Source organism: Anas platyrhynchos, chromosome 12, assembly GCF_047663525.1.
Source record: "Anas platyrhynchos isolate ZD024472 breed Pekin duck chromosome 12, IASCAAS_PekinDuck_T2T, whole genome shotgun sequence".
Taxonomy (NCBI): Eukaryota; Metazoa; Chordata; class Aves; order Anseriformes; family Anatidae; genus Anas; species Anas platyrhynchos.
This window is the reverse complement of record NC_092598.1, coordinates 13,914,779-14,117,696: the sequence shown is the minus strand read 5'-3', so window position 1 is coordinate 14,117,696 and position 202,918 is coordinate 13,914,779. Positions and strand designations below refer to the sequence as shown.

General features: G+C 37.1%; 2 protein-coding genes and 1 long non-coding RNA gene across 10 annotated transcripts; 1 reads left to right on the top strand and 2 right to left on the bottom strand.

Annotated features, from left to right (window-relative positions):
* Nucleotides 1-1,694: 1,694 nt before the first annotated feature.
* Nucleotides 1,695-143,762, bottom strand: LOC106019018 (uncharacterized). 6 transcript variants are annotated; one of them, XR_011812246.1, is made up of 16 exons: nt 143,557-143,760; nt 143,014-143,105; nt 124,985-125,095; nt 106,308-106,370; nt 103,378-103,504; nt 89,238-89,350; nt 49,156-49,305; nt 40,477-40,563; nt 28,396-28,465; nt 25,150-25,324; nt 18,636-18,716; nt 17,295-17,396; nt 8,712-11,542; nt 7,728-7,861; nt 5,394-5,641; nt 1,695-4,783 (listed from the first exon to the last, which is right to left on the bottom strand). It is a non-coding gene; the product is annotated as an uncharacterized lncRNA (long non-coding RNA). The 6 variants fall into 6 exon arrangements; XR_011812242.1 differs by lacking the exon at nt 106,308-106,370 and having other exon boundaries at nt 1,695-3,080; nt 4,633-4,783; nt 143,557-143,759; XR_011812245.1 differs by lacking the exon at nt 106,308-106,370 and having other exon boundaries at nt 143,610-143,762.
* LOC140003479 (leukotriene B4 receptor 1-like) lies at nt 32,541-35,108 on the bottom strand. Its single transcript, XM_072043805.1, has one exon. It carries the CDS (start codon nt 34,948-34,950, stop codon nt 33,952-33,954), a length of 999 nt encoding a protein of 332 aa, XP_071899906.1. The 5' UTR covers nt 34,951-35,108; the 3' UTR covers nt 32,541-33,951.
* On the top strand, nt 53,099-73,468 carry PLA2G15 (phospholipase A2 group XV). 3 transcript variants are annotated; one of them, XM_038185303.2, is made up of 7 exons: nt 53,213-53,353; nt 54,019-54,275; nt 60,876-61,032; nt 63,402-63,520; nt 64,698-64,796; nt 66,183-66,407; nt 69,408-73,468. In XM_038185303.2, exons 2-7 carry the CDS (start codon nt 54,167-54,169, stop codon nt 69,917-69,919), a joined length of 1,221 nt encoding a protein of 406 aa, XP_038041231.1. In that variant the 5' UTR covers nt 53,213-53,353; nt 54,019-54,166; the 3' UTR covers nt 69,920-73,468. The 3 variants fall into 3 exon arrangements, with proteins under 3 accessions (XP_027322667.1, XP_038041231.1, XP_038041230.1); XM_038185302.2 differs by having other exon boundaries at nt 53,217-53,353; nt 53,940-54,275; XM_027466866.3 differs by lacking the exon at nt 54,019-54,275 and having other exon boundaries at nt 53,099-53,353.
* Nucleotides 143,763-202,918: the final 59,156 nt, after the last annotated feature.

Genomic DNA, 202,918 nt, shown 5'->3' with positions numbered 1-202,918 from the left:
GCATACGTAAAGAATTTTTTGGCATCTTTTCTTTAACAGCAAATGAGTGGGAAAGGGCATGGGAACAACTGCTTAGCAGTGTTCTTTGATTGCTGTCCAGATGTTTTCAGAGATCTGATTTTTTGGTCTGCCAGGTAGGTCTTGTCATGATTATAATGCAGTGTAGAGGCCTCAAAATAATTTCCATTGGGATATTCACAAAAGCTTGGCAATATGCAAAATTGCTTCAGAAAGGTGGTTTCCGACGGATTGTTGCCCTGCAGATACTAGCCCCACCAAGCCCTACAGAAATCGTTCACCCAGAATCCTGCACCAGCTGGAATTCCAATTCTACTGACTCAAAGGTAAACTAAAACATAAAAACAGTGAATAGGCTAAATAAATAAAAATGAAGTTGCTTTCACTGTTATGTTACATAGCTTCTCTCCTTTATGGGATGACAATCAATCTGGTGTCTTAATCCTACAAAAGTTTTATACATGCTCAGCTCCTCCCCCTGAATCCCAGTGAATAGATGTTGTTCAGTAGAAATTCTCCAAAAAACAGGTATCAGGCTTCTGAAGATAAAAGACTTTATTTTTCTATGAAATTTATGGACAGATCAAATGTGTATGCACATTAGTGTCCTTCATTAATATTCTAGATTTACACTAAGGTTAGCAATTTAAGCAAATATGCAGTGAATTTAGATTTTTGGATATCATGCTCTTTAAATAGATCTCTAAACAGTTTTTTTTTGGAATTAGAATTGTTGAAACGCTAGCTGGTGGGCAGCTCTCTAAGTCCTCTTGTCCAAAACCATGGTCAGAGATGGACTACTGCCAACACCAAACTGAGCCTGCCAATGATTTGTCTTGGTGAGACTTTAAGACCTCCAAGGACAGCAATTCCAAACCTCCACAGATAACCTGCTCCAATGCTGCACTACGTTGCTGATGAGAAATATTTTCCTAGGAAACTTTTTCCCAGTATCCAATCTGATCTCTCTGCTAAGCTTTCAAATAATTCACTGAAACTAGTTGAGACAGGATCTTTAAGCTGTGGTAAACTAGACAAGCCATGTGATATGATTTGTTACCTAATGAGATGAATATGCAAGTACTTCCTAAACCTTTCAATCTACCTTACCTGTGACTGAAAATTCGCTTTCTGTGGAGCTTTATTGCCCCTAAAATCTGCCAAATAAATTCTCATTGCAATTGGTAACATTCTTGATAGTCTCGGGTACAATATGCAAATGGAAATTCAACAGGATATATTATTTCTGTGGCAGTTCTTAAGCAAACTAATGGTTGGTCTTAGATTAAAACACACTGGTAATCCATTCTCTCTTTGTCTATTGAAAGTATATAGCAGTTTACAAGTCCATCAGTGTGACAACGTAACTAACAGTAAAAAAAAACTGCTTTATAATGATTAAATTTAGTATAATGAGTCATTTGTTACTTCAGCTATAATGCCAAGAAATACACTACCGCCTTCCTTGGTACCACCACCACCACACTTTAGTGAAAAGAGGAAGTACATACACTGATAATTCAATTCACTGTAATGGCTAAAAGCAAAAAAAAAAAAAAAAAAGCCAAAAAAAAAAAAAAGTTGCTTTCATTCACTACCATGTAAATACAATGCAACAGAATCATCCTATTATCTTTATAAGGAATAAAATATTTAATGACTTCATGTGTTTGATGTCAACAGGACAAACTTTATATCCTGTTGCAAAAAGATCAAGTTGTTAGCTCCTCTTAACAGAAAATGAGAATGACCTGATGTCTCCATTAAACATTTAGCATGGGGGTATTTTATGCTTTATTTTTCATGTATCAGCTCAAAGACTTCCAGCCACGGGAAAAGCAAGACAGGAAATCCTGTAGCCCTCTAACTTTTTGAAAGAAATTTTTCATAGTCACTCTTTCAATGAATTGGTGTTCAACCCACCATATGCCTCATGTAAATACAATCACACTGTAGGTCTAGAAAGTTCTCAGAAGTTCACTGAAAAATGAAATCACTGATGTTTCAAAGTGGGACAGCAAAAGCCACCTGGAACTTTGTATATCCAACTCCAATTACCTTGCATGCAAAAAAAATATATATATATTTAGACAACGTATGAAATGTAAATGTTACTACCTACATCAAAACACCTGCATGCTATACACTACTCTCACATACTGAGAGTTGCTTATCAATTCTGCAAGATAGCAGTGATGAAAGAATTGATCACCAACAGAATACAAAAGACTGTATACTGAAAGTCCAAATTGCTTAATGAAAAACTGACCAAATTACACAACTAACAATGACTTCATGCAAGTTACGCTTTCTGAAGCTTTACTGACTGATACCAGCCTTACGAAAGTATCTTGGCAGAGATTAGTAAGGTGTATAGCTTTGGCTTTTTATTCAGATTATACCACAAGAACTCAGTTGACTTAAAAACCCTGATAAACGAGGGTGTGTCCCTATAATGTTTCATTCCCGTTTGATTTAGCTGCTCTGACACTTGTTTCTTCATTATAATTTAATTAAACGTATTCCACAAAAAGATATGCTAATACACACCTTTTTCTCACCATAGTATAAATAGAAGTAAAATATAAATGCAAAACTTAGGCAAAGCTTAACCAGATGTTGAAGCACTTAAATTTTAAAAACACTTCATCAATGAATTCTGTATAATAAACTGATAAATGCAATTATGTGCATCCAAAGTAAACATGATAGGAGACCTATCATTCAATAATTTCTTCATCTTTCATCTTCATTATGTTTACTTTATTTCATTCAACTCCACCACCAATTACTACATATTCAGGAAGTGACACTGGGATTTCATACACACTCCATGTCTTATTACATCCAATTACAAGGACAGAACAATATCCCCAGAGAAATAGGTCTCTGAAATAACTTTTGCATTTTTGTTTTTACTGTCTTTGTGTTGAGCATGGGTGAGTAAATACCTTTGCCCCTTTGGCTTGATCATGGATTTTATATCCTGTAGAACATGCAGTGGAAGTAGATAGTAGTGTCCTTACTGATACATCTGGTTGATATTAGAGTGATGTGAATTTCTGAGAAGAAACATTGTGAATGAAACATATTGCACAGTCAGTAAGTGTATTCAAGTAAAAGGCAACAGTAACAAAAGAATATGTATGTACATGTATATAGGCACACATATATGAAGGATAGCTCTAAATAGACTCTTCCCTTTGGCACACTGCAGAAATTTTAAATTTAAGATGACATCTGATGCAATTCAGTCCATTTTATCACTTAATAACCACAGAATTGCTTTATAAACATAGATAATATGTAAGTACACGGCAAGCAGGTGCTATGAGTTCTGCCCTTTCCCTTCCCAATACTTTGGAGTTGTGATAAAGTACTATGACAGAGCTGTTTTATAAGTGCCAATACTACCACACCTCCTTTCCAATGCAGTCTGTTAATGTGGCACACACCCTTGTTTGACAGGAAATATCACCTTATGTTCAGTCGTTCTTCAGTTTTCTTGAGTAACTATTTCAATCAGTGTGACATAGTTACCATACATTAAGATTTTGTCCTTTTTACACAGAACTATACTGCTGTGAGGAAAAGGGAAAGAGCCCTAGAACACACACAAGAGAAACTTGCCTGGCACAACCTGGGAGTGGCTACGCAGTGAGTAGAGTCGATGTGCTGATAATGCTCTGGGTGAAGTAGTAACATTTACTTACCATCATTCAACTGCTGTTTTCTGTGGTCTATTGCTTTGCTTTGTGTGAACAGGGAAGCAGAGGAGGCTGACCTCCTCCTTCACTATTTTTTCAGATAGATTAAATCCTAATATGCACTATAAGCAAACATGCCCTCACTGAAGAAGTGGGAATAGTTAGGAGCTGGTTGGTCTGCCATAATATGTGACAAATTGTACTCTTAAGCTGTGGGTTTTATAATAAAAGATGTTTGACATAAATACCAATTTCAGGCACACTTTACTCATCCAGTCTCAGCTCTTCATTCACAGGCTGCCATTGGCTTGTTGTCCTCTCTAACCCTTCAGCACTACTATTTGTGAGGCTACACTCTGAATCAGCTTTGAAATATTGATCCTGATTTAGAAAGTCGGATCTGATTCAGTTAAAACCTAACAGAATGCCACAAAACCTCATTTTTGCAGTGCATTCCTTAAGATTAATCCATTCCTTCATTTTGTTCAGAGGTTGGTCCCACACATAGTTATCCTGGCAAAAACAGTGACTCATGGGAATAGGAAAACAACAAGGATACCGATGTCTTATAGTATCATGAATCCATAGCCTTAAGGCACATCAAGCGTTTTCGTGGCCAGTTGCTACTGAACACCTGCAGCTGTCACTAAAGGTGGCCAGACTGGCTATCACTGTTACAGATGAGTCACAGGTTGGGTAGCATTTTACACCTACTTTGCACAGACATAAATTGGAAGGCTCTGAAGATCAGATCTTCTTGTCTCTTCAGATCTCTGAATTACTTTCTATCTATGCAGGAATCCATGCCTGAGAATGTATCTACAGTAGGCAAAAGTGTATTTTCGCTGTGTAGATTTCTGTAGAAGGGAACATCGTAAAGCAAATTTTTGTCAGCAACATGCCTCACCTGTAAGATTTAAGCTTATGCTGGTCAGCTCCTGGTAAGAACACATCTATTCTCCTGGGGAGCAAGGCAAAAAGACTCAATAAAAGAGGGTGTAGATCTTGTTTAGTACGCAGGGTTCTGTTCTGTACCTCTCACTGTCAGATGAGCCATTCTGTACAGGATGAGATTTTTAGTAAATAATATAGGGCTTTTCCCTTCATTTAACCATATTTTTGTAGTTGTATAAATGTAACCTATTTTTCCTCACAATTTATCTTACAAAAGTGACTTTAAAAAACATTCCTTTGCATTAGTATTGAAAGCGCAAGACTCAGTGCATCCAACCCCTGTGAACCTTCCGGGCGCAGGGAAACAAGGTGGAGCCCACCGCCTACAATCAAAGATTAGCTGCTTTAATCAAAGAGACAGCTTGCATTCTCAGCTTTTGATTTCCACAAAGCCTGTTTGTTTTACTTAAGGCTAGTTTACTACGCCCCTGTTACCATGGAATTGCTAGGGAGCTAAGCCACACCTTTATGAACATACTTAGCACTTCCTGCACAGGGCAGCCTTAAGAGCAGTCTCCTATACACCAAAGAGATAATTGGAAGCAAGAGAGCATAAACAGCTAGATCTTAAGATCTTGGCTGGCTGGCTGGCTAAGCCACTGCATGTCGCCTGTGTGCTCTTGTTACATAGTTCACATAAGGTTTTGGGGAAGTGTTTACCAGGAGATGTATTTTTCAAAAGGATTCCATGCTCATTGATAATATGTTTCCTACCCTTTCATCAGTTTGAATCCAGCTCTTCTGTTGGTGGCTGCTTTGTGACTAGAAGAAAATGAATGGTGGGTTCCTCTCAAATCCCTCTGGGCTGATGTATATTCTGTATTAACAGTAATGGTAGGTTGACTGGCAGTTCCAACCGACAGGATGAGGGTTCATTATATGTAAACAACCCTCCTTCTCTGTCCTTTGAGGCAGCATGGTGTAATTGCTAGATCGCTTACATCCTCCTTTTTCTGGTTCACCTGTAATTTAAATATCAAAATATTTGCCACTTCTGACTGATGCTTAGTATTTATGAGTCTCAGGATTGTTTATTACATAGAAAACTTACAGAAACAATTTTTAAACACTTCTTCAGTATGATAACAATCAACGCACAACGAACATTCATATTAGAAACCTCTGCTTACTGATTAATCATTCCAGTAGTTTCACTGATTCTTCCTTTCTCCTTCCTTCTGATTCACGATATAAAACCATATTTTATTATTATTATTATATAATATTTATTTATTTATTTCCACTCTGTACTGCAAATGGGCTAGCAGTAGAGTTTGTGTGACAGTAAAGAAAAAAATAACACCATATAAAAGACCGGGATGTCAGGTTACCATTATGTCTTTCTTAGAGTTCTTGTGACACGCTACAAATTACAGTAGCTTCTAATGCTTGGGTGGATAGCATGATGATTAATAAGATAGTTACTAGCATAGCAGTAAGGTGGAATAGGTGTGAGTAATTGTGTTCTGTGGGAACTTGATCAACATCCTCCAGCTCATGGGCATGAAAGTATTTCGTAATCACAACAGCTCAAAGAACTGACAGAAAATCAACAGTATTTTAATGCAAGATTCCTTCAGTATTTCTTAAAGCTTAGAATATTTACAGGTGGACAGCTACAGAAACTTAAGAGCTGGGAAACAGTTGCTTTGCTATCTTAAGGATGAAACTTGCAGTATATGTTACCATGATACAGGATCAAATGTAATGGGGAAAGATTCATACTTTAACAGTTAAAATTATGTTGTGCAGGCCTAAAGGCATACAATGCATCTTGGGATGCATCTTCACTGCCTCAAAGCAACAGCACTCTCTACAACATATAGTCACAATATACTACTGAGAAGTGGCAAGGGAAGGGATTGTGAACATATACATACTGGAATGAGACTAGTAGGTGTAAAATATCAGCCAGTTTCATTTATTTGCGCAGTTTATCTGTAGCAGCACAACCAAAACCCTGTATGCAAACAGCCTTGGCAGTTGGGGGTGGAGGTATATACTCTGCAAAGACTTTATATGAAGCAATACCCTTTTACTGGGATTAGTTGCCTTTCTCAAGTCTAGGCTCAAAGGGATTTACAAAACCACTATATACACACAGTCATAGAGCAACTTCTTCATTGTTGTATGGACAATATGCTGTGTAAGGTAGAAAGTTTTTTGTTGTTGTACTCGTTTGTTGTTTTTTTCTTTCTCAGAGGTAGAATATAAAACATCCCTTTCTTAGAAGAATTCTGTGGGACTGGTAACACACAGATTAAGCAGTCAAGATTAAACAGTCTCAGTTAAATCATATGATCACTAACAAAAAAGTTAAGTGTGTTTCAGGAAAAGGGATAATAAAGTCAACAGTTCTGCAAGTCAGGACCACAGGTTCCTTGTTCTTGGGCAACAAATATTCATTGCCAAGTGCTGTTATTGAATATCAGATTTGCTTTTCAGTCTTCTTGTCTTTCCACAATGCAATCAAGGCTAGATTACAAGCTTGTCACATTTAAACAGTGACCTTCGTTTAGCATTGGGTGTGGTGGTTTACACAATGTATGAGAAATACTGAGGCAAAGGATATGTAGTGAAATGTTCTCAAACTTATAAAGCCTCAGTTGGTGCCCTCATTTATTTAAGTTGAAACAACTTTTAGAATGTATCAAGAAGAAGTAGTATGGAGATGAAATACTGAGCAGTTTATTGAGACAAAAAACAGTAATTTTAAGAGCATGTTTCATATATGCAGGAAAAAAAAATCAGAATCCTGTATCTTCTATAGAGCTAAAAGGATAGAAAAAGACATGCAAAGCTAACTAATTTTTGTTTCAAACACTTCAATAGCTTTAACACTGAATTTCAGAAAGACAAAATACAGCAACGGTTCAGTTTTCTAACCTATTTCCTAGATCAAAAAACATTATTTCAAACAATGTAATGTTAACATTTGGATAACAAGCTCACCAAAATGCACAATCCTGTATTATATACAAATATGTATGTATATCTACATGCACATAAACATGGAGTCTTTGTTATATATTTGTTTACATTCCTCACCTTTGCACTCTGTCAGAGTCTGAGGGAGAACTGAGGGATCTGTCTCCTTTTAGCCTTTTTGGCTTCCTAAGATCTTCCTTTAGTTTATATTTCTCTATACTTCCTCTCAAGCATCTGCAAATGCTAAATATAAGCTAAGCATAAAGAAACACAAAGATTAAATGTACAGAGCACAACTTTCCCATCCGAGTACTACAACTATAATTACAAGTATAAATTGAATACATATTTAATACATTAAGACATATAGTCAGTACTGCCTGTCCCTCCCCTCCAGTGAAGGGAAATGACACTTCAAAGAAAAACTGTTTTAATGGGGTGAAATTCACTCCTGCTACAATGCCATTATATACTTAATATTTTTACATTTGATTTGAACATGGCTTTTCTACCAGCAGTGCATAGAAACTTATTTATTTCTTTAGAATGATTGCCTAGAAGAGAAACACTCCTTCCACAAAAAATGCTTCTTTAGGGTACATTTCCTCCTTTCCTTCCAGCAATACCTTCATCTTTAAGCAGTATCACTCAAAAGTTGTTATTCCTTTGCAACAGTTGCTCCTTACGTAGCCCTTAATAATTGTTTTCCTTTTAGATTGGGCTATTGTTATGTACTCAACACAAAGCTGTTGTGTTCAACTCAACCTTAGATCACCACCACAGTCATAGTCAGTATGCCTCACTTTGGTATCCTTGCTATAACAAAAGGAGTGACTAGCAGAATATCATCTGTGAGATCTGGGAACTCAGGATATCTGTTGCTACTTTGAAAGAACCTAGAATTGTATTTTAGCCACAATCCAAGAGGCATCTGCTTGACAGGACCTTTGGAAGCAGATAGAGATATGCTGTAGTTAAGAGTATAAAGGAACTCTATGGCAGGCTTTAGTCCAAAGTTGGATCATGACTGATTATTTTCCATGGACTTCAAAGATGCCAAATGTGATACAATTCACATTCCTACTAAATATTTTTTTTTCTTACCATTGACTCAGTTTCTCAAGAAGTTTGGGTGATGTGACAGATGTCAGTTGTGAGGGCAGCATTCTGCACAGAGCTAGCTTGTTGTGTTGGAATCCCACTATTGCTTCCTGCTGAGTAAACTCAGTAGAAGTTAAAAGATAAAAGACTTCAGCAGGCCTTACGACAATTCATTTCACAATCCTGAACAGTAAAAGGGTGATTTCCTGTTGAAATGTAAATCAAAAAATGAAAAGCTTTATTGCTATTTTTATATATATTAGCTATATTCTAGTTACTGGACTCTGGATCCATCTGAATAGAGAATGCATTGTTACTGTTGCACTTGCTCGTTGTTCCCTATTCCTATGCACTATTCGGATGCCTTTATTCTGCCACTGAAGACGCAATGAATGCAGATTTTAGGGTTATTCATAATAATGATCATCATCTTGAAGATTCCAAACTTTGTCCTTTGCCCATTGCTGAGGAGCAGAATTATATTAATGGAACATAACTGTCATTTAACCTCTACAAGGCCACACATTGGTTTAGGCAGGCAGAGAATTATGCCCTATAAAGCTGAAATTAATGGGGAAGGCCTTTAGGCAAACACAGTATGGTAATGCATTTGTTTCCTCATGAAAAAAATAATGTCTCATGAGAAATTCACTGAAAGATGGTAGTGGCATAGTATCCTACACTAGTGCTCTGCAGTTACTGTCTCACCTTCTAATCAAATAGTAGGTGCTAACATCTGAACCAAAACCTCAACATGGATTTTCTCCTATGGCTTCATATTTATATATGAATTTGCATTAATTTGCATGAAATAAACATGTAACATTAAGCTGCACTTAGACTACTTCTGCTTTTGGACCACTCTACTGACTAACACCTTCAGATTAGCAAAGTCAACCTTAAATGACTCACTTGACATAAAAACATTCTTGTTTTTGTTTGGAAGAAAACTGTTCAACAGTTGTGTGCACAGTTTAGCCTTCTGTTTCTCATGCTTCCCTCATCTTAATTCTAACAATTCTCCTTAATGTCTTGGGAAGATGACAATTGAATACCTCCCAATGATCAGACTTTTCCCCCCAGGTTTATATGGTCTCTGGCTTTGATTTTTTATTTTTTTTTTACCTTGAAGAAGTGTATCAAAACATGTAGCTGTATCTAAAAACATACAGGAGGCATGTTCAAACAGTAATAAGTCTCACACTTCATATGCACTACAAAGAAAACCACAGGATAATAGACATATCCAATTTTAAATACAAAATAGGTATGTTTATATACATATAAAATGACGTGGGAATCAGATATGAGACTTTCATAACATAAGGGTGATAGACACAAACCTTGAAGAGGCCATGGATATTCTCTTTCCTGTTTTAAACAAGTGTTTTTGTTTATAGCCCACCCAGAATTAGGTCACCTTTGAAAGTGTTCTTAGGCAGTGCATGCACAATACACCCAAGCCAAGAGGACAAATGTACTTCTGCTGCTGTAGCACTGCTGAATAGCTTGTCTCAAGGAGGAAGGAGGCAAAAAGGAGAATTTAAACTTCTTAGAAAAAAAATGAATCTTTTATCTTGAGTTGTAGTTCTGGAAAGAATTTATAGTCCATAGGAACAATCAGTAGTAGCAGTGTTTGTTAATAGAAACACTGCATCACATATGGTAAATGGCAAATGTCCATTTGTTTGCTCAGTTTAACTTTCATCGTCAGGGCATTAACCCTCACAGCTGAGTAACATGGCATCCTCTGCTTGAATGTGTTCTACTAATGTAGGTCAGGGTAGTCAAGCTATGATCCAGAAGGTGAACACAATTCACAACTTAATCCAGTTCTTGTGGGACCTACAGCCAATCACTTTTTCATAGCGCAAATTGTTACTAGTTAATACAGAAGTATGTACTAATATTTGGCCTGCCAAAAACATTTCGAAGATCTATTCAGCCTTAGAGTAAGGCATAGGTTTCCTGACCTGCTATAGATTACTTTGAACAGTTTTGTCAGCTGAAACCAATAAATCCCATTTGCTTATCTGAGCTTCCACAGAAGAAAGTACAGTCCTATGGGTTTGTCAGACCAGGGCATGTACATCCCATCTAATTTCCTTCAAAGTCATCTGCTTTACTTTCAACAGCCAACAAAAGTGTTTTAAGACATTTGAGATGATTTTTCCTGTACAGTGCTGGGGAGCGTTCACATGATCTTTTCTGCTGTTCAGAAGTACTCCAGATGACAGGACACAAACTGGTTATAGGTGGTAGCATATTTAAAAGTGTCAGCAGCGTTGCAAAGAGAATACTGGGCTACAGTTTACTATGATCTTAGCAGTTCCTTAAACTGATACACTGCTCTGTGACTTTTCATCTTAGTGTACATGGTAAGATTACTGCGTACTTGACTGAGGGCATTTGCATTTTGTATGTATTGTTTCATTGCATAATATTAGCAAGAGAAACTTTAAGATAGGTATTCATACCTAAATCTGAAACTTTAATGGTTTGAACAGGCTCACATAACCTGTTCAATGTTATGAACAACATCTGCAAGCTTGAATTGAATTCTGAACTTAAACTCTGATCAGGAAGTTTTAGTTTGACATTTACCTTTTCAAGCAAAACTTTTCTAAGCAATTTTTGAAATTACCACCAGCAAAAGTGGGAAGTCCTTCTTGTTTCCCCATTCTTTTCTTTCCCAGCTTCACATATCCCATTTCTGTATACCTGCTGTGGTCAGACTCAAGCTCAGCCAGTGCAACTTGTTAAATCACCAGTAAAACACCTTTTGGTCACCAACTTAACTTTGTTCTACAGTGATGCAACATCCCTTTCATTACCTGTTTTAAAAAAAAAAAAAAAAAAAAGGATGATTTTGTCTTTGTAACCACGAGTATAAAGCTGTTTTATTAAGACTTCGACTCCCAAACTATCTTTTAGTTAAATTAAGTTGCAGTTTCACATCCTTTTTCTTTTTTTGGGGGGGCAGGCTGGGTTTAGAAATGCTGCTGCTTTTGCAAGTACTGCTGCCCAGAAGAACGATCATGGAATTGTGCCCTTATAGGGTCCTTCAAACAAATATGTTAGTATGAGAGGTGCCATAAAGAACAGACTTCCTTAAGATTTCCTAACTAGAATATTATGGCACACATCCTAATCAGTGCCTCCTACAGACTATGCCTCCATACTGGTCTAACGACGTAAAAGTTACTTTATAGATGCATGTAGGGAAGGAGGCAAAGCAATAAAATGAGATTAAGCAGTAAGAAGCCAACTCTCCATTAATGAGTCATGCACTCATAGCTGCTTAGCAGTATTATTTTAAATATCCATAGCAACCAATTAGCCTCTGTGTAGTCTTTACATTACTTTTTGAATCTTACATTTTCAAATCTTTTTAGAGTGAGAACACACACATGTAACAGCTGGAGAAGTAGAACAGAACAGCACTGTCCTTAAACTTTCTATAAAAATCAAAATATGAGAAAGAAAATGATCTTGGACAAGACTGTCAGTGTTTGTTTCCCAGAATATCACAAAAGCTTGATGGTATGGAGACAGATCTTTTCAACACATCAGATGCACAAGCACATGCATTCTGCTTGTCCTCCTTAGGTACTTCCAAACAGATTTATTTATAGCAGTGTGCATAGACAAACCCTTTAAACAGTTGCTGTAAGCATAATTTTAGTCTGCTATAAAGAAATTCAGGTTTTTGAGAAGGGGCTCCAATCTGACGACTGCTATAGTCATTTTAGGAACATCCTGTCCCTATTTGCTAGCAAGCTTTGCTCATGAATAAATACTGTGCAGCCAGGATTTTTCTTCCCCATCCCACCTTTTAATAACAAAAGCAGCCTCAGGCCATTAAGCCTTCCCCATCACCCGTTAATCTCCAGGAAACAGCTTCTTTCTCAATTGTTGCTTAACTGATGCAACATTTAACACCCCAGATGAATCAGCACTGTGCTACTAGTAAGCTTCTGACTTCACCGTTCTTTCGACTCCACAGTACTAAATTTGCTGATGTGTATTTCGGGATATTCAGATTACCACCGTTTTGGGAGGCCATTTTAGAGCCCACATTTGCCTCTGATACTTTCTTTGTTCTTCCATTGTATCTGTCTCTAGATTCTGGTACATGCAACTTACTCCTATTGTCTGATCCATTCTGGTTAACAGAACTCATGTCTACATTGTTTTAGATGTTTTTCTGATGTATATATATAATTTAAGTTCAGGGATTCAGGCTTTTTTTTTTTTCTTTTTTCTTTTTTTTCCCTCAATTTAATTAAGCAGAGTAGCCTATGAGTAATAGAAATAGCATTAGTCAGCAAGATCTTGTCTTCAGCTTTTAAAGCTCATAGCTAGCAAATAAAATAACCCAGAAATCAGAAACGGAAATCTCCACTTTTTTTTTTTTTTTCTTCTTCTATTCCTGTAACTCCTTACTGTCCCAATGGGAAGAATGCATTGTCTTTCAGGCAACTTCTCTAGTAATATTTTTTTCCTCAGTTGTACCCATGATCTCATCCGTCTTCCTTAAGGGCTGAGGCTGTGGGCTGCGTTTATTTAGCAGCCTCTAGCGGTTCGCCACAGCAGTTACCAAAGGCTGTATCTTCGTGTGCTGTAGCTGCAGCACATACCTGCTCATACCTTGCACAGAGCTTTCCAGGATGCTCTTTCCAGGATGATGTAGTTACATGCTGGTCTATGAACACGGATGAAAAATACAGTAGAAAGATAAGACAATATTATTCAGCTCTGTGCCACACAAGTTGATTTGACCCTGAAATATTTACATTGGGGTAGTGACTTAAAGGAACTGCATACAATCAAAGCGAAGAAAGAGAAGCAATAACCACAGGATGCCTGATTTGTCCCAAGTGCACTATGTTCGGGGATGTTTCTTACAGTGATTTATCTTGTACTTTATGTAGCTGTTCTTAAAAGATGCTACAAATTTCACATGCTAAATAGGTGTAAGATTTCCAAGATACCTCACATTTTAATGACAGTCTTCTAGGAGAAGATTGTCACAACACTATGACATTCACAACTGCAAAAAAAATGTCTACAATTTGTGAACTTTCAACAACACTCTAGTAAACACAGCGATTGGTGGTTCATAACATATTTGACATACAGAGGCAATATAAGAATTTTGCTGGCCTCACTGTGAGAGCTAACTTGGGGTCTGAAGGAGCTGATGCACTTAACAATGTCTGCCTTTTTACCTTTGTCATCACATAGCTTAAGAGAGCAAGAGACCACAGAAATGCTCTGAAAGAGACATCTTGCCTGGAATATTGAAAAGACTTGAAAGACTTTCTTTAGCCTTCTCCAATTCAACAGAGAATTTCTTCTGGCAATGAAAAATCATTATTAGAAATCAATAATTGAAATAACACTTCGTGCTTCGAAATAACAAATTTGGTGCATGAAAAGAATTACTTAATAAAGTGAACTGGACCTTCATCAATGACTGGAGTGGAGGGAAAGCTTCAAATGTGTTTATAGTCAAGGTGCCAAATATATCTATGTTACTTTAACTACAAAGAAAGGCTTCAACTGTAGCTAGATAAATAATCACTTCAGAAAGACAGGGATTTCAATTAGTGCCTTATATAAAAGTCACACACTTTATAAAACACAGTTAATCATTTACAAAATACATTCAACACGTAAAATACATTAATATATATGAATCATGTAAAAATATAATTATAAATTTAATTATAAGGACCTTTTAATTGTTGCCATTGTTTATAATCACAAAATTAATTATAATGACCTTTTAGTTGTTGCCATTGTTTATGTTTCCTTATGTGAACCTGGTAATCTTTTTGTTATATTAAGTTGGTAATCTAATATAAGGACTTCATGTTTACAAAGAAATTTTGGGTTCTGAAACTCACAAAACCACGACACTTGATTATTGTGTGACAGATAGACATTAATATGACTCAATTTTTCACACTAAGTTTTTCCACTGAAGAGCAAAAAAACAAGGGTCATGGACAGCAGGGCTTCGGGTTCAAGGACAGCCTTTACATTTTGTTCTGCACTGCTTGAGGATGTGTTGATCCCCACATATCGCTAAAAGAATAAGGATCTTGTCCTTCAGTGGACAAATTCAACTGATTTGTTTATTTACTAGTTACTTTGCAATATACAAAATGTCATTATTTGCTTACAAAAAAAAAAAAAAACAAAAAACAGTTATGAAAGTAGAGAGCTTGTGGGGCAGTATCTGTAATGCTGCAGTTTGGAATCCAACACTCTGAAGATAAATATCACAGATTTTGATGTCAACACTGCAGACTGTAAATGGAAAAATATTCCAAAAAACAACATCAAACAAAACACCCAGCAACTGCAGCATGAACAACTGCAGCATCCCCAAAGAGCAGCAAGTGGGACAGCAGGGGTGTGAACCACTGCAGTTATTCAAAGTGAAGTGTCCCTGCTTGTGAATCCGAGTTCAGACATCCTATTCAAGGATGTCCAAGGACAGACAGTAGCAGGTACACAAGCCTAGAGATGTCAGGAGCCAGCCTAAGCTTGGACCAACTCATTAATCCACCTCCTGAGGCAAAACTAAAAACAGAACTAAGTTATTTTCTTTTCATTTTATGCCCAAATGCACTAGTTCACATGTAAAAACTAGTGATTGTGACAGTGAAAAGGGTGCCTACTTAAGGCATTTAAGGTACCTACTTAATAATTTCTCTGGTGACCTGAAACTTTAAACTCTCAAAGTTCTAAACATTCTGCTCAGTCTGTTTAGGATCCTTAATTTTTTTTTTTTTTCAGTTGATTCTTTCAATTTTCATCAGAAACAGATACAAAGGGAAGAGCCAGCTTCACTGTCAGCCTGGCTAAAAAAGACTATTGAAGCAAGCTCTTCCCAGCAGCAATTACTCAGCGCAACAGACATGTTTTTACCTACTACTGAAGATCTACCAACCCTGCCCCAAGGGGAGAATAGCTACCCCACCTGTCAGCATGCAAGTATGTTTGGTATGTTTGGTCACATTCAATGGAAAACCTGTGAACCCACTTACAAGAAGATGAAGGTTTCTCATTACATTGAGAGGCATGTGTTTTCAAGAGATCAAAACAGTTGGCTAAAGAGATGCTTTAATACTGGGAAACAAAATGTGCAAGGTTTTACACTTCTATAAAAGATACTAGGAACACCCAAGAAAACTTCTGTGAGCTCTGGTGTAATCTCAGTGCAGCCTCAGGCTGTTAACTCTCCCTCATCCAAAACGCAAAATTGTTTTTGGGTGACACAAGCTTCATTATTTTTATATCACTTCATAATGCTCTGAGATAATTTCTCATAAATCCAGAATCATTAAACCATTTGAAGGTATTATTTGTGGTACATTAAAGAATATTTCTTTTGTCATTATTGCTGTGTGCTTCAAATTTCCTGATATCCCAGGCTGGTAAGGCTGGGACACTCTAGCAAGGCAGGAAGTGCTAAAAAAGTCTGCTGTACCAGGTCTGTGAAACCAAAGTCTTAAATATCTGGACTCATATAAAATTGTGCAAATGTAACCATGGAAGAAAACTGTTTCATTGCTTTTTCAACAAAGCTGTGTTACCAAGGTGTTGTATCTTTCTAGTTTTCTAGTTCAGGCAATGCAAGAGTTTATGCACCAGAGCTGTGTGTCCTGGCATACCAAACAAATAAGCTTGTGTCCTTTTATTTATTTATTTATTTATTTATTTATTTATTTTTTATTTTTTTTTAAATAAGTATTTTTGGGATTTATCCCCAGTAAAAGAGTATATCTGTTTCCATTCTTCTCCCTTTTTTCCCCAGTAAAGATGACTGGGTACAGCAGTGGGGTAAGACAATTCACACTGTGCCTGCATCCATTATAGTGTTTTTCGTACTTTAACATAGTAATCCTGCCTCCCAGATACTGCAAAGGTTTGTGAGTGTGTATTGATAACCATCACTATCAAAAGAATACAATGTAACTGAGTTTTATAATACATATTTTCCATCCTATCCTGGACACCTAAATAATACAGTTATTTTAAAAGATATAAAATTACAGCCTTGTAGGCTGAAACTGTCTACAGAGGAAATGAAACAATCTATAATAGTCTAGGCTAGATTTAACTTCCACATCACTGAAGCTCTATTTCTCTGCTGGTGCTGAAAATCAGGGGGATGGTTCAAACAGAGATATGTTTTTCAATGAGAGCACTTAGGGATAAGCAAAATCAATGAAAAATCAGAGAGACACAAAACAGATTGTAATCTACTTCCTATTTTAAGATGGACTGACAAATTTCCAATTACATCAACTTTTGCACTAGCAATGATTTGTTCTTAGGCCTCCTGCCTTTTAAACCAGTGACATGTTATTTGTGATGACACTTAAGCATTACTTAAATTTGTGAATGACCTAGCTATAATTCTGGTGGTCACAGAAAAGAAATAATCTGCAGAACTATACCTGAAAATGTGTACTGTCTATTTGCAATTACACCAAGAAAACAAACAGCATGTATCTGTAGGAAAATCAGGCAAGTAGTGTCCCATTCTGCTTCTTTTAGTATAATTACCAGACTGATGATCTTGATGTCAATTCTCCAGTTACATTTACGACTGACCACTCTAGAGGTTCTCTAGTGGCTTCCATAGAAACAATAACGCACATCTGTATTCTGAAAAAGAAAAAAAAAAAAAAAGTGAAAATGAAAACTTACTTTTCAAGTGCTTGAAGGAAGGGACTGTCTTGACATTTTGTGTTTTCTGTAGCTAAGTCTGTTTAAAGAGTTCCCTGCCCCTCTTCTGGGGTTTGGTACAATGGTTTGTATACTTATGGGGCTGCACGATGAAATGAATCAAGGAACTGATCTGAGAGAAAATGAATAACCCTGAGAGACAGGGTTATTTTTAACACTGATCCCTTCCTCAAACATAGTCCCACAGACAGTAGTACTCTCAACACCAAGGAGCATTCATGAGGATACAGGTGCAAAGTGAGCAAGTGCTGTAAAAGTGCCTTTGCCACTGAGAGAAAAAAAGTGCCTCCGTGCTCCAAATTCCTGATTTCCAAAACATTTCTATGGACTGACTGTGCACAATCAGCTCTTGCTTTGGAAATAAACAGAGTGCTACTAAAACTAATTAGAACTTGTGCAAAATAGTATATACATTAGTCATACAGGTTATGTTTTACATTGTGTCTTACCAAAATGATGTTAAAATCAGCCTTTTCTTTTTTTTTGTCCCCAACTCATCATTGTATTTATAGGCCTCAATCAGGTTTATCCTTCACAATGGTTTTCATCTGTTATCCCAATATTTCCAGCCAGATGCCACTTTTTGCTCCTTGTTTATTTACATCAAAACTGTCTTTGACATTATCCCTTAAACGTAGAAAACCCTGCCCAAATTAATTAGCATTCAGCTTAAAACTCACCTTGAAGACACGTTTTTACTTTGATGTTTACAGTAAACTGCCAATTAACAGTGGATAGGAAGATTGCAGACAGGGAATTTTGATACTGTAAACATTGTTTACTTCCAGCTTCAGGAAGTCTACTAGGTACGCAAATAACTAATCTTGTTGTTCTGTCTTCTTTCATATTTTTTCCATTAAGTCGCTTTGCTACAGCTATTAAAATATAATAAATGAAACCTCTGTGTACTGTATTAATAGCATCAGAAAGCTGACTATTGCTATATGTCTTCTGTTTGATACTGTGGTTGTATTGAGTGATATCAGTGTGTCAAGAGCAACGTTGCTTAATTTACATTTTTATGCATGGTAGCATTGTTTTTTTTTTTCAAGATCCATACTGATTTTTAATTAAATTTATTTAAATTTAGAAGCAAAATGTTTCTTTCTTTAAAGCTGTTACTGAGATATAATAAATTTTACTTTTATCTTGCCTTACTTTGGAGAAGGAGTTGAGGGACCAAAGCCAGCTCTCTTACTTCAATCCTTGCCCCATATCCCAAGGGAAAAATTCAGTTATCTGTAAAACAGGAAAAGGAATGCAATAGACTAAACTGGATCAGATCAACTTAGCTTCACCACAATAAACTAATCTAGTTCTCTATTACACTATTCAAGAATTAAAAAATAGATAAATCAATTACCAGTCCCTGAATCCCTGAAAGCAGAAATTCAGTTTATTCCTAACTTCTGACATATTTTGTGTGTGTACACATATACACGTGCACTGGAAAAGTGCTGCTCCTTATCTTGTAAATGCATGCTGTTTTTACTATAGATTCAGAGGAATCTATAGATCTGCAGAGTGTAGCATGTTCATGCATTAAAACTCTTCTAAACGTCAACAGATCAAAACAATTTATTTAATACTATCTTGGCAATGATTAACAATGGAAGCATTACCTATGTACACAGGCCTAGAAAACACTGGTACAAAAAAAAAGCTAACACTTTATGCTTTGTTATGTGAATACATAGCTCATTATGAGGTCCTCTGGAATTCTGGTCTTACTATGTCAGGGATATAAAGGGTATACATTTAAAAAGTCAATAGATATGAAAGCTTCCATAAAACAACAACAACAAAAGAACTTTTCCAAAAGCAGTTTTGTTATTGTCTACTCAGCAATATGGAGAGAGATTAAAACTTCATTATTACAGCAGTAGCTCACACAGTGTTAAAGGGTGATTCACAGTCAGTCACAAAGCCAATTCATTTTGTAGTTAGAAAGTCTTTTCCATCTGTGCATGATGTCATGCATTTATGAGGACAAGAGGCAAGAAAATAGACATACAAAATACTGAGCAGAATTAATCAGCTCTGTGTCATAGTGTAGCCTCTGTTTTCAAATACTGTGTGAATCTGCTTTCATTTACACATTCAAGTTCTGACAGAAGGAAAATTTATGGTATAGCTTTATAAGAGACAGGCTTAACAGTACTTATATTATTGCGCCACTGACTCAACAGTTCAAACTGATCCTTTTTATCCCTCTTCCAATATTTTATATTGTGAGCATCCTTCTTTTAGCACCAACATGATGAAGGTAGTGTAAAACAGTTGGTAGAATGGACTTGAATGACTCAAAGATGCAGCTACAGAAACAAAGGAGAGAGGAAATGAGAATGGATGCAGGAGAATCAAGGTAAAAAAAAAAATGTTATAACTGACAGGAGAGAGATATAAAAAGAACATGTGGATACAAATAACAAGTATAATGAGAGTACCAGCAGAGTAGCATGATGTATGTAAGAAAGATAATCTAAAAGGAAAAACAGCTGTTATAGAATCAGAAAGTCTTGACCCTATTTCCAAGTTCCTATTATGGTTCTAAGAAATCCTAAAGAGGATATGTGATCCACTAGGTTCTCTGTCAGTAAAATCAAAAAGAGTACTTATCTGATAGGAAACACATGAATATAAAAATCTATAAGTAACTTTCAGACCTATTAAGTTTCATGCAATGAAAATGAAATTTACACAATTGCTACCAAACGCATTTTCTCCTAAAGCCAGGCCACCATATATTTGCTGTGCTGTGCTCCTGCTTCTCTTCCCTTCTAGCACTGGAAGAGAGATGCTTCTCAGCACAGTCCTACCCTGAAATCCTCCAGACTACAGTTCCATCACTTTCCCACAACATCTGAACTGGAACACCTGTGCTACCTGACCTATGGCTTCAGGACATGCCGCTGTTTGTTGGAGAGGGTCTCCTGTTTATGGAAAAGAGCTGAGAAGTCTGATCTGTAAGATGCTACAGAGCTGGAGAAATTAAAATCCTTAGGTTGATGGAAGTAGCTTTTGAATCAGATATTTGACTAGACTGGTAACATCAGGAAAAAGTAAAATCCCTGACTCATCCTTTTTGACAGAGGTTAAACAAATACGAGAACAAGTTTGGCGTATTAGGAAGTATTATCTCTTACTTTTCCTAAGGCTTTTTTCCTATTTGCTAGTGATGTCTTGCTCTGTTACAACTTACTGCATTTTTATGGAAAAGTAAGACTGAAAGAGAAAAAAAAATCATTGAAAGAATAATACAAATTAAACATTATACAGAACATAAGCAAATGTAGAGACAACTATGCTATGAAATAGTAAACAATATTAACAGCAGAAAATTCAAATGGATGTAGCCAGAGCAACTGCAGAAGAATTCAAACACTAAGCAATTACATAGCCAGAAGTGGAGTAATAATGAGAACAAAAGATACAAATGATGGAGTAGGAAGAACTATAAACAAACTCACATCGTGAAAGAAAACATTAAAATGAGTACACAGTGAATGAGTTCAATATGAAAAAAGAAGAGAAGAGAAGAGAAGAGAAGAGAAGAGAAGAGAAGAGAAGAGAAGAGAAGAGAAGAGAAGAGAAGAGAAGAGAAGAGAAGAGAAGAGAAGAGAAGAGAAGAGAAGAGAAGAGAAGAGAAGAGAAGAGAAGAGAAGAGAAGAGAAGAGAAGAGAAGAGAAGAGAAGAGAAGAGAAGAGAAGAGAAGAGAAGAGAAGAGAAGAGAAGAGAAGAGAAGAGAAGAGAAGAGAAGAGAAGAGAAGAGAAGAGAAGAGAAGAGAAGAGAAGAGAAGAGAAGAGAAGAGAAGAGAAGAGCCCCATATCTGGAAATGTAGACAAGGAGTATTGAGAGGAGAAAATATCACCAGAAAGATGAAAGAGATGTCAAGTAGAAAAGATTAACAATGGAAAAAAAAAAAAAAGTCATTGGGGTCCAAAGAGTATTTTCCAGCTTGCTTTGGAGGTTGAATTTGGAACAGGGAAGATGAAGGTGGGGTATTTATATCACATAAAATTGAACCTCTCATTTAAGAAGATAATTTGGAATGCTTATTCCCCCCCCCCCCCCCCTTTTTTTTTTTAATAAATAGTTGATAGTGGAATACAATCCTTCTCTAAGCTGTTTCAGAAGGTACTTACTTCTTTCTACAAGGTAAACAGGGAGTCCAGAGGTTGACAAGTGGCTGAGCCACACTGACAGCTCTCAGAGGGAGGGCATTCAGTTCCTTTACCTCTTTCCAGCTTCTTTTACTTTTCTCCCACATTTTTCTGCATTGCATCTGGAGCTTATCTGGTTGTTCTCAAGGTCAGGCAACTAAACTCAGTAACATTGTAAAAACATACACTTTTGGGTAAAACAGTTTCTGCTGTTTTATTCTGCTGTTCTGCAGTCAAATGAGTTCCAGGGTGGCACATGGTAAGTAGTGGGATCACACACAAGAGCAGACAGAGTTATGGAAGGACAGGGAGGGAACAGAGAAGGCCTTTTTGTCAGTATTAAACTTTTAATTTAACCCAAAGCATCTCCTGAAGCCACAGTTTCATGACATAACCACCTCAGTTAAATACCCTAAGTTAGATGATGAGAACGGTGCCACTGCCAGCACTTAGGTACAGAGAAAAGGGACTATGAGGAGTCTTGCATGCTTTTCAAACAGGTAGCTTCAGATTCTCATGTCTTTTGTACCTATGTTAAGCAATTCATCCTGCAAAAGTTTGAGGAAAGTAACATTTGTAATGTCTCCAATTTCCAGCCTCTACTTTCCTATATGGCTCCATAGCACTGATGTTTTATGATAGTACCCAAAGTACTGCATGCTTTGAAGAGGAAGGCAGCAATAGATTTGCGTACTTGTGGTTTTTATTGCAAATCTCATTATGCCTGTTGGGTTTCATTTTTAGCCTTATAGACTTACGTTATGCAAATCAATCAGAATCTCAGTTTTCAAATTTTTGTTTCTCAGTGATGTTCACCTTTTTTTTTTTTATTATTACTTACAGAAATTTTCATTATGTATAAAATAATTCCCTGCTTTTTTGATAGTTCTCTATATACTTGGTATATACAAGTCAGGAAGGCTTTGTATAGTATTCAGACTAAATTTAGCCTAATTTAATTCTTAATTATTTCTTTCTACTATCCTGGCTGCTTGCACCTACTAAATTAAGTTTGAGCAAAAGGTGAAACAAGGCTTCTACTGCCTGTAGGTAGATGTACAAACAAGCCACTACAGGGTGAGCTAGGGTGTGAACACACAGCACATCACATGTTCTACAGAAACTGTCTGCAACCTGTTCTTTCTTTAGTTTATTACGTGCTATTACTACACAAAAGCTGACTTTATGACAGTTTGTTAGCCAATACAAACTTTACAACTTTTAAGTATCTTTAGATAATAAATGGATTTTTTTAACTTCACTTTGTAAATATATGAATATTTCATTTATTTTAATATTTTGTTAAAATTGCCAAATCCTCATCTCAAAAATTGAATCTTTTCTAGGAAAAGGAGTTATCTTCTACATTGCTTTTGACTGTCAACATATTCCTACTGGTATGGTAGTCAAAACCAGTCCTTGACAAAAGATCTCATTTCAAACACACATACACATAGCAATAGACTGCAGGTGATGGAACTAGCAGATATCAGAAAAAACCATCAGGCAAAGTAGATACATCCTAGGAATATTCTTCCAAAACAACAAAAACAAAAGAAAACAAAACTTGGAACTAGTTTTCTGTAAAAAAACATTTTTACGTTCTGGTTCCTCTGAAAACCTAAGCATTGAACACATACTTAGTTTTAAGCTTTGGAATGCTCATATGAAAGCCAATAAGAGTAAATAGTGCATGCAACATTATGCAGGAACAAACTCGTTGTACAATTAGGGATTTTCCTTGCTTTTGTAACATATATATAGTTGGTAGTCTCCATGTGTATTTTATACACTTACAGCTTTTCTAAGAAGAATTTATTTATCCAGTGAAAAAACATGGCTCTGCATATGCACCCTCTGTATATAGAGCCGTGTATGTGTACACATACAGATGCGTACATACAAACACAAACTTTATTGATTGTTACTGTTATTGATTGCTACTTACTGGTTCTTTGTGCTACTTATTGCATTCCTTGTGAGCAAAGGGTAAAATGACAATTCATTAGCTCATTAAAACTGCTAAATATTTATCATCTTCCCTGTATTCTAGTGAATATGCAAATAATGCAGGTTATAAAAGAAATAAGAGCCAGAGGCCATGAGATAGGTGTGTTACATAAAACTCAAAGCTGAGGGCTGTGTGTCATCTGCAGTATCCACCCAGTTCAATATACTGAGCAACAGGGTGAAAAATGGAGAGCTGTGAAGGCATGAATAATATGTCAGCTAAATTAGCTTCCCACCAATTTTTTTTTTTTCTAAATGGAGTGATTCATACTAGGAAAATCAACTTGGAGACAATGCTTACAATCCTGAAGAAAGCTGTCTGTGATAAATACCTGAGACTAAGGTAATACCTAAGATAAATACCTTGTAATCTAAGCTGAGAAGGAAATCCATTATAGACAGATGTATAAAGAGATGCAGCCTTCTTGTTCTCTGGCTTTTCTGAAGTGTAAATTGCCCCAAATTAAATTAATCTACAAAAAAATCTGACCTGTACTACAGAGATTACTAGGTCTAAACAGAAAATACGTACCTAACTTGAAATAGAATTTCAGAGGTTTGATATTAAAACAGCACATCACCTTACAGCACAACAGAAAAGATGATTTCAGAACATAACAGTCAGGGATGATAGAAAAAAGGTCATTGATATATTCTTAATTTTAAAAAACAAAGCTTGTATTATTACTGAATATCATTAGGCTTTAAAGTGCTTTTCTAATTTGTTACATGTCTGAGTCTACAGTACTTGGAAAAAAGAACAAAAACAATCCCTTTTGTTCCACAGGCTTCTAAGACATCTTCATTTAGCCTCTGGGTTCATTTCTAAAAGGAGGGATTGTTCATGATGGACATAAACATCTATTTATGTATAATCTTCTCTGTAAGTGCAAGAAGTAATAACCTAGGATTCCACCCTATGCTCTGAGACATAATGAAATCAAATGTCTAAAGAGTAGCTGTTCATTCTGAAGAGTTCTTTTTAGTTGTTGTTTGAGATTGCTTTGTGACTATGTATTCCTTGCTATTGTTAGAACTTTATTAGAAACTTTTGCAATCAAAACTTAAAATTTTTGCATTAATTAGTTTTAGATGTGGGAAACTTTGTCTGTAAGGGCAATTTTTTATGGACTTAATATATACTTTATATACTTAACTCTTTGTTCATCCTAACCATACCCTGAGAAAACTTTAATTTTTAATGTATCACTTTAATGTAACTTTCACCATTATTATTTTTCCCTTATTCTTGATCCAGGAAGCTGCATGCAGAACCTTATTACGTTTAATTTCATGTTAGCTTAAACAGTCTACCTTCTTGACATACCAACTCCATAAAAAAAACAGCAGTCTTATTAACAGTAAAAGTTTTGAAATATTTTGCCTACCTGTGCTGTTGATACTTTTCCTTGACCTATACTTAACACGTAGTAATATATTATTACACTTTTCTAACTCTTACCCTGCTACTTCTGTAACCTGAGGTACCTCCACTTACCTTCTATTTTCATATCTTTAAACTGGGAGTAATAATAGCGCAGACTAGTATCACAAATAGCACAGCTTCTGTCAGCTGTATGGACGACTTCTGCCTGCACTCAGGTCATCAAGGCAGCATCTCTTCTTACTTTTGGCTTGCTTTTGAGGCATGATGAAATTTCTGCAGAAACATCCTACATTAAATACGAAACAGAACTCTTTGTCCAGAGTCATCAGGAAATCATCTTTTAAAACTGGTCATAAAATTACAGCATCTTAAAACTCCTGCCACACCAGTTGTTCCTATGACCACCTGCAGCCCTGTTTCCATAGGCCAGTTATAAATTGAGAGGTATTTCTTTACTTTCACCGCCTTTTTTAGTATGACATCCCCCTATTTTCTTTTTGATAGAATGGATTGTCCTGAGTTCTAATTCTTACAGCTGTAAAGATGGAATTTTTCCATTTCCTGAGCCTCTTTTTATACAAGTTAAAATCCTTCTTCCTTAGAGGAAAAAATATTATGGTTGTAATGGATTATTTGGTATCACGTAAGCATTAATTACACATCCTGAGTTAGTGTTTAAACCACGTATTTTAGAGAGAGATAATTAACTGTTTGAAGCAGTTAAGGTACTATAGAAATGAGATAAATCTTTAGGTTTTCCTGTCATTAAATTCTTTATTAATTACTATTCCTTTAACAGATCTCTTTGAAGAACTGAGTAAATTATAATGTTAATCAAAATATGGGAAGTTGCTACTTAAGGGGCTAATCTTTTATCTTCTGATTCAGACAAATCAAATTGGTGTGTCACCCCCCCCCTCCTTTTTTTTTATGGCCCACTTTACAAAAAAATGCTAACTCAGGCATGTTTCAACACCACAGTTGGAGCCTATAGCCAGGGATCAGAGACACCACTGTACTTATCCTCAACCAACAATGATGGTGAGTGTGTGGAAAAGGGGAGAAGTTAAAAGAAAAAGTAGTGGTTTGGGCTAAAGCAGCAAAGGTGAAAAGCAAGCCTATTTTTACACTTAGCCTACAAGTATGGAAATTCACTTACCCAACTTAAACCATTGCATAAAATAGCAATTGAGGATAAACAAGTATTAATCAATGAATAATTTGAATTATTCTGTGTTTGTTCTTTGGTGTTTTAACTATTGCTGAGAATCAATTGGGTTTGCACTTACAGCCCTTAATGACCTTAATTAGCCCAACCTGAGAGCTCAAGCCCACAGGCCCAAGAGTCCATATAAACTCAGTCTTGGGCATTAATTTGTAGAGCTTGAGCTCTGTTGTTGGGTTGCTTGTTTCCAGGTTTGTTTGTGGTTGGCCATGTAACTTGTTGATCAGGGATCTGACCTGGGGCCTGACTACCTGGTTTTACCTTGGCCCTGACTAATTGCTACAATCCTGCTGTGTGATTGTTGGGCTGTATTTGACCCTGGTTACTCTTGGTAGACCCCACCCTGAACCTTATGTGCAAGCTGACTTTCCAGCTTGGCCCTCGAACTGACCCTGTTTATGTAACAGTGAACTACAGGAGCACTGAGTGAATCTGCAGAGATAGAAAATCTCAATTTCATGTTTTCCTTTGGCTTTCACAGTACAGGTGAACTAAGTTGCCTAATATAAAATGGTAATGGTAGCAATGCTATTTCTTTAGTGTAATGTACAATGCAAGTCTTGGGATGATCTAATAGTTAAGGAAAGACATTCCTCAGAATGCTAGAAGTTCTTTAGCAAAACCTGTTTCTTCTGATTCTGATCTTTGTAAGAGAAGGATTAGTCAATTAGTGCAATGCTATTCAATGTGACAAATGTAAGAGGATTAAGCTGAGCCTTGTTCATAGACTCTAAAAGCATTACATACAGAAACCAAGCATTACAACAAAGAAAAAAGGAATTTGGAACCAAATCTTTGTTTTCCACTTCATTCTTAGTGCTTCTCCTTTCTTCTGAAAGGTAAAAATGTTGTGGTTTTCTTATTGTGGGTATCTTCAAGAATGCAAAAACTATTCCTGCATTTATCACAATGAACTTAAGGCCTTATGAAACTTCTTGGGAGCATCTCAAAATAATATAAAACACTGAAAGTCAATACACTCACTTGGGATGAAATGTGAGCTACTCAAGTTCAAGTGTCAGCATCTAGCTCAACGTGCTTAATAATGGTTTTGTTGAAAATAAGTTGTTTTCAACATCGTTTTTTCAAAATAGCATTTTTTGAGGAAATTGTATTCTGTCAAAAACTCTCAGGCAACTTAACGTGTTCAATGCTTAAACAAATAAATGTGGGCTTGGGTTCCTAAAGGAGTAAGAGAAGAAAAAACTCAACCACTCAGAAATGAATGGGACTTGGATGCTTAATGTATTGTTGTGCTTTCTGTGAGCCTTTCTGCCTCAAAGATTTGAGTTGTAAAATATGGTTCATAACTGAAACAATGGGCAAAGTACCTAACTAGTTCTTTCAGTGACTTTATGAGTATTGAAATTAGTCCCAACTTTCAAAATGAGAGCCACATGGTGGCAGGAGAGAACAAGGGATGTAAGAAGATTACTGTGACAAATGTTTCCTTCAGTTTTAACTACGTAATACTTCTCAGTCCTACAGCACTGCTGAAGGTTCATGGCTATGTTTTAAAATCAAATGGACATAAACCTAATTCATTAGTTACGATGTTTTAAAGAAGTCCACAGCTTTTCTAATATTACTCACTGAACTCAATAGGGAATTCTACAGTGAATGTTAATATTGCAATAACAGCTTAAGTTAGGTAGTATAGTTAGGATATGAAACCTGCAAGATGTTGGTAGATAGATTGTATTGCATCCCCTTATAATATGAGGTGTCTATGACTAGAAGTGATTTTCTGATAGCTCTTTTCCTATTGCTACTCTTCTGGTGGCATACGTAGAATGCTACTGAGTGATACGACTGGCTAGAAATGGTAGTTCAAATTCATAATTCTCTGGAAGAAATATTTAGCCCTTCAATTTTTCATGTAATGTGTTACATTGTGAATATATCTGCTATTCAAATAAATAAAAATCTAGAACTTTCACTTTAATTTCTACTAAGAACAGTCCAAAATACTAATCCTCTGGTTTAAGACCATCTAGGCATGTTACTTCATGGACATCCATAATTACATTACATTAACGTTTCTAGATATCTCAATGAAGTTAACACAATTATCTAGTTAATTGCCAATGGTAACAGTGATGTATTTAGTTGTAAGCTCTCTTAGTACTTACATAACTGCAGCCCAAACTGGGATGTGACCAGTCACTTTTCCGATCAAGATGCAGTTCAGGCAGCTGACTTCTATTAAATTAAGAATATTGTAAATTTGGCAGTTCTCGAAGAGTATAATCTTACTAACTCTTACAGACTTGTGACTGTTTAATTTACACTGTAAGACCTTACAGTATCCTTTCCATTAATTCTATCACTTAAATCACTTAAACTTTGCATATTCCATAAAAATAGCTTTCCTTTAATCTGAATCTTTAATTTATTTTAACCTAAATCAATAGAGTTAAAAATATTGAATTCTTACTAAGAACCACCAGCATGACTTCTAAAATAACTGATTTAAGGCGAAAGAAGACATGAAGTAATCAAACAGGATATGGAGTCTATTATCTCTAAACCTATCAGTACAAGAATTTTTAGTACTTTTCTTAGCAATAGTGTTGTAAAGTTTCTGAGATCTCAGAGGCCATCATTGCAGCACTGGTCACACCCAAATCTTCATGCCAACAGGAGCAGCATAAGCTACTCATCCTCTCAAAAGACAGGGTTATGACTTCAAACTGTATTTTATTGGGATATTTTTCTTTAACCTATTAACAAACAGTGGAGCTCAAACATGAATTTTCTGATAATGCACAATTTTAGTGATTAATTGAACTGACAAACATTTATGAAAACCTGAAACTGCCTTACAATGCTTATTTCAATTACTTCTCTATTCTTGCTGTGCACTCTTGAACTTCTCCTGCACCTGGGAACTTCCTGCACCTGGGACGGGGAAACCCTGGCTGCACGTACAGACTGGGCGATGAGACGCTGGAGAGCAGCCTAGAAGAGAGGGATCTGGGGGTCGTGGTAGACAACAAGTTGAATATGAGCCAGCAGTGTGCCCTGGCAGCCAGGAGGGCCAACCGTGTCCTGGGGTGCATCAAGCACGGCATCGCTAGTAGGTCGAGGGAGGTGATTGTCCCGCTCTACTCTGCGCTGGTGCGGCCTCACCTCGAGTACTGTGTGCAGTTCTGGGCACCACAGTATAAAAAGGACATGAAACTGTTGGAGAGTGTCCAGAGGAGGGCTACGAAGATGGTGAAAGGCCTGGAGGGGAAGACGTACGAGGAACGGCTGAGGGCACTGGGCCTGTTCAGCCTGGAGAAGAGGAGGCTGAGGGGAGACCTCATCGCAGTCTACAACTTCCTCGTAAGGGGGTGTCGAGAGGCAGGAGACCTTTTCTCCATTAACACCAGTGACAGGACCCGCGGGAACGGGGTTAAGCTGAGGCAGGGGAAGTTTAGGCTGGACATCAGGAAGGGGTTCTTCACAGAGAGAGTGGTTGCACACTGGAACAGGCTCCCCAGGGAAGTGGTCACTGCACCGAGCCTGACTGAATTTAAGAAGAGATTGGACTGTGCACTTAGTCACATGGTCTGAACTTGGGTAGACCTGTGCGGTGTCAAGAGTTGGACTTGATGATCCTTAAGGGTCCCTTCCAACTCAGGATATTCTATGATTCTATGATTCTATGATTCTCAATTTCATTCTACGATCATATGCTTCTTTATAATCCAAATTGACTTATTTCTCTTGTTCTCCCACTCCAGTCAATTATAAACCTTCACTTATTCTTCCCCCCTTCGTCATACATGCAGGAAAAGGAGTCCTACAACAGTTGTAGGGTATAAAGCCAGAGGAAAACTTCACCACTGTTAATAGTCTCTAATTCTGTATCTTCTAAAGTATTTATTATTGATCAGACAGTTTCTTGAATGTGAGAACATTTGCACACCTATGTAGTCTCCATGCCATCTGTTAGCTTCCAGGTTCCTTAATTCCTTTCATTCCACACCTGCATACAATTCCTTCTCTTTTAGTCATGTTAATAGTAATCCTAATAGAGATCCATAACTGCACTCTCAACTGTCTTTCAAATGTCTCTTAACTTTTGTTCTACTTCTTTCTTCCCAGTCAGTGTTCTGCCAATTTCATTAAATAAACAATTTTGTTTCTTTAGTACAATGCAGTTGCCTGATTTTTACCTGAATACAAGGATCTTTGATTTCTTGTGTCACCTCTTAAATTGTGTTGCCTCTGAATATCCACAAAGCTCCACTGTTTTAATGCAGGCCTCTAGAACTATTTTACCATAATGCTCAGAAAAAAACTTTTGATGTCAGCAGGCAATAAAAGTAAGACCTGTTAGACTGATATTTTCCTTTTTTTTTTTTTTTTTTTTTTTTTTTTTTATCCTTATTGTATACTGGCTATGCATGAATTAAAAATGCTTCACTGTCTCCTTCAATTCTGCTAATACATAATGAATTCCCTTTATGCAGCACAATCCTACTGCAGTATAAGTAATAAATTCCTGCTGTATACCCATGGAATGTTTACACCATGTTTCAGGCTGGGTAAAACTTTCAAGTTAGAGATTACTGTTAAAAGATTATTAATTTTGACAAACAAATGAGAAACTCAAAGCATCTGGAATCTTTTTGTGCCTCCCAGCACACAATGTTCTGAGCAGTGTTGCATTGATTCCACATAATGTTCCCTGTACCTCAGGGTAATTTGAGGTGATTTGACTCAGGTGACTGAAGTGGCCCTCTCTTAGCACAGCCTTCCCCCTTGCTGTGTCATGAGAAATAACTGGACGCTGAAACCACAGTGACAGACTTCAAAAACACAGAATTGGGAAGTAAGAAAACAACGAGGAACTCAAGTGAGATGAAACCTCATTTTTCTCAGATGGAACCAGAACTGCGTATTGCAAGATTTTACCGGTACCCCAGCTATATTTGGAGACTGCTTCAAGTCACTACTTAGAACTCTCTTAAGCAATCAAAGAAAGCATTTTCTATCAACCTTCCAATACAATTTCCAGCATGGATATGTAATGTAGTTGACAGGAGTCATGAGGTATCACTATCATAAGATGTAGTGTTTCAGACCAAATCTATGCCAGGTCTTAGGGTTTGGCTGGAATTCAGTGTTTTAGGAGTCAAGAATATCCAATGTTTGTTGGCTGAATGGGCCTGTTGGAATCCCTGTAGTTCTGTGATAGCGCATGTTAGCATAGATGGAGTGGTAAATATTGCTGCATAGACAGGCCTGTTGTGTATCTGTTAAAGAATGAAGCAGTCAGCCAGGTCATCACCTTATATATCTACACCAACTCATGGATCTAGTTACAGCATTCTATTTAGAACTGTCTTACCTAATCATCTCCCTAGAATGCATTTACTGATCTGGGGATGTTACTTGTTCCCTTTATAAGATTTACAGATGTTGTGGAGGATGCAGCTTGAGCAATAAAGTTCACTTGTGTGAGTGACAAGTAAAAAAAACAACCAACCAAACAACCAAAAAACACTCTAAGCCATACCTCTTGATTAAAAAATAAGCCCACTGCAGTAGGTAGCGTTGCACAGATTATGTGATCTTATAGTTTGTCCTGGGTAAGGCATAGTTGGCATTAGGCACTTGATATGCAGTGAATGCTCCTGGAAGGCTTATTTAAGAGGAAATGGCACTAAAATAAATGACTTCATTCATGAGACGGATGATGCACACACACAGATAACTAAAGGTTTTGCCCATTTCCTAAGATTTATGATAACTAGATGTAGGACAATCTGAGAGAAAGTTCCAGTCAAGTAGCTTGTACTGAAGCTTGTCTGGGCCTTTTCCCATCTCTAAGTTGCAAAGTGCTTGGTTTCTTGTGGCCTAGGACTCTAGTTCAGTTATGTTATTTGTGTGCTTATTACCTCTTCACTTGTTCGGTGCTATTATGAAATAGTGGGTGACTGTTCAAGAACATACTGGGAAATATAGCTTTGCTTTTTTATACAGTAGTTAACTAAAGTTATTGTTTTTATTGTGAGATACTGTTACTTTGCTATATTTAATATGCTAACAGCAATCAAGGAGTCATTATTAGGGTGAAAAAGTGGCAGGTGGGTGGGGTATAGTTCTAAGGGATTTCACCTTCTTACTCTTCTGTAAACAAGGTCTTGCTAAAGTTTTTATTTCCTTTTACTTCAGTGAAGGAGCCCTATTAATGAGAAGTCCTCTGTGGTGTGGACTTTCCTTCTACTGAGAAGAAGACAAGACTTTTTCATAACAAGCAGGAATAATAAATACATATGCATAGTGTCAGGAAACATTTTAATAATAGCAGGTAAGGATTTTTACTTCCCTGTCTTTATTCCTGTTTACAAACAGAAGTAATACAACTCACATATCCTTGATTGTTATGAAATCAGTTCTTGAAAATGAAGTTCTAGTTAGTCTCTTGTATTTTCTTTGTAAATATGAGTTACAATAGCTATTAGCAACTGTTCATAACACAATGTACAGGATATTACAATAGTAATACAGTAAGTCTTAGTAATCAGTAGTTATATTCATCTTATTACAAATCATTGATTTAAAAATAAGCAAAAGTAAGTATAAAAAATGTCAAGCATGATTGAAATTAAAACAAAACAAAAAAACAGCAAAACTTCAAAAGCAAATACTTGGTGTCATGCAATTTTTTCACAGTGAGTTTGCATGCATTCACAAAACTAAAACAAGTTCCTTGCAAGCCCTAATTTTTTCTTTGTTTATTAAAAGAAAAATACGCTGTTCCAAAAGAGAAGACAAAATAATGCTTTTATGTGCAAGATGAAATTCTTAAGATACTAGGCACTTTGTACTGCTCCCGTAACTTTCTCACAGGTTACAAAAATATCAAGGATCTCTACTTCCCTTCCCCTGGGATCTGATCCAATTCATCCATAATTTAATAGACATATTGGGAGCTTAACTAAATCAGACACTTTGAGGATACGTGAGTATGTATGTTTGATATATCAGTAGTTGCCAGTAACATATGCAATATATTTGAAATCAAATATAGCATGAGGTCTCCATTTGTCATAAACCACAGAATTCTTGTACCTTTTTTTCTGAAAGGGAACGTCACACTTCATATTTTACTTCAGATCCATTAGCATAAGATATTTCAGTAAATGAGTTTTTGTAAACAACCCTTGCTATTCTCAAATCTAAATAAAGTCCTGAATAAAAATAGTTTTGTTTTCCATCTACACAAAAGTTTTTATGTGCTGTAAATATTCTTAAAATCCATGCTTCCCCATATCAAGAATCTAAGCATGCTCATTTAGAACTTTGGGTTATATTTATGGATTTTTTGAGCATTTCAAATCTTCTTCCAGACAAACTTTTTAAGTTTTAAATTTCCAAATCTTGTTTTCCACATAAATGTCTTTTCTAGAAATCACAAATAATTGTAATGGAAAATAAAAATGTTGTATTCCCTATACTTTAAGCTTCTAGCCATCTTGCTTCTCAGCACCGGTGAAACTGATTTGGTGACATGGATACAAGGTCAGGAGCCAAACAAGGTTGTCACTGCCGATTGTTTTGTAACACACACAACCTGAATTGTCTCTAGCATCCGCTGGACTACTTGGAAAACCAAACTGACTACTAGGTGAAAGGACTACTGAATGAATGCCCCAGAAATCCATTGCTCACTAAGTCTATGCTCTTTGTTAGAGAATCTCTGTGCCTGCTACAGTAGTTTCTTGCTTGGTAACAGGAGAAATCTTTTTCTTGTCTTCCTCTGTTACAGTCTGACTCAACTGTTCAAACAGTTTTGATATCTTGGTAAATCTCAGGTGATTCTGGAATTTTCGTGCAGCAAAAGCATAAAGTAGAGGGTTAATACAGCTACTGATAAATACAAGTGCTCCGGAGACGTACTCTCCTTTGTCTATAATCTTTTCCAGTGTCTCATTAGAGTCTTCTATCTGAACTGAAATAATATCTAAGATGTTAAAGAGATGATGTGGGAACCAGCATAAAATGAATGCCACCACGATGCTGGTAATGAGCCGTTCTGATCGCTGCTTTGATCGGTAAGTCATTTGTCTTATTCTTTTTGCAACACACACATAGCAAGTGCATATAATTAAAAAAGGAATTACAAAACCTGCAAGAGTCTCCAACAAAAGATATGACACTCTCTGTCCAGTAGTAGAGTAGTTGCGACATGTGCACTGTAGTCCACCGTTGATTTCATCTGTCTCTTGGAATGGAATAATAGTAACGCCAAAAGCAATGGACAGGAACCAAATGAGGAACATGATTACAAAAATATTTTCTTTTTTTTTGTACCTTTGCATTGTGAAAGGGTAAAACACAGCCATTAGTCTCTCCAAGCTCAGTGCTGTAATTAGAAATATACTTGCATACATGCTGCAGTAAATCATGAAGACCAGTATTTTGCAGAACACAATTCCAAAAACCCATGAGTCAGCAAAGGAGTAAATCCAGATTGGCAAAGTGATCAGTACGAGGATATCCGCAATGGCCAGGTTCAAGATCAGCAGGACTGAAGGAGATACTTGCTTCATTTTTGTACAAACAGTCCAGATGACAACGCAATTTCCAGGGGTCCCAATAATAAATGACAAGCTCAGTATCATGCAGACTACAAACTTCACAGCGTTCCATGTCAAGTCGGTGCTGACTTCCTCAGCTTCACTCATTCCAGAAATTTTTCAGTTCTTTTCAGGTGCTAATATCCTTGGTGCTTTGCACTCTGAAAGTTTTGATTCTGAAACTGTCAGCAAACAACTTGAGAGAAACTTCCCTAACTGATATTCTGCAGACTTGTCTGGCATGTGACCTCACATCCTAATGCTCACAAACGTCTGACCGCATGCGTTCTTCCTGTTGTTTAGGAAAACAGTGTCTTTTTGCATGCAGAGCACAGATAAAAATAGTATTGTCCCTGACTTTGCTCTTAATTACATATGCATCACAGCAGATTTTAAAGCATGGAGGTGATCTTTCAAAAGTCTCCCTCTTTTAAGAAGCCTGCTACTTGGTTAAAGCTACTGGTCTAACCAACAGGTATGAGGAGGAAAAAAGTTGTCCTTTTGCTACTTCACTTTTGTTTGTGTGAATATGTCAACATTCTATTTTAAGTATTTTAAAACAAAAAGATAGAAGGGTGGCAGATAAACCAAAAGTGTGCATTAAATGTTTGACATGACATTGCATTCTAGAGCATGAAACATTATTATACTCTCTACCTTCATATAATCTTTTTTTTGGTTGTTGTTGTTGTTAATTCAGCAGAAGACAGTTGATCTTGAACATGCTTTAGAAATAGGCTGGCACAGAGGAAATCATCTTTTGTAGTGAGATTGTACCAGTACAATGAAGTTGGATAGAGTTGTAATTCTAATCATAGAATCATTCAGGTTGGAAAAGACCTTCATGGTTATCTGGTTCAATCATCACCCTACTACCAATATCACCCAATGCTCTGGGAAAATGCAGTTCTTTAGCTAAACAACCACCATCAGAATAGTCTGGGTGTAATGTTGGGAGGAAATGGTCTGTGTCTCAGAAAATATATGATTAGGTTGTCCTACTGTGACAGCAATGTGCTATGACTTTATCTCCTAGGAAACCCAGTAGTTAGTGCAGTATTCAAATCCTGTGTGAATCAAAAGTTCTTAAAATAAATAAATAAATAAATCTTTGTCTGGCCAAAGATTATGGAAGCACTGTTTTACTCTAGTGTCAGAACATTTTAAGTCTGGTTCCAAATAATTAAAGGAGGAACCAAAACAGCAGCACCAACAAAAATTATTAAGAGTCACAGAAGTGAAACTAGAAGAGTATTTTTATGTAAAATAAGCACAGATTATGCATAATGCATAGCACAATCTATTAAATTTTAAATCGTGGTACAGATTATTTCATTAAATGTTGAGGTAGATTTTTTACAAACCTGGCAAATGTAGTACATAATGTTAAGAAGTATCTTCCAAAATGGGAAAAGGATTGCAACACCTATTCCCAACCCCAAATCGGCTTAGCCGTTTTTGATCTCGTAAGAGTATAATGAGATCAACTGCAAATCCAGAATAACTCCACTGAAGTCAAGAATATTTTTTTCAAAACGCTCTTTGTGTAATTGATATTTTAATTTGGGTTTCATCGTATGATTCCAGTTCCTTTTATTTTTTACTGCATTTAGTACCAATTGGGTAGGGGAAAACCCAAATCAATTGTGTATATTCTAAAGGGAATTTCTGAAAATCCACTAATAAAAGGAAGTGGTGGGCAATGTCTCTTCTTCTACTGAAATCACCTTCGTACACATTATTTGCCCAGAAGTAACTTTGGGAGGGCTTTTTATTTACTTATTGCCAGTGGTACATCCAGACTGAACTACATTGCAGATACTTAAAAAAAAAAATAAAAAAAAAATCAAGGAGAGATGCTCAGTACCTCTGTAAGATTTTCTTCTTCAAAACTTTATTTTTGGTGGCAAAAAAACAATTGTCTATAAAAATAGATTGGAATCAGAATTAGTATAGTTCTAATCCAGTGACATGCGGATCTGGTTGTACTTCTGAAGCACCTGTCCTTATGTTTTTCAGAAACATATTTCCCCCACTTCAGTTGAAGCTTGCTTGCCAGATGGTCTCTGCCTCAGGCTGTATCTTTCATTTAAACAAGAAACCAGATGAATCTCAACATTGCAGGAACAGTCTGGGATTTTTCTCTCCAAACAGATCCCAGACAGGTGTTGAAATTCTGAGATTGCCTGAGTAACATTCTGAAGACAGGCTTTTAGATTTAATAATACAGATATTGGGGATAACATTAGCTAAGGACTGTGTTTTTGAAGTGCTCTATGTGGTTGTTGGATCACTACAAAAAGTTCAGACTCATTTTAGGAGGTCTTTAATGATCTCTAAAAGTGACTGCTATTGTTGAATTTACCCTAGTAGGACACAAACCTTATGGGAAATTTAACAGGTACTTCCATTAGCAATACAGTATGTTCAACAACATGCTGAACACAACAGTGATTAAACAAGTCAGTATCTCAGTCATTCTAGTGACCACGTGTGGTGGAGTTTGTCATGTATAAACATGCTGCTGGAATTCCGCCCAATTCTGCCCTCATAAACACTGGCCCAATTGTATTAACAGTAGTGAAGTTAGGCTGCATTTCTGTGTTTAAAAGCTAAAAGTCTAAATATGAAAGTTTTGTGTACATGTATGTTATATATGCTTTCCATATGTAATGCAATAGTGCAGTCATGAACATGAGAAACTTTCTGTTAAGTGTGTTACCTTTAGATTGGCATATAATTTCTGAAAACATTCCAAAATTGAGAAAGTCTGTGCTATTGCTAAGGAACATTCTGAATTGAATTTGCTGTGGTTTAAGTACAAGGGAGGTGTTTCATTCATCCACGTTATGTTTCTTCATATGCATGAGCTTCCCTCTGGTGGATAGTCTGTAGTTTGCACCACCATTGAGCATTTTTAGACTGCTAATGTGTTTGGGCTGCTACACTGAAATGATAATTGATACTTCCAGCTTTTGCTGAGAATTATACTGAGAATCAGAATTATACTGAGAATTATACTGAGAATCAGAATTTCACTCTGAGATGCTGAATCTTTGGGTTAACATCCTTTGCTCAAAGCACTGCCACCATTCCATGCATTAAGAGCATGTCTGTAACAATTTACAGAATAGCTGATGCATGGGAAATCCATATTATGAGTAACTTATATGAAGAACAGTCCCAAAAATGCTTTTAAAATTCTTTCCAACTGTTGTCTTCAGAAAGATCCAGCGGATGTTTGGCTATAAAGCAATTGCTGGTGAAAGCATAGCAAGTATCATGTTTCTGCTGAGAGGCTGGAAACCAATGCCAGCAACCTTGTTTGCCTGATGATTCTGAAAGAAGTTCCTAGTCTAAACCCTTTAGTTCTTCAGCCACTGAAAGAAGATAGCATTTGCAGGATAGATACAGTTGCCCTACAACTACTGCAGTTCAATGCTGTTATAAATGACAGTGGGGAAGTCACACGATGCCTTGATCAGAAACTTATGGGCTACTCCATTCTCTAAGCTAGGGTAAATTGATATGGTTTGCCAGTGCAAAGCTGATCTACATGTTGCTTTCCTGATTACAGGAGGGTCTTCTATAAAAATGGGATCCCATGGTGCGCAGCATGTCTCCACTCTGTAATTACTATAAAGGAAAGCGTAATGCAGGAAAAGACACTTTTTAGACATTTCTAAGCTCTTGCAAACAGTGTTTGCAATAGCTGTCCATGATGCAGCAAGTACAAATGAGAACACTCTCAGTGCTTCATCACCAGGCAAAATACCTTAATGAAGAGCTACCCTGGGATCAGCTCCAGAATGTAATGAAAGATATGTACCTTGCACTATAAATAGAGAGTTTGTTACATTCTGTGCTGTGTTGTTAACTGGTCTTTTAATAACGATATTACAAAATGATAACTCCTACCCAGCTCTGTAGCAAATAACAATGGTTTAATACAACTGGCCAGAGAAAAGAATTCCTGCGCATTGTATTCAGGAAAACTGCTGTAGAGCTCGTGATAAGAGGAGTGGTTATTGAGGCACACTGTACGTGCATTCACACATGCTTACATATTAGTACCTTTCTTACTGTAACAGAACAATCATGAACAATCTGAATATGTTGCCAACGATTGTGAAACTATCAAATTAAATGCTGAAATATTATCCTTGTACAACCAGACATACTAGGCTCATGAGAGTAGAGGCCCTAATTAAGGAGGTAGTGAAGGTCTATATTTATAAGTCTGAGTACAAGCAGGAATATGAATAAACAATTATGTAGAGGTTTTGGAAAAACGTAGAGTATCTTTTCTCAGTATTATGAATGTATATTCTTTAATTTTCTATTATTCAGAGTACAAGCTCTCAAACAGTAAAAGTACGGTTTCGCTATACTCAAAGGTAAGACTTTGGTCTGCGTTTACATCAGCAGTCATTAAATTGCTATGTACGTAAAATGTTGCTATCCAAAATCCTTATCTATCTGAGCGTATATAGCACCACAATTGCTACCGAGTAAATCAAATGCAAATGCATTCTTCACACACTCCTCCTTTTATGAGTAATAAATTACCGATTACAAATACTGCTTAGATGACTTGCTACCAAAGTTACTTGATTTTTCTCTATCTAAATGTACGGTAATTTCTAACTTGTTTGGGGTTTCATGTAAATGTTGCATTACTGTAGCATTCATGTCTCTGAAATTCAGCAATGCAATTAAAGTGCTCAGAGCATCTTAGTTAATTTTAACAATGCCGTATTTTGCTGTACATGTGGTGCAGCAACAGATGGTAGCTGTTCTGCATGCAGGCTAGGTATATATTATTTCATACAGTATACTCTTTTGTAAAGGGATCTGTCCATGTAGTTATGTATTTTCAACAGAGGGTGGCATTGAAGAACCATTTATTGTTTCATTGCCTAATACTGCAGATGTGGAGGGCGTAGCCATTGTCTGTAAACAGGGCAGACAACGTACAAGTTCAAGGCTGAGACCCGTAGAACTGACTCCGGCATGAAAAAGTTAGATGATTGCAACTTAAATTTCAATACTGTAGATAACATTTTCTAGATAAGCTTCCTACTTGTTTCTATCTCGCAGATGTTTTTTATATATATTCTTAAAATTCTAGCTCTTAGTGCTGTTTTGAACTACATGACCATTTCCAATTGTGTAATATGTAACAAATACCAGGTCAGCTCTGCCATGAAAATAACTTGGCATCTTATTTAATTTTCTATGTCTCTGAAGCAACAAACTTGCAAAGTTTAGCAATGATTGAAACAATACTGTCTTTAGTTTAATTTACATTAGCGTGTTCCTTGTCTTTTTGAAAAGCAGTCCAAACTGTGTTCTCTCATGTTGTGAAACAACCCTGCTCAGCAGATCTGAACAGCTTAAGAGCCTTAACTCCTTTAATACATTAAGTGTTGAGCCATTACCTCTAGTGCGATACAAAGCCCTGGTTTTGTGGCCTTTTGTCAGGAATCTGGTCAACTGTGCTGAAAGTGTAAAGACGACACTCATTTTATGAGAAACACAAGAATTTTCTCCTGCCCTGTAGCAGCTGCCATAGGTGTATTAGACACTTGTAGAGCAATACTTAAACCCTAAGTCACTTAGTAATTAACATACCTGGCATGTTGTTCTGCATGGCCAGAGAGAAGCTAGTGCATTGTACTGTGCTACTGTTCAGAATGATCTTGTCCAAGCATTCTTATTCTGAAATAAAAAGCAGCAAGGATTGATTCTGAGATGTTACACACAGCTACAGTTACAGATATTTACTAAGCTTACACATCATATATTGAATGGAAAACATATAAAATATGCCATGTTTAGGCACTGGCAACTTGCTATCATTCTGCAATGTGATCTATTCCCCCTGTAGGACTTTAATTTAATATTAGAAATGTCTGTGAATAACGATGGCTTTTCCAGTGTTTTCACTGGCAGAAAGTGCTGGCGTTCTGGCACTTATAATAAAACTATTCACTCAGAGTTATGATCAGTAGAACAGAGGGGATTTTCTTGGTTAAAAATCTAATTATTCATAGATTTTAATAGAACGTAAGGCTATATTAGACTCCAAAGTCATCTGACCTCATATTTGACTTGAGCCTAATAACATGATCTTGATTTAGGTATGCATATTATGTTCTAGTGTTGAGTTAGATCAAAAAGTCCTTTTAGCCCAGTGCTTTGTCTCTGACAGCAGCAAAAAGGAGGTATGCGGGGAAGCCTCTAAGAACAAGCCAAGTTTGACTATACTTGTCCCACACTCTCTTGCTTTTAGCTGATTAGAGTTGAGAAATTTCCTGAGCCAGATATGGTTTTTACGCATTTAAAAGCTTTGTGGTCAACTCCTCTGTAGACTTGCAAAGTGTATGCTTGAACTCGTGTACTTTTAGCATCAACAATATACAGCAGCAAGAAATTCTGCAGTTTTGATATACTTTGTGAAGAATAACCTCCTTTTATTTGCTAGTCTCCTGTTAGCTTCATCTGGTTTCCCACATTTTATGTCAGAAGAAACAGCCAATAGCTGATCCCATTCATCCTCTCTATAGCCCTTATTTGACTGAACCCCCAAATCTACCATTTCTTCCAGATTGAAGAGTTATTTCATACACAATAAAGCCCTACATAGAAACCATTCCATACTTTTCATTGTCTCTGTTGCTTTCCTCCCTTAATCCAGGTGTTTTATATTCCCTTTGAAACAGGTGAACAGACTAGTTCTGAAATGTAAGAGTTTAGCAGACTGAACTCCAGTGTGTAGAAGAATGAGAGAAACCAAGCTATGCAGGGGTCCCAGATCCCTCTTCTCAACCCTGTTGTTTTCACCGTTACTCTGTAAAAAGGAATCTAGTTTGGCTGTCTATACTTAAACTGTCAACGTTTTCTTTTTCTTTCCTTTTTTTTTTTAAAAAAAATTTGCATTTAGTTTAGTTCATGGGAATCTCAGACACGATCACTGTCTTTTTGTTTTTCCCCAGTGCCAGTCTGTACTCCAGCATTTAGAAAACTTCATTCCAAAGGTCACTGTCATTCTCTCTTCAATTACTCCAGATGCTCCATGGTCATACAGGTCCTGGTGCGATACAATTACCTTGTCATCTGTAAACCATTGACTGTCCCCTGTCTAGCAGATCTTTGTACCTTGCTTTGCTGTGTGTTCTAGTCTGTACTTAAACCAGTAAAGGTCAAGTATTTTTTAAATGTGCCATTATTCTGCACTGCATGAAAGATGCTTTTAACTTTGTATGCTAGTTTTCTTGTCAGCTCTGTGTTTTGAGTCATGCCTGTATAGGACGCATTTAGTCCTCTATGGTATTGAATAGTATCTCTTTAAAATCTGTTTTTTTTTTCTTTTTTTTTTTTTTTTCTCCCCACAGCAACTTACATGTGACTACTTTTATCATGATTGCTGTTTTCCTGTCTTTTGAGTTGCTGCGTATTTACCACATTGTGTGGTATCTGACCACATAATTGCTCAAACTATTGCTATAGCTCTACTGTATTGGTTCCCCTCTGTATTAGCTCGATGTTCTTCATGCTGGTATAGCGACATATCCCCATACAGAGTTCTGGTCCTTGGCATGTTCTGAGGTCTGTTACTGAGTGAACAACAGAGCACGTTATAGGGACACCACGGCTATGGATCTTGCTAGACTGCTAGACTTGCTAGCTCTGGCTTCAGGGGGAAGCTTCCCCCATCAGCTTCCATTTGCAATTTAAATTGCAAATCACAGACACAGTCAGAAACATCCAAGTTCTAGTCCTCAGATTCAAGTTTTGAACAATGTTAGGCTGAATTCCTAGTTTAGTAGATTGGCTAGGCTATCACTGATAATAATGTAATCCTATATTCTATATGAGGTTACACAGACATCAAGAAATTGACTCTCCAAAGAAAATAAAAACAGAATTTAAACAGACATTTGAACAGAACTTACATTTTGAAAATTGATAACCCATGTTATTTGAGAACAGTCATCTTCTGTGAGCACAGAAGAAAAAAATCAGTACTGTTTAGCAACTTGCCATAATGAGGAAATATCTAAGACACAAAGATAGAAGCTTTGAGAGAATTGTTTTCCTCAGCTAATCAAGGCATCTTTGCAGCCTGCAAACACAGCAAAGCTTAAAGCTTTTTTCACAAGCTATGCTAGGATGAGACTCAAGTAGAAGAGTTCACATTCCCTCATAATGCTCTATCTTTTAACAGGAAATCATGAGGCCAACTTATCTGCCACATGAAAGCTCAGATATTTTTTGCTTTCAGTAGAAAAATTGTTTTTATGTCACATGATAGCAGTATCCATTTTCTACCACTTCTTCAGCTTGTAATTTGAATTCTCTGGCTTCTCTGCTTTCAGCTGCCAAACATTGATAGTCAAATGACTTCCACCATACCATGAAGAAACTCTTTGGAGTGTTTGTTATTCTAGTGACATATTTAAAACTTAGTATGGTAGCAGCATTTAAAGCATCTCAAGCTGTTTATAGTATATTCATTAAAACGTTGTCCTAGCACATCTATTTTCTCAAAGTCCTATGACAAGGCAGTCTTTGGCAAGCTTCTCCTTTCTTTTTAACACGTCCACAAATGGCTCTAAAATACCATTTGAAGCTTAAAACATGACAGGTTAGTTCCCTGACCCCTGCTCAAAATGCACTTCATTCACTGTTAATCTCCCTTAAAAGGGGGATTAAATGTAATGGTGGAATTTTATTAAAACTGTCTGCTGTTGAAGTCTTGAAGTTTGAGATACTGAACAGCCCTGTAAAACTCAAGCTTGAAATTGGAATTGTGCATTATTGGCTATAATCTTTCCTACATTGAGGGTATTGTTGAGAAGAGAGAATGTTATTCTGTGGATGGACCAGCATTGTGATGTGAAGTATCAGCACTTTGGTTTCTAAGGTTTATGCATATAGAGCATTCCATGATAGAAGTTTAACCTATGTTCGTGTTTGATGCTAACTAACACCTGTGACCAAAAATCCAGAGAAGTGAAGTTTTCATGGGACAGGAGACTGTAAGATTGGGTCATTTTTTATTCTTCGATCATTGATCTTGACCATTTGATTAAGAGAACTATCAAGATAACTGTCCTGATATGATTTTGATAATAATTATGGTCTGAGCTGGATTAGAATAACCTTCCCCAGTCCCTCCAACCTTAATTTTCCTACGATTGTATTTTTTGCAATGACACAGACAAAGCCTGTCACACAATGCTACTCACAATGCTGTTGATTAAACCAGTTTCCCATGATTAATCATTCCCAATTCCTCTGTCCCTCCGTCCAGAAGGGAACTACGCTCTTACACGAATCAACAGGCAATACTTTTTAACTTAGCATGCCAAGGGATGGGAGAGTAAGTGTCTGTGCATAATTTAGATGCATTTGTAGGTTGTTTGTTATCTCCTGGGAAAGTGGCATCAGCCAAACATATCAGGCATTTATTTTTACAGGCTGATAGTACAAAGTCACATCTGAACAGCTCATTTTGTTATTCCTGTTAGTTTTGTTTGTTTTAATATTACTTAAAGAAGTATTGTGTCCAGTTCTGGGCTCCCCAGTACAAAACAGACAGGGATCTCCTGGAAAGAGTCCAGTGAAGGGCCACAAAGATGATGTGGGGCCTTGAGCATCTTCCCTGTGAAGAAAGGCTGAGAGACCTGGGTCTGTTCAGCATGGAGAAAAGAAGACTGAGAGGGGATCTTATCAATGTGTATAAATACCTGAGGTGTTTACACAGAGGGATATGGCCAACCTCTTTTCAGTGGTTTGTGAGGACTGGACAAGGGGCAATGGCCACAAAATGGAGCACAGGAAGTTCCGCACCAACACGTGAAAGAACTTCTTCACGGTGAGGGTGACGGAGCACTGGAACAGGCTGCCCAGGGAGGTTGTGGAGTCTCCTTCTCTGGAGATATTTAAGGCCTGTCTGGATGCCTACCTGGGCAGCCTGCTCTAAGGAACCTGCTTTGACAGGGGGGTTAGACCCAATGATCTTTCGAGGTCCCTTCCAACCCCTTCAATTCTGTGATTCTGTGAAAGAACCTTGGTAAAATTTGGATCTTTTTTATTTGGTTCCTAACTGTAGTCAGTTTTCCTACTCATATCTTATTTTTAATGTGCTAATCTGGATTTAAAGAATAGGAAATAAGTGGGTAGTCTACACACCTTGCGTCTCATTTCTAAAACTGTTTTATAGATTCATCTTTTACTGGTAGTATGTCTTTCAGACCCAAATAGCTGTAATATAAAACGAAGAGGAAAAGGTATCTTTAAAATAGCTCTTAAAATCTCAGTTACAAAATACCCTCTTCAGTACATTTTTTAAATACCCACTAAAGAGGAACTCTCAAACTGTTTCCTAGAGGAAATATTGAAGTCTCAACAAATGTGATCAGTCAGATGTTTTTCCATCCTTCACTGGTTTTACAATTTAGCACTGAAAATGAGTAAATGAAACCTTAGTGAGGTCAGATAAAAACCAGCATATCCCTCGGTAAGTTACTAAATGACTAATGGACACCAGTTTCAATTCTTCTGGATACACTTGTGTTCCAGAACTGGATTCACTTCTGTCAGGAGTCAGTTGGATGTAATAGTAGCATTGTTTTTTCTTCTTAGAAGTAACTTCAAGCTAGCAAATTTCCTGAGCCCTGTATTTCTTAGCAACTTCCATGACTCCCAGCTCAACTGGGCCACCAAACAATGTGTGACACTGGATGAGATTGCTAATTAAATACAAGAACAATGGTCCCCAAGCCTTTTCATTATGTGTGTGCTAGAATCCTGAAGTGTTCCTGCTTGACTCATGCCACATGACAAACAAGATTTCTTTTGCTTTCTTTGGCAGGTATGTCACTATGCCCTAGCCATTCTTACAGCCTTTAAAAACATGCTAGCCCTTAAAATAGCAGCATGCTGAACTTTTGCTTTGTCTTTCTCCAAATCCTCTCTTCATCTAAAAGTATCTTACCTGCAGATCAAAACTGCTTTGTTAAACTTTTTAGCTTTTTCCTCAGAGCACAAAGAGTTTCTCTGCACAGCAAAAAATTTCAGGCTCTATCATTCATGCAACATGTGCTGGGAAGTTGCTGAAATTTATGAGAACTTGTGCAAGACATAAGCTGTCCCTGAGGGTTCAACCTACTCAGTTTTCATCACAACATAGATCATATTTAAACTTTTTCTCATATATTCCTCCTACACTTAGCTGTACCTCCAATTTCAAAATTCTACAGTGGTTCAATCTGAAGCAACAACTGAGTAAATCTCAAGTAAAGCTCCCAGTATCTTAAGTCCCAGCATTCTTGATAAGAATTTCTCACTCTTTGATTCTAACAAAATTCTCTTTGACTCAGCAAGTATTTTACCATTCAGTATCTTTGGGTTTCTTTTGCTGTCTTGACTGGAATGAAGAATTTAGCAACCAAAGGACTGAACTGTAAAAGTCATCCACACTTTATGATGGAATGAATATAATCTATGCATTTATTGGATCTTAGCAAATTTTAAAAATCATTTAAATCATTAAATGGGTGTTTTTGTAGAAAGTATAATCTCTAGGTCCTGTACTAACATCTTATAGCCTAAAACACTGAAAGATTCAAAGACCAAGAAGGTGGGCATGCATTATGCGTCCGTATTGTAAAACTATTTTATAGATATGGTTTTCCAGGACAGCAATTTCTTGGTGGTCCCAAAGGCGAGTGAAATCAGATTAGAATACAAGCCTAGTTTTTGTTTGTGTTGTTGTTTTTAAACTGGTGTGTGTGTGTGTTCCCCCAGGTATTTACTAGAAATAGAAGTTCTGAAGTTCTTTGGCTTTCACTGGTACATACATGTCTGCGAATATTAATTTTCCTTACTGCTAAAATTTAGTAAGGAAATTTGTGGATTAGAACACCAAAAGATGATCTGTTTCTTGCACTTCACCTGATATAATGGCATAGATCTTTAGATCTCTCCATAACAGGTACACAGGTACACAAATCAATAATATTTATTTTTCTTCCGAAAGAAAACATACTGTTTGATTCTAAATATGGAGAATGAGTATTTCAAGTTAAAATGTTTCTATTTTAAATGTTGTTTGTTTTTTTTTTTTTTTTTGGCCGAACAACTGTTTTAGAGTACCTGCTACACTGGGCCAAACACTAGGGTTAGATTGGGAAATCCAAAAATCAACCTTAAAAGTGGAAGACGAGTATAATAGGAGTAGACTACAGAATGTATTAATCAAGTTCTCTACCACCTTCTACCTTAAAACTTCAAATCGTTTATAACTTTTCCAGACCAGTAACATATAGTCCATTCAGTCCTAAATCATTTGTGTTGTTATAGACATAATGGACAGAATTACTACTGACACGATCATGCTGGTTTTTTCCCTGCTTAAGAGGAATGTTGGCTTATTTTATATACAACTTCTCAAACTTATTCTCCCTGGTCTGTGCATGTCCTTACACTGTCTTATTGCAGGCTGCTCAGAACTTGAGATCTTTGCAGGCTTATTAGTCATTAGGTGCTCACAACTTACTGTGAAGCTCGATTACGTGGATCATTTACAAGCAGTAATTGATTCACTTTAGCGAAACGTGAGCCAAAAGAGCAATATGATCTCCTTTATACAGATTAAAGGCTTGAAGATAGGAGAGATGATAGTGACAGGCTCTATTAATTGCGGATATCCTACCATGGCAGATGGCTAGGCTCTCATGTTCTAGACTGATATCCATGTAAGCCTGCATTGTGCAACTGCACCGTCCAATTGCCCCCTGTCCTTCTTTCTGGCCCTGTTCTGCACCATAAACAAATTCAGCTTGAAGGAGACTGAGGAACTGACCTCAGGTCTTGTTTTCTGTCCTGACACCAGCGAGCAGCAGCATGGGGTACAATACAGAAGTGAATGTGAAGTGCTGAGGAAGCAGGAGAGAGGAGAAGGAAGGGAAAGCAACTTTGCAGCCTGGGTTCAAATGCATGTCACACTGTTCTGGGACTATGTGTCTGTGCTTATATTTACTGCATGAGTTTAAAAAGTGTTGTATTTAGTTGGGAGGGGGCTTTCTAAAATGCGTGAACCTGTCTAACAATGAATTAAAAAAAAAACTTCGTTAAAGGCAAGAAACCAATGTCTTCTCCAGGCAGATGAGAAATTGAACTCTACTCTGGCAGATTTAATAAAAAAGGGCTACAAATTGAACTGAATGTCTGAGATATTTATGGGATCTTGTAGATGTAAAGTTTCATTCTGAAGAAATGTTATTGAAAAACCCTGTGTTACTATAATAATAATAATTAAATAACACAGAGGCAGCCTCTTTCCAGTGCACACTGAGCTCTTCAGAAAATGTATGCTTATGACTGTCCCCCATTCAGGTCAGCTGCAACACATAAGTATTATTACAGGTCAGTCACACCTGTGCTAAAAGCAGAAAACATTGTACAGGTATGACTGACTTCAACTAGACCTCAAAGTATTCTTGAGAAGGAAAGGATTAAGCTTGCTTTTTTACCTCCTGAGCTGAGCTCTAAGGGCTGATATTTGTTTAAAGAAAAAGACTATTACCTTGCTCCACAGACAGTGAAGAAAGAGCATATCAATGTTGTGTAATGCTATTTTTTGCGCTGCTTTTTCAAAATAAAGTCACGTTCAAGCAAGGGTGAGGATTCCTACCAATGCAGAAAAAATTAGGAGGGTAAATCTTGTGCCAAGGAGCACTGGAAAACTTGGTACTACAGAGAGTATTACTGGGGGAAAAATCCTTGGCAGCTTCTTAAAAAAAAACAGCATATGTATTCTCTAATGAAACTTAAAGTTGAACATGTGTGCTGTTCCAAAATTGAACTTTATGGAATATAACTACTTGTGGCAAACTATTGCAAAATTTACCATCCTAATCTTCATATGTTCCTTATACCAGTGTAAATGTTAGGTTCTATCAATGTGTACGTTTCAGGTCTCACTTCTCAATACTGATCTCGGTTCCTTCCTGGCCTTAGGCATGAATTCAGATTGTGCGTACGAATATAACTAATTTAAAGCTGAATACCTGGTCTGGTGTGTGATGTTTGTGGGGCACTGAAAAAGAAATGCCAGAGATCATATTACAATACAAAGACAAAGAAAATTTTTGGGAATTCAGGAGATGTCACAGTGATTTCTGCAGGAAAAAATGAAATAAGCAGATGTTGTTTGTATATTCAATAACAAGGAATATGATTAAAATTCCTATAAATCAAATATTGGTTGTTTATGTATGTGATAATAGACATCTTACTCACTACATCTTTTGTCTTCTTTCTTGTCTAAGAGGCTTCCGTGAGTGTCTATGTTCCACTACTATCATTTTCATCGAGGTTATATTCTGGATCTTGGGGTAATTCTTATTGTTGAAAATCTTGTGAGGCAGTAGAGATTAGAATACCAAGTTTCTAAAAGATATGAATGGTGAACATTGTGTTAACATATTCTGAACTTGGTAATTCCCTGAATGAAAAAGAGCAACAATGGGGCAATCACTGCATGGGCCTCTGCCTACAGTGCAGACCTGTGCCAATGCTTTGGTTGTCATCACATCTTTCTTTTAAACTTGCCTCAGCTGTGAAACATGTACTGCTACTACAAACACCAGTGCTTAATCAGTAGTCAGTATATGATACAGTTGCTTAAACGTTTATTAAACGTTTGTTCCACATACTGTTTTTTCTCCTGTTGTGTATTATCCTTATTTGCTAAGAATGCACATCTTTGGGACAAAGCTGCTTTTCTAGTAGTGTGTCTAGCTCAGCACAATCATGTTTGGGGATATTTGAGCCAATACAAACACTACTTAAATGGCAAGGATCGGAGGCAAACAGAGAATTCTGTTCAACCAACTAAAAGATGTTTAAGCAAATACTAGATTTCTGGAAAGGATCATTTATTTTAAATAACAAGTCTGCATACTCATGTCTAATTCATGGTTTTTGTCAAGTTGCCAGTGCAAGCCCTCAAGGAGTCTTAAACAAAGATAATGCTACTGATATTCTAATTTCTGCTGTTTAATATAGTTTAGTTCTGATGCTTGTTTGGAAAGAAGTAAAGAATATTTACCTCGGATACTGATTATACACATTAAAAAAATATCTCTACAATGGTAACAAAGTGGACTTCTTATTTTTTTATTATTATTATTATTATTATTTTCTTCTTCTCATATATAACCATGAAAAAGGCATGGTACTGCTTTCATCAGTAGTTTCAACTGTAACAAATTCCTTTTTCTTGTCCAGATAGTTTTTGATATGAAGCACGTGAAGGGAAGTAGCACATAGCATTGTACCTTTTACAGAAATAAGCTTTTTACTGGCAGTTTCAGACTTGTAGTTGGTTCTGCTATTTCTTGGATTTTCCCTGGATGATGACAAGTACAATTCTGTCAAGAGGATGTACGTGATCATGGTCCTGAACTAAGGGTAATCTGTAAATGCCCTGCTGTCAAAAGTCATTCTTTGTAGAGACAGAGGTGGATTGCCTTTCTAACAGCACACTACTTGGAAATACGTTGTATTGAGTTGGTTATTTGCAGATCAACAACTGGAAAACAGTGCCAAGGGGCTCCACAGTGTCACGGTTCCTCTTGTTTTTCAGTGTAAATGGTACCAGGCACTCAATAAGAAAACAGAAATTTGCTGTTAATATTTAAGCAACCTTACAAAGGCAAAGAGCTTAGTTTACTTTGTTTTCTAGTATGAATAGTCCTGATCTCCCAAAAGGAGGCAACAAAAGAAAGAACTAATAGACACAACTTGATTCATCAGCTGAAAGACTTATCTAAAGAACCAGGACTTGCATAGCAGAAGGAATAGGAATTATGTGCTTAGCAGGCTTTATCTGGAGAAGAATAAGAGGAAAAGGTGTTTATGAAGAGTGAAGATATTCCCAACTGTCAGAATAGTGCAGAGATTCATAACAGAAATATTAAGATTGGTCTGACTGAGTATGGAAATGTGTGTGTGATATCATGAGAAGAAATAAAAAAGTAAAGGTTACAAAAATGACACACATTTGATAACCAAAGACATAAATAACAGCAAACTGGCAAACACTGAGGAATGCGGTGTTTACATCTGTACAGACCAAAAGGCCTACGTGGTCAGAGGCCTATAGCAGAAATGTCTTACCAGCAGAAAAGCAACCCCCAGTAAAAGGAAGATGGTAGCAAGGTTACAGTAAGTCATATGTCCCATTCCTCTTTTGGTTAGCTCAGCAATGAAAAGGATAATTCATAAAGACATTTTAAAAGAAAGAAACAAAGACAGCAAACAGTGAGCTTGCCTAAAATTTAGAGGGTGAAATAAAAGACTAAGACAAAAAAAAAAAAAAGACAAAAAAATAAACCCAAACCAAAACAGCTCAATAAAAAACCCACATCATAATAACAGTACTACTAAAAAGCACAGAAAATATGTTCAAAAACTGCTTTGCTGCTGTCCAAGGGAATCCAAGAGGCATAGCAATGACTTGATAGTTGGTATTCCTTGAACCTCATATCACAAAACAAGTGATCTTGGCTTGACTACTTGGGCATGAACATTTTGGTGCTTTTTAGTATATAGCAGTATGAGAGAATGACTGAGTGACTGATTTTTTTTTTTTTTTTAAACATAGCTCTACCCTTCCATAAGGTCTTTCACTGCATTTTGTAACATTTAATTCCTACACAAGGATCAGTGTTGCAACCACTTTTACAGACAGTCATACTTGCACACCCTGTCGTTTGCTTTAGTAGGAGGTCATTTCAAGTCAACACTTGTGTGGTGACTAAGCACCTGTCTTTGGGACGGAGGCAGGCCTTTGGTTTTGCTAGATGTTGTCACCTTTCCACTTAGTGTAAATATAACAGGTGTGGCACCTGCCTGGAGAAAGACAATCCTAGATTTAGACTTAGGGTTGCCTGCCTTGAGTGCTTTGTTACATTTTCTTCTTCTAATTTCAGAAGGATACATCCTCCTCCTTCCACATTAATGCCACAACATCCCCCTCACATTTTTCTGAATTCCAGTCAACAGGTTGTGTGCCTGTTTTTCCAGATTCTGCTTTCATGTGTAAATATTTCTATGTGCCTTTCTGCAGCACTACAAATCTTGAATAATGAAGTCAGTGAGGCAGTAACAGATACATTTTTATATCTTATGGTGTATACATAGCTGGTTGAAACACGTAAATCAATGAAAAGTAGTTTTCTCCTTTTAGCATCTCACTCTGATGTTGAGATACTGTTTGTGCTGGTGTGTAACCCATTCAAGGCAGGCATATTTCTGCAAATAAGCAGGCACGCCAAAGGACATAGGAAGCTCTAAAGCAGATATAAAGGTACCCTTGTTGCAACGTAACCCCATCAGAAATAGTGTTACCCTGAGCATGAAGCAGTAACACCTGGCTCAGTGTGTGTTCTCAGTAGGACTGGATGCAGAAGTGAACCAAGGAAGCCTTGCTTTGCCCATTGACGTGATCATGGCTAGTCACGAGATGGGATTACACTGGTTCCAAGTACCATTTTATTTTCCCCCTTGTAGTTCATGCCTCTATGGATACCTTTCCTTGGCCCCTCTGCAACTCCCCACCACTCTGCAGGCTGAGCAAACCACTTCTAGTAACCAGCACTGCCAAAGCATGAAGGTTCATGTCCCTTTGGGTTTTAAAATCTTGTCATTACACGTCTACCTGTTCCTGTTATGTGGATAAAGATCTTTTTTTTTTTTTTTTTTTTTTTTTTTTTGAATATTGCCAAACACCCGGCCTCAATGATACTGTGTACCAACTAGCTGTCACGCTAGTCAGTACACCAGAGTAACATGAAGTACGGCATCACCTGTAACCTTTGATACTGGATGTGTTTGCGAATTTGTAATATGAAAATTCACAGCTGTGGGACGGTGCGTTTCTCCCTAACCTACCCAGACCTCACCCCTCATGCGCTACCTGCCTTTCCGCCCTACTTTTACACGCAAACACCCCTTACTTCGGCTTCGGGCCCCGTCACGATCTCACGACCGTGGTTGCAGCCGCGTGAGGCGCTCCCCTCCTCACGGCGCGGCTGAGGCGACGGCCGGGAGCCGCCACCGGAGCCCGGGAGCCCGGGGAGGGGGAAAGGAGGAGCTCGGCAATCCGCGCTCGGGCTCTCCGCGCTCGGCTGGTGACTCCTCGCGGGGGCGGGCACCGTGCCGGGGCCGGGCCGGGGCGGAGCGAGCCCTTTTCAGCCCGGGCGGCCCCGCTGGGCGAGAGGGACGGGACGGGACGGGACCGGGAGGGGGACGGGGCGCCGCCGGCTCCCGGCCGCGGGGTTATGCGCTGGGGTAATGGTGCCGCCGGCCGGCGCTAGGCTCCTCCCGCGCTCGGGAGGGAGCTCTGTCCTCAGCATCCTCCTCCTGCTGCTGCTCTGCCCCGGTGGCGACTGCCTGCCGAGACGCCGGCCCGTGGGGCCGCCCGTGGTGCTGGGTAAGAGCCGGGCTGGGTCCCCTGTGGGGTGTGTGGGGGGGGTTTTGGGGTCCTCGCCGTGAGCCGGGGCTGGGGCCCGGCCCTGCGCTGCTCCCCGCCCGGCCGCTGGCTCCTGGGGGCTGCTTTGTGCCCCTGGCTCCCCTCGGGGTTTGACAGGAGCGAGAGGTGGGGCTGGGGGCAGCCTTGTTGCATCTGGTGGCACAGAGACTGGTGGGGAGTGCTGGCCTGGGGGTGCCAAGTCGCTACCAACAGATACGTAGAAAGCCTTCTTGTAAGTCTGGAGTAATTACGTTAGCTGCCCTCTGTGTCCATTGGTAAGAATTGTGAGTAAACGTTAGAGTAATTTGCCTACTGATAGTGCAGTTCCTAAACATCCCCACTGATCAGGTGCATGTGGTGATATTAATGGCAGTAGTCAGTCCTGTAAGCGGATGGTCTGATGATGATAAGGAGGAGAAGAAAATGGGAAAACATTGAGAGACAGAGGCATCCTGTTTGGTTTAACCTCTATTTACACACAATGGCTTAGGTCCTATTGACTTTTTTTTTTTTTTTTAACTACTGTTACAAATTCCTGATGGAAAAGGGTAAATGCTGAACAAGAACTTCAGAAGGCACTGTTTATCTGTCAAGCCCATCACGTACAAACTCACAGTTCTCCACAGGCAGGCGGCTGAGCTAACTGAGAGGATGCAGATTTGCAAGAAGATTTGCCGCAAGAAGAAGCGGAAAAAGGATTTCATAAGAGTCTGGAGTTAAAATCTGAACACAAGTCCTCTGACTGCTGTCTCTGAAGGCTAGAAGCAATCTTTTATGCTGTCTCTCCACTCTGTAACACTGGATTTCAGCAATAAGCTTTGGCACTTCAGTGCAAGCTTCCTGATGAAGAGGACAGTTTTAGTTGCCCAATATTCAACTCTAGGTATGAAGGAATCAAGGAAGATTTAAAAGTGGTTGGGATAAGGGATACTGAACATAGTAGCGTCAAGTTCTAGCTGATGGATCTATCATATGCATATACATTACCTAAGAATGTTTTAAAAAAAAAAAATAAAAATGGTTGACCTATTTTTCTCTTCATAAGAGCAACTCTGGGTAAACTATGTGTGGCTGACCATGGACTTATCAGTGAGTCCAGATTTTCTTGCTGTTAATTTTTATCAAACATTATAGAACTTTTATATTTTACTATTCTAGTGTCTGTTCTAAAATTTACTCTTTTCTGCTGTCCAGTCCTTATCTGTCCACAAAGTGAAGATTCAGTTGGTGTTAACGTAATTTTTCAGGCTTGTTGGTACGTTTGGGAAGGTAGGTGCTCTTAGGCAGTCACTTGCTGTAACTTATGTTTGCAAAATACCATGGGGTTTTTGATGCATATAAATCAACATCTTTGTGAAAACACCTGCACCAAGAGCTTAGCTTCAATTAGACATGACATGGCAAGTGAAGGTCAAGCAAATAAAGGAGGAGAGGAAGGAGTGACTGTCGGTCACTCGCTGGCCCCGTATGAAATGTTGCCATCCTGATTCTAGTTAACTTTTCATGACCTTTTCTTCACCCTTCTTGTGTATGTGACATGTTAAGATAAGCTTTTTAGGAATTACTGCCATGAGGATGGTAGGGAGATTTAGGACAGTCATTTAGGGAGGCGTTCTAAGTGCTGGCTTAGCAGAGGTGTTTGGGAGAAAGAAGGGTGGAACAAAAAACACACATTGCCCTGGAATCACAAATGCAGGAGACTAAGGTGTATGCAGGCTGCGTTATATGGGTTGTACAAACCCGGGGTGGTTTTGGAGTCTCTATAAGATGATTCTTCTGATTTATTAGGCTGGTATCTAGACCCTCAATTCTTCACATGCCTTCAATTTTGAACGTATTTTTATTTCGTAGTAAGTGTGGTGTCATGATCTGCACGTTCGCTCTTGATCTGTTTTTATTTATTTATTTATTTTATTTTTTAAGTCCTCTAAGCAGAAAAAGGAGTTGGAAGTTTTGTCTTATTCTGTTCATGGCAAGTTGACCATCTGGTCTGAAGGAATGCGTTTAAAGGAAGGTTGTTAACATAATGATCGTTTCATAAATGTTTTAGACCAGTGGTGGTCATAAGACCCAGTGTAACTTGTTTTCAAAACTTTCCTGTAATGACCAAACTTGCTGCAGCAGCTTGAGCTTACACAAGTAATGGAGAAGGAAGCAGAGCAGTAGTCTGCAAATACGGGACATTGCTTTTATGTGGGTAATGTCATTCTGCTCCCCAAAAAATAGCAAATAACTTCAGGAAATCTCTCAAATCTTCAAATAGATTAGCTGCTTGGATACAACCTTGTAGATACCCTCAGATGGCTGCTGAGATTTTCTTTCTGCGTTGATGACAGATCTCAGATTTGTGGAGCTACCCAACTGGCCTAAGTGTGGGTCTGAGAAACAGCCAAGCCAATCTAATAGGTTCATTAGTGTTCTTTCTGCTTTTATTGTGCCAATGTATTGGCCACTTTGTAGAGTCATTTGTCTGCTAAAGCAGGAGAACACTAACCTGTTGAGGAAGAAATGAGTAATTTTTGTAGCTGAATTGCCTTAATGAAGGAGCTGGCACAAGGAATGCGGAGAGTGGCAACTCTCTTTTTAGATTAAGATGTTTTCTAAAGCTGGTCTGTGCAGCATCAAATGGTGTCTTGGTAGCAGGAGTTATTGTCTGAACATGAAATATGTCTTAAGATCATGTTTGTACATATGAAAGAAGTAAGACTAGGAACCAAACAGATGTTGGTAGTAATTGATTGCAAAAAATCTCCAATGCAATTGGCTCAGCTTTCCCTGAGATTTAAAATAACACACCAAAGTGTATTCATATTGTAGTGAAACCAGGGAAGAATAAGGTAAAAGTCAAAACTCAAAACTTTACTTCCCAAGCCCTGCCTGAAAGTGTGGTATCAAAGACAATGTTTGCTAAAATCTAAGACGACTGTCTTGGAGTTACTCCCTCAAGTGTTTTGGGGGAAGAGAGATCTACTTAGGCTACTGAATTCTTTTTTCTTTTTCCCAAGTGTTCCTATTCAGCCAGGCCGATATATTCATCCACAAAAATCTCCTGTAACAATGAGGACAGCCTACTTAATACCTTTGCTGTATTGACAATATCGATCTCTGAAAATAATAATTTATTCTGTGCCAATGTTTCTAGATACCTGCTTCATGTTCACACACAATTATAATAATCTTGCACTCTTTTATCAGCTGGGTTATGTATTCAACCCGCTTGTCTTCTAGTAAGACATTCCTTTTTTTCTTTATTACTGTTCTTCCCACCTCATTTTCTCACATAGTCCATCCACAGTCACTATGTACTATGCCTTATCAATTTTGGGGTCGATAACCTGTCCTTATAAGATCAGCAGTGGATTCACTGAACTCTTTACCTTTTACAGCTGACTCAACACAATTACTATATCAATGTTCTGATACCTTCTGCAAACAATTTGTTAGGTACTTGGCTAAAGTTTTCTAGAAAGATGCCTAAATGAAGTTCGTTAATAATTGATTTACATGCAAAAGAGGTTTGTCTGAATTTCTGCTGACTGCTAATTAAGGGGCGTGTGTTTGTATGGTCAGCTGCCTAATGTCAAGAGTGATTTAACTGTTCATGCCTCATGTGATCTGAGGTATCTAGAAGTATCATGTGAGATCTTGTTTGCTTTCTTGTTCCTAATTTTAAACACAAGCCTTTTTTTTGTGGAAGTCTGTCACTGAGTCTATAAGCAACTTTGAGGCATTCTCCCTAGAGAACTGTAGTCAGTTTCAAACGAGTTTCCCAGATAACTTGTTTTGAAGGAAGGCTAATTTCTGGAACTAAAAACTTCTCAGTTATTTGAGGAAATATTAGCTAGTAAGTTCTGGTATTTATCCAAAGGCATATCCACTTAGCTAAATGCAGTAAAAAAAAAAAAGTACCAGCTGATAGCCTCTTTGTTCAAAGCTGACTTCTCAAATTTTTCAAATTTTCTAGTTACCAGATTGGAAAATTTGGGGAAAAAGAAGTATCAAGGAAATTTAAAATCATAAAGGATTATTCCTTTTCTTTATGGTTTTGTTGACTGTTCTGTTTCCTGAGGGGTACTGAGGCACGTCACTTTCCAGAGTGCAATTTATTTATTGCCTTCTACTGGGAAGTCATTCAGCACTAACTCTTTAGCAGTGTTATAGATGGGAGTATCAATATTTCCTAAGGTGGTTGTTAGAATTCTCAGATTTGGAGAAGTTGTATCCTCTTAAGCTCTCGTATTTGTGAATGTGCTTTCCATAAAACTTAAACAAATACACATCACAGAAGGAGATCTACTAGTTTCCTCAAGGAAGTTGAGGCAAAAATCAATGAAGGATATCATAACATTGGAAGTTAATTAGATTCATAAATGTATTAGAATGAGTTCTGTTGGGATTATAGCCTTTGCGAAAAGTGAGAGTAATGCTAAAACTTACAGATCATCAAATCTAATGGAAACTTTTTTTCTGCCCAATGTGAAATCCCTGTTTGTTTCCAGGTGTTGCAGTTTATTAGTTAATACCTGCAAATTAGGGAAGCAGTGGTACTGCTTGAGATCTTTTTCCGAATGTTCAGTTTTAACTAGTGCCAATGTATTTTGCAGGACTTCACTTGCCAGTTACCTTAGAAATTTATGGAGTCGGTCTGTGGGCCTTAAAAAGTAAGAACAGTCAGCAATAATTCTAGCTAAAAGGCCTGGAAATGCTACTTATTGGTAGGTACGAGGATGATGACAATAAAAATACTTATTCTGCCCACAGTATTTTGTGTATGATCTGAAAGCAAAGGGGATTATTTTTTTTTGTTTCCTCTGACTGCTTTCAAATTCCATTTCAGAAAAATCAGAAAGGTATGTCCTTATCCTACAGAATTTGCCTTGTGTGAGCTTTCCAACCTGTTACTTATCAAAAAGTCATGAAGTGGTTTTCCAGCCAACTGTAAATCATTAACACTGTTAAATTGTGTGGGGTGAAGACTGAAGGTATTATACACTTCTCTTCGTAATTTGGAAAGTCAGAATTTGTCTTCTGTTCCCCATAGCTTTACTACAAATCCTTTTTAGCTTGCAGGATATACTTTTGAAAACAAAACACCAGTTGTGAATGTAGTGATTAGCAGATCGACAATATGAAAGCATAAACCTGAAAGGAGACTGTGTTAATACCTGCTTTATAAAAAAACAGACATCATACCTTCGTGTGATACTTCAGCTGCAGTACTGTAGCCTGGCACACATAGAACATGTCCATTAGCTTTTGTTTAGGATTACATAAAATTACCATGTCTGTTAACTCATCTGTTCCCTGCCATCTTGTGAGCAAAAACCAGTATGTAATGATTCTCATCTTTGTGGTGGACACAAGAGCGCAGCCTGTTTCATCAAGAAGCTCGAGGATAAAATATTCTAACCAAATTAAACTTGCAGTTAATCTAAAAGCACTCTGATAACTCCAAGGGAGACTTTATGCAGTTTACTGCTTTCAGTATTCGTGTTTGTAAATGTATCTCTATTTTAATCTTTGGAGTTGTGAGTCTTGCTACTCCAAATGGGTGCACTTATGACTATTTAAGTGCTGTTTGGAAAAGTTCTTAAAACTCTAAATAACATTCCAGGTGTTTGCCTAAGCTTTTGAAAGGTATCTTTGCTGGAAGAACTTGATTTTTACTAAAGGAAAGGAGGTTCCAGGATAGAACAGAATGTGACTCGTGTACTTTGTTTTGCTTCAGAACTGAACACAAAATCAACCTGTTTTGTCCTTGGCAGGTCTGCTGGTGAAACTGGCCAGCCATGAACGATTGATTATAAATAGAACTACATTCCATTCTGTTTGTAATTGAGAGCACTGATACAGCAGCCAGAACAGGCACGAGATTGTTGAACTGGCTGTTGCCTTATACTTCTATAAGTAATAACTAGACAGTGTTTTGTGAGGTTACAAGACTGAACTGCAGTAAACTTTTTCTAGAGTGTGATGCAATGCTACAATCTTCCTTATTATGCTTTCCAGTAAATCAGTGTCCTTGAAATATGACCTAAATATAACTGTAGTCAGCTACTGGATTTTTTAACATTTCACTTAAGAGTACAGAAATAAAGACATGAAACACCTAATGAGAAAGTGGGGGCAGGCAATAAAGAAATCCTGACGTATATATTGTGGTGGGCCACAACCTGTGGTGGCTGAAGGTAGGAAGAGTGTGGTTGTCACCGTCTGTACTTAACCTGAAGTTCCATTCTTTTTCAGTTTTGCAGTGAATGTCATTGAAACCATATCTTGCTTTCTAGCTAACCTGAATGTTCCCCTAAGAGATACAAAGCCCTGGCTAAATATCAGCGTTCTGTAAGCCTTAATTGTTTTTGATAAAATTCCTTACTAAAGGAGAGAGAGGAGGGAGAGCAACTGTATGGATAGACCTGTATATAAATCATCAAAATGAAATATTGACATGTACATAGGATCCTGCTGTGTAAACCCACAAAAGGTACATGTTGGGGGAGGGGTGGGAGGCAGTGGGCAGGTGGGAGAGGGGAAGAAAGGAGCTGAAAAGGTGGAAAAAATCGTAAGAAGTACCCAGCTTTTCAGTTAATGCAGTATTTTCCCCTTCCCAGTCGGGGGGTGGGGGTGGGGCGGGGTTTATCATAAAATATATGTTTATCTCTGGGGACTGGTTGCTGAAATTTTCAGCGGTACTTTTAAGCTTAGGAAATTCTTACTTCAAAATTAGATCTGTCTTTATTTTGTGTTTAAAATAAAGGAAAACAAAACTTCAAGGAGTATGGGCATTTACCATATGCTAAATTAAGAATAGTGTACTTTGGAGAAGGTGCAAATATAAGATCCTTCCCTCCAAGTATTCCTCCCTTACATCAGTAGTGCTTTGAAACACTTAAAAAGACCAAAACTGTGGCATCCAAACCTGACTCATAACAACATGTAACTACACATTTGGATTAGCACACTAGCCAACTAAATTTAGTGTAATAGAAGTGCTGTAGGAGGTGATAATTCCATTTAAGTTTTACTTTCGCTTTTGTGTCAAATTCAGTTTGCAGACAACTCATTAGAAAGAACAGAAAGATGTTCAATTGTATTACCTGCAGGAAAAAAAATCCTTCTGACTCAGTTTTCATTTTTAAACATGGACAATTCTGGCGATGTCTGAGATAATGTGTTTTTCATACCTGTGGCTTAAGCTAACCTGTTCCTATACTGTCTGTTCTTTGAAGTTAGGAACTATTCATCCGGAGTTATCGTACATGGTGGCTTCCCGGCTCATGTTTTCATGCTTTTATTTTTTGTGTGAGAAACTAAATTTCTTCTGTGGAAAATATGTATGCAATACTTCCTTTAACTGAATAAAAATAATTACATAACTGTTACATCTGAATGCAGTGACATTGGATGTGAGGACTGCAGCATTACAATGTTATAACCAAAAATGTTATACCCTTTCATTTTACTGTCTCCTTATATCTTTCAGTTCCGGGGGACTTAGGTAATCAGCTGGAGGCAAAATTAGATAAGCCATCAGTAGTGCACTATCTCTGCTCTAAGAAGACCGACAGCTATTTTACACTGTGGCTGAATTTAGAATTGCTCCTGCCTGTCATCATTGACTGCTGGATTGATAATATCAGGTAAGGCCAGATCTGTTGCTCTTTGCAGTTATCCCCTTTCCCTAAGCTGATCTGCTTTGTACAGAACTGCCACCGTAAGTTTCTTTCATTGATTCAGTGAGAGAAATGACTTGGATTTCTGCTAGGCAGAGTAACAGGCTGAACTGGAGGATGTGGCTCTGCATGTGCAGTAGCTCATCATCCCTGAAAGAAAATGAGGTTCTCTTAGTTTCTGCCACCTCCCTGTACTACCAGTTACCACATGTTGGCTTGGGCACTTACCAGGCTTCTGTAGGCTTATCTAAAGCAGAACATTTGCTGCTGTTTTGATGAGTTACTTAAGTTTTGATGAGTAAGTGGGAAGGAGGTTCATCGGGCAGCTGAGAGAGGCAAGATAGGATTGTGAGCTTGCACTTTTCCTGGCAGTATGTCGTCAGAGCAGTTTTGTGGGCAGCTGAGATGCCTGGGATCCTTTAAGTGCAGTCTAGAAGTTTTACCAGAATTACTTTAAGTATTGACAATTTGTAGAGCCAAAGTTTATGGGATATTTTATCATTTATTGCTTCATTAATGTTAATGTAAAAATCATAAATATCTATAAGGAAAAGAAATATTTAGCTTGTGCAATTAAAAAATACTATATTGGCATGTTCCTCTTACGTGAATGTATTGAGCTTGTTGGCAGTATAACTTTAACATAGCTTTATAGGGTTGATCACTGTAACTATAAGTAATGGATTTGACAGAAACTCATTGCATGTGAAAGGCCCTGACATGGGACTGAAATCCAAAATCCCTTTCTCCTTTTTGGGATGATGAAAATCACAGTATTGCAACTAGCGATTAAATCTTTCTCCATAATGAAATTACTGCAACTTCTTATGCTATGGAAAGACAGCTTTGCAGTGCCTCCTCAATAAATATTTTTTGCTTCTCTTGGTTAGGCAGAATACCCTGTGTCTTTTCTATGGTTTTATGGGTGGTAACACTGGGTATTCAAGGAAAGAGGAGTATGAAAAATGTGAAGGCTTCCAAGAGTAGTGTATGAATGCATTCAAGAATGCAACACCATGTGAATGTGTATCAGCACTTTAAGTTGCAATTAGGAATTCAGGAGCCAAAGCATGACTGCATTTGTTTGGAGTGTGCTAAAACTGATAAGCTAGAGTACTTGCTGGAGGTCCCAGGTTGTGTGCATTGCAGTATTAACTTTGACATAAAAGGACGTAAATTTTTTAAAGATGCAGAGCAGAAATTGACATAGAGGCTCAGTCTTTATCTTCTGTTTTGAAATCCATTTGCAAGAATGGGAGGAAGGGCATCTTGCCACTGTGTTGTGACATCTTAAAAATAATCTGTCGCTCATTTTCCATTTTGAACTTTGTGTGGCTTCAGAGTAATTTTTGATCTTAGCCTCTTCCAAGTAATGTTATGTCTCCAGCAAATCTCTGCCTGTAGCTTTGTGAGTACTATAAACATATGGACCCAAATATATTCTATAATGTAAATAGAATGCCAGAGGGATAAGTCACTTGGTTTCTTAGCTGAAAACTTGGATTTAAAAATCTTTCTAAACTCAATGTTCCTTCTGTCAAAAATAACGCTTTGTATCTTTCCTAACTAGCTTTCATCGTGTTACTTGTACATAGAAAATTGATTCTGCATAGCTAATTAGTAGCAGCTTAGCACTTTCTTTTGAAAGACTAAACAGATCTACCACACAAAGCAACAAAGGGGAAAAACAAGAACAGTGATTGCAGAATTTCAATTTTTGTGGGCCACTGGAAAATCAATGTGAAGTTTTAAATTTGATGCTTTACATTCTGTAGCCTGGGGAGGGGGAATTATCTAAAAACCACTTCGTGCCTACATGTGTTACCTGAGTTATCAATCGTTGTTAGTCAAAAAATATCAAATGCTTCCTTATGTTGGTAATTAAACACAATGAATTATTTTTAACTAGGGGAATTCTTGTTATCTGATTTTTTTAAAAGGTATTTTATCTTCTGCTGCCGCACCTTTTGTTCTTACATTCTTGACAAGTTTTCTCCATGTTGTGGCTTGATGCAAGGTGAAATGGTATAGAGCTATACTACGAAGCTTATGTTGTTCTGAAATAGAAGTCTAGGCATAATTCTGTATTCCAAGATTAAAAGAGAAGATATGCTGAATCTAAAACTAAATACTAATTAGAATAATTGTTTACATTGTAAAACCACTTAGCCATTAGAGTACTCTTATGTTTGCCTGTGTTTTTTTTTTTTTTACTTCTGGGTAATAGCACTTAAAGTTCTTGTTACTGCACTCAGTGAAAGACCTAACGTAGCTGAGAGCTGTCATGTGGTAATACGACATGCTTCATGTTTCTGTTTTTTTTTTTTTTCTTCCAGGCTGGTGTATAACAGAACAAGTAAGGTAACGGAACCACCAGATGGAGTGGATATCAGAGTCCCAGGCTTTGGGCAGACGTTTTCTTTGGAATTTCTTGACCCAAGTAAAAGGAGTGTTGGTATGTAGAAGCATATTTGAAATGCTTTGTCACTTGTAGGATTTCTAGTGTGTCTTTATATAACAAACCACTGAAATTTGACTTCAAATTGAGTTCTATTTACACGTAGAAATACTTTTTTTTTTTTTTTGTAGTAGAGTAGCTGCATTACTGTGTTTGGTTGCAGTTTCTTTTTTTTTTTTCCAGGAGTCTTTCAGAAAATACTGGTAACCTTATGTGAGAAGTTGTTAGCTGTGGCTAATGGCTTAAGTAATTTAATAGCCAGTAATGTGCTGAGCTTCACTGTAGAATGGTCCCTGATAAATTGCATGCATTTCTTTTTCTTTTCCATAGTGAGCTGTCTCCAAAAGGGCACTACTGTGCTTGGTGATCTTCACTTCATAAACCTTATAACTAGAACAGGGCCATATTTAAAACTGCCTCTGTCTGTTTCAGGGACAATCAAGCATTCAAGACTAAGGATTGAGGCATTGCTCAAAATGTAAATATGGCTGTGATATTCAACAGGATGTTTTGACATTTCACTTCCTAAAGTGTTACTAGGTTCCCTTAATTGTGGTAATACTTGCATCCTATGTTTCAAAACCTGTAATACATAACATCTTAACACAGATACTTGCAGTCAGTCTGCGAGTGTTTCCCTTCTTTGCTTTTGAAGCTTTATGTTCTGTCTCAGTCTGCTAACTGATGGATAGGAAAATAACTTTGGGTAGTTTCTAGTTTTGCCCTGGGGTATGCTGTGAGCTTTTTGTTTCTAATAATAAAAATTGATACAGAATTTGCCAACGTTTATGAATGTATTATATGCCATAACTGAAGTCCATCTTCAATCAACATAAGATAGAACTGTAATATAGTAATTTCCCTTCTAAACAGTTCAAGGGCCAGTTATGCTGAGGGAAAAGTTGTCCCTGCTGTGTATGACATCTTTTGCTGTGGCCAACTAGGAAGAATTTTTTTAAGAAGAGTAGTTTTTCTTTTGGGGGACAGTAAGCATAAATCATTTTACTTAATATGCAGCTTTTTAGATTGTCAGCTTGATTAAAGTTAGGGTTTTAATGTCTATCAGTCTATAGAGTCGTAGGTAATGCATCCAGAACTCACATTGTAATTGTATGATGGCTGCTTCTAATGCTGATCTCTTCACTGTTACATTTCCCTGACTTTATGTCTACAGGCAGCTACTTCTATATGCTGGTGCAGAGTTTAGTAGACTGGGGCTACACACGTGATGAAGATGTAAGAGGAGCACCTTACGACTGGCGAAAGGCACCAAGTAAATTTCTTGTTTGTTCAAACTTTCTTGACTCTCCAAGCAAGCAAAGAGTTTTGGGTCCTGTCCCCCCATCCTAGTTATAGTATTATACTTAAAACCTTATTTTTAACTAGTTCTTAGGGCCTTAGTACCCCTAGACTCCGATGAAAGCTCTGTGGTATGGTCTTTTTTTTTTCCTCTAAATGATTTGCTACTTAAGATTTGCCTAAAAAAAATGAACAACCAAAACCCACCAAATTCCACAAAACCACCCCTCCCCATGGTGCATTAATAGTGGAATTTCTAAACTCTACATTATCAATCTTCAGAAAGAACTTTGCTAAGGGTATCACTTTGCTGATGCTGGTGTCATACCAAAACTAGCAGAACTGCCTTAATTATATCCTGAGGAATAAATTGTATTTAGTGTCCTTAAAACTGAACAATGAGGGGTGCTGCCTACATTTTTAAGTTTGTTTTTATGTAAGTGTTAGAACATAGTACTTTTCATCTTATTCTGTTCCACATTAGCACAAGTGGTGTGTAGATTCTTCACAGCTTGTGAAGCATATTGAAGAAATAGTATATATGTTTTATTAATACTAATATTCTAGTATCAAGTTCACTTTGGCCCACAAAACTGAAGCATGTAACCCTGGCATCCAGGAATACTGCCTGAAGGAAAATCAATAACGATGGCTTTTGTTTCTGATGTGACCGCTTTAAATTTCTGTTGCAATTGACACATAGAATTGGTATCTTATTACAGGGTTATAGAAAGGTATTATTGATCTTTTTTTCCCCCTCTTCATTTTAAAGCTCATTTCATTACATCTAATAGAAATGAAGTATACTGTGCCAGCAGGAATCTGCAAAGACTCTTATTTAGGGATAACTTTGCTTATAGAAGATGTGTTGTTAAAAGGTTCATACATACTTTAAAAGACTGATCTGACCTTTATTTGTACTTTCATGAAATGATGAATCTTCCTGGACCTACAAAACTGTTACATTTTTGGGGAAGAAAAAAAATATAATTCAGAGGAAGTTCAGATTTTTTTTCCAAAACTCTGCATTAGCACAATTATTTTAGACTCCAAATGAATTCCACTGTTGATTTTTTTTGTGGGAGGAAAATTAGCATTCCATCAGCATGGGATATTTCCCAGAAAATCTCATCTTAAATGTATTTTAAAGGTAGGAAAAAATGGAGTAATGTTCTAAAATATATTAGTTTCTTCCTACTTCTATGAAACAGTCTTAAAGCATCAGCCTTTCATAAAATACTGATGTAAAGATGCACTGGTTTTGATTTGCTTCAAAATATAACCTTTTAAATAATTGTGTTGAAGGATGGCAACGACAATTAGTGATTATAACTGTGTGACCTGTGTATTTCTCATTTAGATGAGAATGGAGACTATTTTGTGGCCCTTCGCAAGATGATAGAGTTAATGTATGAGCAGTATGGAAGTCCTGTTGTTTTAATTGCCCACAGTATGGGTAACATGTACACCCTGTACTTCCTAAACCATCAGACTCAGGAATGGAAAGACAAGTACATAAAGGACTATGTGTCATTAGGTGCTCCCTGGGGAGGAGTGGCTAAAACTCTCCGTGTGCTGGCTTCAGGTAGGTAATTTGAGGGTTTGCGGTGCATTTCGTAAGTAGCATGAAATACACTAAATAGTTTACTGTAAGACCAGAGGATGAAAGTAGAAGGTACTATGAAGTTAAAATATTTTTTGTAAGTGGTGTCAAGTTGATGTCTCAAGTTCTGTGGCCAGACTGTCTTTCCATTCATGGGAATAGACCAAGTTTGTACATCTCTTAACTAGGAGCTGCATCCCCTCTTAACTTTTCAGCAGATGACACAAGCAGCTGCTGTTTGACCTGCTGCCTCTTATTTCTGTCACTTCTGCCCACAGCCTGCCTGTTCTCTGTCCAGTATTGCTAAGCCAACATGGACTCTAGAGCATTCAGTAGTTGCCTTTGATTAAATATCATACAGCTGCTTGATATGAACATGAAGGGGAACTGGTACATGCAATGAAGTGGTGTGGTGCCTGGAGCACAGATGCCTGCTGAAGTTATAGCTTGGTTTAAAAAAAAAAAAAAGTCTTTCACTATGCAACTGCAAACAACTGAGAGAAAGCTCAGTTACCACATCATGTTACACCATTACTATTTCACAGCAAAACAACGTTATTGTGTTTTTAGCATTTAATTTGTGGTGTTTCTGTCCTGCTGTTTCCTTGCTTTTGTTTGGCTAGCTTTGGTTATTAGTTGCTTCCCAAACAAAGCTGACGTCAGAAATGGGCTTCATCAAAATGCAGAGCACACAGCAACTGCCAGCCATGCATGGACAAATCAAAAAAATTCTTTGCTTAGCAAAGAAATTTGATTCTGAACAGGAATGCACAACTCAGTTATTTAAAATATATATGTATAGATACATTAATTCAGATGTTCGTATTGAGTTGTACATTGTTTACTCTATTGCAGTGGCACTGTAAGATATGATAAAAAATAAATTGACTTCCTTCTTTCCACAGGCTTTGTCTGACAAGTTTGTATGCTATAGAAAGGGCAGAAAGTGAGCAATGTTAAGAATAGCTTCATAAAATTTGAAAAGACTACACAATTTCAGTCTCGGATTCCCTTTGAATTAAATTTCAGTGCTTCATATTTTGTCTATCCATTATAATGCATCTCATCCGAATTAGCTAGCTACATACATCTAATGAATAGATTCTTACTAAAACATAATCATCTCTTAATTTGTATGTCTGTAGTATTGAACTTCATGGTTTGGAGCAGAAAAGTCAAGATGTAGGAAACTTAAGAGGCATAGTATAGTATCATACTATACTATCTGTATAGCCCATTCTTAGGCTAGTTCTGTCTCCTAAACATTTGTAGGTAAAAAAAAAAAAATCACCATCAGGTGTTAATGTTTTGATTACATTAGTCTGGCTTGTTTCTGAAACTATCAGGATACTGGCATGCAGAAGAATTGTTGCTTTAGCAGAAATACTGCATTCCTGGAGGAAACATCAGGCAAGCTTTCTTCAAGCAAAAATGCATTCTGTCTGTTCCCATTCCTGTTTATAGTATGTTAATGGCTAGGACTTGATATTAAATCCATGGTTGTTATCCAAGTGGCAAGCAGCACTCAAGTGGAAATTTACTGTCTCTAGATCTTCTGTGTTGCTTACTGCTACATATTTAAGTGCTTCACAGGATCGGTATTTTTATTATAACAATTATATTGCCAATAAAATGAGGATGCTTTTCCTGTTTTACATATGGCAAGCATAGATGCAAAGTTCACTTGTTCTTTTTTCTGATTGTCAGCTTGAAATGCTGACAACGTTGTCTTTAGACCTAATATTTTATATACCATAATGTCGGTGTCTGCTCTGGTGTTAAGTGTGGTCTTGACCTTATAGTACTTCTGCACTTCAGGAAAACGTGTAAGATTTGATAAGCAGTTCTGAAAGAAAAGGCTGGAGTAGAGTGTCAGGTTCTGTACTTGTTTATTTCAAGTAGAATAAACAGCTTGGTAGACTTGTCTAATTTTTAGGTTTGGAACTCAGGATTTCATTGCTGAAAACTTACAAGTAGTATTTGGTATCTTAGTGGTGAGTGTGCACAGCTAAGTATTTACAGCACACAGTAATGTGAAATGCATTTAAGGACTTCTGTAATTCTTGCTGTGCTCTCTTGAGTTTCCTTTCTATCTGTTTCCCAGGATTATTCTCGTAATGTCTCCATGCAATCCTCCTGAAAATGGCAGTAAATACTGTGCTTTAGCTTGTCTTCCTGAACCGACAGTGCCACCTTATGGAATTGAAAAATACATGCTTTGGTGCTGTTTCAGGAACAGCAGTTTGGTATTTCGCTTTTTAAGGTTCTGTTGACATGAATAACAACATGCTGTAACTACTTGAACCTAATAATAAAAAATCAGATTCAAGTTTCAGCTGACAAAAGAATTGAGATGTGCTAGCCACTGTGATAGAAAATAGGTCAGAACAGTCACCATAAAAAAAAAAAAAACACCTCTGATCTCAGAACTGTTTCAAAAAAAAATAATTCCAAAAATAAATGCATACTATTTATTAAGTGGCTTTTAATTTGGGGGGAGAAAGACACAAGTAGTGGTTACAATCTGAAGAAAGCACATAAGTTATAATTTAATCCCATGTTAATTTGATCCATCTTTAGAACAGACTGCCAAGAAAAATGTATAGTCTTGATGTCAACAACAAAAAAATTATTCTTCAAATGTTTTGATCAAACACTAATATACTGTATTAAACCTAAATGGGATAAAATGGAATCATTTTGAGGCTTATTGGGTGTATGATAATTCAAGACCTTTAAGGTAGCAGTGCTCTTGGGTTTGTCAGTCATTCATAGTCATTAACTTGTACGTGAATCTGTAAGTTATTGGAAGTTTGCAGAAGTTGATTGCTGAGACAATCAAAAAATGAAAAACTTCTTCAATTTTCAGTGTATGCAAAGGGAATATTTTTTGATTTATCACTGAGTGGTACTAATTGCTTCTGGTTATGAGATCATGCACTGTCTTATGTATAATGTAATTTTACCTCTTTTTATTTTAAGGTGACAACAACAGAATACCTGTCATCAGTTCACTCAAGATTCGAGATCAGCAGCGATCAGCGGTTTCCACAAATTGGATGCTCCCCTACAACTACACATGGCCTCCAGATAAGGTCTTCGTAACCACACCTACGGCCAACTATACCCTTCGGGATTACCAAAAATTCTACAGGGACATCAATTTTGAAGATGGCTGGCTCATGAGACAAGACACTGAACCCTTGGTCTACCAGATGAAACCACCTGGTGTGCGCATACACTGTCTTTATGGTACTGGCGTAGAAACACCAGATTCCTTCCATTATGAAAGTTTTCCTGACAAAGAGCCCAAGATCATTTACAGTGATGGGGATGGTACAGTAAACTTGCAGAGTGCCTTGCAATGTCAAAAGTGGGTGGACATGCAAAAACAGAAAGTGGTGGTATTTGAGCTTTCAGGAAATGAGCACATTCAAATGCTATCAAATGATACTACTATCTCTTATGTGAAAAAGCTGCTTTTTAATTTGTGATACCTTGTGTTGACAATTATTTTCCTCACCTGTGATGCCTTCCCTTAAGTAAGGGAAATGCCTTTTAATCCCTTGGTATTTAGTTATTTGAATTATTTATTTTGTTTTTTTTTTTTTAAGGTTGTGTTCAAGAAGTTGGTTCGTGTCCTAAATGGTTGTCTCTGATGTATGTTCATGATGCTTCATGGTGTTTTCATATTCTGAAAACCTGGTCAAATATGCATTTTGGTGCCTCCAGTATTGTGTCCAGTATTCATACAGACCTTCATTTGGAGATTGTGCAGCCCCTTGCACGTACTACATGATTTCTCCTTTGTGTGGCCTTCTAGGGTTAGGAGTAGGAGGGCTGGGAAGGATTGCAATCTGACTCCCATGAAACAAGGGAAGGATATTAATAACTTGAGAAGCACAGCAAATTCCTTCTAAAGGGTCTTGCATATTCTGATCCATAGTTCCCACTGCCTTAGTTTGTAAATGTACATATCTACTAGGTAAGATAGACAAGAGGTCTGCCAGATACTGGATGACCTTTTGTCATATCCAGCCTTTCTTTTGTTACAGCTTCTTGGGGAAAGATAATGTGTTAATTATTTTAAGGTTCTCATCAGGTACCTTTTTTCTTAAGAGGAAAAGTTGTTTGCTTATTGACTTCTAGAGCCTAATGATTTAATCAGGAATCTGAGGATTATTATCCTGGTGCATTATTATCCATGAAGGAAAGAAGTTCAGCTGTGGCTGGGGCTTGCAATACCCTTCTTTAGCTGTGTAAATTCTTTAGCATGTAAAGTAAAGCTAATACAATTGAGTGCAGGCAAACAATACATACAGTGCAGAATTGCACTTCAGGTTGCAAAAGATCTCCAGTAGTGGAAATGATAATGGATGGTGGGCATTCATTAAAATGGAAGATGAAATAGGGCATGGAGTGGAAGCCAGTGTAGCACTAGTATAAAATACAAGCCTTGTTCTCAAATACTTAAGCTCTTATTCAGTTACTGGACAAGCAGTGGTTGGATCAATGTTGCCCTCAGTTGAAAAGGAACTTCAAACTTCAAAACACGATCTATGGGAACTGAATTTGAGTTATATAATTGCTGTTTTAAGAAGTTGAGATCTCAATTTCTGTTCCTTAACTGTTTAGATAATTGCCAAACATGCAACTCTGTTACTACAGTACTGTTTTATTCAGTGTTTAGAAAAAATATTTCAGCTTTGAACTACACAAATGATGGCATAAAGGCCATGGTATTTATAACCTTGATTATAGAAGTCCCACTGGAAAAATGTCACTGGAAGATTCTTCTTGCTTGCTTTAAAACTAGCCACCCAGTTGGACTCTATTTAGTTCTCAGAAAACAACTTTGAATGCTTTCAAAATGCTACGTCTTCCAGGAAAAAGGAGTTCTAAAAACTCATGAGAAGCATTAAGGATTCACTACTTATGAAACTGAAGTTCTCTGAAGGGTAAACTTTAACTATTTTTGTAGCATGCATAAAATGCCTACTACCATCAAATATAAGAAGAAGGTATGTTGAAATGACAGGTTTGAACTCTTATTACCGTAGGAAATATTTTTGGCACAGGAAGTAGGTTTAAAGCTTTAAATTTAATTTCTGAAATGATTTGTAAATCCAGAACAACTCCAGCTAGGGTCATGGATAAGCTAAATATCTTCCTAGGATTCTAACTTGCTTCTGTAGCTTCACTTTTCCCCTGCGTTTTTCCCTGTTACTTTGGTTGAGGGAGAAGACACTTTTCTGATGTTAAAAATGGAACGTGTATCTTGTCATCAGTTGCCTGGGAACCTATATTTCAGCAGCTATATTGTCTGGACTTCTCCAGAGAAACTACTGTGCTGTCCCGAGCCACTTAAAATTGGTTACTGCTGAAATGAGGAGGGGTGGGAAGCAGGCAGCACACAAGTCCTTCAGCCAAGTGTTCTACTTTGTGCAGGGCTGTCAGCTGGTTAAGCTTCAGGCTTGTGTTCCAAGACTGCTCAAAGATGAAGCTCTTCCTTGTGGTCTGACTCAATTTGTGAATAAATTGATATGTTACTGGTTTGCAACAGAAAGAAATTAGGCAACAGTTTTTCACAATTTATTTCTTGCTGAAGTAGAATGCCTGTCAATAAGCACTTGAATGAGTGGAGTTGGAGGCTGTATTGCAGGCCACCAACATCAGCACCAAGGGCTGAGAAATGAGAAAGGAACGTAGGCAGACAGTTCTTAACCTCATCTGGAGAATGTATCTAAGTTTCATTTAGCTCCTTACCTGTTTAATTAATCACATTCTCAGTCTCATACGAAGAGTTTAGCTTGAAGTTCCAAAATATGTTGTTCTAGAAGATGCTTTTCAAATTTTAATTTCTTTTGGGTACAAAATTCTTTTCTAGTTTTTGGGATCTAATATTGTTTCTGAAATCAGTTGACTACATCTCTTGACCTGAAGACTTGTAAACCATTAATCTATATCCTTAGCTTTCCATTAGTGGACAAGTCCAATAGTGTCTGTGCTTGTGTCTTGTTAGCTATTCTGGTAAAAATGATGAATATGAAAGTTTTTCAGGCCTTGGTTTTGGCTTTCTATTTGTTACTATGAAATATTGTCTGAGAATGTGCAGACTTAGCACAAGCACAGTGCTTCTGAGTTTGATCTGATGGTTCTGCAGACTGTAGCTCTGTTTTACGTTCAGAACCTCTGATTTTTTTTCTGCCAAACTATCTTCAGCCCTTTAATTTTCTGTTTCTTGCATATTGGGATAGACTTGTGGCTGTGAAATGAATGCAGCAAGCTACATTACTCTAATCACTGAAACTGAACAACTTCACTCAGCCCTTTGAGAAGTGCTTACTCAGGCATATTCCTCTACAAGGCAAGAGTATTCAGCATTCTTCATAGGCTTGCTACCGCCATGTAGCACTTGAGCATTCTAGATTTTTGTAAGAAGAATTACATCTTAAAGGGAAGAGGGGAATGTGAAAGTTCCTTAAGAGGAGTAATTCTGGTGCTTTGCCACATTGCACAGTTGAAAACTTTGATTCTACTGACATGTCTTTGTTACACTGAACACATATGGATCATGTCTCTCTCTTTCCATAACTTCTACTAGGTTTTATTCTTCCAGAATATTTTCAGAAACCAAAAATAGTCTTGAGGACCAAATGTGTTTATTTTTGACAATGTATAGAAAATGCTGAAGGGACTTTCAGCTGTCGTTGTAATACTTCTGAAGTGGCTCAGAGTCACTATGTGATTCTGTTTAAAACACAGAAGGCTTCAACAACTAGCAATAATTGCAAAGGACTTGCAGACCAAAGGAAGGAATGTTTGATATTAAGGTAGTTCTTGGAGCACAGTGTGTTCGAGGCCCTTGTAAATTCAGGGAATGTTTGGCAATGACTTTGCTGCTCTACATTTAACAGTATTTTGTATGGAACATATTCTGAGACCTAACATTTTATATGCCCTTTTTGTGTATGAATGCGGTCAATAGATTTTGAATATTTTACTGTTATACTTTGATAACATAATAAAGTTGATCTAATACAGCCTGTGTTCTGTTGTGAATGTCTCGCCTCTCAGATGCAAGGTTAAATTGCTGTAGTTCTTTTATTCAAGAGATTCTCGAGGTGTCTCACTTTCTCACAATTGTTTCTTGGCTCGTCTTCCGAATACACCTGTCTTCTGATGTTATGTCTTCCCCCCAGTACATTTAAAGCTCTCTTGTTAATTGTTCTTTTGAGATGTGGGGCTGAAATTACTCAATTCCTTTTTGCTTGCTTCTTTCTTGTTCATCTTCTAAGCAATAAAAGTTCTCAGGATGCTCCATGCTTCTTTTCAGGTCACCATTTTGAGCTTAGTCCCTCAAACTTGAAATGTCCTAGATGCTAGCAATTGTCTTTATACTGTTGGCTTCCAAACTGATGCACAAATCCATGCAAATTGCCCACATGGCTTCACAGTTGCATAAAACCTTTTTTTTGCAATTAAAAGAAGCGCACTGTGGTTCAGTTGTTAAGTTTTAAGCATAGGGAATAATTCAGCAGGGCAAAAACAAAAATAATCAGAAGTTAATTATCTATGTTGTTGAAGTGTTCTAAAAGTTTGTTGGGCAAGCATAAGTCTGCTGCTGGCTTGTCAGGATGCCTCACTGCCCTGTGGTATAAGGAGATGGGGAAAAAAAGATAGTCCTAAAATTTGCCTTGTTAGGGCTTTTTTCATGTGGTAAAGCCTAGTACAAGATGAATATTAGGAAGTGATGCTCCTCTCAGTGCCCTAGTCCCTGGGAATTGGACATCTCATCCCATTCCAATTTGTTTGTTTATGCCTATGTTATCTTCAAGATAAGGTGATGTCACATGACTTCAGGAGGAAGGGGAATGTGGCCTTCTTCCAGCTCCCCATTAAAATGTGGAAAATCCTGTATTACAGCACTTCGTTAATTCTTAGAAGAAGCTGGAAAGTAGAAGCAGAGGCTGAACCTACGGGGGGTGGTAATAGAATATTGATGCAAGACCAGTGCTAGGTTGTCACACATCTTTTAAATCAAAACCTTGTATTTACAGATTACCTGATGCTATTCTGTTGTGCAATCTCACAATCTCAAATACTTGCTTTGAAGGAAAAACAGTTTTCAAAATTATGCTGAATTTCTCATTTGCTTCACCTAGTTTAATGAGAATTAAATCAAAATGTTCTGCTCCTGAATCAGCATCCTTCAGGCAAAAGTGCAATGCAGTATGAGCCAAGGAAATCAAAGAGGTCTGTAAGTTATGTTTGACCTAAAATAATGGTGTTAAGCTTGTCTTAATGGTTTGTCTACATTTAAGTCACTTGCCAAGGTGTAACACCAGAGTTCCTGAGAAGAATCTTCTAATACTGATCCTTCACTACTGTTCACACTTTGTGACCACTTAAAGGTACTCAATGTAGCTCAGTTTTACCTCCAGCTAGCAATCATAGAATATAATTTGTTATTTTTAGAAGTGTTTCTGAGTATGGCGGCAAATTCCTAAATTTAGGGTTTTAACTGAAGACTGCATAATAAGTTATAGGGGCTGTGAAGAGCTACTGCTAAAAACAAAACAATAAAAAAAAAAAAGGTCACTTTAAATGTAAGGGTTCTAGAAAGCTAAACTATAAATAAAATATTCCTGTGGCCTTGTAAGATGTTAGTGGCTATTGTTATTTTACTGAATTAATCCATTTTTGCACTTTGTTATGCGGGTGCATAAATACTTGACCCAGTTTAAAGAAAAAAGTCAAGAAAAGCAAGTGGAAGAAAAAGTGAGCAGTCTCCTTGTGGAGAAAGGATGTTTAGCATGAAATAGTACGTGTGTTAATCAGGGCTCAGAAGCTGCGTAAGTGGAAAAGTACACTAAGATATAACACAACAAATAGCATTAACAAAACCAAGTCCTTAAAGAAACTTGAAAAATAAAATCTATCCACTGAAATGAATTCAAAATGCAAACAAAATACATTTTATTGCCTTAAAGGCAATCCAACTAGAAATTTAGCTGTTTCTCTTGCTGGTTAAATATTCCAACAGCCCAATTTATGCAATGACTATTAGTTTTGATAGAGTTAATGAATTTGAGGAAGTTGCATGTTATGCATATCCTTGTCCAGTCTTTACAACCACTGTTAAATGGCCTATTCCTGCAGTGCAGCTACAGATGGTTGAGCCTGTTTAATTGCACCTTTTCTTTATGCTCAGCTATTTCAGTTTCTCATTCTGCTTTTGACTTACTCCTCAACAGTAACGTGCTCTTTGTCAAAGATGAACATGGATTTTACTAATGCAATGGCCATCCAAAGACAGACTTTAAAGGCAAACAGACAGATTTCAAGGCAAATTACCTTTTCTCAAAAAAGTGATAAATATTAAAGTTTGGGTGCATGTTCTGAGCCTATGAATCTCATAGCTAACTAAGACTTGAAACAAATAAGTAAAAAAGTAACTATTCTGAACAGTAAAGCTAAATCACAATCTATTTTGTCTGTAATCAAAGCTTGCAGGGAAAAAGGCTGAGAGGCTGCTTCTAGTCATTTCCACAACAGTCCTAATCCTGTCTTTGCTGGTAACTTGCTACAGTGCTTTGAGAAGAACCTGATGGTCAATTTTATTTTTTTGGTTTTCTGTTTGTTTCAGGTCTACATTAAATTTAGGTGATGATTATACAATGCTTTGGAACATGCTACTATACTGACTCCTAAATGTTCAAAAACTACTCTGTATTTCTTTCTCTAACCGCATACAATTGTGAAGCTTGCTTACAAAGGCTGAATTTGTAACAGAAGAAAATGGGATGTTCTCAGTAGACAATAGCTTTTGAGCCTTTTGTTTGTTCATTTAAATCTATTTTAACTACAAGGACATAGAAACATAATGGATTTTAATTGGGGAGCAGGAGGGGGATTTACAGAATACTCAATGATACCATGATTCTGAGGCTGTAGCTGCTTTAATGAAGTCTCATGGAAATTTTTAGAAAACAGTTCTACTTTGTATGGAAATACTTGGGAAACTTGGTGTTCAAACACTGTATGTAGAATCACAGCTTTCCTCCTGGGATATGCTGCTGCTTCAGTTAAAATTCTGTGTGCCAGGGATTCTTAGGCCATCAAAATCAGTATTTATTTCATTCCTGGGGAATAACAATAGGATTTAAAGATGAATGGAATGCTGTCTGGAATGCAAACCTTGGCTATGGCTTTGCAGTACAGATATTAATGGAGCCACTAGAGGGAGGAGTATCTCAAAGAATGGTCAGTGGGGTGTCCTGGCTATGGATGGCAAAGCTTGGTCACGGCAGTGAAAGTGAAGGGAGAAGTAAAACATTACCTTCTCAAGCATGATGGAACCAAGGAACTTATCACTTATCACCTGACCTGAATCTATTTTATTTAATGACAGATTTATAGCATTTTGTCTTGCTTCTTCAATTTCCCTGTTCTCTGTTAGAAAGGGGTGATGTAGGAGTATGCAGAAAACTTTGTAATATTGGGGGATGTAAGCAGAGCTGAAGTGTCTTATGTCCTGCAGAAATCTTTCCTATACTGAAAAAAAATCGGTTCCTAAGAAACTGTATTAGGAGGATTAATGCTTAATTTGTTCTAATGTCATTTCTTTCAAGACTGGATGTAAGTGAGGTTCGCTAATAAGACACACACAGTTCTTTTCCATGAACTGAGGGTACAGCTTGAAGGCAGCAATACTTGGTTCATTTCACATCTGCTAGTTGTTTGCTAGAAGTGACTAGAGTGTGCTTTTAAGTCTGAGCATGACGTGATGATGTTTTTTGAAGTAGTTGGGAGCTAAAATATGGGAGAATTCATGCATACAGATGCTTGGCTTTCTGGTGATCTGGCTCAGATATATTGTGATTTTCTTCCAGAGACTTTTGAATACCTTTTGTTTTATAGTTTTGCTGTACAGATGGGCTGTTTTAAAGATAAAAATAAATGATCCTCATAAACATAAGAAGAATTAGGACTTTACAGTTTGGGTTGAATTTACTTGCTTTTGGGTGGCTTTCTGGTAGACCTGTGGGCAAATTACTTAAAAATGAAACCATGACTCGGCTTGGGAAATATGTCATTATATGCAGAAAAGTTCAAATTATCCAGTTTTTCTGCATGAATATCAACTCTTTCCAATTTACATTTTTGTCTGTTAAAGCTCTGCAGATTTCTCAGGATGACATAATGCAGCCTTTAATGGCTTATATTAAAAATTCAGTAGAGGGCACTAGTATATAACAGTTACAGGATTTGTTGGTGGTAATGTTGAAGAGCATGTGTGCTACTTTCACCTGAGAAGTCCAGGCAGGATTACATTGAAGATCTGAGATCTGTAAAATATGTCCTGGTTTTGGGCATTTCTATGCAGATTCTACTTTTAGAAGAACTCCAAATAGACAAGGATTGTTCTATCTAGATGTAAAAGGCAAGAAACTTCAGCTTGATTCAAACTCTGAGTGAAAGAACCTGAGACAAGAACTATATGTCCACTCCACTCTACATGCTTGGATTAAATCTGAAATTGAACGTTGCTGCTGTAAGTCCAAGCAGAAGCATGGCAGCTGTTCACCAACAACAGAACATACATCTAAGCTGTTAAATTTTAAAGATTTGTTATCTATCTATTGGGCACATACTTCTCTATCAACATATATTCTTTTTTCAATAACTAGACAGAGTATCTATATAAAGGTATTTCACAGTACTGTATACTGAGTATAAGGGAAAATATTAAATCTGTGAATGCAGCTGGATCTGTTTTCTTACTGCGCAGCTGAACAATGGACAAATCTCAAGTACCTCTAAGTTTTCACTTAACTTTTTACCACTGACTCATACTTAGTAACATTTCTGGGAAGGCAGAATTATTGACCATACTGTAATTGTGTATATAACTAAAAATGCCACCTTATGTGAGTAAAGTGTAAGGATCCACAAAGTCATCACGCCAGATGGCAAATTGAGCTGCATGAAAATGCTCTGCCTACAGGCTAGGTATTTTCATTGCTATCTTTGAAACTCTGTTTTGTCTGAGATGGTCAAACAAGAATTCTTGTATAGGTCTAAGCAGTTTGAATAAGCTGAGCCAGGAAGAGGAAGACTGCTATTATATCTTTGCTTGCCAGCAGATTCTTTGTACCTGTATAAAAAAGACAGGATGGAATATAGAAAGTTTCATTAAATACTTAACCTTAGCCCAAATGAGAAGACATTTTTCTTCTAGCGAGTAACTTGGTATTTTTCTTTTCTCTTTTTTTTTCCTAAGATAATGGCAGCCAAAAACTAGCCAGTCTTTTACTGTGTACATATTTCAACAGGTAGCCTTCATTCTAGGTAAGTCACAACAGCTCTTCTGCTGTAAAGTGCATGAGGCACATAAACTGAGGCGAGTGCTTTTTTTTTTTTAAAGCATCTGGATGTACATGTAGATCCAAATCTGTGTCCACATGATGTTTTGGAAGGTTTATTAATTCGGTTGTGGATGTAACAATGTTTATTATAACTTAGTAAGGCTCCTTTCTAAAGAAAATAAACTTTTTTTTCCCCTCCCACCGTTCTTGGCCCAGAGAATGGAGGAACTTCCTGAATCTGTGGTTCTTTGGCCTTTGAGTGCAATTTTCATAATTCAGTGGTAACAGATCTTGTCTTCTGCAGGTGCCATTCTTAAGCTTTGGCCGACTCAATGGATGTTTTTCCTATGCTGCTTTGTATTTCAGCCACACCTTTGGTGTTTCTGCTAGTAAATCTCATCCTCAACCTCATTCTCATATTGGAGATTGAATTCTCATTTGCTTTAGTTTTGGTGATCTTAGAAATCTAGTATTTGAGCCTTTTAACATTATGGCATATTGGTGCTTTTTTACTAGCTGTTTCCTTGATCCACATCCTGCCTCCAGCTTAAGACACTGAAATGCCTCCAAACCACAACAAAGGGTGGCAACATTGCTGCTGTTGCTAGTGTTTTTTTTTTAAATGCTATTTGAGGCTGGCTTTGAGGTGTTATGTGTGCAAATCTATGTGGATAATATCTGAAGAGGAAGAAATGGCTGTAAAGATATCAAAACAAGAACCAGCAAGATTCACAGCCATTACTTGTAACAGATTTTATGTGCCTGATATATTTCCTTGTGCCCCACTGAAGAAACTGTAGGGAGTATATTAAGTGTGCTAATGAAATTAGAAGAACTATCATTCCAATGGAAGGCTAAGAAATACTTTAGAGCTGAAATATGATTCTCACTGAACTGAGCATGTGCCTTCACTCTTCAGAGACTTCTTGTTAATATCTCCTATGTCTCTTATTTAAATAAGTACTAGTAGTTATCTTTTTCATTGACATCATGACCCAGCAGACTAAAGATGACAGCACAATCTGAAAACAGATCTGAGAGAGAACGCGGGCAAGGGGCAATGATAAAGGGTCCCTGCCTATCCACATGACCAGGACATAGTTTCATGGACCAAATATGCACAAAACAGAAACACGCACCTGTAGGTCCCAAGACATGGATTGGCACCCCCTTTACACAATTCAGGTATTTGTAAGGACCTTTGGAAGGTGAGATTGTGTAGTGAAATGTTAAAGAGGTTTGAGTGAGGGCAAAATGATAAAGCAAAGAATGCCGTAATCTGCCCCGTGTGTGAGATCCTCACTTCTGTTGTACCCGCTTAAGTTTTGAGCTCTTGCAACATCTCTAGATGCAGGACAGTATTGTTCAAAATCCTTTAGTCAGAATCTAGTTGTGTACCTTTAACTCCAACGTTACTGTCTTATAATTGATCTACAGAATAAATCACCCACAAAAAGACAAAGCTGGCATACTATTTCTTTTACAAGAAAGAATACTTGAGAAAAATGTAGCGTGTGAACAAATGCATTTTCTGTATAGCATTCCTTGTTGGTAATTCTGTCCTGTTCAACTAACTAATCCTAGTTAAAGATACTGCATTTTTGATTTTTTCATCTATTTGTAGCTATTGCAGTATATGCCACATCACACTTTCACAGAAACATAGAATGGTTTGGGTTGGAAGTAACCTTAAAGATCGTCTAGTCCAACCACCCTGACACAGGGTGATTCATTAGTTCAGCTTGCTCAAAGCCCCATCCAGCCTGGCCTTGAATCACTTTCAGGGATGGGGCATCCACAATCTCTTTGGGTAACCTGTTCCAGTGCCTCACCACACTCATAGTAAAGGATTTCTTCTTTATATCTATCTAATCTACATCTACCTTTTTAAAATTTAAAACCATTAGCCCTTGCCCTATCGGTACAGGCCCTAGTAAAAAAATATTTCCCCAGCTTTGTTTTAAGCTGCCTTTAATAATTGAAAGGCTGCCATCAGACATCCCCAGAGCCTTCATTTCTCCAAGCTAAACACCCCCAGCTTTCTAAGCAGTTTTTCATAACAGGTGTTCACACATTTTGTATGTTACTATACGTAGTTGTATGTTTCATTTGTACCTCTATTACAGACTAGAAACAATGAAGAAAAATATAACTAAAATATGATGTCATCTGGAATATAAGTAACAAAGCTAAAAAAAAAATACACCCCCAATTTTTAAATCCTTCAATTTAAGGATTTTTAAGGATTTATTGGAAGGATTTAAAAATCCTTCAATCTAGTTTTGACTCCCCTAAGCCAGTCATCCAAACCCTCCTCCCTGCCGTTGAATCTAGCCTTTCCAACCTGGTTCCTGTCATCGAGCCCTAGCTTTTTCCCCCCCTACTTAAATGGTTAATGATATTTCAACACTTTAAGCTTAAATAAGCCTTCCAAAGCCAAACGCTGCATGAAAATCTTCCATACAGACAGAAGCAAATTGATAGCAATTAAATGTTATGCACAGTTTCTTTTTGGAAAGAAACCAAATGCTTCAATAATGGCAAACTGAGTTCAAGAATCCTATTCTTTCTTAGCAGGGAAAAATAGAAATACAAAAGAAAAACATATAGAAAGACAGAATTTAGCTTGGATCTGAAGGGTGTAAGGCAATCAGAAGAGAAAGAAATGAGATGTTATTTCATGTCAGAAAGGCAGGAGGAGGAAGTGGGAGGCTGGGCTGGTAGAATGATGTCTGTCAGGGTACAATGCATTTACATTTGCCTTTAAAATGTACTTCATCAAAGCCAAAAAATTCTGACTCTGGGTGAGATAAGGAAAAAACTAGTAGCTAGCTGGACTGCAGTTACTGGAATTTGACTAAACTACATCAAAATCTGCCTAGCAAGTGCTAATTTAAAGCTCTCTGGACTCTCAACTAGAAAGCCCTGGCAAGCAGAGACTGATGTTGGATTGATGAACAGTAAGGAAACCTTGAGTTATCAAATACTTTGATATAAATCAAAATGAAGCTGAAACTTCATTCTGGAATTTTGGTTACCTTCAGAGCTTGCAGTTTTAAAAATACTGGCTTTTTTTTTTTTAATAAAGTTGCCTTAAGATCTGAATTCTAACAAGTTGCTGTCCACAGCTCTGCAGTGGCCAGACTATTGACGGTCTCTGTGCAGGAGATCAAAGTCTTCCAGCTCAATGGCTTATTAAATTCACTATGTAATGGTGTTTTGAAAGAATTCATCTTTGAGACTATCTTTTCTGGACACAAGAAGAGCTTCTCCTAACTTTTGAGAACAGAGCTCAACCATAAACCACTGTTCCTGTTGTCTTCTCAAAAGTTACCAAAATGACAAATATTTTAATGGATGTAGTATTATTTTCTATTAGAATCGTTACAAATCAGTAGCTGGATACTTGTAGCTGTGCTACAGGGCTGTAAAACCATTCCAAATTGCCATTTGCTATTCAACAAGCATTTGCAGAGAAATCACTGTTTTCTACTAAGCCGTGTGTAACCTATGCAGGCAGTGAATCAGCACAGAACACGTTTAACTTCACTGGGCAGCCTCCTTTGCAAGGTACTTGTTTCAACACATAGCATCCATCTTTCCAGTCCTCTCTGCACAATACCACCTTTCTGTAAGTAACTGACTACTTGTAATCGGTGAAAACTTGTCTCAGTAACAAAGTTAAAAAACATAATTATGAAATGCCAAGTAATTTTAAATGGCTGTAACAGGTAATTGTCAACCCACTGCATTTGCAGTTCAGGACAGATCTATAATACTCATTAACTTTTCTAAATAAGGGACCCTATTTCAAAAGGTATGTGGGAAGCTATGCACAAATGCAGTCAGTAGGAATTTGTATGCTAACCTCCCACATTGCATTAAAATGTCCTGGACCACAGGAGGTGGCATGTAGGAGTGGGTGGGCAAACTTCAGAATAGAGGAAGGTACTGAATCACTTGAAAATTCTCCTTGCTCTTTATTTATGTATTCAATTACTTGTTCCATTTTTTACCTCCCAAGCATTCATACTTCACAGAGTTATTTCAAGGCTGAATAAAAGTGCTACATTCTTGATGTAAACCTGTCTTTACTCCCACTTCCTCTTCACTTTAAATTTAACAAACAAAATTGTGCTGAAAAATGATGAACCAAATCCCAAAACAAGGCAACTCAAAGGCTGCGGTTGTCAGTTGGGATCCAGGATTCAAAAAAATGTACAATTCTGCTACAGCTGAATTGGAAGACATCTGTATTTTATGGTACACCAACATGTGCTGTTGTGCTACAGATCACAGAACAGGAGAGAGAATCAAGAGCATGAAGGGCTTATATATCTGAAAGAAAAGCAAAAATGAGAAGGTAGGGGCCAGCACAGAAAATGTAATTAAAGGTGGAAAAATGGGTATGCCTTTAGTGTTTTAAAGCAAGCTGTAATAACTATAATTGGAAAAGCTTTGGTTCTGATAAAGAGAGTAGAAAAGAGCATCATAGGATTGGAGTCTTGAGGCGGTACCAATGACTTAGATTTTATCAGGGAGATTTACCTATGCATAAAGGCAGACATGCCATGCAGAGCTTTAAAATCACACCTCTCTCCTAGAAATGCAGCAGCAACCTATCATTTTCACTAATGTACAAAAAAGATTGCTTCATACAAGGAGCATTATTACAGCCCCTTTTGCCTGCTTATCTCAACTAATTGCTATTCATATTAATTTATAATGTAATCTATAGATCATGTGTAATACATACTGTCATATAAGCTTTCAGCGGATGAGGCAAAAGGCACAACTCTTCCTCATTCAGACAGGTGTTAGAGAGACTTGCCTGAGAATTTGCAAGTGAATTACTTGTTGGTTAAAAGCCCATCCTATTAAAAAAGGATGTGTTTTTTAACACAGGTCAGCTATAAAAGAGGAAAACAGCTATGTGGCTGCATGATCCTAGAGCAACAAAGCATCAGGGCTAGCTCTTTGGACAGACTGTATTCATACTCCGACTAGTGACTGTAATTTTAAGCAGTCACAATTGACTCCAAACTTTGGTGTTTATGCATTTTTATGCATATTTTACACAAAATTCAAACTTCATTTAAGTCTTCTCATTAGCTTTACTGTCAATTCTACTCACTGTGTTAGAGTTGCATTGAAATAATAGCCCAAATATTGAAGAAAACATATCTTATCATTTGTTACTGAATTGTCTATTTCTAGTAATCTGCAAAATTCTGCCTTAGAAAATTACATTTATCTCAGAGACTTATTAGATAATGTTTTAAAATTAGCTTGTGTCTTTAAATTGCAGTTCCAGAATGGCGCTGTCTAGTTATAGATGTTTCCCAAACTAGTACTTATCCTCTTAATGAGCCTTGATGATAGTGTATAATTAGATGTACAGGGGCGGCTCAATTACTACAAATACATTTGGGTGCGTGGATGCAGTCAATTGATTTGAACGTCCAGTCAGATGCAACTGCCTTTTATCAAAGACCACTGAGAATCAGCTTCTTACAGTCTACAAAGCTAATGAGACTATCACAGCTTTTCATATTCCACCAGAAAAAAAGTTCATCCCTGCCAGAGGAAAAAATATTATTATTATTTATTTATTTATTTTAAATTGAGCTGTCTTTCATTTGTGTTGCTTCTCAGCTCAAGAATATTTTTGATTAGTTGGGATTCTGGGGGAAAGGGGTTGTCTCTACTTGGAAAACAGCTGACCAAGTTGCTGACACACAAGGAAGAAACAAGACAGGGGTCTTCCCATCCCTGTTCCTTCATTCAGAGCTGCTGAAACCAGTGTATGAGCCCATGAACTGACAGAAACTTTCTAACCCTACACCTGATTCCCAGTGTTTTATTTCCATGTTACTAATAACAAGCAATGTCTTGACTCTTCATGGATAAAACCCAAAGAGGTTAAGAATAGAGAAACATTTACCTACCTGACAAGGCTGACATGAGGATAACTTGACTTTTATCTATCTGTATTTACCTGTGAAGAGCTAAATGCAAAGTATTCTTTATTGTTTAATTTTTCTTCTCTAAAATGTTTTCATACAGCCTTTCCCCTTCCCATTTATTTCAGTGCTGTTTTTGCTAACTATAGTACAGTTCTAACCTACAACACATCCATGAAGACCTGAGCAGCTCCATGGAAACTAAAATATGCCTTCTGAGACTGACATTTTTTTCTTCATCTAACTGCCAGTTACCAGATGATCTGGAATAGCTAAAGCATTGACTCAGGCTGAGTATGCAGACATGAATGTATTTTGCTAGTTTGTTTTACAAATTATTTTCCATATTTAAGTGCTACTATTATCTTCTGCAGTTGGAAAATAGGAAAGCTGCCAATTATATATTTTTTCTATTACAGCAAAACATGCTCATGAAGCAAACATGCTCACTGTTTTTGCTGCAGAACAGAATGCAGAGTTATAAAATTCTTAATATTCTTATTTACTCTAGAAGTTAACATAGGACTCCTAAGGCTGACTTATGATCAGATTCTTCCCTTCGTCTTTAGATAAAAATAATTTATGTACTGGAAAAATTAAAAATTGCTTCCCACCATGAAACCCCAAAAGACAAAAATGACTAATAAAGCATCTGAGATTGACCTAAACAATACCACCTGGTACTCACATCCAAATTCAAAACATCACACAAAAGACTTCAATCAGACACAGACAAGGCTTGTCTTAAGAAAGCTTGTATTCTTAAGTAGTAATATTATCACACAAATACCACTTAAGTGAAGAAATTAATTTAGTTACTTAAAATAGATTCCTATAAAAAGGTTTTGCACGTGGAAGATACAGTATATTACATATCATGTAATTAATTGTTTATTATGCAAATATTTTTTGGAATATTCATTTAAAAACACTGCAAACAAAAAATATTTATGAAAAATTTAAAGAGCAAGGAGGGAAATTTTCTTTCATTTACAAAGCCACTTCCAGTTCAGCAGTGGTCTAAACACTGAAAGCAGGAAATGTAAATATTTTAATGTATATCTTATAAAATTATTCAATTAATTTTTCAGCATGACATGGAACTTCTATCACTGAGAGACATCAAAACAGTATTAGACATTATTGTGGTAAAGCCCTTTGAGATTTAGGAATACATTATTTTTGCAGAAGAAATATTTAAACAAATGCTCTAAAGGAAAACTAGAAAATCATCAGTTTGTAAAGTACTCTTGCAGTACAGTCATATCTGGGGTGCAGGTGGGGGAATGGAATGCCTTCTGAAACCAGTGGGTATATCAGGTGTAAACCCAGGTAAAAAAAAGCAAACAAACAAAAAATTTTTTTTTGTTAGATAATGGAATTACTCCATATCATACACTTCATGTTATGTCAGTATAAAGCCTGTAGAAATTACCACTAAATTCTATACATCTAAGCATGGTCCTTCTTAATTAATGTCCTTTTTGGGCCAAAAAGCCCACCTGTTTACATCTTTAGTTGTCCTAGATGAGCTCTGACAGTAAGCTCGTGGTAACTAATGTCACTGTGGCCTTTGCACTTGTTGGTTTACAAAGCAATTCCTGAGAACACAAATGAAAAACTGATTTTTAACCCAGCTGTCAAAGATTTATGACACACAGTGAGGTTAAACTTAAATAAATACTGATGTACAAATATAACTGATAAGAACTGAAAACCTGCCTAGATGTTCTTGGGCCTTTTGAGGCACATCCTCTCACTGGGGCATGCATAGCAGTTATAGGAGCAGATGTTTTATTTTTGCATGTTTATTGTACAGTTATCAGGTTTCAGGGAAATTATATTGATGAAGACTAGTGCCCAAAACTTCCTGCCTTTCTAGACATGTGCAGCAATATCAGACAAGTGAAGTGGAAAAACCTGAAGTATGTGTTTTGTTTACACAAAGGTAATTCTATCTTTTTCACTATGAATACTCGTATTTTCTGATTCAGCAGTGAATCATTTATCAAGACACGCAAAAAGTGAAAGGTGAATAAGCTAACTCGAACCAGCTTTCATTCTCCTGAAAATTAAAACCACATCAACAGTAAACACAAACAGGTTACATTTTTTTTTTGAACACCAGAAATCATTACTGCAAAGCCAACTTTGCTGCCTCTTAGCATCAGTTATGCAAAGGAGTCTATTAAAACAATTCATGAGAGTATTAGAGCTTCCTGTATCTAGTAGGAACATCACTACAGCATCCTGTAAGATACAGTGATTTTCTTTTTTTATTCTTAAACACATTGTAGGCAAGTTTGAAGCTTGCTAAAGAGAGCTTGCAACTCCTGAAAATATAGAAGTAAAAAAAAATGGTTCTTCACCATCAAATATTTAAGGGAAAGTATAGCAGATACATGCTTTGACAAATCAAACTGCATATCACAGATTTTAGACTTTATACTTGTCACATAGCTGAAGCAGTGCGTTAACATTCAATAGACTCCATTACTATAGCAACATGTGCTTGTTAGATCAGAGCTGATTTCATGCAGACACCTCCCATGCAGAAACAATGTGCTAACCCATTAATACAAATCTCCACAATTCAACAGGATTTTCATCTATTTTCTTGTATTGAGCAATAACATTAACTTTCTAAAAAGTATCTAGCTCAAGGTAAGCTCTCTGACCTGGATCTGTGCATCTTGCTCTTTACTAAAGCAATGTTCTGAGGCATTTAATGCAACTAGACACAGAAGAGGATGATCGTGGATACGAGTTTTTCATATGGGAATTTTTAAGTGAAATAATCAGATACTGACACCTAATTAGTGTTTATACAACAGTACAGAAACACTGGATATTATTCTGTTTCCACTGGGGTCAACAGAGACCCCCTTGTCCACCCCCCTTTATTTCAGCAAGAACAAAAGTTTGTTTAATTTTGACCTACAGTCACAGTCTTAAGACACTGAAGTAGTATTATGTTAATATACAGATGGATTAAGTGAGGGAGGGATGCAGAGCTAAGTGATTTGAGCATGTTTACATACAAATTGGCATGAGAAATACTGCTTTGCAGCTTTAAGTTATTAATACATTATTATTACTATATTTGCAATCATTTACATTTTCCTTATTATTTGATTAAAAGAAAAAAATGGCAATACAAAAATCTCAGTTACTGTGGCACACTATCCGGTTCCAGGAATTCATCACATGCACCTAAGCCTGGTTTTCCACTGCAGGATGCTGTGGTTTGGAACCTTTGCATATTTTTAGTTAGTCACATGTTGCTACATTCAAAAACGTACACAGATTGAAATATTAATGGCTCTAGAAAGTGTAAGTTAAGTTATACTCAATACTGCATTATTCATAATTTTAGATTTTACTTTCTTTTTCCTACCAAAGTTAGCTCATTCCTTTACTGCAGGACAGAGAGAGAACTATGGCTCAGAAACACAACAGTATCTTCAAAAGTTGCTAGAATCAACTTATACATACTTGTTTATTTTGTAGAATAATCTCTGTTAGTAGAGCAGATTACTCAAAGGACCAGGTCATTTCTAACAATTTATGGAATAAAAGCTTCCTGCAGTTAGAGTTCTTTAAATTTATCCCATACAGCATCTAGTTTACAATGACATTAAGATTCAAAAAATTATGCTGATTTATTACCGATCTTCAAACATGAATAGTTACTGTTGTTTGTTTGAAATAAAGCATCCTTAAAAAATTATCCTTCTTGCAAATACAGTTAAATACTTGTTACTATGTTCAAACCTCTTTGGTGGGCTCAAAAAAACTCCCTGTAGCATTTTTGCTGAAAGACTTATCTATGCATCAGGTTAAGTCACTAGCAATACACATTTCTTATGAGACACTTACACAGACACATATCCCACAGAGAACAGCAAACGAGGTAACTTAGTAAGTTATAGTAGGCTCTTTTCACTTTATATAAAGTGGCACAACTCATTTTATTGTTACTTATTGATATAAAGACTCATGATATGCTTAGATTCCGAATGACTTAAAATATTTTACAATGTTTATTCATATCAGGTAGTTTGCAGAGTCTGGTGAGTATTGGTTGCTCGGGGCAATATGAAAGCAAAAAGGTTCTAGTGAGATGACTGTAATTTTCCACATCCAATGTTTTCTGGATTCTTTTCAATAAAACCTGCCAGCCACATCATTTTTTTTTTAAAGTGAGGCATTAGACAGGTGTAGAATTCAAACTAACCATGCTCTTTAATCACAGTTGACTTTTAAAAAAAATCTAAGCTGTTATTTAGAACAGTAATTCCTCATACATTTCAATTTGTAGCCCAATTGCAATTAGGTTTGTAACCATGAATAAATTAAAATCTGTTGGATTTATGAATATAAAAGTATGTTCACTGTATTCTTTCATCTTGGAAACAAGTTTTTATGAGACGAATCTCATACCATAGTCAACGTGCTTTTTAGAAATGTGAAGTTACCTTGAAACGTCAAGTTATCTTGAAAATGCTTTGCAACACATCAATCACCACTTCTTCCTTTATTCATAACTCTGATACACTCCACCTCATGTTTTCTTTTTCTTGGTCAATGTCTAAAAAATGAACATATGTACAGTTAAAAAAAAAACAACAAAAAACACAACAACACAACCATCACCACATAATGCTCTTGACTCACGTAAATTTTTTTCCTCAAAAATAGAAATTCATGAAAAAATTATTAACTCACTACTTCAAGAAAAGCACCCAGATAGAGAATAGTATTGCACCAGCATTATTAAGTACTACAGCTAGTGTGGCTGGCATTAAAAAGTGGTGGTTAGAACCAGTCTAAAGCTGCATTTTGGAAAATATGTCAGAACAACAAAAAATCAGAGCTAAGAAAATGACAGGAAATATGCATCTACTGCATCCCCCAGCAACGAAGCTAGATCACATACACCTAAAGCATCTTCAGCAGTTACTTATATGATTTTTTTTTTTAAGGTCTCTATCAATAGGGATTCCAGTTCTTTCAAGAGCCTAATGTTTAGTTACAAAGAAAGAAGCAGCCTTATACCCAACCCATAGCTATCTGCTACAAAAGTACACAGAACTCTATCTTCTCTGCAGTAGATATATGAAAACAATTTATCACCCTTGCCTGGTACATACCGAAAGAATGTTACCACATCATCTGAAGCTTGAAGCAAAGAACAATTGATTCCTATTCTTGCTAGTTTTCTTTGTGAGAGTGCAGTTTCTTAAATGATACTGATGACAGCAGGAGGGAAAAGAGTAACAGCAGTACTAGTCACGAAGCCATTTAATCTGCTAAATATGTATTAGCATGACTGCTATCAATCATAACAGTCAGCACTGATTAGATGCAGAAAGCCCTAATAAACTCATATATACTGTGATTTTGTAATTTTACCCTATCTTTCTACAAATGTAATACCATGTACATTTCAAAGTACTGTAAGGAGTATAGAGCATTTAAAACATCCAAAACTGTTATTTAAGATCACATACAAGGCAAGAAATTGAAAAGCCACATTAAAGATTAGTTGATTACTCCCCTGATTCACCTGGGAGAAAATAACTTTTTATTTTTATTTTTTTTTTTTCCCCCCTCTGCAGCCGCTGAAAAACAACTGTCTGTTTTGCATGGTAAAACTGAGAATTAGCAGAAACAAGCTGTTTCTGGGCAGCTGCTACACTTGCAGGAAAACACTCAGCTTTTTGAATGAGCTGGAAAAAGATGTAAAACTACAGCTGCACTGTATTCAAGTGAATTCAAGTATGAGGTGGCTGCAGCATACAACATTTCCCATAAATATACGAAGGAAAGAGAGCTGAAAGCTGGTATAATTCCCCCCCCCCCCCCCCAACATACTGTGTATATTATTTTATTACTTCTTATTTGCTGATTTTGCACCCTAGTATTTGGACCAGGAATTGTTAAACACACTTGTATTTGCAGTAACACCAGACCCTCTCATCAGAATTCTGCTTCCAAAATCTAGTCGCTGTAATTACCTTTTAAAATACCCAATTTAACTCTCTCGACTAGGTACAATGACAAAGGTCTCTATACCTACCATAGAGAGAACCATGATTAGATTATTTAGAAGTAAACATAATTATAACGTTTACAAGGCATGATCACAGAACAGCTTAGTCCTCCATTAAAGCAATCCAATGTGCGGAACAATGTGTCGCAACATTTACTCTCAGATGTAGCTTATACCTATACAAGTTATATGTAAATTTTTAAAACAGGAAGAATTTCAGGTTTTCAGTACGTAATCTACTTCTACAGAATACCACTTCTTTTCAAAAATATGTTTCAAAAATATTTCAAAATATATAAAATTAACCTATAGTTTTAGATCTTCCAACATTAAGGTCCGTGGTATTACTTCAGTGCATTTCTGCATTAAACTATAGAACACACTTATTTGGGGGTGAGAAAAGATTCCAACCAAGTGTCCTGCACTCCAAAAGCTACTTACAGTATGCAATCCAAATACCCACATAACATGTGTGCGTGTTTATTCAGATGATGGAAGTACGTACACACACACAAATGTAAATGTAACTTGCTATACTTCTGCACCTAGGCTATAATAGGATAGCAATGTTGCCATGGGAACAGGTTCCCAACGGGAGTAGATCAGTAAGCGATGACACATGACAAGCAGCACATTTCTGGATCCTTTCTGTATGTTGTGCCAGGGTGGATAGCAAACACGTCAGTGCTTAAGGCTACCTGACCTACAATGAGATTCCATTGATCATTTTGCATTACACTTGAAGGCTTCTATAAAGCACTACTTGCTCCCAGTACAGCCTTCCAGGTGTGTACGAACTCTTCTCCCTCATCTTTATATTTACCTTTCATCCATAGTCTCCTGCCTTATTATCAAGTCCTCCCTTTTTGCTTTGTTTTCCCATAAGGGTACTTACAATGCTCATACATTCTTTCCGTCCACAGAAATTCCTCCTTTTCTTCTCTTTATGTGTAAGATTTTTTCAGGACCAATCCCCCTTTGTGCATCATGCAACCTACCTTTCCTCCTAGTGTTGTCCCCTGACAAAACACACAGCACTACACATGGCTCCTCCAATGAGGAGACCTACATACATGCAGAGCCACAGCAGTAACACTGGAGCAGTATTTTCATTCAACAAAACTGAATGCGGATCTTTTCCTCCCATCTCCTCATGTACTTCTCCCAACAAAAGGGCATCTACAGACAAAGTGAGACTGGGTATTTGAAGAAGATAACCTAATGCAAGTTTGGTTTGGGATACATTTATATCTATTATTAACTAGTTCTGTCAGCTCAATTTGTGTGTCAATTGAAAAAAAAAAGTGAAAATCTGCCCTGGACACCATCCCAAACCCTTAAAACATGCATTTACTGAAGGCTGTAGACAAGGCTTCAGCCTTCTTAGCAGCATATTACAAAGCTATATTCAACACTATACATTTTTCCAAATAGATACCATCACTGCTTCTTGTCCTATACACTAAATGAACTATAGCAAAATGAGGTACGTTTTCATTTGTTCTTTCAAAAATCCTCAACAGATCCTTTCCACATTTTTTTCCCCACTGTGTGTGGTAGCAGGTATTTTTACATAAACTGATATGACTTAACCTTTACATCCTAGTATAGTGTTTCAAAAGCTTACATCCCCATAGGCTTTTAAACTGAAAGGTACACAGACACACAAGACGTTAATAGCTAAAACACAGCACCAGTGCAGCAGTGTTAGAGAAATCTGCTTGCTCAATTCCTTCTTTTTATATGTCCGTTAACATTTTACTATAGACTTCTGTAGGTCTTGACATAAGAGATTTCATGCCTTTTTTTTTTTTTCTTTTGAAGACTCAATATGTATTGAAGAAGTCTGTAAACTACTAACTTGCAGGAATAGCATTCTGTCCTCAGGTCTAGAAGCCTTACTGTGCACTGCTGGACATACCAAACCATTAGTCAGGCATTGGCAGTGTCAAGAAAACTTCAGCTGAACTGGAAGGCAATATATGCAGTTGAGTTTTACTTTTCCAGTTTTCTGATTACTTCTTGTTCCATGATTATTTCTCTGCATCAACGTTTGCAGGAATTTCTAAGTCAAATATAGAATTTGTAAATTGCCAGCAGTTCAAGTTCCATCTGGGATCTGAACAGTCAAGCTGAGCTCCGTCTGCTCCACACTATGCTTACACTGCCATTACCAATAAATATTGTGAAATTAAAATTCTACAGACAGATTTCCTAATGATGTACAGGCAGAACAGAACAATTTGCTCTTTCACACTTCTACTATTATTCCAATTATAAATCTCATAAAAACTAATTTTGTAAGGTCATTTTTAAGTCTCAGTGAAGCAAAATTACACTGAGATTACTAAATTCAAATGCATACACAATAATTATTTAATAACTCTGAGTATAATGGCATGTCTATAGGAATATCCACTGAACAGGCACATAAGAGTATTGGTAGAGTGATAGCCACCAGTATTTATGATTCACTTTTTGGCTTTGTACTATGAAGCAAATAATAGCTTCTGGAAAGTTGTCCCTGCAGTTTGCAAAATTCACTTTTCTATGACTTAGGGGGACAGTAATGCAGTGGCCCCTAGCTAGACTGGAGTACGTTACAAGTGAAACAGCCTTCCGCTGTGAGGAAGCGTCAAATTCTTTTTATTAAACAGAGGTAAAGTTGATGCCTCCCAACAAGGTCAGCACTACCTTCAGCCTAAAATTATGAAGGATCTAAACAGTCACATCTGATATCCACATACCCACATTCAGCTGTGGTCAAAAGTCTACTAATGGGTATAGCTTTTTCCACAAACTCCAGCACAGTTTACAGAAATCCAGAAGACAACTTATTTTTTTTTTCCCCACAAAATTTATCACGTGACAAGAGTTACACTGTTTACGCTTAACACGTTCAATTAACAGAAAAAGCAAGATCTGCAGTTTTCTACTGCATTTTAAGTGACATTCATTTTCAAATAAAATAGAGAAATGAAATGCATTTTTGTAAGAGATACCATTTAATCTTTTTTCATTTATACTCTAGTACTTCAGCTGCTGCTAACTCGTAAATATAGTGATGCTGAAGTTTGCCATCATAGTAAGATTTCTCAGTGTAAGAGTCGTTTCCTTTCTCCAACTATACTCAAGATAAAGTTATATTTGTCTGACAAGTACTTTAAATAGTTCCCATTTCACATTGAGATGGGTGCCAGACCACAAACCAAGCTGCTTCTACACTGCTTCTCCTGGAACTGTTAAAAAAAACTAGGCTAATTTAGAAAAAAATGATGCAACACAGGAAAAAGAAAACATCAGAAAGGCAAAGAACTTGGACATACAGAGTTTCCTCATATCTCCCTGCTTGTTTTGATAAATAAAATGTCATATCCTCGTGTCAGTTATCATGTGAGGAGGGGAAAAAATAACAGGTATTACTGAAAAATCAGTTTAAAGGACTCAAGCACCAAACAGCTTTTAAGGATGTTCCAAGATGCTAACAGCCTGACATACCTGTCTACCTATGAAAATAGGGAATGTCCTTTCCTGCTATGAATTCAGATTCTTTGAAAAGTGGTTTTTTTTTTTTTTTTCTTCTGAAGTATATATTTGCAAAGCAGCAAGACTTTTTTTAAGATTTTTTTGAAAGCTTTTTAATTTATGAATCTTAACAGTTGCCTCAGAAGCTCATATGAATGAAAAGTAGTTTTCAACCTAGAGTCTAGCTTAACATTACTTGCACACTGGAGCTGCCCTTAGAATAAAAATGGAGGGATTTAGAAAGAAGATTCTCTTTTCTTTTCAAGGAAACAAGATTTATAAGATGGAGGTAACTGGGGAGTGTTTCCAAGTTTATTCAGAATTTCAAAACTACTGCAGAACATGGGGGTATATTTAAATCCATCTGTTTTGAATATGTCAATCTGTAATCTCCTCAACCTGTTACCATTGTTATTTATAACTGAAAATTCTATGTAATTTGAAATGGATGCTTATCAAATTACTATTTTTTAAAATAAAAATTCATGATGTGGGTAGGTGACAAAAATCTGTACGTTACTCATTTACTGACCACTTTTGAGGATACATGGCATAGCATGCAATAATGGAAAAGACACTTCATGACTCTGATTCAGCAAATAAAATGATTTTTAAAAAAATTACTGAAATAGGACTCCTGAAATCTTATATTTGAATGAATTTTGCTTTTGGTTCTATCCCCCAGTTGAGATGTAAGCATGTCCCTCAATTTCTATTACCTTAATCAGAGAGAATCAATTCATCTGCTCAATTTGCTCTCAAGTATGAAAAGTTAATTTCCAAACATTGGAATAATATTTTGGACATTCAAGAAAATTCCATTCAACAAATAAAGGAAATAAAATTGCTCACTATGGCACTATTAGCCTTAGTTTTTCAAATTTTTGAAAAAGACAAATACAGGAGCTTTTTTTTTTTTTCTTTTCCCTCAGAACACACTTTCTAAACAAGTCTCACCTCTGTATGACAGAGTAAGAGTAAGTCAGTATTGTCATATTCGGCTTATTACAAGGGTATTCCTCTGCATTATTTAACATTTTCTATGACCACTCCCCAGAAAATCTCTGGGGTTATTTAATTTTTTTCCTTACTGTATTAGATGCATTTAGAATCAATTAGAAAACTGCTTCTTTCTACAATTTATCTTTTGTAAATATAACATAAATCTTGCACTCTTACAAAGGACAGTGCAGGTATCAACACCACCTGAGGCATAGACATCGAACTGCACTGTTGTACATGGGAAGAGTTTGTGAACATACAGGTATCCACAAACAACAAGTTACTGAACAGAGTACTAGATGGAAAATACTGAAGAGAAATAAACATTGTCTCTCTGCTCCACTGTAAATACACAGTATGTCCTGAGCAATTAATATTTCTGAAAGTTAGTACTAACTATCAAGCGTACCGTTGAGAAAACTAGTGTAATAATTTTGCAGTGTTTTGCTGCTTTTTGGGGACTTAACACTAGATGGCATATCACACCACAAAATGTGTAACAAAGTATAAGCAGATGTACTAGACCAGACTTGTCATTTAAAGAGCTCCTTATACCAACAGAATAAAACTTCCATATCTACTCCTTCTCTTATTTTTTATAAGGTATGCTTCAATTGTGTTTTTCACCTGTGGCTGAAGGGTACAGAGGCAATACAATACACTAGGTCAGTTTCTGAAAAAGGTCCTTGAAGAATAAGTTTCATACAATATTCACACATTTCTCTTCAGCTTACTACTGAATGAATTCTACCGGGTTTTATCATGGATTAAACATCTACTACATAAGCTGATACTAAAATATAGGTCGATATCCACAGGAGAGTCATACGTTTAAAGTTATGCTTTGCCTTCACAACTTCTCCCAAAATAATACCACTGTGCTATAGTTTTACTGCTGATGTATCCCTATATAAAACACTATTTTAACTCAGCTTATAACATTGAACGTAATTATGAAGTTGGGAACTCAGAACTGATAGCTACACAGTGCTTTTTTCATACTAAAAATAAGACCATAACGTTAAGCTGTAGTTCTCCAGATTTTTTTTTTTTTCATAAATACCGTAAGGTTGCTTACAGACCAAATGAACCACAAAGCTCAGAAGCTAAGCATGCATTATTTTCAACTGATGCTGCAACCAATTCATGTAATGTAAGTTTTCATATACTTACTATCGGTAAAGGCGTGCAAACCAAGTAAAATGTTGTATAAATTAGAAGCACATTAATTTTGGCACACTAAGTAAGTTTTTGACTTTATTAAATAGAAAACACATCAGAAACTATCTGTATTTAATGAACCTGTAATAAACATATTGTTTTCCTCACTTACAGCAATAGAATTTTTTCTAAAGATATTTATTATTTAAGAGGGATTTTACTACAGTGGAGCTACTTCCCTCATACCTCACATGACTTGGTCTTAATTTTTTGATTCTGCAAGAACCTTTTCCTTAAAATAAAACTGCTGGTAGAATTCCTATATTTTTTTTTGTGTGTGTGTATGTGTGAGATAGCCAGTTATCAAAGAATTTACACAAAGATAAGCCTTCATCCTATCACTCAGCCTTCATTCACAAGCTTCTCCCACAGTCCTTGACAGAACAGCTGGATTTCATGAATATGGCAAAAAAAAAAAACAACATAATAATGAACTCTGGTTTAAGGATATATTAATAACTATTTTTACTTTACCATGAGTAGTCCTTAGCCATTCTCAAGCCTGTTTTATGCTCCAGGCAAGACTACCATGCCAAACAATGTAGGTAAGGAAGAGAGTTAAGGGTTCAACTTAACTAGCATTATGTAGAACTTCAACATCAGTCCAACAAGATATCAATATCCTTTCAAAGTTCAGAATTCATAGACTACAAACCCACTAAGATCTACTCAAACACTTTGATATCTTACTGTACCTTGTCCTTTACACGATTCATATTTCTGTATGCTATACCATTGAATCTGCAGTGCAGGATACAATTTAGGTATTCAAGCATCTATCTAAGAAATGTTATGATCAGATGTATCCATTAAATGCATCAGATGTATCATGAGAGACACACAGTGATTTCCTCTACCAAATTATCATCTGATGCAAACTCCTTAACTAACTGGTCTCTTCTAACCTTCTTTCTCCATGAAAGAGCTGAGATTTCACCTAAAAATGCAAATTTATTTGTGCAGTTATACTCCAGACGTTGTGGCTGTGCACTGCAAGCATAACTTTTAACAGTAACTTTTTCAAATCACAATGGTTCCTATGGTGAAAGCTTTACTGCTCAAGATTTGGAGCTTTCTAGGCAACCAGTATGTTTTATTCACAAGGCAACCACTAAGTGTATTTTTAGATCTCTAAATAAATATCTATGATTCACCTACGTATTGTATTTGTGATACATGCTTGCATCACAAAAATTTTAAATTAGACCTGTATTTCATATGATCTGCAACAGCTTGGAATCATTAAAGCAGGAATCTAGCGGGTGGAGTATTTTTAAGCTACGCTGGTGTCTGATGTGTGAATCCTGCAATAAAATGCAGGATAATCCTGACTAAGAATTTACATGTATTTGTTTTAAAAATCTACCCCAAGGAATAAAAGAGAGTCACTCTCCTTTCAAAATGGGCACAGGATCAAGATCCAGTCAGTAGAAAACAATCCTTACAGATGCCTTCATATAAAGTCAAGGAAATGAGATTCGGGATATAAAACAAAATGTAACTTTTTTTCCAGAGAATAAGAATAAATTTTGAGAGCTCAATTCCATGTAAACTGAGATTGAAGCCTAAAATGTTTTAAATAACATTGTAATTGCAAGAGAGAGAAGTTATATTGTTGCCATGACTGCCTTCCAATGCCTTTATATGCCTTCATTTCTTTATACTTAATTGTAACTCTGAACTAACTCTGAATTTATCTGTGTTACTGCCATATCAGCCATTTTTCTTCAGAAGTCTATTCTTCTTAATCTTCTACACTGGTAAAGCCTGATAATCTTGTTATAATAAATCTCACTGATCAACATTTCAATTCAACATTTTACTCTTTTCCAGCCTGGTTTTTAACATGTACTTTAACACCTCCATTTGCTATGCAAAAATAACTGTGGTTAAACAATTACAGCTCTATTGATTTACCTAGCTTGTTTTTTCTTCTCTCTGGGTAGTTACGCAGCCAAGGCTCTAGCTGTATAAAAGTTTTCTCCACTAACATAGGCAAAAAAATAAGCCCATGGTGTTCAAAGTACAGTTAGGCAACCAACATGCTAACCATAGCTATTTTGGTAGCAGCAGCATCTTACAGAGACGTAAACTCCGCAAACATAATGTGGTTAAAATTGTATCACTCAAGGAGGTCAGACAGTCAAGAATAACTTACCCTCAAACACAATAATCAGGCTTGTATTTGATGTTGAAATTACAGGTGGTTTTGCATTGCAACCAACTTTGTGGCAAACAGAAAATACAGGCTTTTCCCCTCCAATACACACATGCTGATTTATGTTGTTTTGGAATAAGGGTTTTCCTATGTATTTAAAACAAAATGATTCCTTATTAAAGTGTACCAAGACTTTGAAATGACAAAGCAGTAGCTGGGATAATGTCATCTAAAGACAACCTTACTCCTGTCATACTTCTGTGGCTATAACCAGTGTAATCACTTGAGTTCCACTATTTTTAAAGAAAGATGCTTGGTTTGTACTACCCATTTCCAACATAATTACACCTTTGTTCAGACAGATTAGTGTAGGCTATTTTCCCCTTGTAAAATAAAAGGCAAAATGGAATTTTTGAGGACTGGTCAGGTTCTTCATGAGTATCTGATGCTTAAAAGGTTATTAATGGAAGAGCAACGTTCGCTGTTGTGTCGTCACAGTGTTACAGTGCTTTTAGCATATTTTACATATAAATCATGTTTCAATTGTAGCTTTATGTCCTAGGATTGCTTACAAGAAATCATGAATAAATAATAGTTATTAGGGAGATCTACCTCTAATCTTAGCAAGCATCCATAAGGAGCCATACATATGGCTCCATAAACTGACAGCAGTCACTCAGTTTGGGACGTCTTCATTTTACTTGTGTTATTCTAGTTAGTGATCAAGTTAAATGTATAGCACTGTGACAGTATCATGAAGCATGAAATCTAAGGATGCAGAAAGATTCAGAAATAAAACCATAGCCCTGGGTTACTGACACACTCCTCTACTGTAAGGACAGCAGTCTAGATTTAGAGAATAACTACTGTTAACTGTTCTAAGGTCGCTACAGTATCCTACAGTGCAACCGTATGTGCGAACTTTAAATAGCTAAGAACAAAGAACATGAAATCAAGCATGACCAACTGAAAAACAGACTTTCAAATATCACCGAAATTGTGTGCTTTGTACTTCACCGTTTCAAGCCCAGATTTTCAGCCTTCTGTTAGCAATCAAAGTATACAATTATATGGGGAGATTTCTCAAAGAAGTCAACAGTTTCCATTTAGGATAGAAAAAAAAGTAGCTACATTTCCTAAAGTGCTGATCAACCAGCAAGTACAAATCAGTTTAAGCATTTTAAAAAAAACACTGTTTAAGTTCAGGGTCTAAACATGAATTAAGCTATTATGAAATATGCTCCTTGATGCAGTGTGGAGAATAGCTAACTTAATATATTTTCCTTTAAAACAGTTGCAAAAAACAAACAAACAAACAAAAAAACAGGACTAATTTCAGCAAGTAGTCATCTCGTCTCTTACTGCAACTACTGTATTGCAATCCCTGTACTGCACTACATTATTTGTAGCAACAAAAGCCCTACAGATTTGCCAACTTAAAAACAGAGATTTGTGGCATGCAAATTACATGCAATCATTACTTTGCACCCTTAATAAAATACTAGTTAGCTAAAAAGCTGGTGGATTTATTCTGACAATGCTGATTTATGACTTACATTTTCAATATAAAGGGTGTATTTCTCTTTAACATTCCAAGTGTATAAATCAGCAAAAAGCAAAAGCTAGAAAGTTGAATCACAGCGCAAAGCTGATTAATGAGGGAATAAAAGAAGGCAATGTACTTGACTGGTGAGGAACCTGTTCACAGTAGTAGAATGATTTTCATTGAATAAACTCCAGTTGAACAAAGCTGACATGCCTGAAGTCTTTTCTTTTCTAATAATTAAGTAATCCTTCTTTGCAAAATGCTATGGAACCAAAGAGCAGATCTTAGGTGAATATATTTTCAGCAGGTATATGCATGAACAGATGAACAAACAGTATTTGGACTGTACAGGAATATGGAGAAAATGAGCTCCTAACCAGCCTTTTGCTATATCACATCCTAGGGATAATGCTGCCCTGAAAATTTTGTCTAGATCAAAGTATCTCAAACTCGTGGCATTAGTTCAAGCTTCCTACCATGCTGAAGCTTCTTACTATCCTATGCTGAACAACACAGTTTTAATTTCAACAGGTCTCCTCTATCCTATACAAATTTATTGTAGTCTTCTAAAGAAATAAAACCAGGAGCAGATAGTTGCTATCACTCAAGAGTATACTCCATGCAGCTATAAAATTACTATTTGCTTTTAGTGTGCTTCAGTTTAACGTTACAAATGGCGTTCTTGATTTCTGCACGCATTGCAGACTATGTATTTAAAACACATTATACCCTCGCACTAAAGAATAATTTGTTCTCCTTTCTTGTAAAATAAATTCAAACTAAAGTACATTGTTATTAGGAATGTCTAGAAAAGTAGAATGTGCAGATCTAGAACTTTAAAGCACTCTTTTCCTATTTAGGTTATTCACAGTAAGTTAAAAAAAATTCACTAAGGAATTTGCTGAACAAGAATTTTATGGCAACATTAGAGAATTTAGTCATTTTTTTGGAAAGTTTCCATTATCCAGACTTTCTGCAGTATGACAAGCTAGCAGTTCAGTTCTGAGACAGGGTGTTGCTTATTACAATCAGGAAGGATTAAAAGAACTATGCAAGGCTCTCTGCTGGGCACTGTGGATGTTCACAGACTGAATACTGGCCTAGAAACAGAAGAAAAATCAAAGCTAACACTTCATATCACAATGAGCAAACTGCCAATACCTTTTCAAAAACAGATGTCTGTGAACTCCCTTAGTTTATAACAGCATGCAGTAGCAGCAGAGGATGGGAACACTGAAGAAAGGAAGTCAGACTGGATTTCAGTTGATTGCAAATTGAGTTCATTGGCAATAGTAGAGATCTGGGATTTTCATTCTGCATAGCAAAAATTTTCTAGTAACTCTCTCTTAAGGTTTAAGTATAGAAAATCCATTAGCTAAGGAAGAAAGATATCTAGGTGCCATAAATGCCCAGTATCATCTTATCCTCCGCAAAACGCAAATGAATAAATTTAAATATAAAATACCAGAAGGATAGTTTACTTAAACATATGTCAAATATGACAGGCTTAACTGCATAGCATATGCCATGAAGACATCCTTTGCATTCATACGCATGTGCAAGTAGTGTGATATTTTGTTTTTACATCAAATTAATATTTTTAAAGGATGTTGCAGAAATGGTGGAGTAAGGCTGAAAATTCAGATTATTAATTAGTATTTGGCATTCTCATTACTTACCATTTAAAAATGTTTACTGCTTTTATAGGTCTTTAAATACAATTTAAAGAATAGAAGGCAGAACTGTAGATAAACAAAGTTACCAGGGAGATTTATAAATGGCATCTATTTTAAAAAATCCTGCCAGAACAAAGCTAACCTAGCCTTCATCTGAAATTCATGTTTAAAACCACAGAATGGAAACTTCCAGTTAGATTGAAAGCCATGATATCCCATGGCTACTGGGACTCAAAGGAGGCTGTAAATCTCTACTCCTACATGTACATTTTAGAAGTTGGCACAGCTGTCTTGCATATAGACTTCCCCTCCTACACTTTGAGAAACAGGAACCACAATCTTGCACTTTATTTACTGAACTTTCACTGTACTTACTCATCACTGAAGGCTGTTGTTACAGACTCTCCCTGCACAGGTCCATGCCAAAAGGCAGAACTATTTATGAACCTTCATAGAAGCAGAGGTCAAACAGGGATACCAAAAGGAATTCAAGGTGTCTCAGAATTCATGATTTTAAGCAGAATTTATTAGACAGGCTGGTAAACATACTGTGTATGTTAGTCCTACATGATCACATCCAGCAGAATAAAATAAGCTGTGATTCATTCACTTTAATTTTTTGTTTTCTTTCCCAAGCGTACATCTGGTTTAAAAGCAGATCCCATTCTCTGATCCCCCTTTTTTCCACAACTAACAGACCTGCTTGAGGTCTTTCAAGAAGAAAAGCATAGCTTAATTTTTCCCTGACATTTCTTTTTGAAGGATCAGCAAGTAAAAGATAACGTATTTGCTTATCTACCAATATGGAAAGAAATCTCTGGAGTATCTATTTATGATGGTATTGTAGCTGTGATGATATTGGGATTAAGGAAGAATGATTTTATGTGACAATTATTTAACTAGATGACCTGACAGCTGGAGAGAAAAAAACCACAACCAAGTTAAGATTTCATGTAGTGCAGACATGCATTTGTTGGCCTGTTATGATTTTTCCTATTATGGACCTTCTACTTCCCTAGATCCACTGTTGTCTGCTTAGACATACATGGTGTCCCACTCTAGCCTCCTTCCTTACAGGACTGCAGTCCCACTGTTCCACTTGCAATCTACCTTTACCTTTAAATTCAACTGATTCCGTACTTAGGTAAACTCTGAGCAACTTCTATCTGTCTTTGTTTTGTATCTGAGGTACCATACCCAAACCCCATCTTTTTCCCTAATCATAAATATTTCCATATAATATTTATGTATAAAATATATAATAGATATATTTTCTGAGTATATACTTTTAATAAATATTTTGGTAGCAGCATACTGCAGATTTGTGAGGTTTTTTAGTATCTTATGAGAAGCTACTTGGTCCAGGTTTTCTGTTAGAGCCTTGTTTTGCCCAAAGATAGGATACACTGACAAGGCAAAAGACTAAGAAATTTACCAGAAGTGTTGACTTGGTGAACAGTTCAGTAGCAAGCAAAAACTGCTCCTGTGGTGAACTGCATTCACAGGTTAGAGCTCTCCTTCTTCGTACTCTGGGCAGATTATGAGAAGACTAGATTACAAACCTGCAAAGATAAATGCAATTCTGCATGGATGCAATAACAAACTTGTAAAATATGTAATTAAAATCACATTAAGTTTCCCCTTATAAATTTAATTCTGTAAAATGTGCTTAACATGACAATATATACTTCATTAGAATGTTGCCTTTACATAGTCAAACATTAAACGAACAAAAAGATGCTCAACAAATAGAGAACACTAAAATATAAAGCAGACCTGGCATGCAAGTATGATCTACAATCAGACATAACTAGCTATTAATTTTGCATTCATAAAACACAAGAATTACCTATCCTTACCATGACTTCTCTTCTTCAGCTTACTGCTCCTTACTACACACTGCTTGTTAACGCAAAGCAATAAATCTCTCTACAATATTGTATTGATGCATAGCAGTATGTGGGAACAGAATCTACTGGTTAACCCATCAGTATGATCCTTCAGTGTTAGGAAAATATCTGGCTTAAAATGCAAAGTGTACTCATGAGTATTTGCAACTTAACTGTATTTAATCTGATATATTCTTTTAAGGATCTTATTATTAGCTGCATTATGATGTGCTAAATTCTAAATTTAATTGGAATTTGGAAGACTTATATCATGCTTGCATGCCAGCTGTAGCCTTTTCTTTCTAAAAGTTCTTCTTTTGGTCTCTCGTGCCTTTTCATTAGGCAGCCAATTCAAGAAATCAAACACCGAACTAACTGGGAAAGACATGGTTTGAGCAGAATATATCAGATTTTGTAATTACAAAAAGACAGAAGTACAAATGAACATTCCTACACGTTTTCTACAAACAATCAATCTAATATAATTAAAATAATAAGTAACTATGAAAACATAATCCCATCACTGGAATTTTGAGAACAGCATAAGCTACCAGTATTTCTATTTTTCTCCCCTCCACGCAGATCATCTTGCTAATCTTCCATGATCCTCCCATCTCGAGAGGAATTCTCACAGCAATACAGGGCATGCACGGTAATCATCAAAATCAGAATGAAGAATGTACAGGTAGCATAATGAGATTTCTCCATTTTTCTGACCATCAGATCTCACCAAGTTACAAACTGAAGTGTCATTCTGTCCCTTAAAGAAGGTTCTTCAACTTATGCTTCAGAAAAGGATCTGTGTTATGTGAATTTAAATTATTGATCTTTTTTACATGAAAAAAACAGCTTTCTCCTTTCTTCCTGTTCTGTTTAAGCAGTTTCCTTTCTTACTTTGCTGAAAGTCAAATAACCTCCCATTTCATATACAGTGTATGATCTGGTTCATAAACTACGAGATTTATTTTGATATAACTGACTATATATTTAACGTGTAAATCTAGATGTAAGAAATACTTAGCATTTTTGCTCTTACTTAACTTTTCTGATAAGCTCAGTTGGATCCTCTTAGAAATGGAGATAATATTACTTGCATATTTCACACTTTGAATGAAGTATTTACTTTGTTGATTAAAATTAAATTATTTCCTTTTTTTAAAGTAGAATGTCTGTGTTTATTACTGTAACAGCAGGTACAGAAGACCTATTTCTAAGTTTGGCATGCATAATATCAAAAAATTTAAATCATCCATACATTTTAGAAAATACAGTTAAATCAGCAGACTAAGCCTGGGCTTAGAAAGGGATGTTAAGATATAGTCCGATGTCATGTTTTGTCCTCTAAAGCAGTGAAATACATTTTGAAAAAAAGATGGAGGTTAAAAACTTTTCTAAAAGGCATTTATATAGATGCCCTGGAATTACAATCAATGATGATCATTAACTTTATGAAAAAATTACTCTGAATTCAGGATAGTCATTAATTACTACATCTAAAGAATATCATGTGACTGAACATGATTTTTTAACACTGAGTTAGAATTAAGTTCTTCCTTCTTTATCTGATTATGTCTGCCACATGCAAGGAGAGGCCAATAGGCAGTGGATTACTGTCACACACTGAAGCTTTAGGTTAACTTAAAGAGAGATTCTATAATCCTTTACTTGTAGCAGAGATGATCCTAGCTTCAGCATTGCTCATAGGAGCGCTCTTTATGCAGCACATATTGAAGAAAAAAGTTTTGGGGAAGACGAATATGTGGGGAGGAGAAAGGCTGTGAATTATTAAATGCTTCTGGATATTCTGGTCTCTTACTGAATAACAGCACAATTAAACGTGCCATACCTTTTGTATAGGGAGGTACGCTGGAAGTAAAGCAACATTCAAACAGAATGTCTAAATCAGTCTGAAGAACTCAGGAACTCTATTCCCTTGATCAATCTATAAAGTAATAGTCTACTTCATTAGTATCCATAAAGACACATCCTCCAAATCCCAGAAGGGACTGCTCAAAATTTTGCCAGAGCTTTCTTACTAATAAACACACTAACTAGACTAATATTAGTTTGGATAGGCCTAAAGGTGCTTCAGTATAATAACAGCATCCACTGAGCAATCTTTTGCAGTTTCATCAGTGTAAGTGCTGAAGTGTTCTGAGGATATCTCAACTCTGAGGGTATCTCTTCTGAAGATAAAAGCTCAGAATGTAAGACTGTTTTTCATACAGTACTATAAAAATGATTTTAAAATTTTGACTTGCTTAAGCCCTCACACGTTTTCTCACTCCTGTTTTTTTGTTTTGTTTGTTTTTGTTAAGGTTCTATTAAAAGATTATCTGTAATAAACAGAAAAAGAATCTACTTCAAACAGCACTGAACTGGATATGCTTCTGTGTAACAATACTTAAAAGTCAAAAGCAACACTCCAACTTGAATCTATATTGTGCATTTTTTTGCTTCTCATCACACATCTTACTTTTGTCAGTTATGTGACATCATCTCAAATGCTATTTTCTGTGAATTGCTGCTCCTTGTAAAACTGTAAAAAATAATAAAAAAATAAATGGTCACATTCTACTTTCTTAAGGTCATAGTATAAATTGTCACTCATGTTACTATAGAAACAGAGTGGATTTCGTCATTATAATGCATGCAGCGATAATTGTTTTTATTTTAGTCCATGGATAGGTAGTTAATGGTGCCAGCTGCAGTTAGCACAGACACAGACTCTTGTCATCTAAGCACAAAGCTGCTGTCTCCTGTCACTGTGAGCTTCCCTAACCATCAGCAATTCATAGGAGAACTTTCACACAGAAAGAAGAGCCTTTCACATGCCTTAGTTCTGTGGCTGAAACAGAATTCCCTGCAGGAATTATGTTTTCATATGAAAAAGAAATAAACAAGCTACAGCACAGAGTGCTTCTTCACATTGTCTTGTCAGGTCATTGCAGAAAATCTGGTTTCTATGTGGCAGCTTATAAAATTTGGATTGTATTGAAAAGAGGTTCAGCTGCCATCCTATCCTCAATACAAGCTTTCTCTAGAAAGTACAGCAGGATATTATGAGCTTGAGATTAACACAGATCCCTGTGAAACTGCATATTTTAACCTTGATGTTATAAACAGATCAACAGGTATTAAATGAAAATATTGCAGTTCTGTCAGATTAAAGTTATTAGATGCATGCTCAAATTTAGGCTCATTTAAAATACAAAAGTGGATACTAACATACAACAAAATCATAAATGAAAGCAATATAGGAAAAGGGATAATATAGGATATGGGATAATCCAGGGTCATCCAAACTCTATTCAAAATCAGGTGTAAATCAGTTCTAAAACAGATGCATCTAAAATAAGCAGTTAATGGCCCCACTGAACATTACAACAGGTACCACATCCAAGGCAAAGATGTGAGAACAGGATCTGTTCAGCTTTAAGAAGGGAAGGCTCGGGGAGAGTTCAGCTACTCTGTGGCAAGGTACAGAGAAAACGAAACCAGACTCTTCTTGGAGGTGTACATGATAGGTGGACAAGGGGCAATGGGCCCAGCCTGGTATGCGCAAAGTTTCAAGCAGATCAGAATGGTTTCTTTCACCACAAAGGTGGTCAAACAGTGGGGGACAGGGACACTTTACTGAGAATATGACAGAACACTGGAACAGGTTGCCTAGAAAGGCTGGGCAATCTCCGTACACGAAGCTCTTCAAAACTCTTCTGACTGTGATCCTGGGCAACAAGCTCTGGGTGACCGTGCTTGAGTAGGGGTGATTGGACAAGAAGACCTCCAATGGTCCCTTCCAACCTCAACCATCTGTTTTGCCCAAACATAAGCTAAGCATCATGAAAAACAACAGTAAAACAAGGTCTATTGTAATCTGTGCTTTATGAGAAAAACTGCTTTTCATAATATATGAAAGTTAATTCTCTAAACTGGCTGTTGTCATTTTCAAGATTATTTGAAGAATAGAAAGTCACATGTGAATGGATATTACGCAGGTCTTGACATTGTACCAATTTGCTTTTACTTCAGTTATGTTCAACACAATTTGCTGAGCAACATATGGAGTGCTCTTTCCTACTGTACAGTTATTGTGGAACACCTATCAAAGCTGTTATTTTATATTAAAACTACCTTTATTACATTTGCTCAGATTTGGCTTGAACTACAGAAGATTTATTACCAGTTATTCTCAGTTCATGTTAATTTGGCTATAATTAATAATAGTTGTGTGGAATATTATCCTTGTAAGAGATGCAGCTAATGTGTAGTTTAAATATTAATAAGCTTATTCTTTAAAAGGATAACTGCAAAACTTAATGTAGATTATTAGCCAAGCAGACCATTGCTTTTCCTAAAGTGCAGATGCTTCAAATCAATAGGTTTACAGGTTAACTATTAAGCACCATTTTCTGTACTTCCTTTCCTTGCTCAACATCATGAAGTGCATAAATTGTACATAGAATTGTATTTCCCTCCGATGTATGCCTGTGCAACTTGGTTCTGAAAAGTCTCCTAGAATCCAATAATACTGTATGAAAAGCAACTGTTTTTTCTGTCAAATTTCCCAATTTAGAACTGACAAAATGCTGTAATAAATTAGAGCAGAGCTTCATCAAAAATAGACATTTATGCAAGGCATTCTGAAAACTGAATTAGGGCTAGAATTATACTTGGAAATGTCTGCTTAGAGGTCCCATCTGTGAACACAGCAAATTATAACAGACAAAATGTTGATGGTGGTATAATTTGTGAATACCAATAATGACATTAGACGTTGCTGGACAGATAATATACAGCAGTCACTGTGTTAATGCAGTTCTTCCACTAATCACTTCTCCTAAGATCCTAGGAGTGCTAATGCATGTTTTCTTAGTCATAAAGTTTTATGTAGCGTATCCCTGCATGCTTCCAACCAGTGAGGTTTTCCCAGCTCCTTCGGGATTCCTCACTCTGTACATACGTACCCTACTTATTTTGTATTTAGGTCACATCAACTATGCACACAACAGCAAACAGGTCACCATATGTCCAATAATTCCAGATATGTTTGTTATAGATGTACATTCTGAAGCATGTTTGATGTACCACAAATGAGTATACACATGTTCAGAAATACAGCAATCATAATTATAACTGTAACGATACATCTGACACACAATACAACCTGTTTTGGGGAAACATTAGGCTTACTGCATGTACACTCCACAGTGCGTATATGCATACAGCTTCCTAGTAAATCTCAGGCAAAAGTGACAGCCCTATATTTTCTGAACCTTTTCCAGGCGGACAGCCAGGCTGGAAAGATTCTGCTGCAGCCCTCTAAGCTATATTTGGTAATAACTTACTTCCCCGCAAGTATATATAACAACTATGTGAGAGGAAAAACAAGGTTCTAATTCCCACCCATTTGAAAAGAACCCAGTGGAAAGAAAACAGAGTTCTGTGCAAACTTGGGTTGCTGCATGAAGCTGGAAAGTGCTCTGACTACGATCCCTGTTCTTCTGACCTTGGCACATTTGCCCACAACCTGGCTCTTTTGCTCGGGCCCAACGCTGAGCTGTGACTTGGAACAGAAACAAAATATGATCAGTGAAGTGGTGTTGGCTTGTTTTATTTTTACATGTATGCTTTGAGCAAGCATAGCTCAAGTAAATGGGCCATAACAAGAAAAGAGCAATTTAGACATATTTCAGCAGTCAGCTTGACACCCATTATATTTTGTTATGGGTAGCTCTTAAGTACTTCACCTTCTGTAATAATTCTGTAGTGTGACACAGCAAACTGTTTCCTAAGCTGAACTTAATCAGCATGCATAGAGTGGTAAATACACATATGAAAGCTTGGTAAGAACAGACAATGTACAGTGATATGAAGCACAGTAGTACAATAAGAATTTGGACAGCAATAGGTATCAAAAATGGTATTATTTTTCTTTTTACATTCCAAACACTTAGTAGTGAGTTTCCCTCATGTTTCCCTAGGACTCTGCTTCACTACAGTTGTAACCAAGCATGCATATTTTACAACTAACAATACAAGAACAGCAGGAAAAGCAACCTTTCTCCCCAAAGCAACAGAACTGAAATGTAAAAAAAACAAACAAACACCAAAACCCAAGTAATCTATATAATTAAAGGTATTTTTTGATGAATATATATTTTTTTTTCAATCATGTAGGGCTGAATGAACTCAAAGACAAGCCACTTGGAAAAGAGTCCCTAAAAAATACTTTTGTAGCTCATTTCTGAACTGCTTACATTAGGCTTCATGTCTTAATTCCAGAGAAAGAAGGCGAGAGGGTCTTGGTCTCTAACAGGGTTAATCAAGTAACTTGAGAGATTATCCAGACATATGTTACTGGCTCCCTTCTGCTACATGGAACATGTCTAACAGGTAGGGAGAATTGTTATGCTCTATCTTTTATGTTCATAACAGCACAGAGTAATGATTTAAGGTCCTGACTGGGATAGAATTAAAAGTAACTAAATCACTCTTGTTAAGTCAAACAACTATTCAACAAATTTATGGTATTTACATACAGATTACTTTATGAACAGTGACAATTTGAATTCCTTCTTGAACCTTCTTAGGACTCGTGAGTAAGCCCTTCACACAGCAATGCAGACGATTATCAGCAAAGTCAGTTCTCTGTGAAATCCAGAAAACCAGACAAAAATCTTGCATGTAAAAAAGTTTGATTTCTTCCATGTGCCTTTTCTTGATAGCTGCTAGTTTTCTTGACAGCTTTTGTGCTTTCACTGAATTTCACTATTCTTTGCAGGGTAGGGAATCACAACCATGAACAGAAAGAGCCCCACATGCATCAAATTCATCCAGCTGTGCAGAAAAACTGCCAGCCTTTTATTTAGGACCTGCTATATGGTACAGCTCTGTCCCTTAGATCTCTGCCACCTTAATTTCAAGCTGTTTTCTTTTTTCACTCATCCTCCTACCAATGTTAGCAATAGATGAGCTTAGGTTACCAGCACATTTATACTTTATCACTAAGCATGCAAGAGCAACCATGAGCAATTGCCTGTGACTTCGGTACAGTTACTACATTAATCTGCCAATACCTGGAAATTGATCTGGAAAATTGCACTTATGACCAGAGTGATCGATTTTCATGGGCTCCTGAAATAAATAAAAATGCAACATCTGCAAAAATATCCAAGGATTTGGGGGGTTGCAGGGGGGAGTATGAAGGATAGGGAGATAACCATACACTTCACTCATCAAGATGAAATACAGAACAGCCAGGCTGTTTCAAGTTTTATTGTTTAAATCAATCTAGTTCTTCTGAGCAGTTCTTCTGTATTTTATATGCAATGAGTTTCTAAAAATAAAAATAAAAAAATCCACAAAAACAAAAAAAGCAGTAATCTATAAAGTTACAGATTTAAATAAGATCCACCAAAAATAATTATTCTTTATTTCAAGCTTTTCTGCTACATTTTTAGTCATCAATAGCTTAGTGAATAAACATTAAAAACTATTGTACGTAAGTAAAACAGAACCAGGAATGTAATAGAGCTTCAAATGGAAAGCTAAACGCAGAGCATTTGGATAAGATCTTTTTCCATTAAGTTGGTACAAACAGATTAAGACCACAAGTACACCTGTTTATATGATCAGCCTGCAGTTCAACATGCCGATGTACATTTTTCCACACCACAAATGTAACTGCACAAAGATATTTTACATCTCTAAACAAGGTCAAACAATTTCATATTTGTCCACAGCTACCCCAAAATTATGGTCAATATATTCAGAGTTCTACTAATAAATACCCTATGTGGTATTAAAAATCAAATTTGGGTATCACTAAAGGCAGAATCTGAAAAACACTCAGCACACATTTGTTGTAGGAGACATAGATAATCAGATTTTTAGTCTTGAGTAATTTTTTTTGACAAGAAAAATTTTTCTATAATTGCACACAAGAACTGATCGGGATTACTGTGTTGCTGCATCAGGTACTTTTGTACACTTCCTATGCCAAACTTCTGTTCTCTCTGCATCATAAAGCTCAATGAGACATGGTGCAGTACAGACAATGTAAAGAAGTCTCACCAGATAATGAAATAAGGATGCCTGATGTACTGAGGATGACAGGCTGTCAGCTTAAAAGAGCATGCACCATTACCTGCAACAATCCTAACAGAGTGCAGAGAGAAACCTTTCTCTTACAGAATCACAGAACGTTTGAGGTTGGAAAAGGTTTCTGGAGGCATCTGGTCCAACCCCCTGCTCAAGCAGGGTGACAGAGAGCAGGCCGCCCAGGACCACATCCAGATAAGATTTGAGTGTCTTCATGCATGGAGATTCCACAGCTTCCCTGGCCAACCTGTGCCAGTGCTCAGTCACCATCACAGTAAAAAACAAACAAACAAACAAGCTACTGTATCCTAATTTTCAGAGGAAGCCTCCCATGCTTCTGTCTGTGCCCTCTTCCTCCTGTTACTTGACACCAGTAAAGGGAGCCTGGCTCCATCTTCTTTACACCTTCCCTTTATGTACTTACACCAACTGATGAGATCCCCTTGAGCCTTCTATGCTGGACAGTCCCAGTTTTCACAGGAGCCCTTCCTCACAAGAAGAGATGCTCCAGCTCTGTAACCATCTTTGAAGCCTTTTGCTGGACTCTCCTGTATCTCCACCTCTCTTGTACTGGGCAGCCCTTAACAGCACATAGTACTCGAGGTGGGGCGTCACCAGCCCTCAGTACAGAAACTCAGTAATCATTATTAAATTCCCAACATACAGTTCAATGTGGGATAAAATAATCTATATACTCCTCTTTTCCATTCTATAAGTAAACTTCGAGGGCTCACAGTACACTCAATAGAAAATTTTCAACACTAATATGGAATACTTCCAAGCCACTCTCCCTTAGGACATAAGTGCTGCTATTAAAGATGGTTTGGAGAGACAGGGTATTATTTATTAACAACATTTTAATGTAGGCTGCCTCAGTCAGCAAAGCAAATTTGGTGTGAGGAATAGAAAATCTCTCCCATCAGCTCTTAAAATGATTCAGGTAATATACTGTCTGATCAAAAGACTAGCCAATTTCCTCCTGACCACATTCTTCTCTGTTCTGACAGAGAATGCAATGAAATACAAGCCTGCAGGCACGTGCTGGAGTAAAAATATTTTTAGATTTTTAATCCCCTGGCTGGATACAGACATATTAAATATAGATTACCTTTTATGACTACAGATAAAACTGAATGAAAGAAGGGAAAAAGTCACTGAGTAAGAGAAAAGATTAGCAATGTAGGTATATGACGCGCTATAAATACAGTACAGAGAAAGCTAAGGTATACGTTCATCATATGAAGCAGAAAAATGAAGGCTCTATTGCTGGTATATATAATTCAGTGTAAGAATACATTTATAAATGAATAATACTAATCACATTAATGAACCATCCTTGACTTTACAAGGACTTGTTTGTAAAAGTCCTCTATAAAAAAGAGGTTTAAACCCAGCAACTTAAACTTATATAGCCGTGTCTTGAGATATAGAGAATACCTAACGCATTTTTCAGTTAGAAGTTGTTATATTCCTAATTTTGAGAACTCAATGGTATTTTCACTAAATATGCAAAGCTTTGGTTCCCTTCGGTCGCCTTGTAAAATGAAATCATACTATTTTGATAGAGGATTCTGAACACAGACTATTATTTTAAGCAGTATGACAAGCCGATGTTTCAATTCAGTTTTCATTGCATTGGTATGATCAATAAATTAAGAGTCTCCCTGTTATGATTTTACATATGTTTATTTGACTTTTCATTGAGACCTTTTCATGACACCTTCCTTTGCTACGGATAAGATTTGTATTTTTAGCAGTGCATTTGCCTTTAGTATGGGACTACATATCAAGCTAACAACGCAACTTTCACTGGGAAGTAGTTAGTCATATGCCATGAAATAAGTGAGATGAAACTGTTCTGCTTTAGTGAGTAAGTGATTGCTAGGAAGGACTAGAGTGCAATTTGTTGGACTATACACTGAACAGTTCAGCAGGAAGCAGGAAAAAAGCAAAATCCTATATTTTAAAAGACCACCTTCAGCTTTTCCCACTTAAACCAAGATTAATACAGCCAAACATTTCTGTCCAGAGCTGACTGCGTGTAGGACGGAGCGAGGAAAATGAAACTGTGCCAAGCAATGGGTCACAACATTCATGTCACTCTTAATAGAAGTAGCAAGCCTTCCCTGTGAAAATGCTTGTTTGACTAGTCCAGAATCCAAATTTACTGAGCTAATCTGGAAGCTTCCTTTCATTTATAAATCCAAATCACTTCTTGGAATGTATTAATGACACAAATTTAAACGAAAGGGCAGAGAAAAAAAAGAAAATAGACTCCGCACCCTTTACACAATTCATCTGCAATACAGACATCAAGCATCTCTTACAGAAAGAAAAAGACCTATGGCTTTTACTTCCAACACAGCAGTAATAACAAGGTGCTAACTAGACAGCTATAAGGATGACAAAAGTATTGTACATGGGAAAAAAAAAAAAAGAAATATATAAAGGAATTACCTTTTTTTTTTTTTTTAATAGATTTAAAAACAAACACAAATAGATCTTTCCCCAAAATGGCATGGCCATCTGAAACACAGATCAACTGGGAAACTGGTAAAGTTCCCAGTGGACACAGCACTAGCTAGAATTTTCTACAGAATCAATGCCATCATTTAGCAGTAACTGAAAGAATTTAAGGGCTCTGCTCCAAAAATAATGCAGTTTATATATTACATAGAAGCAAAAAAACCATTCATGTTCAACATCCTTTTGCTGATGAAAAAGCGTTGTTTGGGTTAAAACTCCTTATTAAAGTGCAATGATCATTATTATAAAGTAAGAGTCATTAAACAGTACTAACATCTACTGCTGAAGTCACTAGCACCACCGTGTTTAAAGTACTTTTAACTCATGGTTCTAATTCTGGCTACTTTTTTTTTTTTTCTTTCCCCTTGCATGAAAATTTGGAACTGTTCACAACCAAACGAGGAACTGAAGTAAGTTTTTAAATTATCTGCTTAGAAGAGAGATGGCTAACTTCTGAAGATCTAAGGAGTTAAGAGCATCGTAAGCATACAAAGCCCGTTTGATTACAGAGGGCCCGAACTGCCTGTGATTGATCAAGTGTTATACTTTTTCTAAAAATAAAAAGACACACAACAACTCTCAAACTTATGGAAACTTTCAGTGCTTTATAGCTTTACAGTATATAGCACAGAGCATAATTCTTCAGTTCTTATATAAAGCTGCCTTTGCAGTATTCCTCACTCAGAATGTCTGAAGACCGCACATTGGCTAAACGAGCATGTCAGAAGCATTCCCCCAGCTTTATCACTCTTCCTAAGAAACGGGTCTCAGCATAGTAAAATCCTGTTTGCAGTGGTTCCTGCCCAGCTCTGAGCTCTTGGTTTTTGTTTTGCTCCCCTCGCTGATAAGTTGTCCCTTCTCTTACTGTTAGAGGATCTTCCACCAATGTCTGGTGGAAGGAAGGTTCATCTGAAAACCTTGCTGATTATAGGGGATGATCCTGCTCATCTTCAACGCTGGTATAAACCACCTGGAGTCAGTACATAGGCACTGGCTCCTTCCAGAACTGGATTTGTTATGTTTACATGAATTGTTTCATCATTTGAAACAAATGTTTATTTAAAGCTGATCAAGGTAAGAGCTGACCAGTGTGCCATTTATATCATCAGCGACTTTGCCACTCCATCACAGCAGGTTTTACTTTGAAGAAGCAAAAATAGCTTCATCAGACACAGAAGGAAAATTTTAAAGCTGCGGTTAATCAGCAGCAGTCTGTGGAGAAAACAGCAAAGTAATGAAATCTCCACTTCTGAATAATTTTACTTGGGAAGCAGTCAGACTTCAGCATAAATTAACTCTGAGCATCCAGCTCTGTTTTCAGCTAGAATGAGTCAATCAAGTGCTGAAGCTAAATTCACGGCTTTTCATGCCATACTCTTTAGGGGAGGGTACAGTGAGATCATTTTTTTAGGCACTAAATATTTTTCCCACTACATAGGAGATCCATTACTTGTAAAATACAAGTCACAGTTACCGACATATGGTCTTTCATTAACTTTATGCTCTCAATATTCCACATACTAGTAATCAATAACACTGGAATGCTTAAACAGACGCTTGGCCTGTAAACACACACAGACATATTTTTTTTTTCTTCTTTTACTTCCTCCCTCTTTACTTATTTAGTATACATTATAGACTTTGGTCTAGTTTTTATCACTTTCTATCACTTTTTTATCACTTAATTACAGTTTTAATTACATCTCATGTCTCTAGTACTACCTTAAATGGTTATGTCTGAGCAGATAATTAAGTCCGTTTCACAAATCTTTTTAAAGTTTTCCCTAACTTTTTTTTTATTACAGCAACTTATTTATTTATTTTTACCAGATAAGCAGCATATGGCTTCAGTATGGACTAATATTTAATGAATGCTTTTAAATTAATTTGATCCTTTTCCTACTGTGTCATGATCACATCATTTTTTCTTTAAATAATCCGGTATTCAAAATTAATTTGAGGATCTAAAGTTAAAAATTTAAAGTTAAATTTTGACTAGGAACTTGTATGCAAAATATTTATGGCAATAATTCAATCTTAAACTAGCTTGACTTACAAAGCATTCTGCAACCTCCCAACCTGGATTTCCAGAAGTAGGTAGAGTGATCTATACTTGGGTACCTCAATTAATGGTCTGTTTTTTCAAAGATGCTAAGTAAAATTATTTTATTCCCTACTAAGATTTAACTAGTTACAGTCTGCACATATTTAGTACTTTTGAAGGGCTATAAGAGGGGCAAATACTAGGTTTTCATTTCCCAAACAGTTTACAAAAAGAATGGTATTTTAATATTCTTCTGTTAAGTAGTAATACAGTAAGTGGCCTTGTACTCCAAAATAAACAAACATTAAATAAAAAACAGAAGCTCTTTTGCTCTACCCATAACAATGAAGTTTTCTCCTAAAAATAAATAAATAAATAATATCCAATTCAAATGAATAATGGAAGACTGCAGTTTTTATGCTGTCAGTATTTACTTACTGATCATTAAATTTGCTACTAGAGCTAATGTGGAAGCTACTACCATACACAATCAATAATCTTCCTAGAAGATCAAGACTCAGACATTGGTTATAGTCAGCCAGAAATTAAATACTTTTTTTTTTTTTGGTGGTCATGGTATGGAGAAAGCAATACAAACATTCCCAGCAACCCTTATTTAGCTTACTGACTTCCTGCTGAAGGATGATGTTCTAATCTTCAGAAGCTTTGTTTGACTGGACAAGTTTGGCTGAAACTTATTAGCACACTTCAACTTGCAAAAGAAGCAACAAAATTTACTATTTTTATCAAGTTTTATGAAGTGCTTGTCACAACAGATAGGGCAAGTTTGGATAATCAGTTCTTATTACTATTAAATATGTTTTGCTCCCAGAAGAAGGATGAGTCATTTTGTCCAAGTGGTAAAAAAAAATTATCTGGTTGCTTTAGCAAGTGGAATTCCAATAAAAGATGGCACTTGATAGGAGGAACACACATTCTTCCTAGGAACAGCAAGAACCAGAAACATGAAATTCAGATATACAAGATGTTGCACATTTTAACTAGTGCTGTTCTTTGATGACATGACAAGCATCAATGAATCAATCAATTTAACTTGACCTCTGTGAAATATTAACTGTGGAGTCCAGACAATATTTTCCAGTTTGTGTTCAAGTCAAGCTTAGAGTTATTCTGGAAGTGATCCAGCCTGACCCCTTAAAAAAGGCTGATCCTTTAGCAAAAAATCAGCCCCACCCCCCAAAAAAGTTGCTCTAAGACATGAGGCACCCCCAACAATTAAAGCATCCAAAATCTTGAAATTACAACTGGAAATTTAGCTCTAAGTCCATTTTAGGTACACAAACACAACTGGTTTAGACATCCAAATAAAAACAGTTTCCAGAGGTAAAAAGTTTGGACTAGATGATCTCAGAGGCCTTTTCCAACTTAAGTGATTCTATGATTTTGGTCTTCATAAGCAACCAGAGCATTGTTGGTATCTGATGGATAAATTAAATTTTAGTGATAATTATTTTCCTGTTATTCTACGGATTAGTTCAGTTCATCCATATTAAATATTTGCCCCCCTTAAGGCTACTAGCAGATTAAAAATTCTCCTTGGTACATTTACAAGTTGCCTGAAAATCTTTAAACATTCTCTTTGGATCTCTTTTTTATGCAGTATTTCCCTACTATGCTCCCATTCTGTTCTCTGACAGCCAAGTCTCTTCGGACACAGTCATTGCCTAGATTTTATTCTGCCCCTCAAAGTGTTTTTGCATTCTAGGCATTTTGCCTTATTTATTCTTACCTGTTTAAATAATGGTTTTCCCTCCTGTGTTCCATAACATAACTTATGTCTGTCCAGCATGGACAGCACTGTGCAACAAACATAGGACTGTTTCTGTGCTTCGCCTGCCTGTCTGCTCTCCTTTTCTCTTTCTCTTGAAAGCAGCCCTGCTGCACAACACTATCTGCTACACAGCTCCAAAAACAAATAAAAAGGTAAACCACCATAGAAATTTTGGGTATATATGAAGGGAGGTAAAAGTTATTCCACAATCAGATGACAGGGAAGGGACACGTCTTTCAAATGGTTTTGATGACGAGTCACAAACTCTATCTCAGTATTCTTCAGTTTTCTGAGCAAAAGTCTTTTAGAAGTCATATGTCTTTCATACTGTTCAGATATCCACACCATGAAAAAACCTTTCTGAAATTGGTCATTCATCCAGTATAACTTTGAAAAGCTTCCCATCCGGTTACTCATGTTACAGGACATTAATCGTATCAAACTATGATACAATTTAAATATTTCCTCTCTATGATATCATCTTAAATAAAAGATCTGGGCAGACTTGAATAAAAAAGGAAATTTTTAATTCAGCCATGCTTTCTCACTAACTTCTTGGAACTGAGTAACTTTCATGAAGGTTTTTAATGGAGATTTTGCTGAACCACCTAAGAAAAATCACCTCAAAATGAACACTCGTCATTTAAATGCTTACCCAGAGAAGTATTTTAAACTGGACCAAGTACTAACATATTTTAACTGGATCTTTTATCAATGAATGAGGGAGGACTAGTTGGAGATGTGAGAGTAGGGGGCAGCCTTGGCTGCAGTGGCCATGATATGGTGGAGTTGAGGATCCTGCAAGGAGGAAGCAGGGCAGAAAGTAGGATTGCGACCCTGGACTTCAGGAGAGCAGACTTTGTCTTCTTCAGGGAATTACTCGGAAGAATTCCCTGAGTTCGGGCCCTAGAAGGAAGAGGGGTCCAAGACAGCTGGTCAGTATGCAAGTATCACTTCCTCCAAGCTCAAGATCAGTGTATCCCTATGAGCAAGAAGGCAAGCAAAGGGGGCAGGAGACCTGCACGGATGAACAAGGGAGCTCCTGGAGAAGCTCAGACAGAAGGAAGTTTACAGCATGTGGAAAAAGGGACGGGTCACTTGGAAGGAATTTAGGGACACTGTCAGAGTATTCAGGGATGCAACAAGGAAGGCCAAGGCCCAACTGGAATTAGATCTGGGAAGGAATTAGATCTGGGAAGAACAAGAAGGGTTTCTTCAAATACATCAGTAGAAAAGGGAAGACTGGGGAAAATATTGACCCACTGCTGAATGGGGTGGGTGCCCTGGTGACAAAGGATATGGAGAAGGCAGAGTTCCTGAATGCCTTTTTTGCTTCTGTATGTGAAATGTGTTCATCTGATTCGTGTCAGTATGGAACAATGCCAGGGCCGCATGGTATGATGAATGTGACCTTCTGTCTTACATACCCTTGTATAACCACAAGTCTAAGAAAAACAGAGTTGTTAATGTATATAGTTCTTGTATCTTGCAAAGGAATAGTCCAGCAATTTGTGTCAATAAGGGATAAGAGAACAAAGAGGTTTCAGTATAACTGCTAACTATTATGACTATTGCATGGGACACTATGCAAGTCTCTGATATCTGGCCAAGAGATTAAGGAGAAGGGGAAAGCTGAAGGATGACTAAAAGACAAAGCTTGCAGGGGACGCTGTACAAGTCTCTGACATCCAGCCAAGATGGACAAAGGAGAAAGACAAGAAAAAAAGCCTGGGAGGAAGACTACGAGCCTTCAGCTCGAGAGACCCCCAAAGGACCACCGGAGACTGATACGCATGCACCAGTAGGAGGGTTTCGATTCCGGAAACTAATTACAATAACTCTGCCTTTTCTAGAAGTAATAATGAGTATGTAGGAGCCTAGGAGCATAAAAACCAGCCACCTGATGTAACTTGTGTGCGTCTTGGTGGAGCAGAGGCTCCCGGTGCACCCAGCGCTGTTTGCTTACCTCTATTCATTTAATAAATTGTAAACTTTGATTGTAACCCTATTTGGGACTTAGCCATTTGTTACATGTATTTACTGCTAAGATCAGCCCTCAGGAATCTCAGATGCTGAAGACAAGAGAGGAAGTCCAGATAAAGGACGGCTTTCCCTTGGTCAAAGAAGATCAGGTCAGAGATCAGCTAAGCAAACTTGATATCCACAAATCCATTGGCCCCGATAAGAATGCACCCATGGGTGCTGAAGGAGCCGGCCAATATTAGCCCGATTAAATGTTGAGCCCAAAATGCTAGAACAGGTAGGCAATTTAAAGAATCATCCTAAACTAATAAACATTCAGAAGTAGAAAAATCCCTAGGTTTTGTAACTGAGCTGTAAGCAACTGTTTGTGGTACCAGGCATGTGCTGATTCTGCTTTTTATTTGTTTAATAAAGAGGAAGGCCTGAACTGTTATTTAAATCCAAAAATGAAGAACCTGTCTGTATCCCAAAAATGGACAGTGAACAAGAAGGAATACAGATGAGTGTATGCAGTTCAGAATAGGAGGGCAAAAGACCTGAAAATGATAAAAAGGTCATGGTAGCATTTATTCCTATAGTTGTTCTCTAGCTGTCTCCAAGAAATATTCTTGCCACCTTTATGCAAATAACTTAATTCATCTCATCCTAAAAAAATATTAATAGAAGAAATATTCACTTATGCATAGAACTTAGTCAAACAATTTGTATGTAAAAAGGTTTTGACTTAAGCCATTTTTATTTAGCCAGTGAAACCAGGTTTGTAGTACCTATTACAATTCATTAAAACTGTTCGCAGGAAAAGGCCATGAGATGCCTGCTGTTTCTGATTATCAGAACAGAGCTAAAAGCTATCTACCTCTTCTGTTGCTCCCTTGGATGCTACAATTATCCTGGCCAATTGGACATGAAAAAGAACATCCATTCTTTCAGAAATCCGAAGCATAATCTACTAGCCTGGATAACTACACTGCTTAAAAACACTGTAGACAGATTCAACTGTAACTGTTCATCGGACAGTTTGCTGAGCAGCAAAATGTCAAAAATGGTCTCAGATAACTATTTCTTTTTTCTTTCCTGCCAAAGAAAAATAATTCTCATCCATAGACAGAAAAAAAAAAAAAAATCTCCCCATAAATTATAGGTAGCCTCAAGCTAACTTCATGTAACAGGAACACTAAATAAGAATACTAACTGTTAAGCTCTAGATGTCTTCATGTCTTAATCTACAGTTATTTGCCTTCAGGTTGTACAATCCAGTAAGTGATTTGGAATCAGTGTAACAAGGCTACAATAGTGCCTTCGTAAACTACAAGCTTTCAGTTCTTGATGACAACTGCTATTCTGTTGCCATTCAAATTTAAGTTATATTGAAATAATCAAGGTTTATTAGCATTATTTTGACTGCATACTTAAACTATATTAAAATCAATTTTTTATTCTTACTAATTTGGCATTTAATTGGCACTTTTTTTTTTAACTAAGCTTAATTATAGGGTCATATTTGCTTGCCTTTCAGACTGAGATGTCGCTCCACTAAAGTTAAACTAAACATGGAACAGAAGACTACGTAGATTTACTATTTTGGACTTTGACAGTAAAATACTCGTTTATCAGTGCAACGCTATGAATGGAAAAAGTAACCCCACTTTATTCACTTGATCAACTTTTACCTCCTAATAATTGCAAATATTGTTTAGTCATTATGAGTCATCCTATCCTTCCTTACCACCAGCAGGACGGTTAGCGTAATCAATTTTTTTTTATTTACACACAGGACAGCTCCTATATCATGAACAAGGCACAGGCTTTTCTTGACTATCAAAAATATTTCTGACTTGAGTTTTGCATTCTTCATGCAAGGCTCCACAATAAGGGTATCAGAAGCCATGGCATAAAGATAAACAGGGACGTTAGTTTCCCACTGTGGGTACTAGTTACTAATATATGAAAGGATACGTTTAAATCATACTATTAGTAAAAAAATCTCTATAGCGATGACAGAACCCACAGGCAATAATTCCAATACCTACTCCAGGGCCTTGGTCTTCAGTATACACTGCTTTCCCTGCTTCTTCCATTTTCTGTTTTCTTGAATTCCCTTACCTGCCTGCTTTCCAACAATATGGCACAATTAGAGGTAACACATCATGCTCTGTTTTATTTCTGGTAACACAACAGCTGAAGTCTCTTTCTGTGAAGCGCCAACCTGATCATCTTCCTGGATTCCCTGTAGCTTTGAGGATTACCAGAAAAGGGTGGACCGTCTAATTAACACCTCTAAGCATTGTCTAACACAACCCCTATAAGAGTTGTGAAATCTCCCACACCTACAACTATTTTGCACATTTTTTTGCTCGTTTGTTAACAGTCCCCCATAAAAAAAACACATCTCTAGATATTCTAAAATGACCTGCTTTCTCAGTTCAGCCTACTTTTTCTGTGTATTTAATATCTATCCTTGAACAGTTATAAACAGACTGTTACAATGACATACAGAGTACCATGCCATGGAATCTCTTAGTGATAAATCATTTACCTTCAAATGAAGAATCATGAAAAAGTTATGCAGGACATCTCAAAGCAATTTTCAGTACTCTATGTGAACTAGAAGGTCTAAAAATAGTTTCAAAAATGTATTTAGATAGTGACTATTTAAGGGCAGATCAAGGCTGCCTCTAAGAAGCACTTATTAGAGAGTTTATTGCATTTTTGAATACTTAAATACTTTATATTTATTTCATATATCCTTTCAATTATACAAGACTTAACTGTACCTGGCTGCGTCATGTATTTTAGCTACACCATTTGGCACAAGCTCTGCTTTTCTATTCCAGTATCAATGAAACAGAACTTCTTCCTCTATTTTAATTTTTAGTCTATTTCTTTGCAAGGCAAAGGAAGCATTGATGCTACATGGTTATAATTTAATGAGGATGAGAAAATGGAGGTAGTGAGGAGGAATCATGACATCTGCTGTTCTTTAACATAGTAAGAGAAAACCTTTGGAAGCATAGCTGCGTAAACCCTTAGATAGAATGATCAGTGATCCTTCAGTAATGTCTGATTAAATGTTTGCTAAGCCCATCAATAAGAATTTGGACATACAACAAACTGAAAACAAGTAATACATTGAGGTATCCTTAGAAAATAAAATTAGTAATCTTTTTCTGCCTTTCTTTCCTAAGATTTCTTCTTCCAGTCCTTCTGCTGAGATAAATGCAGGGATGCCACTGAAATTGGAAAGAAATTTGTTCTCCTATCTGGCTTTCCCTGAATTCATTTTACTTGTGCAGGAAAATGGGAGTCTCTGTCTGCAGGGTAAGCAGGCTGGTTGCTGCTGACAACAGCACACTACAGCTGCTGTTAGCAGAAAGCAGGATCCATGAATCCAGTTATTCAGCTGTACTCAAATGGTTGATGATTGCCTATGCAAGACCTTAAAGAACTTTTCATACTTGATATGATAAAGTCATTCTACTTTTACTTCTGTCCAAAACTATTTGGAACTCTAATAAACTTACTTAATATAGGCAGAGCTAATTCCAGCTTCAAAAGTAGTGCTCAAGAATTTTTATGTGAATTTGGGAGCAAAGTGATGCTTATTCTTCTTCCATTTCAGTGCCCAAAAAGTTAGAATAAGGACTAGGTGTATGAAATAAAAAATGAGAGTAAGAAAGATGTGAGATCTGGGACATGAATTATTGTTATCTGCATTTTATAAAGAACTGTTGTTCTCACTAAGTCCTTTAATTGAATGATAATATGTGTTAATAATAATCTGTGAGTTTGAATTATCATATTTAGATTATTCACAAGTATTTTGACTATATTTTGGTTGCGTCTCATTTTTTTTTCCAAAGCAGAAAATGGCTACTGGTGTGCTTTCAGCTAAAAAAAGAACTTGGCCTCATCGTGATTATGGGGTGAGGACAAAATGCAAAGAGAAGGGAGTTGTGTGACTCTTCCACACAAGCAAACCCTGTGCTAATTTCTGGTTTTGTAATTTGGGATACCCCACAGCTATATATACTCCTGAAAGCTTTTCTCAACTACACCATTTACCTCAGCTAGGCTCTCTATCATTTCAAGTTCCCTGCTATTTCAGATGTAGAATCCCTCTACCCCACACTACCACACCAAAGTTCCAATTTTGAGGATGTACATTCTATTGTTACTTGAATGTGTAGGAAATGACAAAAGGAAGAAATTCTGTTTTTCATGATTTGTTTTTGACTATACCCAGAACTCATTTTTAATAACTCTGAGTCATTATTCAGAGAACAGCATTTGCCTTGTAGTCTCATAAACACTTCCTACACCTACAAGTTCAGTCAAATAAAAATTCTAATGTAGTAAATACTATTGTAAGCTTCTCTACTGTAGTTTGCTCAAACTGTATAATGATGAAAAGTTCAGGTATGGCACTAAGAATACAGAATTCTGACTTAAGTAAGCTGTGAAATACTCTAGGGAAGGTACTTTAGGAAGTGATTTGATGGTTGTCATGTAGCCAGAATTAGAATAACTATAAGACAGCTGTATGTATTCCACAGACTTCACTTACACTGTGATCAAGTTAGTATGCTGGTGGCATATAATGTAGAATCAGAGCAGGAACCTTTTTGAATCAACACAAATCCAATAGTGGATAAAACCAAAAATCACTATGCAGTATGTAATATCAGAATCTGTGTCATTTTCTCACCTTTTCAGGAGAGCTGCAGAAGTGAGCTTGCTCAGTAGAGTGTGGCTGCATGATCCAGCTGCTATCAAGGAAGCCTGTTACGCTGACATTTAAGAACTATCCAAAAAACATCTGAAAGAGGAAGAGAAACCATTGCAATATCAACCTATTGAAAAAGTAACAGTAAGCCTTACTTCTTCTGCATCATTAGTATAGAATAAACCATGCAGGGATAAGGATGATCCAAATGAAAGATTTGCTAACATCATGTAAATAAAATATTCTGCTTAGTTTAATTTGGTTGTCCAGGTTTCCCTGTAATGTTACTTGCTAGCTTGCAGTGCAATTGCTAGAAAACATCTCCTGGGCACTGGGGTTCCAAAGCAGCAACACCAGGGCCATGCATAGGATCCTAACATAGAATCTAAGTTCCTCTCTACAAAGAGAAAGCTAAAGCACCATTTAACACTCACCATCTAACAATACGAAATTCCAGAAGGAAAACAAAAAGCTTGCAGAGCAGAAACACACGGCTTTCCAATATCCTGAATACCACGTATCTCACAGGGAGAGATGGCATAGTGCTCAAACTTCTGAATTAAGTTGCAAGCATTTAGCTCCTTGTATTAAACAACTCTTGAGAAACCTTCCTTTAATGGTCGTTACCAAAATCATAAGTTTACTTATACACTGAAAAAAACCCACAATTCTTTTGACAAGGAGCTACATAGAATTAGTTTGGAAATACTGTGTCAGTTCATTTGTAAGGTAAATAATGACACTCTGCTTCATAATTATCTGAAGAGCCCCGCAGAGACATTGGTATGTCTTTGATTTACCCTCGCTACAAGAAGGACATAGAGGTGCTTGAAAGAGTCCAGAGAAGGGCAACGAAACTGGTGAGGGGTCTGGAGAACAAGTGCTATGAGGAATGGCTGAGGGAGCTGGGCTTGTTCAGCCTGGAGAAAAGGAGGCTCAGGGGCGACCTTATTGCTCTCTACAGGTACCTTAAAGGAGGCTGTAGTGAGGTGGGGGTTGGCCTGTTCTCCCACATGCCTGGTGACAGGATGAGGGGGAATGGGCTGAAGTTGCACCAGGGGAGTTTTAGGTTGGATGTTAGGAAGAACTTCTTTACAGAAAAGGTTGTTAGACATTGGAATGGGCTGCCCAGGGAAGTGGTGGAGTCACCATCCCTGGAGGTCTTTAAAAGACATTTAGATGTAGAGCTTAGGGATATGGTTTAGTGGAGGACTGTTAGTGTTAGGTCAGAGGTTGGACTCGATGATCTTGAGGTCTCTTCCAACCTAGAAATTCTGTGATTCTGTGATTTATGTCTGATGCCTTTTTGAAAGGCAGCTGCAATCGGGCTACAGCATTTTTTTGCAGTGCTTTGCTTTTCATTAGGAAGGTGGCGTCCTGACTTCATTTAGTTGCTTTTATGTATGTTTTATCTTCTAAATCTCAGTGACAGGGAGGAAGGGTGCACAGGGACAGGGCACACCTTTCAGGACTTTCTCCAAGACCTTAACAACTGTATCATCTCTTTGTCTCTAATTACGCCCGCAAAATTACGGAAGAACTGCAGGATCTTAGCCTTTTGTTAATAAATAAATAAATTAATTAAAAATGTTGACTCCTCCACCCCAAGCAAAAGGCGCAAGCCACCCCCTGACAACACCCCAGCGAGGGGGGATCACCCGAGCACGGCGCCCAGCGGGGCGGGAGGAGGCAGCGACCTCCAGCGCCTCTCCCCACAGCGGGGCCGGGTCCCCAGGGGGCAGCACCACCCAGCCCCGCGTCCCGCGCCTACAACTCCCGGCGTGCAGCAGGAGCAGAGCCTCGCCCCCAGGCCGCGGGGAGGACCGGGAAGGGCGCTCGGTCCCCCGCGGGGCGGGGCGCGGCGGCGGGGCCCTCCCGCGCCCAGGGGCGGGGAGCGCGGCTCGGCCCCGCCCGCGGCGCCCGGCGGAGCTGTTCAGCGCCCGGTGCTGAGCCTGAGCCTGCCCCCGGCGCACGGAGCCTCCGGCGCCGCTCCCTGCCCGCCGCTCGCATGGCTCCGGGGCTTTGAGCTCCCCGCCCGCCCGCCGTGGATGCTGCAGCTGCAGGCGGCCCCGGCTCCGCGGCAGGTAAAGCTCCCGTCCTTCTCCTCCTCCTCCCCGCCCAACCCCAGCCCCGCGAGGGGAGCACGAGGAACAAAGCGGGGCAGAGCGCCTGCTGCTGAAGGAGTTTCGGGATTTTAATTGCCGGGAGGTGGGGAAGGGAAAGGGCTGGTTGATCGCAAAGAGCTCTGCCTCGTTGTTCAGGGAGAAAAGGGAGGCGTGATGCTGCCCCGGGAATCGTGTTCTCGTGGTTCAGCAGGGTTTGGCGTACAGGTAGTGCTATAGGCAAGACTGCAAAATGGTTTCCTTGAATACCCTCCTTAGCTGTGGTGCTCAGATGGGTTTTGCACAGCACTAATTTCTTGCTCATTTCTGTATGGATTACTACTGCCCCAGCAGAGCCGGGGCGCACAGCTGAAGGTTTGAGACAGAGCAGCGTGGAGTGGGGTCCTGTGGCAGAAGTGGGAGGAAAAAATGCCTCTGTATTTAAGGCCAAATGACAAGTTACATTCTAAATGAAGTCGGTTACAGCCAAGCATGGTGCTGCTATGCCTGATGCTCCAGGCTTCCTCTTAGTGCTGGGTGATGAGTAAGGACTGGAGCAGATTAAACATGCACAATCAAGCAGCAAGTGTTCTCAGCTGTGCCTATGTGGAGTAGCTTCCCTTGTCAGTGGAGTGGTGAGTATTTCTTAACTACCCAGGAACCGCGTGTCTTACTCTAGAGTAGGCTGCAGTTGTATTTGTTGTTGTATTTTTTGTGCTGGTAACTGACCAGCTTAAAGTGTTTAAGTGGCATGGGAAAGGAGAGGCTGGAAAAAGAACAGTCGGCATTCTTCTCAGGTGTAGATGGTAAGAAAGAAGTTTAACCTGGGAGATCTCAGGAACCTGCATAGGTTGTGCTGATTTCAACAAGAAACCAGGGAATCAAACTAAGGTAAAAAAAACTACTTCCTTTAGAGAACCAAATGCAATCTAATTGGCATATTCTGCACATTTTACTTCTGCCCTGTATCAAGATTTTCTTTGTTTAAGGTAACCACCGCTCCCCACATTACCATATCAGGTATTAAACCAGAAAGGAATTGCTGGGTTCAGTAAGACAGGCATTTAAAAGCAAGTTGATGAGACATCAGTGCCCATGTTAAAGATTTTCTCAGTCTGGATTGAAACTTAACACTTCTCATTTTTCATTACTTTTCCTTGAATCAATGATTTTAATAGGTCCAGGTGTGTAATTAATTTTCAGGAGATAATGCATTTGATTCATCTTATCTAGGCTGCAGTTTCAATTTTTGTGCTTTATCTTACTAAGAAGATTTGAACAGATTGGGTACTATCTCTCAGTCCTCACATATCCAGAAAAACTCTCCTCCCAGTAAGAATCCTGGATACACAGGGCAGAACATCAGGCCCTTAAAGGTAGCCTTTCAAGTTAACAATTACAACAGCACATTACTGTAAAATTAAAAAATCAATTTGTGCTTATGACAAGGCAGGCTTCCCCCCAGCAGAAATAAAATGTTTCCTGACATGGCTCCTCCCTACTTCTGGCTTTTAGTCTCAGTGCCACAGAAGCCTCAGAGCATGTGATCAGCTATATGTGACTTAAGCTATGCTATTGATTTTTTCTTACAATGAACGATTACTATGGAGTGACAAGTCAACCATTTTGATGTTAACAGATCTAGCTCTGTTCAGTGCTGGTAACCATAGCACACAGCCTAACCCACTCTGCACACCTCACTGTAGCAGCTTGCTTTAAATTAAAGGACACAAACCTTAAAATAGGTTCTCTTTTTGGGTAGGAATGAAAGAGGCTTAATACTAGAATGGCACTGTAGACATTTCAGTTGCTGCCTGCAATAGTCCTTGAGGAGCCACTGAAATCTCAGAGGGGCTAAGCTGCATGCTCTGACCACACCCCTACATTGCCATAATTCATAAACCGAGACTGCTTGCTGCCACATTGGCATTTGTACCTGGTCAGTTAGGACAAAGACAAAGCTCTTTTGTGCTAATAAAGCTCGTACAGCATGCCTTTAATAAGATCTATGATCTTAGTCTTCAAGATATTTTAAAAAGTACATTTCTGTTACCCCAACATTACTTATACTAAAGGCTATTGCAATTAGAACATTTTTTAATTGCTTACATGGCAGCTTGGACAATAAAGTAGTATTTTTCTAATATAGATCCACAGCGACTTTCCCTGTCCAGTTATCATGAATTCGGCACAGTACAATAAATCTCAAGTTGCAAGCTCTTCATGGAAATGTTTATCCTCTATAGTAGACTGCTGAAGTCATGGAAATATTTCCATTACACTTAAGCAAAAGTCTATTTTTCAGGAAGACTTGTGCAAAAACGGTATTTGAGAGCCACTGCTATGATCCCACTATGCAGCAAGACTTTTTTAAAAATCAAAATCCTTATAAGCATAATTGGTATAAAAATGCTAAAGTTAAAAATCAACATGTCATTGAAAAGCAGAGTAACATTTTTTCCTGCTAATTATATGTGGGAGTGAAGAGACATACTTTCACGAAAGAGAGACCAAGTACCCTACACCACGATAAAATCTTTTAACATGCTGTTTTGTTCCCTGGATTGCGGCCGAGATTGTCTATGTACTTTATAGAACCTAAAAAAAAAAAATGTACCATATAGTGCCAGTTTTCTGCTCAAATTCTAGCAACGTTTGCCATTACCTATAACTAATTGTACTTATCCCCATGAATGGCATTAAATATGATGCCCCCAACTCTGCTCTTTGAAAGCTATTTAAACACACAGTGCATTAAAGTCACTGAACTGCTTCATCTTAAGAGGGTCTGCAAGCTTTAAGCAAGTCACCAGGATTATGCCTTTCAAATAGCAAGTAATGGTCTCAGTAATTTTTGAAGGTATAGCTCCTAACTTGAACCTGTGGATTCTAAATATTTGTAGTAAATTTTCCACAACGCTCAACAGTAAAGAAAATTACATCTGCTCTCCAAGCATGACTGCTAAAATCATGTACTTTTATGTACTGCAGTTCAAAGTCACTGTAAAAAACCTGTGAAAACAGACTACAGTTGAACTGTGACACTGTGCAGAGGAACAGTACAAGGTGACTACATAATGTTGGCAAGATTTTGCACGGGAATACTCATTTCCATTTTATTTTGAATTACACAAAAAATTTGGGCATTAGCTTGCAGACAAGTATCCATGCTGAATTGCAGTCAAGAAGAAAATGTTGTACTCACTAAGTTCTACTGAACTTTTTTTCTAGTACTTGGGGTGGGAGTAAGAAACGAAGCTGGGTTAGAGGACAAGCCCTGCATGTTACAGTTGTATTTATCCAAATCACCAGATTTCAGCAATTCCTGACTTAGTCATGACAGTGCTGCCCTTTGATGGCCATCCTGTCATGGCCACCACAGCAGCAGGCAGAATGCTGCCATACCTTAATAAGAGGATGTTTGCTGGTCACTTTAAGCAGGAAGAGATAGCTTCATGATTACAGAGAATCTCAGTGAAGATGAAGGAGACAGAAATTTCTCAGTCTTGATTCTTGTGCTACAAGTCTGAGGTTTAGCAAGTATATTTGAAGAACTCAACGGAAGCACTCGTGTGTGAACTGAGCCCCATCTCCTCGCTGGGAATGGATGCCTGGGCAGCATGCCTGCTGCTCCTGTCTGTACGATCATTCCCTCTGGCTGCTGGCCTACTGAGCTTCAGGTTAAATGGCACTTCATAGTTTATGCTCTCCATTCACCTGCTATTCTACAGCTAGCATAGATGTGCTTGGGCGAGCATCAATTCATAAGAACTGCATGAAATAGAAACCCGAAGGATGACAGAATAAGCCATTTCATTTTAAGACTTGTTTGATACTGATATCAAAGAGTTAGATTTTTGTTTTAAACTCCTGCTACTCAAGCAAATTTGCCCCTCTCCCCCTCAGTTTTCCTTAAACAATACAACTTAAAGTTTGCAAATACAGCCATCTTAAGCACCCCAATGAAACATACAGGACTGAAATCTTTAAAGCTTTTGAAACAGCCGTAGTTCTCATTAGCTTCAGTTTGAAATAGTTACACAGTCCTCTACAGATTTGGAGCCAAGACATCTCTCATATTACAACCAGAAGATCCATCCATGAATCTTCCACCCCTTGGAAGTTTAACCTCAGCCTGTCTGCTTATTTTTTTTGCCTGTAAACAGGGACTATTCTTGCTTAGATTTGCAGGTAGACAGCAACTCAGTCAACATTGTTTGTTATTTTTGCTTTGGAAGTGCGTTCATTTACAGCATCTCAAATACAGAGCAGGCAAACATTTATCTGGCATTCTTAAAATGTGGGGAATCTGAAAAGTGCCCTACCATCACAACTTCTATGTTACCTTGCACTTTAGAAACTAGCATGTGACCTATGAAAGAGCTCTACCATAGAACAAGGCTTGTCTTACAAGACTATACAGTTTTGAGGTCATCCAAAACGCATATACTTCAAATAATTAAAAGCATATGTTATCCAGTGATACATTGCCAGAGAACAGGTTACAGTTGGACAACATAAACCAGGAGATTCTGACTTAAATATGAAGAACATCAAGGCTTAGACTTGTATCGCTGTCTCATAGGAAATATACCACAAGAAGTACTACAAACAAGTTCAGCACAAGCTTCACAGAGCACATCCTAAGCATTGCTTTGGGTAGCTAGGCATTGTCTTGAAAAACACACTTAGGAAAAGGTATAGCAGGTGATTAGCATACAGTGACACCACTTCCCCTCTACTCCGAAATCCTTTGTTACTAAAGGACATCAACTTGAACAGTATTCTATTACTGTTCAAACTATGAAGTGATGCAACATACACAGCTCCTTGCATCTGAAATAATAAATGCAAGACAAGTACAAGACAACTATTTTCTCTGTGGTACTTGACTTCTGTCAACTACTGTAACTCAAGCACGATCTATTTTGGTATTAACAATAGCAAAAATAACCTCAAAAGTGACAAGCCATATCTGCCACTTGAAAGTATACAAGCTTTTAATATATTTAAAACTTGACTCAGGGTGAAGAGATAGCATCGCAGGATTCCATCTGTCCCTCGACTATTTCTAAACAGGTTAACATTTGATTCCCCCTTCTACACGCTGACAAAGGAACAGTTTGCTGCTAATATTAGAAATGTACAGTTTCTTCTATTCCTTAAGATGAAGTTTGCTTCCAAAAATCACGTTTCAGAACCAAGTCTTACTTGTCTCTTTGTTTTTTAAGCTGTCAGTGGGAAAAGGGCCTACTTTAATGCTTCTTGAGAGAAAAGGAAGCATTGTGGAGCAGGTGGTAAGATCCAGTGGTAGAGGAGAAAAACAAATGAAGTCTACATACGAATGAAGGGGAGAGCTGCTTGGTGCCTGGATGACACTTGGGAAGCTTAGAAATTAAGAGCAAAATAAAGGAGAAAATACAGGACAAATGGGAACTCAGGACTCTAACGGAGACAAATCAATACAGAACGCAGGGTAAATAGGGAGTTAAGTTTGCAAGGACTAAAGATCCTGTGTGGTCCATAATCAAGATGATCCTCGCTATACAAAGACCATGTCTGACCCCCTATTGCTAAACTCCAACACATGCACATACCTGTGGAGGAATGTGAAATCTTTCCTCACTGAAGCATCATAGCACATTACACCCCAGGCCAAAAGTGAAAGACTATTCAGCTGGAGCATAGCAACATTTGATTAGGCAAAAAGTATATTTAACCTAGGAGACTGGTTTGAACTCTGCTACTCTCATGTGCCTTACTTTGCACTGTACCATAGGAAGGTGCAAAGGTTGTTGTCAGAAAGGTACTGACCCTGCATCAAAATAACTTGGATAACTAAGAAAAAACTAATCATTTTTCCTCCTAATATTTTAAGTCACCATTACCATGTTACAGTAGTATTACAGTTAACCCCCAGCCTTTCAAATCAGACTTTCACATAACAGTTGAATCCATGAATGACCCTAGCCTTCCTTATCTCTTCAATTGTCCATCTGATCACAAATAAGAATGGCCAATGCAGTTATTCCAGAGACAATGTGGTTCACTGAGTGGGCACCCAACTCAATGCCCCCAGTACATTTTCTAACTTGCCATGCACCTCTGGAAAGAGGCTTCAAGCTCTAACTACTCACTATTACCAAAGTCATTCTACTCCAGTCAACAGCACAAGTCCCCAGCTGGCCAAGTTAAGCCCCACAGAGCCTTATGTTGTATCATCAAATAAAGAAATGGCAAAAAAAGGGCCATGAATCCCACTGCATTGCTGGACCCTTGTTCCATTTCCTCCCTGCTGTTACCTCCTTTATAGGGAATGTACATTATTTATTAAACTGTCAAGACTAATGATATTAATTCCTTTCATCAGCTTTAACTAGGTCAATATTTTGTCTACTTTTTGACCCCAGATGATCATTAATCAAGTGACCTTTTACAACATTTAAAACTTCTTTTAATATAGGTTTTTAGGTTAGACTTCAGTAGCTTATCTAATAAGCCAAAGTATGATTCATTGAACTTATCTGTTGAGGAAACTTCCCAGCAAGAGTGGTTGAGTTTTATTGCTATTACCTTGTATTTCACAAAGAAGTTTCCTTATTTCTTTGAAGCTAATTTCACACAGAGCCAGAAACCCAGAGATGAGAGTAGAAGAGACTTCTTATCAAGATGCAACTACCATAGTACCACAACATGCACATTTTAAAGTCACTGTAAATTCATAGTGTAGCCTAATAGTGGAGAACAGCTAGCCATCAGTTGTGTCAATGTAGTTTCACGTTTGCACCAATGCAGGGTAAATCTTTGACACAGTACATCAGAAGTCAAGTCAATACTAAGTTCTTAAGTTAATTGACACACCTGCTCTGGGTTTGGGATCTACATTTCATTCATTGTCTGAACTTCACTTCAGCCATTTCTATAAACTAAAACAAAAAAAAACAAACTAATGGAGTGTTCAGTATTTGATCTTTAGAATACACCTTCTGAAGAAGTACTGGTAGCTTGTAACACTTGTTCCTAAAACAGAAAGATGTCTGAACAGCATGATCACTAGTGCCTGCTGATCTTCTACCTCTTTGAAATGCCTCTTGAAAGGAGTATACTGTTTCACCATAGGAAGCCATTTTCTTCCCCTTATTCTGCTTTTCTTCTCTAAAGGCTGGTAAGAGTCAGCCTTTCACCTGGCTAGAAATTAATGAAGTTTCAATGACAGAAGGGAGCAAATGCAAGGACTCAATATATATCTGAATCATGGCTTTTGACACTACCGTTCACCTTCATTGAGTAGTTGCTAAGTATTAAGCAGAGAATAAGATTCAGTGTCACTGTGAACCAGACTTCTGTATGCTTCAAGTGTGCTTACATTAACTAGTACAGCCTATATGCAAACAGTGAATCTGCATGCTTCTTTTTGTTGAGTACCCTACCCAAAGTCAGAAGTCTGATTCCAGCTTCTTGCACTTGAGAATACCGCCCTCAAAAAGTTATCCTTCAAATTTTAACTGCTTGTCTTTTACAATTTGCATTTTCCCCACATTTATGCAGTATTACATATCCTTAGGATACTTATAACATGCTGTAATATAATGTAGGAGACTTTTGTTATTACACAAATTACTGTCTTATGTACCTCTGAGCACTGCATCCATGTCCAAAGTTGGAAGATTTTTACACATACAAAGTCACCTTATGAAATTGCAAAAAATTTTTGAGATGACATGAACATTTGCAGTGTCTAGACCAATCTTGCTGTAACTGTTTATATCTACACATCTTCCATAACTTAGTTGTCCTTTATCACAAATTTTGAAGAGCTTCCTATCACATCATGTATCTGAATAACCCAATGTGTACCTTTCCATATCTACATGCAAACTGAAGCTGAAGATAAGCAGACAGAGTTCTTCCTCCCTCCTCACGACATCAGCAAGAATTCCAATTATTTATGAGGGTAAGATTTTTGATTGTTTCTACAGATAACATTTTCTTGACTTTTCCAAGAAAACTGCTTGATAGTAAGCCTGCATTCAAGTTCACATTTATCATCACTATCCAATCAACATGAAAGTTTTCTAGTTGTTATGTACTAATTACCACTATCAACTAAAGAAATTGCAGTTAACATCAAAATAACCCACAGTTTATAAACACTCAGGTCTGAATTTGGAGAGCTTGTACACATGAAGATGTTAAGATTTGTTTTGGTCATGCATTAAGTTCACCTATATTGAGAGCATTTTTTCCAGATCTACAGAATTAGAATAAGTCACATAAAACTGTTATAGAACTATTCAAGAAATCCATATCTGAACCAGTCCTTTATTGAATTACTTTATGCTTTTGAAGGAAACATGAACCACAGCTTTGCAATAGTTTCAGTCACAGGTCTGCTTCCAAACACTGTAACCAACTCGGCTCAGTGAGTTAGCCTAGAAAACCAATTCCTCTTTCATTAAAGAACAAAGTAGTAAAACAACGGAAACTTGTGTTGAAATAAAACTGTTACTTTGTTCTTTACCACTTACACTAGACTTCCAGTACAGTGAAAGGAATTCACTTTTAAACAGAGTAACTTGCTTTAATCTTTGTCAAACGTAGTCACTTTACTCCAATTACCCATTCCAATATTCAGAAAGGTGTGGTGGAAAGAGGGCTAAAAAAAAAAAACAAAAACAAAAACAAAAAAAAAAACAACAAACACATAAAATCCTTTAATGTCACCAAAAAGTAGCTAGTAGAAAGATGCCTGATCCCACTCCTCAGCAAATAGTACAACTTTGTCTTTTCTTTACTTTTCTAGATGGAAAAGAGACAGTATAACCCTACCAGGGAAGAGATCTATGAGTTCAAAAGAATTAGCAGCTAGCAGTTGAGTGGTTGTAGTTTTCCTTATAGACTACTCCACCATTCACATATTGCTAAGCAAAACCGTTTCTTGTTGCTATTGGAAGTGGTAATAAAATCTTAATGAAAAATAAGTGAAGAGAAGATACATTAAAATGAGTGCACCTTAAAACATTTCAAAATTTCAGAGGCTGGAAGAAAAACAATTTAGTTCCTGGCCCCTCTGCACAGTTATGTGAAATCCATACTGCTTTGCCACACAGATGAGAGAACAGTTTCAGAACAACTTCTACTTGTGTCTAATCCAACACAAAGCTGAATGCTACCACAGATGACAGTACCAGCAGCAGGGCAAGACAGGGAGACTCTAGACAACAGACAGGATTCTCTTATGCAAGCTAAGAAACTGGCAGAGACCAGTGAAGAAAGGTAAGAATCTTGATCATTTAAAATTTCTCCGCGGGCTGGGATATGTCAGCAAACCTAGTCTAAGGTTAAAGACAGATTTAATGGGAGCAACATAGTTAAGTATTATGTCCTCTTATCACTGAGAGTGAGAGGAAGGAAGGACACAGGTCATGCTGTGCCTCCCTTAGGGCCTGAGACAGAAGAGAAACCCTGACAATTAGCACCTGTAATTCAATCCTGAGCATAAAGACAAGTGTTTTGCTGTATACACACCAGAGATGAAAATTCGCACTGGCCAAAGGATGCACACACCCATCACTTTTTTGTAATAACAGGTAAAGCTCAGAGCTTTGTTTCATCTTTTAACACAGAAGTTAAAGATGACAATATAATCCAAAAATAGCACTCCATTGTTTCTAAATCTGGGGAAACTTTTCTTATGCCCACACCAAAGGTGGAAAAATTACTGAAAAGAGGCCTGTCCTGATAAGGTGCAATTATGCAGATGATTTCATTTGCTGCCAGGGTATCAGCTATGTGATAAGCATTCCTTTGCAAGAACGATGTACAATAGAAGTGAAGCATGAGAAGTTGGCTACCACAGACTGGCAGACAATTCCAAATCCAGACTGCTGCAAATGGACAGGCATATCTTAGGTATGAAATGATTTTTATTCACCACAAGGGCACTGAATTAGTCATTTCAGGTTCTTGTCAATCTTCAGATAACGCAAGTAACAGAAATAATTGGAACTTTTTAAAAGCCTGTCTTCTCATCATTCCTCAGAACCTCCAGCCTTTTACTGCCCTATTATAGCTGTTCACCACAAAACAGAAACATAATCAAGATAGGGTGAAAAGGTACAGGCATAGCTAAGTCTTTACTGAACAGAAGTACATTGAAACTGTTACTGAAAGTTCCTCCAACAGCACACAAGCTGATAATGCACACAAATATAGCACCTAATACATTACTCTGCATTTTGCTCCTGCACTCATGTGTCCTATAGGTACAGAACGCTACCTTGCCAGATCACTAAGGCAGCATGACATATTCCTCCACATTAACCTATACTTATACTTACCAGCTTTCCCATAGTCTCTAAAAGTAGTGTGTTACAGTTATTAAGAGTTCTTCTGGCAGCTGTACTTGTGGCAGATTGAGATGCACGGACTCTGATGTGCAGGACCAAAATCCAAATTTATTAAGCAAGTATGCTGCTTATGTACACTAGGCACAGAGGCCGGTAATTTTCTGCTTGTCCTTGCAGCAGGTTTCCCAGTACTCCTCCTTCTCCTTCTTATCTCATACATAACTTCTCTTTACACTTCCCATGGCTTTTGTCCCACGGTTAACCCTTCATATGCTTCAGTCCCTACACCTAACTTTTTACTTCCTTGCAGTAGAAAGTATGTTCTCAATGAAAGCTTGAGGGCAGCATTCCATGTTATTGCCCTTCCAAAAGCTAAAGGCAACAAGTCCCCAAAATCCTGTGCTTTCTGCAGAGCAAGCCCGCACTGAGGAGTGCTGGGAAGCAATCTTCCAGCTGTGCTCCATCGCTTCAACACATACCACCTGCTTGTTTTTGTCACCACCCCCACAGTAATGATGCACAATTGCATTACTTCACAGTGGTCCTTCAAGTTTAGTTTATACATTGACCATGCAGAATTTACATACCAAATAACACCCTCAAAGAAAAAGCAAAAAACAGTCCTAAAGGAAAACAGCAACAAAAATCTAAGCTTCCATTCAGCCCTACTACCTTCCTCAAGTCTTAATGCTTTCCACTATTATTTTCCCTCATGCAAGCAAGTTTCAAGCATCACAACAAAATGGAGTTTTTAATTTCTGTAAATAACTTTCCATTACATCCATTTACTCCTTCATTTGGTGGTCTGCCAGCAGCTCCTGAGTACCTACAACTCCTAAAAGGGATCTATTATGTAGCCACAAAGAAAGGTTTCCTCTGTGCAGTCAGGTTTTCAAACATATGCATGGCTTTCCCAAAGCCCAGAAAATCCTGACAGATGGAAGAACCAGTAGGCAGCTTCATCCCTGGAAAGGCTACACATCAACTCTGTCAAGCAGAGATTATATTTCAGATTCCATAATCTGCTTCTGAATAGCTACTTCTGGCAATGCTATAGGGCCCAGCTCCATGTGTCTCCATTCAGACCTTACCGATACAGTCTCTGCACCTGTGCCACAACAGAATTTCCATCATATAATTCATTTCAACAGAATGTGAAAAGTTACTTGACCTAACTTATTACTGAACCCATTATAATTAAATAGAACAGCCTCGTTTTAGTAAGTGTGAAAAAGATTAATAGGCTCTATGCAGTGATTTTTCTATTACCTTAGGATGTTGCAAAGGAGTACTTTATGTTTTTGCAAATAGAAATATTACTTATTCAGATGATTTTAACATTGTATTCTAATACATTTAGGTTAAAAACTGAACCAAAAGCTTCTATACCTTTCACAATGGAAAGATTTTTATCAACCAAATGCAAAAGTTTAGTTCATACTTCTTTCATTTTATCAAATTTATTTAACTATATTATTCAAGTTTTGACTGGTTTGTTGACAGGAATTTTCTTTGGTAACCGAGGTTAAAGCCCTAAATTTATAAGTCTTCTGAGGTCTAACTTTTTTTTTTCCAGTGGGTATGGAGAGATTCCTTTGAGTTTATTGGGTGCTAAGTAACAGCTAACACTTTATAGCCTAGCATGTAAGTGGATTTTGTCTGTTCTTAAAATACCCTTCAAAACCACACTCTACTGAATAGTTTTATTTCAGTGTAGTAAGTTTACTGGTTATTTTCAGTTCAATAAGTAAATGCAGGCATGGTGTTTACCTAACAGTGTTTCTTAAAACCAATCAGACTATGTTCGGTTTGAACCCAGGCTACAGAACACAGCCTGCCCAGTAACAAGGAGGGAAGATGAACCACAGTTCACTAGCTCCTGTCTACAGCTTTCTTTAGTTTGACTGCTCGTTCTTTTTAGAATTAGATATCTGCACCTTCACTAAATGATAGGAAAAGCTTATTAGTTACCAACTCACAGGTGCAGACCACTGGGCATCTTCAATTTTCCTCTGCCTCTCATGGTCATACTTAAACGTAAGGCTTGTCTTGAGAAACTCATTTAATGGTGTTCTGGAGAGAGCTTTTATGCCTCAAATGCCACCTCCAATTTGAAAGTCAGACCCTGGGGCAGGAAGCTGCCTGACAGAAAGACATACAAGAAATTAATTATATACCCTTACTACCTGCCATGTTGCTGTCTTACTTGGTTATTTTTTACTTTCTATAATACTGTACAAGAAAGACCCAGTCAGTGCCAGAAATACAATACTATGCATCTTTTACATAGCCTAAGAGCTTTTCTATACCACCGGAATTAAACTGAGTTCCATTACCAATATAGTGCTACAGCTTCAGCTTCCCAGCCCAGAAAAGACTAATCTATTAAACATATCCTGCATGTTGTCATACAGGTAGAGGTAACACTGTTGTAGCTGCAATGGTTTAGTTTGGAAGCAAGTCTTCCTAGTACAACCTGTCCCTCAGCAGAGGTGTAGTACATGACAGACCTACGTTTATCCTGGGGATCACAGGTACAGAGGAGATACAAAACCAAAGTTTACTAATTATTAGTCTTGCAAGCACACTTAGTTTTCCTTACCATTAGAGAAACAACATGTAAGGAAGATCCTTAGAAGATGACAAACTAACATCTAATCTGCAAGTCAGCATCCCAGGAGTTTTAATCTTCTGGGGCCTTCTTCATGAGGACAGCTGCCAGCTATGGATGCTTGGCTGACTAATTGGCATTAGCAATAAACAATATTTGTATTTGTCCAGGAAAATATCAGAGAATCCGTGAAAGGCTTAACATACATTAAAAAATCTGATAAGCCTCCATCTTTATTGAAATTACCGTGCAGTTCATTTTACCTATGACAATTGCATTGATACCAAGTAGTGGTTTATAATGCTTTAGACACAATCTAGATGAACCTTAGCTATTGACAGATTATGAAACAAGTGTAGTGTACAAAAAGAGGATCTGCTACTATAATAAGTAAGGGTACTATGCACTTGGGGCTTCATAAAGCAATTTTGTATCCAGGCTTGACTGGCTTACAAGCAAATAAAAATTACAAAAAAGTCTGCTAGATTGTTTAGCAATATGCCAGTCCCCGAGCTACAATACAATCTATCCTACCTTTAACACAGATACTACTACAGAGAAATTGTTCTCTAAGTTCTTGACAATAAAGGCATCGTCAATCTTAAGTTTTCTGGAGCTATAACTTGACTTGTATAATATCTGAAAGTGTTTAGATGCTTCTTTCCGGGTTTTTAAAGAATACAGTTGCTGGAAAACAATGAACAAAAAGCAGACTAGACTGTCCTTGCATTCTGACATGCACTTTCCAGACTGAATTCAGAGACAAGCTAGGCTGTCAAGGTGAAGAGAATTAACATAAGAATTTCAGGAAAATAAATGAAGTGGTAGACAACAAGCAAAAGAACTGGGACGAAGGCTGGAGGCTGAAGAAAGCAACTGTAAATGATACACATGAAATAGAAGATTGAAATATAGGATGTGTGTGTGCAGCAGCAGTTCTGAAACCTTCTGAATAAAGAATTAACAGCTGATGCTGTACTCAGTAGGACTTCAATCTAGCCTGAGAAAGGGAGCTGAGCCAGCAAGACAGATGGCTGGTGAAGGAACTGACATTGCAAGAGCTGGAACATTCAGTAGAGAGGAAAAACAACAGCTATACCCATAAATGAACTGCTGCCAAGCATGTAACTGAGGTGAGAGGAATCATGCGATTTCAACAGTTCTGGAGAACTGTGGATGATGCACTGAACTGCAGGCAACAGACAAGGTCCTGAGCTGGGCAGTCCAGCATCAATGCAGAAAGCAAAGAGACAATGCAGTGATTAAAAGGTCAAGCAGTACTTGAAAAACAGCTGCAAATAGTAATATTGCATAAGCGATTTCAAAAGCAAGTACTGAAAATGCTCTATCAACATAAACACTGTAAAGATAAATCTATCACCTAGAATTAATTCGCAAAAAGACAGCTCATTATTCAATAGAGATAACCATGTCAGATGCTAAGAAGTGTGAAAAAGAAACCAGATTTAAAGCCTGGCTACTAAGAAGAAAATAATTTCCACAAACCTTTAGTTTCTCACAGCTACTCACAGGCGTTCAAACACTTAATACAATTCTCTTTCCTTTATACTTACCAGAAAAAAACACTTCTGAATATTTGACCATACAAATTCTCAGAAATAGAGCAACTAAGATGTATAGGGGGTGTGGGCTGCAGGAACAAGAAGTTCAATAATTTTACAGTTTAGCAATACAAAGGGAGGTGTCCTGAGGTCTCATGAAAATTGCAATCAAATTTATTAACACTTGTTGCTAATCAGAAGTAAGAGTTCTGAGAGAAATGGGAAGTATAATAATATCCCAAATGGGCATCTAATAAAAACATTTCTACTGATTAGATGATTTACTTTTTAATTACTTTTCCAACTCATTACAAGGTGCCAATCACTGATGACAAGCAAAACTGCATCTTTCTTTTGATTTCTGTGAAGGTGTTTATGGATTTAATATTACTAGAGATATACACTTCAGTAAATGCTGTTTTCATTAAATGCATTTGTACTGCATAACATTACAACTGTTTAAGACATACAGTTAAACAAAGTCCGCTGTTGAAAACAGCTCTTCCAAAATTCTTAGTTTTGCTGAAATTTTAACTACGATCGCAGAATGGCTGTGGCATGGACAAAGAGTATTAGAAATCCCGTCAAATTTATTATAGAATAAGATTATCTTTCTGGTATTCAGAAAATTAAATTACTTTCCAAGATGCAGAAAGATTTTTAATACACAGGCCAGGCAACCTAATTAAATAACAGTATGGGATGGCTCCAAAACATTATAGATCACACGTTAATGCAAAAAGCCAACATAATTATCAAGTTACCCATCCCAGACTTTTGGGTACATAAAACAGATTTAAATGAGTTGCTAATGTAATTATGAGCATAAAAATCAACATCTGAATGACAGAAATAAGTCAATGCAACTGATAAAGCTAATTAATATGCTTACAGTTCAGAGAAAAAAACTGCAGTACTGGAGTCATCATCAGTAAGACTCCATAAATCTTTAAAGAAGCAGGTAGTATGAGCCTTACATGAAACTGTTCTTTCTGAAAAATAGAACACTTGAGTATTCAAGGGAAGCCTCTTCCACTGAGTGGAAATAGGCCTACAGTGAGGTCAACCACAACACTCCCTCCCCCCAAAATACCTACATCCAAACAAACAAAAAAGGTTCTATTTAGTGATAAATCAGAAGTTAAAATACTCTTCTGTTGAATCTTCCTTCTTCAGCCCATCTTAAGTTCTATTTCCCTACACTTTTATTGCACCCCAATTATTCAGGAAAGCATTAACATGAGTCTGCAGTAAGAAAGCCATCTCTGTTACAAAGTGATGCCAGGAGGCTCCACATAAAAATTCCAGAAGTTCAATCAGGTAACATGAGCTTCTGTATCCCAGAGAGGATTACTCACTTAATGCAGTCAAGTTCTGCCAGGCTTACCCTCAACCCACTTACTCCACACCTCAGACACTTGCAACTTTGAGAAATGGGAAGAGCAGGGTAGCAGTTAGTACGCCAGGCAAGCAGTTGGCCTGCAATAAAGATGGCAAGATTTACTCATCATCATCAGTTAAAACACCAAGGCTAATATGCTTTTTTTCCTGATTTAAAAACCGACTAGGATACTAACAGGCTTGCTACATAACATTGGAAAGATATATAAGGTAAAACAAGACTAATCCTCCAGAGGGCACTGATATTTTACTTCAGAAACTAACATTAAACACCTGCAAACAAATATAACGTAGTGAAGAGCAACATGTGGTTTATACCTTATCTGGAGAGCACAGGTGATACACAACTCTTCACAAAAGTGAGGCAAAGGGCACATATATGCACAGCAGCTGTTTATCTAACCCCTAGCCTTGCCTTCTTGTTGAGGAAAGGGGCCAGGGCCTACTCCACCTCGCTTTTACCACCAGAACATACCCATCAATTCTCCAGTTGACTTTACAACACCCAACTAGGCCAAAGTGACTTTACCGAGAACAAAACACGTAGGGATAACAACCGAAATCCAGCAGCCACAAACTCACTTGCCCCTCAGGAACAGGGCACCCTCCGCATGCCTCCTCCCCTCCGCCATTTTGTGCTCCCCTCAGCCTCACAGCCCCTTCAGCGCTGCCCTCGCTGCCGCGGGCGCCTTTCCCTCGTGCGGGCGCCTCTGCCGCCCAGCAGCCAATCAGGGCGCGGGTGGCGGGAAAACTGCTCCCTCATCGCCTCACCTGGTGGAGGGCGGCCGCCATTACAGCTTCGTGTGAGGGCTGTGGTCATTGGTACATCAGAAGGCTTGAGGTCGTAGGCAGTAACCCAAAGCTGCCTTCTCTCGTTTCTACCGTTTTTTTTCAAGCTTGTCTTGTAAAAGGAGGGAAAAAGGAAGGGAGAACTAAAGCCTCAACAACTATGGGAGCAGTGGCAGCTGAAGGAGAGGCAGCTGACAGGACTGGGAGGTGTGAGGAGGGGAGGAGCCAGGAAGGTGAGGGCTGCAGCTGATGGGGTTCATGGGGTGTCCTGCCTGTCAGAGGGGCAGGTTTCTCTTCCTTAAGCTCTGTTGGTTCTCTTTCTCCAGTGTCATCTGTGCAATTAACTGTGCTGGGCAGCATAGAGCAAAGGTATTTCAGTGGCAGGTGCTTTATCATTGTTATAATTAAAATATAAACATGTTTGCTCCTTTACTAAGTAACTAAGTGTTGTTTCAGGTGAGAGGTTCTATAGAACATGAAGGCTTTGTTTTTATCCACGAGCAGCTCCCCACCTAGCTGTACAAAGCTGAGGTCGGTTACTGCTATGCTAGCAAGGGAAAGTCTGAGGCTAGAAGCAGGGCAGGTGTGCCCGCCTGCAGTGCACCTCTTGAATGAACAGCCTATCTCACAGAACATGAGTAAGTCTTCCCCTGTAAGTGGTCAACCTGTAAGTCAAGTAAGTACCTTGAATCTTGAGGGAGGGCTGGGGTGGAGCTCTCCCATATGAGTTTCTGTTGGAGATTTTGCCCAGACAGTGGAATTTAGGGGCTTGGGATCAAATTGATTAATTATTCTGTGTTTTGTTTGCTCAAGGGGCAGGAAGGAAATGTTAAATTACACCCACTTGAAGTTACTTGCTAATGAATAAGTTAATTATACGCTAGGGTGTTAGAAAGATTTTACATTAAGTCCCTGATGTTTTTGTTGTCTCATAAGGATCACCTTTGTTTAAATAAGCTAGAATTAACATCTCTTCTTTAAAAGCCTATATTTAAAGCGGAGTAAAGAGAGGATTTCTTAAGAAAATAACATGTTTAAATTTGGGGGGCAAGGGATAGCAGTAAAAATTCAAACATCTATACATCGGTTTTCACGCACATCTTTTAAAGGCCAGAGTTTCTTCAACCAATGCTTGTAGACTTTTTATAATGTTATGCAAAGACATCTGATGTTTCTGCTTTTTCTGTAGAGTAGTTCAGAGAACTAATGGAAATATAACTTTCCAGTTTAGTAACTGTGAATTAGACAAAACTGTCATTTCAGTTTTTCATTTGAATGCAACTATAAGCCATCGCTATAAGTTCAAGTATCCTCAGTCTGAAACAAAGAAACAATGAAGGCAACTGCAGTAATGAAGCAACTTTTATTGATGTCTTTGAGACTAAGAGTTTTGCTGAAGGCAGAACTTGAGCCTTGGTATTCCATATTTGATGTGAAATTTCAAAAGTGTAAAAGCTTCAACATGTACAACTCAATCTCATTTTGCATAACAATTTATTTTAGGAAGTGAATCCTGGAGTGTGCATTAAAGATAAGTGATACCAGCCTAGTGCACTTAAATTGCAAATGGCTGTGTTCTTTGGCAAGACATTGTATAAATTATCGGTTGAATGAGTATTCTATTGTTGTACCTATTGCCAGTGTCTTGTAAGCTCAACTCCTTTACGTTGATTCAACCTGGTTTGATTACAAAAGGAGAAAGGTGTGAGGAAATGCTGCATTTTCTTTCAAGCCAGCTCACTGTTCTCTCACTGTTCAGCTCATTGACTAGCAACATGCTAGGCTGACATCAGTGAGGGACTAGCAAAAGGAAAAGGTGCTCAGTACTGGCCCAGAAACAATAATATGCAAATAAAACGGTCTAAAGCCAAATCTGTCCAACGGACAGTGTCAGTAAACACAGCAGTAGTGAACTTTGTCATTTAAAGTAGGCTTATTCTGTTAAAGATTGCCTCTTGCTTAGCTCCATCCCGGGTAGAAACAGCATCCCCGGAAGTCCCCAAAACCTTCAGTGGCTGCAGTGTTGTTTTTGAGTGTATGACATCATTTTTAAAGGAAGCACACAGGATTTTGAGTACTTGGCATCTATAATTGGGGACAGATTTTCCAAAGAGGCTATCACTGATTGTGCTGAGCTCTAGTGAAGATTTGTCCATTTTGATTTTGTGCCTAACTGAGCTGATCTGTTGAAAATCTGCTCCCTATATCTAAGCATGACATTCTTAGAATGCTGTGAGGGCAGTAATAACAGGTAAACAACAAACAGAAAAAAAAAAAATAAAACAGACAAAAAAATTACAACTGCCATCCATTTCAGTAGCTCAGTGCTGCCCCCCTTCACAGAATAGGATAGGGATTTGGGTTTTGTTCTCTGGCAAAAGAGAAAACAGAAAAAAAAGAGAAAAAGTTTTGTTTTCTGTGTTGAGACCAAATTTAACACTGAATGTATCTTTACTGTTTTGCCACCGCCACTCTGGCTGTGCATTTATCTAAAGTATAAGCTACTGTGAAAGGAAAGCTGCTGGTTATAAGAGTGTGAAATGTCTTATGTTATTGGGATAGTACAGGAATGAAATGCTTTAATGAAAATTTACCGAAGTAAGCATTAATACTGTGCGTTTTGAGATAACACCACTGTTTCTAGAGCTGTACTGCCTTCTGGCCTATAAAATATTTTATAAATATTTTATCTTAGATTCTTTTTCTCTGTAATCAACAGTGCAATTTCTTCTGAGTTTGATTTAGACTTTGATTTAGCAGTATTGAGCCCTGTATAAAAATAGTTGCATCACTGGTAAAATTCATGTTTCATGTTGGAAAAAAATTGCTTCAATTGTTCAACATTTTTACTGGCAGAGCAGCTACAGGGTCTTGATATTGAATTGTGTGGTCTTTTTGGCTTACTGCAGATTCAAGCACTTTAAAAGATTTCTAGTTCCACTTTTGAATAATTCCCTTCGTTCAAAAACTAATTTAGTTGTCCGTTCACACATTTTTTTGGCCTTGTCTGTTAAAAAATCACTGTCTGATATATATATTGAATAGTTAAATAAATTTTACATGTTTGATGGTTAGTTTGTATTTATGACAAATAGTGTCTGCAGTCTTTGTGATTTGCATGAAAGGATTTAATATTTTACTTAATATTATGACATGACTGATAATTATGAATTTACAAAGCTTTTTGTAAGTAATTTCTGTGCCAATTTGAGCCACAGAAAGATAGCTCCTTGAAGTTTAGGTATATTTTTATTCTTTACTTTGCAGTCCCGTGCACCTTGCAATGCCTAATTAGTGAATAGAAGCTGTGTGCAATGTGCTTATTTCCCAAGTGGGAATGTAATATGAAATTTCTTGTAAAATTTTCTAGTCTTGCTTGCTTGGAAGCATAAAAATACTGATCAAATTTATTTGATAGAAAATAATTTGTTACGGAAAAAGTAAATCCTCTGTGTTTTAAATGCAGAGGAACTTAGCACGGCTTTTTAGTTATAATTTAATGTGCCTTTAGACAGAACTCTTTTATACACAGTCTCTATCACTTGATGCTTGCATAAACCCTGAGAAAATGAATTATTATTTGTTGCAATGGTAGAAACAAACCAATATTTTTTTTTTCTGTGGACTTCTGAGAGGCAAAAAAAATTTCTTGCAATGAATTAAGATGTTTTCCTTCATTATAGTGTGGTAGTATAAAAGACAAAAATCAAAGTTCCACTGTGTTTTCACCTATATTGTAGTTGTTTCGTGCTGTGCTTGCAGTTTAAAAATGGACTCTAAATAACCTAGATTAAGCAGTCTATAATACCATAATTCTTGTGGATGGGATACCTGCATGTATGCTGTTGTTGTGCTGATAGAGTAGCTGAGAGAATCCTTAGAAAAACATGAAAATGAACACAAAATGGCTACACTTTAGTCAATAACTGTCAGAGATTCCGAAACATACAAATAAAGGGTAATAAGGTTAAAGAAAGGGTGATAAGCGTAAATAAATTAATTGTTGAGATAACTGTTTTACAAACTTTTCATTAAATTGAACTAGAAACCTAGGATATCTAAACTGTCCGTGTTAGCTGGAACAAATATTAGGCTTTTATTAAAACTTGGTAAATTAGAATAGTATGATGGCAGTACAGATTGAGAAAACTAGCATGAAGAGAACTGCCCATGAAAACTGTCACCTTTGAGCTCCAGGAACAGGTCCTTCTGTTTTGCTTTGGGAGAGTCTATTCAACTTGTAACTTCTTAACTGAGATGATACAATGTTATCCTGTTTAATTAGTGTCAAGAACAAACAAGTTTAATTTACGTCTTTTGATAGGGCTTGGAGGAATATTCTTGTGTTCATTGTTAGCATGGACACAAAGTTCTGGAATTTTAGTGTTGTATCCTAATAAACAAAAGTAATATGTGCCATGGAGTCAATGTGAAATGCAGAGTCTAAAATTTTCATTATCAATTTCATATAGCTAGTGCTAATGCTTTTCTTTCTTTTTTCTTTCTTCCTTTCTTTCTGCGTAGAACTTGAACATTAAACTGTTCTTTCATGTAGAACTTCAAAATTAAACTCTCTAGACTCTTGCATAGCTAAGTTCACAGCAGTCACAAGCCTCATTTTGTACAAAGAATTCTTCATGTACTTCTGATGAGATGCAGCTTCCTTTGTCACGCTTTTGGGAGGGGGGATAATTTAGCTTTATTCTACACCTGTAGTTTATTCTCTTGAATGTCTTTCTGCACATGAAGATTTAATTTGCTGAGGCTAATACCGTGAATCTGATTCAACTCGCACCTCACTGACATTGTGAGCCTATTATGGCATTATTAGTCTCCAGTTATAGACATGAAGGTAAGAAGTGACCTAGTAATGAAGGGTACGTGCCCAGCATGGTGTGACAAGAATTTTAAATGAGGCAAAACGACAAAAATATATATTTATGATGCTGATATCGGAAGGCTGCTTTTGTAAGTGGCTACTCTGAAAGCGTCCCCAAGAAGTAGTAAGTTCCCAAGAAATACTGTGCCATCACCTGTTCATCCAGGCTGCAGGCCAGAACTTGTTACAAAAGCAGACGTGTACAATGTAGTTCGATGTACTACATAACATTTGTACTGAAGTAATGTAAAGCAGTTTGATATTACAATGTTTATTTCATTTGTCAGAATAATGTGTAAGTTACACTTTACAAAAAAAATCACCATGGAAGCTTATTTTCTTCTTTGGTGTTTGATGTGCTTTCAGTTTTGAAAATCAAATATTGCTTATTAGATGGTTTATTTGTGATCTAGAAATCTCAAATATTTACTATCATTAGTATAAAATCAATGTAAATGTCTTCTGTGATTTAAGATATTAGAAACTATCTTTGTGCATTTCCAAAACATCTTTCTCTGGTATGAGTAGAATTTTGTGAGACTGATTGTTACAGGATCCTATAGGATTTATTTTTAGAGAAGCTCCTGCCTGCTTTAGGATCACTTCACTGTGAGACTACTGAATGTGCCCCAGTAAACTAAAAGGATTAGAGGAAGCAGGGGGGTAATAACTGTCAATAGGAGGCAGAGTCCATATAAATTACATGTGTAGTATCAAATGTTTTAATCAGTTGCTTTAAAAGTATTTCTAATCTGAAGGAAAAAACAGACCCACAGCGGACTGGTGGCCCAAGAAATGGAATGAACCTCAGAAGCAAGGAAATATCTCTTTTGGTTGAGTATATAGTGAAATCTAAGAAAAATATCAGAAATAGAGGCAGAAACTGCACATTCTCTTCAGATAATGCGTATTAAACTTGAAATATGCTGAGTAAGTTGTTTTGACAGAGGAAAGGATCCAGTGCAAAGCGAATAGTAAAACTGTTGACTTGCAGAATAGCAAGTAATAGCCAGTCTCATCTTAGATACCATTTTTGTGCTTTTTCCTAGTTTATCTTCAAATATTCACATAAACCTTTTAAAGTTGTCAGCTGTAGTAATGTGCCATGACACAAAATAGTATTTGGGGGATGCAGATCGTACTCAGTTTTAAGATGATGTGAATCAGTGCTGCTACACAGATTTTAGAGGGTTGATTCCTTGGCTTAGTTGCCAGTGCAGGGCTGCTTGAGGTGCAAGTATCAGTGCAAGGGATACAGGGAAAAAGCATGAAATGAGGGAGGAAATGCAAGACAATCCTTTCTGGTGGCTGTGCAAGTTCACATTGGCTGAGTTAAACTTTCTGCAAACATGTGAAAAATGGACTTGCACAGAGTTACTCCTTGCCGTTTGGAGTAGTTTATTAAATTATTAAATGTCATGATGCATTTAAATCTGTCCAGTTTTCTGCTCTGGTTTGCTTTAAAACCGGAAAAAAAAATCCTTTAAGTGTTCTAGGTGCTATGGAGACAGTGCTGATGTCAGAAATGTTTGCAGTAGGGGCCTGGAAAAGGGAAACAGATGTCTGCAGTTACAGTGGTTGGCTGCTGGTGCATAATATAGAGCATTGGACTGCAGTTCAGAAGTGCTGAGCTAGTGATGGATGTGATAGACTGTTGGGAAGTAGTAGAGCTTGTGGAGAGACAGCGGTTGTTAGCTTACCCCAGTGCTGTGTCACTGAAACTGCTGCGTGGTGTCATGCTGTGTCCACACAGAGCTGAGCAGCACCATATGGCTGCATTAGCTTGAATTGGTGCCAGCTCAGGTGTCTGTATTATTTGCAGACCTGGGCCAGATTAAACTGCCTGTTCAACTCATTCTTTGTGTCCTACTATATGATGAAGTACCTTTCTAGTACTTTGCTTATCTTGACCTTTAGAAATCTTTTTCTAGGTGGCCCATCAACTCACGGGGCTTTTCAGAAACCTGAGGAGTCTGGGGGTAAAGAGAAGGGATGGAGGTGGCTTGAAGTGCCACTTTTGATAGAGGGGGGGAAAAACATGATGTTTTATCTTAAGCATTGAATTCTATGGGAAATTCTACGTTGTTGCCATTAATATCTTGCCACAGTATCTTACACTGAACTGGGCCAAAACCAGGAACAGAACCCCCCAAAAGCTTTCCAAACCCCAGACTTTAAAATCTCTGTCACTAAGAGAAATCCCCTCCTCTACACACCCTGAATCCTGTTTTGTGTAGATAAAATCAGTGCAGAACTCTGTCACAAAGGTCATTAGCTTGGATATTGAGTTAGCCACCCTGCATGATTTCTCTACATGTCTCTTTAAGTACAGCTGTGACAGAACCTTTCCTGCCAAAACCAAGCTGCTTAGTTGTGGTCTGCTCTGCCGTATCTATTGCCTCACTTGGTGTTAGTTTTTATTCTGAACAATAAATGAGCAAAGTGTCTTTATTGCTTATTTGTCAAGCTTTCTAACAAGCCTTTTCTGTTTCACTTTCCCTTGTGGTTAGGAGAAGCTGCCTCTAAAAATCCCTTGAGTCATCTTCCTTCCTTTCAAATCCATCTTTTAAAGCTTTCATTTGCAGTGATATCTACAAAGTTTTTACAGCAATTAAACAGTGCTTGTCATAATGTTCAAAATTATCTTGTTTCATGTACTTTCCAGTCAGTCTGTGCTGTTCTCTAAAAAATAAAATGATAGATTCTATAAGCTCCCTTCTAAAAGCAGCGTCCAGGCATTGAGGCAGAGGCCTGTAGTATCAGCTCACTTTTAAATAATGAATGAGATTTTAGAGTCGTTTTTATGTCAATCTCATTTCCATATCGTCTTCTGCATATATTTGTCCATATTCACGTACACAAGAAGTATCTGCGTGAGACCTGTGCTCATTGTCCTAACAGTATTTCTGCATCTGGACTTTTTTCACCCATCAATATTCTAGTTATTTTACTGTAAAAAGGGAATATACTTTAAAAAAAAAAAAAAAAAAAAGTAGGTAGACTTTTTATAGACTGTCAAGTACGAATAGGTTCAAGGCAAAACCAATAATAATTTGCATGTAGTATAAGCTCATCTAAGTATGTAGTATGGAAATCACATGCTGCTAAGTGAATGTGAAAGTACAACCCTGATTAGAATTATATTGAACTGTTGAAAAGAAAAGCTGATGGAGAGGAGGGTGAGAGAGAAGGAAGAAAGGTTTCTAGTTGTAAATTATCCTTTGATAGGAAGGTAAGAGTAAGGTGCCTTCAGGGATCATTTCTTCATAATGAAATGTGCATTAACATTAAAAATATGCAATCATTTTTAATTAGGCTGACGTGTCTACACTGCAAAGTACAAGTGTGGTTGGGGTTTTTTGTTGTTGTTAATGGTATTTAGAGCACCAGTAGCATTTACCTAGGGTGGAATGGGTTGTGTGACAAAATGATTCTGTGCTCAAAAGCTGCAATTATTCTGTAAAATTCAAAATCCAGAATTCAAAATTAGAAGAGGCCGAGAATTTCTGCATTTGATTGGCTCAGTTTGAAAGCTAGAGGAAAAAGTGGTTTGCCTTTTATGCATTCTGTCAGCTACAACAATGCTAACCAAGGAAAGTGTCATCTCCCTAGAGTCTCTTTTCAGACTGAAGTACTGTAGGGCAATAATGAATCTCATAAGAAATTCACGATTGGAAAAAGCAGTGTTTTGCATATAAATGTTTCTAATGGAGCTATGAACATCAGACTTCTGCTGTATTACTTTGAAAAATACCATGTGAATCCCTGTAGCTTTTAGTGATTCAAGATATGAAAGGTGTTATTTATTTTAATTTTTATTATATTCCTTATAAAATATTAAATAATTCCTTGGCATCAAAATGTACTGTTAGGTCTTTAAGGCTGTACAGAAATAGTTTTTATAACTTCAAAAGCTTAAGTTGCTAATAGATAACGTAGAAACCATCATTAGTGGAGAACAATGCCTACTGGTTTCCTGCACAGAAGCATCTACAGGTTAAGTAGGTTAAAATGCGAGAAATACATACTTCTAGCAGTAATGTCGAACTGATTAAATTTTCAAAACCAAAATCATACTTTAGAGCCCCAAGTGCGTGCATGGCAGTTTTGTGTTTTGTTTTTAGTTTACTCTTATTTTTTCCCAATTTATCCTGTGTCACTATCATTTGGTCCTATACCACACATAAATCCAAGCATCTCTGCAGCCATCAGGAGTACTCTCTGACTATTTGTTACTTGAAGAGAATTGAGATTCATATAACTGCTGGAGCTTTATAAGATAAAAGTGTTTCAGGGGTTTTTAATGGTAAGTCTCCAAACTTTGTTCACAAAGTTTACTCTTACAAAGTCAAAGCTGGGCTGAGATTCTAAGACTACGTAAAACTGAAACAAAATGTTTATGTTCTGTGGAAATTTCAGGAGCTGAGTTTGTGCATAGATTTTTTTCAAATCAAGGAGATGTTTTTAGTGTTTATATATACATATATATATTTTTTTCAAATCCTACTATTACAAAAAGCTACTATAATACTTGGTTTAGTAAAGCAGGAATAAATGGTAACGTGTACCTGTGTGTTTTTGTTCATTGTGTCTGTGTGACCCTGTCCCTCAGCCTGGAAAATCAGCCTTGGTGATACAAAAAAGGATTGCTATCTGCTGCAGGGAAAGACTACTGAGAATAAAAGAACTGACTGTGGAAAAGCCTGTTGTGTTCCATTAGAGCATTGGTAGAATTAGCAATCCAACCTATTTTGCAAATAGAAACATCATCCCAGCATGTTGTCTTAATGTTCCAGTGATGTTGCCTGAGTAACTTATGACAAAATACAGTGGGATTTGCATTCTCATAAACGGACGTATTGTCTATAGGCTGTTTTCTATGGTTCTGTCAAATATTGGCAACAAAAAGTTTCTCATCTTCTTGGGCATAACTGTATATCATGCATTTTGCATATTTTTTTTTTCCCGGTTAGTTTTTCATTGGAAATCGACTGTCAGTTGAAATGTCAGTTGCTTAGGAGTCCATGGCACTTGTTGCAACAGCAAGGGGCTGAGGACCTCAAGTGAAAAGCACTAATTGCTTTCTGCAGCATATTTTCATTTGCTATTAGAAAGTACTGTAGTGATGTCTGCATTTTACTAAATGCTGTAGTTGGCTTTTTTTTCCCTTTTTCCTTAGATAGCTGGGCTCCATCAGAGACTGAAAATGTTTTTGCCTCAAGTCAGAACAGATTCTGACATGGCTTGCGTTAGTTAGCACTTATTTTACTAGTATTTGGTGGCAAATAGAACCTAGTTACTAGTTAAAAATAGTGTAGAATTCTTTGAGGTGATATTGTTGCTTTAAAATTAAGAAGATTGTGATTTCAAGGTTTGATGCAAGTCTGAAACTGCAGGAAGTGGTAAATGGATAAGATGGGCAGGTAGCCCTGAATTTCTGAAGTGTGCAGGTGTCATCTGTTTTGCCATATGCAACACATTTATCAGAGATCTGGATTCCAAAATAGAGTTTCTTTTGGGTTTTTCTCCTGGACTGTTTTGATGACTTCTTTATATGAAGTTCTAAATAAGGGAAATGATAAAGTCACATCTGACCTAAATCTGCCTTTTTCTTTCAAACTGTCAATGGCAAATAGTCAGCTAAAGAAAACCTGTGTGTAAGCTGGAGTAGCGCTTTGGCTTTCAGAACCAGAAGAATTTACAAAAGGTTAAAGGTCACAAATACTCATAAAAACGTTTACTGTTAGGCTCTACTTGTTGCTGCTAAGATTTAAGTGTTCTTTGAAATGGCTGTGGTACAATTGGGAGCTCCCCTTTGCATGATAAATCTCTTTCATGCTTTTATCAGAAAAATTGGTGGAGATTATCAAGTACTCATGTGGAGGTGTGGAGAGAACACATGGAGAAACAAGATACATACTTAGCTTGAAAGACAGTTGTTGGTGTTGTGGGTGGGTTTTTGTTTGTTTTTGGCATATAAGGAAGTTTAGTTACGACTCTGTCTCAAGCATAACCAGCATGTCACATTATTTCATTTTTGGCCACTGATGCTCATCATTGTATCCTTCGCTCTTCACTGATGAAAACTGAAAGAGAAACAAATGAGATGGAGTTAAAACTGTCCTTACTAGTTTTAGTGACTTTAGTGTCCTGTTTATCAACTAGAGAAGTCAGGTGTTTCCAAGTGTCAGATCACCGGCTTAGTGTTCTTCTGTGTGACAGTATACTTTTTCTCCCTGTAATGGTGACATCTCTTGAAACTAGCAGACTTCTAGTTACTGTTCCTTCCATCTGTCTGGGAAGAAAAGGGAAATTTACATGAGAGCTTCCTATTTCTAATTGCTATTTCAGATAGCATTCTGTGTATTATGCATTCTTTTCCTTATTAAATCCCATTTAAAAGATTTTGCTGGTTTCAGAAATTATTTCTGTTCTACCGTTCACTTCACAGTCCCTCGCTTTGCTTTTATATAAATCTGACTTCTGAAAAAGTCTGTTGTTTTTCAGACTGAGGCAAAATAAATTTTTAATCTCTGCAGCTTTTTCCCCCTCGTATCTGTCTGGAGTCTTAATTCTTCGTCTTAATCCTTGGTGTAAAGAAATAGTGATATTTTATTTTAATTAATGAGAATGGTTGAAATTCACATAATTTACACTGTCATTATATTTAGATGTGGTTCCAGGAAACACAGAAGAGGCTTAATGGACTGAATGTAAGATTTAGGAGTTGAGAGATCTGGGTTCTTTCCCTGATGTTACCACACATTTTCTTTGTGTGACATTTTGCAAGCTTGTTCTTTGCTGCCTTTAGAAATGCTCAAGAATTATCTGTGGAAAATCTACCAATTTATAGAGGATAATTAGAAAGCATATTTATTGTTTAGCTTTATTTTCAAGTATATCTGAGTTATGTGAGGCCTTGTGCTATCCTTCTGTATGAAAACTTCATGTTCTTAACTTCTATTGCTTGCTGTGAATATGAAGTTCTTTAAATACCATCATAGTATTTTTCTACAGTTGAACTACAGTTAAAATGTTAAAACTAGCATGGATTAATTAGGAGAGCTGACATTTTCTGCTAATATCTTCAAGAGGACAAGGACAAAGAAACAGGTGTTCTGGCAAGGCAAAAGGTTCAAAATAAAGTAGTTCAAAGTAGTTTCAAAGGCCAGAGAAAACACAGAGGTTATATTTTGGGTGGAAGTGATGTTATTATTCAACTTATCTAGCTTTATCAAACTACAGTATAAAGACATCATCTACATAGCACTTGAGTTAATCATCTGAGCAACCTTTATGGTGAATGGAAAGACATAAGCACTTCTGTGTGCAGTTCATTTAAGCTTTGTAAATCTGAGTGAAAAATCCTACTTTATTGAGATCAGACCAGTCTGTCCTACTATGCTCATAAAACTTCCTGGGTATATTTGTAGGGGAAAAAGAGCACAATGCATTTGGCTGTGGCTTACATCACTTCAGTCAGTGTTTAAACTACGTACTTGTGTCCTGAGTATGCTTAAACATAGAACGGGTTCACTTTGACTAAGTTCTGTCCAAAAATGAATTGTTTGTAACAGCCTGCAGTAACTAACATATAGCATAGCTAAATAAATGGCTGTCACTTTATCGTAATCAAGGATTTGTGGTACTGGCAGGATAGGGTTGTTTTATCAAGTATGTAATGTAATTCTTTGATTATTAAAGGTGAAGCACTTGGTTAGTGATTTGCTGTATTTACACTTTCTTCTTTGCTGTCAGATGGATGTTGATGTGTTGTGTTGTTAATTCTAATGCTTGTGCTAAAGGCAACAATTAATCAAAGTAAATCAGGACTAAAAAAAAAAAAAAGAAGAAACAAAATGTCTAGGGAAAGAGGGCTTTATAGCAGTACTTAAAAGCTATAGCAGACATATGATTTCTGCAACTATTTTATATCAGTTTCCAAACAGTTGGTTACTCTTGTCTTGTTCTGCTGAGCTGAACTTTGATAGGAAGTGTAAAATACTAAAGGAATCAATGGTTTCTGAATCTTTAAAGACAGGTACCTGTCAGGTTATGAATACTGAAAATTTGGAAAGATGGTTATGAATAATTTCCAATTCATGGGTCCAGTTTGTATCATCAACATTAAATCCTTTTTGTAGATTTCTTTAGCCCTAATCCAAAAGCAGCGCTACGTGGGACTGAGATAGCCCTTGTCCCACAACAAATCATGTTCACTTTGCAGAAGGGAAATAAATGTATGAGCCCTTTATTTATTATGGTTTCTCCTCCTCCACAAGTTGTTGTTAAACCTGTTAATATGAGTAATGTCCAATGATGGTGAAACCTTAAAGAAACCTTAAAGACATTAATTTCCTACCTCTGTTTTTCAGCTGGCATAACATTAAGATCTTCTCATAAAAATAAATACAAATTGCTGTGTTCTGTCTGCTAAGTGTTAGGGAAATAAAATAACTTCATATTTAACTCAGTTTGCATAAACACCGAAAATGATAAATGGCTGGATCTTCAAGCACTTTTTTTTTTTTTTAACTGATATTAATGTGGTATTACAAATGTGGCCTCACTAAGGACAGGTGAAACTCAACATTTAGTGTTGGATCGAATGAAGGGAAAATACTCTGTGAATGGCCACGCACATGTGCAGTTACAGAGAAGTACTCTAGATTGGCAAAGCAACACTGTCCCGCTGGTACTAATGTGATGCTGAAGATGATTACAGTGCTGTGTATTTGTGTACGTGTACAGAATTACTCAGTAAGGTCTGACTACACCCCAAAAAAATGTCAGGTATCTCTGTATCTGACATGACTTAAAAGCTACTTCAGCAAGCTGGTTTAAAACAAACAAACAGAAAGGTGTGATCTAGCTACACCTCTAGAATTCTGCTGTCACATGCCAAATGATGACTCAGTGAAATTAGTGTGCTATGGAAATGTGCTCTGATACGTGGTCATCCATCACTACGAGCCTTGTCTTTTATTGTCTTTTTTTATGGGATCACATCCCATAATAATAAGTACAGATTAAATTTTTATTAAAGCAAGGTAGCTTTTACAATTACATATGTAATGGGAGACGGAGCAGGTTGATTGAAAAGCTTCCATCTTTCTGTAATTAATATGGAATTCAAATGACCTAAAAATGAAGAACATTATCATCCTGGAAAAATTAGCTGTCTTAAGTTTCATTCTTCCCCCTGTCATGGTTCGTTAATGAGGAAAATCCTTCCCATTGCTATTTTCTGCAAAATGATATTCAGCAAGAACAGAGAGTGCTCATTATCTCCTGGATGGTACTTAACCATACTAACAACCATACAGAACAATTTTATCTCTGCAGTGGAATATAATGTATGTAGTGTACACTATGGCTTATAATAATGAGATATCACCTTTAAGTAGATGTTAGAATACAAACAAAGAGCCAACCTACTCTTGGGAAATGACTTACAAGTTGTGAAGAATAACGCTAGGTCTGCTTGGCTTTGCTCTCTGTCCTGTTCTTGCCCTTTCCAAAATCTACTTCGAGAAACATACAGCTTCACGAGCATGGTCTGGTATAGCAGATGAAGACTCCAAAGAATGTTACTGTTCTCTTTTGTAGTTTGCAGTTAAGACTGGTGGGCAAGATGTATTGTCATCTACATGTTCATTCTCTCAAATTTATCACAGTAAAAACAGTTTTGATCTGAATATTAGAGAAGAGCAAGGTAAGAAACTGTACCCATAGTGACTGGAGTCATTCTGTTGTCTGCTTCTAATCCAGCATCGGTTCCTCATGTTGTGATGGCTCAGAAAAGGAGCCACGGATTTAACAGTGTATACTTCACAATGGGGTAATGGTTATGTAAAGCTACAAGATGGAATTATGTATCTGATTATGTTTGATTTAGACAGTAACGCAATCATCAATTTCTGGAGATGCAATAAGAGAACTAACAGCCTGCTACCCATTCTGTAGTTGTCTCCTGAAATGGTAAAAGATCAATAGGTGTGTAAGGACAGGGGGTGGGGAAATTGAAAAACACAAGAACAACTTGTATTGAAAAGGGGTGATGGAAAGGAAGGAGAAGATGATGAGCTAGCTAGCATCCCAGCTTATCAAGGACACAACACTAATGCAGCTGATCCATGTAAACCTATTATAGCTAGCAACTAGCAATGGGGGGAAAAGCCACGCTCCTGAAACCTGAGAATAAGGAGAAATCCACCTAGTACATTCATTATGAATGGTGCTTATGGATGTGTGCACACCTCAGTCAGGTTGAAGGCAGGTCTTAAGTTATTGCTGACTTCCTTTAAGGGTTAGAATGGGGGGATGGGGGGGGGGGGAGGGGGAGAAAGGCAAAACAGAAAATAAAGTAAATCCTAAGAATGCTATACTTGCAAAAAATACTCCATACAAAAGTCAATATAAGTAAAGAAAGAAGATAGGCATGATGTGTCCTCATTGGATTGGACCACAAATAAGGAATTAAATATTATCGTGAAAGACCTTTAATATTCATCGCTAATATTTACCAACCCAAAGAGAAAACAATGATTAACTTCTGGCAGCAAAACAAACTTTTGTTTTTCTGAGCGTCTTTATTTACATGCTTCCCTTTTGCCTTGCTTTACAGCATTACTAGAACATTACCTTCTGTAGACTTTACCATGTTAGAAAACAGAATCCACATCTGTTGGATAACTGGATGGGTACTTTGCTGGTTTTATATCTAGCCATTAGGAACTGGGCACAGCAGCAGTAATGCTACTGTCTGTTGTGTGTAATTTGTTCAGGAAAAGTGTTGACCTCTTCTCGTGAAGTATTGTGCAGTGTAATAGGAATATGATTTAGGGAACAGTCCTAAACTTACTGAGATTGATAGGTATGTTGTCCATCTGCTAATTTGCACTCACGGTAAGAGTCCTATTTTGTAAAGCAATAAAACATTCTTTAGCTGTCTTCAAGCTTGTTGTCTTCCTCCATTTGACCGCTTGTCAGGAAAAAAAAAAAACAACACACCAACCTAGTGAATGTTTCTCATTGGCAGAATTAATAAAACAGAATGCTGACAGGATACAGAACGATCATAATTTCAGAACTGCTGTTCTGCATCGTTCTTCAGCAGCAACGCAGGAGACAAGTACAAGCTGATATCCTGCAACACCCTCAAGGTGAATTCCTTTGAGTAAAGCTGTCAATTTGTTCTTATATGTCAAGTTTGTATCAAAAGTTCTAACAAAACTTTAAGCATCTTTTGTTAACTGTTACCTCACTTTAAGAAAAGAAAGAATTGCTAGAGTGGTGTCAGTTACCTGTTTTAGTTCAGAGATTTGGTTACTTGGTTTCCTGCCTGCCCTTACACTTAACTGAGCTCTGCAAAGCTTTAAAGTGTTAAATTCTGGAGATGGACTTGTAGGTTTTATAGCATTATTTTATCCTTTTTTTTACCATTGTTTTGCTGTATGCTGATAGGTAAAGTACGTAGGTGCCTAGCTTGAACCATCTTGTAAATGGGCTTAATGTTAAGTTACAGAGCTAACTGAACAAATGTTCAAATTAACAGATAATCTTTTGAATGGAGGCAAAAAACATTTCCAGGCCAAGGAGTAAGAACTGAAGGATGTATGGGTTAGAGACTTGAGTTTCTGTCTTTTATTTAAAACAAAACACGTAATTTTAAAATTAAGCCAGCTAACATTAGTTATTGTCTTACCATTAAATCAGTTTTCTTGAGTCAGAATCAAACTCTATGGGAGCTGGATATGAAGCATTTCAATTTCCACTTGAAATTCTGCTTTAGTAGAGATTTTAAGATAATGATTTTAAAATAACTGGAGATATTTAGGGGAATAGTTCCATAAAAAGCATAACTGGACTTTCTGCTTTTTTATTAATAAAATTTAATTATTGTCTTACCATCATAAAATGTATTAAAATATTACTTAAAATATCTCAGTAACATCTGAGCAATCCTACCTATTTTTATGCAGAGAAATTGACGTTGGTTGAGAGTAAATATAATCCTCAAGTCAGAAAGAGCTTATAGAGAGTTAAAGCCATGCATGATCATTTTTCATCCAGTTTTCTTTTTTACCACAGTAATTAGGCACAATGCCAGGCAGCAGAATAGAAAAGAAAGTTTCTTTAACAGAGTTTTTTTTGTTTTTTTTTTTGTTTTGTTTTTGACAAGCATTGCTGAAGACATTCTGAGATTATTTTACTTTCTTGTGAAGCTCTCTTCATGGTCATTTCTTTTAAGGGGAAAACTTCTGGTCATGAGAGTTAATATATTTCAAAGGTATTTTCATGTTGTTTGAGCTTGGAGCCATTTCAGTTAGGAAAGTGATTGCTCATGCTTGCCATAATGTTTTTGTTTGTTTGTTTGTTTTGTTTGTATGGTGTTTGTGTGTAGATTTTTTTTTTTTTTTTTTTTTTGTCTTCAGGAAACGTTGAGGGTGTTTGATGTGGAGTAATGCTGAGTAATATGCTGCACAAAGAATGTTTGGAAAGTAACGTCAGTCAGTCGTGCATTTTTTTAGTAGAATTATCTGGGGAGTAGAAAGCTGGAAAAAAATTTTCAGTCCTTTACATTACTAGAAGAATGATTCTGCTGCTTAGACACTTAGTAATCAGACACTCTGTAGCTTCTGATTTCCAGCATGATCCTATGTAAAGAAAAATATGCTTTACTGCAGTAGCTCCTTGAGTTAGTATTTGGGTTTTATGATGGTTTTTGTGTGTCTGTAGGAGTGACTGTGCTTGGCAGAAAATTTTCTTTGGCTGAAGTTTTAAGAGTCATTTGCAGATATCCAAGCTGTAGAGAGTGGATTTTTTGAGCTCTCTCTGAACTGGAAGGCAGTATCACAATTTCATTCCAGTTACTGGCTTGTGGTATATGAGACTTCTAAACCCTTCAGTTTGATTTTTCTGGCTTTTCAGATTTTATTTAAATCTAGTCTACATGTTGTGTTGGTCTGGTAGTGTCTGTTTTTCATTCTACTGCTGTAATCCAACTATTAGAGTATGAATAATCAAGACTGGAGTTGATTTTAGAATGAAAGAATCACTGCCTCTCAGTATTAGCAATTCACTCATGAATTGGAGGTATACCTGTTTTCCTTTAAATACTACTCAAGGTCTAAATTAAAGCTTTCATCTATAAAATTTGAGGTGTTTGGAACTAAAATGATAATAAATAGATAAAGTTTAGCCAGATTGCTTTTTATGGGTTTGAAATGCATGACCTTGAAGGGATTTTTATACTCTGTTTTAGGTTTGTATAAACCCTAGTGTGCTATATAGCAAGAGGGGACCTCCTCTCTTCCCAAATGTATTGTGAAGTCAAAAGGCAGTCCTCTTTTCAGTGCTGTAAATTTTTTTAGTACAGCTTAGTGAGTTACTTAACAAAAATATACTTCTTTTATTGCCGAGGCATCTATCTTTTTAAGTTTATTGTGGCTGTTAATAATAAACTTCAGTCCCAGTTTATGTTAATTTAGCCTTTTGAGGAGCATAAAATACTGAATTTAAATATTATTGTGTTAGGTTTTAAGACTTAACGCGCTTATTTTGGACTGAGCAAATTTGGTAGCTGCCTTGAGATACTAATTGCATCCATAGAAACTGTGAGAGAGCTAGAGAGCTCCTTCTTTACCTTCTGTTTCTACAAGTAAAATGCAGAAATTGCCTTTTTATTGTTGTTGTTGTTGGGTGAGTTGAGTGGTTTTGACTGTTTTACAAAAGCTATAAAGCATTTCAAATCTTTTAGGCATAGCACAGTAATAACTGCATGTTAGATTCAACTTCTGTACAGTCTCTCTCTCTGAATTAAATTGTATAATTGGTGCCTGAACGATATAAGGAGTGCATATCTATATGTTATGCACTAATACATGTCATTGTAATAATATATGAATAATAAGTTATGTAGCTTGGTCTCTAAACTAAGGGGAACTAATTTAAGGAAAATAAGGGGACCGCTTTCCCATGTTTCTAAATTTATATTCAATTGATACCTTGACTAATGTGCTTACATCTGTTTTACTATGAGAGTGCCATGGCCTCATAAAAGATTCACAAAATTAGAATAACAAAATGTAATGAGAGGGAAGGGAGTGCCTCCCTTACAGAGATGGTACTGCTTCTGCCCAGTGCTTCCAAGGCAATCTTAACCCTTATGCATGTTGCATCAATAAAGACTTCTGGGAAAAAAGGGAATCTGTAATTCCAGATTGTGTTCTCAGACTGTTCCTTTCTACTTACATTCTGATTTCAGCTGGTAGACTTAGATCTGGGAGAATGGAATCAAATATTTTTTTTTTCACAATTACGTAATTCCATAATTTTGGATTCATGTCATAGTTTTCCTTGCATGAATTTATGATGTATATTAGAATTCAAAGCCACTGAATGGTGAAATTTAGGGCACTTCTGTGTGCTAAAGGAAGTGACTTCAGTATCGTTGTTTCTAAGAGGAGGAAAAGACGTACAGTCCCAAATGAATTTCATATAGAAAGAAAACTACACTTGAAGGTGCAAGTAAAGATATATTTAAGGTTTTGGTCATGGAAAATATAGTACATCTTGCACTACTTAGCCTCATGTGTATAATATACAATCTCACTTGAAGTTCTGTGTTGGGGTGGAACAATTTCTCTTAGAGTATACAAAGCTTAATGTTATTGTCTGGCATGCATCCTGCTGAAGGACCTGGGGAGTGTCAGAAGTCTGGTTTCTCAGGCTAAAGTTTCTTCTGCTTCTTGCTTTGTTTGTATGAGCACGTTATATACCTATATGCATTTTCGTACATGCTATATACTTGCAGACATCATTCTTTAATGTATTGTCTCTTCATTTCTCTAAAGTGATCCTCGTGGTTACAGAAAAGTAAAATATAGCCCATGAGTCATGTTACTTCAGTGAAAGAACATTTCATATATGTTCATTGTGCACATATTGTAATCACAAAGGTTTGCCTTTACTGAAAAATAGGACTAATGTTGGACTTGTTACATCTCAATTCTTCCCTCCCATCTTTATCAAATTTATGAATGTGTGTTTTGCAGTGTGAATATGAGTTTTTAATCAAGTTCGGTGATCCCATAACGAAGCTGTTCAAGAATCTTGAATGCCTGACTTCTGTTTGTGTGGTTGGTAATTGGGTGGAAGCCACTGTAAGTTTGAGCAGAAACTGCCTAATTTTCTTTGCTGGTTTCTTCTCAGAAGTGGGCCAAGAACTAACCACTGAAGAGATACAACAGTAGTAACAGCTATTGTTCTTGCATTCATTAGTACCGATGGAAATCGTGTGAGGCTCCCTCAATGGGAAAAAGACTGACTAATAACATGGTAATAAACTTTTTAATTTGAAGTGACGGAATGCATGTAGATGTCTTAAAAAGTAATCAGAAATTGAAATTAAAGACAGAGGTGAGTGCTCAGTCCTTGATAGGCAGCTGATGCTCTGCTTCTTTGCTGTTTCTGTCTTCCTCTGCCTCTGGCTAAAAAAAAATGCTGCAGAGAAAGTTCAGAGGCCAGTTTTACTTCAGACGGTAGGCTGAAGTAGTAGCTGCACTGAAACAATTCCTTAGCTGTGGTGTCTGAACTATATGGTTCAGGGTTGTTGGATTCTCTTGTTTTGCTGTTAGGTAGAAGTTGGTTGCTCAGACTTGGTACAAACAGGAGGGAACTATTTAGCATGGGTGCTTTATTATGTAACTTTTTATAACTTTTTCTCTCTAAAATAGGCAGTCAACTAAAAATTATATACAGGAGAACTTTGTTATTTTAACATGTAATATACAGTTGGATTATTTCAGTCAGACATATAAACCAATTTAAAATAGAAAGCTAAGAACTGCTTTCCTCCCTATATAAATTTCTATTAATATTTATTGACTGATAACTGTGAATTCTTGCATTTAAAGTAGATTTTTTTATGCTTTCATTTATTAAAAAGACATTTAATAGTCTCCATTTGTTCAACACAAAGTTGGCTCTATTTTTATCAGAGATTTGCTGTCTTATTTTTATGAAGCCCATTGTTTGCCTTTGAAAGGTTCTGAATAGAGCTTTAACAGGAGACTAAATTTGAACAGCCAGAAAGATTTGAATATAAACTTCTCTTATTCTCTCTCTGGATTGCTTAGATTTTAATTTTGTGAACTGCAGCAAGAAATTTAAAGACCTTTCCCTATCTTCTGCAACTTTAGCCACTGAATTTATTCACTACTGGCAAAATCCTGTATGTTTGCTGGTTCTCTATCAGCATCACTATTATTTGTCTTACAGACATCAGAGTTTACTTTTACATCTGTTTAAGGAAATCTAATATCTTTTGACCTATAGGGAGAAAAAGATTGTCTTTTTCTACAAAAGTCTACAAATAGAATGATTAAAAAACAGATTCAATTTTTATGATTCTTTTATTTAATAAAGATAACTTTTTGATGAGTTACTTAAAATTATGTAGCTGGAACAGTGTATAAAAATGAAATTGAGTGAGACATTTGAATATTGTTGTGTATTTAAATAGATGTGGACAATTTGAATGCCTCCATTATGAGCAGTTACAACAAGTTTATTTACCTGGTAATTGTTCTTGTAAAAGATGCTCATTCCAAGTTAAGCTGTATAGTATTGTTTGCAAATTCTCACTGTGTAGTAGTTTAACTCACAAGTACTCATAACTTATATTAAAAAGAAAAAAAAGGAATTGCTATGTTATTACTTATTCATGTCATTTTGAGTGATATCAATCAGGTTAGGAAACTGTAATCTTATTTATGCAGAAACAGGGAGGACTGAAAGTTAAGGAAGTTTGAAACATCAGTCAGTAATCTACGTCTTATTTAGGTCTATTTTTTTTCTTCTCCTTTTCCTGGTCTTTCAGTGTTAACAGTGCATTAAGAACTGGTCTTGGAAGCAGGCTTGGCTAACTGTTTTTTTTTTTTTTTTTTAAATAAATTGTACTTTCATTTTGTTTGTAAATAATAATAAAAAACAACAACAAAGATAAGTACTTTTCTTGGCAGCCCTTGCTCAAAGGACAGGGAGCAAATGCCAAAGGACAGTGCATGTTTCTTAGTTTTATGCTCCAGCAGGAATATAGTCATTTCATTGTGAATTGAAACTAATCAGCTCAGCCCACAGCAGTTTTTCTGAATGAACCTGGGTCATGCGGATCCAGCTCAGATTTCTCTGCACTACACTCCTGGTACTGGGATTTGCTTCTACTGTGCTAGCTCAGAGTGGCTATGTGGGCTAAATACACTGGTGTTTATCCTTGTTTTCATTAATGAAAGAAGAACTTGAGACTAGATAAAGCCCTGGGTAACCTGGTCTGACCTCATGGCTGACCCTACATTGTACAGGAGATTGGACTACAGAGCATGTGAGGTCCCTTCCAACCTGAATTCCCCATGATCCTATGAGTATAGAGAAGGAAATAAGGCCTTTGACATGTTAATGTGTGGTGAAACCTATTTGGGGGTCAATTCTTTGCTTAATCTTAAAATGAGTTAAGCTTTTTTAACTGAATAATTCAAGTGTGGCATATGCAAAGTAAATTAGGTTACTTAATTCAGGCGGGTGCAGTATCTTCTGAACAGAGTCAGTGCTGAACAGTCCTCTTGCTCAACCTAAATGAAGGTAAATGGTTCTGAATAATCAAATTCTGAGAACTGCCAGCAGTAATGTGGCTCATTAGTATGCTACAATCACTGTTTCGTGGAGGTGGCTCGACGCATGGACAGTACAACCAGAGTCCGCATCCATAAAAATGATGATTCGATAACTCTTCAGTACTAATCCAAGGGGCTGGCAGCTGTCATCATACCAAGTAACAAGTGGACTGCATAGCCTATACATCTTTAAAGAAATGAAATTTGTTATTGCTTACTAAGTTAAATTGAATGTGCAAGGAACTTCCACGCTGTACAAACCAGTGATAACAGTTAAAACAATGTAATCAATATCCATGTAAAATAAAAATGTGGTTGTATGGCTAATTGTATGTTTGAAGTATAAATCCCGACTGGATCTGTTGGTCCAAATATTTGACTGTTCACCTGCTGATAATGACCAGGTACTCCATCGCTGTGTCTTCCTAGCCTTTGTTTAGTTGAGTGTCAGTTGAGAAAAGTAACAATTACCATTTCTTCCTAAATCCAGTTCTTATTTTTTTTTCCTGAAGAGTTTGAAATCTCTGTAAATTAAAGATCTGAGTGTGCAAACGGTGAATCATCATCAGTTCCTACTGAACAATACTGCAGACAGAAAATAGGCCTTCCTGGTGAATTTTTCTGCATAGTTCTTGTATGTCAAAAATGGAGTAATTGAAAACAAAATATATTCCCAAATAGGATTGTTTACTCTTACTCTACTACCTTAAGAAAAAAGAATTTTGAATAAAAGTGAATTCAATTTAGCACTTTCGTATTTTCAAAGTGAAGCGTTTAGGTTTTTATTGAAAACTAATTTTAAAATTATTTTCTGGAGAACAGAAAATATCATAAAATCAACCTACAATTATTTAAAATTAAGCAAATGATTTTTAAACAAGATTAAGATTTGAAGGGTGTTCAGTTGAAGATTTTTCACTTTTGAGGAAAATATTTCACTATTTTGAGCTTATTACTGACATAGGAAAACAATTTCATACATAGCTTTTTGCAGGAGTAAACCCAGATATATTTTCAGATGACTGTATTCATGACGAAAGTGAGATCAGTGTCCACAGTAATACTGAACGGTGCCAAATACTTGGTACTGAACATTCTGTTAGTATTAAGATCTTCTTTATAGTCTAGTAATTTTGGCCATATATTGTAGGAAAAAAACAAAAAAACAAAAAAAACCAAAAAAAAAAAAAAAAAAAAAAAAAAAAAAAAAGACAAACCAAGAAGATGGTGCCTGCTCCCCAAAATTCTCTTTTCTGTTCAGATTTGTAAGAACACGTGGCAAAGCAGAGGGAGAGGGGAAAATGACCTGCCAAAATCTCGGAGAGGGCCATGAGCAAGAGGCACAGACAGAACTAGAATCTAGACATCAGTCTAGGCATGTCAGCAAGCAGTTCTGTCTGAGCAATAGCAAGACTCAAAGTGGGGAGGGGGGAGCAGATTTCTTTCCCACAGGCTTTACGCTGCATGTTTTAGCTCTCCTGTCACTTATGTGGAGAATTCTCTCATCTTTCTTGCATCACTTTTTTGTGCTTTATTTAGTACAGCCTGTCTTCTGAATCTAGTAGTGCAGTGTGTTTTTTTGTTTTTTGTTTTTTTTTTTGTTTTTTTTTTTTTTGGGGGGGGGAGGGATATGCATATTCTACTTCTTTTGGAAAATGCTGTCTTTTTATAATGATTTTTTTTTTTTTTTTTTTTGCATTTCATTTCTCTTACAGTTCCTACTGTTCTTTACCTGGTACTTTCTAGCTGCTGCTGGGCCAGTATAATTCCTGATAACTTTTATGAAGCCATTCACGGATGTGCTAAAGACAGGATATGTCGCAAAGACTTCACAGTTTGATGAGGCGCTTTCCAAGGGGACAGAGATCAAAATGGTCCAAACAGCAAACTTGGAGGCCAAAACCTGATCTTATATCAGTGTTGTGTCCCAGCAGCTGTACACAACCAGGCACACAGAAAAGAAAAAAATGTACTTAGAGGCATACCTTGTCCTGAATAGGGTGCTTATGGTGGGGCATAGAGGCACTTTCACCAGAGAGTAGAGAGTACATAATGGGGATCAGTCTCTGGACAAGTCTGATCCCTTCTGAAATAAAACCTGGAAAGGAAATCTAGTCTTCTCAATGAAGCGCTGTGATGATGCTTTTAGGACTATAATAACATAGAGCTACTATTTTTCCCTTTATTAGCATGAAAGGGAGAGAAGTTTGAAGCTAGTTTCCAGAAAATATAGAAAAAGATTAAAGCAATTTCTAGATATTTCTGTAAATAACGTAATCGATTTAGCATGTAAATTTCCTTTATATTGTTGGGGGAGATTACCACTAGGTTGCTTTCTTTTTCTTTTGTGTTGAAGTTTTCCAGAGAGCTTTCCAGTGATCCTCACAGTAGGCTTACAGTTTTTGTTTGTCAAATTTTGTTTTGCAAAACGTAACATTTGAGTGTATGGGATTTTTGTTTGAATCTTTCAAGAACTCACAGACAGTGTGGGTTCAAGTAAAAATAAGCAGCTCAGTCATACTCGCAGTCATGCTGTAAAATTTGTACTTGCAGGTATTGCTCATACAAAGCCAAATGTAATTGCTAGAGAAGGCAGCAGGGGATCAGACTTGCTTGTATGTGAACCAGGTTCACAAATGGCCGCAGCGATTATCAGCATGACTTTTGTATGTACCACTGTTCCACTGCAGAAAGCCTTAGAATGATTCTAGAACCTGTCATCAAAAATTTGTCTTTCTATTACAGAGATTGAACTTGTCTTATGTAGAATGGTACTTAAATCACAGTTAGTAGTTCCAAGCTTCTTATTTTCTTTAAAGTCAGGTTTGACCAAAATATTAGCAACCAGCAGGTCTTTTTCCTTTACTAACCACAGGGTACAAATCTGAGGTTTTTAACTGCTGCTAATCTGTTGTTGAATCCCACTGAGGAGAAAAGGTTGCTGCATAATGATTTGCAGATAGGTCTTTTAAAACTGGAAAGCAATGTTTATTGGAAAATACACAAAGTTCTTGTTGGTTTATATTAAATTATACAAGTTTTTCATTTGAAATAGTTTGTAGAGCACAAGGATGAATATGCAGTACCAATTAGCATCTGAAATTTATTGTTTTGGGGGACCAGAGCAATATTTATGTGTTTTTTTGTTTTTTTGTTTTTTTTTTTTTTTTTCTTCAGGTAGTACCCAAGTATTAGGTTTGAGATTGTCATTTGATTTTGATTTGTTTCTTAAATCTTCTCAAGCATTTGATAATGGAAGGTGTTCTGGAATGTTTACGGTTATTGCAAAATAAAAGTAGGCTACCAGGAAGACTTTTTCCTGTTTTGTTTTTGTTTTCACGAAAGCTGTTTACAGCTCTGTTTACAGCTCTGTTTACAAAGGTTTGTGCATATGACCTACTAAAGTGGAGATGGGTACTTGTAAGATAAAAGTCAGTATTAACAGTTGATCATTATATATGATTTCTCCTTCCACACTGATCTTTGATTAGGAAACTATTCTTATCTTTGACATGTTAGTATCAGATGTTACAATCAAAAATGTATGGATGCAGGACTTGATGTGAGAGTTCATCTTTGTTTCCTATTGGCATTAATAGAATAATGTAGGAAACTTCTTACGTTGCACATTAGGAGCCACATTCTTCAGTCCAGGAAAGTTGGTATATGGTGTTCCTTGGTACCCTGGGAAGATTCTGGTTTTGATGTAATCAGTGTTCATTGAGAGTTTTATGTAATCTGTCTCCATCAGTATAGCAGGAACTGGTTACAGTCAAGATCTCTCTGCAAAGCTGCAGTAATTATCTGCAGGTTTTCCACCAGTGTCATGATTATACCGTGTGCTGAACACAGCTGCTGAGAAAAGAAGGTGCTGAGCCCAATGCTGGAAAACAGCCATAGTTGGCTGCTGAATGCAGGAGGACAAAATGGATATTATTTAATTACAAAAAAAAAAAAAGGCCTGAAACTTCTGATGTGTTGTAGTACATTAAACATCTATTACAGATATTCATATAAAGTAAACTTTGGAAGCAAAGGGTATTAATATTGTAAATAAATTGAACTTCCCAGAGGCTTCCAAATATTATGTGTTCTACTGATACCTGCAGGTTTCAAATGCAGCTGCAGTTAACTTTTTTCTATATGCTCATACAAAAAGTTGAATCAGTGTCTCTGAAAAATTATAAGAGAACAGTATGTCTGTCTTTCTGGCTGGCTGCTTCAGAATGAAGTAGTTCAGAGACACAAGAAAGCAGTCATTGTTTTGTCTTATCACTTCTTCACCGTATGTTCAGTTACACAATTCAAATGGTGACTGTAAGGCATCCAGTATTCAGTAAAGGGTGCTGTGGAACCATGTGGAGGGTGTTAGACAGGAGTTTCTAAGTGTTTAACTTGCAGTTCATTCTGTTTTGCTTATCCCTTTCCCCCTCCCCCTCCTTTTTTTTTTTTTTTTTTTTTTTTTTTTTTTTACAAGTTACTCAAGTAATTAGAGCAAATTTTGTTTTGGAAATAGTCATTGTAAAGCCATGATTACCACGGAATGTGCATGCAGTACTTAGTAATTCCTTCTAGGATTTGTGGAACTTGGTGGAAGAACAAAACCATAGAGGTAAACATCAAGACTGATGCATTAATATAAAGTAAAACCCTTGATTAACTGGTTACTGAAAACTAATTTAACGACTCTGCTTTACCGCATACATCTCTGATGTTTTGTTTAGCAAATATAAATAACAATGCAGAAAATAGCATGCTTGTTTTATTGTTCTTTACCAGCAAAAATCTGTTGTGTGTTTTTTTTTTAATCTTTCCTCTTCAGCAGGCATTGCTAGAATTTGTGAAAGGGTAATAAGTAGGTTATGATAACAGGGGAAATGTATTGTTGGTTAAAATGTGGTTTTTGTTTGATTGTTTGGTGGTGTTTTAGTTTGTGAGGTTTGTTTGTTTTAAGAATATTGTACCTGGGAAGCGTGAAATGTCTCAGTCGTGACAGCAATGAATGGCAGTGTTGAATGAGCAATGCAGATGGAAGTACAAAAGAAATGTAATACAATTTATTTAGCTGTTGTCACTCATCAGCAAAATGTAAGATAGTGTTCTGTATGACAAATGTGCTGGTGAATCCAGGACTGAAACATAACTTCTGATTATTGGTGGGAATACTGTGCTTGATGTGATAGAGGAGATTTGCTAAGAGCATGCTGAGAATTGCAATGCCATTTAATAGATACTTAGAAGATGCAGTGGGTTATGTTGAGAAGTGAGGGAACTCTATTAGGGAAGTGGTTACTGAGAGCCTCAGTGCTGCTAGACTGCTAATACCATCTGCCTCTTTATCACGGGATTGTCTTATTTGCATGATTTCTGTTTACATAGCTTTAGAAACTGCAGTGCTTCAATGTGCAGGATTCTGTAGCTATAATAGGCTTTTACAGTATGGATGGGAAAATTATCTGTGTAAAGTTAGCCAGATGACTTTAAAACATCATAAAAACTGACAATTATTTTTTCCAGTACAGAAGGTAGTATAAGTCTCTTACAGTGCATCTGATGTATGTTTACCAACTGGTATCAGTGGCAGCATTTTCTGATTATGTGCATCCCTTCTGAGGCTGTGTGATGAAAAGGCATCAGATATTAGAGCTACTGATGGAGCACGTATGCAGAAGATATTAAATAAGTTTTCTATGTCAAATTCTGAAGCTTGTTATTGGATTTCTTTTAATTATAGTGCTGGATTTGCTGTTTATTCTTATTTACAGTATACTCTGTTGTATCTATGGCAGCTACCCATATTTTTTCTGGTAGCATCTGATGCACTGTCAGGAAGAGTTATAACCTCCAGTCCTAAGTGCCATCTTGATATTAAGGCTGCAAAACCGGCACTTTGAATCCCGAAGAGATCACCTCTATTTCTTTACCTGATTCTCTGCAACAGTTATTGCCTTAGTAGAAGAGGATTTTGTCCCCCATTGTAATTAAAAAAAAGAAAAAAAAAAAAAAAAAAAGTAAAATTTGGATATTGTGTTCCAATTGAAAGGGAAGTGCGACGTTAGAAGGCAGGAGAGCATTTCTCAAAGTGAAAGTAACTATCTATAAAGAAGACTGGCAAATTGCCAAAGAGCAGCATGTACAGAGGCGACAAATAATAACTAAAAGACTTAATAAAATATTTAATTAAGCAAGATTAAAGGGATAAAATACCTAATGTGAGGGACTGGTGGTTTCTTTTAGCCATGTTGGCAATAATAACAACAACAAATTTCTCATGGGAATCTCAGTCAAATTTAGACATAGACATTGCTGTTCTTTAAGTAGAATTTGTTAGGTACAGGAACAAATCAGATTATTATTGTAAGCCTGAAGGTCTACAGATATGTAAATGAGATATTTTTAATTCTAAGGAATTTCATATCTAGGATGCTCTATCTTAGAATTCTCTGGTTTGAGAATAAACAAGTGAATTCAGCATTTGCTCATGAGTGAGAAGCATTCTCTCTGTTCTTGAAGCAGTCAGTAGGCTGACTACAACTATTATGGCCTATCAACTTTCACAGCAAATATTCCTCTGAAGCAGAAGGGAAGAGGGACTGGGGACACAGGACTTCTTATCTTGCTCTGGCAGTTTAGTTATGGGTGATTACAGACAGACACGGTACTGGATGATATACTTTATGGAGCTGATGTATACTCCATTTCCTTGGTTGGAAAATACATTTTATTTTTATAAACTTGACATTCCTATAGATAAATACAGTGCATTCACATTTGAAAATAAAACCAAGTAGTTTGCTGAGAATTCAATTAGAAGGGAATTACTTTCCACCGTGAGGGTGATCAAATACATGGAACAGGAGTCCAGAGAAGTTCAGGCATCTCCGTGCATGGGGGATATTCAAAGCTTCAACTGAAGAAGGCCCCGAGCAACCTGCTGAAAATTGCCCTTGCTTTGAGCAGTAGTTGTGTGTGGGTGTTGGACTAAATCGATCTAGAGTTCCCCTCTCAACAATTTTTTTCTGCAGTTGTATATCCTTCTTCCACTTCCTTGCTGAATGCAAGGTTCCCCACAGTGACTTCATATTCGTGCCATCTCTGTTCTGTCATTTTCTGGGAGGACAGGAAGAGTACTGCCAATTGTGAGGCTGGGAATAGGAATGTTCTCTCTTTCCAGTTCCTTCCCGTCTCTGCTACAGAAGTAAAAAGGCAAACCAGAAGGTAACTGTTAGTAAAGAGGGGAAGAAGAGGCAGAGGAACAATTTTGAGCCAGGTGCAAATCTGACATTATGCCTGTTGCTCTGCTGCAATGGTGTTTCAATGCTGATTATTTGACACTAATTTCAGAATGATGTGTTTACCTATTTCAATATCCCACTCTTTTTGCTTTGGCACTTTGTTACCCACTTGTGAGGATGGGCTTCCTCGTAACTTTGTTTGAGGCAGAGAAATAAGTTCTGGAAAAGAGCAACCCTTTCCAGCTTGTTGCATTTGACCTTTCTGAAGTTGAGTTTCCAATTTCCTGATCCAGATGGTTGAGGAAATCTTTCTAATAGAGCAAATCTCTACAGATGCAAACAGTTCATTAATAATTCAAATTGCCTGAATTAAGACAGTCATTCCATTCTTTATTCAGTGTTTGAATTAGTGTAATCCTATTTCCTTTATTTCCTGTACTGCCTTTACTAAATCTTATTTTGATATAGCATATGATTAGGTCATTCTATGAAATAACATGTTGTAAGGGGCTCTATGGAATGATTTGGGTCATATTAATTTAGACAGTAAAGACAAGAATTTATATGAAAAAAAAATAATCTTTTCATGTAAAGACCAGAAATGCTTCACATGAAAAGTAGCTCATGGCATTGTATGATTACATCCAGTCATTTGTACTGAAATCTGTGTGAGGATAAAACTGCTCTAACTGTAATTTGGATAAGAAACTTCCAGAGAAGTGAGGTCTTCTATTTGGTATATTCTCTGTATCTACTTTTATGTAATTTGAGCACTTCCTGAATATCAACAGTAAGGATTCAGTATGAGAAGGGTACATCTTAAAAATGAGGTGAAGTTACTGTTTCAGAGATTAGGGTTTTTTTTCTTAGTTATAGAAATAAATGGTTTTATATGAGAAAGATGAGAACACTCTGTCCAGTTCCCTACATGTGGTAGAAATATCTGGATTTTCTAATGATTCAGAGGAAGGAAATAAAAAAGCAATGCAGGTAACAGAGCCAATGATATGCAGAACGGGATCTTTGTTTTGAATTTTTTTAAGTATGTGGCTATGTAGTACAAGCTTCGTTACTTGACTGGTCCCAGGCTTCCTTCATAACAAGAGGACAGTTTTATGTTGCTAGTCAGAATCTTAGCATGGGCAATAAGCTGATGAATATGCCTGGTGAATATGCCTGAACAAGGTTTGATTTTTTTTTTTTTTTTATAGTAGTTTTTGGAAGTTTATGGATCATCTTGCATTGAAACATGGATTCTGTACTTACTTGACATTCTGTCATTCAGATGTTTCAGTGACTGTTCCAAAGTGAATCTGAAGAAATTGTATCTTATTTATGATTCATGCTCACTTGCCATTGTGTATTTTTTATTAACACTGATTTTCAGATTTATCTTATTACTCTTCATGTGTGACTACAGTAGCTATGGAAGCGAGTGAACACTTAAACGTTGTGCAAAAGTAATTCTAATTTGTTTTTTCATTCCCAATGCCTGTATAAGAGATTACATTTTTTAGAAGTTAAATTTGTTCCAAAGCTGCCATGCAGAACTTGGTACCAGTGAGTCACAAGTATTGCTTAACCCACACTGAACAAGTCTGGACTTTAACACTAGGAGAAACAGCAGAGTCCTGCAGAGCGAAGCTTATGAAGCTGAACTGAGCTGAAGTGGAGGTGAAGGACCTTATTGTTCAATCAGGAAGAAAAGCTCTTAAGTAGTAGGTTGGATTCCTAGCTGGCTTTTGGCCATACCTGCTGACTCAGTATTTTGACAAAAAACCTTCACTAGTGCGAATTGGGCTCTTCAGGAAAGTGGGGATTGTAGGTACTAATCAGAATGAGTTTGCACATTTTTTTTCCTGCTAGTAGAAGTGTATTTGTTGCACTGAGCCACTTCAGTTGTTTCTCTCATAAATGCTGCTTTGAAACACAGATAGTGTCCCTCTCCTTCTTAGGAGGTTTTCTTTGGGAGGGGGAGAATTATTTGTTTTAAAGTATGTATTGTTCTAGTGGACAGGAAGTGTAATACTTAACTGCTTTACCATTGGTTTACAATTGGTTGCATTTTCTTTGAGTTTTATAAAGTTGACCAGTGAAGTAACAGTATTATAGCATGAAAACTCCAGACCCAGCCCTCCTCCTCCCTCACTTGCAATAAATACTATTTCTGCAAATATTAGGCACATAGCAGTATGGATAACCAGACATCATGGCTTCTCCTTTGTCAGAGAGCAATTGTTACGTTGGGTGAACCCAAACAAGGAGGTATATCCACAACCACTTGTGCCCAGTGGTATTGGCCAAAGCACCCAGAATTATCTGGGGGAGATCAATTTTACTGCTGCATAACATTTGAGAGAATGGGGGAGGTAAAGTGGAAGCAATGAGAACTGGGAGAGATCTTAAAGGCAGCCAAGACTAAGATACTTCTTTTAATTATATTGCTTCCCTTTTTTTTTTTTTTTTTTTTTTTTTTTTTTTTATGTAAGGAGCTGGGAAAGAATGAAGCTGAGATGTGATTAATGGTCTCCTAGACTGCAATATGAAAGAAACGGATAAAATGCTTTTGAAATAGATTTGACTTTTTTAAAAGAAAGAGAATCTGTTATTGCTCTGTTTCTTACATCATCATCTGGAGAATGAGATACACTTTGGCAGAACAAACTGTAGTTGAGATACTGCTGTGACAGCACGTCTAACTCACGGTGACAGAAATTTCCAGAAGGTGTCAGAGCCATGTTCTCCATTTGCTTCTGCAAGAAGAGGTGGGGGTATTACTACAGGGTGGTGCAAAGAGGCTTCACATCTTATAGGTGCCTGGAACGCCTAGAGAGTAATTTTAGTCAGCATATTTTCGAATTACTGAATAAATCCTGGCATGTATAAATTACAGTTATATAAACCTTTGGATTGACAAGATTACTTGATTCACTTGATGCTTGCCACAAGGATGCATTGCAGCCCCTTACCAGCAGGGTGTTCTCTGCAGGCATTGTTTCATGAATTCTTACATTGTTTCTTATACAGCATGGGCCATTGGGTCGAACTGGTGCATGTGGTACAAGCAGAGTAGAAAAGAACAGCACTGGCAGTCATTGGGGGAATCTTTCAGACCGTTATGGATAAGGTTAAGCTGTATGCATTGTGATTTCCAGGCCTTTCTTTCTGATAATCTTCTAATATGTCATGTTTTGTTAGTCTGTAAACTCCTCTGTGATAAAATAGTGGGAGCCTGGTTTGACGCACTCTTTGTTTTAAAAATATTAAAATTGATTGGCATACATTTTTGTCCTGTACATGTTTCATCTACAAATACAATGGCTATTAAAGTCACTTAAGGTCAAACTTATTTGAGAAGCCTCTTCATTTTACACAAAGAATTTTTAAGTGTACTTGTAGATCTTTAAAAGGCTTTTTGTAATTTTGCCTGATCTTCCGATTTTCTACTAAAATGGATAGTGAAGTCACCCAAGTAAAACTGAAATTCTGTCCTTAATGCGACTGTTGTCAGACTGACAAAATTTTTGATGCTTTCTTTTGACATTATTTTGAGGAGTATGGCCACATGTAACTTTTCATGATTTATTTATTTAGTTAGTTTAATCTAAGCTGTGTTATGTATCTTCCTCCTGCAAGGTTGCTTTTGTTTCCAGACAAACCCCATCCTCTCCTTTTTTGCCCCCAATAAACAATGCTATCATTCTGAATTTATGTGAATTTGAAGCTAACAAAATCCATGTATGACTGCTAATAGGAGAAGAAAGACAGCCGTAGAGCCTGCAGTTACCATGCCAACAATGTTCCCTGGGGTGTAGCCACACAGAGATGAATGCTGTGAAATTAAGCTTTGTGTGATAGGTAGGGAGGTACCTTCCCATGCGGCTGTGCTCTATTTGAAGCTTTTGAATATGTTATCTTCTACCATTTGTATGTTTTAATGTTATGTGTTAATCTGGTCTTTCTGTTGTTCCCTTCTCCCTCTGTGCACCTTCAGTTTCTTTCTTTTATGTAGCATGGAGGAACCTGACATTTCAAAATGTCTATAGTAACTTCCCTGAAAAGGGGATTACAAAATGGTTGTGGTACTATGAAGAACGAGGGTATTCCAAACCAAATTCTGCCTGCCAGTTGCCCCTGTAAAGTTGCTGGAGTTGTACTGTGCTTTCATTTACTTTATACTTGCAGTCTGTTTGTGGTGGCAACCAAGGAACAAACAAAATGTTTCACAAGAGGCCACTAGCAAAACTCATGGATGAGATGTTGGTGCAAGACAAAATTTTCTTTAAGAAACTTTTGTGTTGCATGTGATTTTTCTACGTTTGCCAGAAGCTGGTCCTAGATACTTGACAAACGCCAAAGACAGACATCCTTTTTCTTAGTATTCTAGAGGTGCTTACCTAATGCTTCATCCCCCTTTGGAGTCACTGCTTACTCTTACACCACAAACACACCTTCCATAAATTCAGGCAAAGGGGCACTGTTCCATATTCTTTTTTCCCACCTTGTGTTTGTGCTTTCTGTGGTTGGGAGAGATGACAAGATTAGGATTCCTCATTCTCAGTAGATTTTTAAGCAGGTCATAAATTTCTAAGGCCATCACAGAGCTTGATTAGAATTATATGCTAAAATTTTAATGTTGGCCCCTTGAATGTTTTGAAATGGTGACTGTGCTTTGGAAAGCACCTGTTAATACCTTCACCAGCTTACTCAGTTCTTGAAACAAATCCTGTTAATGAGTTGAGCAGGTCAATTTTCTAATGCTTTATTTTTTCCCTAAATGCTCCACTCACAAATACATGCAAAGTACAGACAGAGCTGTTTATAACATGGTGAGCTTGCCAGGTTTACTTACTTGAACTTTCCTGGAAACCATGGATTGGTTATGTAAGTGGAAATTCTGTGGGATATTTTACTAAGTTTTTCAACTCCCTGAGAGGTTAACTTTGTGCACTAGAAATGCCAGTCCAGGAGATTTGGAATGAAAGCATCATAAAGCTTGTGCAGCTCCAAAATTCAGTAGTCTGTTTAGATTTTTTTTGAGTCATGTTAAAGAAAGCAGTCTTCAGCTCAATTGCAGCTAATTTAAATATCTAGATTGCCATGTTTCTACATATCACTTTTGGTAAGGGAATAAAGCAACAGAGTGGAATTAATGTTAACTGCACTTATATAAGATCCCAGTGAGGTTTCCTTACTTCTGAACCACAGTTGCACTAAGGAATATTCAACACAGCAGCAAATGCACTTAGTGTTTAATAATAAACACTGCAAATGCATCTAAAACATAAAATCTCAGCCAAAGAGGTAACTAAATGTATTACTGTTAGTTATGTGGAATTATAAAAGGATTAATGCATAATGTAACTGAGTTCAAAAAGTTGCTCTGCTAGTAGATATTCAGCAACTTATCAAACCAAAGCAAGTGGAACATGGTTTAGGTCTACTGGGTGCAGCTGTGTAAACTGGAGACTTACAAATTAAAGTTTAAAGATAGCTAAGATGCTAACACATCTGAGTCTTTCCTGTCAACCAGTGATTTCTTCTGAGTGTTCTTCTGAGGCTGCAGACAGAACTTCAAGTATTTAAGTCTTTATATTGTACCAGGCTCAACAAGGTTATTCTTGACATCCATAAGCATCGTGTTAATGAGGCCTGAACTATAGAAAGAGGGATGAGTGCAGAACGTCTAATTAGGAGCTGCTGCCTAACAGCTGTTATGTTGAGACATAGTCCACGCAGAGATGATGGACTCTAATTTTGTATGATATACATATATTTTATGTGATACGCATAATTGTCTGTTTTGTATATATATCTGATAGCTACCATCTGTCATGGATTGCCTCATTTGTACGGTAAGCTATCTTCCTGTGACTCAGTACAATGCATGAATCCTCGAGCAGTTGAGGCAGGCTCCTTATTAATCTACAAAACTTTACTGTGAAAACACAGAAGTTGTAATTCTGGCTTAACAAAGATTTTCATAGCCCCAGTCCTTTCCTGTAAAACTATAAATTAATTAAGCTGAAGGGAAGGATCTGGAGCTATAACTTAATAAAACTTGCCTTTTTCATATTTTTATAGAATCCCCTTGGACAGATTATATTTTTTAAGTGGTAGGCTGTAGGGCTTGTGTGCTGACCAACTCTGTAGATGTAATGAACTTTTCATTTGATAAAAACATCCATAAGCACATCCAAACTTTGCACAATTTTTCCTTTAAGTAAAGAAGACTGTCGCTAATATTATGTCATCAACTTTGGATTTCTGTTGGTCTTTTAAGTGCTGAACTGCTGCTTTTAAGGCCAAATTCTGCAGCTGATTCACAAATTAAACTTTTGTTATCCAATGGAATGACCACATGACACTATTCTTGGATGCCTGCTGTTACTCTTAAAAAATTCTGATATTATGTTTGTAGCTTAAAGGAAGGCTGCTTTTTGGAAAACATTCACTTGGTCATATTAGCTAATGAACTGAGCAGGCCTCAAATGTAATAATTTTGTAAAATACATTGTGTAAATTTACTTACTGCAAAAAGTAATACATCTACACTTGCAGTTACTTAAATGGGAGAAACCAGGCAGTAGCAAGACATGACAGCTAGATGAGTTGTGTGTTCCTGAAATTTATCAGAAATATTTCACCCTAACTAGCGGTTAGCGCAAAGCCTTTAATTATGAAACATGGGAAATAAGCTCACAGAAAATGCTTTAATCTTTGCATCATGCATTATCAGACAGAACACCTGAAAACATGATTTAAGAAGTAACCCTATGCACTGCATCTGTCTACCTTCCACTATGCAGGAGATGAACTTGGTATTCTGATGCATAAGCAAAGCCATGGCTCTGAATTACAACACGTTGGATTGTCTGAATGCGGAAATTAACCACCTGATTGAAAGTGTGTCTCATAAATATTAACTCTAACTGCACTGTAAAAATAGTAAGTGTATTACAACATCTGGTTAATAAACAGACTCCTTTTTAGTGTGTCTTACCCTTTATCCACTCCTGCTTTCTTCAGGAATGCTTTCAGAAGATTGTCACTTGACTTTTCCTGTAGTGGATTCATTTGTCAAAAACCAGAGCTGTGGAGCTAGCAGCTTGATCATAGGGTTTGCTCATGTGCTAATCTTTATGTGCTGAGCTGCTTTCAAGCTTAAATCCTGAAAGATGTACTTAAAATGGAGATTGTGTATTGCTAAATAAGCCTTCGTTTGTGAAGGAAGAGTGAAGGAGAAAACCAAAGTCAAAGAATGGGCTAAAATGGAGCAGGACACAGTTAATTCTAATCCTGTGCTGGCAGTAGAAATTATAATAAAAATGTTAGCAGTCATATTAAACTGGCAGTGGGTTGCTCTCAGAGGAATCTCTCTGAATATTTAAAGCCAGTGCAGCAGAGTTCTGTGATTAGAACTTCCCTGGACGATAGTAAAGTCTGTTGAGTATCCCCCTGCAATTCTAAAATCTAAGAATAAAATTTACCTCACTTAATTACTGCCCAAGCAAAATAGCTTGTGTTGAACTATATATCTGAGAAAATAATTAAGACCTCTATAATGTGCTTGTAATTGCTGATATTAGAAGAAAGTAGTTCCAGGTTTTCCTATGACACTGCCTGGCAGGTCTCAGTGCTGCTTGATTCCTTTCATTGGCTGTTAGGAAAGCTGGCTGCTACATGCCTGCTAGCAGATCTTGCTAGCTATTGACATAATGAAAGAAAAGAAACACTAAATTGCCTAAATAGCTTATGTTGATAAGGGTAATAAGATAGGAGTACTTAAAAACAGACAAACAACAACAACCAAACACACCAAATTCGTCAAAAGAATGATCTATTTTTTCTTTTGGGGGTTTTGTCTTAATGCAGATAGTTAAAATTTCATTTTGGTAACATTAGTTGTCAGAGTACTTCAAAATTGTATGTTTTTGTCACTCTTCAATGTGTTTTACAGTAATGCTGCTAAACATACTTAGCTATGAAGAGTGTACAGCACGTAGGAGTTAGAATACAGGATGTTTATACAGCTCATCTTGGGAAAAAATGAATATACATCAATATCAGCAGAATCCATTGACATGTTGGGCAGGGTTGCTATTAATATATCTGTAATTTTTAGCATGTTAGCTATTCACTAAATGTTTATATACTAGACTTATTAAACTGGAGCTTTATGTAACAGTCCATCAAAATATTCAGGATTATTAAATATGAGTTGTAACAGAGAGAAGGAACAATATAAATAATGAAAGTTAGTGGAAGTAATAGTAATATTAAATTTGAATGGGAGAGCTGATGAGATAATAGGATACAGTGTAGAAGGTGGTCGGTGTAAAGAGATGAGCAATTCAAGTGCATTTTACGTCTGTATCATAAAAAGACTACCAGAAATGTGCGAGATGTTGTTAAACATTTGCCATTTTGTTTAGGAATTCTCCACTGCAAAGCAATTCAATATGAATGGATAGCAACTAGGGAGTCTATACTGGTGACTTCTTAAATGAAAGACAAAAATTGAGCTGGAAACTCTATTCCAGATTCTTATTTCCTTGTATTTCTGTTGTATTCTAAGCTACCAAGGAGAGCAGATGCTGTGAAGTTTTTTGTTATTTGTTTGTTTATGCATTTATGTTATAGTTTATGCTTATGCTTTTGTAGTTACATTTTTCTTAAAGCTTATGCTGTGCGTGTGTTTGCTTGCACAAAGAGGCACCCAAGCATGCGGAGTTTAGTAATAACAAATAATAATAGCGTTCACCTCCTTTGTCTGTATGCTGATGGCAACCTGTGCTCCATTAGCGCTCTGATTGCAGTGCTCTTGTCAAGATTCCTGTTTTTTGCTGCTGGATTCTGAAAGCACTTGATCAATTGATCTTGGAAACGTGCTGAGCTTTTTCCTAAAGCCTTTCAGACTCACTGTCAGCAGGGGAAATTTTTAACAGTTTTATTCTATCAGTAAATCACTGAAGTAGAGAGATGGGGGAATCTATAAATGTTTAACAATTTTTGTTGAACCAAGAACCTATATGTAAACAGAAATTTCCTCTTTCTGCACTATTTGTTTTCAAAACTAGGTGAAAAATACAAGAATCTCAATAGGACACTATATGTTTTTCCTTGCAGCCAGTGAATGAAGGTATCTTTTTTATTTTCTGGAAAACTCCCTCTATCATATGCCCTTAACCCATCACATTTTTTAACTTTTTATTTTACTTGGTGTATTTTACAACATTCTGTGATGACTGTAGCTGTCGAAATGGATTCTGATGGGCAATGTTATTACTGTAGGATACGAGACTGTTTGTGGCTTGTAATGATGTGTGTAAGCAGGACAGTGTGTCATACAAAGACATTTGTTGTTTACTGCTGTTTTCAAAAATTCCAATCCAGATTGTTGTTTCTGCAGTGCTATATTGTCCCCTAGGTACCTATGTCAGACTTCATTGTTTTATTTTTATTTTTAAAACTCTTCTGTACTTATCAATGTGTTTGAATAATTACATGATCTGAAGTTCAAGCTTTGCTGCATGTTTGATAAGTCATGAACTACAGCATTGAGAGAATAAATAGAAAGCTTTGTGGTGAGAGAAACTTGCTAACTTCCAGCTAGGTTTTGAGTCTTTAGCTGTTATGCACATTGGTGTATGTTCTATGCCAACATATGTCATGCAGGACCTGAACAAGACCTTGACTTCTTGGGACTGCTCGTTGTGATTTCTTTTACATCGTTTTTCTTGCAAGTCTTCCCTCCTTTTAACAACACTGCTCAGAGAAAAATTCTAAAAGTTAGTCTTTTTTGCAACACATCTTCATCCCTTCACAAATGTGTTTTCTTTCCAAGTATACATGTAAATAGCAGACTTGTACTACATGAATCACCTTTTATTTCATGTTTTTACATTTTAATAAGTTATATCATAGAGGTGCTTGTAAAAACACAAACATACATTCTATATAACCACTTTCTTCTATATAACCATTTGCACTTTTGTATTTATGGTATCAACTTAGCAGAAAATATTAAAAAGGAGAACAAATATGACAGGAAAGTATAGTGAATATTAGAAAGTTGGAACTAAACACGTGAAAGGTTCGCAGTAAAGACAGATCCAACTCTGTATCTGTAGTTGAACGTGACAGTTCCAAACTTAGCATCTGGTGCTTATCTGTATGGTTGACAGAGCGAAGTTTTTACTTCAGTAATACATATTCCAATAATTCAAATATTACTTAGTTTATATATGCATTAGGAAAGGCTCTTTGCAGTCGAAGTCATGACTTTGTAATCCTTCGAAGGCAAACTGTGTACTTGTTGGTCCTCTAACCTTTATCCTAGGCTATTGGAGCAAGTGTGGTTGGGTAAATGACAGCAAAAGCTTGCTAGCAGCTTTAGGAAAATCTCTACTGTTTCCAAAACCAGGGATTTTGCTTTCCCTTTGCATATTTCTTGAAGGGATTTTGCTGTCTTCTGCTGTAGCTTGGAGGAGTTTGTGCTAGTATTGCCTACACACGGTGCTGTATACTGGAGCAGTTTGACCTAGTATTTCCCAGACTGTGGCATGAACACCTACCTTCATGTCTAAATGGCATGGTAGCCATTGATTCTATCAAGTACTGACTGTGCTGATAAATCTATGGGAAAAGTGGATAAACCATTAGTTAGATGGGCTGATACTAGAAGATTTAAACATGAAATGCATAAAAGATTGTTTGAAAATACAGTGGTAGAAACTAGCTGAAGTTGCTTAAAGAAAGTAAATGCTATACGCGAACATCGTACTGGCATTATAGCCCTGACCAATACTACTTTTTGGGTAGTGTTTCTGCTCTGTTTTCTCCCACTGATTCTTCAGAGAGTGTTTAAGACCTATGGTGGGAACAGCGCAATGTCTTGAAGACAGAGAACAGGACTCTCGTCTGTCTTCCAATTCCTACTTCCAGCACTATTTTTTATTTATTATTTATTCTCAACTGTACAGTTTCTGAACTAGCCTGCTAGGTGAGTGTTTCTGAAAAGCCTTTGGCTGAGCTCTGCTCAGTTCCGTTGAAAGTAAGTATATCAACGCCTGCCTGCATTGGAAAACGAAGCCTGTGGAGGCCAACAGGCTGACCAGGTTTGTGCAGACTTGTGAGACAATTGTCAGAGTTCTAACCAAGTAATGGAATATCTTTAAGCCTCTTTCCAGGTTATTTCTTGCTCACATTTCCTGCTCAGTTATTTTGAGTTCTAAATTGTAAAGGTAGCTCTCAGTATGAACTGCCTTGGAAACCTAGGTGTCTAGTTCAGAGCTTTCCTTTCTGCTTCACATTCAGACACCTGGACTTCAATGAGATGGATTTTAGGTGTCTGTTAGAATGGAATATTTCCCTTAGATCACAGTCAGGTGCTTTACTTGTCCTAGGACATCCTCAGAAAGTAGCCTTTCATCTCTCTTCCTTTCCCCATAGTCCCTTCCCATGCATTGCTTTAGGTGGTAGAATAATACAGCTTTAAAGCCTTTCAAATTAGATACCCTTCTGAGAGCACATGTAAGAGACTAAGATATGAAAATGAATCACAACTCATTGCATTCCTATAATTAGGCATAAGAGAGCACAGTGTGTCTCAGAACACGGAAAGATTGGTGAACGTGATGATTTCTTCCCCCTCCCCCCCCTTTTTTTCTTTCTTTTTTTAAGGGAAGATGTGGCAACAATATGATAACGATCTTGTATTCAGATATGCTGCAAGAACTGCCATTGTAAAGGAGATTAATGTCACAAAAAGGTAGTGTCAAACGCATTACCTCTCTCTTTTCATACCCGTTTAAAAAACTGATTTCACCCAAGCTTGTGTACTTTTTGTAATTGTTATTCTGTGCAAACTTCATTTTAATGAAGTGTAAAGTTGAGGAATAGTTCACACTTTCGTTTGAATGAAAGCTGATCTTTAATGCAGCTGGAATGCCCATTTAAAAAACATTCATATATTCAGAATGTGTAGTCTTTGATTGTTGCAAATTAAACACTCCTTCAGTAGATACGGTTCTCTACAGGATCCAGTAGGCTTTACCTTAACAGTAAAGCAAAATTTTTCTTATGTTTTGTTTCAGGATCCTACTTGAAAAGTAATCTACTGCTTATTGCTGTAGAGTCAGTTTATAGAATAACCTCAGCCTATGTAAAAGGGTTGCATTATCAGGCTTAAATCAGAAGAAAATCAAAAATGAAAAAGTATCTTCCTGTGTGTATATGTATACACGTGTGTTTGTATTTAAGTTTATATAAAATCCATTTAAAAGGTAAAAACCTACATGTAAAACTTTTATTTGCACACATGAAAACTGAACTGCAAGTGCTTCTCCTGTCTCTTTATTGAAGCCTCCTGAGATTCCAAAAAAAACCAACTGTTGGTCATGCTTTTTCTTTATATTTGTATCACATGGTATTTAGCAGAAGCTATATTCCTAGCACCCTGTGAGGATCCTCCAGAAACTGATTTCAGCAAATAATTGTGAAAATGGTTTTACTTAACAAAGCTTAGCTGGCAAGTGATGACTGGTAAGAATGGAACAGATTTTTGACAGAGGTGATTGCTGTAAAATGTTTCCAGCTCTGTAGTTACCTCAAAGAATAAAGTGGATCAGTTTTCAAAGGCTGATACTGAAAATGGATTTTGGGATGCTGTCCATATCTCTTGCAAATTATGTTTGGTCTCCATACAAAGGGGATATTAAACCTTGAAAATAAATTCCAGACTACTAATATAGATTATATAAAACTATTATATAAAACTTGCATTACTGTTTTATATAAAATCTGTTTCCCCAAAGATAGAACTGGCACGCAGAAACGTGAATTCTGATGTATGCTTACATACGTACACACACCCCTCTAGTGGAAAGATCCATACTTCAGATCCTTAAGGCTTGCATATTATTGCCCCCCCTAGTTGGAAACACTTATTTTAAAATTGAATATTCTCTTGAAAAATGTTGATTCTGCTGAAAATTTCTTGAAGGTAGTAAAATGCTTGGGAATTTTTTAAGCTTATATTTCATGAGATTTTTTTTTTTTTTCAGAAATACTTTTTTTTTTTTTTTTTTTTTTTTTTTTTCATGAGAACTTTAATTTCCAGATTTTTAGCTAAATGGACAATGGTACTAACTTGGAAAAATCAAACCAGTATGTTTGTATAAAACGTTGGTAGTTTAATTCCTCATTGTCTTGCTGTTTACTCACTTAAGTGTGCACAGCCAGTGGATTCAAGACCATTAAAAAGGAGTCATGTTCATAAATAGTTGTTTTGCTGTATCTTTTTAAAATTATTTGGCTTTTAATCATAATTCTCCAGCATTTGTGCTTTTGTTCTCGTGATGACAGGAAAAAAATTTTACTGTAAAAGTAATTCACTAGACTGTTCAATGCATTTCGGCATGTATAAGATGAATGCTTCATCTTGATCTTTCTTTAGTTAGCAGAAGCAGTTGAAATGCTTTTTTTTGGTTGTCATTTTCAGTGGCTTGTGTAGCAGTAGCATTTTGATGTAAGTGATATTGATTGTTTTACCATAAGTTACTTACTGAGTTATAAACAGACAACCTAATTATTCTCTTGTAAATCCCATCCTGGACCAGTCACTGAATTTCACAACAGGCAGTATTCTAGTGAGCAAATTTGGGAAAAAAAAGTGACCCAACCACTACCTAATTATTATTCTTCAGCAGCTGCTCCCAGTGGGTGTGACAGCCTGTTAATTTCTTTGCTATATAAGCTTGCAAAGAATTCTCTTATTGGTGCAAAGTTTTCTTTTGCTGATTCCCACGTTTTCACCTTTCACTGCCAGTTATTACATATACTTTTCAAGATTTTTTTTCATTTTCCTTTTGATAATTTCTCTTGGTCTTGCTGAACTTGCTGAATTGGAGCTGTCTGCATCTGGACAGGAGGGATAGGTTGTTACTTTTGCTGCAAACTGTCATTGAGTAGAGTTCTCTGAACACTACAAAGTAAGATGGAGGCTTAGTGATTTGAGATGCTGAATTCTAAGGAGGCCAGAAAATCCCCCCTTTGATGCTTTGTGTGTGAGGAGGGTTACGTTTCATTCTTAATTCTGAGAAACTGCATAAATCTATGTTGCTGTTTTTGTAGAGGGGAAACAAAGCACTGATTTGTAGTGATGGAAAATGAGCTGTAACACTGAATGACTTCCCTGGTGGCATTCCGTCAAAGACATTTTTAAAGGTATTTGGGCACCAAAGTGTTCTTTGTGGCTTTCAAAAATCCCTTAAGCAAAAACAAAGGTGGTTTAGAAAGGCTTTTCAATAGGAAAGTCTTTTTGATAAGACTTCATACTGGTTTCACGTGTTCAGGACAAACATTCTTAATCTAATAGCTACTTGCTTACAAACAAAATCCTGCTCTCCGAAATGCATTTTTAGTAATAAAGAAACCATATTCAACATTTGGATACCTGAAAAGGATGAGTTGTGGGCAGTGTATTCTGAAAGAGATGTGTAACAGACAGTGGAGCTTTAGTTCCTTGTTGACTACTATGTAAATGCATATTAAATTTTTCAATCTGCATCTCCATTCTTATTGCAAATGGGATTTGATGATGCTTCCTTACTAGTTTATTCTTAGCTTCTCAACCCTGCTGGCTTGGGACATATGGAATTTAGTTATGTTTTGTTGATACCATTCATGTGAACGGTGTTCTTAGTGGTCAGGGTTATCTGTCTGCAGTCTTGAGCTAACCATGAACAATTAAAGCATGCAGAGGAACAAATGCTACTCTTGGGCCTACCACCTTTCCTTTCTAATTTTTAAAATAAGTTATGTTGATCATTTATGTTGCGCACTTTGCAAGGGGTTCCCATGATGTCAGAACGTCATAATAACACCATAATAACAGTGATGGAAGGTTGAGTTTTCTGTATTTGTCAAATATACCATATAAAAATACATCTCAGTGAGTATTTTAGTATTGTCATGTCAAAAACAAACAAACAAACAAAACTTGCTTTCTTGTATTGTCAGGGTTGCATTATTTTCAATAATCATATAACTTCTGCTGCAGATCTGGGGGAAGAGAGAGGCTATATTCATATTTTTGTTGCTTAATAGAGGTAGCTTTTCTGATATTTTTTTTTCTGATTTCAGAGCTTACCTTATTAATGCAAACTTCATACAGAAATGGTGTTTTTCACCTACTGATGCATTAATGGGTCTAAGGCTTGCACAATAACTGCATGACATTTAAAAAAAACCAACAACATAGTAATTTCTTTGTGCCATTTGGCATCAGTTTACAGTACTTGGAGTCCTTTCTAAGGAATGTAAGACTAGAAGGGACCATCTGGGTTATCGAATACAAAGCCTTCGCGGTTACAAGCAACAGATCGAGAAACAGTGCAAAAAGTTCCCCAGAGTACCCTTGCTCACTAAAGGCAATAAAGATAAAGCACTTCCCAAAGCCTTAAAACAAAGTAAAAAATACTTTTAATTGAGAAGAAAATGAAGTAAGGGACTGTTTGAGGTTTTCTCGTGGCCAAGAAGAAAGGCTGAAGTGTACTAAATTCTGTACAAGTGGTGAGAAAAAGAAAGTGCTCGCAATTAACTGAGAACAGGCTTCAGCAGACTGAGGCTCATCACCAACTACATTTCTGAAGGCAAAATGAGCCATGAGTTGGCACATAGACTGCATGCAAACCTCCTACCAATTTTTGGAAGGGATTGATAGACTGTTGAAGAACAGCTATCTAAAGCACACCTCTTATCTTTGTGAGCTGCAAGCAATGTCTCTTTGCATATTATAATTTATCTTTACCATGGATAAAAACTGACAATTATGAAAAGATAGCCTAGTAATGCAACTATACATTGTGAGCAACATTCACTGGGCAGATCTCAGTTAATTTTGGAAAAACAGCATCTTTTGTTCAGAGAAAGAAACTGTGTGTTTCCATAACATTATGTAGATAGCACCCATTACATGTAAGCTGATTTTAGTAGGAGAAGGTTTTTCAGAGCCATAAAGGGGGGGGCAGTCAGTTGTTTATTTCCTTCATGTGTTGAAAAAAGTGAGGTTTTTGTTTCTGTCCTAGTGTATGTGTGTCTTTTTTCATATGTGGGAGAAAATGACCAGGGAAATATGTACTTACATGTATTTGGAGTTTCTTAATCCACAGGGGTGCACGCTATATCGTATTCAGCACCAGAAGAGGGAATTACTCATGAGGGAATTTCCTCTTCCCCTGGCCCTTTCTCCCTTGGCATCTCTACACACAGTAGATAGATTCCTACTGATTCTGTGTGTATTATCTGTGATTATTTTTAATTCCTTTCTGTTGTTTTTAGGATTATTTTATATCATTAAGTAAAAATAATTTGCTAGTGTCTGAATGAAGAAGTCACTCACAGGAACATTTAATATGATGGAAAAGGATGGACTGGCAGTATTAACATGCACAACTATGCAAAAATAAAGCCACCAGTTCTTTCCTACTGCTATTATCTGCACAATTATAAAACACCTTAATAGTTTTTCTAGTCAACGTTAATATATGCAAGTACATAAATGAAAGTTCATGCACGCCTACACACTTATTGCTTCATATAGATGAAGTCTTAGGTGAGGAAAGTCACGAGCATGGTTAGCATGGTACAGAGTAAGTTCTATCTTGAAGACAAAAACTTGTGCTCCTGCCTGTTCTGTGACAAGTGTCCCAGCTCCTGCCCTCAGTCCTCTTGGTTTCATTAGTGTATGGTCTAGGTGTCATGATCTGCCCCTGTGGAAAATGTAGTTAGGACTAGCGGACAAATTCTGTCTTTGGATTTATACAGCTGCTGCTTGCTCAAATGTGAGCTGCTCACGGAAATGGATGGATAAAAGCTGGTCTACAAGAGTTAAACAGCACAAGGAAAGACTCAAACTGTGGCTGTTGGTCTGCAGTTGGCTAGAACTGTGTACTTGCCAGTAAGGATGCCAGATCTACTGAGGTGTGAGCAGATTGTGCTCAAGTAATAGAAAGTTTATAAGTCAATTTAGGTTGTTTATCATAAATATAATCTTAACACTCTTAAGCATATTAATTTTAAGTACTTAAATTTCTTGCTGTGTTCTTGCTTGCTCTATAGATTATTCAGCTAGTACTGGTACATCTTCAAGTGAATCTAAGTGTTACCTTCAAACGGTTTTCAGTGATGCCTAGAGAAGTTAGTTGATCCTGGCAGTAAAAAAGGGTATATGCATTAGAAGAACATGGTATTTATTTATTTCTAGTTATTATTTATTGTTAAGGATCTCTGGCTGGTAACTTACTGTTTTCTCTAGCTCTTATTTAGATATAGCTCGGGTAAAGCTTTATTAATTTGTTTGGGAATTTGGGAATGTCGTAGTTTTGGCTGGGACAGAGTTAATTTTCTTTGTAGAGGCTGTGTGTGTGCGTGTATTGTCAGAAAAATGTTTTGGTGGGTGGCAAAATTTAATGTAAAATTAAGTAGATACCAGCATACGACTTGAATGCTAAATAGTTGTGGCTACCTTTGGTATGAGCTTTCTCCGTGAGCCAAGTATAGCACATATATATTTCATGTACTCCGCATTTGTACTGACATAGTGATTCTGAACGTGGAATCAATAAGCTGAGAGTGTATTAGTCATTATGTATGAGTATCGTGTCCTTTCCCAGTGAATTTAATCAGTAACACCGTATGCAATTAATTTGAGCAAATCTAAACAGGATACAACAGGACCAGGAGCAAGCATATATTCACAACAATCAGGCAACACCTATATTAACTGTTCAGATTAAAATTGTAACTTGAATTAAAATTCAAGTGAGGCCCATTTGCCTTTAACCAGTTTCTTGGAAATAATCACTGCTGAAGTACATATTGAGCCATTTCATTAACCTTTAAAAGAATGCCTTTAAGTGTTGCTCCTTGGCTGAGATGTTAATATGCTAGTCAGGCTGATGACCTGTTCACAAAAGCTGAATTACCAGCTGCATTTGCATTGATCTGCAGATGAAGAGGGCTATTTTAGAGCTGAGTGTTGTTCTCAAATCACAACTGTATGTACTTATTTGAGTGATAATACAACAAACATTAATTATGTTGATGAAAATGTGTCAGTTTTTAATGTGATCAGTATGAAATATAACTTTGTATGTATATGATGGCAAATCTTATATAAGGAGTAATAGTTCGTACGTCAAAGACACCAAGATAGATGGTTACTGCCCTCCTAAAAGCTTATGGTGCTAGTGGGTGAGACAGAGGGCACGAGATTAAGTGATCTCAGTGGAGAAAGTTGCTGAATAGCATTTCACATTTGATTATTATCTTAAAGAATAACATTCTTGGCTGTTTTCAGAGGGCAACTTGTCTTCTGATATGCTGACTGGCTGTGGGTTTACTAGCTAATGGAGCTTCTGATCAGTGAGGTGCCTGTCTAAGAAGCCTAAATTCAAGGATTAATACAGCACAGAACTCAAGCAAGTAAATCAGCTTGGACTGGGTAACTGGGCAGCAGATGAGGTGGTTCACACAGACGTTCAAAAGCTCACTTAAGGACAGGTGACATATACAAGCAGGAGTGCTCTTTGTTTTGTGTTTCTGCACCAGCTCAGCAGTTTCTGGATCATACTGGCTCAGCTGCTTACGTTGTGCACTGGGAAGGAGGCAGAGGCAGGGCTGCATTTGTGTTGGGACCATGGATGTTGCAGAGAAGTCAGAAACAGTGAAACATGTCTAGAGGTTTGTGAGTCAGTGCTTTGTCCTATATCGGTCATAACCTGGTCGTTGTCCTGGTCATCAACTTTTTTCCTACTGATTCACTAAAGAAATATAATGAAAGTTATTTCGAGTTTCAATATTAGGATGTTGCAGATGTCATCCTTCAGTCCTGGCCTGACAGTTCAGTTAATTTTTAATTCTGCCATTATCACTATCTCTTTGAGATGAAAACTGGTGACAAGACACCCCTCTGGTTCACTGCTATGATAGTTCTCTTTATTTTAGCAAGTCTTGAAGGTAGGGCTTAAAATCTAGAAGTAGGTAAAGTACTACCTTGAAAGCTCTAGTATGCTGTATAACTACAAATGGATGGCAAAAAGATGGATTAGCAGTACTTACATGTCAGTCTGCATTAAAGGAAAACTAAAAAAAAAAAAAAAAAGAGGAATAAAAAACAAGGTACACTGTAAAATTCATGTTTCCTACTGCGTAAATGGCAAAGTCTTTTGTTGATGATGATCTTCCTGGATAGTAGGTGCACCTAATCTATTTTGGGAATTTTCTTGATGTAATAATAGTAACAGTTACACTCCCAAAATAAGAAGAAATAGAAGTGATTATTAATTTTTCTGAAGGGAAAAAAGATACGGTTAGAGACCCCGGGAAAAAAAAAAAAAAAAGGGGAACAAATATGTCCAATAGCAGCTAGTAAATCAGTAAATGAGGGCTAACGGGTTCTTATTGGAAAGCAAAACAGAAAGTTAAGTCACACATCTTCTATTATATTTATTTTGAATATTCAATAGGAACTTTGACTGGATTATCCATTCATAAATAATTTTTTTTTTATTGAATTAAGTCTGTCCTAGCCTCACCATGTGCAACTGAAATTACGATAGTTAAACCTCATCAGCTTGCAAGCCTCCTTATATGAGGCACAATATCAAATAATCCTCAGCTGTTTTCCCTGTGGTTGCTAGAGTTACGGCTGATGATTGTTCTTGTATGTTGTGCTTCCTGCGAAGTCTCAAGTGTGTTGCTTCAGACAGAGACCAGCTCTTTTATAGGTAACTGGAGAGTTCAGACCGAGGGTATTCAGAATACAAATAAATGTTAATAAATGTTTTGTTTTTGAAAATGAGCGTGTATGCTGATGGCAGTGGATTTTGATGTGGGAAGGCTTGACTGCTGAGTGCCTGTCTGGGAAATTTGCTATAGTCTGTATCAGCTTGTAGAGAAATATGATTTTTCTTTATTGTAAAAATTATTTAATGGTCACAGATTTCTTTTTGATCCTCCTGTTGTGATGGCATTTTAACGTGAGGTGTTGTGTGTTTTGTAAAAGAAAGCAAATATATAGTTAGAGAACTCACTGAAGCTCCCTTCTCTTTACACTGTAGTATGAACAGATGACTGAATTTAAAAGAAAAAAAAAAAAAAGGAAAGAAAAAAAGTCCAGTAAAGTGCCAAACAACCAAGCTATCAGTACAGTTGGTATCCAAAGTATGTGTGGTTTATTGATTATTCTGTTTGCTCTAGAGATTATTCTCTTTTGAAAAAATGTATTTTTTTTCTGGTAACTATTTAAAGAATTTTGGTCACTGGTCACTTACACAGCAAGCTCACAGAGCATGGTCAGTGGCATTCTAAGCTTTCTTTTAACTGTGCAATCACTCAGTGCTCCAAATAACGCCGGAGGTTTTGTATGTTTGTAGTAACAAGTGGTTCTTTGAGCCAAATGTATGCATACAGATGTCGTTTGTTTTCAGATGTCCTGTTTCCATTGAGGAGTCTGCCCAGAATGATAAACACAGTGTATAAAATAGATGACCAGTCTTTGGATTGGTCTCTTTTGAAATCTAACACTGAGATCTGTTAGTGTCAGCAAGCGGATGTCCGTGTAGATGATTGCCACAGCGACAGGATCTAAGAAAGGGTCATTCAATGCAATGGAATACAGTCACTAAAGTTATCTCTAATGCCTTTCAAGTTGCCTTGCTGAGGACAACCTTTATTTCTTTCTGTTTGCAGTACTTCACATTAAAACCTAGATTTTTATAGGAGAATACTTCAGATTCATCCCAGTTGTCCCTGTACTTCAAAACTCCAGTGAAGTAAGGATTGAATCATTCACCTCAATGCTTCCTTGTGTTTGGGCCTGCAGGTGCTATGTGCAGGCTGTCATAACTGAATCTTTTTTTTTAAGTTCTCTGCATGCTACTCTGCTAACCTTTTCAATATTGCTTTTTACAGTGGTGGTTGTTGTTGTTTGTTTTTGTTTGTTTGTTTTGAAAAGTTATGAAATTAAGGAAAAAAAAAAGGACAGTAATAGAAGATCTCCCTTGGAGGAGTTCATGGCGTCTGACACCCGTGTCCAGATCCTTTGTGTCCCAGTGACAGAAGCTGGAATTCAGCTGCTGTGGTACTAATATATATATAGTGTGCAGGTAGTGATATCTTTTGTGTTTGGTAATAAAAGGGAAAATGAGCGTTGTGCTTTCAGCATTATTCAACTCCTTGACTCTGACATGTATTTTCAAATATAGCACAGGTACTGATGAAGTATGTTTCTAGAAGATAATCTATCCCTAGATTACAAAAGAAGGTATCATTCTGAGCCCTAGTGGGGAGTTGCTTAGATTCTCATGTGGGTAGACGGTCAGAAATTTGTTTTTGTTTTGTTTAGTCCCCTAGAAAGCCCAGCAAGCCACCTGTTATATTTCAGCTTTCCAAATATTCCACTGGCAGCAACACATTAGAGAAATGTTTTGGGCTGAACTCTGTCCTATAAGATAATCAGAGGCTGTGCTGTTTGAGGTTCCTCATCTTTTTTCCTCTACCAAGTTTTACATCAGACTCCTTTGTCACATGGCTCCTGCTACAAGTGTGTGAATTTCTTCCAAGACACTGACTGGAAAGTAAGTGCTTGGAATGGCATGCTTAAAAAGACACAGCTACAGTTTGAAGAAGGTTTAGACCTGATTGAATTATTTGCTTCATTGTGTGCATTTATAACTGTGAGCCAGGGTAGGTGGGCTGACTGAAGGACTTTAAAAACTGGACTTTAAAACAAATATTTAATAGTTCCCAGTGTGTAGTTGTTATATAAGTGTAACATTATAAATGTGTGTGTTACAAATCTACAACAGGTAGCCTAAATGTAGCTGGTGAATGTAAATAGCTTACCAGAGGCTTAAGATGTAGTGAACAGACATACACATTGCCTTTAGAAATGAATGTTGATAATAAAAGCAGTTATTTCCCCAAAACTTGTTTGTCAGAGTGCTTGCAATTGAAGAGGGAAGAATGTGATAAAGAAATTTACCTGTTTGGCGTCTGAGAAATACTCACAAACATAGGAATAGTGCTTTTGTTTGTTGTTGTTCTGTTCATTTTTAGATAATGCTGCAGCACAGAAAATCCTGTGTTGTAGGACAACAACAACAACAAAATCAGTAGACCTGCATTTAAATATCTAACTTGACTTCAGAGATGATCTTTTGTACTGGAGAGGTGGCTTTGGAACTTAGACAAATTTGCTTTGAATTAACCTAGCTTGTATTCATACCTTCCTTCTAACAATTCTTTGTAATTTCATTGATATATGCATCAATTATACATTTAAAAATGTGGTATAATTATGGCATAATATGCCAAGAAGTCTGTCGAAGAACCTTGACAATTTTGTGGTTTACTAATGACAGCTTTACTAGCTTTGGCAGGAGGTCAAAACTGACCTGTGTGAGTTGTTCACGTAGGTCTTAATGCTGAGGTCCATAGGAATGTAAATGAACACATTTCTCTTAATGCTGGAAGTTGGGTTGTAATTCCAGAAGGGTGGAGCTGCTTCACTGCTTGCCGCTTGGGCCTCTCTGTCTTGCTGGAATCAGTCACAATTGTCAGTTAATTCAGGATAACAACTTAGCAATTTTAGTATTATCTCAGCCACAGAATGACTTGTTTGAATGCATAAGACAGTCTAAGATACAAAGAAAAACATCGTCACTAAGAAAAACAAAACATAAAACAACAACAAAAACAGCACAAAGACTTTTTTTTTTTTTTTTTTTTTTTTTTTTTTAGTAGAAGTGTTGTCTTTGGGAGGATGCAATGCGTTCATCTTCCATATATCAGCCATATGGCTTTCCACCTGTAATTATTCCTACTGAAGCACATTAATAATCCTTTTAATGAGGATGAAGAGTGTAAGCAGCTGGTACCTGCTTTCACCAGGTATCGTGTGTGAGTTCAGTGGTCTCAGCCCTGACCCTGACCCATCTGACAACACGTAGTACAGAACGCATCAGCATACTTCCTGGTTGATTTGGCCATAAGGCATCAGGAATTTCCTGGTGGTTTTGGCCATAGGGCTCAAAAGTGAATGAATGGGGCTTGTAGGTAAATGCCTTCTCTTCCCTGGGGAAAGGTCATCCACATCAGGGTAACTGTGTAGCTTGTTGATTATGCTGGTCCATTGGTATCTCTGTGATAGCAGTCTGCTATTCATAGCTAAGGTAGTTATTTCTCTAATCATATTACAATAAGTTCTCCTTTTAGTATGGAAAGTTTGACACATAATTCCATAGACACAAGTGGTTCCTTGTTATCTGTAACCAAGGCACACTGGAATTTGAAATTCTGCTTCCTGTGCTCTGCTGTATAGCTCTGTGTCAATACATGAGGCTTTAGTCTCTCATCTCCTGATTTATCAGTCTAACACCTGTCTGATTCATATAATAAATTGAGAATAAAAATGAAAGTTCTCTTTTGTGAATTTCCTTCTCTAGAGGTAATCCTGAATTTCACCAGTTTTACTGGTGCATTTACTGCACATAGCAATAATTACCTGAGATAAAAATCTACTGTACTTTGACTCCTGTTGATAGTGAAGCTCATTACACCCCCATTATAATTATTACCCTCTTTATGTATACCTCATGAAATTTCAAAAGCTGGTATCCAGGGGATGCTGTTTAAAGAAACTATTTAAGTTATCAGGATGAATTATGTAAGACACTAACAGTATGTTCCCGCTACATCACTTCAAATCTTATAAAATTCAGGATGCATAATGATCAGAATTTTATAAATAATATTATTCTGTCTAACAGGGTTCTGATACTTCCCCAGGATGCTTTTTTTTTTTTTTTTTCTTCTTCCCTCCACTAATGCAAATTTATCTCAGGGGTTAGCCATATTAAAGGCAACATAGGCTTGCGACACATGGCCAACAAACACATGGCATCTCTACCAGCGGTACTCAGGTAAGTGCATGTCCTGCAGAAGGTAGCATAGGCAAGGGGCAGTTTGCAGAGGTGGAAATGCAACTCATAGCTAATAAAGATCACTTTGTCTTTCAAGTTATGACAGTTGCTGTTTGGTCACTGAAGGTGTACCATTCCTAACAGTCAGATATCAATCAGTATGGGACAATTCAGGTCTGTAGTGGTGATGAGGTAGCTCAGAGCCAAGGAGGTGCAATGTATCATAAATGTAGCACCCTGGGACTTCCACCTTTTTCTTTGGCACCATCCTGTTGCATGCGGGAGATAATATAAACTAAGGCTAGATTATGAATCTCATTTTAGTGCTGAAGAGCTTCACTTCTAAGATAACAACATTCAACATACAAAAGCCTGCTTTTCTAGGGAAGACAACTGAAATTTTTAGGGATGTATTTCTGGCCATAGGAATGTATTTCTACAAAATGCAATCTTAAAATACTGGATCCTGAAGTGAATCACAGCTCAAAATTGAGTTTATTTAATGGCAGAACAAGATTCTTTTCAGCTGTAGGCATCCATTTTTACAGAAATTGTGCTGTGAAAATCACAGAATGGTTGAGGTTGTAAGGGACCTCTGGAGATCATCTAGTCCAGTGTCACTGCTCAAGCAGGATCCCTTAAAGCACATTACCCAGCATTGTGGCCAGTCAGATTTTGAGTGCCTCTAGGGAAGGAAACTCCACAACTTCTCTGGGCAACCTGTTGCAGTGCTCTGTCACCCTCATGGTAGAGAAGTTTTTCCTTATGTTCAGACTCCTCCCTCAGCCTGCTGGCAGTGCTCTTAATGATGTACTCCAGGATCCCATTGGCCTTCTCAGCCACAAGGGTACAATGCTGCCTCACGGTCAACTTGTGCATCGGGACCACCAGGTCCTTCCCCACACAGCTGCTTTCCAGCCACCTGCCTGTGCTGGTGCTTGGGGTTATTCCTCCTCAGGTGCAGGACCCCAAATGATGTACTTTGCACTATTACAACCCTAATAATTTAAATAGGAATTGCACATGGCTGAGGGTGCTCTTCAAAAATAACACACTGCACAGTTGGTCCAGGAAGTGGAACAAACTTGACAAATACATTGATGCAGATCTTATAAAACCAGAACTCCATTTACATGTAACTTGTAGTGGTAGAATTGGCTGTATAGAGGCTGCTAAAAGCAAATTTTTGGAAGTTAAAATGAGTTGCTTGCGTTCTGATCATGCCTCAGAGACCTGGTGAGGACAAAAGTATTTCGACCAGATTTTAATGCACTCAGGTTGTTTGTTTGTTACACTCCCCTCTTCCCCCCCCCACCCGCACAGCAGCATTTATGTGTGGCATCTTGCCCTCTTGCTCAGCAGTGAGAACAGTAACGCCCATCTGCCTGAGTGAAGGCAGGAGGGAGGATCTGGGATGCTTGCTTTGCATCTGAAATGGGCTACTGAGCTCAAGTTGTTTGTAGGGCGATAGGCCCAGGCCTACTTAGCAGTCAAGACTTCTGATTCTCAAAAGTTTTATTACATGTACAAACTGGAAATATTGTGCATTTGTGCACACAGCCTCTGGTGATTTATTAAGTAACAAATATTTCAATTAGGCACTTAAGGACTTTCATTGTTCCTGAAAGTAAAATGTTTGTGATAGTTTGCCACAGCAGAAATTTTTAGAAAGCCTATTAAATATTTAAACTTTTTTTTCCTTCTACTGATGGCTGAGAGAGGCATCTAGTGCGCATCGTCTGCTGGTGATCATACAAGAACACTGCAGGGATTCCTCTTAAATATGTAAATAAAGCACCCTGTCCCTCCTGCTCATTCTGGGTGGAGAAAAAATGTTGATTTCATCGTTGCAAGAGTAATTTTAAAAAAATGGCAGTGGGAAGTGTAAAATGAAATATCTGTAGGTTGTCCTGGTCTTTACAACTGCATTTAATAACAGAAAAAAACATAAACAGTTACCATGTTGTTCAGGAAAATGTAAAAGTCCATAGAAAGTAAGGTGAGCTTTGTATGCAGACATGTATAAACAAGTAGAGTACCTGTTCAGTCTCACTAGTTCATTACCCTTTGCTTTTAAAATCTTGTGTGGTTTTTTGTTTTGTTTTGTATTGTGTTTTTAACTCTTTCATGCTAATCTCCAGTTAGAGGTAGAAGTGATAGGACATTTCATATGTAGTACAGATTCTCATTTCTATTCTAAACGTATAAACACAGACCCGTTTGAGTAACAACAGCACAGTTTTGATGTTTTAGGGTGTGGTATGGATTAAGCATCATTTTGCCTATGCTCCAAAAATTAGATTTCCCTTAATTCTTAAAATATTTTTGCTCCAAAATAAGATCCACACCCCCTTAAATGTTACTTCCATTTTCTTCTACCAGATCCTCACCAACCAGTACACACAAGCATGCTGAAGCATGCAAGTAGGAATCTCAGAAACGTGGATCCTGCAAGGTTGGAAGCATCCTGGCATGAGCTGGGATGTGTTCTACCAGCAGAAAACATGGGAGTGTTTTAGACAATTCAGTGGAGAGTGCCAGGAGCCCACTTGTCAGTCAGCGTTAGGAGCCTTTAAAGGCTGATGACTGAACACGGCTTCCTGTGTTGTACCAGTAGGGTGTCCAGGACGTGCTGAGCGTGTTTCCTGGTTTGTTAAGATGTCTCAGAAGGCAAAGAGGAGGCATAAGCATCTTCTGTATAACCCAATGATTAATAAAAAGTAAGTAAGTTTTAGGATGAGTGGGAAACATACTGGAATCCTTCTGTTTTGCCTTCCTGTGAGCCTAGAATATTTTATTTTCAAAAAATAACATTGTGGTGACAAATAACATTTAAAAATTGCTGTGGAGTGTCTCTACAATTGTGTAGAAGCAGAGTTATCTAGGTGGACACTAAGTGGATTCTTGGCATGTGTCCTACCTAGGTACAACTTACTGTTCTTTCCCCAGTTACCCAGTGTGACGTACAGTGGCGTATTACTCTGCTGTAGGCGGGAACAATTGAACCAGCTCTGTGCTACTATTCTGTGATGTGTTTTGTAGCTGTAACAGGGAGTGAAGCCTCCTCCAATAAACTTATGAAAAATCCTCTCACTGCTTAGGAATGGCTTTAATGCAAATCACCAAATAGATCTTGTGGATTTAAATATTTTATTCATAAGTGCTTGAGAGATGAATAGCTTTGGAATATCTGAACCAAATTTATTTGTGCTTTATGTAAAGGCAACAAGAAATGAACGTGTTCTCTTAGACAAAGTACAAACTTACTGGATGGGATATTTAAAAACAGTCATGAATTGCTAACAGTCTTTACTTCTTACTCTGTAACATGAAATGAAAAGTATGAGAGGATTGGCGCACCTCAGTCTTAACATTATATTACAGAGAAGTAGATTTACAGAGAAGTAAAAATATTTTTTGCTTCATTTTGGACCATATTCAGAAAGTCGGGTATAGAGTCCTGTTTTTATTTATTTTTATTTTTTTATTAATTTTGTTTGGAAGCAGAATTTTAATAGATTTGTATTTAACATTTATATTCAATTGCTTGAGAAAGGTTGGTGCTTTTTGTTATGTATCTCAAAACTATTTAAGCTTAAAAACCCCTTGTGTTGGAATTCTTGTGCAGTAATTCTTGCATTTTGTCAGAAAGGCTGATACAGTAACAGGTTTTTGGAGGACAATTTAGTATTTGTTGAGTTTTGACCAATGCTGATTCTTTTTATGACCATCCACCATACAATTAGATCTCTGTGAATCCTGAGGAAATACAACTTTGTCAGTAGAGCAGGAAAGCAAGCATTAGTTAAGGAGTCTAATCTCAGGCTTTTTGTGAAAATTTGCTTACCATAGAAATACTGTTTTTTCAATTTTCCATATGTAGAACATGAGCAAATAGACTTAAATTTTTCTTCATAGGGATGTCTGTGTTTTAATTTAGTTGTATTGTATTTTAATTTTCTTTATAAACTATTCTGACAATTCTAGGTGAGCTTTTTTTTAGAACAGATATTTATTAGCATGGATTCGTGTTGGACTTACTGTAGGCTAAAGTAACTTTTCTTTGCCAGCTGGTAAGAACAACTTAGACAGTATAAAAATATCCACTCAGGGGGAAATTGATTACTTTATAATTCTATCTGATGAGCCATATTTAACTAACCAGAAGCCTGAAGGCTTAAAGTGCTGCTTGAGAAAGAACAGCTTTTCGTTTTCGAGGCAGCACATACCCCCTGACAATTTATGCACACTAGACACTGCTGTAGTTAGGCCTCTGTAGGTTTTAGATGGTGAAAGATGAGTAGGAAAAATTTTATCTCCAATTTTTTCTTGGGCAGCCAAAGCTAATATTGTTTCATCTCACTAAGAATTGTTAAACAAACCATCTACAAAGATCAGATTTATTTAGCCATTATTGAATTATGCCAACTCCTATAAAATACAAGGCTAAAGCACACCAAAAGGTGATTTTGTAAATAGAGCCCATTCCATTTCTATTGTATAAACAGAGCTTAGTGTCACAGATTCATGCATTTGTATGCTGCAGTTGTCTCACTACCGAAGTACACCAAATAAGGGCTCAAAATAGAGAGTGTTTAGCTTTCCAGGTACTGAGTGAGATCACCAGTGGTCAGATGAATTTATTTGTCTAATTCTTGCCTGATAACAAGGCTTTCCGGAAAACTTCAAGCCGTAGGAAGTGTTCACTGTTATTTTTCAACCGTTAGTGGATATGCTGTCGATTCTAATTCTTACTGGCTCCTAAGGCCATAAATACGAATTGGTAATTTGGAAACAGGTGATTGTCTCCTATATGAAAAGAGGCGGTTTTGCTGGTTATGATTTTGTGTGTGCGTGAAGTCCTGAGTTACTTGAATGACTTAAATTTGCATTTCAAAGTAATGTCCTTGCTGGTTGCAGCTGGCACTAGTTACTGCCCTAGGCAACTGGGCCCGTTGGTGGCATTGGCCCTTTCAAAATGCTGCATAAAAGGTGTGTTTGCTGAAACCAAAATAACTGTCAAAAGTTTCTGCAGTCCAGCTTTTAAGAAGAACCTCTCTGCTTGCAGAGAAGCAGAACTGAGTGCCCTATGACAAAGTTCCCACACAGCACCTCACGAGTCAGCCTGTGCTCAGTCTGGTATTGGCGCACTCACCTTCAAGTAGCAGAATGCATGGAGGTCTGGAGGTGTAACTTAGAATTTGGAATTGGATTGCTGAGGTTTTCTAGCTTTGGGTCAGGCCTGCTGGGATTCATTAGTGAAGTCGGTGTATAGCTTTGTGTAGACACCCTGATTGTCTCTTCATTGGTGGGATTGCAGTTT

Coding starts and splice junctions, on each gene's coding strand:
- LOC140003479 (XM_072043805.1), bottom strand. CDS start 34,950: ATGAGTGAAGCTGAGGAAGTCAGCACCGACTTGACATGGAACGCTGTG.
- PLA2G15 (XM_027466866.3), top strand. CDS start 53,215: ATGGTGCCGCCGGCCGGCGCTAGGCTCCTCCCGCGCTCGGGAGGGAGC. Junction 53,354..60,875: donor GGGGCCGCCCGTGGTGCTGG/GTAAGAGCCGGG, acceptor TATATCTTTCAG/TTCCGGGGGACTTAGGTAAT. Junction 61,033..63,401: donor TGCTGGATTGATAATATCAG/GTAAGGCCAGAT, acceptor TTTTTCTTCCAG/GCTGGTGTATAACAGAACAA.